The sequence below is a fragment of the Harpia harpyja genome, chromosome Z (assembly GCF_026419915.1).
Source record: "Harpia harpyja isolate bHarHar1 chromosome Z, bHarHar1 primary haplotype, whole genome shotgun sequence".
Taxonomy (NCBI): domain Eukaryota; kingdom Metazoa; phylum Chordata; class Aves; order Accipitriformes; family Accipitridae; genus Harpia; species Harpia harpyja.
In genome coordinates this window covers 8,030,365-8,302,502 of record NC_068969.1, presented here as the reverse complement: position 1 = coordinate 8,302,502, position 272,138 = coordinate 8,030,365, and the positions used below count along the sequence as shown (strand labels likewise).

The 272,138-nt window shown below is 56.8% G+C and overlaps 15 protein-coding genes and 1 long non-coding RNA gene across 21 annotated transcripts in view; 9 read left to right on the top strand and 7 right to left on the bottom strand.

The window, feature by feature from the left end:
• Positions 1 to 3,138, top strand: part of LOC128137808 (sodium-coupled neutral amino acid transporter 3-like) — a 7,709-nt gene extending 4,571 nt beyond the window's left edge. The window contains 6 exon segments of the mRNA XM_052779005.1: positions 1 to 19; positions 121 to 245; positions 627 to 771; positions 1,256 to 1,359; positions 1,458 to 1,539; positions 1,542 to 3,138. The exon segment at positions 1 to 19 is cut by the window's left edge and continues 82 nt beyond it. Coding sequence (XP_052634965.1) covers positions 1 to 19; positions 121 to 245; positions 627 to 771; positions 1,256 to 1,359; positions 1,458 to 1,539; positions 1,542 to 1,864 — 798 coding nt within the window. The 3' untranslated portion in view covers positions 1,865 to 3,138.
• A 2,291-nt stretch (positions 3,139 to 5,429) lies between these two features.
• On the top strand, positions 5,430 to 21,106 carry LOC128137809 (guanine nucleotide-binding protein G(i) subunit alpha-2). The gene is made up of 9 exons (XM_052779006.1): positions 5,430 to 5,599; positions 14,702 to 14,744; positions 14,918 to 15,059; positions 15,441 to 15,601; positions 18,180 to 18,308; positions 19,494 to 19,623; positions 19,863 to 20,016; positions 20,322 to 20,529; positions 20,694 to 21,106. The coding sequence occupies exons 1-8, from the start codon at positions 5,482 to 5,484 to the stop codon at positions 20,510 to 20,512; spliced, it is 1,068 nt and encodes a 355-aa protein (XP_052634966.1). The 5' UTR covers positions 5,430 to 5,481; the 3' UTR covers positions 20,513 to 20,529; positions 20,694 to 21,106.
• Positions 21,107 to 22,137: 1,031 nt separating this feature from the next.
• Positions 22,138 to 25,992, bottom strand: GNAT1 (G protein subunit alpha transducin 1). 2 transcript variants are annotated; one of them, XR_008233852.1, is made up of 9 exons: positions 25,697 to 25,992; positions 24,530 to 24,572; positions 24,147 to 24,288; positions 23,917 to 24,074; positions 23,703 to 23,831; positions 23,486 to 23,615; positions 23,247 to 23,400; positions 22,552 to 22,984; positions 22,138 to 22,279 (listed from the first exon to the last, which is right to left on the bottom strand). XR_008233852.1 is itself a non-coding variant. In XM_052779007.1 (8 exons), the coding sequence occupies exons 1-8, from the start codon at positions 25,800 to 25,802 to the stop codon at positions 22,794 to 22,796; spliced, it is 1,053 nt and encodes a 350-aa protein (XP_052634967.1). In that variant the 5' UTR covers positions 25,803 to 25,992; the 3' UTR covers positions 22,504 to 22,793. The 2 variants fall into 2 exon arrangements, 1 of the variants encoding a protein (XP_052634967.1); XM_052779007.1 differs by lacking the exon at positions 22,138 to 22,279 and having other exon boundaries at positions 22,504 to 22,984.
• A 1,855-nt stretch (positions 25,993 to 27,847) lies between these two features.
• On the bottom strand, positions 27,848 to 49,652 carry LOC128137806 (semaphorin-3F-like). 2 transcript variants are annotated; one of them, XM_052779002.1, is made up of 18 exons: positions 49,481 to 49,652; positions 39,886 to 40,046; positions 39,654 to 39,716; positions 38,759 to 38,878; positions 37,241 to 37,321; positions 34,959 to 35,052; positions 34,451 to 34,570; positions 33,326 to 33,465; positions 33,135 to 33,249; positions 32,854 to 32,923; positions 32,583 to 32,727; positions 32,244 to 32,466; positions 31,320 to 31,408; positions 30,734 to 30,774; positions 30,348 to 30,506; positions 30,198 to 30,265; positions 29,301 to 29,434; positions 27,848 to 29,209 (listed from the first exon to the last, which is right to left on the bottom strand). In XM_052779002.1, exons 1-18 carry the CDS (start codon positions 49,590 to 49,592, stop codon positions 28,799 to 28,801), a joined length of 2,346 nt encoding a protein of 781 aa, XP_052634962.1. In that variant the 5' UTR covers positions 49,593 to 49,652; the 3' UTR covers positions 27,848 to 28,798. The 2 variants fall into 2 exon arrangements, with proteins under 2 accessions (XP_052634962.1, XP_052634963.1); XM_052779003.1 differs by lacking the exon at positions 37,241 to 37,321.
• A 23,570-nt stretch (positions 49,653 to 73,222) lies between these two features.
• Positions 73,223 to 88,632, bottom strand: RBM5 (RNA binding motif protein 5). Its single transcript, XM_052776241.1, has 24 exons — positions 88,462 to 88,632; positions 87,871 to 88,333; positions 87,375 to 87,530; positions 85,283 to 85,352; positions 84,731 to 84,804; positions 82,310 to 82,393; positions 81,537 to 81,597; positions 81,316 to 81,381; positions 81,006 to 81,166; positions 79,997 to 80,094; positions 79,442 to 79,529; positions 79,151 to 79,228; positions 78,990 to 79,062; positions 78,375 to 78,460; positions 77,964 to 78,042; positions 77,606 to 77,697; positions 76,890 to 77,054; positions 76,270 to 76,416; positions 76,116 to 76,187; positions 75,486 to 75,665; positions 75,204 to 75,278; positions 74,621 to 74,718; positions 74,413 to 74,542; positions 73,223 to 73,839 (listed from the first exon to the last, which is right to left on the bottom strand). The coding sequence occupies exons 1-24, from the start codon at positions 88,476 to 88,478 to the stop codon at positions 73,714 to 73,716; spliced, it is 2,739 nt and encodes a 912-aa protein (XP_052632201.1). The 5' UTR covers positions 88,479 to 88,632; the 3' UTR covers positions 73,223 to 73,713.
• A 1,557-nt stretch (positions 88,633 to 90,189) lies between these two features.
• PARP3 (poly(ADP-ribose) polymerase family member 3) lies at positions 90,190 to 95,006 on the top strand. Its single transcript, XM_052778974.1, has 11 exons — positions 90,190 to 90,353; positions 91,009 to 91,242; positions 91,457 to 91,582; positions 92,026 to 92,217; positions 92,590 to 92,725; positions 92,982 to 93,208; positions 93,366 to 93,527; positions 93,678 to 93,755; positions 94,010 to 94,187; positions 94,402 to 94,548; positions 94,668 to 95,006. Exons 2-11 carry the CDS (start codon positions 91,060 to 91,062, stop codon positions 94,835 to 94,837), a joined length of 1,599 nt encoding a protein of 532 aa, XP_052634934.1. The 5' UTR covers positions 90,190 to 90,353; positions 91,009 to 91,059; the 3' UTR covers positions 94,838 to 95,006.
• Positions 95,007 to 95,767: 761 nt separating this feature from the next.
• LOC128136899 (probable G-protein coupled receptor) lies at positions 95,768 to 99,012 on the top strand. Its single transcript, XM_052777253.1, is given in 3 exon segments — positions 95,768 to 95,923; positions 96,272 to 96,380; positions 96,382 to 99,012. Coding segments are annotated over 2 exon segments (1,290 nt in total). The 5' UTR covers positions 95,768 to 95,923; positions 96,272 to 96,320; the 3' UTR covers positions 97,612 to 99,012.
• Positions 99,013 to 99,473: 461 nt separating this feature from the next.
• On the bottom strand, positions 99,474 to 105,437 carry PCBP4 (poly(rC) binding protein 4). 2 transcript variants are annotated; one of them, XM_052777254.1, is made up of 13 exons: positions 105,251 to 105,436; positions 103,509 to 103,624; positions 103,139 to 103,162; positions 103,028 to 103,060; positions 102,644 to 102,760; positions 102,427 to 102,555; positions 102,059 to 102,187; positions 101,726 to 101,800; positions 101,513 to 101,557; positions 101,248 to 101,323; positions 100,807 to 100,859; positions 100,184 to 100,353; positions 99,474 to 99,832 (listed from the first exon to the last, which is right to left on the bottom strand). In XM_052777254.1, the coding sequence occupies exons 2-13, from the start codon at positions 103,602 to 103,604 to the stop codon at positions 99,517 to 99,519; spliced, it is 1,263 nt and encodes a 420-aa protein (XP_052633214.1). In that variant the 5' UTR covers positions 103,605 to 103,624; positions 105,251 to 105,436; the 3' UTR covers positions 99,474 to 99,516. The 2 variants fall into 2 exon arrangements, with proteins under 2 accessions (XP_052633214.1, XP_052633215.1); XM_052777255.1 differs by lacking the exon at positions 101,726 to 101,800 and having other exon boundaries at positions 105,251 to 105,437.
• On the top strand, positions 104,031 to 111,015 carry ABHD14A (abhydrolase domain containing 14A). Of its 2 annotated transcripts, none has more exons than XM_052777257.1 (4): positions 104,031 to 104,519; positions 109,688 to 109,803; positions 110,123 to 110,358; positions 110,629 to 111,015. In XM_052777257.1, the coding sequence occupies exons 1-4, from the start codon at positions 104,191 to 104,193 to the stop codon at positions 110,809 to 110,811; spliced, it is 864 nt and encodes a 287-aa protein (XP_052633217.1). In that variant the 5' UTR covers positions 104,031 to 104,190; the 3' UTR covers positions 110,812 to 111,015. The 2 variants fall into 2 exon arrangements, with proteins under 2 accessions (XP_052633217.1, XP_052633218.1); XM_052777258.1 differs by lacking the exon at positions 104,031 to 104,519 and adding an exon at positions 108,846 to 109,549.
• Positions 106,659 to 108,517, bottom strand: LOC128136903 (putative protein-lysine deacylase ABHD14B). Its single transcript, XM_052777259.1, has 4 exons — positions 108,327 to 108,517; positions 107,798 to 108,158; positions 107,381 to 107,622; positions 106,659 to 107,033 (listed from the first exon to the last, which is right to left on the bottom strand). The coding sequence occupies exons 2-4, from the start codon at positions 108,003 to 108,005 to the stop codon at positions 106,851 to 106,853; spliced, it is 633 nt and encodes a 210-aa protein (XP_052633219.1). The 5' UTR covers positions 108,006 to 108,158; positions 108,327 to 108,517; the 3' UTR covers positions 106,659 to 106,850.
• A 227-nt stretch (positions 111,016 to 111,242) lies between the features above and the next one.
• ACY1 (aminoacylase 1) lies at positions 111,243 to 117,440 on the top strand. Its single transcript, XM_052777256.1, has 15 exons — positions 111,243 to 111,324; positions 112,782 to 112,919; positions 113,552 to 113,616; positions 114,119 to 114,223; positions 114,340 to 114,434; positions 114,625 to 114,701; positions 114,954 to 115,043; positions 115,289 to 115,345; positions 115,455 to 115,528; positions 115,631 to 115,680; positions 115,877 to 116,021; positions 116,104 to 116,172; positions 116,267 to 116,346; positions 116,625 to 116,685; positions 116,825 to 117,440. Exons 2-15 carry the CDS (start codon positions 112,811 to 112,813, stop codon positions 116,987 to 116,989), a joined length of 1,242 nt encoding a protein of 413 aa, XP_052633216.1. The 5' UTR covers positions 111,243 to 111,324; positions 112,782 to 112,810; the 3' UTR covers positions 116,990 to 117,440.
• Positions 117,441 to 119,009: 1,569 nt separating this feature from the next.
• Positions 119,010 to 131,244, top strand: SEMA3G (semaphorin 3G). The gene is given in 17 exon segments (XM_052778459.1): positions 119,010 to 119,114; positions 123,302 to 123,462; positions 124,498 to 124,560; positions 126,171 to 126,290; positions 126,980 to 127,070; positions 127,180 to 127,296; positions 127,550 to 127,692; positions 127,772 to 127,886; positions 127,992 to 128,061; positions 128,270 to 128,414; positions 128,693 to 128,782; positions 128,784 to 128,925; positions 129,045 to 129,136; positions 129,387 to 129,428; positions 129,603 to 129,828; positions 130,138 to 130,277; positions 130,380 to 131,244. Coding segments are annotated over 17 exon segments (2,316 nt in total). The 5' UTR covers positions 119,010 to 119,020; the 3' UTR covers positions 130,845 to 131,244.
• A 2,478-nt stretch (positions 131,245 to 133,722) lies between these two features.
• Positions 133,723 to 148,064, top strand: BAP1 (BRCA1 associated protein 1). 2 transcript variants are annotated; one of them, XM_052776701.1, is made up of 17 exons: positions 133,723 to 133,847; positions 137,656 to 137,685; positions 137,786 to 137,840; positions 138,578 to 138,710; positions 139,103 to 139,222; positions 139,707 to 139,768; positions 139,852 to 139,994; positions 140,876 to 140,954; positions 141,714 to 141,837; positions 142,148 to 142,265; positions 142,657 to 142,844; positions 143,193 to 143,326; positions 143,947 to 144,419; positions 144,545 to 144,651; positions 145,454 to 145,546; positions 146,089 to 146,161; positions 146,484 to 148,064. In XM_052776701.1, the coding sequence occupies exons 1-17, from the start codon at positions 133,811 to 133,813 to the stop codon at positions 146,615 to 146,617; spliced, it is 2,103 nt and encodes a 700-aa protein (XP_052632661.1). In that variant the 5' UTR covers positions 133,723 to 133,810; the 3' UTR covers positions 146,618 to 148,064. The 2 variants fall into 2 exon arrangements, with proteins under 2 accessions (XP_052632661.1, XP_052632660.1); XM_052776700.1 differs by having other exon boundaries at positions 144,545 to 144,705.
• A 99-nt stretch (positions 148,065 to 148,163) lies between these two features.
• DNAH1 (dynein axonemal heavy chain 1) lies at positions 148,164 to 220,874 on the bottom strand. Its single transcript, XM_052776703.1, has 78 exons — positions 220,629 to 220,874; positions 219,966 to 220,038; positions 217,352 to 217,526; positions 216,689 to 216,845; positions 216,021 to 216,153; positions 214,334 to 214,495; positions 213,543 to 213,795; positions 212,128 to 212,285; positions 211,067 to 211,278; positions 209,565 to 209,863; positions 208,408 to 208,558; positions 207,638 to 207,828; positions 206,070 to 206,295; positions 205,313 to 205,432; positions 204,445 to 204,527; positions 202,863 to 203,004; positions 201,604 to 201,759; positions 200,422 to 200,620; positions 198,474 to 198,727; positions 197,355 to 197,567; positions 195,441 to 195,605; positions 194,617 to 194,738; positions 193,945 to 194,050; positions 192,669 to 192,848; positions 191,661 to 191,801; positions 190,842 to 191,005; positions 190,232 to 190,345; positions 189,417 to 189,605; positions 188,242 to 188,347; positions 187,055 to 187,168; positions 186,582 to 186,731; positions 186,016 to 186,102; positions 185,724 to 185,910; positions 185,517 to 185,608; positions 184,880 to 185,034; positions 183,059 to 183,236; positions 182,578 to 182,772; positions 181,773 to 181,892; positions 180,991 to 181,149; positions 180,600 to 180,704; positions 179,224 to 179,364; positions 178,558 to 178,718; positions 177,701 to 177,858; positions 177,391 to 177,564; positions 176,984 to 177,022; positions 175,710 to 175,888; positions 174,666 to 174,896; positions 173,077 to 173,273; positions 172,076 to 172,211; positions 170,089 to 170,297; positions 169,055 to 169,226; positions 168,527 to 168,718; positions 167,878 to 167,988; positions 166,561 to 166,746; positions 161,465 to 161,656; positions 160,839 to 161,006; positions 160,014 to 160,205; positions 159,475 to 159,606; positions 159,122 to 159,247; positions 158,498 to 158,617; positions 157,509 to 157,658; positions 156,931 to 157,091; positions 156,597 to 156,822; positions 156,317 to 156,512; positions 155,507 to 155,658; positions 154,807 to 155,007; positions 154,238 to 154,378; positions 153,659 to 153,817; positions 153,083 to 153,214; positions 152,736 to 152,906; positions 152,120 to 152,299; positions 151,862 to 152,038; positions 150,930 to 151,100; positions 150,605 to 150,735; positions 150,069 to 150,213; positions 149,591 to 149,797; positions 148,926 to 149,160; positions 148,164 to 148,532 (listed from the first exon to the last, which is right to left on the bottom strand). The coding sequence occupies exons 1-78, from the start codon at positions 220,839 to 220,841 to the stop codon at positions 148,411 to 148,413; spliced, it is 12,672 nt and encodes a 4,223-aa protein (XP_052632663.1). The 5' UTR covers positions 220,842 to 220,874; the 3' UTR covers positions 148,164 to 148,410.
• LOC128136728 (HAUS augmin-like complex subunit 3) lies at positions 162,161 to 164,215 on the top strand. Its single transcript, XM_052776702.1, has 2 exons — positions 162,161 to 163,403; positions 163,580 to 164,215. Exons 1-2 carry the CDS (start codon positions 162,186 to 162,188, stop codon positions 164,021 to 164,023), a joined length of 1,662 nt encoding a protein of 553 aa, XP_052632662.1. The 5' UTR covers positions 162,161 to 162,185; the 3' UTR covers positions 164,024 to 164,215.
• A 39,877-nt stretch (positions 220,875 to 260,751) lies between the features above and the next one.
• Positions 260,752 to 262,716, bottom strand: LOC128137294 (uncharacterized). The gene is made up of 2 exons (XR_008233655.1): positions 261,314 to 262,716; positions 260,752 to 261,157 (listed from the first exon to the last, which is right to left on the bottom strand). It is a non-coding gene; the product is annotated as an uncharacterized LOC128137294 (long non-coding RNA).
• Between the last annotated feature and the right edge of the window lie 9,422 nt (positions 262,717 to 272,138).

Sequence of the window (272,138 nt, the reverse complement as noted above, 5' to 3'; positions counted from 1 at the left end):
GGCTACCTCACGTTCTACGGTGAGTCCTCGGGGAGGGGGCTGGGGGCCCTGCCGACATGCGGGCACCGGGGGGGTGGCGGTGTTGGGGCTCACCCAGCGGTTCCCCGCCGGTGCCTGCAGGCCGGGTGGAGTCGGAGCTGCTGCACACGTACAACAAAGTGGACCCCTTCGACGTGCTCATCCTGTGCGTGCGGGTGGCCGTGCTGACGGCTGTCACCCTCACCGTCCCCATCGTCCTCTTCCCGGTGAGTGGCCTCATGGGGCTTTGAGAGGGGAAACTGAGGCAGTGATGGGGCTGAAGCCCGGGGTCAGGGTGGCAGGGATCGGTGGGTCTGCAGGGATTGGGGAACAGGACCGGCTGGGTGTTAGGGACAGGGCTGAGGCAGGGGAGGGGGTGACAGGGACCAGCGGGACTGTGGGGACAGGGCTGGGACAGGGGAGGGGGTGACAGGGACCGGTGGGGCATCAGGGTCAGGGCTGGGGCAGGGGAAGGGGTGACGGGGACTGGCAGGGCCGTGGGGACAGGGCTGGGAAGGGATGCTGGGGACCATCAGGCCTGTGGGGACAGGGGATGGGATGGGCCCTGGCTCCAAGGATGGAGCATGACACCCCATCCCTGTCCCCAGGTGCGCCGGGCCATCCAGCAGATGCTGTTCCAAGGAAAGGACTTCAGCTGGATCCGCCACGTCACCATTGCCGTGGTCCTGCTGACCTTCATCAACCTCTTGGTCATCTTCGCCCCCTCCATCCTTGGCATCTTCGGCATGATCGGTGCGTGGCAGCACCCCGCTCCTGTCCCTTCGCAGGCACCGGCTGTCGTGGGCAGCATGCCAGCCCCTGCCCCTGCCTGGTGCTGGGCTTTGCCTGACCCCCCTGTGCCTCAGTTTCCCCTTCTCACCGTGCCGGGATCAGGTGCCGTGTGGGGGTTCCTAGCCCTGTCCCGGCAAGCTGGTTCCCGCAGGGGTTGCCGGCTGATTGCCACGCTGCCAGCCGGCACTTGCTCTTCCCCTGGGTATTTCCCTTGATCCCCCAAGCCGGGCTCCCCCCCCGCTCGGCACCCGGCTCCGTGCCAAGGCCCTGGCTGCGGGGAGGGGCGTGGGGACAGGGCCAGGACACGGCGTCCCTGGGTTCCTGGAAGGCTTTGCCAGGGCCGGCGGTGGCAGGCGGGGGGACAGGACCTGGCCCGGCAGCGGGGCTGGGAGGGCTGAGCCGTGGGGCGGGGGACCCCTGCCCGCTCTGTCCCTGTCTGCTCCAGGTGCCACCTCCGCTCCCTGCCTCATCTTCATCTTCCCCGCCATCTTCTACATCCGCATCATGCCCAAGGACAAGGAGCCGCTGCGCTCCACCCCCAAAATCTTGGTAAGCGTGGGAGGGGGACAACAGGGACGGGGGTCCCACGTCTGGGCTGGGGACCCTGTCGCCCTGGCTGTCCCTGACCTGCTTCCCTGTCCCCGCAGGCTGCCTGCTTCGCCCTCCTCGGGGTGCTCTTCATGGTCATGAGCTTGAGCTTCATCATCATCGACTGGGCCACAGGGGGGGGGAAGAGCGGCGGCAGCCACTAGCCAGCACCAGGTGCCCACGCCAACCTTCCCCCCACCCACCGGTGCCCCAGGGAGAGCCGGCCCCGGGCTCAGCCCCCGTGCCGTGGCCCTGCCGGGCTTCCCTGGGGACCTTCCGCCGTCGCTGCCCATCACCCGCGGCGGTGGTGAGGGGGCATGAGCCACGGCAGGTGCGGGGACCCCCCCGACCTGTGCCCGGGATGGGGCAGCGAGCCCGGGGCAGGTGCTGTGCCCCCACCCCGCTCCAGCGGGTACCTTTCCTGCTCCGCGCCTCAGTTTCCCCATCTGTAAAATGGGGAGAATAATACTGCCCTACCTCACCGGGAGCTGGCTGTCAGGTGGAGGTCGTCTCTGCACACCCAGAGCCGCCAGCAGCGGGCACTGCCAGGGGCGCGGGGCACTGCCCACCGTGGGGGCCGAGGACCAGGGCACTTTTCTGGCCACCCCAGACAGCATCAAGAGCCCTGACGAACAGTGTCTACGGGGGGCTGGAGTCTAGCGGGGTAGTCGGACCTGTGGCAGTGCCCATGCCCAAGCCACCCACCCTCTTCCCCTGCCATCCCCCCGGTCCCTGGCGAGATGCCACCCCACTGCTGCGACATCACGGGGGCACCCCGGCCCCCGCGGGCAAGTGTGGTCCTGCCACCGCGGCTGGCCGTACCCAGCCCGCTGCTCTTGAGCCTGCCGGGGGAACAGTTGGCTCTCGGTGCCCACGGATGGGACGCCGGTGACCCCCAGGTCATGCTTGGGGACTGGCCGCATCGCTTTGGGGAGGTGGCATGCCCACCGGGGGCTTGGTGCCCGCTGGCATCCTGCCCATGCTGTGGCTTGGCTGCCCGGGGCCTGGCCCCCCCAAGGGGTGCAGGTAGGGGGCTGGGAGCAGTGCTCACTGGGGACCAGCTCAGGGCTCTGGAGCCACCCCCCTGTCTGCATGCCCAGATGCCAGGGTGATGGGCACCCCCACAACCCAAGCTGGCCCTGCTTGCCTTGCACCCAGGGCAAGCACCCAGGCCCCCCGCAGCCCTCTCCCAGTCACCCACCCACCCATCCATCCATCCATCCATCCATCCGTGCTGCTGGGATGCCCCACACCATGCCAAAACCCAGAGAGCAGCTCTCCCACCCCCCCACCTCCCTTCCCAGCATGGGGGGGCAACCCGGCAGGGTGGGCAGCACATCTGGGGGGGGCTGTCCTGCGGCAAAGTACATAAGAGACGTATTTTTTTACCAGGGTGGTGGAGGCTGGGATGCTTTTTATAAATACTGTATATAAGAGTAGATCTTTTTTAATGTGTTGTGTTGCTCTGGGTAGCTCTGTATAATGTACATATCTATATGGGGGGGGGGGGGCCGCGACCCTGCACCAGTGAGGGGCACCGCTGCGGACCCTCACCGTCGCACCGGGGCTGTCGGCTGCAGCGCGTCCCCGGCGTCCCTGTCCCCAGCCCGGCTGCCCCGTGGCCACCCCTGCGCCATGCTGGGGGGCGACGCTTTTAAATTATCCGTGGGGGCGATGCCTGTGCTGGCGAGGAGGCCGGCCGGCAAAGCCCCTGGCAGTGAGAATAAAGATGTGAACGTGCCCACGTCTCGGGCGTCACTGGGGCGGGCAAGGGGTTGGCGCACGGGCTGGCACCTGGCACGCAGCGTCCCCGGACAGCACGGACACGCATGCACATGGATGCACGGACGTACATGCGGACAGCAGGGATATATGGACGTGCACGCACAGGGTCAGTGCGCATGGTTGCACGGGCGTACAGCAGGGCGGCACAGACGTACGGACACACGCACAGAGGGTCAGTGTGTCTGAATGCACAGGTGTGCAGTGGGACAGCACGGACATATGGATGGGTGTGCACAGAGTCAGTGCACATGCTTGCACAGGCGTACAGCACGACAGTGTGGACATACGGACGCACATGCACAGCGTCAGTGCAGATGGATGCACAGCAGAACAGCATGGACAGACATACAGACACATGCACGTGGATGTGTAGGTGTACATGGGGACAGCAGGGACATACAGACAGGTGTGCAGAGGGTCAGTGTGCTCATGCACAGACGTACATGGGGACAGCAGGGACATATGGACACATGTGCAGAGGGTCAGTGTGCTCATGCACAGATGTACATGGGGACAGCAGGGACATATGGACACGTGTGCAGAGGGTCAGTGTGCTTGTGCACAGACATACATGGGGACAGCATGGACATACGTGCACAGGGCCAGTGTGCTTGTGCACAGATGTACATGGGGACAGCAGGGCCATACGGACACGTGTGCACAGGGTCAGTGTGCTCGTGCACAGACGTACATGGGGACAGCAGGGACACACGGACACTCCCACGCACCCAGGGGGACAGAGACGCACGGACGCCCGCCGGGACACGGGGACAGCAGCGCACCGGCGGGGGCGGCAGGTCCACGGGGGACCCGCGCGCGGGGGCGCAGGGCTCGGCGGCCGCAAGGGGGCGCTGCGCTCCCACGCACGGACCCGGCCCGCGGGGGCGCTGCCGGGGGAGGGCCCGGCCCGGGGCAGCGGGACCCCCGGGGAGGGGGACACCCGTGGGAGCGGGACCCCTGGGGAGTGGGACACGCGTGGGAGCGGGGCTGGGGGGCTTCCCGTGCCCGGTGCCAAGGCAGCGGGTGCCCTCAGTGCCCCCCCAGCACCCCCCCGGGGGCAGCCCCAAGCCCCCCAGCCCCTCTCCCATGGCATGGCGTGGAGGGGGGGGGAGCCCCCCCCAGCCCGGTCCCCTCTCTCCCCCTGCCCGCGGGCCCGGGGTTTTACTCCAGCCGGCCCCAGGCCTGGGCACAGCGCCAGCTCGTTAGCAAAGCCTTATTAGCACGGCCGCCCGCTCCCACGGGAACAGCCCTGCTCCCTCCACGCTGGGCCCACGGGCGCTGCCCCATGGACCCCACGGCTGGGCTGCGTGGGAGGATGCTGCACCCCTTCTTCCCCTGGCACTGTGGCTTCTAAATTAGAGCGTTCCTCGCTGCTCCCCCCGCTCGGTGGGTGCCAGCTTGGGGGGTGAGGAGGGGCTGGGGGGCCCAGGCGGGTGGCGAGGCTCTGCCGTGGGCCTGGCACGGAGCTGCGGCAGCTTCCTGGGCACGGGCCAGCCCCGCGGGGCAGCTGGCAGAGCCGGGCACCCTCCCGGGGCTGCGTGGGGGGTCCAATTCCCGAGAGAGCCGCTCTGGGAGGAGGGGAGGTGGGGCAAGCGCCTGGGGTACCCCCTGCCCTGGGCGAGGGCTGCCGGGTGCCCCATCCTGCCCGGACCCATCCTGCCCCATCCCTTGTCGCGGGCACCCCCAGCCCTGGCACCCACCGAGGAGCTCCTTCCTCCGGCAACGTGGCACGTGGGTCCCCAAGGGCTGAGCCCCATGGCCAGTGACGGGACAAGCAGGTCCCCGAGGTCTGAGCCGCCACCCCGTGACACCGTGTCCCCACAGAAGGTGGCCCTCAGACGCAGCATCTCCCCACCCCGCCGGCCCCAGGGCTGCACCTTCCTCTCTGCGTCCAAAGCACCCCGGGCCCAAAGCGCAGCACCCAGAGTCCATCTCCCTGCCCACGTGTGTCCCGGGGCACACCGAGGCCCCACGCCCGCCCGTCCCGGGGCGCCACCGTGTCGCACCGCACGTCGGTACCCGTCGCGGCCCCGCGGGGGCCCGTCCCGCCGGGCAGGGATGAGGCCCCGCCCCTCTGCCCGCGGCGGCCCCGCCCCCGACAGACCCCGCCCCGACAGACCCCGCCCCTCGTCTTCCCCCGCCCCTCGCCTTGCCCCGCCCCTCGTCTTCCCCCGCCCTTCCTCCGGCCCCGCCCCCGCGGCGGCGCGCAGGGGCGGGGCGGGGCGGCGCGGGCAGGGCGGGCAGGGCCGGGCAGGGCAGAGCCGCGGGCGCGCGCAGGCAGCCGCCGCCGCCGCCGCCATGGGCTGCACCGTGAGCGCCGAGGACAAGGCGGCCGCCGAGCGCTCCCGCATGATCGACAAGAACCTGCGGGAGGATGGCGAGAAGGCGGCGCGGGAGGTGAAGCTGCTGCTGCTTGGTGAGAACCCCGGGAAACCACCCCCACCCCCCCCGCGGACCCCCCCCCCGCTCCCGGGACACCCCACGGGCTCCCCCGCCCGGCCCTGCCGGAACCGGGCAGCCCCGCCGCCTCCGCCCTTGCTGCCCCGGAGCGACCCTGGGTACCTGCCCCGGGGATCCCCCAGGAGTGGGATGCTGGCCCCAGCCCAGCCTGCGGGGTCCGCCCCCCCCCCCAGTGGGGTGTCGGCCCCATCCCAGGCCCCAGGGATCCCCCCAGGAGTGGGGTGCTGGCCCCACAGCAGGCCTGGGGGATCCTCCCCAGGAGTGGGGTGTTGACCCCATCCCAGGCCCCAGGGATCCCCCCAGGAGTGGGGTGATGGCCCCACAGCAGGCCTGGGGGATCCCCCCCAGGAGTGGGGTGCTGGCCCCACAGCAGGCCTGGGGGATCCCCTCTGGGGTGGGGTGCCAGCCCCACCCCAGGTTTTGAGTAGCCCCCCTGGAAGTGAGATGCCAGCCCCACTCCAGGCTTTGAGGATCCAACTGCTGCGAGTGGGGTGCTGGCCCTACAGCAAGCCTTGGGTGTCCCCCAGAAGTGGGGTGCCAGCCCCCCCTGCTGCGGTACCGTACCCCCAACCCCATCGGTGTCCAGCCTGGGCACATCCCTTCGGAGCACAGGCCAGGGGGGATCCCCACCCTCCTGGTGGCTGGGCCCCCCCCAGCAAAGGCCCTGCAAGCCTGGGCACCCTGTCCTGCCTGCCTGGGACCCCCCGGGCTGCACTGGGGGGCTCCTCCGTGGGCTCCCCTCGCCCCCGCCACAGACCGGCTGGGGTGGAGGTAACAGGGCCAACGGGCACCCGCTGCCCCGCGTCTCCCCCCACCGGGGCACTGGGACGGGCCCGAGCCCCTCCATCCCGCCTTCGCCCTCCCTCGCTGTGGGGGAGCGGGGGGCTTGGGCAGCAGACTCTGCCCCGTGTGCTGCCCGCAGCAGGCAGGACCCCCGCGCAGCCCACGGGCGTTCTGCCCCACGGATACCCGATTTCATACCGATAACGGGCCACTCGCGCTCTTCAAAGCGCCCTGGCGATGCTGCTGTGGGCGTTCACAGACCTGCCCTGTGCCTGCAGGCAAGGCAGCCGCTTATTTATTTTAATTTATTATTTTTTTTAATAACTCCCAGTTGGGGTTTTTATTCCCTTCCCGAAATTCCCAGGGAGAGCCTCGCTCCAGGTGTGACGCGGGAGCGCGCGGAGCTCCCACGGCACCGTGGGGCGGCGGGAGCCGGGACGGGCAGAGAAATCCCCGGCTGCTGCCAGGGGAGCGCCGGCAGAAAATGTCTTTCGGCTCGTCGGCAGAGGAAGCAGCCGGCAGCAGGAAGTCACGCCGAAATCCGGCAGCCCTTTATTTGCTAAACCCCTGCCTGCCTTGAGAAATACGTAATTAACGCCTTGAAACGCTCGTTTAAACAGAGCGCTTAGGTTTTTCATTTTTATTTTTATTTTATCTTTGCCTTGGCGTGAGCCGTGCTGGCGGCAAGACCCGTCCTGGGGAGGGGGTCCGGGTGGGGGTCTGTGCCGTCAGGGGGGCTCGCCGGTTGTGCAAGCTCGCCGACCCGCTTGTTTCCGGGGTGGGGAGGGCACCGGCAGAGCGAAACCCCACGGGGTTTGCAAGCTGTTGGGGAAACACGTGGTCCCCCCCTTCGCCGCGAGTTGTTCCTGCACCGGGCCTTGCTGCTGGCTCGGCTCCTCTCGAACCGCTGCCCGGTGTGAAATAACGGTGCCGGGGGGTGCAGCCGGCTAGGGGGGTTTGGCACCTCCTTTCCGCAGGGGACCAGCTGGGATGGGGAGCATTACCCCGGTGCCGTCGGCTCTGGGTGCCTGGGTTGGGGGAGCCCAGCCAGCCGGCACTGAGCATCACCGAGGGGCGGCCGGGGGCTCACTGGCCAGCGAGGATCGCGGTGTGGGCCGGCCAGCCGGCATCCCTAGCCCGTGTCCTGCTCTGTGCTGAAGTGGAGGCAGGAGGAAGAGGACGGCCGCGCTCCCTTCTGCGAAGGCCGGCATTTACGAGCGGCATTTCTGATCTCAGCTGGTTTCTGAAGCCAAAAATAGAGCGAAATGGCTCTTTTTTAATTTTTTTTTTTTTAATGTTTATTTTTTGCCCTCGCAGCTGTTCAGGTGTAAATAGCGCCGGAGCCTTGGGTCACTACTGCCGTTTCCGAGCCGAGCCGCGGCCGGAAAATCCTCCCAAGCAGGCAGGGAGCGGCTGGGGAGGTGGGGCCGGCGTTGCCCCCCCCGGGGGCTGCTGCTTGCGGCATCCCCCCCTCTGTGAGAAGCCCTCGAAGTGGGGACGCAGTGTCGGGTGGATGCTCCCACATCCCCGCTGCCCACCCTTCCTACGGCTTATCTTTTTCCCCATGGTCGGAGGAAGCTTTGAGGAGAACCGGGGCCTTGCATGAGCCCAGGCGGGTGCTTTTTGGTGAACACCACAGCTCTTGGGCATGCTTGGCAAGGCAGAGCTCCGCGGTCCTCCCTGGGGGCTGCAGCCCTCCTGTGTCCTCCAGAAATAGGGAGGGAAAATTAGGGAGGAAAGAAAACAAGGAGAAAAATAGATTCACCCTTTGTGTCGAATCAGCCCATGGCATGAAGAGGAGATGGTTCTACTGAGCACGGTGTGGTTTTTGCTGGCGACTCGTGCCGTCTGGCAGATGCAGCTCGGAGCTGCCAGTGTAGCTGGGCAGGACGTGGTGCGATTGGAGAGCACCCGTCTCGGTGTGCGGCGGTGGTGGTGGGAGTGTAGGACTGTGCCGGCCACCGGCACCGTGGAGGGCTTGGGGCTGACCGGTGAAGCCATCTCGGCTCAGTGCCGTGCCCTGTGTGTGGCCATGTGCTTGCTTCTGCCTTTCCTTCGCCGTGGCGGGCGAGCTGGAGAGGGATGGACATGCGCTGTCGGTGCGGTGGGGACGGGCAGGACCCCCGCGATGGCAGCTGGCACTGCAGGCGTGGGCACGGCGCTGATCCTGCCTGCAGCACCTGCCGCTGCCCGGAGGTTTTCCTCTGCCGTTTGCCGGCTCCGGCAAATAGGTTGCGTGCCGGATAGGTTGCGTGCCAGAGAGCTCTGGTGTCTGATGGGGAGAAGACCCAAATGAAGCAATCCCCCCCTCCCTGCTGCTGGAAACCAACAACCTCCCAAGGTTTTGGTGCTGGGAGAGGCCAGGAGCCGCTGCCGGCACCTGAAAGCACCTGGAGCATCCACCCCATGCAGCAGTGCTGCCAGCACCTCCCGATGCTGCCATCGGCTCCTCGGCATCGCCAGGGCTCAAACTGCTGGAGTCACCAGCCATTTCTGCTGGCAGAGGTGGAAGCTGGGTTCTGCCCAGCCCACCTCTGCCCGCAGGAGCCGGGATGCTCGGGGAGGGATGCAGGATCAGTGGCAGGCAAGCGGTCCCCACGTTCAAAGCCCCTAATTCCTTATCTTCCTTCGGAGGATTAGGAAAGCAAAAGGATTTCTCGGCTGCTCGGGCGGCGTTAGAAGCTGCGAAGGCGCCCGGGGCAGGGGAAGGTGCTGGCGGGTTGATCCTGTCGATCCCCAACAGTTTTCAGTGCTGGAGGTGCAAACCCTGGGGTGAGGATGCTCCCCTCGCACCCCACCCGGGCTGGGTCGCACCGGGGTAGGTCACGCAGGCAGCTGCCTGTACAAGATCCTGCCTGGGCGAGCCAGTAGCTGGGGCGAGGGCAGCCGGAGCAGGGCTCAGCAGCTTTATATTTTTTTTTTCAGGGCTTGCATAAAAATAGAGGAAGGGAGGGACCAGCTGCGACTTTCGGAGGCTGCGTTGCCCCGGCTCTGCCCTGGGCTCGCGTGTGAGCTGCCTGTTTTGCTGCACTTTGTCCTGTCTTGGGGTTTTGTTTTCGTCCTCCCTCCTGCCCCAGCCCAGGGTGATGGGAGGGGATCGGGTCCTCCCTTTGGTGGGGACGCTGGTGGGGCCCCGGTGGTGTTTCTGGCCACGGACCAAGAGGTGTCACAGTGCAGGGGGAGCAGGGAAGAGCTCGGAGCTGTTAGATCTGGGTGTACCCCACATCCAACCCCCTGGAGCTGGTGGCCAGGCTTGGGATGGGACGGGAGGAAGGAGCCTGGCACCCACGCCCTGGGATGGGTCACCCTCATGTCCCCGCTGGTGATGTCCCGGGTGCAGGCAGCTGCCCTCTGCTCTGAGATGAGCTAAGGCTTTGCCCAGGAGAGGCAGCAGGCTTATATGTATATATTTTTTATATATTTTTACATATATGCATTAGAAATATATTTTATATATATTGCTTTTTTGTCTATATGTATCGCTCTTTTGCATGGAGCAATGTATAAATTGATTTATGTATATATTAAAAAGCACATATATATGTTGCTTTACCTATATATATATAGCTTTACAGAAGAAGGTGTCCCATGGCTGAGCCCGCCCAGGGCTGTGGGTGCCAGCGGGTGCCCGAGCGCCGCTGCCGTAGCCGGGGCCGGCCTGGCCTCTCCGCAGCCGCCGGGTTTCCTGCTCCGGGCTGGAGCGCGGGTTTCCGGGCCGGAGGCCGGCTGAATCACCGGAGCTGGGGGAGCTGAGTAATCCTCCATCCCCGCTAGCAGAAAACCCAGGCGGGGGGAGCAGGGTGCCGGCGGCATCCCGGCTGTGCCAGCGGGTGAGCCCGCACCCTATCAGGGTGGTATGGAGGGGATGGTGGCACCCAGGCGTGGGGGCATGGCACCGCCGGGGGCAGCTCTCCGGCACGGGCTGCACCAGAGCCGCTCCGGGTGTTTGGGGCGGGGGCGGAATGCAGGGAGCATCATGGTGTCCCCGTGCCTGGAGCGGCTGGGGGGGCGCGGTGGGTGACAGTCTTCAGGAACCCCCTTTTCTAGGGCTGAGCCCCAAAATTGATGCTGGTGACCCCAAATGTGTCTGGGAGGAGGGGACAGCTCGCTGCTGAGCCGTGCGGGTGCTCTTCCCCAGCCACCCCGGTGCCGGCGCAGCCGGTGTGGGGGCCGAGGGCACCAAAGTGGCTGGTGCCAGCGGAGAGGGAGAGGGACTGCTCCGGCTATGGCAGGGGCAGAAACAGAGCAGCAAAGTTCCAGGATTCCTGGAAAAAGCCTGGCACAAGGATAGTTTTGTCCAGCTTGCAAAGCCTAGCGGCCCTCGTCAGCACCGGGGGTGTGTTTGCCATGCCCCCCCGGGAAACCATCCCCAGCCCACCTCCTCCTTCCCCGTGTGCTCCGAACGTCCTTCTTGCTGCTGATTTATTTCTATTTTATTTATATTTGCGGTGTTTTTTTAATGTGTCTCCATCGGCTGCCTTGGACAGGGGGGTCTGCACCTCCCCAGTGCCCCCCAATTTTTTGGGGTCCCGCCTGGGGACGTGGCATCCCACCAGCTGCCGATGCGCGGGCTCCTCCTGGGAAGTGGCCAGCCCTGGGCCGGAACAGAACGGCCCCTGGGAAAAACGCCCTGTGTTGCTGAGAGGTTTTAAAAAAAATGCGAATATTTTTACAGCAATTTTCCATCTATTTTGGGTAGGAAGGAAAATGTCGAGGGGAATCTCTTTTTATTATTATTTTTTCAGTCTTTGGGGTAACTCTGCTTTTAACACACACCTTTGAAAGTCCAGTTAGATGGGGGTGGTGAGGTGGGGTGGGGTCTGCAGCCGTCCCTCTGTCCAGCTGTCTGTCTGTCCTGCAGGGAAGGGGATTGGCGGGTTTGTCCAGCAGTAAAAACCATCAGTAAATCCATGCTCAAATAATAGCTGCTGTTTGCCAGGCCAGGAAAACTTGCCGGCACAGTGGCTGGGGACGGGGCGCTGGGTGCCGGGGATGGGGATGGCTCCGGACCCACTGGCGGATTGAATTCCAGCTTCTCCCCCGTAATAAGGAAAATTTTCCAGCTGTGCATCGCTTCCATCCACGCCTGGATATTTGAAGGCATAAAACAGGATGGTGCCGTGCTGCAAGATGGAAAATCCCCTCTCAGCGATGTGGGGTGAGGTGGACCCTGAAACCTGTGACCAGCTCCTTAAATATATGGCATTAAATATATGCTGGCCAGAAAGCATCTTAAATCATGGGCTGCAAAATATATGGTGGCTAAATAAATTTTTTGCTGGTGGATTAACAGGGTGTTTTGGAGCTGGGCAGCTGCTTGCTTATTTTAAATTTTTGAAGATTATTTTTAACAAAAAAAAGGGGGAAATCGGCTCGGGAGAGAGCTCTCCTCCTATTTTTGACGGGCGCTGCTCTGGGAATGAGCGCTGCCCAGTCCGGGCAGGCAGGAAGGGTGGGCAGCGCGGGCAGGGCTGGAGGAAGCCCGGCCGTGGGGTCAGCCCATGGTGGGGAGCTTCTCTCCGTCTCCCCCCGATGCCTGGCCGGCACGGGGGGTCCAAAGGACGCGAAGCCCCTCCGGCGCTGCCTGCCTCCTGCCTGGTTTGGGCAGGAGGGTGGAAGCCGGCAGCTGGCACCCTGCCCGGGGATTGTTTTGGGGCTGAATGGACGGCAGCCGGGGTTTTCCGGGGATTGGAAACCCTTCCCCTCCACCGAGTTTGCCTGGGGGGGCTGGGAAGGGTCCCCCCCATGCTCAGCTGGGTGGGAGCCGCTGGTGCTGGTGTGCCCATCAGGCCCTGGCCGATGCTGGGGGTGGCACGGCGGTGGGGAGGCACGCAGCTTCCCTGGCAATTACCTGGCCCCTTCGTTAGGCAAATGCAATGATCTGAAAGGGAAATTGGAGGGGGGGGACACACTAATTGCTGCCGCCCCGGCTTCCTTCTGCACGCTGGTGGGGTAGCCGGGGAGTGTTATTAATTCAGGCCTGAATTTCTGCTCGCCGTAAGCCTGCGGGCTCTCGTGCCGGGTGAGCTCCCGGCAAGCAGAGGTGCTAGCTTGAAATGGGGGGGCAACGGCACGGCTGCCTTCTGCAGGCTACGGGGAAGGAGCCCGGAGCCGCGGGGGAAGTTTGCAAGGGAAATGGCCGGCCTCGGCGGCTGCCGGCTACTGCCGCTCTGCCGGTGGCTGTCAACCCTGCCGGGAGCAGGCAGGAGGTCCCAGGGGTGAGTTGTTGCCTCCCGGGTAGGGAGCAAATGTCAGGCAGGGCAGGAGACTGGGGAACGACTGTCTGGCACCTCACCCCAGGGACGCTTGTAAGCAGGGTCTTCCCTTGCCTTGTGCCTCAATTTCCCTGTCCGGGCACCCGCTGGGGAAGGGCACGGTGAATGCAGCCGGCCCTGGCCGCCGAGCCTGGCGGTACAGGGTGGTATTGTCAGAAACCAGAGGTATTTAATGGAAAAAATGAAGGGATATGCTGAGTCCTTCCCCCTGCTGCTCCCAGCTCCGGGCAGGAGTTGCCAGCACTGACCACGAACACCGGCTGGGCTGTGCTGGGTGCCGCGTCAGCATCCCAAGGGCGCCGGTGGAGGCTGGGTCGGCAGCGCCGGAGAGTCCCCGCCGTGCCAAATGCTCACCTCGGGGCTGAGCAAAGCCTCTCCCTCAGCACGTATTGCATGGAAACCGTGGAGTGGGGTGGTCGTAGCAATAAATGTAGCGTCTGTATAGCCTCAATATGGCCCCAGCCTTGGGGGGCTCCATGCCCTGAGCAGCACCCGCAGTGATATCTGTGGGGTATGTGCCCATCACCTAAGTTGCACTTATGCTGGTGGCACAGGCAAGGGCAGAAGGCGTTTGCTCCCTGCCGCCATGTCTCAGCTGGCATGACGGGCTCTGTTTTTCCCGGTTAATTTTAGCATAATCTCCATTTTTTTTTAAATTTTTTTTTTTTTTTTTTTTTTTTAAAGTCCTCTGTAATCTCTCTTCCCCCTCTGCGGCCGTGCCGGCGCAGCCCTGCTGCTGCCTGCTTGGGGCCCCCCGTAAGGGCAGCTCCATGGCTGAGGGCAGCAGCGAGGGGACCCGCCGAGAGGGTTTGGAGAGGCCGCAGGGATGGACTTGGCTTGGGGGGATCCCCTGGGATTTGCACCCAGAGCCAAGGGCTTCGCTGGTCCTCGGCCAAAGGGGGCTCATCCTGCTGGGGGTCCCGGGGCAAGGCGAGCCAGGCGCTCATCCGTCTCTGTGGCACTCCCTGCCCGGAGAGGGGACAAGGGACATGTGCCGTCCCTTTCCGCTTCCCCTTTGAGCTTCCCCTTTCTTGCAGCCGGGGTGACTTTGCTCTTTCCCTGCTCTCAGCCCAGAGAGGGAGGGCTGGGCCAGGAGCTGCACGTCGCCTGCATGGGGGTGACGTCCCCAAGGGGAACAGTGGCAGAGGAGGAGCTTTAGGTGCCCCGGCCATCTCCTCTGAACCCCTGGCATCCTGCATTTTGATGCTGAAAAATAAACCCAACCCAAAAGCCGTCGGCTTTCCCTGCTGGCAGCCGCCTCCGCAGCCAGGCTGGGGCACAGGACCCTGCAGGCTGGAAAGTGCGCGCTATTTAAAAAAGCAACCCGGGGGCGGCTGATCCCACTGGGAGCCGCTTGAGCTGGCTGGTGGAGGCGGCAGCTTCTTCCCGAGTTCCCTGGGGTGCTCGGCTTTGGGTGCCCGGCTCCCCGCCCGTACCTGGTGGCACGAGCATCTCCGCATCCTGGCCGCTGCCAGCTCCAGCCATGGGCATGTGGTGGGGCTGATGCTCTATCGTCCCCCGGCGCAGTAGGGATGCGGGATGCGGGATGTGGGATGCAGGATGCAACAACTAAGCTCAGGCTCTGCCTGGAGCTGGGATGGAGGGTGATGGGAAGGGCTTAGCTCCCCATTGCAGGGAGCTCCCCACTCCTGAGCTCGGCCAAAGCTGGGGCTGCCAGTCATCTCGGCTGCAGCATGCCAGGACCACGGGGCAAACATTACTCTGTTGACGCCATTTTCCTGGCCCAGATCAGGTGTCATTTCTCCTCTCTGGAGCTATTGCAAGGTCCCCCCCAGCCTCGCCTTTTCCTCCCCCTTTCTTGGCCCTGATATTCCCGGTCCCTGTCCAAGCATCTACTCCAGCCGACGCTGGGAGCTCTTCTCCAATGGCTGAGGCATCCGCTGCCCTCCCTCCCTGGGCTAGGGGGGTCCCAGTAGGGTGGGGGTCCCCAGCTTCAGGCAGCACCTCACTGCTTGTCCCCCCTTCTTGTTTCTTCACAGGTGCCGGCGAGTCTGGGAAGAGCACCATTGTCAAACAGATGAAGTGAGTGGTCCCCACACCATCGCTGCAGCCGGCACCACGCAGGCCTCGGCCACGGGCTCCGAAACTGGTGGTGGCTGGGAAAAGCTCCCCATGCCGCAGAGCATGGGTGGGGAGCAGCACCCCCAGGTGCCCTGCAAAGGGCTGACCTTGCCTGATTTTCTCCCCTGCCCCAGGATCATCCACGAGGATGGCTACTCAGAGGAGGAGTGCCGGCAGTACAAAGCCGTGGTCTACAGCAACACCATCCAGTCCATCATGGCCATCATCAAGGCGATGGGGAACCTGCAGATTGACTTTGGAGACTCCTCCAGAGCGGTGGGTGCCCTCCTGCTCCCGCCGCACCTGGGAAGGGTGGGGGTTCTTGGGGAACAAAAGCAGATGCACCCAAAGCTGGACCAGGATTAAGGGTGGCCCTGCCCAAGGCCTGCCACTCCCTGGCTGGCTGTGACCTCCTGTCCCTGGCGCTGAGGATGGGGGGGACCCAAAGTATAACCCATGGGTGTCTGCCTGGGCATGGGCCCTGATGGCTGCAGGGGTGGGGGTCCCACTGCTTCCCTTGTGTCTTGTCCCCATCCACTGCTGGAGCTCCTGCCCTGCTGTCCAGGTGGGACATGGTAGGCTCCAGTCAGGTCCTTTAGGGCAGAGTGAGCCCCAATAACCCTCTGCCAATGCCTGAGCCCTGTTTTTTCCCTGCAGGATGATGCTCGGCAGCTCTTTGCGCTCTCCTGCACCGCCGAGGAGCAGGGCATCATGCCAGAGGACCTGGCCAACGTGATCCGGAGGCTGTGGGCTGACAACGGGGTCCAGGCTTGTTTTAATCGCTCCCGAGAGTACCAGCTGAACGACTCCGCTGCCTAGTGAGTACCCCTGCTCCTCTCCCCCAGCTTGGCTGGATCAGAGCCCTGTGGGCAGCATCACTTTTATTGAGCAACAGAAAATCCCCCCGGGGGCTGCTGTTCCCCATTGCCAGGCTTGGGGGCTGGTGCTGCCACTTCCCGCCCGGCACTGGGGTTGAGCTGGAGCAGAACTGGGAAGGCAGATGTTTCGAAAGCTGTTTCCTCCCCTGGCAGGGTGCTGCGTCCCCTGGGAGGGGGGTACCGGGGCATCCCCCTCCTGCTGCCACTCCGTGCCCACTGCCCTTCCCTGGGGATGCTCTCCCCTGGCCTCTGCATCCTGAGATGCCTCCCCCCTGTGTGAGCATAGCTGGGAGTCCTGCCCATCCCTCTGCCTGCGGGCATGGGCCATGAAGGCAAGGAAAATCCCCAAAGCAAGCACTGGGGACCCTTATATCTGAACAGGATGCACAAGAGGGTTTTCTTTTTCCTTTTAAATGAATTTATACAGAAGGACTTGACATTACGCTGGCGTATTAGCTGGCAAACTGGTGTTGAGGTAGATAAATTGCCTGCATCTGGTTGGGTTTATCCCTGAAGAGATTTAATAAATAAGTTAATCTGCCTAAAGTATGATTGCTGGAGAGGGTGGTGCAGCCGAGGCTGCGCTCAGCTCGCATGGTGCCCTCCTGTCCTCTCTGCCTAGACCTGTTGTGGTAAAGCAGTGCTGGGGGGAGCTCATGGTGTGCTGGGAAACCCCCACCAAGGCTGGTCCCACTGAGGATTGAGCGCCCCTGGGACTCGCCACCATCCTGGGGGCTGCTTGGTCCCCTGTGTGCCAGCCCAGCCGTCCCCTCCCGCTTGGCACTGGCAGGTCCCTCTTCTGCACTGAGGTCACTGGGGTGAAGAGGTTGCAGGAAACCTCCTGGCAAGCACTGAGCCCGGAGAAGCTCCTGGCAGTGCTTTCCTCTGGCACCTGTGGCTTTTGCTTCCTCCTGCCCGGCACCTGCCCACCCTCCCCAGCCCCTGTCCTGCTCAGCCCCATCGCTCCCCAGTCAGCACCAGCATCTCCTGGCAGTGCCGCGCTGTGCCGTGGGTGCTAGTTTGGAGGCACGGGAGACCCGGCAGGTGCCTGGCAGCTCACACGCGCAGTTCGAGCAAATATATCTGCAAAGTGTCTGCAAATCGAGCATTTGCCATAAGTGCATTTATGGAGCGTTTGGCACATTACAGGGGTTGGACGAGTATTAATTAGGAGCCCCCTCCAGCTGTTGCTCCAGTCTTTTTCCAGCCCTGTGGAGATGCCAGTACGGTAGTTGATGCCCCATCTGTCCCTATGGGGATGGTGCTGTGCCCATGGTGCCGCTGGCACAGGGCACCCTGGGGGTGAGGAGCCCCGTGCTGTGCCCAGCACGCAGCTCACCTGCACCCCAGCCCTCTGCAGCAGCCCCCAGCCTCCTCCTCCACAGCCCCTTGGGGTGCCAGGAGCTCAGGGTGCCGGGGCAGGTGCTCACCGGCCCCCCGGGGGCTGGGTGCGAGGTCCGAGTGCCGCTGGCACCGCGCACGGCCCTGCCGCTGTGTTTCCTGTTTTTTTGTCAGCCGGAGGCCGCCTGTGTTTCCGGCTGTTTTCGAGCTGCTCCGTGGCGTCGGCGTCGGCGTGCTGGCCCCCCCGCCCTCGCACCCACAGCAGGGTCCCGGGGCGCCCACCCATGGCTTCGGCTTTGCTCCGGCACACCAGAGGGCTTCCCGGGAGCTGGCGAGCGGCCGCACTGCCATCAGAGCCGGGGATCCCCGTGGCCTCGCAAGCTGTAATCTGACTTTCACCAGATTACGGGGCTGCAAAGGCCTTAATTAGCGCAAGCCTAATTTGCTTAAAGGAGCCTGTTTATAATAACCCAATTAAAGCAACGTGAGCTGGAGAAATCGAAACCCGCCTTGGTCCCCCCCCGGCAACCCTGGGCCGGTCTCGGCGGCTGCCTGGGGACCGAGCCACCGTCGCTACTGGGAGCTGGGGTCTGGCAGGGCTGGGGCAGACAGCAGGGCAGGCGATGCCACCCTGGGGGGCTCAGGATGGGCAGCAACCCCCCGGCCATGCTGCTCCCCATCCCTCCGGCCGCCCGCCTCCCGCTTCCTCCCAGGACGCCAGCCCTTTGTGTTTTTTGACTATAAATGGCACGGCGCCATCGATTGTTTCCGCCGGCGCTGTGGCCGGTTGCCATAGCAGTGAATACTTTCCTCTTGCCATTTCCCCCATGCAAACGGCCAGGGGGAACAGGGGGGAGCCCCCCAGCCCCGGCTGCGTCCCCTGCCCAGCCCCTGGTGCCGGCACGGTGCCCCCCGAGCCCTCGTTCCCGTGCGTCCTCTTGCCGTCCCAGCAGCTGGCTGTCCTGCCCTGCCCTGCCTGTGTCTGGCAGGGCCGCGGGGTGACCCCGGGGTGCAGATGGGGTCTGCTGTGCTGCCGGGCTTGGCGCTGCCCACGCCGAGTGGACGATGCCGGGGTGTGGGCAGGGGACTCTGGGGTGGTGTGGGGATGCCCCGTGGGATTTGGATGGGTCGTGCCCCACGGTCCAGCTTCCACAGCGCCTTTCTGCTCCCTCCCCAGCTACCTGAACGACCTGGAGAGGATAGCCCGTACCGACTACATCCCCACCCAGCAGGACGTGCTGCGCACCAGGGTGAAGACCACCGGCATCGTAGAGACCCACTTCACCTTCAAGGACCTGCATTTCAAGTATGTCCGACCCTTTCCCTTTTGCGTTTTCCAAGGCAAAAACCCAAACCCCTCCCTCCCTGTGCCGGGCTGGATCCTGCTTGCACGCTGCATGCACCGAGCCCCCCCCGGGTTTGCTCATGGCGGGAGCTGCTGCCTCGGAGAGAGCGGAAACCGCCGAAATAGCTGGAGCAGCCTCAAAAACGCCTCGCAGGGCTCAGCCCGGGGGCGGATCCAGCCTCTGGCGAGGAGGGGAAGGGGGAAGACATCCTCCGGGTGCGTGACGCCGCTTCCGTCGTGGGAAGAGCGCTGGGCGGGAGCCGGGGGTCTTGGGGTCAGGCACCGGTGCTGCTGCCCACTGGCACCCCGGGGTTGCTTTCCACTGAAAACCCAGGGGAAATAGTCAGGGCTTCAGTTTCCGAGGCAAAAAGCCAGCATTGTGCACATCCCGGGGGATTTAGTCACTTCGTAATGGATCTGCTGGGGTCCTCTCTGAGTGCGGGGGGCTCACAGGGACCCCTGTGCCACCCCGGTGGGATGGAGGGGCTTGGTTGTGCATCGCCAGGGCCGTGCTTGGGAGGTGTCAGTGGGGCGGAGAGGATGATTCGGGGAGGGGGCATGTCAGCGAGGAAGCCACCCCGCCGGCCGGGTGGTTGGCGGTGGATGTGGTGCTGCTGCCGGGCTCTTCGTGGAGGCAGGGCATCCTCTGCCGCCTGCAGCGGGAGAGGCGCGCGGTGCACCAGGATCATCCCTTGAGTCCTCGTGCTGCCTGCAATCCTGCTGAGCCCACAGGCGCTCGGCTGAGCACCGGTGGCTCCCCTCAGTCCAAGGTCTCCGGCAAAACCCCGCAGTGCCCTCTCCGGATCAGGTCTCTGAGAGCATCTCCCGGAGCCCGGCTCGAGGGAGCATGGTGCTGACAGCCCCTGGGAAAGGTGGCCTGATCCTGCCTGGCTCATGGCGAGGATTTGCTCTGGCTGGGATCTGAGCCCAGACACTGCCCTGTCCCTGGGATGGGTGGCAGGTGCCGGGGCAGATCCGCGGCACCGGCAAAATCCCTGGGGTGGTGGTGCCATGCTCTGCCCGCCCTGGTGCTTTTTCCCAGCACAGCTCCTGCTCTGGGCAGCCGGGGAAACTGAGGCAGGGAGTGGGGCGAGGGTGGTGGGGCCGGGAGCTGCCGCCCATTGCCACGCTGCCTCCCTGCCGCAGGATGTTTGATGTGGGCGGCCAGCGCTCAGAGCGGAAAAAGTGGATCCACTGCTTCGAGGGGGTGACGGCCATCATTTTCTGCGTGGCCCTGAGTGCCTACGACCTGGTGCTGGCTGAAGACGAGGAGATGGTGAGTTGGGGGGATGGAGCCGGCACCGTGAGCCATCCCCTCCTTTGGGGGCCGGGGGAGCACCTCCTCCTCTGGTGGGCACCAGTGCCCTGGCCAGCACAACCCAAGCCTTGCAGGGCCCTCAGCATCCCCTGCCCGGGCAGGCAGGAGCAGTGGCGGGGGGCGGCAGGTTGGGCAGCAGTTGGGTGGGCACTGCCTGGTGGTCCCTGCCCGGCTCAGGCTGCTGTCTCCCTTGCCAGAACCGGATGCACGAGAGCATGAAGCTCTTCGACAGCATCTGCAACAACAAGTGGTTCACGGACACGTCCATCATCCTCTTCCTCAACAAGAAGGACCTCTTTGAGGAGAAGATCGTGCACAGCCCCCTGACCATCTGCTTCCCCGAGTACACAGGTACCAACGGGGTCCCTTGGTGCCCACCCTGGCAGCAGGAGCAGGCAGCACCTTGCCCAGGCAGTGTAGCAGGAGATGCTGGGGATGAAGATGGTGGCTTTCCTGTGCCCGGGGAGCGGTGTGTTGGGGCAGCAAGTGGCGTGCAGTGGTGTTTGAGGTGCCCCAGGGGGTGGGGGAAGATGGAGGGGGACAAGGGGCAGCAGCCCTGGGGGGGTTTAGCTGAGGCTCGCTGTGCCTGTTGGTGGCAGGGGGGTGCCAGTGTCCCCGGGTGGCCATGGGGCAGCCCAGTGTCTCCTCCTCCCCAGGGGCCAATAAGTACGACGAGGCGGCCGGCTACATCCAGAGCAAGTTCGAGGACCTGAACAAGCGGAAGGACACCAAGGAGATCTACACCCACTTCACCTGTGCCACCGACACCAAGAACGTGCAGTTCGTCTTCGACGCCGTCACCGACGTCATCATCAAAAACAACCTGAAGGACTGCGGGCTCTTCTGAGGGCCGGCGCTGCCCAGGTGGGTGGTGGTCCCGGTGGTGACTCCCAAAATGGGGTGGTCACGGAGCATCCTCTGGGGATGGGACGGGCGCTGCCTGCCGTCCCACCATGGCACAGGTTGGTGGTGGGTGCCCGTGCCCCCCATCCCCAGATCCCACCCGCTCACCACCCGCTCTCTCCTAGGACCCCCGGCCGCGCCGGTGAAGGAAGGACCGTGCCACCCCCCTACTCCTGCTTCTCTTCGGATTCATCCCTCTGCCCCCACCCCATAAAGAGACTTTTTGGGTGCCAGCGTGGTGGCAGGGCCTGTGTCGCCCCTGCCACCCACGCTCCCCCCCCCCCCATCCTCCTCCTCCTCCTCGCCAGTGTCGCCCTTCCTGGGGAAAACGAGGTTTTAATCTTGGTTTTTAACCCCTGAACCACTCCAGCCCCCCAGTTCATTCACTCCCGAGCCCAGGCGCTCTCATTGTTTACATTGCAAGTGTTGCTGGCACGGGGGGGACACAGGGGTCCCCTTGAGGATGCCCACCCGGCCTAAAACACGACCGATGACATTCCTTTTACTAAACCAGAAAAGAAAGAAAAAAAAAACCCAACCCAAAACCGTGCAAAAAACCACACCACACCGGCTGGGGCGAGGTTGCTTTTTAAAGAAACCTTTTTACCAAACTATTTAAAAGCGTCAAGTGCTACGTGGTGGCGATGTCCTCCATGGCCAGCCCACCCCCCAACCGCGTGCCTTGGGGGGGGTCCGCGCCCCACCCCGCCTCGCTGCCCCCCACCCCGCCGCCCAGAGGGACGGGCAGCCCCCGGCAGGCAGTGGCTGGGCAGGAGGGCGGGCAGGGGGCTGCTGCCCACTGCCTGTATTCCCCCCCCTTCTTTCTAAGCCTAGTTTTGTAGGGCTAGCTGTTGCGTTGGGCGAGGAGAGCCCGCTGTACAGAGCGGCCCCCGCTGTCCCCCCCCCAGCCCGGGGGGGCCCCCTCAGCTGGTGCCCGCGGCCTCGCTTTTCCCACAGGATGTTTTACCGAATTGTTCACATGGTTTGAAATAATAAAATGTAGAAAGGAAAAAAAAAAAAAAAGAAGAAAAATATATATACTGACCCCTCCCTCCCCTGTGACCCAGGGGTGGGCATGGGTGTTTCACCTCTGCAGGAGAACTGGAGGGGCCCCGGGGATGGGAGAGGGACACGGGGTGGGCTGGCATCACCGTGGGGGCTTGGCAGCATCCCCTGGGTGTGGGAAGTGAGGGTAGCAGCGGGACCCTTGGGGAGGGAGCTGGGATGTTGCTGGGGGGCTGAGCTCCCCCGGGGATGCTGGCTCAGCAGCTGTGGGTGCTTCTGGGGCGGGGGGCATGATCACCCACTGGCCTTGCAGCAGGGGGGATGGTGGCACCCAGGGGACCCCAGTACCACGCAGTGCTCGGGGACACCCAGTGACCTGCGGCCCTGAAGGAGATCTTGCACCCAGCAGCCCACAGGGACCCCCAGCTCCAGGGGACACCCGTGGACACCCAGGACCCAAGGCACCCACAGCACCCCTCCAGCTCTAAGGGGTACCCAGGGAATCCCAGGACCCCCTGGCACCCAGGGGACCCCCAGTACCCCTCAGTTCCAAGGGGTACCAGGGACCACCAGCACCCTGCAGCACCCCAAGTTTCACCCAGCACCAAGGGGCACCCAGAGACCCCCAGCCTCCTCAGCACCAAGGGTCATCTGGGGACCCCTAGCACCCCCAGCTCCAAAGGGAACACAGGGACCCCTAGGAACCCTCAGCCCCAAGCGGTATCCAGGGACGCCCAGGACCCCCCAGTACCCCACCAGCTCCAAAGGGAACCCAGGGACCCCTAGGACCCCCCAGCTCCAAGGACTACACAGGGACCCCCAGGACTCCCCAGCACCCCTCAGCTCCAAGTGGCACTCAGGGATCCTTGGCCCCCCCCAAGGGACCCCCAGTACCCCCAGCTCCAAAGGGAACCCAGGGACCCCCAGGACCCCACCAGTTCCAAAGGGAACCCAGGGACCCCCAGCACCCAAGCTCACCCAGTGTCCCCCAGCACCCAGCAGCACTGGGTGCCCCACAGTGCCGGCCGGCGGGAGGGCTGGTAGGGAGGGGGAGCGGAGCCTTGCCCCCCACCCAGTGGTGGCTCCAGGGCCGAGTGGGTCAAATCCCGGGGGTTTGGGACAAGTGGAGATGGTTGCAGAGGTGGGCTGGGGGCAGCGGCGGGGCTGGGCTCCAGGGGAGGGGGAGGCCCGGGCTGGGGAGGGGGTGCTGGGGCTGGGGCTCAGAAGAGCCCGCAGTCCTTGAGGTTCTCCTTGATGATGATGTCGGTGACGGCGTCAAAGACGAACTTGACGTTCTCGGTATCGGTGGCGCAGGTCATGTGGGAGTAGATCTCCTTCACGTCCCGCCGCATGTTCAGCTCCAGGAACTGCAGCTTGATGTAGTTACCCGCGTCGTCGTAGGTGTTGGGACCTGGTGGCATTGCCATGCCATGAGTGGGGTCCCCTGCTGAGCCATGGGTCCCCCCGCCACGGGTGCTGGCCCAGCGTCACCCAGCGCTCCCCTGGGTGGGCAAACCTTGCTTGGTCCGTGAGCAAGGCTAGTGCAGCGTCGCTCGCATGGGGTGCTGAGGACACCTGGTGGGTGGCTGCTGCAGGGTGCTGGCACCCAACCCTTCACCGCACCCCACCACCACCCACCCTGCACCCCGTGGGAGAGCCGCTGCCACCCTCACCGTCGTAGTCGGGAAAGCAGATGCTGAGATGGGCCTTCTTGATCTTCTCCATGAAGACATCCTTCTTGTTGAGGAAGAGGACGATGGAGGTGGTGGCGAAGTAGCGGTGGTTGCAGATGCTATTGAAGAGGTGCAGGCTCTCGTGCATGCGGTTCTGTGGAGGGACACAGCCCCATGGTGACCCCCACATCGTGACGGGGACAAAGTGGAGGTGGTATAGGGTGGTGAGCTTTCCTCACCACTTCGTCATCCTCCACCAGCACCATGTCGTAGGCGCTGAGGGCCGCGATGAAGATGATGCAGGTCACCCCCTCGAAGCAGTGGATCCACTTCTTCCGCTCCGAGCGCTGGCCACCCACATCAAACATCCTGGACAAGACAAGAGGGGGTCAGCACCCCCCCCCAACCCCTGCCCACCACCCTGGCACCAGCCCTCACCGGGGGCTCGGCCCCCACCTGAAGTTGAGGTCTTTGAAGGAGAACTGGGTCTCAATGATGCCAGTGGTCTTGACACGAGAGCGCAGCACGTCCTGCTCCGTGGGGACGTAGCCGGGAGTCACCAGGCGCTCCAGGTCTGACAGGTAGCTGGCCAGGCACACAGCAGGCACGAGACAGGGGTTGGCAACCCCAGACCCGACAGCCCACCCCCGAAAACACCCCCACTACGTACTAGCCAGCCGAGTCATTGAGCTGGTACTCAGAGGCGCGGTCAAAGCAGGCTTGGATGCCTGTGTCCTTCCAGAGCCGCCCGATGATGTCTGACAACTCCTTGGGCATGGTGCCTTCCTCAATGGTGTCCGAGATGTGCAGAAGCTTGCGGGCATCGTCCTACAAGAGAACGGCTCAGTGGGGCCGGGGAGCTGGGGGACCCCCCCCCGCCCAGCATGGGGTGCTCCTCACCTGGCGAGCCGAGTCCCCATACTGGATGTTGAGGGTGGTCATGGCCCGCACGATGGCCAGCATGGACTGGAGCGTGTTGCTGTAGATGATGGCGATGAACTCCAGGCATTCCTCCAGTGAGTAACCATCCTGGTGGATGATCCTGGCAAGGGAGGGGGGGCGTGGGGCTGAGCTGGTTGCTGCGGGGTGGGGGGCACCCATGGGTGCAGCATAGGGGTGGGTGGAGCACTGGTGGATGGGGTGACCCATGGGTGCAGTATGGGACTGAGCTGGGCGCTGTGGGTTGAGCAAGGCACTAAGGGGTGGGTGCACCCCATGGCTGTGGCATGGGGCAGGCACATGGCACGGTGAGGCACGGCCAAGTGGCACCCCTTGGCACTTACTTCATCTGCTTGACGATGGTGCTCTTCCCCGACTCCCCTGCTCCTGCGGGGACAAAGCACGGGTCATGGCAGTGCCCATGGCAAGGGCACCCCTGGCTGTGCCCCACGCTGGACCCCTGGGACCCCCCCCGTGCCTGGCATGGCTGGGGGGCACTGGTGGCCGTGCCAGGTCCATGGTTCAGGGCAGGGGGATTACAGCCTGGTGCCAGCGGGCATTAGGGTTGGGCTGAGCCGCTGTGGCTAATGGGATCTGTGGCAGCTTAGCCCGGGACATGCTCGGGGACCCAGGGGAGGGGTAGGGGACATGATGGCATCGCATCCCACCACCCGATGCCCCAAGCCTGTGCAGGGCAGGAGGACGTGCCCTGGGCTGGGCCAGGAGGGCAGCGATGGTACCCATGGCCCCACGACATCCAGGGCACCCCAGTCCTTGGGCACCACTGGGGCAGCTGGGAGGGACTGGGAGGGACACACAGTGCAGGGGGACTATAGGGATAGACACAGGGGTGGTGATGTGAGCTGCATGGGGGTGCCTAGGAGGATGAGGGGGGGTGAGGGGGGGCTGCTGGGTTGGGGTGCTGGTAGGTGGTATTGGTGAAAGCTCTTGAGATGATAGGTTGGTTGGGGTCGGGGGGGCTGGGAATGGGGGGATGTTGGGTGGGCTGGTTGGGTTTGGGGGACACCCAGAAGCTGGGAGTTCTTAGCTTGGGCTGTTCAGATGGGTTGTTGGGTTTGGGGTGCCTGGTGGGGGGCGAGGGGGGAGCTGTTGTGCAAGTTGTTGAGATGAGCTGGTTTAGGGGACCCTGGGAATGGGGGGGGCTCTTGGGGTGACTTGGTTGGGTTTAGGGGTGCCAGTGGGGCAAGAGAAACGTTGGGTGGCCTTTTAGGGTGGGCTGGTTGGTTTTAGGGGTGCTTAGGAGCAGGGGGCTGTTGGGTGGACTGTTGGGGTAGGCTGGTTGGGTTTAGGGGTGCTGGAGGCATCAGGGAAACTTTGGGTGGGCTGTTGAGGTGGGCAGGTTGGGTTTAGGGCTGCCTGGGAATGGGGGTGCTGTTGGGGTGGACAGGTTGGGTTGAGGGGTGCTGGGAAGTGTCAGAGGAACATTGGGTGGGCTGTTGGGGTGAGCTGCACAAAGGATGGATATGTCCCCCAGGGTGTCCCCTCCCTACCCAGTAGCAGCAGCTTGACGGTCCTGGCATCCTTCTCAGCGTCCTCCTTGAGCTTCTTCTCCAGCTCGCGGGAGTGCTTCTCCTCGGCGCTGGCCCCGGCACCCATCCTCGGCCCCGCGGCCCTGCGGCTCACCCGCTCCTTGGAGGTCAGCACCAGGATGGGCAACGAGCTCCAGCCCCCCGCCGCCTCCAGCGCTCGCCTCCCTGCGCCCGCCGCGCCTGCCGCCGACTGCCCCGCTGCCGCCACCACCGCCCACCCAATGTGGGCCAAGGACGGGGCCAAGGTCCTGGGGGGCCGCCCGGCAGGGTGCTGCGCTCAGCACCCGTGGCTTAAGCTGGGCCCCCCCCCCCCCGCCCTCCCCAGATAAACCCCCTTAAATCTGCAGCGGGCTGAGCTCAGCAATCCTGCAGCTCCCGGCGTCAGCGCTTCTGCCGGGGGGGCCCAAGGCCGGCCAGCCCCCCGCTTTGGCCCTGCCTTGGGGCTGTGACACGGACACCTCTGGGGACGTGGGACCCCCACCTAGCTCCGGCTTTGCTGTGGAGCCTGGAGTGGGGGGGGGCTTGGAGCTGGGGGGCTCCTCTGGGGTCTGGTAGAGGCTGGGGGCAGTGGGTGGAAATGTCCCCATTGTCCCCAGCTCACACTGGTCATACCCCCTGCTCTGGACCAGTGCCCACAGTCCCCTCCAGTAAGCCATCCCAGTGTCCCCAGGTCCCTGTGCCCAGTGTCCCCAGGAGCCCCTCCCCTCTGTGATCAAACGCCAGCCCCAGTCACCCCACCCTGTGCCCCCAGACCCCCTTCCAGGACCCTCCACCAATGTCGCCAGGCCTCCCGGGTGCACTCCTTAGTGTCCCCAGCCACCCACCAGTACACTTCCAGTGTCACCAAGCCAGCCCAGCATCACTCTCTGGAGTGTCCCCAGTCGCCTCCAGCAACACTTGCACAATGCTCTCAGGGAGTGCCCGAGTACCATCCCCGGGGTCTCCAAGCCCAGTAACACTCCCCAAGGAGAAATCCCAGTGTCCCCAAGCATTCCCATTCCCCCCAAAGTGTCCTCAGGATATGTCCCCCCAAAAAACCTTGCCCAGTGTCCAGGGGCACCCCAGTGCCACCCCCGTGCTCCCACACCAACCACAGTGACCCCTCCAATGTCCCCAGGCCGCTCGGTGCCCCTCCCCAGTGTCCTTGGGCCACCAGTTCCCCCCCTCCCACGTCCCCAGCGCTGCCATCGTGGCCACCCCAGTAAGACTTAGTGTCCCCAGGGACATCCCAGTAACCCCTCTGTGTCCCCACGCCCCGGCCCCCAGCGTCCCCAGGCCCTGCCAGGACTCCCCCAGGTGTCCCCAGTAGAGCCCAGTGACCCGTGTCCCGACCCCCCCGCGATGTCCCCAGTGCCCCCCCGCACCGCGGGGCTGGTGCAGCGCCGACCTCGGCCGCCAGGGGGCGGAAGGAGCCAGCCCAGCTCCCCCAGTACAGCCCTGCGCCGCCCCCAGTACTGCCCCCAGTACAGCCCTTCACCGCCCCCAGCGTACCCAGTACTACCCCCAGTGTAGCCCCGCACCTCCCAGCGCTGACACCAGTGCCTCCCGGGCCTGCCCAGAGGAGGCTGGTACCACCCCCCGTTGCCCCCTGTACCGACTAAAGTGTTCCCAGTACGGCCCGGTATCGTCCACTACCACCCCCAGTGTCCCCTGTAGAGTCCGCCCCCTGCCCCATGCCTGCAGTGCCACCAAGTACCAGCCCCCAGTACCAAATCCTAGTGCTCCAGTACTTTCCCCAGTGCCCCCAGTACTGACTCCGAGTGCTCCCAGTGCCTCCAGTAACACCCAGTACTGGCCGCTAGCCTAGACCAGTGTACACCCCCAGCATACCCCTAACACCTCCCTGCATCCCCCATCCCGCCCAGTGCCCACCCCCAGCACCCTTAACGCCACCCAGTGCCCCCAGTGTTCCCAGCACACCGCTGCTATGTGCATGCCCAGGGCCCCCCCCCGCTTCCCCCCCGGCTGCAGCCCAGACTTCTGCACCCCCCGGCAGGGCTGGGGGGCAGAGTTAAGGGGATTATGTGACGGGGGCCAGGCAGCAGCGCAGCCCCCGCCTGCCTGCTCCCTGCCCGCTCCCGGTCCCCGACACAGCACACGCAGGCACCCACGTCCATCCCAAAGCCAGTGTTTATTTGGGGGTGTCCCCGGCTGCAGTGGGGGGGCACTTTCTTGGCCCCAGCCACCCCTGCGCTTCCCATGTACAACTATTTACAACCCCCCACACCTGCCAGGGTGCCCCGAGGGGGCAGCTAATGGGCTGGGTGCCCCGAACACCTGTGGGTGCCAGTGCCAGTGAGCACTGGAGGCTCCTCGAGGTTTTTACCCCAGCATGGCCCCTTCTCCTTCCCTTCCCCACCCAAAGACCCTGGCTGAGACCCCACCATGGCCTGGACACCTGGGTCCTGTCTCAAGGGTCCTGTCTTCCCCCTCCAAGACCCCAGGGAGAGGAACAGGGCCGTGTACCCTGGCCCCACAGCTCCCTTGTCCGGGGCTTGCCTGGTGGTCTGCAGCTTCCCCACAGAAAGCACTTGGTCCTCAATAACCAGGTGGGGAAACTGAGCCACAAAGCTGCGAGGGCTGTGCCCAGCTTGTGGGGAGCAGACCTTGTCTGGTGCCACCTCTCCCCTTGCCTCATGCCCCCCTGGCTGGGGTTTGTCCCCCTCCCCAGGGCATCACCCCCTCCCACACCGGGACCCAGCACCTCTGGCTCCCAGCACGGTGCTGTGCCCCTGCTGTAGGGAAACAGCGGCCGTGATGTCCGGTGGTCCCCGCACGCCAGGATCCTGGGGTCCTGGGGTGGGGGGGAAGACAGTGATGCTGGCTGCGGCCGCCCCGGGGGTCCCTGCTCCTCCCCGGGGCTGGGAGGCAGGGGTCGCATCACCCCAGTGACTATGTACAACCTACAAATAAATACCATCTCCCGGGAGAGGGGGGAGCGCGTGTGTCTGCGTGTGTGTGTGCGTGGATGTATATATATATATATATTTATTTATAGATACTTTTAATATTAAAAGGGGGGAAAAATAGACCACTGTGCTAGCAAAGTCCCTGATGACGGTTTCATGTATGCCTGTAGGTCTCTGGCTGGTGATTCCGGCGGTTTCGAGGCTTCTTCTGGTCCTGCTGCTCCTTGGCTTTGAGGCCAGCCAGCGGCTGGGGGGGGCTGGCGGCCGTGTGCCGCCAGTAGCCCTGGCAGTACTGGTCCAGGAGTCCCATTTCAGGCTGGGTGAGGAGCTGCAGCAGGTCCTGGTAGCGGGGAGTGGGGGCACCCGGCAGGCCAGGGGGGGTCTCCGCCTGGACCAGCACGGCATGGACGGCACGGCTGCTGAGGACACGGAGCTGCACTTTGGTCACCGTGTGCTTGAAGTTGTTCTCGGTGGCGGTGCAGGAGTAGAGGCCGCTGTCGGCAAGCTGGAGGGCGCGCAGCAGCAAGCCCTGCTCCGTCCGCAGCACCCGGCCTTCCACCCGCAGCTGCGGGGGGGAGAGGTGGCACGGCTCAGCTGGCTGGTGCCTGGCACCCCGGCACCCCCCGGCACCCCCGGGTGCAGCGCCCTTGCCCTACCTCTTTCCGCCGGTCGCTGTTGTCCTTCTGCAGCAGCCACTTGATGCTGGCCTGGGGCGAGCGGGGCTGGCACTCCAGGAAGGCGGTGCTGCCCTCCACCCCGTACTGCACAGCCTCCACTGCGTTCTTGTTAGCTGCAGGGGTGGGCCACGGGCAGCCGGGTCACGCGCCTCCGTGCCCCTGCCCTGCTGCCCTCCTGCCCAGCCCGCCGGCTCTCCAAGGGAGAGCTCCCGTCCACCTCCAGCCACAGGTCTGCCTGCTCCCCAGCCACCCAGCAAATGTGCACCTCCTCCTCTAGTGTAGCCACGCTTCCACAAGGGCGCCCGTCCATCCATCCATCCACCCACCCACCCACGTTCATATTCCTCTTAAGTATCCATCCATCCATTCATTCATGTACACACCCATCAACTTGTGGTCATACTTCTCCCCACCATATCCATCCATCCATCCATCCATCCATCCATCCATCCCTCTATCCACCCATTCAAATCTGCTCATTCTCCTTCTCAACATATCCATCTATCCATGTTCCATCCCAATGCATCCGTCCATCCATCCATCCACCCACGCATGTTCATTCTCTCCAATGTATCCATCCACCCACCCACCAACCCACCCATCTGTGCTCATCCTCCTCCCCAATGTATCCATTCTTTCATCAATTCACCCATTCTTCCATCCATCCATCCATCCTTCCATCCATCCATCCATCCATCCATCCACCCACGCTCACCCTCTTCCCATCTATCCACCCACACAACCACCAACCCACCAGGGGATCCATCCCCCCGTGTCCCCCTCTGGCCCTTGCCCACACCCTCCTGACCCCTGCCCTCAGCATGCCCCCCCAGCTGCCCCCCCACGCCGCGGGGCCGTGCCCCAGACCTCACTCACCGTTGGAGTTGTAGCCTCGGCACTGGCGGATGGGGTTGCCGTGCCGGACGTCCTGCCGCCGGCTCCGCCTGTGGGGAGGCGGGAGGTGAGCGGGGGAGCCCGGGGCCGGGGGGGGTCCCTCCCTGCCGCTCTCCCCCGGCCCCCCGTAACCTCTTGGAGGAGGCGGAGTAGCGGGTGCAGGCGTTGCCGTCCCAGGCGCAGTAGGGGTCCCGGGCCAGGCAGCAGTCGGCACAGGCTTCCCCGTACACGTCGCAGCGGTGCAGGGCCAGGTGGGTCACGCCTACGGCCGAGGACACGTACAGCTGTTGCTGTTGGGGGACAAGGAGGACAGGGTGAGATGCCGTCTTGTCCCCGCCCTGCAAGGACCCCACAGAATGAGCTGCGGCCTCCAGGTTCTGGGACCGGCTGAGACACCAGAGCCACCCGGGGCCACCCACGTGCCCCCTGCTCTGGTGCTGCAGTGAAGCCAGGCAGTGCCGCGGCCAGGCTGGTGATGGGATCTGCCCAGCCCCCCTGCCACGTGGCGTGACTCACCCCTCTTGGAGGAGATGGTCATCGTCTTGATGGGTGCCGGCACCTAGATGTGAGCAGGAGCGAAGGAGATGGAGGGGTGACCGCCTGGCCTCACACTGCGGCCCCGGGGTGGGCACCTCAGACCCCTTGCAAGGCAGCTGGGGTGGGCAGGAGCGGGCAGGGGGAGCTGCGAGGGGGCAGCAGGCAGGACGACCAACGCTTGGGGTCCCTCCAGAGCTGGCCAAGGGGTGACTGGTGTCCCAAGGGGCTTGCTGATGTCCCAAGGGGCTGGTTGGTGTCCCAAGGGGCTGGCTGGTGTCCCAAAGGGCTGGTTGGTGTCCCAAGGGGCTAGCTGATGTCCCAAGGGGCTGGCTGGTGTCCCAAAGGGCTGGCTGGTGTCCCAAGGGGCTAGCTGATGTCCCAAGGGGGCTGGCTGGTGTCCCAAAGGGCTGGTTGCTGTCCCAAGGGGCTAGCTGATGTCCCAAGGGGCTGGTTGGTGTCCCAAGGGGCTGGCTGGTGTCCCAAAGGGCTGGCTGGTGTCCCAAGGGGCTGGCTGGCTGGCTGGGTTGAGGACACTCAGCAGCAGGTGGAGGACAGACCAGCCCTTACCTTGAACACCTCAATCTCCTCCAGCATGAGCTCCTCCGTCTCCATGTCATCCCGGGGGAGCACGATGACCTTCTGCACAGTGCCCCGATCTGCAAGACACCATGGTGCCCGGGCGCTCAGTGCCATCCCTGGGCACCTGCGCCCTCCCTGCCTGGGAAGGGGGTCCCTGCTGGGGCTGGGGGGAGGAAGGATCCCCCCCAAGCCCATCCCCATCTCTCTCCTGCCACAGCGGGCGGCTGTGCCTGGGGTGTGGTGTACCGGCTCACCCGGCAGCTAGGGACTGCCACCACTCAGGGCAGGGTGGGGAGAGCAGCTGGGGACAGGCAGCGGGGCAGGGGAAGGACCAGGATGGATCATGGGTGCTCTGGGATGCACGTCAGAGCAGAATAAGCACCGGGCTGGATGATGGTGCCCCCAGGATGGGCACTGGGGCTGGGGAAGAACAGGGCTGGATGCTGGTGCCTCTAGGATGGATGGGCAGTCAGGCAGGGGAGGCAGAAGGCTAGATGATGGTGGGCTTAGGATGGGCAACGGGAAGCACGTAGGATGGGCGCTGGGGTCAGGAAAGAATGAGGCTGGATGGTGGGCCCCCTGGGATGGGCACCAGGGCAGGGGGAGGACCAGGTTGGATGGTGGCATCCCTAGGATGGGAGGTATCATGCTGAATCGCCGGCTCCGGGGATGGGAACTGGGCTAAGAGAAGGACCAGGTTGGATGGTGGGGTCTGTGGGATGGGCACCAGGGCAGGGGAAGAACCAGGCTGGAGCCTCGAGGAGGGGCAGGGATCTCAGGGGGGGGTCTCAGCCCCTCACCCTGCTCCAGCGTGGCGGAGGGCACCGTGCTCTGGCCAGCCCTGGTGGTGCCCGTGCCCTCCGGGGCCGCGCCGGAGCATGCTGCGTTCCCCGCGGTGCGCGGCGTGGGTACCTGTGCCCAGGAAAAGCACCTCATAGCGCCCGTCTGCCGCGTCCACCTGGTCGACGGCCACGGTGGTGAAGCGGTAGTTGACATTGGTGCGGACCACCAGCGGCTGGCGGTGGGTGGGGTAGACGGCGTGGTACATCAGCGGGTGTGCGCGCATGAAGTTGATCACTTCGTCAGGGTAGTCCTTGGTCGACTTCATGGACGGGGTGAAGGTCCCCCCGGGGCACTGCAGCACAAATGCCACCAGCGCTCGGTGACCCGGTATGTGGGCACAGGTCCGAGGGTGCTGGCTGCCTGGCAGATGCCGCCTCACCTCCCCACACGTGCCCAAGGGATACTTACAGTGCCCGGCCGGGGGTAGGGCATTTTGCCCGTGTAGGGCATCCACTGGTAGTTGGGTCCCTCCTTGTGTGCGAAGGGCCCGTTGAAGACCATGCGGATGTCGGCCATCGAGTAGACACACACGGCAGAGCCCTTGAAGACCGACCTGGGAGGAAGGACCTGCTGCCACTCTCCGGCTTGGTGCTGCCTGCCACCGCGGCATCACTGGGACCCCCACCCAGTTGGGGCCCCCCCCCCTCCACTGCCCTGTGCTGGGAGGGTCAGCACTCACCCTGAAGCGGAGAACACGGCGTAGATAATGGGGTTCTTGGTGTCCTGAGTCTGCTGGATGAAGACGTCCTCTTGGGACAGAAAGATGGGGGTATCACCATGGGGAAGGTGGGCAGGGACCCCCTCACACCCAGGGATACCAGGGCAGCGGGGAGAGCAGCTCCCCATGGGAGAGTAAAAGGTGAGGGGCAGCAAGCAACAAGGGGGTCCCCAGACCTCCCCAGGGTGCCCCCAAGCCCGTGAGGGTGGAGAAGGCCCTCGCTCCCCTCCTCGCCCACTCACGGAGCTCGTCGAAGTGCGTTTCAATCCCGTCGGGTCCCGGCACGGAGCAGACGAGCCGGGCCTTCAGGAAGGTGCTCCACTTGTTCACGAGGCAGCAGTGGCCCCCGTCGTCGTTCTGCAACAGAGACCCCCCGTGCTCAGCCCTGCCCGCCCCCCTGTCCGCTCCCCTGCCTGCCCGCCGCTCCACCTACCAGGCAAATGCGCCCGATGCGGGAATAGACTCCAGGGCTCAGCGGGGCATCGGCCGACTTCTCTCGGAAGAAGAAGTAGAGCTTGTCGTCGTTCCTCTCGCTGCTGTCGGGGATGAGCTGGGCGCGGACAAAGGCCGGGTCTGGAACGGCATGGCGCGGCACGGCACCGTCAGCCCGGCGGCACCCCCTGCCCTGTGCTGCAGCAGGATGCTGAGCCCCCCTCTCCTCCGGCATCGCCTTGCTTCTGGAAAAGCACTGCTGTGGTCACAGCGTGAGAGCTGGATCTGGACCAGAGCTGCAGAGGTGGGCTGAGGAACCGGGTCTCTCTGGTGGTCATTGGTGCTCCAGGAGGGGCTCAGAGCATCCGTGAGGTCTCTTGGAGCATCCCTGAGGTCCACAGGGTGGAGAGCTCCAGCAGCTCTATGAGCAGAGGCGGTGGGAACTGGTCTTCCCCCCCGCAGGGAGGAACCACAGCCTGGAAGCTTCTCAGGAAGCTTCTCCCTGCCATCCATCAGCTGGTACCCAGCCTGCGCTGACAGCTCCCCCTCTTCGGGTTACCGCCCTGCCGGCTCCCCGGCCCAGCAGGATCATCCCATCTGCTCTGCTCTGTTTATTCAGCTGCCGCCCTGCGGGCAGGGGTGCTCCAAGGGGGGGCAGGATGAACGCTTGGGGTCACTGACTGTAGGCGACATGGTTGACATCTCAGCCCTGCAGAAACCTACTCACGGACTCTGGCAGAGCCAGCCCCATCTCTCGCCAGCTGGCTGTTCCTGCCGCCCAGCAAAGCTCCCAGCACATCTGTCACTGCCCCACACAGCCACCCTTCTGCTCTTCTGCCTAGATTTCCATCCATCCATCTATCCATCCATCTACCCATCCATCCACCATCTGTCCACCCATCCATCAACTGTCAACCACCCATCCATCCATCATCTGTCCACCCATCTGTCCGTCCATCCATCCATCCATCCATCCATCCATCCCACAACACCTCCTATCCACCTACCCATGCTGGCTACTGTCTCTGTCCTGGCAGAAGGAGAGAGTATGACACGATGGGTCTCATCTCTAGGGCTGGAGCCCTGGGGTCCCCAGGGAACCTGGACCAGTGACACCCGAACTCACCGTTGAGCCAGCGTGAATTGTACTGGTCTGTCCTCATGGCTGTCTGCTTGCCCATGGTGCGGAAGATGGCTGCGTCCGTGCCCATGAAGTCGATGTAGACGCCAGCATAGAGCTCTTCATCTGCAGAGGGCAGAGATCAGACCCCCACCTAGTCCCATCCACCCACCTTCTCCCACCGCCTGGGGCTCCATCCAGCCCCAGCCCTGGCCGGTAGCCACCAGGCAACAAAGAGACACTGCCTGTCAACATCCCAGAGAGCTCGGGAGGTTGGCACTGGTCTGTAACCAGGACCCCCACCTACACTGGGCCAGGTGCCCAAGGACTGGGCATCCCGGGTGCCCGGCCATCTGCAGCTGGAGAGTGGGCAGGGGTGGCAGGGGCAGGATACCGACTCCTGGGGGATATCTGGGCAACGCAGGAAGACGGTGGGAGCAGTTGTCCCATCTCGCCTGCATGTTCCCTCTGCCCAACGCAGGCAGTGCCAGCCCCGGGGAGCTACAGGACTCACTTATTAATGCAGAGACGGTGTCTACTTTGGGGTCGTAAGAACACTTCCCCTTGCCCGACTCTAGCTTGTCTGGCTCCAGGTAGAAGATATAATCCTGGAGAAGGAAGCAAACGGAGAAGCTGGTTAGTCTTTCACCCCTCCATCCCTGTGGCACCTTCCAAAGCCCACCAGGAGAGGCAGCCTCCTCCAGGATGGAGCCCAGCAGCGAGAACAGATGCGGATGGACCACACCAGGGTTCTGCAGGTCTCCTGAGAAGCTGAAGCCCCCACAAGCTATTCCTCCAACGTTGCTGGGTGCTTCTCCGTGTCCTCCACTGCTTGGAGACTTGGCTGAGCCGCCAGGCTGAAATGGGGCATCCATGCCCCAGGTCCGCTTCTGTACAAACATCTCCCTCCGGCCACCTCTTCGCTCTGGCTGGCCACGCTCCACATCGCCGCTTGGCCAGCTCCAGGTCATGCAGCTCCAGCGGCTTCGGCAGGCAGGGTCTGGCCAGCAGCACAGCTTGGCACAGCTCAGCTGCTGGACTCGCCTCGCTTCTCTCACCAGGACCCCTTTTCCAGCGGGCACCACCAGAGTGGCATCGTGGTGAGATGCTGTGCCCACTCCAGGGGATTTGCCCCCACGCCGTTAGGAGCCATCTCCCCACTGTCATCTCTGCCTTCCTTGTGGCCATCCCCAGCACCATCACACATCCCCAGCAAGGGGCGAGACCCACACTGCCTCCAGAGACGCACACAAAAATCCTCTGCCGGTGCCGGCTGGGGGCAGGCAGGGCCAGGCTGGCCCAGCATATGGACCCCCAGAGCCAGGATGAAGCAGCAGCATGGCAGCACCCGCGGGGAGCCCGGCTGTGGCGGGGGGGACCTTGGGCAACCAAATCGGTATGGCAGAGCTGCTCGCTGGCCCCGTGCCCTGGCTTTGATGCAGGGGTGATGGACATGGTGGTGGCCACCCTCTGTCAAGAGGCAAGCAGGGTCCTGGCAGAGCCCCCGGCTCCAGGAAGGGCAGGAGGGGTTGAGGAACCGAGATGCTCACCGTGCACATCTCCCACTGAGGGTTTGCTCAAGCCAGCTCCCTCCTCCTGGGGCACCCCAGCCCCAGAGATAGGTACGGCCACGCTTCTGCCATCCCCATCGCTGCACCGCGCCGCCTGCGCCAACGTCACCATCACAAATGCCTCTGCCCGGAGCCGGCCCCGCTCCCGAGCTGGGCAAACCCTTCGCAGGGACAACCTGGCTCTCCAGCAAAGCCCTGGCCCTGGCCGTGCCATCTCACCCTCCTGGCTGGGCAACCCACAAGCCATCGCTGTGCCTGCACCAGTGTTTGGCTAATGCGCCTTCAAACGTACTGGAGCTGCCAGAAATTGGGTGCTGGCAGCCCCCAGGTAGCCCTTGCTCAGGGCACAGGGAGCCGCACCAGGGAGCTTCTCCCTGCACATGCTGGGGCCAGATCTGGCATGGAGGGAGGAACCGAGGGGGATCCGAGGGGCCTGAAATGGCAACGGCGCTTCCCCAGGTGGCACCGGGGAAGTCGGCAGCAGGAGCTGCCCACAGCTGGCGGGATGCTCGCGACCAAGCATCACCCTCTGCCCCCCTACCACCCGCCCTCGGAGCGGAGGGGCTGGGGGGGGGCAGAGAGATGGGCAGCGGGGAGCCCCAGGCTGCCGCAGGGTGCCCGCGCCCCACGCGCTCCCCGGCCCATGCACTGACCCATGTTAGTCCGGAGGGGAAAGGCTCGGGGGGTGACACTGTCAGGGTGGGCTGGATGCTGGGTGTCCCCAGAAGCCGGGGACACCGTCGCCTCCCTGAGCCCTGGGATGACACAAGCCCCTCCCAGGGCAGGGCGAAGCAGTTGCTCAGCGATGTTTTTGTAGACCCTACCAAAACACCTCCTGCACATTGCCTTGGCATCCTCCCCTGAACCATCCCGAGCCCCGTGGCTCTGCCAACACGCGGCCCCACTTCCAAGGGACGCGGCAAGCCTGGAGCCAGCCAAAGCTGGTGGCCGGGGGGAGAGCCACCATCCCTGACAGTGTCCCCCACAGGGGGTCCGTATGTGGCCTGGGAGGAAGGAGTTAGTGAGAGAATGAGAGCAGATGCCAGGCCGGTGGCTGGAAGATGCTGCGCTGAGAGGGAAGGAGACGGTGGGGATGCCCACGCCACGGGGCGCCTGGCCTGGGGGTCGGAAGCATGCCGGTGGGAAGGAGAAGGAGCCCGCGGCTCCGGCGTGCCCCAGGGGAGAGGTGGGCACGGCTGCGGCGGGCTCCCAGACCGGTTCCCACCTTGCTTTGTGCTGGTCTCGGGCTGAGGGGGCCGTCGGTGGATCTGCTTTCCCGGCCTCCCGGCTGGCTCGGCGGAAACCCCTGGGGAAAAGGAGCAGGGCAGAGAGTTAGCACCGGCGGGGGGAAGGACCCCCCGGGGCAGGGGCAGGTGGGGGGACCCCAAGAGCTGGGGTGATGGGTGCTCGTGGAGCAGCAAAGCCACGGTCCCCCTGGGTGGTGCTGGTGGGGGTCCCTGGATGCTCTGGGCTGGGCTGGCCTCCAGCACGAGCTTCTCCAGGACGGATCCTGCTCTCTCCCGCAGCACCGGGGTGCCCCGGCGCAGGGCAGGATTGAGCAGAGAGGCGGCTGCCCGCAGCCAGCCACATTGGGCTCACACCTGGGGACGCAAAGATGGCACCTGCCACCCAGCTGGCAGCGCCCTGTGCAGAGAAGCAACACCCCGGCGCCGAGCCACGGCACAGGGGAAGCTACCGTCACCGCGGGGTCACTGGAACCCCGTCCCTGCCGCACCGCTGCTGGCTCCGCTGGAGGGGACACGCGATGCTGTCCTCAATTGCACCAGCACTCCTGGTCCTCCTCAAATGCTGCCACTGCCCAGTGGTCCCAGTCTGGTCCTAATCCGGTCCCAATCCAGTCCCAATCTAGAGTGGCCCGAGCAGCATCCACCTCTCTCGGTGCCCATGCCAGGCTTGGGGGCACCGGGGCAGATGCCCGTCCTCCAAATCCAGCGCCGTGCTCCTCCCTCGGCTCAGGCTGGCGGCACCCGGCTCGCTCCAACCACGGGAGTGGACAGAGACTGGGACCTGCCAGCCCACCACAGAGGGGACGGACACCTCGCAGGGCTCGGGGCCCCCCGGGACACCCGCGCTGCTACTTGCAGTGACCAGCTCCCTCCCGGGGCTGTCCTGAAAGTGCTCCTCTGTCTGCCGCGCATCCAGCCCGGTGGCACGTGGCTTTGACACCACCCTCTCGCTGCACGCCGTGGTCCTTGGGGCTGGGTGACATCCATCCAGGGACGTCCCTGACATGGCCGCACATGCTGGCACTGCCCCTGCCATGGTTCTCCCTGTGCAACGCCGGCGCTGGTGCAGTGCCGGGCATCCTCTGCATCTGCGGTGAGGGGCTCGGCAGCCCGGCGGCGGGTGGAAAGACGGGGAGGACTCGTCCTTCACGCCGGTGGAGATCCAGCAGTGGCTGCAGCCAGCGGGGTGGGAGGGCACATCGCATGGAAGCTGGCGTCGGGGTCCAGCCGGGGTGGCCCAGTTCCAGCATGAAGAGAAGTCCTCGGTCTGCAGAGGCGGCTTGGCCCCACTCAGCAGCACAGCACCATTAGCCATGGTCACCTCCCAGCCTGCCCTTGCCCCCTAACCCTCTGCCCCCCAAACCTCCCGACAGCAGCCAGCAGAGCCGACCCGTGCTGCGCCACCCTCCCGCACCCCGCTGCAGTCCCACGGTGGCTGCGCCGGCACTGCCAGGCCAAGCACCGGCTCAGCCGCCCCCATCCCTCCCGCCCCTCACCTGGGCTTTGCGCCCACGGTTGACGAAGGCGCAGATGGGGTTGTAGGCGCCGGTGCCGCACACGTAGAGGTGGGTCCGGTTCCAGGGCTGGATCAGGCGGATGAAGTTGCCGCACTCCCCCTGGGAAGCAGAAGAGGGGGTGCCAACCCCAGCAAGGGGACAGGGGCACCCCCCTTCCCACTGCCTGCCAGCACCCCCGCTGGGGCGGGCACCACGGGATCCAGCCCCCTGGCACAGGGTAGGAGCTGGGGAAGGGAGAAATCAGGCCAAGGAGCTGGGAGGATGGGAGGCTGGCATGGGGCATGGGCTGGCACAGGACATGGCATGGGGCCATAGGTTGTGGGGGGGCACGGGTCGGCGTGGTCATGGGTTGGTATGGGTCATGGGATGGCGTGGGTCTTGGGATAGCATGGAGCCAGGGGTTGCTATGGGCCATGGGTTGGCAAAGAGCAATGGGTTGGCATGGGGCATGGGTTGCTATGGGTCACGGGATGGTATGGGTTACGGGTTGGTATGGGTCACAGCTTGTCGTGGATCATGGGTTGGCATGGGCCGTGGGAGGGCATGTGGCATGGGTCAGGGGTTGGCATGGGCCATGAGCTGGCACGCCGGAGGGCCCAGCCCTGGCTGGCAGGAGGAAGCAGCGTGGGGAGCTCGGCCTCCTACTCGCCCATGAAGCTCTCCAGGACCTGCATGGCTAGGACAGAAAGGGTGGCAGGACACCGCGACACCCTGGAGTGCCACCCCATCCTGGCATGGCTGCAGATGCTGCCGCACTACAGGGGACCTGGGGGATGGCTTTTCCAGGGTAGGACCTGAGGACACGGATCCCCCTCCAGTGCTGGCCACCAGCCCCACCACCACTACCAGACGTGGGTTCGTGGTGGCCACTCACGTTGCTGTTCTTGCCTGACAGGATGCACTCCTCAATCCTCTGCTGGGAGGCGGGCCAGTGGATCTGCGGAGACACCAGCCCAGGGGAGACCAGGGCTCCCACCCGGCCCCACCTCTTCCCCACCAGCACCAGCGATGCCCATTGAGCTCTTGCCCCGGCATCCGAAATACCCCCCGGGTGCCCGGTTACCCCCCTTCCACCCGCCCCCTCCCACCCCGCGATGGCAGCTTACGATGAGGGGCTCGCGGTTGATGTCGTGGAGGTCCAGCGAGAGGACGTAGTCCTTGCTGCCCACGTACATGCGGTCGTGGTCCTCGTCTTTCAGCAGGATGCGGTAGTCGCTGGAGTTGAGGAGGAAGTTGAAGAAGTGCGCCGTGCCCGTCGCCTTCAGCTCTGCGGGGGCAAAGGGGCAGGTGTCAGCACCCCAGGGTCCCCCGCCTTCCCCGGTGCCATCTCTGCCCCTGAGTCCAAGCCTGGTCCTGGCTGGAGGATGTCCTGTGAGAGGAGGTGCCCACTTCCAGGCCACGGTGCCCACCTCCCCCTCCACGAGCGCCACAAAGCTGCCACCTCTGCGCAGGACATGGGACAATGACGGAGATGCTCATGGCCAGTTGGGACAACCAAGAGTGGCCAGGGGAGCAGGCAGCAGGACCTGGGCTCAGGAGACCCAGGATCCCACAGCAGGGAGTAGAGCTTCCCATCGAGATGGGGCAGGAAGGGGGGGCTCCCTGGCACCCCAGCCAAGAGCCCACAGCTCCCAAAATCTCCAGCACTGTCCCTCTCCTGCCCTGCGACCCCATATCCCAGACGGGTCACTGGCTCCTCGGATGGGGGAGCTGGGACCCCAAGGAGCCAGCACCCCAAGGAGCCAGCTCCCAGGGAGGGGACGAGCCTCTCCCCCGCCCCACGCACCCCATCCCCCCTTGGGAAGTTATTTTTAGCCCGAGTGTGGGAGCAACGAGTGAAAGACGATAATGAGGGTCATGAATATTCACAAGTGCAATGAGGCAGCCAGATGGAAGGCAGAAGTGCTGCAGATGATGTGGGCCGGTGCCAAGGACCACGTGGCAGGGGCCAGGGCACAAGCGAGACAGAGGACCCTACCCCCACGGGATGCTATCTGCCCTAGATGCCACCCCCTTTGGAGGTGCCACCCCTTTGGATGCCACCAACAGCCATCGGATGCCACTCCCAGCCGTCAGATGCCACCCCCATGGAACATCATCTTCCCTATATGCCACCCCCTTTGAAGGTGCCACTCTCTTTAAATGCCACCAACAGCCATCAGATGCCACCTCCACGGGACACGATCTGCCCCAGATGCCACCCTGTTTGGAGGTGCTATCCCCTTTGGAGGTTCCACCCCTTTTGGATGCCACCCCCAGCCATCAGATGACACCTCCATGTGATGCCATCTGCCTCCAACGCCATCCCCTTTGGAGGTGCTATCCCCTTTGGATGCCACCAACAGTAATCAGATGCCACCCCCAGCCACTGGATGCCACCTCCATGGGACACCCCTGCCCCAGACGCCACTCCCTTTGGAGGTGTCACCCCCTTTGGATGCCCCCCCCAGCCCTCGGATGCCATTTCCATGGGACACTGGCCCCATGAGCGTTCCCACCCTGCCAAATTTGTCCCTTCATGCAGGGGCGTGCCCTGTGCAGGCACCGGGTGCTGGGGCTGGGGGGCAGCCCCCAGGGACCCCCTCCTTCCCGGGCAGCAGCACAGCAGGGTCCCGTGCAGGTCAGTAGCGGGAAGGAGCACGCCGGCTTCCAGGCAGGGCCGGGCAGGGCTCCAGCGGCCAGCTGCCGTTCCCAGCCGGGATGCCAAGTGCCTGCAAATCCCCCTGACCTCCCACCTCCCAGCCCCACAGGGAGCTGGCAACGTCCCCACGGGTGTCCCCAGGGTCCCTTCCCATCCTGGGCACCCTGGTGATGCGGGGGGCTGCCCTCTTTGGGGAGCGGGAGGGATGGGGGGGGCTGTGCCCTGTACCCTGGCACCCTGGTGGTGCCAGGGACCCCCTCGCACAGCTCTGGGGACCCCCTGCTTGGCATCCCGCGGGTGGGCTGGGGGGCTGGCAGGGGGATGAGCGCCTCTGGGGCAGGGTGGGCACCCACCCTCCTGCTGGCTGGGGGAAAGGGGTGGTCTCCATGGGAGCCCAGGCCAAGGGGGCACAGGGGTGCCCAGGCACGGCCAGATCGGTGCCCACCGGTGTCACTGTGAGAACCCGCTCTGTCCCACAGCCGGCAGCGGTGCTCCCCAGTCCCCAGCCCCGTGGCGGGGCACCCGCAGCCCGGTTGGCACCACTCACCTGTGGTGGTGAGGCCAGTACGGGCCAGGCACCACGGGGCGGAAACCTGCCGGAGCAGGCTGCGGGAAACGGCATCACGGGACGTGACATCAACCTCCCGCCGGGGACCGGCGGTCATCCTCCCTGCTGGGACTGGGTGGACAGGGAGAGCATGACGGGCACGTGGAGGGGCTGGCGGTTTGGGCTGTGGGCAGCGGGGGTGCCCCCCGCCATGGCAGAGGTGGGGTGGCACAGTGCAAAGGATGGGGCACCGGGGTGGCTGCCCACCTGCCCACTCCACAGTACGCTCCTCCTCCTGCCTGTCCCATCCAGGCTCCAGATGCTCCCTGTTGCCCATGCTGGCTCGCCTGCCACCCTTGCCTGTCCCGTGGTGTCCCCTGCCCGTGCCACGGTGCCCCTGCCTGTGCCATGGTGCACTGGGTCTGGTCCCTGCCTGCCCCACGGCCTGCAGCTGCCCCGCTGGCCCGTGCAGTGTGTGTGTGCGCACACACGTGTGTACAGCGTGCAACGTGTGTGTGTGCCCCATGCAGCGTGTATGTGTGTGCACGTACAGAGTGCAAGGTGCGTGTACACGTGTGTCCCACACTGTGTGCGTGTCCTACGCACTGTTTGTGTGCATGTGTACACAAGCGTGTGTGTGTGCGTGTACACGTGCATGTCCTGCAGTGCGTGTGTACGTGCACACGCATGCATGTGTGTGCCTCACAGTGTGTGCGTGCATGCGTGTGTGCCCCACACGGTGCCCTGGGGGCACGGGATGAATTTCTTGGGGTTTCCCCCGGTGGGATGCTGGTGTCGGTGGGGGCCGGAGCTCGGGAGCCAGGAAAGGGCAGGGTGGCTCCGGCAGCGGGGTGACGCAGGCAGAGCAGGAGAGCTCATCCCCAGTGCCGTGGACCCGCTGCCGGCCCCGGAACTGTGCGCCCAGCCATCCCGCTTGGGGCAGAGACAACCCTGGTGCAGGCAGAGCCGGGGATGGCGGTTAAACCGGGCAGGAGCCCCCACACCGGGACGGCCCCACATCTGCCATCGCTGCCTGGCCTGGGGGACGCGCTCCCGTCCTCGCCCTCCCCTCCCGGCCGGGACCCTGGGGCTGAGCTGGGCAGCACCAGGACACTGGCAGCGGAGGGCCCCATGCCAGCGACGGTCCCAAATGTCCCACATCCACCAGGATGGGCGGCCCGGGCACTCGGCGGGGGACAGGGCCAGCAGCACAAAGGGCTCCGACCCCCCGCCAGGAGCCCCATTCAGCCCCCCACGCCCCAGCGATCAGAGGGGGCACCCCCAAAGCGGGGCGGTGACAGACCCGCTGCCCCGTGACGCCCTCTCCAAAGGGGACAGAGGGGCGGGCGAGCCCCCGCCCCAACCTCTGACCTCTCGAACCACCACCCCCCTGCCCTCCCCGCCTAATCCGTCACCGTGCCCCCAAACCTGCCCCCGGCAGCCGTGGGGTGCCCCTGGGGATGGAGCGGGGCAGCGGACCCCCCCCAGGGCTGGAGAAGCCGGCTCGGCTCGTTAGCCGATGCGCCCCGATGAGCATATTCCCTCCTGCATCCCCGCAGCCAAGCCCGGCACCAGCAGAGCTTCCCCGGCTGGCCAGGAGCCTAATCCCATTTTAATTGCCCAGCACCGGAGCCGGGAGCCACCCGGCATCGCAGCCAGGGTGGCCTCCCTGAGGACCGTCCCCTCACGACGTCCCGCGGAGTCCCCACCAAGCCCCCCGGGACTCGCCTCCCCAGCATCGTTTGGTGGCCTCGGGTGTTGAGATTTAATTACCCTGCGCCCTCAAGTGATGCCGGCTGCCAGGAACCCGTCAGACCCTTGGCTGGCAACAAGGGGTGACGCTCGGCCCTGCCCGCAGCAGCGGCGAGCAGCACCGCCCGATTACATGCTCTGCAAAGCCAAATTCCCCCCATAATGCCAAATTCAGTCTGAATTTACAGCTCCAGCAGCTGCCCACACCTCCACCCTCGCCGGCTGCCACCACCGTCCCCCGTCGGGCAGGGATGAGCAGTCCCCACCCATCGACCATCGGCACAGAGACCCGCGCTGATCTCCAAAGCAAGGGTGAGATTTTGGGGGTACCCGACAAACTGAGCATCCTGGGGGGCTTCTCACCCCACCCCAGCCCCCCCAAATCCCCCTGACCCCCCCCAAACATCACCAGGGCACTGTCATGAAGGATTAATGCCATTAGGACTGGAGCTGGTCACCTCCCCAGGTGCACCATCGCTGCACCCCCCAAAACCAATTACAGGCGCTCTCACCTAATTAGTTTCTAATTGTGGGCTTGTGGCGCATTCAACATAATTAGCATGTAAATTACACGGCATGTTTATATTCAATAACTGTTCTCCCCCCCGGCTGGCGGCAGCAGCGCCTTTTGGGAGCCCTTTCTTTCCATGGGGCAAATGAATTCACTCCAAATGCCGATGGAGAAGCCCAGCGCTCATCCCAAGGGAGCCCGGCCCAGCAGCGATAAATCCTGGCTCCATCCCAGAGTGTTTTATCCCACAAATTTATAAGTGTGCCCTATATTTTGGAGATGCTCCCTCCTAATTTTTTCCCTGCTTGAAATTTGGGATGCAGCTTTTTGGGTACCTGGCAGAGCATCCCGGCAGGTTGGGGAGCGATGCTGGGAGAGAGATGGGGGGGGTTGGATGCGTCCCCTCACGTGTTTAAAGCATTTGTTGTTATTGGGGCTGATCAAAGAGCTGGGTGGGTCGCCCCATGAAAGCAGAATTGCTTATTTGTTTGAGCGTCACTCTGCTACCCCTTGATGGGTTATTTATGATGTAATTAAGCTAATTACATGTAATAAGAGAGTTTCCGTGGCCCCCAGCCAAGCTCTTTTCCCATTTAACCGATTCACAGGTGGGAGGAAACCGAAGCCGCCTTGCCGGGGCTTGGGAGATGAAATGGCTCCAGCTCCCGCTCGCTGCTTTCCACCCCCGACCATCTCCAGTCCCCCCCCGGGAGCATCGCCCCACGCCAGCACCCGGCACCCGCTCCACCGGCCCCCGCGGCAGGGGACAGGTGCCACGGCCGCCTGGGTCAAATCCCTAGGGATGAAAGCGGGGCCGGCTGGGTGCTCCCCCCGGCCCTGCCATTGCTACCCGGCCAGTTGGGCGCAGGCCAAAAAAACAAAAAAAAAAAAGAAAACCCACATTTTTTCAGCCAAAACCGCTGATTCATCCCCCGGCGAGCCTGCCTGAAGTGCTTGCGGGGCGACGTGCCTCAGCGAGCATCGCTGGCAGGGGGGACCCCGTCCCCACCGAGCATCCCTTGGCAGCGGTGACCCCGGTCCCCACTGGGGAGCTGAGCCAGGGGGATGCTCCAGCAGCAGGAAAACCCCCTTGGGAAGGAGCCCGGCTTCGGAAAAAACACTTTAATCCCCCCAAAAGCAAAGAGCTGAGCTGAGGGGTCCCCACCCACTGCCTGTGGGGCTTTTTTTTTTAATTTTTTGACATTATTTTCTTCCACAGCGCCCGAGAGCAGGGCAAGACGCTGGGTGGGAAGGCAGTTGCTTTTCCAGGCCATCTGCTCCGTGCCAAAAAGGCAGCGGGGAAGGCAGTGGCTGGGGGTGTCCTGGACAGGGGCCGGCGGCACTGGAGCCGCGGGGGGCACACAGGCCAGAACCCCAGGAAGGGCCACGCTGGCTGCGCTGCTCCAGGAGGACCGTCGTTAATACGAGGGATAACGAGCTTATTAGATATTGGCTTGGGGCGGGGGGGGCTGAAATCACATGGAGGGGGGTGTTAAGGAGCTTATGGAGCTTTGCAGCCGGAGCCTGGGGGGCTCAGCCCCAGCGGCAGCCGGTCTCGGCGGGTGAGGGGGCCCTGCCGCAGCCCCCCACCGCCCCAGCCAGAGAAATCCTCTTAGGGGTCACAGGGCTCAGCCCCATGTCCCCGTCCCCCAGGGCACGGGAGAGGGGACCACAACGTCCCCCCTGCCCTTGAGGGGTCCGAGGAGCAGCATGGGGGGGCCAGTACACCCCCTGACCCACATCGGGGTGAGGACCACCAGCACCGGCCCTCCTGACACGTCCCCAGGGCTGGCTGTCCCCAAGCCCTTGGCCCTGCCTGCGCACCCCCCCCCCGTGTGTCCCCCCACCGTGTTTATCCCAACCCGCTGTCACCAAGCGGTGCCCACAGCTGCAGCAGCTTAGGAGGGCGCCTGGGCGGCCCCGGGGACACGGCCCCCTCGCCGGGCTCCTCTCCAGCCATCTGCCACCCCCCGCCCCGGATCAAGCGTGCCGATGTCCCCCGGCCACCAACCGAGCTGCCAGCGGGAGGGGAAACTGAGGCACAAGGCGGGGAGGAGCATGGTCACGCAGAGGGCTGGCAGCAGAGCCAAGAGGAGACTCCATGCTTGATTTATTCTTTTTAAAGTGATTTTTTCCCCCTGCAGGAACTGCCCTGCCTTTCACCCGGCCCCTCCTGGCCAGGGCTGCCCCCCGGCTGGACCTCTGCCGCGGCTTTTCCAAGAGGTGCCAGCACGGCTGTTCCCGTTGCTGTGGCGGGGGGGGGTGTGGGGTGTGTGAGCGGCTCCCCCTTTGAAGCCCCATGGAGAGCCCTGACCTTGAGGGCTTCCCATGGCGATTCGGGGCGAGAGCCCACCCTTCCTTCCCACATGCTTTTCCCACGCCGGATGGGGAGCGGGACACGGAGGGATGAATCACCATCACCATCATCATCAGCACCTCCTGCATCCTCGCAGCCGGGCAGCTGACCCCCCCTGGTGCCTGAGCCCCCCGGCACAGAGGAAGGCCCGGAGGAGAGGGGGCCGCAGGATGCATACGGCCGTGAGGGGCGATTGTTAGCAAGGAGATGATTAAAAATATCCACCCTATTTCTGGCCGGCACCGGGCTGGGATCTGGGAAGAGCTGTTGGCAAAAGGGAGCTGTGCCGGAGCCGCTCCCAGCGCTGTTCTTTCCGTGCCGGTGTTCTTTCCTCCTGCCGACACGCGGACAGGAAAGCCTTGAGAGGGAGGACAGACGGACAGGGACCACGGGGGTCACGGGATGGACGGGAGGACCAGGGGATGACCCTGTCCTGCCCATCACCCTGCACCGGGGCAAAGGAGCTTGGTTCCAACCCCTTTCCTATTGCTTCGTTATTTTATATGTATTTTTTTCTAAAGCACTCCAAGATGATGGGGCTCCGTAGAGGATGACGCAGGCCCCGGGGAGCTGCGACAAACCTCCGGCGCGCGATAACAAGCAAAGGCAAACAAACCCAGAGACGCTCCCCGGGCTGGCAGGGCTCCAGGCAGCGCGGCAGAGGCGAGGCGCCGTGGGGAGGGGGGGGAGACACGGGGACACGGCGGCTCCCGCCGGCACAGCTCCTTCCCCGGCACCCCGCCGGGCGCCCGCGCGAGGCCACGGCCACCTCGGTCCCACCGGGCAGTGCATTGGCAAGGGGATGCTTCAGCCAGAGGGATGTTGGCGGTGGGGACCTGCACCCCAGCCCCAGCGGCATCCCTCCAGCCGTGCCCGCACCAATGGCCACCGGGTCCCCCACGGTACCACGGATGTGTCCCTGCTGGCAGAGCCCAGCCCAAGTCATCACACCAGTGACCCACGGCCCCGGCTCCCATCACACCCAGCCCCACTGCCCACAGCTGTCCCGGGGGATTTGGGGCTGGGGATTTAGGTACCGGCCCGGGCTCCTCAAGCAAGAGAAGGGGCTGGACCAGCCGGGAAGCGCCGCTGACGCCCCACGGCTTCGAGGAGGCTGCGGACAGATTATCGACTCAGGGAAGCCGCTTACCGGCAGCTCAGTGTGTGGCTCCCGGCTGGCCCTCGAGGAAGACCTGGGCTAATTCTCCTCCACCGCCACCGCTGCAAGAGCACACGCAGGGAAGGGGCGAGCAGCATCCCTTCCCGACCCTGATGTGCTTGGATCCGGCATGCTGCCGGCATTTCTTCTCTGTGTGCCAGTGTGAACCAGCCCTTCTCCCACCGCCAACCTCACCTCTGGGCATCGAGGGCAGGGGGAGCCCTGCCAGACCACCCCAGGCAGGAGGGAGGACCGGAGATCCCAACATGGGTACTTGGGTGACACTCCCAGGTCCCCTGGGCATGGCCAGGGACCTCTCCTCCACCAAACCAGGGCCAAAAAACCCAACCCCAAACCAGCCCCCATCCTGCTGCACAGCAGGCCTAACCACGCTTATCCGGAATTAATCCCACTCCAGGGCACGTTGGTGGCTGCGGGACAGCCACAGGCGTTAACACACACCTCGCCGAGGCGGCGGGCGCTGGGTCCAGCCGGGGCTTCACCAGAGCCTCCCCTCACCGCGGCTGCAAGGAAGAGATGCTCCGAGCCGGGATGAGGGACACATATGTGGGTGGGAAACGGCAGCGGCCAAAGTGCCCCGGCAGCCCCCAAAAACCCTCCAGAACTGTCTTTCAGAGAAGAAAGCAGTGCCTGCCGTGCGGGGAGGAACCGCTCACTCCTTTCCAGCCTGGACTTGTCCTCAGCCTCTTCATACCAGCCATTTTTCCTGCCGAGACCAGCCTTTAATGCCAGCGGCTCACCCTGCCCACGCCATGCTTGCTGTCAGCCCCCCGGCCCCTCCTGCCAGGCTCTGCCGGACCGGAGCTGCCGCTCTCGCCATCGGCTCTGCCACCGCATCCCGGGCTCGCCGGTTCGGTACGTGACCGGAGGGCAAAGCCATGGTGGGATGGCAAGGCAGGGGCGCAGGCAGCACGGCCGTGGCTCTCCCATGGCAGCTCGCCTTCCTCAGGACCCCAAGGGGAGGGAGACAAGAGGCTCCGCGTGCCTGTCACCCTCCTGACACGCGTCCCTGGGCTGGGACGCATCCATGCGGGTAGCCGGCCCCGGTGGGACCCAGGGCGATGGCGGCACCGAATACCTTGTGTTCCGCTCCTCGAGGTCTGCAACCCCGAGCCCTGTCTCATTGCCCCCATCCCACCCCCTCTCAGCATCCCCACAGCAGGAGCTCAGGACCAACCCCTCCACGAACGTGCACCCAAAGCTGACCCGGGGGTCCCACCCCGGGCTCCCAGAGCAGGCTGGGTGGGTTGGGCAGCCCCAGTACCAAAGGGTTAAGCCCCTTCCCTCCCGCCCGGCATCCTCCCCTCCTGCCTCTTGCAGGCTCCCTGCCAGCTCCCAGGCGTTAATACCAGCTGGGGGGGTCGGGGCGGCATCAAGCTGCTGTCTGGACTCGGGGGGCTGCTGGGGGGAGGGCTCCCCACACCTCGGCACCCAGCTTTGCCAGACGGAGGGAGCCAGCCGCCCACCCGCGAGGGGAAGTGTACTGGGGGGACTGAGCGGGCTACCAGTCCCCCCAGGCTGGGAAGGGGGGGCAGACGGGGAGCTCAGCCACACTGGGATACGGATCCTGACGGAGATTTCTAGGGGTGCAGCCTGCTGATGCCCTCCCCCGGGTGAGGAGGAGGAGCAGCAGCCTGGACCAGGATGCCCCTTGTCTCCTCCACCCTCTTGGGGTCCCACCCTGCCCCCCCGACTCCCGCCGCCAGGCTCTTACCTTTGAAGGAGAGCTGGACCCTCGGGGTGGCGAAGCCGTGGTCCTTGGCGTGGGCGGCCCGCCAGCCCAGAGTCAGCAGGGTGGCCCAGAGGAGGACGCCGACCACGGGCATGGTGGGCACGCACCTGGGTGCCGAGGTCGAGGGGACTCCGGGGGGGGGGGGGGGGCGAGCCTGCCAAAGAGGGCACAGGGGGGAGGGATGTCAGTTTGCTGCACCCGCCAGCCCCCCGGGGGTTACAAGCCTGACATCTCCCCATCCCACTCTTCATCACCCGCTGGCACGCAGCATCCTCCGGGGAGGGTTGGGAGCCAGCCCGGGGAGGAGGGGGGGCCCTCAGCTAAACCCTGCTCAGCAGGCTGGGGGGTGGGGGGCAGGAATCGGGGGGTGGCCAGCCTCACCTTCTTGGGTGCCAAGCCAAGCAAACAGGGCGAGGCGAGCACGGTGGCGAGCACCGCTGCAGCACGCTCCTCCACCCAAGCCGGCGAGCCTTGCCCAGGTGAGGAGCATCCTTCCTTGCCCCCCCCCAGCCTGCGGCATCCCCACCCCACCAGGCTGGCTCCCCCCCCCAGCACCCAGAGAGGTCCCATCCCCAGCCCTCTTCTCCCCACCTCTCCTCCCAGCCCCCAGCAAAGCCACAGCGAGCAGAGCCGGGATCAAATCTTTCCAACATGAAGGAAATCTGGACTTCATTATTCCAAGAACGTACAAAAAAAAAAAAAAAAAAAGGATTTTTTTTTTTTTTCATAAATAAAAGAGGAAGAAAAAGAAGAAAAAAAAAAGCCCTGCCTGTGTGCCAGGCAGCTGGACTCCCTGGGGCTCCGGCACTGAGCAGAGTCCGCCAAGCTGCCTCCAGCAAGCCACACACGCACCCCGGCACGACACGGCACAGCACGGCACGCAGTGCCCCCGGTGTGCCCCGCTGCCCCTCCCGGAGAGGGACCATCCCCTCGGGCCCAGGCCCCTCTCCCGAGGCAGCACCCTCCCGGGGGGCTCCAGGAGGCTTAGGGTAGGATTTGGGAGGAGGCCCGTGGTGGGAAGCCCCTCGCGTCCCCAGGGAGCCGCACACCCAGGGTGGGATGTGCTGGGCCACGGTACCCGGGTGGGCTCGGACATCCGGAGAGCACCCGGCCAGCCCAGCCAAAGGGGCTCAGCGCCACGGGGACGGGCGCTGCCTGCCAGCACGCTGAGCTGGGGGGTCCCCACCGTGCCACCCCCACGGGGGCATGCCCTCCGCGGCTCTGCCAGCTGCCACCGGGCAGCCCCACAGGGGACGGGCACACACGAAGGTGCTGGGTAGATGGCCAGGAACCCTTTGGGGCACGCCGGGAGAGGGATGCTGAACTGCAAGGGGGGCAATCCTGCACCCTGGGACCCTGCCCACAGCCCACCCGGGTGGTCCAGCCAGCCCCTCCCGGGGTGCACAGCACCCACGAGTCCGGCCCCAGCCCTGAACGGGACAAGGGCAGCAACACCGTCACCGGCAGGCAGGCACCGCCGCGGCCCCTCCGGCGACGCGCTTCCTCGAGCAGCGGGGCAAGACCCGGAGTGCGGCGGCACTGCCGTTCCCTGGGGCTCAATATTTTTTTCTCACTCTTGCCTTTGGAGTCAGTAAATATTTCGATTTGCTCTTCTCCCCCCGCGCACACCCAGCTCTGCTCCATTGTACTGGCATTCGGTCCCCTTCCAGGCTGGCCCCCCCCTTCTCCCACCCGTTCCCAGGCTCTGCCCTTCCCATCAGCGCTGGGCCGGGACAGCCCGAGCCCCCAATTCCTCTGCCAGCCAAAACTCCAGTTGGTTGCAGTTAAATAACCACCCCCCCATCCAAGCCTCCCCCCCCTCCCCGGCAGCTTTAGGAAATAATTCTGGCAAATCCCACTATTGCATTTGGATGGAGCGGCGTACGCGTCAGAGACAGGGAGCGAGATGGCAAACAAAGGAAAAGAGGGAGAGGAGGGGAGCGCAGCGAGCGCAGGGCGAGGAGGGGGGAAAGGGCCGGCGGCGAGCAGGGGGCACCCAGGCCCGTCTGGGAAAGGCAAATTCCAAGGAAGCAAAAAGGGGAAACGGCCCATTGGAGCGCACCTTGGCCGGGAAAGCTCCATTTCCAGGGTCAGCTGCGCTCCAGGGAAACTGGGAACTCCAGGGGAGAGCGGCCACGTTCCTCCCCTCCCAGCACCCGGGCTGGCTGGGGTTGGGGTGGTTTTTTTGGCAATCAAAGTTTGGCCATTTCTAGTGCCGCCGCAGGAAGATCAAAATCCCACTCGGCTTTATCCCCCCTCCCCAGGCGGGTCAACCGAGCGCCGCCGAGCCGAAGCAATTAGGGAAAGGTTTTCTCGGTTGGAACAGGGACTGCTTTGGGGGGCCGAGACCCCGGGGCTGAGGGGGTGCCTCGGGGGTGCCTCGGGGGGCTCGGAGGTCAGGCTGCCCACATGCCTGGTCCCAGCAGCCTCAGGAGCGAGCTTAGCGAGCAGGAAACGTTTTCGGAGGGAAAAGAAATGCAGGCAGGATGGGCAGCGGGAGGGAAAAAAAAAAAAAAAAAAGAGAGAAATAAAATAAAATAATAATGCTAATCGTCCTCCGCGGCCCCTCACACCCGGGGAATAACTTTGCACAACTTTGTGCCGCCAGCCCCCCCGGCACGCCTGGCCTGTCCCCAGGGAGAGCCGCCTGTCCCCAGCGCCGGGCACTCTGCCCTCCCTGCACCCCCAGTCCTGCCGGGGCTCGGGGTCCCACCGGGGTCGGGGGTCCCACCGGGGCGGACTTCGGCTGCCTGCTGCACGGTGCCGGGGGGGGGTGTGCCTCTGGTGTGTGTGTGTGTGTGTGTGTGTGTGTGTCCCAGCACCCCCCTCCTTGGGCACCCACCCGCCGCCGAGCCCTGCCGCAGTCCCCCCTGCCCCGGGAGCTCCCTGCCAGCCTCCGTCCCTGCCTACACCGTGTCCCCCGGGGACCAACCCCCCGCCCCGAGAGGGACCGGGGCACGCCTGCCTAGCCGCGGGCTCCCGGGGGTGGGGGGACCGGCAGAGACACCCCCCCCCCCCCACCTCGGTATTGCCCCCCTGCGAGGCGCGGGCTGCAAAACACCCGGTGTCGCCGCCAGCTCGGGGCAGGGGTCCCAGCACCGGACCGCAGGCACCGGCCCTCCCCCCGCCCCACCTGCCCGCTTCACCGGCAAGTTGCACCGGGGGGGGGGGGGACGACGACGACGACACACGAGTTCCGAGCGGCGGAAAGTTTTCTCGGGGCGCCCCCCCCGCCCCGCGCCGTGCCCTCGCTCCGCCACCCGCCCGCCCGCCCCCGCCCTTACCTCTGCGGGGGTCCCGGCGGCGGCTGTCGGGGGGGTGGGTGGAGGGCGGGGGGGCTCAGCGCCGCGCCGGGCACCCGCGGCCCCCCGCCATCTCGCGGCCGCGACTGCCGCCGCGGCCCCGGCCCGTGGAGCGGCGGCGGCGGGGCGGGGCGGGGCGGGGCGCGGGGCGGGGCGGGGGCAGCGGGCGGCGGCGGCGGCGGCGGCGGCCCGGCCCCGACTGGGCGCCGCAGCCCGTGCGCTCGCCGCGGGGCGCCGCGGGGGGCGTCATTTGCATAGCCACGCCCCCACCCCAGCCCCTCCCACCGCCCGGGACCGCGGGTTCGAGCCCCGCCGCCGCCCCCGCCGCTCACCTCCGGCTCCGGCCTTTTGTTGCTCCGTGCCGGCGGCGACCCGCCGTGCGAGGCCGCGGGCGGCTCGGTTGGCCTCCGGCGCTCACCACCCTCTCGCCGTCCCCCGGGAAGGAAGCGAATAAATAAGCGCCGTCCCTCCTTTGTCTGTCGAGGCGGGCGGCGGGGGGCGGCCCGGGGCGACGGGAGGCAGCGGGGAGCCGAGCCCGGGCGAGCCGGCGGCTTTGTGAGAGCTCCGGCGAAAAACCGCCTCCCACACACGGCAACTCCTTGGGCAGGGAGCGGGGCTCCTTCCCCCGGCCCCTCCTCGCTCCTTCTGCCGTCCCCCCCACCGGTTATCCCCCCCCCGGTGACCCCTGGCCCTCAGCCCAGAGCAGACAGGTGATCCCTGCCCTGCTCCGGGCCCCCGGCATCCCCCGGCCCCGGCGACCTGCCGGCCGCTGGGTGATCCCTGCCCTACACCGGCCCCCTGGCACGCCTCTGCTCCAGGATCGGCTGGCACCTGGCTGATCCCTCCCCGGGACCATTCCCCTGGCATCCCCCTCCCCTGAGACCTGCCAGCCCCCGGGTGATCCCTGCCCAGCACTGGTCCCCTGGCATCCTTCTGTTCCAGGATCTGCTGGCCCCTGGGTGATCCATCCCCGGGACCATTCCCCCCCCCCGCCCCGCATCCCCCTGCCCTGGCACCCGCCAACCCCTGGGTGATCCCTGCCCAGCACCATTTCCCTGGCACACCACAGCAGGCTTCCCTCCAAGGCAGCGACTGGCAGGTGCCATGCAGCTGAGTCCCATAGCTCTGTCCTGGTCCTTCCTGGTCCAAGCTGAAGCCCTTCAGATGCCAAGCATGTGCCTTCGTTCCCCTGCTCTGCTTCTGCCAGGCTGGGGGCCTCTGCAGTACTGCCTGCAAAGGCAGGACCTGCCTCCTCCTCCGGCTATAGGTACAACACCCCCGCAAGCACCACGGAGCTTGACCCCCTGCCCCCCCACTACAGCAAGACCTTCCCCCTTGGCCTCAGAGGTCCCACCACAGGTTTGCTGCCTCTCCTTCTGCTACCCTGCTCCCACACAGGGTAACGAGGCGTTAAGCATGCTGAGAAAGCACAAAAAGGGGTGCTGGAGGGGAAGATGCCCTGATCTTAGACCCGTCATGTGGGTGGGTGGGCCTGGTCCCTCCCTAGGGTGGTCCTGGTGCCTCCAAGCCCCAGTCCCCGGGCAGGAGCAGGGTACAGGGGACCCGGGGCTGTCCCGGCACAAGGGCCACGGGACAGAGAGCAGTAGACACCCGCATGCAGCCGTTGCTGCTGTGGCAATTCCTCCCCTGAGCACGGCCTCCTGCTCTGTCCCGGTGCCCCTCCATCCCTCCAGTTACACCGCAGGGAGAGGGGACAGTTTGCGGGGCAGGGCCTCCAGCCAGGCAGGGCCACCTTGTCACCCGGGCACCCGCTGGGGCTCAAGAAGGAGGCAGAGGGAGGGTCTGCTCCCAGCCCCACTGTGATCTGCTCCCCGCTGTCACCTCCTTTCCCTGAGGATGGCTCCTCAGAAATAAGCAGGCTCCGTCCTTCACCCTCATGCTTCTCCTCTGGCTTTCTCTGAAAACCAAGAAATTTATCTCCGCCTTCTCATCACCGGCCACTCTGTGTGCGGGAGAGGGCGGCCGCAATGGCCCCAGTCAGCAGTACAAATAAATGGCCCGAAACACGATACGCGGGAGCTTCCTGGGATAAAAGAATTTCTAAGGAGAGGTTTTATTTTCCCCTCGGAGCCCCAGTCTCTCGTGGTCTGGTCCAAACACAAAGGCTGTCCTGAATTTCCCGTCTCACTTTCTCTCCTCTCAGCTGGCGAGTTGGGCAATGCTTTGGGGCACCCTCTCCCCTGCGCCAGCGCCTCGGCACACCGGGCTGCGGCGGTGGCAGGTCACCCAGCCGCCCCAGGCTCACGGCATCCCCGGGCCACCGGGCTCCAGTGCAGCCACCCGGCCCCTGGTTGCAGTTCTGGGGGTGGTGACACACATTTGGTAGCGAATTAAACTGGGGCAGCCGCAGCCGTAGGCTGCTCTCAGCCCACCTCCCTGCTACCTGCCTGGTGCTGGCGGGGGGGGCTGCGGGTGCTCCCTCGAGCTGCAGTGGGTTGATGACAGGCAGGAGAGGGGGTGTCCGGTCCTGCCCAGGGCATCCTCCCAGGACCTGCCCCCCAGAATGGGTGTGGGGGTCCCAGAGACCTGGAGAGGAGCCAGGGCCGCGTGGCTGGGTCCCCACTATCCCCTTCCACGTCCGGTCCCCAGGAATGCTGGCTCACTGGCACGGAAAGGGTCCTGGCCCCACCCGGTGTATCATTAACCCAGAACTGAGCCATTAATGGCCTGACTCTCCCAAGTCCCCATCGTTATAAATCAGCCTTCCCGGTAACTTCCTTCTCCCCTGCTACAGTTTAAGCCTGTGGCTTCCTGTCCTAATTAACCAGTGAGGTTAATTGGCCCCCAGCCTCTTTACACCTCCAAGCCCCTCCAAGGAGTGGGTCACTGCATTCCCCGCTCATGCACTGACCCTCGGACCCTTCCCCTCACCGCCAGCTCTCCCCCCACCCAGCACCAGAGACGGGAAGCGCCAACATGGCCACATTCACACCACTGCTGAGGGCAGCTGCCCGCCTGTCCCAGCTGCTGTGAGCTGGTTTTTGCCTCCTCAGCCCCCGCCCGTAGGCCTGGGGTGGGCACTCACCACCTATGCAGCACCCTATCCCTGACTCCATCACTGTTCCTGTCCCAATTCCCATACCTATCCCTGTCCCCATCCCCATCTCCATCCCCACCCCTAGTCTCATCCCTATCCCTGTCCCCATTGCTATCCTTATCCCTGTCCTTATCACCATTCCTGTCCCCATTCCCACCCCTATCCCCGTCCCCATCCCTGTTCCTGTCCCCATTCCCCTCCTTCCCTCCGTGTCCCCTCTCCTGCCTGGCCCTGCCGCGCGGCGATGCCAGAGGTCCCAGGCTGCTCCCGGATGCCTCGGCACAGCCCGTGCCAGCTTTGCACTCCGGCCATCTGTCCCCCCGCCTGCCTGCCGTCTCACGCCTCCTCCTCGGGGCCAGGGGTCCCCATCTCGCCTGCCCCAGGCAGCGGATGCCAGGGTGGGTGTCCCCAGGGAGGACGACGATGCCAGGAGGGAGCTGGGCAATGCTGGCAGCCGAGTGGTGAGGAGATGCCTGGACCAGGTTTGGTGGCCCCTCCGTGCCAGCCTGGGGACCAGCCCGCTGCCACCCACCCCAGGAAGCCCGCAAAGACCCTAGGACCTGCTCAGCCCTTTGGGTCGTGCCCCGGTGCCAAAGCGTACCCCGCACCCCGGCACCCCTGACTGGGGTGCTGGGAGCCCTCCGTGCCAGCTCCCCGCTGCCAGCCGGACGGGCAGCGCTGCCTTCCCCTGCCGGGCTGGCAGGCATTGCCTTCGGTGTCCTGCTGCTGGGGGAAGCATTCCTGCTTTTTATAACCCTGCAGATGCTCCCCAGCTGCCAGCCCCGTGCCAGCCAGCCTGCCCTGCCTGCCCAGCCCTGGGACAGCCCGGGGGGGGCCCTGCCCGGGCAGGGCCGGGGCTGGTGGGGAGGGGGGGCGGCAGCAGGGGTCCGGGCGCTGCAGGGCTCGTTCGACCTGCACAGCTGCATAGCTTGTCTCCAGCTATTAAACAAACTCCTCCATCTCTCCCCCCCTTCCTCTCGGTCCCCTTCCCGCCTGCCAGACGCTGCTTAACCCTGTGCTGCCCCGCTCCTCGCCCGGCAGCCCCTGGAAAGCGGCATCTGCCCCTCCTTGCGCCCCGGAGATTTGACTCACGGGAGCGACCCCCCCGTACTGCCACCGACCCCCCAACCCGGCTGGGCAGTGGGGGGGGTGGCCGTCCAGGTCCCCAGGGTGCCCGCAGCCTGGCACCATCCCACAGAGAGCAGGGCAGGAGTGGGCAGACCAAGCCAAGGCTGCATGCCAGCTTGCCAGGCACCCTGCCCACCCTGGCAGGGCTTCGCTGGGGGCATGGCGGCCAGTGCTGGGCACCCACACTGCGGATAGGGCTGGGAGACCCTGCAGCTGGGGGCTGGGAAGGGGGGCACAGGGCTCGGAGGGTGGGCAGGGCAGGGGGATGCAGGGACTGGGGGGATGCAGGCAGGGGGATGCGGTGTGGGGGGAGAGAGGAGCTGCAGGGCAGGGCGGGGGGATGCAAGGGCTGGAGGGGAGGCAGAGGGGTGCGGGGTGAGGGGCTGGGCCTCTCCCGACCCATGCCAGCACTCTGCTCTTCCCACCCCACCGTGGGAAGTGATGCTGGGGGGTATCCCAGCCCCCGGGAGAGCTCCAGCTGCACTCCCCTGCGGATGGGGGCCGGTAAAGGAGGCAGGTGGGATTCCCCCCAGGGCAGCTGCTCCCTTTCCTCGCTGCTGAGAACGGCACACCTCGGTGCACGGAGGCAGCAGTGCCACAGCCTCGCGCGTCCAGCCCGGCTCAGCCTGGCAGTGCCACAAGAACAGCCTCCATCCCCCCCAGTGCCCACAAGCTGCCTACGCACCGCAGCTCTCAGAGATGCCAGCTTCGTACGTAACCCTGAGCAGCTCCCGGCTCAGGAACCGCTGCAGGGGATGTGAGGAAGGAGCAGGATTTGTCCCTCCAGGCTGAATCGAGCCCTCTGGAAGGGTTGACCTGGCGATGCCACACTCTGCTGTCACCATCCTTGGACACCGTGAAGAGGACAGACCCTGCCTGGCCCCTCCAGGACCTCCCCCACTGCCCTCTGCCTCCCACGCTCCCTCCCACAGATGTTTGGGATATCTGGGCCTTTGCCGCTCTGGCCCTGGTGACAAATGCTTCCCTGAGCGGGGTTTATTATTGTTAAGAGCCTGGAGGTGGCTCTGGCCAACTTTCCGCCTGGGGCCAAGCCAGCAGCTGCAGGGCACCCTTCGGCACAGCCACCCCAGGGACGAGCTGTCCCCACCCCAGGCATCCTCTGCATGCCAGGCATTGGGGACCGACCCCCTGGCAGCGCCCAGCACCCCATGGCAGCGCCCAGCACCCCGTGGCAGCAGCGGGTAGGCACCAGGAGCCCAGGGCAAGCCTCCAGGGCCCCGGCGAGGGATGAAGCTGGGTGCTTCATCCTTCAGCCAGCAGCACCGAGAGGGGGGGTTGTTGCTGAGAACCCCCCGCAAACTCCCCGCTGCTTCTTCCCTGCTCCACTCCCCGGTCGGGCTGTCGTGGGCTGGAGCGCGCCGGGCTCGGTGATCGATGGCCGAGGCACGGGCTTGCCAAGCCCTGCGTGTTTGGAAGGCGCCGTGTTTGTCTTGGCAGGAGCGGGGATGTCATCTCCTCCGCCTCGCACCGTGATGAGCTGGGAAAGCCAATGGGGGGTTGTGCCGGAGCGGGTGCCCGAGGGGGTCCCCTGGCAGCAGCAGAGGGGTCTGCTCCAGATGGGCAGAGTGAGGTCCCGGCAAGGCGAGAGGACAAGCAGAGGGACCCAGTGGGTGCAGCAAGGGTGACACAGGGACAAGCCGAGGCTGTTGTCCCTTGACAGAGTGGTTTTGGCAGCCCAGATGTGTCCTGCACCCAGAGATGCCATCAGGCAGAGCTGCCCCCAGCCCAGCCCCTGCACCGGTGCTGCCCCTGGGGTCACCAAGCCCTGTGCTCTGCGGGTGGGGAAACTGAGGCAGGAGGGCAGCACCACCTGGCAGTGGGTGCTGTGGGGCACGGGCCTGAGGGGCCAGGAGAAAGACGGGCACCGGACGAAGCAGAATCTCTTGGGCAGAGGACGGCCTGGCTGCGGCTTTTCCAGGAAGGGGATGCGGCGAGGACATGAAAGGTGGTGCCGGATCGATGCCCAGCCCAGTGCCGACGGCGAAGGCATTTGAAGAGCGGCTCTTGCCGATGATGGCGAAGCTCTCCATGGATTGACAGCTGCCTGCAAAGGTGGGGGCAGATGCTGCTGGGGGTCCCCAGGCAGAGCAGGAGCTCGTGAGGGAGGGGAGTGAGTGCCCTGGTAATGTCTGCAGCACGACGTGCTGGTGGGCACGGGTCTGGGGAGAGGTTGAGTCTCGTGAAATGGGAATTGCCGGAGTCAGTGCTGCCCCCGGGACTGGGGCATTTCACTCCCCAGCTGCACCCCAGGAGGCTTGGGACGATGGTGCGTGCCGGCACGCAAGCCCTGCCCGGGACTGTGGGCAGGGGATGTCCGGTGCTGCCTGCGCCAAGCTCCGCTGTGGGGACCCATCCTGCTCTGCCGGCGTGCTGGTTTCCAAGCCAGGGGGACGAGTGGGATGCCCACCCCCCAGCCGCGGTTTGGTTGGCAGCACTGAGGTCATCCTTCCTTGCAGCTCTCCATGCTCCAGAGAAAAGAGCCATCACCTACCCTTGTGTGGGGGGCAGCCCCATCTTGTCCATCTCTCCTCCCTGGCCCCACAAGCACATCCTCAGGCTCTGCAGCAGCAGGAGCATCACGGTACACCGGACCGGGACCGAACATTCCCGGTGCCCTCCGGCCCACAAGCACGTGGGACTGTGGCATGGCATGGGATCACATCTGTGTACCACACGCATTGCCATGGAAATGGGCAGGAGCTGCGATAATGGAAATCAGACCTGGACTGGCAGTCCTGGCTCCCAGTGAGGCCAGTCCCAGCCCCCCTGCTTTGCTGCAGGGTGCTCTGGGCATCCTGTGCAGCTCCCTGTGCCCAAGGGACTGGTGTAGAGTGATGCCGGGGCACAGGGATGTGCACAGGGCAGCAGGGATGTGTCACGGTGTGCAACTGTGCCATGGGGCTTGGCTGTGTCCCCTCCAACACATCCCCATGCACACCGAATTTAGGAATACTGGTGATTTTGGAGCAATACAAGAACCTTTCCCTGCTCTGGGGTAAGGTTGGGGTCACAACTGGGACCGCCTCCCCCACGGCTGGTCTGTGCCCCATGGCAGTGCTGCACTGGTCATGCAGGAGGTGGCACAAGGACCGCCGCAGGTCACTGCACTGGGAGACAAGCCACCGTGCCAGGAGAAGCATCATCTTCAGGGTAAGGGCAGCATCGGTTGAGGTGCAGAGCCTCTGGCCTCCCCTTCGCTACTGCCTGGAGCCATTTTCCAGCCTCCACAAATGCAGGGAGATGCTTGATTCGTCTGTGGGAGAGGGACAATCAGATAACTCAACAGTTTTAAGATAACCTCCGAATTTTCTGGGGCTACCAAGGGTTTTCAAGAGCCTGGGAAGGCAACGTGGGCAGAGGGTGGGAGCCAGCAGCTCTGCGGCATGGCCCTGATGCGCTGGCGTGCCATCAAAGTGGGTCAGTGGTACAGCCGTGGGCATCAGCGGGCACGGAGGAGCTGAAGAGGACAGGGCGGTGGCAGCCGGAATGGCTCAAGGGCTGGAAGAAACTGGGACACCTCTGTGCACGTGGGTCCTCCCAGAGAAGTTGGCCTGAGAGCTGGATCAGCACAAGGGGAGAAAATAGCACCAGGCTATTGGAGAGGAGTTTTGGCTGCAGGACTCGGCGATCGCTCAGCTCCAAGACCCCTCGCCAGGATGCATCCAGGGGTGGCTGCCTTCATCCCGGCAAGGACAGACGGATGCTGGCCACAGCCTCGCGCCCAGCACGGCCCAGCCACCCCCCGCATCCCGCTGGGGTGGAGAAGGGACGTTCATCCCAGCATGAATCCGCAGCCCAGACTGGGTCTGTGGTGGCAATACTGGTGGAAGCGTTCTCCATGGAGAATGGGGGAACTGGGAGACCCCCCTCCTTCCTAACCCCTGCGGCCGTGCTGCCCTTAGATCCCCCCCACCTCCCCCAGAAGCACCACCTGCCTCTCCCCTTCCGGCAAAATTCTGTCAAAATGATGCTCCTGCTCCTGGGTCGCCGTGGCAACCGGCAGGCACGACGAGGGGGGGGATGCAGGATCCGACCCCCATCACTACCCCACCTTGGACCGCTTTCCAGCACCTCCACAGCCCCATCGCCCCAGGGCTGGCTCCTTGCTGGGGGGCTGCCCCCTCCCCAAGGCCGAGCTCCAGCCGAGGGGCGAGCGAGGCCCAGGCAGCCGATGGCGATGCCGATGCCGGCACGTGCCTCGCCGGGAAGCTGCCTCCCTGCCTTGCCCTTCACCACCGTCCCTCCCCAGCTGCCGCCTGAACTTCAAAGCCACCAAAGGCCACATGGCCCGGAGCATCTTCTCCACATCCCTTCCAGGGCGGAGAAGATGCTTTGAAAGCCCCTGGCCCTTCTCCCCTCCTCCGCAGGGTAATTTCCATTTTTTTCAAAACCCCACAAAAAAGAAGCCTTTTTCCTCTTTGTTTCTCTTCTCTCTCTCTTTTTTTTTCCCCTTGTCTTTGTCAGCTAAAAATATGCAACCCACCAGGGAGGGCGGGCGGGGGGAGCTGCTGCCGCGCCAAAGGTTAGTGCCAGTCGCAGGCTGGAAAAGCCACCGGAGGGGGATGCAGATGCACCCCACCGCCTTTTGGGGGGGGGGTCCTGCCCCAGGAGAACCCCCTTTTGGCCGGGCCAGGGGTCAGGGCTTCACCCCTCCCGCGCTGAGGGTGTGCGGGGGAGGTTTGGAGGCAGAGCCCCCTCGGGACATGGTGTGACACCCCGTGAAGGGGCCAGATCCGGATCCATCTGTCCTGGTAGTTTCCCAGGGGGTCAGGAGATGCCCAGGGATGCCCAGCAGCCAGGGGCGGGATGTCCAGGCATGCCAGGGAGGGGGTGACCCCACAGGGCAGGGATCAAAGCGGCTGAGGCTGGGGGCAGGCAGGCAGCCCCAGGCTGGAGTGTGGGAGGGACATGGGTGGCCACAGCGGAGGAAGGATGTGATTTACCTAATATCCCACTCCACCATGGAACGGATGGAGGAGAAAAACAACCCCGGGGCTCATCGTCTTGGGGAGATGCTGTCAGGGGCCGGGAGGCACCGAGCGGTGCCGAAGCAAGCAGGGAAATTAAATTGGGATGAATCACCCGGAGCCGGCAGCATTCACCTGAGCCACAAACCTGCCACAAACCCAGAGAAAACCTGTTTCCCAGCTCCCAGGGTTCCAATGTTAAGCCTCAGCCAGCTTTGCAGGGGGGCTGATAGGCTTCAAAACTGGCTTATTATCCCCCCCCCAAGGATGGGAACGTTGCAGCAGGATGTCTTAGTGCGGGTGTAATGACCAGCCATGGGCTCCCCTTTGGAGACAGTGACCTGGCAGTGGGATGCAGGAGCCAGGACTCCCGGGCAGGACTGATCCCTGGCTGTCCTGCAGAGCTGAGAGCGGGTGCTGAGTGTGGGGAGGCAGGCAGGATACGGCCTGGGATGCTGCAGTGTTGGCAGGATGGGATGCTGAGAGCTAGGGGAACCCACAGTGGAGTCAAACTTGTTTGGGAGGCAGGAGGCAAATAGTAGGAACAAATTCCCAAGCAGCCCCAGGGCAGCTGTGGGTCAGGGCACTTACTGGCACCCTGGGAGGGAGGTGTGAAGAGCAGGGAGGTGACGGCACCGCTGCTGCTGCTAAAGCGGGGAGTTGCTAACGTGGGGGGGCACCAGGCAGCGCTGCTTGGACTGGCGGGGTTGGCCACCTCCCCATGGTGGCCTCCATGGCTAGGAGGGCTGGGGACAACCCATCCAGGCGATGTCTTGGCCACCTTGAAACAAGCTGGCAGCCTCCAGCCCCGCGGGGCAGCTCGGGGCGCGGGGCGTGATTTATGGAGTGAGGGATTAGCCAGGAGGAGGCGGCGGCACTGGGGCACACATGGCAGGCGCTGACGGAGGGGAAAGGGCTGCTGGAGCAGGACGGGTGTGAGTCCCAGGTGGCCAGGCTAGAAATTCCTCAGCCTTCCCCAGAGCTCGGATTTACTGCCGCGGTGATGGAGATGGCCCCGCCGGGCAGCGTGGGGGCTTGGGGCATGACTGTTCTCAGGAAAGCATCCTGGTGCTCAGCTGGAGGGAGAGAGCAGGGTACGCCCCGGCTGGGGGGCTGGCTGGACAGACCTCCCCCCCCACTCCCACGGCCCCATGTCCCAGGCATCCACCTCTCCTCCCCGGTGGAGACATCCAGGAGAAGAGGCATTTGGCAGAGGGTAAACTGAGGCACGGTGGGGTCTGCCTCTCCCCGTCGCAGAGGGGTTCAGCCAAGGTGGGGACTTGGCAGCTCTGGGATTCCCAGCCACAGCCTGTCCCGGGACCTCAAGGGCTGGTGGGACCACGGGGCTCCTCCGCTGCCTGATGGGCAGGCAGCTCCTGGCAGGGCACTGCCTGCACTCGGCTTTTGGAGAGCCCGCACCGCCTCCGCCGGACGGGGATCTGCCCACGGGAGCAAGGACATCCCGGCTCCTGCCCGCGCACCCCGGGCAGGTGGCATCGGGTGTCCGCAGCTGCGGGCCGCCTTTCATCTCCTTCCAGGCAGGGGCTCGCTTTCCATCACCTGCTGCCCTCCAGGCCGGAGGCCAAGAGAGCCGCGGGCAGGGCTGATGTGTGAGACGTGGCTGCTCTGCCCGCACGTCCTCTGGCCGGACTGGGGGGTGGCAAGATGCCCGAGGTGGGCCATGGGTGCTGGAGAAGCATGCCGCCCTATGCACCCCACGCACCCCGCTCCCAGCTCCTCAGCTCAGGGTGGGCTTAGCTGGGACGGAGCCTGGCAAAACCGCGGTCCAGAGACGGTGGCTCCGTGCACCTTCCCTGCAAAACTTTCCATTGCTTTTATCTCCTGCAATTAGCAGGAAGAGCAGGAGCTGGGGTGCAGGCGGGGGGTGCGGGTGTGGGCTGGCGGGGAGGGGCTGTTGCTGGAACACGTGTGGTCAGCAGCATGTGCGTGTCTGGGCACGCCTGTGCGTGTGTCAGCACATGCGTGTGTGCTCAGGAGCGTGTGCATCTATGGGGAGAGATATATATTTAAAAAAATGTATATGTGCATTTCCGAGCCGACATTGCACGCCCGTGAGACTGCAGCATCCCTTTGCTGCGGCGTTTCTCAGCGTGTGCAGCTTAATGAGCCGGCACAGCAGAGTTAATTGAGGGGACAGACAAGCAGAGCTCGTCATTAAGGAAAGCGCTGCGGCAGGTACCGGTGACAAGATGCTGCCTGTCCCCCCAGGCTGATGGCAGCCCCCGCGGGGGACAGTGACAGCCTGAGTCCCCAGGGAAGACGGCTGAAGACGAGCATCCCACGTGCTGCAACCCTCGCCCAGGGCCGGCTCCATTAGCGAAAAGCAGCCAGGGAGCGGGAATTGCTGCTGCCTGCCTGGAGGAATAAATCTGCCAGCCTTGGCAGGATGGGGCTGGCAGGGGGTTGCCGAGCCCTGGACCTGGTGGCTTGCCTACAGCCCTGGCTGCACCCTGCCCACAGCCCTGCTTGCACCTTCTGCCTGGAACGTGTCCCAGCTGATGCACACTTGCACAGTGTGACGATGCCCGGGCTGCCAAAGCTGCCCCCTCAGCTCCCACCATTATGTTCCAGAGTGAACACACAGCAGAGAGGACAGAACAGCCGGCTCCCAGCAGCATGGTGAACCTGCGCCAACAGCCCACGAGGATGAGGAGCCTTGCTCAGGACTGTCAGATTCTCGCTAGAGAAGCTCAGAGAGCTGGAAAGGAGCCTTCACCGCCTCCATAGCCAGGAGCTCCCGCGCTCTGCCTCCCTCTTCTGCTCTGTTCCTGGCCACGCCTCTCCCTGGGGGGCCATGTCCCCACAAGACATGTCCACAGAACCCCGCCTTGGGAACCCAGCCATTGCTACGAGCATCTCCTTCTCAACGGTTGGGAATACGTTGTTCTGTCCCTTCCAGTAAGTGTTCACTCTGAAACCTAATGGTGGAGCAAAAGCCTGTCCTGCAGGGAGGAAGGCATGCTGCTGGAGCAGAGTCCACCCCTCTGCCTCCTCCCTCCCATCACTGCAGCCCCCCAGCCCTGCAGCCCCTGCCCCAGCCAGGAGCACCGCAGGCAGAATAAAACCCTTCCAGAGAGAGCATCGCCCTGGCCGGATTCGCTCCCCTGCCCAACAAAGGGCTCATTCAGTAGCTGCTGGGCTCCTGTCAGGGGCACCAGAGTATTTATGAGTTGATAACCTTATCGCAGACACATCCCTGATTAAGCTCGTTAGTTCTTTATGATAAACAACATATGGGCTGGGTCCAGGGGGTTTGGGGGGGGTCACGTGCTCTCCAGCAGCCATGCAACCCATGGGCTGTGCAGGCAGAACAGGCAGCCCTGTGTTTGCGCCTGGCTCTCCCTCCCCTTCCTGAAAGCGACCTTCAACCCCATAGCTTCACTGACCCTCCAAACCCTAATATTAGTCTTGGGTTTCTCCTCTGGACCGGGGCGGGCAGGAGCGGGGCTGGGTTGCACAAGGCTGCCAAGGCTTCACCGGGGCTGTGGGAGCCCCCTCCTCCTCCCGCGGGGGAGGCCCACGGAGTCTGGGGCAGCACGAGAAGGACCTACCGTCTCTTGAGGACCTGGAGATGAGGGATGGTGGAGAGCAGCAGCTCTGTACTCTCCACGGGGAGAAATGAGGGGACAGCAGCTCAACCTGCTGTTGAGCGCGTGACCCTCAGGGGCTACGTAGGACCTGCCACTCACCCCAGGATGGTTTCTTCATCCATCATCTGGCTGGTAGCTGGAGATATCCATCCATCCATCCACCCACCGACTCACCCAGGTATCCACCCCGCCATCCGTCCTTGCCTTCACCCCTCCTTCTCCCCCATCAACCCACCCCACCATCCAGCCCTTGCCTTCATCCCTCCTGCCCATCTATCTGCTCTCCCTAAGCTCAGGGTGCTCGTGATCTGCCCCCCCCAGCGCTCATTAAGTGCCAGCCCACGTCTCCAGGGCCAGGCCTGCTAACAAGAGTGCAGGGAGGGCACCCGCTCGCTCCCCCTCCTCACAGCCCAAGCCAGCCCCAGCATTTCTTATCTCTGAGATCCCACCTTGCTGGCGGAGGAGCAAGGCAGGACGCCACATCCCTGGGGAACGGCAAGCCGAGCGATAACGAAATCGCAGCGGCGAGGAGAAATTACCTTGCCTGAATTTTAAAAACTTCTCGCTGAGGTTGCCGTGGTAACTGAAAGGTGCATCACGTTGCTCTGACAACCCCCGAAACAGCCAGGTTTTTGCCTGGCGGGCTCTGAAGCAGCAGTTTTTGGGGAGGGGGAGTCTAGTGCGGTGGGGAGCAGGTGGCCCATGGGATGTTGAGCCCCAAGCACCCCCCCCGACGGAGATGTCCCCCTCCCCATAGCTGCCAGCTGCATCACCACCCCACCCCACCACCATTCCCAACCTCTCCTCATCTATTTCCCCTGGGAAGCACTGGAGGAAGAGGACCGAGGGGCTCCAAGCCTAACCATGCGGTCCCCTAAGAAGGTGGCAGGGAGGTGGGACGGCATCCGGGTTGGTCCACCCAGCTGTGGGCATCCCTGGCATCACGTCGGAGTTGCTGGGAGCCCAAGCAGGCAGCCTGGGCACCCCCCTGCACCCTGCTCCAGGTGGGGGTTTGTGCACCCAGCATGGCTTTGGGCTCCAAGCCCCCAGGGCGAGCGGCAGCAGCATTGTCCCAGCCCTCGTAAATCACTCTGCCACGGAAATAGCCCCAGCAGGGTTGAAAAATAGCAGGTGACTCACGCAGAGCAAAGGGTCCAAAATAGCCCCTCCGGAGCGCTCCTAAAATTAGTCTCCCTCCCGGGAGGTCCTGGCCGCTGTGTCCTTGCCAGGGCACAGCCGCGGTGTTGAGCCTGCCTGGCTGCTGCCACTGCGGCCACTTCGCTCCCGGGGTTTGTGGTGTGGGGGCCCCCTTCGCTGCTCCCATCCCTCTGGGATCGCCCCCAAACCCACCCCTGGGTGCAGCTGAGACGCGCATCTCCGAGTCTCTGGGCAGATCCAGGCGGCTCCCGCGGACACAGGCTGCTCTTTGTGGGATACCCCAGGCAACGCTCGCGGCCCTGAGCGAGACCCAGGCACCATAAAATGCAGCGTAGGAACCCGCGAGCTAGCGGGGTGCCGAGGGCTTGCCCCCCAGCCCGCTCCCTTTGCCTGGATTTCGGCAGGGGGATGGCGAGGAGGCGGATCAGGTGTTTTCCAGCAATAGTGAGTCCCCTGGGGGATTTGGGTTTTCCGATACCAGCTCGCCCACCTGACCGTTTCCCCGTGGCAGGGCAGCACCAGCCTGCCTGCTCCCACCCACTGCCGGTGCTGGGAGACATGCGGGTCCGGGGGGGGGACGAACACGGGGCGACACCGGGAACAGCATCCGCTCTGCCGGCATGGCCAGGAGCGCTCCCCGTGCCGGGCCATCCCCCCCGCAAGGGTGAGCGATACCCAGTTAATTAGAGGAAGGGATGAATAATTCCTTTTTATAATGCAACGTTGCACGGCAGATGCCGTCTGCCTCGTCTCGGCGCGCCGCGCGCGGGAGCCCGCGTTATTCTGCTCTCAGCAGAGTTATTTATACACTGGGACATTTTTCAAAGCGCCGCTTTGATGGTCTTCCACCAGCTCAGAAAAAAAAGTAGTCCATCCCAAAATAACCCGAGTGAAAGTCACAGCTCTTCATTATGCACATCTTCAACCGGGGGGCTCGGAGAACAAAAACCCGTCACATTCCTCCCATCAAATCCGCCCTTTTCAAGTGCATTTCAAATGGGTTCAAACCACCACCACGGCGGCTAGACGAGTGCTAATGATGCTGCGGGCGCATCCCACCGCGATTCGGGCCTGGGAGAGGGATGGAGCTGGGGGGCAGGGAGTTTTAAGCAGCTTCCAGAGCCCACAAATGTTTTGAGGTGCTCAGGACAAGGTCGACCCCATGAGGACTGCGATGGGGTATGCTGTGGGAAATGCCATCTCTTTCTTGCCTGGCTTTTCCTGCTGCAGGAAGCAGTTTCTCCCCCAAAACCAGGCTTTGGAGGAGGGAAATGAGCACCAAATAATTTTTTCCAAAGAACTGGAGCAAAAAAACCCCAGCCCCCGTTTCCCCATCGCACCCACGCGCATGCACCCCTCGGGTCTCGCTGCTGTTAAAGGGGAAAAAAAAGGTGGTGTGAGGGGAAGAGATGTTAGTAGGTGGTGACAAATTCCTGCAAAAACGTTTCTGACATGAAGCCGTCTCCCATCCAAGCTCCCTCCCAGCAGAGATGGCGAGCGGCTCCCCCCACTCCCACGCCTGGCAAAGGGCCCGAGCTGCTCACCCCCTTCTGCCTGTGGGGCCAGGAGCCAGCGGGTGCCCCACAGAGCAGCACGGGGGGCTCGGGCTTCCCCCCCCTCACCCGGGCTCCAGCGTGCGCTGTGTTGTCTCTGTGGCTGGCCTGGCTCTCCAAAACCCTCTCCCCCACTCTGGGTGAGGGGCCCCAGGTGTTTTGGTGGGGGCTGCTTGGTGAACCCCCCGTGGGGTGCCCTGAGCCAGACCAGGCACCATCTGCACCCACACCACCCGTTGCCAGCGCCATGGGACCCCCAGCAATGCGCAGCATCCCATGGCAGCTAGCCACCCTGCTGTCAGTCATGCTCTGCTTGTCAATCATGCTCTGTCAATCACATGCCCCGATTCCCTTCACCAGCCCCTGCGAGAAGAGTACTAAGGGGCATGGGGAGCCCTCGGAGCACAAGGTGTGCACTGCGTCCTGGGAAAGAGGGAAACTGAGGCAGCCCAGGGCACACGCCAACCTCCCCAGGCGTAAAATGCCCTTGGGGGCTCAGCTTGGCCTCCAGATCCCCAGGGCCGTGCCTGCATCAAGCTCGACACTAGCTTGCCCAGCTCCCTGCAGCCCCGCCAGCCAGCCCCCTCACCCTCTCCCCCAGGGGCTCGGCTCCACCGCCTGCGGCTCTGCGCGGCAGCCAGCACCAGCCCAGCGTGCTGCGGCTCCGGGGCTGCTGGCGCTGCCTGGCAGGTGATCGATGGCTCGCTGCTGGCGGCAGGGAAGACTCTCTGCCAGGGAAACCATTTCTTTACCCTCCAAATCCTCCTGTTTCAGCATTTCTGCAAGGCTGGAGCATCTCCCCTGGGAAAGCCTGGCGCTGGAAGATGCTCAAGTGCCCAGGACAGGGTGAGTTGTCCATGCCCGGTGCTCAGCATGGCAGAGCCCCGGGGGCCGGCGTGCAGCCTGGCACCCAGCCGTCTGCCTGGCAGGGGGATAACCACACTGGGTGCGGCCACAGGTCCCAGGCCGCGGGATTCCAGCCTCCATCTGCTTTTGGTTTCTTCCAACAGCACCAGACCCCCCCCTGCTTCACCCCCCGGGGCTGCAAATTGGGTCCACGTTGCTGCAGATGGTGAGTCAATTAAAACCATCTTTTTTTCCACCCCAGCACGGAAACCTGGACCACGCTGTTCCCAAGCCTTGGTCAAAACAGCATCCGGGTGGAGCGGCCAAGGAATAAGGGACACACCTCCCCTTCCTCACCCACGCTGGTCCCATGGGGCTGGCTGGGGAGAGTGGCCAGGGTGACACGGCCACCTGGCCAGGGCCACAGGGACTCCGTGCCACGGGGCAGGAAGGGATGCCGGCACTGCCCAGCGCGGGATGCCATCACCCCCAGGGGAAGGGGGGGGGCCGGCCCTTTGTCTGTGCACCCCCCCACCTCAGCTGCCCTCCTCCTGCCCCTGGAACATCCCCCAAGCAAACAGGCAGGGTGCTGGGGGGGCCGCAGCGGTACCCGCTATGCACCGGCAGGATGCTGCACTGTGGCCCTGCCTGTCCTCCCCACGGCTGAGGCTGGAGCCCTGGGCCACAGCTCTCCCCAGCACCCATCCTGCCAGGCATGGCAGGCTTTTTGGCAGGGGGGGATCACAGGAGGACCAACCTAATCCACACCAAGCCCTGGAGCCGAGCCGAGCTCCTGCGGGCACCCCAAGCACGTGTTGCTGCATCGAGCACTCCAGACCAGTCCCCTCATACCTCGGGTCTCTGGCAGCCCCGACCAGCAGCGCAGGGATGTTTTTCTGCCTGCAGGCAGCGTTTTGGCAACCGTGCAAGCTGCCAAGTGGGCAAGCAAGGCACGCCTGGGGCTGGCCGCGCAGAGTGCTGAGCTCCGCCACGGTTTGGTGAGTCCAGCGATTAACAAATGCTCAAGAGAGAGGCTGTTCACACTAACGACTTGGCCAGTTTCCTTGCCCCAATTAGCACGCAGGAGCTTGCAATGCTCAGAGGGCCTCCTGGAAAGCCAGGGCATAGCAGGCCTGGGAGTTTTAATATTAATAATGCTGAAAGCTAGCCAGAAAAGTCCCAAACCTTAAAACCAGACCGACAGCAATCTTTAATTCTGCATATTATAGGTGCTGGAAGGAGCTACAGCCTGGCTGGTGCCAAGGTCCTGGAGGTCACCCTGCAGCTGGTCCCACGCTGCAGCCCTGTCCTCATCCTGCTGCCTTCTAGGAAAGGGCACAGGGTCCCTTTGGGTGCTCCCCTCACCCCCCAGCCCAGGGTCTCCACGTGCGCTGGGGCGTGGAGACCTATCATCCACAGAGGACAGACCCTGTTGCTGCTTAGCAATAGGGAAATCGCAGCACGGGATCGCAGTGCAGCTCTGCCTGTCCAGGGACTACTCTGCATCTCCTCCTGCCAGTGTTCTGCTCCAAAAACCTCTCTCCGGCACCCTCCTACCCTCCGCATCCCTGCTAGGGCCCCGCACCAGGCATTTCGGCCGTGGGCCAGCACACTCCTGGGACAACCTGCATCAGGATCAGGCCATCGGGAGAAGCAGCTCCCCTGGCCCCAAGGAAGCTTGGCTGCTCAGCCCCAGCGGGACAGGTGCCCAAGGGAGCTCCCCTCTGCTCAGGGGGGGTCGTGCCTCATCACCGTGCACTTCTGGGGCTGGCCCCATCCCACAGCTTCTCCCCCCGCCGCCCCCGGAGGTCAGTCCCTGGGGAGGCAGGAACACCATGTCCTTCTGAAGGCAGTGGGCCACGGTGCATTCAGTCACGAACAGCCGCGTTGCGCTGCCTAAATTGGAGGCGCGGGTGCTGGCAGGCACTGGTGCCTCCATGTCCTGCTCCAGCGCCTGGCACAGGGGCTAGAGGGCATGCCTGGCAGTAGGGGGGCTGCATGCCCCCCATGCCACTGCTTCTCCCTTTCTCCAGGTGCCCAGCAGTAGCGCCTTCTCCCAGGAAGGGTGGCTTTGACCCATCCACCATGTGGGACGGACTGCGACCCCACGACCCCCATTAAAGCCTTTCCCCAGGAGGGGGCCCTGCTTTGGGCACCCCCTCCAGCAGTTGTCCCCACAAGCAGACAGCGGAGGACCCTGTGCTTCCACAGCATGCTCCTGGCTCTGCACCGCAGCCGTTCTGCTGGAGGTACCAGCTGGGGCTGGCTCAGCGCCTGGCACTGGGGCAGCACTTTTTGCCGCAGCAAAGAGGGAGCGAGCCTGCAAGGAGCCGGCCGGAGCCAGGAGAAGGCTGTGCTATGCCCAGCACAGGCAAGGCCCCCCCTCTTGCCTGGGGCATCACCCCTCATCAGGAGAATGCGCTATGAAGGGGATCGATGGGCTGGGAAGAAGCTGAGCTGCAGAAATGCACTTTATCGACCCATCGAGCCCACCTGCTGGGAAACAAACCCCATCATTTACAGCCCAGAGCAGCAAAGCACTTTGCAGTGTCGCCAGCTCGGACATACAGGGAGGTGGGGGAGGCTGCCGCGGGGCACAGGGGTCCCTGCCGCAGTGCACCAGCCCTGTCACTCCCTACCGTCACCCTGTGGGGAAACTGAGGCAGAGAGCTGGCACTCTCAGGTTGTTTTGACCCACCCAGCTTCCTCTGCAGAGCCAAAGTAGGGATGCCACATCCCGAGACCCAGCCCCGCACCCACTCTCCCCCCGAACCTGGCACAGCGACTTCGGCTCCTGCTGCTCACAACGAGTGCGGGGGGGGCTGCACCCGTCCTGCCTTGGGCTCCCTGCTGCACCCGTTTGTGTGGCCGGACCCGCAGCGGTGCTGAGGGAGCCTCGCACGGCGGCAACTCGCATGTGAAGGGTGTGTGACAGCCGGGCACGCCCGCCACCTGGTGGCACGGCCCGGGCGGCACAGCCGGCCCCGGGCCCGGGGACACAGCGGCTCCCGCCCGCCGGGACACGGGGAGGGACCCCATCCCCTCTCCGGTCCCCCAGCACCGGTCCTCAGCCCGCAGCAGTCCCGCACGCCAGGCTGCGGCGCCCGAGGCGGGGGTGGATGGTTTGGGGATGGAGGGTTTCCCAGCCTTGGGCTCACCCTGAGCCGGGCATCCTCCCAAAATGAGGCAGCGGCCAGCCTGTGCCACAAGGCGCCGAGGCAGATTTGGCAGCAAGCAAAGCAGGATTCACCCTACCCCCTGAAAGGCAGCCACAAGGAGCTGGCCTCAACCCACGGAAGGGCCTTGCATAAGAAGGGGTGGTAGAGCTGCTCTTGCTCCATCCTAAACCATTCTGGTGCCCACCTGGACAGTGCTGGCCTGGCTACTCCATGGGGAAAGACTGCTCAGGGCTCGGCTTCCCTGGGGAGGCTGAGCAAGCCCCACAGCCACAGGCATCAGCAAAGGCAGAGAGGTCAGGGCTGAGCCCTTCTCTGCTCATCTTGGCTCTTGGGAAGAGGACACAAGGGTGACAGCCAAGACACAAGCATAGGCAGAAGAGAAACACAAAGACATTAACGGAACAGTGAGGAGGTGGTTCGCCAGCACCCAGCCTCCAGCAGCTCTGTGGCACTGTGCCCCGGGAGGCCAGAGGCAAGCCTAGGCAGAGCACAGAAACCCTGTGCCAGGCTCAGACCTCCCCCCAGGGGTGCCACACAGGCCAGCCACCCTCCCCTTCAGCCCACCACCCAACAGACGACCAGACGATAACACCCAGGGCTCCTGAGGAGGAGCTGCAAGCTGCAGAAGACATTTCTGCTGGTCCTCTCCCGCTACCGTAGCTACGGCAGGAAGGCATACAAGGAGGTCTGGTCCTCCACCAGCCAGCATCCATGCTGAAGCTGTGAGAAAGACACTCGGACCAAGGCACAGCACAGCGTAGGGATGAAAGGAAGGGGGTGAGCGGAGCACTGCGTCGAGGAGAGAGACTCCAGGATGAAGTCTCATCAAGGAAGAAGCAGAACCACAGAAAGGACAAGTAGCACTGGCAACTTTCTTCATTCACCCACCGAGAAACAGAAATAGGATCATTTTTGGATGTATTTCTTTTGGAAATGAGCCAAACTGGCAACTAGAATCAAAGTCTTCAAAAAGTCTATACAAAGATGTATCATACAAAATGTACAGGAAAGTTCTCCAAAAAAAACCAGACAGACAATACAACAAAAGGAGAGCAGAGACGGTGTGAAACCACAGCTAACAGGTCCTGCCCCTGCTCTGGAGGGCAGGAGCGGCATCTGGACAACACGCTCCAAACACAAAATACATTACACTATATACAAGACCGTATAAAGATCAGCATCCCCTTTGGTCTAACCAGGAGCTCTCCAGCATGAAGTTGGGGCAGTTCAAACAATCTGCTCATGGAAGTGTTACATGCCGAGAGGGGAAAAAAAAGTCCAAGGGAATGAAATGGTCAACTCTAAACCATAACCAGAATACAGCCAGGCCACCAAGGGTACAGAGTTTAACAGTCAATTCTGGCTAACAAGTGCTTTGCGGGCCAGAGCGCGTTACTCCATCTCCGTGAAGCGAGCGAACATGGCTTTCCGCACTGCGTCTTTGTACGAATCTGCAGTGGAGACACCGTAAGAGCTGCCCTTGGCTCCCAAGCCAGCTCCTCTCATTCGCACTTGGGCCTGCAAGGGAAGAGAGACACACTTCAGCTCTGCAGCGAGAGGCCACAGCACCACGCAAGACACCGTAGAAAGACTCATCAGTCCAGCCAGCTTCTCAACCTCCCCTGGGGATACCATACAGTCATAAACACTGACATCAAGAGATCAAGACTGCACACATCATTCCATGCTTGCTGGCTTCACACCGCTCTGACCCTACCCCAACAGGAGCCAAAATGAAAGTGCATGGAACACAGTTCCCAGCAGCATAACCCAGAGCGCAGACAAACCCAGGAAAGCTAACTGGGGGGAGGGGAGCCCACCCTAAGCAGCACCGGGGTATGCAGCTCGAGCCCAGGCCCACTGCCACACCACCTCAGGAGCGGACTTCTGAAGGAAGGAAGCACAGCCCTACTTGTCCAAGTCCCAGCTCTGCCCCAGCTCTAGCATCTGACAGGACAAACAGGAGCAGCAGCTAATGTGAGCAGAGGCAGGATGGCAGTTTCTTCCACAAGAGATCTTCCCAGTGAGTGCTTCTGGATAAACCACCAAAAGGCACCAAACCTCACCAAGGAAGCATCCATCTCTACGTACCTCAATGGGTGCTGTGATGCCCTGACATTTTCTTCCCAAGCCTGAACCTTCCCTCCAGCCCATGGCCTGCAGCATCTTGTTGCCTATATTACTGTTGTCAAGGCCATCTTTGGTGGGCTGCTCGTAATTACTGCAGGAAGAAGAGATGAGTTAACCTAATTGCTCATTGTGCATTGAAGCAATCGCTGAGGAGCTTTTGGATACATACACTGTGCCAGCATCATACACCTTCTTGCGCTTTGGCTCAGGGGGCTCTGGGATGCCGTACTTCTCCCGCCTCTCAGCTGCTCTGTCTCTGTATTTCATCTGCATGAGGTAACCAGATTTAGTACTGATTTAAAGACACTTTTGTTCATCTTTGAGCTATGGAAGTAAGCTAAACACCTGCTATTACAGAAAGCTGTCCACTGCAGCCTGCTAAAACATGGCTTGACTACCACCACAGGAAGGAGAACCTCAAACTCCAGTCCCTGGAGCACATCAGAACCTGCACTGGGGTTGGAAGCACCAAGCCCCAACACCTGCTGATTAGCTGTTGACTGCCACTCGAAGGTTTCTGGTCCCAGTCTGGCAGCCCTGAGCTGGAGGTGGAAGGACCCTCCCCTGCTAAGCAGTAGCTGTGGGATATGGGACACTTCTCTCCATGTAACAGGACAGCTCTGAACCTTGACCCAAGAAGGTGTTGGCTTACAAGGATTATCTCAAGTGACGTGTGTCAGGATAAGGAGAGCTCAACGTATCATCTGTGCAGGTTTTCCATTAGCTACTCATCTGCTCAGCTCAACACTGACCTCTCTCTCGCGCAGCTCCAAGGCTTCAAGTTCCTGCTCTGAAAGCTTTGATCTCCTATAGATATCCATGTTTTGCTGAAACAAGAAGAGATTCACATTAACAACATGAAATGCACAACAGCTTTCTACCCAAGTAGCTGAGTTTTGGGAGAGCAACAATCCACCTGCAACTATTTTTGCTTTAAGAAGAACAGTTTTCCAAAGAGCAACATGCATCATGGCTTTGGTTTACACACTGAATTATGGCAACCAAGTACCTTCCTGACAGCATAGTGCAACTACCTTGTGCAAGTCAGACAGCTGCTGGTGCCGAATCAGAGCATCTTTGTTTGGGAACTGCCTTCTACACAGCAGACAAGCCATCTTCTTCCAGTCAGTCAGCTTCTCTTCCTCATTCTCCATTCTTTCCAGTAAGTCCTCATCGTTGTCGCTATCACCACTGTAGGCAGCCACGAGGCCACGCTGGAAAGGAAGGACAGTGTTAAGGAAGTGCAAGTGTCACCACAGTTCAGAGGAGAGCCCAGGAAGGGAACACAGAGGCTGTAGATGGGTTTATGGCACAGGAAGGGCATCACACTCTCATTACTAAGGATGAAATGCAACTCAAAAGCACCACACATTACACTGGCTGCAAGACTTAGCTCCCACTAGCCAAACAATAATTTGAGTACAGTGTTTTTAGAAACCTCAAAACCTCAGTTGAACTGTTGAGGCTAGAAGCAATCACAGCTTTTCTCAGTGTATCTCAGTTACCCAGCCTACTGCACTTGCACCAGACCACTGTAACCATCACAACCTTTTACAGAGGATGCCATGGGAATCCAGGTTGGAAAGCAAGTATCTGCTAGACCTCCTTCAAAGTGCTTTACCAGTAACTTTTGGGAATACCTCTGTAAGGTATCTCACACTCACCTTCAGTGGATTTTCATCGTCCCCATTTTTCATCACCTCTGGCAAGATCTGCTGTCTCTCAGACAAAGCTCCCTGGATGAGACACAAGAAGGCGATGAGCACCAAGCTCTCTGCCATACCACACCCCGCTGCACACTATTGCCAGCACCTTCACCTTTTTCTCAAAGAGGGCAAAGCCTGCATCTGCAGCTGCTGACTCTTTCCGTTCCTCCTCCCTGGTGCTCAGCGGCTGGAAGCTGTTCTTGAAGTTCTCTTTCTGCTTGTTCAAACTCTTTGCCCAGCGCTCCATGTCTTTAGCAATCTGAAATGCAGAGTGGTTTGCTCAGACAGCTCCCCTCACAGCTATCAATCTCCTGTGACACAGACTCAATCTTGCATGCCGTTGCCAGAACAAGTCAACCCACTACCTTTTATTTTTAAATCACAGGACACTGGATGTAGTGCAGCTGTTTCCCTGTATACAGTGTTCAAAGATACCGCAGCTTGTTTGCTTTACTGTATGAACCCTTCTTATCAATCTAATCCTCTAAGTGATGGCTCAGTTATACTCCCACTGGTCCTGGCATGATTCCATATGCGTTCCTCCTATGCAGAGCTTATTTCTGCACTGAAGCCTTGCCAACTCCACCTCTTCTCAGTGCTCTACAATGTCTGCAAATTGCAGGCATGCACCCCATTGAATAACCTAGGATTTCCTTTGTCATGAAAAAGGACAACTATTATACCATTCCACAGAAGGCTTTAGCCCAGTTACAATCCCATTTTGTCTTTTACCTGTTGAGCTGTTTTACTCTTAGGCTTCTCTTTCTTCTCCTTCACTTCTTTGGTGGTGGTTGTGGTAGCTGTTTGTTGGTATGTGATACCTTCCGCAGCAGGCATATAGGTCTCCTTTTCACCATCCCAGTAAAGGTACTGCTGGGTTAAGGCATTGTAGTAATACTGCCAGAGACAGAGAGTCAGACATTGAACACCTCATACAAGCTAAGCATCCAAGGGAGAACCCAAGCAAGCTTTCTGATTCAGACTACCACATCAAATGGGAAGGCATTTTGCAGAGTCCAAACAAGTTCTGCAAACTCCACAAAGGAGTCAAAAGGCATGAAGCGGCTGAAGCCTCTGTCTCTAAACACAGGTGTTGTGCCCAACAGCACTATGGAGAACCTTCTGCCTCTCCCCAGAGACAACCCACCAAAGCCCAGAGCAGGGTGCACTTTGCTGGGCACTCTGCAACAAAATAGCTCAATTACAGCGTCCTTGACAAGTGCTAATCCTATATGGGCCAAACTGTGAGAAAAATAAAGGAAAGGAGAGAAAAATGAAGGGCTACACCAGACCAAAATGAAGTCCCAGCCCTAGGCAATCTGCTGAGAGTTATCTGCTACATTTGGTATTTTGTGCACTTCAGAAAGTTAATTTCACTCATATGATGAGAGAGAGGGAACTAATGGACCTTAACAGTTAGGACAGGTAAGAAGAAAACTTGTGTTTACCTGGGAATTAGGATCATAGTAGAGCCCTGTTACAGGATCGTAGTAATATCCTGAAGATTCATCATATTGGTAGGTGGAAGTGTCAGGGACAGCTGTAAAAAAATTAGTGTGGGACATGGTCATTCCAGTCAAATTCAGACAGGTATCTTTCTACATTTCAGGTAAAATTCTGAAATTATTAGCAGCCATGACAGCAGACATGGCTGTAAAGGGCTCATAATCACCCGTGCATAATACACTCTCCAGGGACACCTTCACCACTGACATACAGTGATAGAGCACTCAGCCAAAGCCAAGTCTCTCTCTTGGTATACAGTGACAAGATATCTGTCCCCAAGAGCAACTCCCGATGGCTTACCGTACTTGGTTCCAGGGACTACGCCAGTCGGGGGAGCCGTTTGTGCCTGAGTGCTAGTGGTAGGTGGTGCTGATTGTGTCTGAAAAAAATCCCAAACCAGAACCTCAATTAGAAAATCTGTCACCAAGGCGTAAGAAAACAGGACAGCGAGCCAAGCATGAACAGCCCACACTACGCATACAACAGCTAGCTCCTCTTCACCAGTACACTTAGCACTCGCCTTTAACAAAGAACAAAACTGTCACAGTACAGAAATGGCAGATGACTTACGACCACAAGCACTGCCACTAACCCGTGGACACTCAACAGCTTTGCTGTACCACCCACTTTAAAGAGCAAAGGCCACAGCTAAGCCAGGTATCCCACATAACCCTGGCATTGAAAGCAAGGGGTAATTAGCACTGTAATTACCGGAGAGTCAGGTGAGTTTGTCTGTTGATTATATAACTGAGGACTCTGGGACACAACTGCAGCTGTGGTGGTAGTGACCGGAGCTCCTGCCAACAAAGAGCAATAATGGATAAGCCAACTAATTTGTAAAACAGTACTTCATCTTTGGGCTAAAATTACTTTGTTTACAGTTTCAGCTCCTAATTCCAGCTCCAGCAGCCAAACAAGGCAATAAACGTTCAGAAGGAGACAGATACACAGTGGGTATTTTCTACCCAGACAAGGAATAGTTTCCTTTTCAGGAGGAAATATTCTGCTCCCAAAGTCAGTGATTCCTGGCTTGAGAGCTGCTAGCACTATAGATTTGTCTAAAGCTGCTCACACAGTTCTCATGAGTTCAAGGCTTTTGTTAATAGTCTGAAACAGAGGCTGCTCTCTCATCTTGCAGACTAGAGGTCCCACTTGAATGGATTTGTTATGGCTCTCTAGTAACACGTACTCATTCAGACATCCCGAGAGCAAAATGAGCCAAGTCTCCCTTTACCCAGCAAACGAACATAAAGGCTAAGGTAAAATACCACTATTGCAAAATTATCATTACAAACAACAGCATCTCCCACATGTCAGAAGTACTACCTGATATGGTAGCTGTGTCTGTGTCCAACACTCCTCCTTGATTTTGGTAGTACTGCTGATAATCCTGGGAGTACTGTGAAGGGAAATGAATGACAATGCAAGATGAGCAGATGCCCACATTACAACAACCTACCAGTTAGAGCACAACCGCCACTACTAACCTGAGCATACTGTGTGTAGCCATCCTGTCCTGACTGGAGGTAGCTGTAGTCAAGGGTGCTGCCTTCTCCAGTCTGTGGCTGAAATTCAAGCAGGTAATTTTTGTCAGGGACAGATAAGTTACTGCATTTAAGAATTTCAACACTGCTTAGGCTCCAGCCTAACTGTCAGAGCAGATCTGTCACAGCAGCTTTGGTCAGTTCAACCAAGCAACTGGGCAGCAGTGAAATAATATGCGCTACGTTTTCATCTTCAGGAAAGCATGACTAAGAGCAACAGCCTCCAAATCATACCTGAGTGGATGACCACTGAGCTGCAGCAATGGCTGTACTTGCCACAGAAAAGGCGCTGACTCTGTTACCATCCGGGAGAAGCAAGTCTCTGTAACCACAAAAATCATGCATCTGAGTAAATATTGCTTTTTTTCTGAACTGTCTCCCTAGGCAAGGAAGTTGAGTCTGCCCTTACACGTGGATTTCTTGGCAGTTACAAAACATTCTGATTGTAATGAATGAGCCAAAGCACTGTTTGGCAAGTAAAGGAACTTTAGGTTCATTGTTATACAGTCAATAACAAGTCACCAGGTCTCCAAGGAAACTAGCATACTGTGTACACAAGCAGTTACGATGTTATCTTCAGAGGACTGGAAATAGGGGTGGTAGGAAACACTACTTTCACTCTCCTCATATACAGTGAAGAGCAGGATGCATGCAACAACACTTAAGGGAAGCAAAACTTTGGAGTGACAGTAATCTTAATAAACGTCTGGGTGACAACAATAAATCTCTAATATAAATGCAGGGGCGGGGGGAGATAAAAAATAATAATCAACTGCTATCGCAACTCACTTTCTGGCACTCTTTGCAAAGTCAACACCAATTGTTTTGCCATCAATTTTTAATGGTGGCTGAAGACTTTGTAAAATCTGCAGCAGTTGAGAAGCATCCTACAACAAGAAATACTCATTATTACAAAAGGCAGGTTACTGAGGAGGATTCAGAAGTTCCCAAAGCTCCAGCTTTTCACATACAGCCACTGAAAGCAGCTAAAGCTCTAAGAACACCTACATCTCCTCATACTATATGCACCCACGTGCAAATAGTGCAGGTTTCCCTGGGCCACTGAGTATTAAACATCTTCTAAAAATCTTAGCTTTATCAAGCAGATGTTTGCCCCAAATTACTCCAAAATGGCGGTCAGCAGAGACTGAGATCAGGCACCTGTTTTCATCCAACAGTTCCACTCTGCCTAAAGTAGGTCCAAACAGATCACATTGCTGATTGAGTTTGGTATATGCAGGAACAGAGATTTTACCACGCTTCAGGGACCCTGTCCCAGTTTTAACCTCCCTCACAGTTAAGAGGTTTTCCTTGTACCTCACTGCAATTTCCCATGTTTCAATTTATGGCTGTTGCCTACTGTCCTATCCCTGTGTAGCCTCGAGAACAGTATGTCTCTGCTGTCCCTACACCCTCCCACTGGATGCTGCAGAGAGCAGCAAGATCCCTCTCCTCCCCCTTCTCAAGGTGGAAGAAGCCAAATTCTGTGCACCTTCTCCCACATTATATGCCCCAGCCCTTAACTTCTGTGATCAAAATACAACTCCAGACCATTACTTTTGCGATCCAAGCATGAAGAACAGCACACTGCTACAAAAATAGCTTTCCCGTGTGCTCCAACATCCTACCACCTTCTTTCCAAACTGCAGCTAATAATGAAAGGCTTTGACACACTGAGTGTCAATTAACCCTTGGTGACCTGGGACGGTCCTTCAGACAGCTCAAAGGCTCTAAACGCTTCAGCTACAGAAGCACATTAACAAGCTGTTTCTCTCCAGCACATCAGTAAGGCCCTCACCATGGCAGAAGACAGCTGCACAAACGCAAAGCCTCTATTTTGCTGAGTCTGCTTGTCTTTGATAAGACGAATATTATTGACTGCCAGTGATGCATACGGAGACAAGGCAGTCATGATGGATTCCACTACTGTGTGAGGAGCAATGTTTCGGAGAATGATGGCTGAGGAGAAAAGAAAGTATGACATTAGCTGTGCACATAACAGCTTTCCAGAGTACTTCAAGTTCTTCAGTGGGCAGTCTGAGGTACAGGAAGAATTTTAGTACTTATTGTATAATGTGAAATGTAAACACAAGTCAAAGATAACTTACTATCACAGTAATAATCCACAGACTGAACGGCTTCTGCTGCTCCAGGGGGTACCTCCTGTTCCGAATCTTCATAGGAAGAGGAAAATATTTTAGTCACAATACGGCTCATTCACTCAAACTCAGCATTTCACAAGCCAGCCTAGGACCTACAGTAAACTTTTCTACAAAGGACAGAAAGTGTCCCACAAAATCAAACGCAGCCAGAGATCAACGTAACGTACCAAATTTGTCCGCTCCACAGCGGAAGCATTTTAGCCTCCTTCTGAAGTTGTAAAGGCAGCACTATGAGGAACAAGAGAAGCCCAGTAAGAATTCAGGTAATTTTTAACAATGCTGGCATTTGCAAAAACTAGACATTGAAAGTAACACAACAAAGCTAAATCCACCAGAATAATCAAGAACAGCAAAAGCCACCCTTGTCTGTACCACAGCTGCTTTTCAGAACATTCCAGCTACCTTTTCCCTAGTCCTCCTTAATTATTTAGTTAAAATAACTGTATGGTTTTCAATTTACAATCCCAGGCATAGTAACTACTTTAAAAAGCACAATGCTAAAATGAAAACACAGGCTGGAAAACAAGTTATCTTTATGGGCAAAAAGCGTAGTTAAAGCCCAACAAAACAGCCTGGTCTTCACCTTATTAAATCATCTCCACTTGGGGGGCAGTGCGTCTGTGTCAAACAAAGAGCACAGAGCCGTATGTAGCAGATCAGCAGCAAGTCAACATTAGATTGCTCATCACCCAACGACTTCATATTCTAGTATAGCTCACTGCCCAATTTCTGTGTCTTCTGGGGCAACACCTCTGTCACTCTGTCTACTTTACCACCAGAGCTACAAAACCTTTTAATTCCTGCATCTTACTATTCCTATGATGTCATACAGACCAGCAGTACAAGTGGATCTGAATCGTGTATCACTGTTCAAACCACTGAGCTGGTGAAGAGCGCTGAAGCAAAGACAAACTCCCTCTGGTAAAAACATGCACCGTACCTTGTTGCAAAGCCAGTCCTCAAATTTAGGCCTGGGGTTGCTGTAGTGCATCGCAATCTGCTTCCCTTGAATCACCAGCTTTTTCTGCAAAAAAAGTGGTTTCAATTATTCCTGTATCGAGGCACATATGTCCATTTTCCCATGGCAGAGCACCCTTCGGAGGAATCAGTGCTCCTGAATTAAATGGACAACATATGGGGAGGATGTGGAGGACAACCACCGCCACCTACACCCTGCCCATCCAATCCTGCAGAGAGGAGGACGAGGGCAGTAAGAGAATGGGATGTGGAGCAAAGATAAACGGAATCAGGGAGTGTTGAAAAAGCTGGCAAACACTAAACGCTGACATGGAACCACAAAGTGTCTCGAAGGAGACAAAGTCCTAACCTGCTGTGTTCAGGACTAACACATTTTTTGGAGTCTCTTTGCCCCCACATTTCTATTCACTTCTGGTATAGCACTGAGCGACTTTTTAAACATGTCCTTAGGTGACTGCTTCACTTCTTCCCCTACTCCAAATACCCCAGACCTCTTAACAACCACATTTGGATTACTTTTCCAAGTACTTTCTTCAGAAATGTCCCTTTGAAAATACAGTAATTCCTCCCAAAGGGACCCTGCTTAGACTTCTTGGAGGCTGGATTACAAGTGCCATCAACTGAAACGTAACTCAGAATAGTCTCCTTTGACTAATGCATCAGTTCAATTGGAAGCCTGCACGAGACGTTTGTGTTCTTCATTCAGGCAGGAGCTCTCCAAAATGAGTAACTAGACTGCAAGTGAAGCTTCTCCAGGGGTAGGAAAAGTTCATAATGCTTTCAGCATGTCCTCTCATTCTGACTTTAGAGGAGTTAGGAATTTACATCTATTTAAGAAGCCTTGACTCTCAGCCTCACACTTTGCAAAGTGTGGGTATGCAGAATGCCCTTTCGAAATATGGCCATCACATACTTTAGTCAAACAGGTGGAAGTATGTCTGTGGAAGCACCTATTAGAGGCCAAACCCCAGACATTTTAATAGAAGAGCTATTTTTTATAGCAGGTTGGCTTACTGCAGAGGTACCACAGAAGTGCCAGGACCGGTGGCTTTTCTGATAACAGGGTCTGACATAAATCTAGCACGTAGCATGAACAAGGCTCTCACATTCTGCACAACTAAATAGGGCAAAGCCATTTCTCCTACCGGCAGGAGGGAGGGTTGGAGGGCCCAGCACTCACTGGATATGCACACATAGAAACAAAGCTGCTGGCATAGTTGCAATACATCATTCTTTCATCTAACAGTCAGCAACCGGGCTGCTGGGGAGATTCTATGTTTTCCCTACTACTAGGGTGGCTGGTTACCGGAGTGAATTTGAGTATCTTTCAATAAATTATGCATCAGTACAGCTTTGTATATATTAAAATTATCTCATTTCTGAAAATATGCTCAGCATTAATTTGATATAAATCTTCCCACTGTATCCACCAACCCTACTGAGCAGCATGTCAGGAAAACAGAATTTGAATGCTGCTCTCTGGCTGGGGAAATCACCCATGATATGGGACACGCGAAACCCTATTGCAGCACAAGGCACACAACAACTTCCATCTGCTGGAACTAACCACCTATGAATCCCATTACGGTGCCATTTCTTTATGCATAACACCAACAGAGCAGAATAGCATTCCTCATGCTGCCCAGGGACCTTCACATCAAATAACTGGTTGCAAAAAAAAAAAAAATCCCTTGACGCACTTTGCTCACTTTGAGAGTATTTTTAAGTTCTGTTGTTGAAACAGATTATGAATATTCAAAAAGGAGCAAGTGAAACTGTTTGCAGTGCAACCGGAAAAATCTCATTGGAAAAGAAATTAGAGGACTCATCACATTTTGGCTCCTTATCAATTCATACTCCAAAGCCAAAATACACAGCATAACATATGTGAGACCCCACTCTACCTAATGTAGTTGGAATAAAGATGCTTTTCCTCTAGAAGAGCCAGTTCTCCCTCTTTAACTGGGGGAACACACTATTGCCATGAACTGACACTTCTCTTTCAGGATTAATACCAACGTAATGCAGAGATTTGGTGCTTTCTCTGGCAACAGAGAAGGAAACACCAGGTGGAAATAAGTTAGGAATTTCTAAGGACTACCTGCTAAACCTTCATGAGCCAATTAAATCGAAACCAAGTCATTTACAACAATGGCAAGTTTTACCAGGGAGTGCTCAAAATGGCCAATTTTCTCTTCTAATTTTACCTGATATTTTGTCCTACTGTTACAAATTTTAATATATACAAAGCTTTTATTCTTTTAAATCACTGTTATGGAACAAACCACTCCTTCCACCTTTTTTTTTTTTCCCTTTTTTTTTTTTTAAACTGTACAGACTTGTTCCATTTTCAGGAATATCTAGACTTGGTGAGTGAAGCAACCTGATTGGCTTCCATCCAGCTGGTAGCATCTTGAAAGTGATAAAACTCCACGAAGGCGAAACCACGGCTTACACCTAGAGACAGCATTCAGATATAGACGGGATACTTGTGTTAGTCAGTTCCTTTAAAACAGGTGAATCTCTCTCCAACTGCTTCATTACTTCATGACAAAGCAGCTTTACAAATGCGACGTCAACTGCTGGGATCTGCTCGTTATTTTGCCATGGCAAGGAACCAAGCTCCCTTAACTGGCTACATTTCACTCGATTTGAATCCATGTTTAAAGGTAACCATGCAACAGACTACAAACTATTAAATGGGTTTATACTAGTATTACTTACCAATACCTGTTAACAAAAACCCCTGTAGACAGACTTCTTTTAACAAGTTGACCAGCTATCTAAAAGTCTTCCAAAAAGCCACATTCCTTAGCCATGGCAAACCTTTTATTTTTTTTTATTGCATGTGCTTGCAGTTTGGGGACAATTCTGGATACTCTTTTGGGCTGGGGAAGAGGAAGGTGATGTCAAAAACTGGATTAAGAGCTCTCACCTGTCTTTCTTTTCATCAGCCTCACGTCTGCAGGCTGAGGACCTTCAAAGGACTCAATAAGCTCGCGAATCTGCGTGAGATTTTAATCAGACAGTTAAATTTTCACATCTTGGCAGACAGCTAGTACAGTCACAGAAGCAACCTACCTTACAGTACATGGAAGAGGTACACAGAAAAACAACATTCTCAACACTATCTCAAGAGAAAAAGAAAACCTTTACAGAGAAACCAACAGGAGGCTGACAAGCACCAGAGAACCCACATAGTCTTTTGCTACGCTAAACCAACTGTCACCTTCACTTAGGCCACAGAATCATCCAGAATCTGAATCCCTACGATCTTGTGTGCCAAGGTTATTTGTGCAAGATTTGGCAAATACTGTGCTTGCTCCCAAATTTTTATGAAGAACACTGCTACCATCCCTCTCCCTTCATATCTAAATAGCTCTGGCTCCTAGCAAAGGAAAACAAGACAACTATACTATGAGGCTCCATGATGTATGTATTCTTAAGCCTCACGCTACAGTACTCATGCTCTAACAGTTCCCCTTCTGTTTTCAGGAGATTAAGTAGATTTGTGAAGAAAGTATCATCACAGAAAAAGCTGAAGAGACATCAGTTCTTCAGCCATAACTAAGCTGCTTAAGTTGTGGCACAGGCTATATAAATTACCGTGGAGAGGCAGGTAGGAAAAAGAAACACTTTAACAAATTTTTTAATGTCAGACCAGAAGACAAAAGGAGGTTCTTCAGCAGCTCTTACAGAATTCAAACTACATTACATACAACAGGGCTGCTCAGCAGACTCAAAACTGATCTAAAGCTGCCTGTTTACATGCTGACTGGAACAGATGTCTCCAGTGCAAGTAGCTTTTTTTCATTAAAAAGGTGGAAAAAGCTGGAAAAGTACATACACAGTCGTGTCACAGTAATGTTAACAAAACAACTAGTAGTTCCAAGATGCATCATCCACGCTCTAAAGATGAGTCCAGTATTAAACTTTCCCATAAATTATGCTACAGTGATTTGCACAACTGTAGAGCTACAACATTAATAACTCAGCAAAAACTGTTCTGAAGTGTTCTGTGTAATGTCTGACTGGGTTGTCTTATTTGGATGCAGGAGCCTACACTTTATCAAGCACTTATGAAAATATTAGACCAGCACACAAAGATTAAAAAGAACACTCAGTATTAGGAGGGTAGTGAATAATCAAGAAAAGTAAAGGCAAAAAAAATTCCACTGCAGATATGGTGCAAAAAGGATTCTCCATGTTAGCAATCGATGCACAAAGATCTCAGAGGCAGAGGTGGAGTCTGCCTGAAAACAAACTGTAATAGCTCAGCTTTTACGGGGTTCTCCCTCACCCCTCAGATAACACTTGTGGGCTTGTATCTTGGTAATCAAAATAATCCAGCAAGGAAGAAAAAAATTTTAAAAATAATAAAAAAAAGAAAGCTCAAGGCTGATCACCTTCAACATCTTTCTATTTAAGAAGTTAGATAACCGTGTACCAAGCTCATTTGTACATGCTCCGTCAGCTCCACAGCAGCCATTTTGTGACTTCCACAGCTGTACCCACACAAAGCAGCTTTGTGAGGGCATACTCAGCTGAGGAGCTCAGTGTCTGTGTTTAACCCCACCAGTCAGAACTTCTGGCCCCAATAAAGACCTCGAAAAATTCAAGTACCTCCTCTCTGTCTCTCTCCCCCTCCCCTCTTGGGGTGCGGGGGGTGGGGCAGGTGGGGGAGAAGAAGAAAAAAATCTGCCTCTTCCCTCCAATACAGAAAGGAGCAGGTAGTTTAAAATCCACTCTTAGGGAAAACATCCAAACATGCATGAAAAAAGACCATTCACAGATTGTTCCCTTTGAAAGAAACTGGTTAACATTCAACTGACCTCTGTTACTTAACAGTCGACAATTTAAAGCCTTTTAGGATTCAAAATGGCAGCGTGACCAACACGGTGGAGAGGGGGCCACCATGATGCAGCTTTCAACAAAATGGCAGCAGCGACTACCACACAGACCTGCCAACACAAAGCCACAGACTTCCCAAAGTGCAAGAAAAGCAAACCCCCTTCCTGGCTACTTACATCGTTCTCTGTAACCGTGATGGGAAGGCCACGTAACATGATGGTTTTACTTTCTTTCTCATCGTTAATGTCGTTCCTGTAGTCATGCTCTCCATAGTCACCATCGGAATGGTATCCATCTTCTGATTTGTCACTGTTCCTGCGCTCCCGTTCCCTCTGAGAAGCCAGCGCCCAGAATTAACCACCGCAATTTCTAGCGGTGTGCCCCCGCAATGCCATAAAAACAAACCGTAACCAAAACACCAACTCCCCATACGACCATCTTAGGTTTGGTCCTGACGACCGCAGGCAGAACACCAAGCTCAACCCCCCCCCCCCTTCGCCCTAGCGAACCCCCAGGATTCCAATCCTGGCACCGGGGACAGGGCTCCCCCGGCCCTAGGAGAGCTCGTACCGGGACCCCAGGCTGGGGCGAGGCCACCAGCACCCGCCCTGGCCCCATCCCTCCCCCCGGGTCGGCCAGAGCTGCCCCGTTCAAGGGTCCGGCCCGGCTCACCTCAGGGCTATCATAATCGCGGCTATCGTAGTCTCTGTCATAGTCTCGGCTGTCGTAGTCTCGGCTGTCGCGACTGTCGTAGTCTCGGCAATCCCGGCTGTCGTAGTCCCGGCAATCGTAGTCTCGGCTGTCCCGGCTGTCGTAGTCCCGGCAATCACGGCTATCGTAGTCCCGGCAGTCCCGGCTGTCGCGACTGTCGTAGTCCCGGCAGTCCCGGCTGTCGCGACTGTCGTAGTCCCGGCTATCGTAGTCCCGGCAGTCTCGGCTATCACGGCTGTCATAGTCTCGGCTGTCGTAGTCGCGGCTATCGTAGTCGCGGTAATCATCGTAGCGGTCACCGCGGCGCTCCTCACTGGACCTCTTATAGTCAGAGTCCCTGCGCCGGCTCCGTGACTCCCGCTCATCACGGTCCTCCCTCTCCACGATGGAGCCGTAGCGGCCGCTCCGCTCCGTCCTGCTCACGCTGCGGGGCACACCGGGCCGAGCTCAGAAAGAGAAGAGCTCGCAGCGACCCCCACCATCGCCCACCTCGCGGGGCCGACCGCCCCCTCCCCTCTCCCCCTCCCTCCTCGCCCTCCCACCCACGCTCACCGCTTGTCCGAGCCCATGACGCTGTCCACGATCCGCAAGCACTCAGCGCAGCGCTAACCGCCACCACGGGGCGCCGAACACACGCACACAACCCCTCGCTCCCTCGCCACAAAATGGCGCCGAGGTGACTGGCCGTCTTCTACCCAGGAGGCACCGCGCCCGCCGCCTGGAAGTTTCCAGGCGGTGCGCAGGCGCAGCGGCGGACACCAGCCGCGGGGCACGCTGGGAGTTGTAGTGCGGGGCGTGCGGCCCCTCAGCCGCCCTGGGTGGGAGTGGGTCTCCTGGCTGGGTTTCTCCCCACTCCCCCGTGCCTTCCTGTGGACCGCAGGATCACGGGAGGGTTTGGGTTGGAAGGGACCTGCAAAGATCATCCAGACCACCCCCCCTGCCATGGGCAGGGACACCTTCCACTAGACCAGGTTGCTCAAAGCCCCGTCCAACCCGGCCTGCAACACTTCCAATGATGGGCCATCCACAGCCTCTCTGGGCAACCTGTTCCAGTGCCTCACCACCCTCATCACAAGACATTTCTTCCCTATGTCGAATCTAAACATACGCTCTTTCTGTTTAAAACCATTGCGCCTTGCCCTGTCACTACAGGCCCTGGTAATAAACCCTCCATCTCTTACAAGCCCCCTTTATATACTGAAAGGCCACAGCAAGGTCTCTCCGGAGCCTTCTCTTCTCCAGGCTGAACAACCTCAACTCCTCCAGCCTGTCAGGATATTAAATAGTACTAGTCCCAGTATGGACCCCTGAGGGACACCGCTCGTTACTGGCTTCCACTTGGGATGTTGAGCCATTGGCTATAGGAGTGGGAAGTGGGGAAGCTCTGGAGAGGGTGGTGGGCCCATAGAAGGACCCTTTTACCTACGGGTCCAGGCATGGAGAAGTAAAGACAAATGTAAAGAAAAAGGCGCGCTTGGGAAGCACTTCTCCTTCCCCAGGCTCGACGCCAGCCACCACCTCTCTTTACCCCTCATGGTCTCCACCCGTCGTGTTCTCGCCACCCTACGCTCAGTCCTTCCCCATCTCTTTGGCGAGGCAGCGGGTGGCACGTGGGGTGGGACCTCTGGTCTCCTCCTGCCACTCCTTGCTTCTTCCTCATCTTGCCTGGCCCGGCGCCGGGTCCTCAGTGGGATGCAGTCCCTTTTGGGGACTACCTGCCTTGGTAAAACTACATCAAGTTTTCTGCCCCTGCGGGAGGACACAGGGCTGTCCCCTCGCCTGCGCTGCCTCGGGCTGACATGGCAGAGCCCAGGTGCTACCAAGTCACCGATGCTCTGGCTCCAGCAGCATCGTCCATGTCCCCAGCAGGAAGGGCAGCTCTGCCTCCTGCCCACGCCACCAGCTGCGCAGCCGCTCCTGCCCGGGGTCGTTCGCCTCTTACAGCAAGGCAGCTTGCAGGCAGGAGAAGGCAGCGATTACTGCGAACCCTTCAAGCAACATTCGAATGCCAGCGTCTGGTCCTCCTCCCTGCCTGATCCTCAGCCCTGCCTGTCTGGCGGAGACCCAAGAAAAGAGATTTAACATGCAAAATGATGCAGGCGTTAACCCTTTCAAGACTGTTTTCTCTGTCCCAGAGCATGGCAAAGGGGAGCTGGCTGGAGGGGCAGCCGGTGGTAGGGTGGTCACCCCTTGTCCGGGGACCGCCTGGCAGGCAGGCAGGCAGGCAGGCAGGCAGGCAGGCAGGCCTGCCACAGGGTGCACGTGCTACCCGGGGGCATGACAGCTGTTTCTGCCGTCATCCCTGGCCACTGCCTGCTCTTGCCTAGGGAAAAAGTTTCGCCTCCAGACAGGCTGCCCAACCTGCCCAAAGGCTTCCGGAGGCTCCTCGGCGGGGAGCGGCCGTGCCTGGCGCTGGGCTCGCTGGCCGCGGGCAGCGGGAGCAGGTAGGACGTGGCTGCTCCCTGCTCTTCTGCCCGCTTTGCTGCCCCTCGGCAACCCCTGCTTGGCTGGGACCAGGGGGACAGAGGAGATGAGGGGCTGCCCAAGCTCCTGCTGTGACCAAATCAAAGCACCCCTTCACTGGGCTTGGGAGAGATCAGAGGGGGGGCATTGCATGCTCGGAGGGGGGGCATTGCATGCTTTCCTCTCCTGCACCCCCCTGGGGGCACAGGGCTGGGGGAGCCTTGGGGACACACTCCTACGGGTTGGGAGTCCCTGGTGAGGGGAGGTGGGGACGTGGCAGGGCTGTCCAGACTCTCCCCACCCCTCCAGCAGATCCTCATCCTCTTCCAGCTCTTCTGACCAGAGTTTGCTGTGCAAGCAGCCGTGCCCCCGCCTCGTGCTCCCCCTCAGCTCCATGTCACTGGACTGTGTCCTGTGTCTCCCCTTTGGGGTCCCCCAAGGGCTGGAGGGTGCTGAGGGGCTCTGCCCCCCACCCCAAGCAGAGGGGCAAGGCTGAGACATTTCAGGGCAGAGGTCCCATCCCCTCCTCCATCCTGGCCGTGCGCTGGAGGCGTAGAGAAAGTGAGGCACAGCCCAGCCAGACTTTCCCGGAAGGGCAACTTGGCATCTCTCGCCTCCTGCTCTGCTCTCCCCAAGGATTTTGCTGGGGGATTAAGGCTGTGCTGGCCCCGCGGGGGTGGCTCAGTCATGGCCTCCAAGCGCCACGCATCCCCCCCGAAGCAGCCGGATGGCAGGGGCAAGAAAGCGAAGGGGGGAGAGGAGGATGACGCCTGGAGCTCCACCTTGGCAGCCCTGAAAACTGCCCCCAAGGAGAAGCCCCCTGCCACCATCGATGGGCTGTGCCCCCTGAGCACGGCGCCGGGTGCCCAGGTGAGGGTGAGGCTGGGGTACCCAGTGAGGTGGGGATGGGGGAACGTGGGCAGGAGGGATGGGGGGAGTCCCAGGGCAGTCCCTGCTCTGCTGACACAGAGGCAGCCCCAATTTTCCTTGCAGACCCCCCTGCGTCCCTGCTGGGACAGCTCTGCACCCCCCCCATCCCCAAACGCTGCCCAGGTGTCAGCCCGGGCGGTGTTGCTTGCTGTAGGTCTATGAGGATTACGACTGCACCCTGAACCAGACGAATATCAGCGCCAACAACAACAAGTTCTATATCATCCAGCTCCTTGAGCATGATGGTGCCTACAGCGTCTGGAGCCGCTGGGGTCGCGTGGTGAGTCCACCCTGGCACCACTCGTGTCCCCCTCCACGGCTGTCCCCACCCTGCCTTGGGACCTCCAAGAGTCAGGGATGAACCTGGTGGTCCCCATCCCTTGTTACCGGTCCCAAAGTGAGCAACCAAGTGGCCCTGCTATAGCCCCTTGTTGGGGGGGGCTTCAAGGACTTGCCCCCACACAATGGGGTCAGCCTGGCCAGGGGACATGGCACCTGTCACTGCAGTGACAGCGAACATGACAAGCCAGAAAGGAGTCCTGGGGTGCCTCCCTGAGCTGGAAGGACCCCCAGACCTGATGCTAGTGGCTTGGAACGTTCCTGCTTGCTGCCCTGCAGCCCTGCCAGCCATTGCAGCCCTCTGCTCCCAGGTTGCTCCCCCCAGCATGGGGCTGGTGGAGCAGGGATGCAGCGGGGGTCCTGACCACTGCTGTCCACTGCCAGGGGGAGGTGGGCCAGTCCAAGCTCATGCCCTCCACCTCCCTGGAGGCTGCCAAGAAGGACTTTGAGAAGAAGTTTCGGGAGAAGACCAAGAACAGCTGGGCGGCGAGGGAGAACTTTGTTGCCCAGCCGGGGAAGTACACACTCATCGAGGTGCAGCCAGGGGCCGGGCAGGAGATGGAGGTTGCCCTCAGGGTGAGTGTGCCAGGCAGCCAGGGTGTCACTGCGGTGGGGTGGTCCTCACATCCCACCCCTGGCCCACTGGGCACCAGGACATCCAAGCGGGTCAGCAGGATGGGGTGGGTTTTGGGAGGGGTCTGAGTGAGAGCTGAAATAGCCCGCGGGGAGAGATTTGGGGCTAATGGTTTGAGATGGAGTGGGAGGGCATCCCAAGTGAGAACCATGGGCATCCGGGTGGCATCGGTTGTGGAAAGCAGAGGCAGCGCTTGCCTGTTGCTCTGCTGCCCGTGGTCCAGGCTCTCCCCACCGAGACGGGCAGCCCCGGTGCCGTGCCCCCACAGCCTCCTGCAGGCTCGCAGGTGATGCGGTGACATTGGGGGCCGGCAGGTGGATGGTGTGGACGGGGACAAGGTCTGCAAGCAGCGGGTGCTGCCCTGCACCTTGGACAAAGCAACGCAGGACCTGGTATCCCTCATCTTCAGCAGCGACATGTTCCGGGATGCCATGCAAACCATGAATATCGGTAGGAGCTGATGGGTGGCATGGGGTGGGTCTGGGGGCTGCGGCTGGGGGGTACAGGTAGGGAGGTGAACAGGGCAGAGGTCCCAGTGGATTTTAGAGCATCCCCACTGAACAGCCCGGCACCTGGTGGGACTGTGGACCCCCCCCATGCTGGGTAACTGTGTGTCCCTCTGGTGATGCTAGAGGTTCTTGGAAGTAGCTGTGGGGCAAGTGGGGTGGATGGGTTCATCCATGCCTTCCCCTGTCCCCCGGGCCAGATGTGAAGAAGATGCCACTGGGGAAGCTGAGCAAGCAGCAGATCGCAAGGGGCTTTGAGGCACTGGAGGAGCTGGAGGCAGCGCTGCAGGAGCAGCCCCCCAAGGCCGCCCGCCTGGAGGACCTCTCCTCCCGCTTCTACACCATTGTCCCCCATAACTTTGGGCGGGCACGGCCACCCCCCATCAACTCCCCCGACCTGCTGCGTGCCAAGAAGGACATGCTGTTGGTGAGATGCCAGGGCACTCAGCGGGTGGCATCCCTCCCCAAGTTGGGCTTCTGCCTGTGGGGCAGGGAGATGCTGGCAGGAGGCTGGGCTTGCCCTGGTTTCCCCGGCATAGTGCCCAGCACCAGCGGTGAGGATGTCCCCGGTCTGTGCCTGCCAGGTGCTGGCTGACATCGAGGTGGCACAGAGCCTGCAGGCGCAGAAGGTGAAGGAGGAGGAGGAGGAGGAGGAGGAGAAGGAAGTTGCCCATCCGCTGGATCAGGATTACGCCCTGCTCTGCTGCCAGCTCTCCCTGCTGGACCCGGCTTCCCGGGAATACCAGGTGCCGCCTGTGCCACGGTGCCCCATGATGGGGACCAACCGTGCCAGGCCTGTGCGCGTGCCAAAGGTGCCCACTGTCCCAGGGGGACCGTGGGCATTGGTGGGATGGCTGCCTGCAGTGACACCACTTTCCTGCCTCCCTCCCTGGCAGCTGATCCAAAACTACGTGACACAGACCGGACACAAACTCCGCATCCTCAACATCTGGCAGGTGGCCCGAGATGGCGAGGTGAGAAGGAGGAGGTGATTATCCCCATCCTGCAGTGGGGAAGGCCTGGTTGCATCCCAGGACTGCATTAGGGCTCTGGGCTTCTCCATCCAGGGCGGGGGTTCAGCCCAGCTGGCCAGGGGCAAACAGGCACCTGCTCCCCTGCCCCTCCAGCCTGGCACTGGGGTTAGGCTGGGGGGGTTGGGTGGCAGTTCCCCACCCCCAGGCACCCACATATTCCTCCGTGGACAGCCCTTAGCTCTGCATCTCTCCAGGATGAGCGCTTCAAAGCCCATGACCTCCTGGAGCACCGGCGCCTGCTTTGGCACGGCACCAACGTGGCGGTGATCGCGGCCATCCTGAAGAGCGGGCTGCGCATCATGCCCCACTCAGGCGGGCGCGTGGGCAAGGGCATCTACTTTGCCTCCGAGAACAGCAAGTCAGCCTGCTATGGTGAGGGTCCTGGGACGGGCAGGGCTGCTCGGGATACCCGCAGGGTCTGTGCAAGACTAGCTGCCTTTGCATACCCACTGCCAGGCAGCTGTGGGCATGCCAAGCCCCTTCCCTGCCATGGCAGCCGGTCCCTGTGTGCCAGAGTGGCTTGGGCACAACCAGGTGGGAATGACAGGGCTGGTGTCATCATCCCCATCGCCTTCTCCCATGGCAGTGGGCTGCACATCCAAGAAGGTTGGCATCATGTTCCTGACGGAGGTGGCCCTAGGCAAGCCCTACCGCATCACCTGTGACAACCCCACGCTGTGTCAGCCACCCGCCGGCTACGACAGCGTCCTGGCCTGTGGCCAGACGGAGCCAGGTGAGCCTGGGGCAGGAGGTGGCGTGGGGTCTGTGGGGCTCGGGTGGGCACGGGACAGGGTGGGGAGAGAGGCCAGATCTTGGGCTTGACGTGGTGGTGGTGGGCATCTTCTCACCCAGATCCTGCGCAGGATGAGGAGGTGCTGCTGGATGGCAAGAAGGTGCTGGTGTGCCAAGGCAAGCCCATCCCCATGCCCGCCTACAAGGACTCCTCCTTCGGCCAGAGCGAGTACCTCATCTACCAGGAAAGCCAGTGTCGGATCCGCTACCTTGTCCAGCTCCAATTCTGAGGGTGGCCGGGCACCCTGCGGTCCCATCCCAGCACCAGGTGGTGATGCCCACCAGCCTGGAGCACAGTGGTCTGGACTCTCTGGCCACCCCACCTGGGGCTTGGCAAGGGACAGGCTGGCATGGGGACAGAGCTTGCTTTGACCATGAATAAAAACCCTGTGCCTTGTACCGACTGGTGCCAGCACTTTCCTCCCTGGCGAGGTGGGTGTGGAGTAGGGAAGGGTGGTGGTGGGTCCCTGCAGGGATAGCAGCAGGTGGCTCTGGAGGGGCTGCAGCCAGTGGTGGCCGTCCGGTGCCGGCAGCCTTCAGGTAAAAGCTGGTGGCTTTGTGAGCCAGGTGCCCTCGTCACCTTAGCAAGGCACGTGGCTCGTGCCTACCACTGTGGCATCAGAGCTACAGAGAATGAGCAACACGTGCTGCCCTGCCGGGGCATGGAGGAGCTCATCCATCTGTCCCGAGGGCGAGCGCCTGCCCTCCCTCTGGTGCCATGCTTGGTGCCATGCCTGCTGCCCTGCCCCAGCCTGGCCCCCGTGCCAAGCCTCTCTCTGTGCTCACGTGTGCCCCCCAAGCACATGTCCCGGTCCCCGGGGTGCCGGGGAAGGGCAGCTCCTGGCTGCTTTACCCCGATGCCCCACGGATGCTCCAGAGCATCTCACTCCAGCGGGGAGGGGACGCCGCAGACCTGTCTGTAGGTCTGTCCCCCAAGCCCCGGGGACCTCTGGGCTGAGCTGTCCTTGTGGAAGGACCAGGCCTGGTGCGGTGGGTGTCCATGCTTGGGGGGGCACAGGGCTCGGGGACCCTGTCCCCCCTTCCCGAGCCCCCGCCGGCTGCTAGGACCCAGCAGCTGTCCCCGTGGGACCGCCACGAGTGCAGGCAGCGCAGGCAGCGCCCGGGAGTGACAGCTGGTGCCATCCGCAGCTGGCAGGCTGCAGGCAAACAGGATGACGAGCGGGTGACGGGGCGCGGGGAAGGGGGAGCGTGGCCTTGCACAGGGGCCGGCAGCCCCCGTTCTGCTGCGGGAGTGACGCCGGTGAGAAGGACCCCCGGCGAGGAGGGGAGCATCACCCACCTCCCCAGGAGCAAAGGTGCGCTGGGTCCCCCCCACCCACCCCGGGGTCCCCCACGGACAGAGCAAGGAGCAGGGATGGAGCAGGCGGGTTCGTGCCGTCCTTTCTCAGGGCGTGCTGGTGCGGTTGGGGCAGGGGGACGGGGTGTCAGCCTGGCACGGGTGCCCACAGGTCCCGGCAGTGCCGTCCCTGGCCAGGTTGGGGACAGCTCGGATGCCAGCTCTGTGGTAGGCAGGGTGCCGTGACCTCGCTGGGTACCTCTCCCTGCTCCAGCATCTTGGAGGGGTTCAGGTCGTCTCTGGGTTTCTCTGTGGCTCTTCTTCATTTTCGTTCTTCTCCCTCACGCCCTGCTCCCCTCTCCAACAGGCAAGGAGAAGACAGCGGCCATGGTTGTGGCGGGGTTTCCCTCTGAGGGATGCAGGAGAAGAGTCCTTGCTGCCCAAGCACCGGAGCTGCTGGCTTAGCCCTCGGGGGTGATGGCGAGCCGAACGGGGCTGAACACCACGGACAGCCTAGAGCTGCTCTCTGTCCCTGAACAGTCTGTCGCCCAGGAGGTGGTGGGCCTCCTTTGCATGGTCCTGCTCACCCTCACCGCCCTGGTGGCCAACACTGTGGTGATGGTCGTCATTCTCAAAACCCCCCTTCTCAGGAAGTTCATCTTCGTCTGCCACCTCTGTGTGGTCGACCTCCTCTCTGCCATTTTCCTCATGCCCCTGGGGATCATCTCCAGCTCCTCCTGCTTCAACAGGGTGATCTACAGCATTGCCGAGTGCCAGGCCTTGATATTCCTGAATGTCTGCTTCATCAGTGCCTCCATCCTCACCATCTCCGTCATCAGCGTGGAGCGGTACTACTACATCGTCCACCCCATGAGGTATGAGGTCAAGATGACCATCAGGCTGGCAGTGGCCGGAGTGATCTTCATTTGGGTCAAGTCTGTTCTCATCACTGTCTTGGCACTGGTGGGCTGGCCTCAAGGCAACGGGGCCACCAGCGCCAGCCGCTGCACAGTCTACTGGAGCCCTGGGGCCCACAAGAAGGTTTTTGTGATCATCTTCAGCATCGTCTGCTTTGTTCTACCCACCATCATCATCTTTGCTGTTTACTGCAGTGTCTACCGCGTGGCCCGGATGGCATCCCTGCAGCAGGTGCCCGTGCCGGCACAGGCAGTTGCACCGAGACACCGATCTGACTCCATTGCCAGTCAAGTGACCATCATCACCACCAGGAACCTGCCACTGCCCAGGCTGACACCAGAGCGCTTTTTGGGAAGCAACAAGGCCATCCTCACCTTGGTCCTCATTGTGGGACAGTTCTTGTGCTGCTGGCTGCCCTTCTTCGCTTTCCACTTGCACTCCTCTGTCACCGCTGGCACAGTGGGTGGTGGGCATGGGGAGATGGTGGTCACCTGGATTGCCTACTCCTCCTTCGCCATCAATCCCTTCTTCTATGGGCTGCTGAACCGCCAGATTCGGGAGGAGCTGGCCCGGCTCCGGCGCAGCTGTCTCAACCAGCCGCTGGGCCAGGAGCTCTGTCTTTCTGTCTCGGAGGCTTCTGTCCAGGAAAACTTCTTGCAGTTCCTCCAGAGAGCGACTTGCACGCTGGAGACCCACGCCAGCTGCATCAGCCCCAGCCCCAGGAACAGACTGGACCAGACCAAGATGGGCTTCCCCATCCCAGGTCAGGTTCCTGAAGAAAGCAGCTGAGAAGCAGGAGGCCCTGTCCCACCGTGCTGGGCAGGAGGGTGGGCAGGGGACCTTCCAGGGACCCATCAGACCTGCTTGGACACAGCCTCTTGCATTTGGAGGGGTCCTTGTCCAGGTTTTGCCTTTTCTCTAAGCTTATGGTGGAAGATGGTTTCTCTGCCCGGGAGAAGGCAGCAGATCTGGGGAAGCCTCATCTCCCTTCTGCAGGCTGGGATTGTCTCTGGCTCCACCAGCACAGCCCAGTTGCACGGACGGGCTCTCCTCGGGACACAGGATGCCAAGGGGGTCCTACGCAGGGGCAGAGGAGGGGGCATCTCCATCTCCGTCACCCTGCTGGGACCACTCGTGGCCGTTGGGGAGGAGCAGATGTCCCTTGCATCCTACCCAGGAGTAATGGCCCAGCTAACACCACTAACATCAGTAACACCAGGGCCCCAGGCACCCTGCTGAGCCTGGGCAGCTGACATGGAGCCCTCCACCCTTGGTTGTTTAACCCAAAACTAACATCTGGATGGAGGAGCTCCTGTCGCCCGTGGTACTTATCAGGGGGACGGCACCCCTGGGGCTGGCTCTGGCCGTGTCTGTGTTTTTCCTGCTGGCGTGGCGGCATGCGATGCCCACGGCCATGCCTGGCCGTGCCGTCTGTCCCCCCCAGCTGGCAGAGGCTGCCCCTCCTGGGGGGGATGCTGGTCGGCCAGGGGTCCATGCTGGGCTGTTTATTGACACAGCTGCCCAGCTGAAGCCCAGCCCGCGGTGCCACGTGCCAGCCGAACCGGGCTGTCGGCCAGGGGTGCACTGGGGTGGACACGGTGGCACAGGGTGGTGGTGGGTGGCTGTACGGGGTGCCCCTGGGCAGCAGCAGCTGGAGGTGACCGGGAGCTGCTGTCCCCCTTTGGTCTCATTACTCCTGCAGGGCCTGGGGACCCTCCCATGAGTTCCCCAGTGCAAGAAAGGGGACTGGACTCTGTTGGGGGATGCTGGAGGGGTACATCACTCCCAGCCCACCCACAAAGTTCCCAGGGATGGTGCTGGCACAGTGGGTTGGAGATGCCCCTTCCCCAGTAATAACCGGGGGGCTGGGGGAGAACTGCCCCACAGCCTCTCAAACTGCCCCATGGCAGGGAGGGGGCTCTGGGAAGACCCCCTGAGAGACTGGGGCTGAAGGCCAGCACCCCCCGGCCACAGGGTTGCCCCTCTGGCCACCACCCCGCGTGCCCAAATGCTGGGGCTGCCCCTGGTGTGTGTGGGTGTCTCCACCCAGGGTGGGGGATATTATTTTTTTTTCTTGTAAATTTTATCTTTTTATTAAACCATTGATAAGTTACAAAGGAGGAAAAAATATAGACTTATATATACAGCATTTCCAAGCCAGCAGGGACCGGCTCTTGGAGGGGACTGCTGGGAGGCGATTGCCCCAGTGTGGCCCGGGGAGGGCCCCCCACCAGAGCCAGGGGAAGGGGGACCCCCAGAGAGGCCAGGCAGCTCCTCATCCAGCGGGACCCGGCTTTTGGGTGCCAGCCGGAGGGTGAGCAGGAGCGGGACGGCAGGGTGGGCAGGGCGAGGGGCAGGAGGTGGAGGTCTCACCCCTGCACGGGGCACTGGGAGAAGGGACCCCGGGCCGGCAGGGACAGCCCCCCCACCCAATACCAGGGCACATGGTCCCTGTGCAGGAAAATCGGGGAGGGGGGCACAGCGCTGCCAGACGGGCAGCAGGCAGCGGAGCAGCCCTTTCCTCCAGCGGGTATCGCCGCCGGGAAGACCCTTCCCCTCCCTGGGATGGGGGGCAAGGGGGTCCACCCCAGGCATGGGATGCCTGGCAGGGGCTGAGGGACAGGGCGGGTGGCGGGAAGGTGTCCTTGGCACCGGGTGGCACTCCAGACACCCTCGCCCAGCCGCCAGCGGGGCTCAGTAGGGTGAGAACTTCTGCCGGTCAGCTTTCTTGGTGCCGTTGGCCGCCGAGATCTTGGTCGTGTAGGTGGCGGTGCCGCCGTTGGGACCCGCCACAGAGGACGGGGACAGGGCCAGGAAGGACACCGGCTTCAGACCGATGAAGTTGGAGAGGGAGATGGTGTAGGGGGTGCCCAGCAGGGCCGGGGGGGCCGGGGCGACGGCAGGCAGCGCCGCACCAGAGCCTGGGGTGAGGGGCTGGGAGAAGCCCACGCCGAGGTCCATGGAGCCAGGGCCCGGCGGCGCCTGGGAGGTAGATTTGGCTGTCTCTAAGCTGGGGAAGTGAGCGAGAAGGATGGGGTGGTGAGGACCACAGTGACAGAGTGGGTCCCCCGCCCGAACCTGACCATCTTAGGGCTCAGAGACCATGCACCCCATTCCTTCTGGCACAGGTCTCCATGGCACATCCTGGGCATCCTGCTGGGGAGGGCTAAAAAGCTGGGGCTCAAACCCAGTGGGGTCTTGGGTCCTGCACCCACCATCTCAGGATGTCAAAGCACCACTCAGCTCATAATTCCTGAGGATGCTGGGGTGGGGGTGTCCCCCAAAAGCTGCTTTGGGGTGCTGGGGAGGTGCCCACCCCTCGCTAGCAGCCGGCATGTGTCCCCGCCAGGCTGGCACCTACCAGGCTGTGATGAGGTACTGAGCCAGGGTGATGCTGACAGGGGACCCCGTGATGGTCACGTGCCGCTCGCTAGAGCCCTCGGTCTGGTTCCCGATTTTGATGTGGGCACCCGACATCTGCCGGATCTCGCTGATCTTGCTGCCATGCCGACCGATGATGCAGCCGATGAGCTGGAGGGGCAGGGACCAGGGTGAGCTGGGAGCAGCTGGAGGAGCCACACCGAGCAGGAAGGTCCCAGGGGCTCACCCAGCCACCCTTTATGCCTGGGAGGACTGGGGAAACTGAGGCAGGCAGCGGGAGGGCAGGGTGCTGCTTTCCTTGGGCAGACCCTGCCTTTTGGTTTCACTCAAGCCCCCCCTGGCTGGTATCACTGGACTGCCACATCCCAAGGCTCTTCCTCGGTGTTGGCCAAGCCCTTTCTCCCTCCCGTGCCTCAGTTTCCCTTTTTCTTCCAGATGCTTTTGCCCCAGCAGCCCCTCCTGCTCCTGAGCTCTGGTGGCCGAGGCAGAGCCTCCCCTGTGCGGGGTGGTGGGTGCTGGCCCCTGCAAAGTGGCTGTGGGGTGGGACACGTGGGTGGGGGCAAGCTGTGGTCTCCCTCGCCATCCCTGGGACCCACAACGTACATCATTGGGCACCAGGAACTCCTGGGAGCTGCTCTGGGAACTGGTGTCCAGGCCTGGAGGGAGAGACAGAGATGTCAGCAGTGGCGGGGTGGGTCTCCAGCAGCTCCATGCCCCCACCCCAGCCCCGTGCTGGGGCAGTCAGTGGCCCTGGGGACAAATCTGAAGGATCCCTGGGGAGAGGCAGGGAGGATCGAGCATAGGCACCAGTGGCAATTTGGTGCCGGTGCTCCCCCACTGCAGGGTTGGGGGGCTCTGGTGGGTGCAGGGACCCCAGGAAATCAAGGACAGGGTCGTTCAGGGGAGCAGGTAGCCATGCTAGGGTGGCTGGGACCGGAGAGGGTGCAGGGGATGGGGATCCCCTCATGGGGTCCAGGTGGCTGGGTGGGTCAGGAGGGGCACGCCACACCCCCAGCCCTGGGGGGGGGCACAGGAGATGCTCACCTGGCACCATGGAGGGCGCATGGCCCAGGGAGGCGAAGGGGAGCGTGTGCCCTGACAGCTGCTGCAGTTTCGTCACCTGCCCCGGCAGCGGGAAGAGGAGGAAGAAGGCATTAGGGGTGACAGCAGAGGGTCCCCTGTCCCCTCCTGGAGCCGGACACTGGCACCCAGCGCCTCCCAGGATAGGCATCCCCAGCAGCGCCCATCCCAGTGGGCACAGACCCAGTGCCCACAGGAGCCGGGGTGGGCTGCCAACGGACAGACTCACCTCTGCGGGAGAGACCCCGCTGTACTGACCCTGCATGGAGAAGCCCTGGGGGGGGAAGGAAGGGGCATCAGTGGGGGGCCAGGTGGGTACCCCTGCCTCAGGCCACCCCGCTGGGGCAGGGAAGCCACCCCGAGCCCACCAGAGTCACCCCTCACCAGCAGAGGCTGGGACACCCGGCCACCCCATGCCCCCGAGGGGGCTGCGGCCCCTTACCTGGTTGGCAGAGAGCAGGATGGTGCCCAGGGAGAGGCCAGGGTGGTAGGGGATGGTGGCCCCCTTCGGAGGCGACTGGAGAGGGAGGGAAGGAGGTGGAGGGGATGAGAGATGAGGTCGAATGCCCCCGCAGCCCCCTGGACCCCCTCTGCCCCCCATGCCCCCAACAAGCTGGGCATGGCCCCCAGCACCGCCGAGGCAGGGTGCTCTTATGGGCTTCAGCACGAGGGGACGGACCCCGGTGCCCAGATCCAGGTGGGTACAGGGAGCCCTGAGGAGGGGGGGGGAGGCAGCGCGTGCCTCCCCAGGCTGGGTGCGGGGCTCGGCAGGTACCTCCAGGATGACAGCGCAGATCTGCCTCACGCACTGGATGATGGTGTCCGGCACCCCCGAGACAGTGACAGCTCGTTCGGTGGAGTTGGGCAGCAGGTCGCCGGCCACCTGCACCTGCGCCCCCGTGCTCTGGGGGTGGCAAAAGGAGATGCTGGGGTCCCTCAGCCACTGTCCCCCGGGTCTCAGCACCTCATACCTCGCCTGTCCCCTCCTGGGCCCCCAGGGACCTTTGCAGGACCCGCAAGTTGATGCTCCGCTCCTGCATCACTTCCCACAGCCCCTGCAGGATCATGGCAGCCCCGGCGCCGAAGGCTCTGTACCCTCCAGGGGAAAAGGGGAGCCCGCACCCAGGGCACCCTCAGCCTCACCTCCCGGATCTCCCGGATCTTGGCTCCCGCCTTGCCGATGAGTGAGCCGCACTGGCTGGCCGGGATGACGAGGCGCAGCGTCACCGGTGCTCTGCCTACTGTTGCCCCATCGCTCCCCGCTCCCAGGTCCTGCGAGGGAGGGGGGATGCAGTGTTGGACCCCCAGGAGTCCACAGGCATAGGGGTACCTGGCAGGACTGGGGGGGGGGGCTGCCTACCTCCTCCAACTTGAAGGCGATCATGGAGACGGCGCGGAAGACGGCGTCAGTGGAGCCGGTGATGGTGGTGATGCGCTCGGGGCAGGACCCCTCTGAGATGGTGATGCGTGCGCTGCTCTGGGGACGGTGTCACACCCCATCAGGGACATCGAAGGCCCTGAGCTTGGTGTCCCCCCCCAGGGAAGGGCTCACTGGGGGTGGCCTCGATGCCTGCAGACCTGGGCTTTCCCCCTCCCACCTGCCCCAGGCAGCCTTCCCCGGGGTGCAGCCGTGTCTCCCCTGGGTCCACCTGGGAATGGGGGTGGCCACGGCTCGGCACATGGGAGTCACCAGGCGCAGGCAGGACAGGCGGCAGGACCCGACAGCCCCCCCGCACACCCTTACCTGCTCTCGTATCCTCTTAACAGTCTCTCCTTTCTGCGGGGAGAGGAACAGGGTGGGTGGTCAGGTCCAGGGGAGCCCGGGGCTGGTGGTGCCCCAGACCCCAAATCTTACCTTGCCGATGATGCTGCCAATCTCCTGCAAAGGCAGAGATGAGGGTGGCCCCGTCAGCAGGCAGCTCCCTGCCTGCCACATCAGCTCCCTGCCTGCCTCCTCTGCCCACAGCCTGGCCGACGGGCAACAGGCGGGCCCTGCCCTGTGGCCACTGGGACACTGGGTGGCTTGCTGGTGACACTGGGGCATGGGAACGGGCCTCACCCTGGCTTAGGATGGGGGAAGAAATCTTTCTGTGAATGCTGTTCCCGGGGGGGGATTGGGAGTGGGGAGGAAAACAGGGAGTGGCAAGGAGCTGGTGCTCCAGCATGGCCTCCTGCCCCGGGCATTGCTGACCCCCCCGAGCAGCACCAAGCCCCCCCGCTATTACCTTGCCGTGCATAAGCATGCGGAGGGTCAGGGTGATGCTGAGCTCCGTCTCCTCGGGGCTGCTGCCCACGCCGCTGGCTCCGTCCGGCGATGCCATGGCGGGAGGGCGAGCTGAGCCTGTGGGACACAGCAGTCTCCAGAAAGGGGGGAGGCCCCAACTAACCCCCCCCACCAAATCTGCAGCCTGAAAAGCACCTACGGCTGGGAAGTGGGGAAACCGAGGCAGGGGCTGCACTGTGCCCTCCTCTGGTGGGGGAGGCTTGCACAGCCCCGTGGTACCCCACTGGCATCCTGCACACCTTCTGGGAGCTCCCCAAAAGGGACCCGCTGCCGCCTGTCTGCCTGAGCCTGCAGGCAGCTGCCTTCAACCTGGCCCACACACGGCCCTGGGCTGGGGCTGGCACTGCACCTTCACAAAGCCGGGAGCTGGACGGACACTGGGGGGGAAGGGGAAAAGCGTGGGAAGGGATGGGGTTCGGTTTGCAGACTCTTGCTGGGGGATGGTGGCACACGGCGTGGGGGGAGCAGAGGTGGCCTGGGTGGTCTTGCAGGCTGTGCGAGCCTTCCTCTTCCTCCTCCTCCCTTCCCCCTGCCCATGCGCAAAGCCCCGGGGGAAACTGAGGCAACCCCCCTGGGGGGGACCGCCAGCCCGACGCGAACCACAGCGCGATGCCCAACGCGTGATGTCGCTGCGTCCTGTGGCCCCCCCCCCCCGAGCACCCCAGGGCCCCCCCCAGGCCCTGTGCCTGGGGGACGGGGGTGGCCGGGGCCCCGCGGTGCCAGCGCGGGGGCTGGGAGGAGGACAATCGCCGTGTGTCCGGGCACGGGTGGGCGGCTGCAGCACCGCTGGCTCCCGGCAAGCCGGGCGATGCCAAGCGGCTTTGAAACAAAGCACCCGTGTTGGGGCTGGGGCCCGTGTCTGCGGGCATGGCGGGGGGGGGGGGCGGGGGGGGGCGGTTATTTTAGGTGCTGGCAGGACTCGCCACCGCTACGGCACATCTCCTGCATCAGGGTAATGGGGGCGGGGGGGGGCAGGTTGGTCACCTCTGCATCTCCTAAGTGCTATGGCTTGCACCCCAGGGGTGGTTTGGATGCCCCATCTTCACCCCCCCATTACCGGGGGCTGGAGAAAGCGGGAAAGGCCGGGGAAGGGGAATATTCCTGTTCCCGATGGAGGGGAGCCTGAAATGGGGGGGGGGGGGAGGAGGCGGGGAATGTACCCCCCCGTAACCTCCCCTCCCCGCAGCGTCCGGAGCCGTGCACGGTGCCGGCAGGTGCAGGCAGCCCGCCCGGGTCCCCGTTCCCCCCGGGGACGACCGGCAGCAGGGACCCGCCGGGGACAAAAGATCCCGCCGGGGAGAGAAGGACGAGGCTGGCGGTGGGGCAGGGGGGGGGAGGCGGCAGGGCCACGGGTGTCCCCCCCCACTGCCACAGGCAATGGCGGGGGGGGGGGGGGAGGCGTCCGCGGGCAGGGGGGTGCTCCCCCCCAGGTGAGCCAGGCTGGCAGGGTCACCAAAGGCCCCGGTGATGGGCACAGGCCACCTGCCCCTGCTGGCGTCGGGACAGCCGGGAAGCTGGGCACCGCCCGTCCTTCGGGGCACCTTCGGGTGGCAAAGGGAGGTGACCGGGGGCGGGGGGAACAGGAGGAAGCCCCCACCCCGCCCCAGGGGAACCCTTTCTCCGCTCGCCCTCCCAGCCGCCCCAAGCCCCCCGGCCCCCGCGGGAGCGTGGCCTGGCGGGTACCTTTCCGTGCGCCTCGTCCCTCCGCCGCCGGCCACCCCGCTCAGTGCCACATTGTCCCCGGCGGCGCCCAGTGACACCCGGGGCAGGAACAATGAGCCGCTTGACAGGCCAGGGCCAGGCTGGCAGCCCCGGCCCCCACCCCGGTCCACGCCGGGGCCCCCCTCGCTCTTCCCCTCTCCCACATCCCTCCCTCCGGGATCCTATTACAGCGGATAAGAGACACTAAAAGGAACAATGCACCCTGGGTAAGGCCATCTGCCACCGCTGGGGACATTCCTGGCCCCCCCCGCCCCCCCCCTTTGGCTCACACATCGCCCCTCTTTGTAATTGCGGTTTTTTTTTTTTTTTTTTTTTTCCTGGAAGCCGATCAGCTGGCAGGGCTCGAGGGCTCAAGGACACCGGAGCGGGCAGGGACGGGGCGGCTGGCACCCCAGGGCCCGCTGGCACCCAGGGGTGCTGCTAGGGGGGAGCGCTTGGAGGGCTGGGGAGGCAGGAGGCACCCCAGTATGGGGGGGCCAGGGCTGCAACAGGGGGCCTGAACCAGGTGGGGGGCAAGGGATGCTGCAGACAGGGGTCCTGCCTTACTGTCAGGGCAGGGACCAGCTCCTGCACCCCTAGCACTGCCCCATGGCCCCCCACATGGGCATCCTGCACCCACAGGCAAGTGACCCCCCCCCCGTTACCTCCCCCACTAAATCCTCCTGGGCCCTGGCGTAAGCAGCTAAAGCCCAGCCAGGCTTGGGGAAGGGGGGGGCATGGGGGGGGCACCCCGCTGCCAGCTCCATCTGTGCCCCCGAGTGCCCGGTGCAGCAGTACCAAAGGAGGGGGGGAGGCAGGTGGCAGGCAGGGGGTTTGTCCCCCCGTCTGTCCAGCCAGACGTGTGTCAGGCCTCCCTGCCCGCCCCCCCATCTGTTCATGGCAGCCACTCATTCGGTAAATCCCCCCCCGCCTCCCTGGGGTGCTGGGCTGCTGCCGTCGCGGGCAGGAGCCTGACGGGGCTGTCGGTTCCCTTTTAAGCCCCTGTGGATTACCCTGGGCTTGGGTGCACGCCAGGAGGGGTGGGAGGAGGAAGAGGAGGATGAAGAGGAGGCCGGCAGGCTGGGGTCATGGGTGCCACCACCCTGGGGGACCTACCTGTTCCTGAACATAGCCTCAGGGCTCCCCGGGCACCCTCCAAGGCTCCCAGGGCTCCTGCCAGAAGCGATGGGAGGGCTCCAGCGGCCTCGCAGCTGGCACTCGCCCACCCACAGGGCAACGCTCCCCAAATATCCCATCCCTCGGTGGCTGCACCTCCCCTGCTGTCACCCCCCAAAACGTACGCGGGTTGGCAGCCATGGAGGAGGTGGGGATCAGGGAAGGAGGCAGGAAGGGTGGAAAGAAGCAGGAGGAAGGTGGCAGGAAAGCGGTGGCAGAGCTTGGGGTTTTATTTGGTCCCAAGGGAGGCGGTGATGTCGGCATGAACTCGGCATGGCACAGCGGGGCTGGGTGGGGATGCCAGGCGAGCAGCTGGGTTGGTGCAAGGGTGTGCGTACAGGCGGACGGGTGGGTGGGCTGGCCACGTCCCCCTGCCCCGTGGGCCCCTCCACACAGCCCCTCCTGCTCAGTCCAGCTGCTGCAGGAAGGCCAGGAGCCCGCAGTGCCACTCGTTGGGCTTGTCCAGGTAGCAGGCGTGTCCGGCGCCCTGCAGCACCAGCACCCGGTGCTCGGGGAGGTGCTGCAGGTTGTTCAGGCTGGCTTGCCCCAGCTCCACATCCTGGTCCCCATACACAATCAGCGTGGGGGTCTGCAGAGGGGGAACACACCCTGAGCCCACCAACGGCACCCAGGTACCTGCTTCTCCTGGCCAGGGACACCCTGGGACCAGGATATGGAGGGGAGATACTTGCCCTTCTCCCCCACCCACCATGACAAGGGGAAAATGAGGCTCAGACTCCTGGGTCTCCTAATGTCCCCACTTTCCCTCCTGCTACCCCACTGTCACGTTCCTTCACCATCATGTTCCCCTTTTCCAGTGGCGACAGGGTTTCTGGCCTGCTTGGTCTTTCCCTTGCCCAACCTCAGTGCCAGGGTTCCCTCCTCACGGTCCCCTCCCAGTTCCCCAACCTCCCTTAATCTCCCTCCAGGCCATACTTTGATCTGGGCATACTGCTCTGCTGTGAATTTCTCGGTGCAGATGGGCGCCACGGGCACATACGCCTTGAGCAGGTGGTTGTGCTGGAAGAGGAAGGGCAGGGAGTACATGCCGCTGAGCGATGGGCTGATCACCACAGCTGGACCCAGGCACAGAGCCTCCGAAACCGCTTTCAGGAAAGCCCCCGGCACTGGCTGGCCCACAGGTGCTGGGGCCACGGCATCCTTCGAGCGCCCCAGCCCTGAGCCATGGGAGACAATAGTTGCCCTGTCACGCTCTCCTCCGCCGCACAACCGGGAGAAGCCAGCACAGCAGGATGCCGGAGTTGCCATCCCGGCACCATGAACCTGAGCAGCTGTATCGGCTCCCCCCGGCCCCCACCTTGCTCCCGGGCTGTGCTCACCACCACCCCTTACCCGGCAGGTCGATAGCCACAGCTCGATAGCCATTTTCGGCCAGTGTGGCAAGCGTCCGCAGCTGAAGCCAGGTGTCGGAGGAGAAGCGAATGCCGTGCAGCAGCAGCACCGTCAGCTTTGGTGCCTGCTGAGCCGGCTGGGCTTGGCGGTAGAAGAGGGTTTGGCCTTCCACCGTGATGGTGCTCTCTGTGAGCTGTGGGGTGGCCATGCCTGGGCGGTCGGGAGAGCAGTTAGGAGGGGTCGAGAGGTGGAAACGGGCCTGGTGCAGCCTAGCGGAAAGGTCGGCCCTGGTGGGATGCTGGCGTCCCGGCGTCGAGGCCCGGCAGTGGCGGGAAGGCAGGCAGGCTGTGGTGTTGGGGTACTGGCATGGGGAAGGAGGGGGTTACACTGGCATCACCTTCTTTTTGGGGGGCACCGGCGGGGAGCCGGCCCCGGGCTGGGTGTGCGGGGCCGTTTGCTCGCGCCAGGCGGGCTCATGGTCCGCCCCTGCCTCAGTTTCCCCACCCAGCGCTGGGACGGCGGCCCTTACCTGCTCCTCCGCCCCCAGTGCCGGCCGCCGCTCGCCTCCCGCTCCCCGCCGCCCCACGGAGCTGGGGGTGCTGTACCCCGGGTCCAAAGGCCGCCGGGGCGGGGGGGAGCGGTGGCACCGCCTCACGGAGCGGAGGGCCCGGGGCGGCCCTGGGAACCGCCACCGCCCCGCCGAGCCGAGGTCTGCCGAGCCGGGCCGAGCGCAGCCGAGCTCCGCCGAACTCTAGCCGAGCTCTAGCCGAGCCGAGCCGAGCGCAGCCGAGCTCCGCCGAGACCCACCGAGCCCTAGCGGAGCCGAGCCGAGCCTCACCGAGCTCTAGCCGAGTCGAGCCGAGCGCAGCCGAGCTCCGCCGAGACCCACCGAGCTCTAGCCGAGCCGAGCCGAGCGCAGCCGAGCTCCGCCGAGACCCACCGAGCTCTAGCCGAGCCGAGCCGAGCGCAGCCGAGCTCCGCCGAGACACACCGAGCTATAGCCGAGCCGAGTGCAGCCGAGCCCTAGCCGAGAGCTCTACCCGAGCTCTGCCGAACGCCGCCGAGACCTTGCCGAACCGAGCCGAGCCCCGCCAAGTCCCCGCCGAGGCCCGCCAAGCCAGGGCTCCTCTCCCGGCACCGGCCGTTCTCTGCCGAGGCCTCGGCCCCGGCCCGGTGCGGCCCTGCCGGGGGCTCGGTGCGGCGGGCAGGCCCCCGGCTGACAGCCCTCGGCGCCTTGCAGCGCCGCGGCCTCCCGCCAGGCGGAGCCTGGGGCCGCAGGCGCGGCGCCGTGAGGGCCGGGGCCGGGGGGGCCGCATGTCCCGGGTGGAGCTGAGGGGCGGCGGGGCCGGCGGCCGGAGCCAGCGGCAGCTCGGGAGGCCGGGGCCGAGCGGGGCTGCCAGCGCCGGGCACGGGGGGCGCAGGCCGGGCCGGAGCTAAGGAGAGAGCACCGCGGTCTGGGCCCTATCCCTCCCCCCCCCCGCAGCGGTGGAGTTTGGGGCTTCCAGCCCCTCGCTGCCATTTTCCTTCTCCAGGGGGAGCGGAGATGCCGCTCGCCCGCAGCCGCCTGGGGCTGCTGCTCCTCGGGGCGCTCCTCACCTTCCTCCTCTTCCTCCTGCACCCTGACGCGGGGAAGCGGGGCCGGCCGGCGGCCAACGCCACCGCACGGACGGGAATGGCTGCGGGAGAGCCCCCCGTCTTCTACAGGGAGGTTTCTGCAGGGCCCCAGGCCGGCGGCACTGCCAGCCCCGGGAGGTGGGTCAGCCCGCCGGCTCCTGTGGCAGAGGAAGGTGGGGGGTGACAGGCCCTAGGGATCGGTCTCCCACCAGCCCTCATGGCCGCAGGTACGGTGTCTTCCCTGAACCCCCTTCCCACCTGTCTTCCCCACCGCAGGCCCGATGTCCTGTTCCTGCACGGCCAGGCGTTCACCTCCAAGACGTGGGAGGCCTTGGGCACGCTGGCGCTGCTCGCCGGAGAAGGCTACCGTGCAGTCGCAATAGATCTGCCCGGTAGGACTATGGCACTGCACTTAAGTTGATCCCTCTGGGCAGCTCCAGTCCCTCACCTCAGCCACTGCTGGGCTCTGGACCTCTTTAGGCAGCTAGCAGTGGTCCTGGGGCAGCGTGCCTGGGGTTTGGCTTTGCCCCGGGGCATCAACCTCCGTGGCCACCCAAACCCTTTGGCTGGGGTTGGCTCGGTCCAGCTGGCATGCGGCTGTGGCTGTACAACCGATCGGGTGCCCAATTTTTGCCAAGCCAGCTGAGCCTCGGGGGGAGAGACCATTGCAGGCTGCCCCGTGCCCACCCTGTGCCCTCTGCCCCATGCCAGGCTACGGGGATTCGCCCCCAGCGGAGAATGTGGCCACAGCACAGGGCCGGGTGGCTTTCCTGGATCGCGTCCTCCAGGAGCTGGGCATGCGGAGGCCCGTTCTCATCAGCCCCTCCATGAGCGGCCGCTTTGCCTTGCCCTTCCTCCTGGCACAGGGGGACCGGCTGGCCGGCTTCGTGCCTATTGCGCCCGTGGGCACCAAGGACTACGCTGCTGAGCAGTATCACCGGGTCCAGGTGAGGTGGGTTGTGGGGCTCCTGGGGAGTCCCTGGGTGCTGGCGAGCCTTGTGGGCCAGCTGGATGGAGGGTGGCATGGAGGATGGCCCTGTTCTGGGGTGAGTGAGGGGGACCTATGTCCCTCCCAACTCATGGCGGGGGCTGGCACCTGCCTTCCCTCAGCTTTGCAGCCCCCACGGTGATGGATGGAGGTGGGCACAGCCCAGGGAAGCGTGGTGGCCATTTCCCCCTCTGACAACCGCTCTGGTTTTCTCTCTCCCCTTACCCAGACGCCCACCCTGATCCTGTACGGTGACCGTGATGCGAGCCTGGGTCCCCAGGCCCTGCAGAGCCTCCGGCACCTCCCCAGGCACCGCGTGGCCGTGGTGCCCGATGCCGGGCATGCCTGCTACCTGGACAAGCCGGAGGACTTCCACCGGGCCCTGCTGGGCTTCCTGCGCCAGCTGAAGTGAGCGCTGCCTCGTCCCCTCTGCTGAGCGGAGGACAGGGGTCCAGGGCGTCCCGTGAGACTGGGAGGCACAGGTGGCTGGCGTGAGGGGTGCTGTTCTCTTTTGGGGTGTCCCCAGGGTGGCAGGGGGGACGGGACTGAGGGTGTCCCTTGCTGGCAGGACAGGGTGTCATCTGTCACCAGGCCAATAAACTGATGCTGCTCTTGGTTTCTGCGTGTGTCCCCCACGCGCCGCGGGGCTCTCCGGGGCTCCGGCCCCATCTCTCTGCCTCTAGTGTGGGGCAGGAGGGTGCCCGGCCCACCCCCCTGCCTGCCTCCTGCCCACCTTCCCCTTGCCTTCCCCCCCAGCCCCGGCTTTCAGCCCATCCGGCGCCCCCCGTTCCTCCCCTGCCCGCCCCCTGCCCGCTGCCGGCTGCGGGGCGGGCCGGGGCGGAGCGGAGCGGGGTCGAGCGGGCGGAGCGGGGCCGGGCCGGGCCGGGCAGGCGCCGGCGGCGGCGGCGGCGGCGGCAGCGCGGAGGTAGGGCCGGGGCGGGCGGGGGTCCGGGGAGCGGGGTCGGGCCAGCAGCGCCCGGCAGCCCGCGGGGGGCTGCCCCGGTGCCTTCGTCGTCCCCCCCAAGCCTGCCCCCCTCGCCATGGTACCCCGCACCCCCCCGCCCCGTACCCCCTTGCACCCTTAACCACGGTACCCTGCACCACCCGTGCCCCCTTGCACCCCTCCTCTACCCTCCTGCACCCCTAACCACGGTACTCTGCATCCCCCTGCACCCCTAACCACGGTACTCTGCACCCCCCTGTACACCCTCGCAACCCCTAATCGTGGTATCTTGCACCCCCCTGCACCCCCAACCACAGTATCCAGCACCCGTCTGCCCTCTTGCCCGTGCTACCCCTGCACCCCAATAATGCAACTGCTGCACCCTAACCCGTGCAGCCTCCTGTACCCCTAACCATGGTACCCTGCACCCCCCTGCGCTCCTAACCATGGTATCCTGCCCCTTGCTTCCCCACCCTGCTAACCACAGTACCCCTGCAGCCCTACCCACATACCCTGCACTTCCCACAACTCTAACCATGGTGCCCTTGCACCCCAGATGCAGTACCCCTGCACCCCACTGTGTCCCCTCCCTGCACCCCAGCCATGGTACCCCTATACCCCACCTGTGCCTCTTTGCACCCCTAGCCACAGTACCCCTGCATCCCCCTGCACCCTTCTCATAGACTCTCTGCACCCCCTACTCCCATACCCCCCCGGTATTCCCCTTCGCCCATCCTGCTGCACCCCCATGTGCCCCTAAGCACCCCACATCCTCCTGCTCCTCCGGCCACCCAGCACCCCTCAAACACCCAGTAGCCTGTCACCCTCCTGTAGCCCCCCTCAGCTCCTCTGTCCTCTGTAAGCACGTGATTCCCCTTCACCGTCCCCATTTCCCTGCACCCCCCGCGCCTTTCCTTGCACCTCTCCTGCTCCCCCTAAGTAGGCAGTGTCCCCCTTTCCTTACCTGCACCCCTTACACCAGCATCCCGCCTTCCCTGCCTGCACTCCCCCAGCACCCCCGGGACCTCTAATCACTGGCTAACCCCGACTACCGTGTGCCACTCTCCCATACACCCTTCTTCCCGCCATAACCCCCTTCCCCACCTTGTTGCCCCCTTTTCCTCCCTGCTAGCCCCCTATGCCCCAGGTGGCCCTTCCCTGGATCTCACCCCATGCCTGGGCATCACAGTGTGCCCTGGCACCATGTTTGGGGCTGGAACATGCACTTTGGGGGGACGATGAAAGGATGGCATGGGGGGCACACCCCATCCTGCCCCCGTACCCAAGTGGGGGGGACTTCTCCCATGGTGGCGGCGTCCCAGGACTTACACCAAGGAGACCTTTGCCCCGTCCCACTTCAGTTTCTGTGACGACCGAGCTTGCCGGCGGACTTTGGAGGGGCCGGTGGGTGATTAACCATCTCGCCACTCTTCCCCCAGAGCTTTGCAGCCCTGGTCCCCGGCCTGACATGGCACCCGGGAAGCCCGGGAAGAGCACGGGGGCCTCAGAGGACCCCTCGGTTACACTTTTCCGGGAGTACCTGAGGATCGACACTGTCCACCCCAAACCTGACTATGGTGAGGATGGGGGGGACAGGATGGGGAGCTGTGCGGGGATCTGGCAATGCGGCTTTGCAGCTCTGGTCTTTGGACCCAGGTGCCTGAGTCCTGTGCCGGGGCTGTTTTGATTGTGGTGTTAAGGAGCGAACACCTTTGTGCCTTATCTCTGCTGGCGCCTTTGGTTGGGGCAGGGACGTCTCGAGTGCACCCAGAGCTGCTGTTTGCTTCCTCCAGCCCTGTGCCCCAGGGTCCCCCCTTTCCACGCTGCCCTGGCTCTGGGACGGATGCTTGTGATAACTGCCTGTAGATCTCCTTCCGTTAACCTTTCCATCCTCCCACTAAAGTACATGAGGATTTTTTTATTGGTGAGGAACTCCGAAAACTCCTACGGAGGACTGTCCCCCCTGAACTCGCCCACTTCAGTTTTTATTTTTTCACATTCCCCTAGTCCTCGCCCCAAACGGATGGTGATAAGGTGCTCCTGTCCCCGCTCCCGGCCACCTTGTGCCCAGGACCTCCATCAACCTGCCCTCTCTGGTCACCCCTTTCCTTGGCCTGGGAGCCCCAGAGAGCCTTGGGGTCCCTGGGGGGTTGCAGTGAGAGGGGAGGGAGATCCCAGTGTAACTTCGGGCATCCCCACTCCTCCCCAGATGCTGCTGTCCGGTTTCTGGAGCGCGTCGGCACCGACCTGGGCTTGGCCTGCCAGAAAGTGGAGGTGAGCGAGGCAAGGAGCAACCCCCAGTCCATCCATCCATCTGCGCCCGGGACCTTAGTGACTGGGCTGTTCCCCTGTCCGCCACCCCGGAGCTGGGCAGGAGTGAATCGCCTCTGCCTGTAATCCTCTGCTGACCTGAGCCCTTCCTTAAGCCTGTATTCCAGCTAGTCCCCGCTAACCTTTGCAGCCGCCTGTGCTATGATTAGCAGGGTCACGTTGGCTCGGGACGTCCTTCCTGCTGGGCACTGGCTGTCCCAGGGGACTCTTGGGTTCGTCTCCCCTCCTCTATCTGAACTGCAGCCAGGAGCTCGCACCCGGCTCCGTATGGCTCCTGGGGGTGCAGGCATACCTGCTCCTGCTGCCTGTCCTCTCCCAGCAGAGAAAGGGGTGACCTGCCAGGTGGCATCAAGAAACTTTTCCCAGCTTTTTGGCTCCAGCCTGTGGGTTCCAGCTCCTCTGTCCCCAGCTGGGACCTTAGTGACATCCTGCCCTCGCCCCACAGGTGTGCCAGGGCCGTGTGGTGCTGATCCTGACCTGGCAGGGCACGAACCCCCGCCTGCGCTCCATCCTCCTCAACTCCCACACCGACGTCGTGCCTGTCTTTGAGGTGCTGGGACAGGGCGAGGGGTGGGATGGGCATGGTGGGGAGGACTGGGGGTGGCAGGCAAACGGAAGCTGGTGCCCACCGTGCCCCTCTGCCGTCACGGCCGCTGTTCCCCGCAGGAGCACTGGACCTACCCACCTTTTGAGGCTGTTAAGGACTCACAAGGCAACATCTACGCCCGGGGTGCCCAGGACATGAAGTGTGTCTCCATCCAGTGAGTGGAGGGCTCTGTGCCCACTTGGCAGGCACGGTATGGGGATGCCTCTGAGTGATGCGGGACAGGATGCCACCATCCCCCAGGGTCCCTGGGGTTGAGGATGCCACCGCCTGACCCACTCTGGGGTGGCTTGGAGCGCACCAGCCCCTCTCCTCTGTGATGCCAAGGCACCACCTTCTCTGCGCAGGTATCTTGAGGCCATCCGGAGGCTGAAGGCAGAGGGAAAGTGTTTTGCCCGCACCATCCACCTCACCTTTGTGCCTGGTGAGTCCCCAGGGTGTCCCCTCTCGGGGGACAGGAGGGGCTGGCAGCTGGGTGATGCTCTGGAGCTCCCCACGGCGTGGCAGCCGGGCACCCCCCTGCCAGCCTCTCCAGAATTTGAGCTCCCCTAGCTTGAGGCTGGAGGGGTTTCCATGTCTGAGGACATCAGGTGCGCCGGTGTGAAAGGAGGACCTGGGAGTGGTGGGCTGGGGGACGCCCCCGGTTCCTTCCTCCATGCCAGGCTCTCCCCCACAGATGAGGAGGTGGGCGGACACAAGGGCATGGAGATGTTCGTGCAGCGTCCTGAGTTCAGAGCGCTCAACGTGGGCTTTGCCCTGGATGAGGGTGAGTGGTGCCACGGCTGGCACAGGGACATGTCTCCTCTTGGCATGCACCCCTCTGCCTGTCGGCATCAACCCCCAGGCACCGGCACCTGGCATGGCTTCCAGGGACCCTCTTGGGGACTTGTTCCCCCGGGCAGTGACCCACACGGTGCCAGCCTGGAGGGGAGATGCTGCCAGGGCAGAGCAGAGGGGGGCACATCATGGCACCCCCGTGCCCTGCTGACCCCCCATCTGTGCCCGCTGCAGGCCTGGCCAGCCCGTCTGACACGTTCAGCGTCTTCTACGGCGAGAAGAGCCCATGGTGTGAGTAACTGCGTGCCCACCGCTCTGTCCCTGGCTCTGCCAGGTGCTGGGGCACCGGTGCTGCCCTGGGCTTTCTTCTCAACGCCTCCCTCTCCCCGCACTGCTGCAGGGATAAAGGTGAAGTGCGTGGGTAGCCCTGGGCATGGGTCCCGCTTCATCAGCAACACGGCGGCCGAGAAGATGGTAAGGGAGGGGGTACATCCTGCACAGCCCCCCCGCCTGCCCTGGGGCTGCCAGGTGCCTGCCCGCAGGCCTGGTCCTCACCTGCTGCCCTTCCCTCCCCAGCACAAAGTCATCACCTCCTTCCTCGCCTTCAGGGAGAGCGAGAAGCAGAGGTAGGAGACGGGCAGCGGGATGGCTGTGGCTTCAGTTCGGTCCATGGAGGGGGTCCTTGGGATCCCAAGCCAGGCTCTGATCTGGCGCCGCCACCCCCGTGCCTCAGTTTCCCCATTTGGGGGTGGTGGCAGGGTGGGGGAGCGCTTCCCCTCCTCCCTGGGTGGCAGAGGGTGACTCTCCCTTGCGTCCCCCGAGGCTCAAGTCCGACTCAAGCCTGACTCTAGGGGACGTCACCTCGCTCAACCTGACCATGCTGGAGGGAGGCGTCTCCTTCAACGTGGTGCCTTCCGAGATGGCGGCCAGCTTCGACATCCGCATCCCACCCACTGTGGACCTGAAGGTGGGCACCACGCCGGACCCACCTGGGAGGGGAGCAGGTTGGGGGTACCCCGCTCACACCCCTCCTCTGGTCTCTGCCGCAGGCCTTTGAGGAGCAGGTGGCTGCGTGGTGCCGTGGTGCTGGGGATGGCGTCACCTATGAGTTTCACCAGGTGAGGGGTCTTGGCCACCCAGGCGCATCGTGCCGGTCCTTCCCCTGCCGCATGCCCACCTCCCCACCCCTCACCTGCCCTCTCCCTCTCTCAGAAATACATGGACCAATGTGTCACCTCCACCGAGGAGTCAGACCCGTGGTGGAAAGCCTTCAGCGGGGTCTGCAGGGACATGTGAGTAGTGTCCCCAGGGAGGGCAGGACCCTGGTGGGGACATCCTCTGGTGGGAGCTGGGGGATCCCCCGGGGTTTCTGGTGTCATGGCAGGGGTTGGGAGGAGATGCTTCATGCCATGCTAGGGCATCTCCCTGTGCACCCCTGAAAGGAATGGGACGGAGCATCCTGCAGGGCTGAGGGACCTTCCCGGTGCGTTCTCTTTGCCTGCGGGGTGGCAGGGGGACAGGGGACCCGGCTGCCCCTGTGCCCATGCTGACACAGAGTCTCGCTTGTCAGGAAGCTGCAGCTCAAGCTTGAGATCTTCCCGGCTGCCACCGACAGTCGCTACATCCGAGCGGTGAGTGCGATGCCAGCCCACCCGTGGGTCCCCGACCTGGGGTGAGACCTGCAGCCCCAAGCAGGAGCCGTGCTTGGGCAGAGGGGGGCACCCGGTGCCTGTCCCAGTCCCGGCCTCACCCTGTACCCCCCATCTCCAGGCAGGACACCCCGCTATCGGCTTCTCGCCCATGAACCGTACCCCGGTGCTGCTCCATGACCACAACGAGTTCCTCAACGAGCAAGTCTTCCTGCGGGGCATCGACATCTACGCCCACCTCCTGCCCGCCCTGGCATCGGTGCCCCCGCTGCCTGCTGAGGGCTGAGCGCCGCGGCGGGGGGCAGGACGGGGGGTGCTAAGCAGCGGGACGCAAAGCTTTACAAAGGGGGCAGAGGGTGGGTGCAGCAAATGCCTGCCAGCGTGTCGGGGACCCAGCTGACATCGTGCCAGGTTGGTTGTGCTCAGTGTCCCGTGTGTTGGCTGTGCCGAGTGTCCTGGCTGTGCCCTCGACATCTGGGTCCTAGCCACCCCCCTGGGGGTTGCGTCCCCCTTGCCCGGGTGCCAGCAGAGCCTTTCCCGGTGCTGGTGGTGCTTCCCCTGTCCCTGTGCCACCTCTGGCTGTGCTGGCTGTGGGGTAAGGGGCTGGCTGGTGCCCTGCTCTGCCTGCCTGTGCCTCGTCCTGCCTCCCTGCCCAGCCCTCCCCGCCTGCCGGGGGAGCTGGGACCAGTGCCGCCTGTCCTCCCCATGCAAGTCAATAAATCTCCTTGGTAAGCATGGCCAGGAGCAGGGGGGTCTGTCTGTCTGTGGCGCTGCCCGTGGGGTTGCAGGGAGCCCAGGCACTGTGGATTTCCTCAGCTCCCCACTCCCCTGGGTTCATCAGGCTGGGGGACGGTGCTGTGGGCAGAATCCTGCTCGGGCAGGCTGTGGAGCTGCTCCTCGGGAGCCTCCGCTCCAGATCAGCCTTGGGGTGCTGGGGGAGCAGGAGCAGCCAGCGGTGCTCGGGTTTATCCTGCTCCCTCCCTCCCTCCCATCAGCTCCTGGCGTGGTGCTGCTCCCCCAAACCCTCGGGTCCAGGCAGGCAGCGTGCGGGTCCGGGCAGGCAGCCTCCGCTTATCTGCCAGAGCTGCCTGCGGGCTGCATCTCCTCCTTGCTCTTACCTGCCCCGCGCAGCTCCTCAGCACCCGGGGGTGCTGGATCTGTCCCAGAGCCGCGCTGTGCCGCCCGCCCCTGTGGTCTTCCCTGGGGAAACCAGGGCAAGGGCCAGGCAAGGGCTTGCTGAGCCGAATTGGGGTGGTTTTGCCCCGGTTGGGGGGAGTTGCAGAGCTGTTCCATTACAAAAGGTTGGGGGTGAGCCGGGGCCCCCCATTCTCCTGCCCTCTGTTTTAATTAATAAAGCTGCTGCAACCCTCGGGGGGCTGGGGCTAACGAGGCTGCCCCCGTGCCAGGCTGGGAGCAGGGATGAGGCCGGTGGCGATGGAGCGCTGCAGGAGAAGCCACCAGCTCCTCTGCTCCTTCCCCTCCATCCAGCACGGGGGTGCGGGGGGAAATCCAAGGCTTTTGGGAGGGGGGACACCTGCCTGTGCACCGAGGCTTCCTGGGGAAGCCTGTGTGGGTTCTCTGATGTCTCATAGGACCATGTCCTCTGACCCTGCAGCCCTGGGGGAGGATGGCATGCGAGCAGCGTGGGTACCGCGGGGTCCCGCTTTCTGGCCAGGGTCCCCGCTCAGGGTGCGCGTGAGCAGGCACCTTTGCAGGCAGACGGCGGTGCGTCCCCGCTGCCCTGTCCCCTGCCCTTGCGGGTGCACCGAGGCTGTGTGCAGCACCCCGTGCCCCCCCTCGATCCTGCTCAGACCCCCTTCCCCAACCGGCCTGGTGTTCCCAGCTTGCCTGACTGCTGAGATGGGACCCAAGAGCCGGGTGCTTGCTAGTGCTTGGAGATCGCCCCACGCTGAGCATCCTTCTTGGGGGACCGGCCTGCATGCTCTCTCCTACCCCTCCAGGAGGGCAAGGTGGGGGGACTCCAGCTTCGCCCCTCTTGCTCCCCATCCTCCAAGGATGAGCTGGACGGGCTGGCAGGGTTACTTCTTTTTTTTGGGGGGGGGGGGAGCTGCAGCAAAGCCCAAACCGCCGGTGGCAGGCAACGATTTGGGGGTGTGCGGAGCTCTCGGCGCTCCCCCCCGGGGGGGCTGGGGCCGTCCCGCCCCGCACGACACCCCCCGCGCATCCCCGCCGCCCCGGAGGATGGGGGGGGGGGATGGCGGGGCCGGGGCGGGGCGGGCCGGGGCGGGCCGGGGGCGGTCGGATGGCGGTCCCATAAAAGCTCGGTGCCACCGGCAGCCCCGGGAGCGGCGGCGGGATGCGGGCGGCGGTGCCGGTGTGGGTGTGCTGGCTGGGGGCTACGCTGCTGGCGGCGGGGCGCAGCCTGCCCCGGCTCCGCCTGCCCTACCGCGGTGAGACGGGCCGGGGGCACCTGCTGCGGGGGGGAGTGGGTGGGTGGGTGCGTGGGTGGGCGGGGGGGGTGCCTGCCCACATAGGGGTGTCCTCAGCTCCCCACCCCCCAGGGTCCGGGTGGGGGCTTGGGGACCCTCAGCCGCGGGCGCCGAGCCCGAAGTGCGGGTTTCTGGTTTTTTGGGGGGGGGCGGGGGGCACCTTGCGCTGGAGGCTCGGTTTGGGCTGGGGTTTTGGTGGGTGGCTGCTCTGCACCCACTCCCCCCTCCCTTCTCCACGCGGGACGTGGGGGGGCCCCCGAGGAGGAGGAGGAGGGGGGAGAGCCGGGTGTTGGGCGGCTGCCGGGGGAGCGGGGGGGATGCGCCGCCGGGCCTCCGCGCCAGCCCCGCCGCTTCCCACGCGGGATCGTCTCCCACGTGGAGCGGGGGGAAACTGAGGCACGGCGCTGTTCTGGCACCGGCACGCTCTGGCATGTGGGTTGAGTGGGTGCTGCGGTGCGTGGGTGCTCCCCTGGCGTGGGCATCCCCGTGGGTGCTCAGCATCTTGCCCGTGGCTGGGTGGGAGCCGGGCGGACCCCCAGCTGCCCGGCAGGTCCCCTGGGTGCCGCTCAGCCTGGGCACCTTCCGTGGCCCACCGAGCAGGGTGCCAGGCGTGCTGGGGTGCCACGGGGACCCTCGGGGTGCTCCGCCGGGAGTGCTTGGTTTTAATTAAAACTCTCCCTGTGATCCTGCTCTGGCTCGCTGCACCCCCAGCTCTGCCAGCTTAATCCAGGGGCTGCTTCCAGCCAGACTTGACAGAGGAGTCTGGAGCGCCCCAATCTTCTCCATCTTGCCTAAAAGCAATGAACCTGCTCTAAAAAAATTAAAATAAAATAAATTGCATAATGCATATCTTCCCTCTTACCAAAGCAGGGAAAGGCCCGGGGCAGCCCAGCTCTCAGGGAGCCCCGGGAGCTGTGGAGCACGTCCCTGTGCTGGGGAAAAGCTGCCATCTGCCCTTGTGCTGCCCAGGTTGGGGGTCCCCTGGCCCTGGGCTGTGGGCTGGCTGCATCCCTGGCTCTGTCCTGGGACAGAGCGGGTGGCCCCAGGGGCTCCCTCCCTGTTGAAAGGGGGAAACTGAGGCACGCAGTGGCCCCGCTTACCCTGGGAGGCAGCAGGCGCCCAGGATAGCTCCTGGCTCTGCCCTGTGGTGGGATCCCGTGTCTTCAGGTTGGGCTTGGCAGCAGGGTTAGGAGGTTTGGGGGTCCTGGCAGAGCGTGGTTGTAGGGCTTGGGGTCTGGCTCGGCCTCTGATCCACTCCAGCGTGGTCCGGCCGTGCCGTGCTGTTCCCCAGGTGTGAGGGGCTCCCTGGGGCCGGGTGGGCTCCTTGGCCTCCCGTGGGGAGCAAGCAACCTTTTGAAGCTTTTTTTTCTTCTTAAGCTGATTATTCTGTTCCTATTCCAAATTGGAAACAGAAACTGAATTTCCCGTGAAACAAATTCTGCCACCGCCTTCTCCCTGGGGGGAAGAAAAAGAAAATGAAAATTTCAATTAAAACCATTAGAAGCCTCTGAAATGAAAACTGGGGCGAACTGAAGCTGCTTGCACTTAACTCTTTGGCCTGGGCTGTGCGTGGCTGGTGGCTCTGGCTGTGCGGCGATGTTTGGGGGGGTGATAGGGGAAGGTGTCATGCTGTGAGTGCAGGGGTGGCCACGTCCCCAGCTCTCCCTCTCACTTCAAGCTACTCTTTTCTTTTTGCTTCGACTTCCAGCAGTGGCTTGTATAAGAGGGGGAAGAGCATTTTGCTGCTGCGTGCACCAGGAGCATCGCAGCACAGCGCGGTGCCCTCCAAGCTCTCTGCAGCCTCTACTGAGGACCCCCGCCCACTTGGGGGTGGCTCCTATGGGACCCCCTCCCTGGGGGTAAAGGGGTTCCAGGGATGGATACGGCATGGCAGGGTGCTGCTCCCTGGGGAGATGAAGCCGGGGGTGGGGGGGGAAAGGGAAGGCGCCCCGAGCCGGTGTAACCCGAGGCGCAGGAGGAATTTGCCAGGGCTGGGGGAGAAGGGGAAGCCTTGCCTGAAACAATAAAAGGAGCCCAACGACTTTGCCAATGTTATTCTGAGCTGGGAAAATATTATTGCTGGGCAAGAATAGAAGGAGACGACAGCATTTTCCTGGGCTGAGCCCGGCGATACAGGAGGACCTGAGATGTTGGGAGGGCACAGGGAGGAGGATACCCCTGGGGAGATGGGGCTGGAGGGGCCCTTAGTGCCTGGTGCCAGCTCTACTTGCAGGCACAGGGTTCTTCCCAGTGAGTGTGGAGCTGTTGGGGCTGTATCCCTCCATGCCGCCAACATCGCCAGTTAGGGCACTGGGACTGCCCTTGAGTGACTTGGTGGGGATGGGAGATGTGTGTGATGGGGTGGAGGTGGCTGCGTCCCCCCCCCCCGGGGATGGAGCTCGTCTCCCTTGCAGGGAGGTCCCAGAAGAGGCATTTCCCACTAGGATGGGGGCATTGCGCCGCTGGCCACCTCCTCCTTGGAAGTGACAATTGTCCCCCCACCAAGAGCAGGGCTTGGTACCCCAGTGTCTTGGGCTGCTGGTGGCTGAGCCTGTCCCAGTGCCACCTCCCCTCTCATGGGGACATGTGTGGGGGATGCTCTGGCTGGGGGTTTCCCTGGGGTCAGCAGCGGTGGCTGGCAGCCTTCCTTGGTGGAGGGTGTCTGGGGACATGGCTGTGCTCATCAATGGTGCTTTGTCCTCCTCCTCCTCCACCCGGCGGTCATGGTGGCCTGGCCCGGGGTCAGGGGGGTTGCTGGGACAGGGTTTCAGAGCCCGGTGAAGCTGAGCCATTCCCTCTTGCCCTCTCCCTCTGCGGCAGCTGGGTGGGCGCCACTGTGCTGGGGTTTTTGGCTTACTGACCCCGAAAGTTATTTCCCACCAGGAGCTAGTCACGCCACTGCCCCCGTGGCGCCGTCACCACAAGGGTCCCCTCGGCATCCCATGGGATTCAGGCTTGGACTTGCTTTGGGAGCCTGGACTGTCAGACCCTGTTGCTTTGGGACGTGATGTCCACCCCAGGGACACAGCGTCCCCATGCCGGTGCCTGTCCCCAGGTGTGGTCCCCATGCTGTGGCAGGGAGGAAGCCTCCCCAACAGTGAGGTCTGGTGGCGGTCGCAGCGGGCTTTGTGTGCCGGTTTCCGCATGGCACTGGCTGGGTGCCGGCTATTGTGTCCCCAGCTGGCACCCGGGGCGGGGGCAGGACCCGCTTTCTGCCCACCCTCACCACCCTCCCGGGCTCGGCGCAAGCCCAGCCTGGGGCTGACGGCACGGCACAGCCTTTGCCAGGCTCTCGTGCACCCCGACTCGCTGTGGTACGGCTGTGGTAAGAGTCCGGAGTGGTTCAGCCGAACCTTGCTGGGGGCAAACTTGCCTGGGACCCTGCTGCCTGCTGGCTCTGCAGCTTTGTGTTTGGCTGGGAGGGAGAGCAGCACCACGGGCAGGGTAAGGCCGGGATGCCCGCACCTCTGGGAAGGGATGGAGATGGATGCTGCTGCCCGCAGCAGCTCGGAGCAGCTCTTCTGCTGGCCCCAGGACGGCTCTGCAATACTCAGAAGCAGCAGTTCGGAGGGATCCTCCCGCCTCTGTGCCCATCGCAGCCCTCCGGTCACCCCCTTGAAAAAGCCAGGACCCCTTGGTGCCGCCACCAGGGTGGGGGGTCTGAGCATCCTTTCACATTTCCCAAGAAGGTGTGAAGGGTGTTCAGGGGGCTGCGAGCCCGCACGGCACCTGCGGTTGTGTTGCCCCTCTCCGTTTTTCATTGCCGCGATGCCCCTTTGCCTCAGCACCCTCTGACAGCTGGGGCCCCAGGTGGGGGGGCTGCTGGGGGTGTGAGAGGGCACTTAGCTGTGGGACGTTATCCATTGCTTTTCCCTCCTGTCCTCGTGTTAGGTGACAGCTTGAGGCCCTGGGGCTGTGCTGTCCCGGTAGGGTGGGTTGTGAGCTGGGTGGGCTGGAGACCCCAGCGTGCGCAGCAAATGCAGGGATGTGGCTGGGGGCCACCGGGGAGCAGGACGTCTCCCAGGCTTGAGGCGAGCACTTGTGCCAGTGGCTGGGAGGGGATCTTTGAAGTGAGCAGTGCTTACAGAGCCCTGCGGGTCTTCGGTGCCAGGATGGCTCCTCCTGATGCTTCCCTCCCTCCCTGGCAGAGCTTTTGGGCACCAACCGCTCCGTCCTTTTCTTCGGCCACCAAGGCTTCCTGGGCTTCCGCTCCCTGTACCTGGATGAGTACCGCGACCGGCTCTTCATCGGGGGGAAGGATGTGCTCTACTCCCTGCTCCTGGACGGGGCCGGCGCCGACACCAAGGAGGTGAGCTGGGTCCTGTGAGCACCCCGGGGTCTCCGTCCCCACCCTGGCCCCTGTGCACTCCTCGCCCCTCTGGGCGGACGGTGCCCAACCGAGCCAGGCGAAGTCACCCTGAAATAAGACCTGCCATGGGGATGTCCCCATCTCAAGCACCCTGAAATGCATCCAAAAACTTGTACTGCCTGGCAAAGGTGGGCTGGCCGTGGTGGCTGGAGGGCAATTAGGTGGCAATTAGTCATGATTGGCAGCCTAGGAGACCAGTGGTGCAGCCCACCAGTGATTCCTGGGTGCCTAGTAGGGTCTCAGACCCCACTCTTCTAAAAAGCTGCCATTGGGAGAGCAAGTGCTCCCCATCCCTACCTGGGCATCCCCTTCATGGACCAAATATACTGCCGAAAGGAGCTAAAAGTATCCATTGTTGCAACGAGCTGTGCCAGGGCTCAGCTGGCAAAGCCCCCAGACCTCTCCAAGCCTCTTGGTGGGAGAAGTGACGGACTAGAGCGATGAAGCTGAGCGGTGATTCCCCTCCTCCTTCATCCTCTCCTCTTCGAATTCTTGGTTTTTAAACATGGTTCTGGGCCGTTTCTAGCAGAAGAAAGCAGAGAAGGAAATGAAGTGCCCCTTGGCGTGCTGGGTCACTGCGATGGGGTCAAGGGCTTGTGTACCCAAGCTGCCCTTAGTCCGAGAGCTGCGAGGGCTGGGGGGGACTCGGGCTCCATCACTCCCTGCTGTCCCCCAGCACCCTTTCCCCAGGCCACCCACAAGTCCACCCCCTTCCAGTCCGGCTCCGGCCATCCCCAGTGTGACCACTCAAGCCCAGCCTGGCTGTGGGCTGTGACCGCCAGGGTGCATCTCCTCAGGAGGAAGGGTCCTTCCCTGGGTTGCAGGGTGGGAGGCCTGGGGTGGGTGGGCTCTGTTGGTCCCTCTCTCTGTCCCTCTCTCCATCCCCATGCCATCGGCAGCCTGGGGATGTGTATTTGCAAAGCTGGATCCCTGCTGTCCCCCCTCCCTGCTCCAACAGGTCCTTTGTGTTTTCAGATCTATTGGCCGCCACTCCCTGGGCAGACGGAGGAGTGTTTTCGGAAGGGGAAGGACCCAGGGGTGAGTCTCACCCCATGCATGCTCTGCCCTGAGCTGGGGGGGTCCCCTTGTGCCCCTGTGCCAGCCAGCTCTCCCCACGCCAGGGCTGTGCTGTGTCACCCCCCCGGGGATGGCCTCATGGGGCTCGCAGGCCACTTAATGCTGGGGCAGAGCAAGGGACCATCCCAGTGCATGAGGGAAACTGAGGCAGGGAGTGGGTGACCAAGCCTGGCTATGCGAGACGCTTGCTCCGGGCTCTGGAAATCCTGTCTCCGGGGCAATGCTCAGCCCCCTGGCCGCAGGGCAGTGGCCAGTGTGCCCCAAAGGTGGCTGCACCGAGTGGGCAGGGACAGCCGGGCTCCGAGACCTGAGCTCAGAGGAACCAAAAGCCCCGCGCTGTGCTTCAGCCCCCAGCGACGTGGTCTGGCCCACCCTGGCCATCCCTGAGGGTGGGAAATCTGTAACTCGCTCAGGTTCAGCGACCTCACTCCCCAAAGCTCACCCCTCTTTGCAACCCCCCTGCCCCAATATGAAACAGGACTATGGCAGGGAGAAAGTCCCCGAGGCTCCCCTGGCCCAGACGAATTGCTCCCAGGAGTCCCCATCCCGCTCTGTGTGTTTATTTTACAAGCTCTCACCGACAGATGCAAGCCGGGGCAGGCTCAATTTTTTATTTTTCTTGAACGTATATTTTTTTTTAACTTGCTATTTTAGAGGCTCTTTGCAAAGGGAAAATAAACAGCAGGGAGGCTGGGAACCCCTGGGGCAGCTCGGTGGCGGTGTTCCCAGCAGATGAGGGGCCTCGTGTCCCGCCATGGGGGGGGGGGGGGTGATGGGGGGCAGGCAGGGCTGGCGCTGGCTGGGGGGAGCTGCCGAGCTAACGGTGGTGATGCCTGAGTGAGAGAAGGATGGGAGCCCTTTTCCAGTGGGAACTGCCAGGAGACACAGCGCAAGGTCAGAGGTGGCAGGTCTGCATCCCCAAGGGCGTCACTGCTACTGGTCCCCAGTAGAAGGGGACAATGCCAGACAGTAGCGATGGGGGCTGTCCTGGAGACAGCCGAGGATGCTCGTGGGTATCCGTCTCCGTCTCCCGCGTTTCCTCCTTTTGTTTCATCGCCTGCGCAAGCAGGAACACGACAGGGAAGGACGTCCCTGCATCTGGTCACGTCCTGGGCGCCAGGAAGAGGAGGGTCCCCAGGGGTTTGGGGCTGGGTGTAGGAGCTGCAACTGGGAGCTTGCTGGGCAGGTGACCTTGCTTCCCCAGCCAGTGTGGGCTGTGTGATGGGGTGAGCACACGGGTGCCCACGGGCAGGAGATGCCCAGGTGCCGGCTGGATCACGTGTGGTTCTCCTGGGGATGCTCTCAGTGGCAGGAGGACCAGTAAAAAGCCCCATTCTTTTGCAAAGGGCTGGGGTCCACCCAGATGAAGTCTGTGCAAGCCCTGTCAGTGGGTGCAAACTGCCGTCTCACACCCCTGGCACTGGGCTGAAGGCAGAGAGCCTGGGTGCAGCCCAGGGAGCCAGGGCTGGGGCTCACCCATCGTCGCAGGGCCCCAGGCAGAGGCAGGGACCTGTGGGTGGGCGAAGCACCGAGCCCCCCATGACCCTTCCCCTCCCCTGCTGTCCCCTCAGACCGACTGCGCCAACTACATCCGTGTGCTGCACCCCTACAACCGAACACACTTGCTGGCCTGCGGGACGGGTGCCTTCCACCCTGTCTGCGCCTTCGTCTACGTGGGGCACCGTGGCGAGGTAGGGCAGCACCACGGTGGGGTGCCCATCCTGAGCATCCCCGGCGGGACACCGGTGGGAGGTAGACCCCCATCATCTGCCTCCCTCCTAGGGGGCTTCAGGGCTGTGTGGGGATGCTGGCTGTGGTGTTTGCCCCACGCTGAATACTTGGTGGGGGGGTCAGGAATCAGCTCCCTGTTGCCCCTTTGCCCTTGCGCTACTGCCTCCCCAGCTCCCCCACCCTTCTGGCCTGGCATCGCCTTTCCAGACATGTCCCCTGGGGCTGGTGTCCTGCCAGGGGCTGCAGCGTGGGTGGCGTTTCCTCCTCTCCCAGCTCGCTGCTCATAAATCAGGTTGGCCGGGGTGGAAAGGCAGGGCCCCCTGTTCCCTCCTCGCAGCCTGGCGCCGTGCAGGCAGCAGGAGCCCTGCCCATACCCCAATGCCTCCGGCCAGGCTGATGGACAAGCGGTGGGGCCAGCGGGTCCCTTCAGTTGCTGCACATTCTCATAGGATTAGACTTGCCTCAAAAAGCACGGCTCCCGCTTCCAGACGGTCCCTTTGGGAGCGCTGGGGCTGCGGATGCGTGCGGCGAGGCGTCTGCGAGCTGGGCAGGGACCAGCGCCAGCCCCTGTATGCCCATGCACAGCCCCACTGCCAGGGCATGGCTGGAGGCTCACCTGCCTGCTCCCTGCCTGCTCCCCCTCGCCCAGCACACCTTCAGCCTGGATCCCACCAGCGTGGAGACCGGCCGGGGCAGGTGCCCGCACGAGCCCAGCCGCGCTTTCGCCAGCACTGTCATCGGTGGGTTGTTTTCCTTGGGAACTGAGAGCCTTTGGGGTGCCGGGACCGAGGACGGTCCCCGTGCCAGCTGGGGCTGGGTCTCAGCCCTGCGGCGGGGTGTTTTTGCCAGGCGGGGAGCTGTACACCGGCCTCACCGCAGATTTCTTGGGCCGCGATCCCGGCATCTTCCGCAGCACAGGGACCCGCTCTGCCTTGCGCACCGAAGTGGACCAGCGCTTACTCAACGGTAACAGCTCACCTCTGCCCCTCCATCCCCCCCCAGATGGGCTAATGCTGGGGACCACGAGCCTTGCGGTGGCCAGGGCATCTGCTGGCCATGGTGAGGCATCCCCCATGCCAGGTACGAGCAGGGAAAGGAACCGGGGCAGCAGGGTCTGGGGGTTGTCCTGGCTGGCATCCAGCCCCAGCATGGTGTGGGGGTCCGGAGGCAGTGGCTGTGCCCTCTTGCCACACCTGACATGGCCAACTTTTGCTCGTAGATCCCAAATTTGTGGCAGCCCACTTGATCCCGGACAATGATGACCGGGACAACGACAAAGCCTATTTCTTCTTCACGGAGAAGGTGATGGAGGCAGACAGCAAGGAGCACGCCATTGTCAGCCGGGTGGCGCGGGTCTGTGTGGTAAGTTGCTGGTGGGGACTGCAGGGGACAGGGATGCACCAAATCACAGCAGTGGCCCTGATGCTCTCTGTCCCTGCAGAATGATGCTGGTGGCCAGAGGGTGCTGGTGAACAAGTGGAGTACCTTCAACAAGGCCCGGTTGGTGTGCTCTGTCCCTGGCCCCGGTGGCATCGACACCCATTTTGATGAGCTGGGTAAGGGATGCATGGAGCTGGGGACCTCACCAGGGCTGGTCCCTTAGTCGGTGGCTTCAGGAAGCCCCTGGGCTTCCAGGAGAAACCCCATGGTTTCATCCCCAGAGGATGTCTTCTTGCTGAAGACAAAGGATGGGAAGAGCCCGGAGATCTACGCCCTCTTCAGCACCATCAGGTGGGTGGTCCAGCTCCAGCCTCTGCAGATATCTAGCTGCAGCCACCCATGACCTGCCCAGTCACCATCCCCACGTGGCTGCTGGCTGCTCCCCAACCTCCGCCAGCTCTGCCCCGGTCCATACGGAGGTGTTGGTTCTCCCATGCCCCCCACCAACATCACCGGCGCCGAGCATGGCCCTGCTCACACCAGCACCGTCCCCTTTCAGCCATGTCTTCCAGGGCTCCGCTGTCTGTGTGTACCGCATGGCCAACATCCGGGAGGTCTTCAATGGGCCCTTCGCCCACCGGGAGAGCCCCCACCACCAGTGGGGTGCCTACGAGGGCAGGGTGCCCTACCCACGGCCAGGCGTGGTGAGCAACTCCCTGGAGCTCCAGGTCCCCTCCGCTCCTCCAATTGCTCTTCGGGGAGGCGGGGGGGCAATCCCCCATCTTCTCACCTGCCGGGATGGGCTCCCTACGGGATCCACCCCGGGACAGCTGGGGACCAAGGTCTGGCAAAGGGGTGGAGAAGATGCATCCCAAATGGGAAGGCGGGGAGGGACCCAAACCAGCTCTGCAGGTGATGGAGGGGGAAGCAGGGATGGGTGCCGGGGTGGTGGGGCTGAGCTGGTCCCCTCTTGTCCCCACAGTGTCCTAGTAAGACCACCAACCAGCCCCGGCGGCAGTACGGCACCACCAAGGACTTCCCTGACGAGGTGCTGCACTTTGCCCGCGCTCACCCCCCTCATGTACAAGCCCGTGTACCCCCGGCACCGCCGGCCCCTCCTAGTGAAGACCAACCTGCCCCACCGCCTGCGCCAGCTCGTGGTGGACCGGGTGGAGGCCGAGGACGGGCAGCATGACGTCCTCTTCCTCGGGACGGGTGAGCGGCAGGAGTGGTGTGCAGGAAGGAACCCTGGCGCTGGGGCTACCGGTGGGCATGCCGATGGGGTGTGCAATGGCAGGGTGCTCACACCTCCATCCTCCTCCTCCTCCCCGCAGACGCAGGTTCAGTGCTGAAGGTGGTGGTCCTGCAGAAGACAAGCTTGGCCACGACCGAGGAAGTCGTCCTGGAGGAGCTGCAGGTTTTTAAGGTGCTCTTTGCTGTCCTGCTTGCAAGGGAGGGGGGCAGTGGAGTGGGCTCAGGTTGGGGACACATGTAGGGATGGAGGCTCAGGGCTGCCACAGTGTCGTTGGGCACTGGGAAGTCTCAGGGCTGTGAGGGCAGTGGGTGGCTGGGGGTGTCCCCCCCAGTGCCCCCCCAAAGCCCTGGCAGCTCTGAATGAACCGGGCTCTCCATGGTGAGGTTTTCACCAGCCTCATGTCAGCTCTCCTCCCCTGCAGGTGCCTGTGCCCATCACTCAGATGGAGATCTCCGTCAAGCGCGTGAGTATGGACACGGCTTGGCCACGGGGCTGGGGACAGGGCAGGTGACCAGGAGGGACTGAGCTGTTGTCACCAGCCTCTCAAAGCCCTCATGGTGCTTGCCCTGGGAGGGGGTCCCTGGGTGCCACGCCTGCAGGGGCTGCCAGCATCACCATCTCCGTGCCGTTTCCCCAGCAAACGCTCTACGTGGGTTCCAGCCTGGGGGTGGCCCAGGTTCGGCTGCACCAGTGCGAGACCTATGGCACGGCTTGTGCTGAATGCTGCCTGGCCAGGGATCCCTACTGCGCCTGGGACGGCACCGCCTGCACTCGCTACCAGCCCTCAGGCAAGCGCCGCTATCGCCGCCAGGACGTCCGCCACAGCAATCCTGTGCACCAGTGTCTGGACCAGAACCTGACTGGTGAGGGACTGGGGGGGGCCCACAGGGCTGAGGGACTCATCCAGGTGCCCTGAGACGTCCCGGCATCCACAGCCCTCGGCGCGCAGAGGGGCTTGCGGCCATCCTAGGTGGGCTGGGGTACCCTCATCTCGCTGTCCTGTAGACCGAGGGGTGCCCCAAGAGAAGGTGGGTGCTGCTGGGGCTGGGGTCTGTCCCCAGGGGGAGGGAGAGAAGGGGACTGAAGCTACATGGTGGCCCAGGGGGGCTGACACCCAGGCATGTGGAAGCCTGGCTCTGCCTTCCCTGTGAGCCTGTCTGTCTTTACCCCAGTGGATGATTTTGAGAGCGTTGAGGAGAAGGTGCTTTATGGGGCAGAGGACAACAGCACCTTCCTGGAGTGCGTGCCCCGGTCCCCGCAGGCCAGCGTGCAGTGGTTCGTCCAGAGGCCCCCCGATGAGCAGCGGGATGAGGTGAGGCTCTCCCTGCACCTGCCTTGCTCCCCTTGTGAGGACACGGGAGGGATGTGGGGCCAGACCCAGACCCCCCCCCCCCAACCTCCCGGTGGCTGACAGGTGAAGACAGATGAGCGGATCCTGCAGACGGAGCAAGGGCTGCTCTTCCGCAAGCTGCACCGCCACGATGCTGGCATCTACTACTGCAAAACACTGGAGCACGGCTTCACCCAGACGGTGGCCAAGACGGCCTTGGAGGTGATTGCCAGTGAGCAGCTGGCACACACCTTGCCCCGGGAGCGGGGGGATGAGTCCCCACGCCTGCCTTGCCCCGAGCCCCGGATGGTGCCTCAGGCTCCCAAAACTTGGTTCAAGGATATCATGCACCTCATCAGCTCCCAAAACCTGCGGCGAGTGGAGGAGTACTGCGCCCGCCTCTGGTGTGGCAGCCGCCCCCACCACCGCAAGAGCAAGCTGGCCCAGGCCAAGCACGCACTGGCCGGCGTGGACGTGGGCAAGAAGGGACGGACGGCCAAACCCCACGGCGAGAGGAACCGCGTGCCCCGGCAAGCGGCAGCCACTTAGAGAGGGCAGGGTAATGGACGTGGGGTGGCCGTGGACAAGGACCAGCTCCCCATGCTGCTGGCAGCCCTGGGGACCTCCTGCCCTGGCGGGTGGCTTGCAGCGGCACCAGCTCAGTCCCCCCCCGGCCGCGGTGATGGGATGCCAGGCCCAGCTCCTGGGCAGGTCCCTGTCACCCTCGGTGGCTGCAGGGCCACCTCCAAAATGGGCGGTGTGGTGGGACGCATTGGCCCCCCCCTTACTCGTGCTGGGTGCTGCAGCAGGTGCGGGGCCACGGTCACTGGGGCGGGTTGGGGCTTGGCACGTGCGGTGCCACCGCAGTGCCATCACCCCAGGGAGCTCGCTGGCTGGCTTTCTCCGCAAATAAAGGGGCCGAGCGCGGCGCCGCGGGGAGCGGCTGACAGCTCCAGGCTCTTTCCATGCCAGCACGGGGCCTGGGGAAGATGATGCCTGCACTCACGGAGCGGGGGGAAAACTGAGCATCACCCCAAAAAGCCTCTGTGTCCAGGATGAGCCCTGTCATCTGCTGCGCCTGGGGAGCCAGAGCCGGGCCATGCCGCCCAGGGCATACCCTGGGGGACAGGGGTCCTTCCGACCTTCCCTGTGGCACCAGGACACACTCAGCAGTGCCAGCCTGTGTCTGGGTGCAGCTCCCCCCTTCCCCTCCATCCCCACCCCAGCCACTGACCGTTTTAGGGCTGGGCAGGGTCGAGGAGGAAAGTAAACGGCTGTGGGCAGGTTAGTCCTGTTCCTGGGTAAACACGGGAAGAGGCACCGATGCCACCACCATCACTGTGCCCGGGCGAGAGCGGGGACATGCAGAAGAAGGTGCCCCCAGCACAGTTTTAGGGGGCTGCACCCCAGCCCAGCTGTGTTTCTGGTGGTGGGTGGCCCAAGGCTGGTTTGGAGGGGCTGGTGGATCTAAACCAGCACCCAGGGCCTCCCCCAAATGCAGGGGTTTGGGGGGGTAGGTGCATGGAGAGCACCCCCAGGCTGCCAGCACCATCCCAGGCTGCCGGCAAGGTGCTCGCTTGCTTTCCTCGCACAACATGAGCTCACTCGCCTCACCCGGTCAGCCTGGGGTGATAAAGATCTCCCCCTTCCTGAGGCAGGGCAGCCCCACACAATGGTGTGAACCGCGGCCCTGCAGGGACGGGCATTGTTCCGAGGCAGAGGAACGGGAAAGAAAAATAATAATAATAATAATTAAACCCCCTAAATAGCTCACGCAAAGCCAGGTGATGATATCATCACTCCTCCCTCTGTGCGTGTGTGTGTTTGTGCTGCAGCCGCGGTGCCTTTGATGGGAGCAAAGTCCCCCGGCAGCACTGCCCTGTCCCACGGTGTGCCTGTGGAGATGACCTGTGGGTCCCGACCCTCTTCTCCAGCTGCCTGTCCCACCTCTCCTGCAAACTCAGGGTGCCTGCACGGGGTGTCTCCTGGGATGGGAGAGCTGCGGTGGGGCTGGCAGGCTGGGACACGTTCTGCAGGGAGGGGAGCAGAGCCCGTAGCACTGATTTACAGGCCAGACTGGAGCCAAGCACATGGGTTTGGTTAATTGCAGGACTGGGGGGCACAGGAGAACGATAAGCAGCAAGTAGAGACAAGGATGGACATGGCTGTAAAGCCAGAAATAAGAGACAGAAGTCTGATTCCTCAGGGCCTGGATTTAACGGCTCTGAAGTGCTTGCAATGAGCCACGCCGCTGAAACGTCTGCGCCCTGTTGCCTCTGAGCAACCCCCTGTGCTCAGCAGAGCAGAGGCTGGGCTGCCCATCCCGGGGGCGGCAGCGAGAGGGGGTCGTGGGGCCTCTGCTGCGTGCAGGACCTGGCCCTGAGGTGAGCTGCGGCAGAGGCTGGAGGTGACACCGGGGCCAGCAACGTTTCAAACTGAGTGGGAACAAAGACCAGAAGAAACCAGTCCCTGAAAGGGTCTCCCCCTCCTGGTAAATCTCCGTAAGTCTCTGCGGTGGCTGAGCCTGGCCCTTCTGAGTAGGTTTACATCAGTAAGGCTGGAGTAGAAGGGCTTTTGTCAGGGGCTCTGCACAGCTCATGTTCCAGCCGTGTCTCTCATGATAACCAGCCAACAGAGGTAACCTGCGACACTAGAAATTTCCAGGGGCTGAATGAACACAAATACATCCTCACCCACCCTGGGGCGGGGGGGCAGAAGGAGACAACTTTGGTGGGCAGGTACAGTGGTGTTGCCCCCCATCTCCTCTGCATGAGGGGAACGAGCCCTACCTGGGCCTCGGTGCTGCTGGCCGAGCCCTGTCCCCGGGGCAGGACAGAGCGAGGGGAGCGCTGGGGGACAGGGCGTGCATGGGAGCAGCCTCAGAACAAAGCCATGGTGAGGGGACAGGCGCAGCCACGGATCCGACTCCTATTTTTAGCCTATTTCCTAAGGAAGTGCAGCGCAGGGGCGCCTGCTTGCCCTGGGAGCCTTCTAGCCTCCGAGGCGGCCTAAGTGGAGCTGCTAGCAGGGTCAGGGCCGGTACCGCTGGCTCCAGCCTCACCGGGAGCCCTCACGCCTCAACACAGGGCGGCCCAGCACCTGCTGACAGGCCCAGGCCCAGGCGCAGGCGCAGGCCCAGGCCCCTCACCACAGGCCGCACGGGGCGGCCCAGGCTGTCGAGTCCCGAGCCCCGAGCCCCAGACCCGGCCTGCAGTGCCGGCTGCCCTCCGATTCCGGAGAACGAAGCCCCGGGGCGGAGCAGGGAGAGGCTCCGGCCCCCCGGGGCCCTCCCGGGCCTCCCCCCGCCGCCGCGGGACTTTTGTGGCGCCGCCGCCATCACCCCCCCTCCTCTCCTCGGGACCTATGTGGCGCGGCGCGCGCTGACGTCACGCGGCGTCGCGCGGCGATGACGTACGGGGGCGGGCGACGACGACGAGGACGGCGGCGGCGGCGGGGCCCGGAGTCGGGGCGGGTGGCGGGGCCGGACATGGCGGTGCGGCCCGGCCCGCGGGAAGATGAATAAGGGCTGGCTGGAGCTGGAGAGCGACCCCGGTGAGCGGCGGGGCCGGGACCGGGGCGGGGGGCGGCTCTGAGGGACAGGCCGGGGGTGGGGCCTGGGCCGAGGGGCTCTGAGGGACAGGCCGGGGGTGTATAGGTGAAGCTGGGGGGGGTGCGTAGGCAGGGTTACGGGGCGCAGGCCTAGAGTGGGGGGGTGAGGGGGGATAGGGGTGGCGGGAACGAGGGCTGGGGAGGGAGAGCTGCTAAGGGGGTCAAGGGAGTGCCTGGGGGCGCGGGCGGAGGGTCAGAAGGGTAGGCGAGGGTGTAGGGGTGTGTGGGGCAGCGGTAGTGTGGGTCCTGGGGGGAAGGGGGGCTGTGCAGGGTTGCTGTGTATGGGACATAGCCCGTGGGGGGGTTAGGGAGAGGTTATGGGGCAGACAGAAAAGGGGATGTCAGGAGGCCGGTTATAGGGGTGCAGGGTGAGGGCAGGGATGGGGTGAGCAGGGCTGCGGGAGCATTGTGAAGGCTCAGAGTGGGGCCTGGGCTCTGGTAGCTCTTGTACACGGGGTCTGAGGTGCCCCAGACACCTCTGTGTGTGTGTGTGATCTGATAAACCCAGGGGTCTCTGTGGAACACATCTGAAATGCCACAAGGGTGTAGCATGAAGCATTCCTGTTGTTTGCAAATACACCCTGAAATAGTGCTGAAATATAGGGAGAGGCGTGCATATGGGGTGCCCCTTGCTACAGAAACAGCTCTGACTGGCGATTGCCCCAGAGCTTCACGGGCAGTTGAGGACAACCTGTGTCACTCAGGAGCATGTGAGGGTGGCATCTCCGTCCTGTGCATGTCAGATTCTGTCATCACTTTGCAGCTGAGCGGGTGGATCAAACCCTCTCCCCCACGTAGCCCAGGAAAGGTGCTGAAAAGCCTGGTATGGCACCTGAGCAGCCGGGAGCAGGACAGTCACGGGCGTCCCCTTCCCGCTATGTTGGAGAAGGTGGTTTCTGTGGTGGAGTTTGTTGTGTGGGTGAAGATTTGAGGGCCAAAGCTGGCGTCAGCTGGGGCATTGGCTGAGCATTGTTTTAATGTCTCTGAGTTGCTGTAGTGCGATGTGGGGTTGTCCTCTGGGAGGCTGAGAGCTGGTCTTTAGCATGTGGTGGTGTATTTTTAAGGCTGTGGGTGAGGAAATTGGACCCCTGGCATTATACTCGTCTTCCTGCGCTCAGTGAAGGTTTTGCTGCTCTTTATCCTCTTTTTACTGGTACTCGGGAATTGCCAAAATCGTTTCCATCCTCCCTCTTCTTCTTCACCATGACAATGCCAAAGACGGGACATGGTTTGGATTCTCGCACCTGGGAGGGAAGGTTATTTGCTTGAAAGATAATCTGTCTGGGCAGAGGTGGGCTCTCAGCACGCCGCAGCTGTGCTCCTTTGGATGTGTGGAGGTTCGAATGCAGAGGTGGGAGCTGGGACAGCGGTTAGGAATGACCCATGGACTGCTCTCAGCCTTCAGCACACCCCATAAACTGCCCGGCCCTCACCATGGGGCTTGGGACTGAAAGCTCTCGGTGCTTTACTGGTCAGGAAGGGTCAGTAGATCCAGATTTGGGCTGTCTGTCACAGCTGCTGGGCAGAGAGGGGAGCCTTGGGAACCTCCAGGCTGCTGGTGTAGTGTTGCATGTGCTTGTGGACACCAGAACGTTTCCTCCAGCTGACCCAAATAATTTGGAATGGGGGTTTCAGGTGTTCCAGGATTGATCACAGCAGCAGGACTATGCCTTTTGTGGATGCTGAGGTAATATGAAATACTGAAATGAATCGGAGAAAAACCGTGGTTGGAAGGGACCCCTGGAAGTCTTTGGCCCAAAGCAGAGCTAACTTCAAAGGTAGTTCAGGTTGCTTGTGGCCATGTCCAGTTGAATTTCAATACGTTCAAGAAGGAGATTTCTGAGCCCCGGTCCCAGGGCTGACCATGCTGGCAACGAAGAATTGTTTTTTTCCGGATGCATAGTCAGAATTTCTCTTGCTGCAGCTTGTTCCTGTCACTTCTTGTCTTTTCACGGTGCGCTCAGAGAAGTTTGGCTTCATCCTCTCTCACTCCCTGGCGATGTTGATCAGATGGGAGGAAAACATGCGACGGCTGACTTCCCATCTTCTTTGGTGCAGCCCTGCTGGTCTGACTCATGGTCCTGAAGAGCTGCTGCGGAGATGTGGGATGCTCCAGGCTGAGCCACAGCAAGCTTGGGAGTCCTGCTTGGTCTTCTCTTTCTGGTGGTACCTGTGGGAGCAGCGCTGCTTTCAGCATTTATAGTTGTTTGTGTTTGCAAGGCCTCGCTCTGATGCAAATCTTCACTGGCTGCGAGGCAGAGCTTGTGATACGGTTCATGTCTTCTCACGTCACGTGAGTTTTGCTGTGGTCAGTAGACTGTAACTGTTGAAATTGGAGAGCAAGTGAGGCTTTTGACTTTTGCAGAAGCTTTTACAGTTGAGAGACTCTACCTGTAAACCGCTGTGACTTCCGCTTCCATAATGGACGCCATCTAAAGAGGGAACAAGAACCATGGCTGTAATGAGCATCTGAAGACCCTTATGGTCTGCAAGGACTGCTTGTCCTAAGGGGGTTGCTGTAAAGAAGGCAGGGAGGCTGCAGCGCTGCCTGAAGCCTCTGTAGATGTCACCTGTATGACACAGCCCTCCACGGTGTCAAGTATTTTGAGAAAAACCATCTCTGTCAGAGAGGTGCCAGGGTTTGGTATAACGGTGTTGCACGGCAAGGAGGCTGTCACTGGTTCGAAGCATGTTACTTGCATAGCGTGTTTCTTCCCACTGATAATTTTGTAAGAAATACGATGTTTTCTGCTAAATTAATGAAGACTTTTTGCTCCCAGAAGTTTCCTCCCTGTTTTAGTCATTTTAACTTTGGTGTGGAAACCCCTTGGGCTATTCCCTTCTTGACTGAGCCACTTACATCGAGTTCCTTAAATCCGTTGCTTACTGGGATGTTTCTCAGGATTGCGTCCTTCTTATTGATATTCCCTGGACTTCCTCCCAGGCTCTCAGCAGCCTTTATATGGGAGCAAAAGAAGCAGACTTATTATTCCAGTCTCGAGCTTGCTAACTCTATGTGCAGGGGGACTGCCTGAAAATTGGGCTGACTGCCTTTGCTACAGCATTGTAGTGGAAGCTGCTGCTCAGTCACTGATGTCTAATAATCCTTTGGTCTCTTTGCCATTGTCTCTGTATTCCTGGTTATGTCCTTCTGTAATGGGAATTTTGTAGTCACTGGAGACAGGCTCTTGGATTTGGTCCCCCAGGAGAGAGGGAGATGAAGACGAGCCTTGTGGCCCTCGGACTTCCCCACAGCCCTGTTGCTGTGAGCTGGCTTTCCCTTCACTGGCTGTCTTTCACTAACAAGAACATAAGTTATCTTCTAAAACATCCTGTGATCTATTCAGCCATGTTTCTCTCCAGTTAGAAGCATGCATGTCATTTAGGTGCTCCCTGCTGCTGTTCATGGTGGGGATTTACTTCTTGGCAGGTCATCTGCAGCGGGTCAGGATGCTGAAGGTGGGTCCAGCTTCACCTGGCTCCAACAGGAGAGGGTTGGTTCAGGTCCTCTTGAGGAAGATGATGATGAATGGGGATGGAGGGATGAAGGGAGCCAGAGCACCTCTGTAGCGAGCCAGGGCTCAACAGCTCTGCTGCTGGGGAGTCAGCATGATCCTAGTGCCGCTCTGCAGCGGTTTCTCTGGCTGCGCCTTGGCCTGGGACCACATGGGACCTTTGTGGGCTGGTGGCAGCAGGTTTCCTCTCTGCTCTCTTCAGGCAGAAGTAATCTGTTGGTTTTGTTCCTTTCCAGGTCTCTTCACACTCCTGGTCGAAGATTTTGGTGAGTGCAAGAAACCTTCCTGGGAAGTCGGTTTCGTGCTTGACATTACCCCATGTCCTTTCTGGTAGGCTTTACACCAGCTTCTGCCCTTTGTTTGCAGGGGTCAAGGGAGTGCAGGTTGAAGAGATTTATGATCTGCAGAGCAAATGCCAAGGGTAAGTCACAGGCTTGAAAGTATGAGTTTTACTAAGCAGAATGCGTCAGTGGGCCTGGGAACTCATCACCAGGCACTCAGAAGGGCCCGTGTGAGCTCTCTGGTCATGGAGGTCAGCGTTGTAAGTGATCAACCAGGAGTGCTTCATCTGGTTTGGGGCAGATGGGCAATCTCGTGCCTTGAGAATGAACTCGTGGGGCAGGTGGGGAACATAACTTCAAGAGATTCATCTCCTTTTCCCCATGGAGAGGTGCAGTGCCAACCAGCGTGCTCACAGTATGGGCTTTCTCCCTGCCTCAGTGCTTTGAAATGACTTTGAGGCTGTCTCTTTCTTAAAAGCCGTTGTCTGAACTCCTCTTGAAAACAAATACAACATGTATTAGGAGGGGTTGTTTGGTGGTCAGGCACTATTCTACAGGTTGGTCAGTGTCCAGAGGTGAACTTCAGCTCCCGCTTCTCTGTCTTGAGCCTCTTAAGACCTGTCAAATCCCAAGGTTTCAAGCCTGATTGTTGTCTGAGCCCAGAGCATCAGCGCAGGAGAGTATCCTTGGTAATGTGGGGCTGGGGGGACTTGTGGCAGGGATGGTCACTTCCAGAAAGATGGGGCTGGTGGTTCTGGTTTTCCTCTCTGTCTTTGCTCTGCCTGTGGTTTGAAACAGAAGGTTTCTGGTGCTGGGCAGAGCAGCCCCCCTGGTGTGGTCCATCCAAAACGATGCAGCTGCTGACTTCTCTCCGCAGCCCTGTGTATGGGTTCATCTTCCTGTTCAAGTGGATTGAGGAGCGCAGATCGCGCCGGAAGGTCTCTACCCTGGTGGATGAGACGTCGGTGATCGACGATGACATCGTTAATAACATGTTCTTTGCTCACCAGGTAGGCTGGAGGTGAGGTGAAAGAGGGGGGGTTGTCTCATGTGACACCTCAGGGAAGCAACATGGTACTGAGAGGCTGCACTGCTCTTGCTGGTCCTGAGGGCACCTTCTCTTTCCTGGGAGTCTCTGCCCTGAGCTCCAGGTTGGAGGGAGTCCAGTGAGGGCTGTGAGCCTGTCTGTGGCCTGCGCTGTGAGCAGATGCTCATGAGGGCATGGTGTGGCTTGCTAAACGAGACTGACCTCCTCCCTTCCTTTGAGAGCCGAGGTCAAGTCGCTGCTCTCACAAGTGGTTCTTGTGTCAGTACTTTTCAGTTGATTATTGTCGCCTCTGAGGGGTTGTTGAAGGATTGCCTTGTTCCTGCTGGTTAAGATGGTCCTTGTATCCCCCTCCAGCTGATCCCCAATTCCTGTGCCACCCATGCCCTGCTGAGTGTCCTCCTGAACTGCAACAATGTCGACCTGGGCCCTACGTTGAGCCGCATGAAGGATTTCACCAAAGGATTTAGCCCTGAGGTAGGGGCAGGGGTCTGTAGGGCTGTGCACTTGTGGTGCATGTGAATCTGCCTCTCGCTCCCCTCTCAGGATGATGCTCTAACGAGCTGGCTTCTTTACAGCCCTTCGTGGCTGCACGCTGTATCAGTATTGCTTCTTCTCTCTCATCTTCCTACTTTGCCTTGCTCAGCTCTGAGCCTTCTGTCGTGTTACTCCCTATCCCAGGTGCATTCTCTAAGTCTGTGATCAAAAGTCCTCTCTCTCTTACCTTCAGACCCATCTTAAAGTCTGTGTTTCTCTCTAACTGTAATTTCTGTAGCAGGAATTGTGTGGTTTTTTCATCTCAGGTTTTACCTAAAACTGAGCAGAGCAGAGGGTGTGCCTGAAAGTTGCTCTCCCAGTCCTGTGTATGGATGGAGGGAGGGAGTGGGGAGCCGGTGGGTGAAACATTTTGTTTGTCTCCTGTCACTTCTCAGTTGTTTACCTCTCTTGCTCTTCGCTGCAGAGTAAAGGCTATGCCATTGGCAACGCTCCAGAGCTCGCCAAGGCCCATAACAGCCATGCCAGGTGAGTGAGGGGGTCTCTTGCAGCTCACTTCCCCTGGAGGAGGCAGACTCTCCAGTGACCTCTCGCCTCTCTTGCCCTCGCAGGCCGGAGCCACGGCACTTGCCGGAAAAACAGAATGGTATCAGCGCTGTGCGAACCATGGAGGCTTTTCATTTTGTCAGTTATGTCCCCATCAAGGGACGGCTGTTTGAGCTGGATGGGCTGAAGGTCTATCCCATTGACCATGGTAAGAACCCGCCTGTCCCTACCTGTTGACACAGTTGAATAGACACCCTCGTATGTCCAAATGTATGTATTATTTTTCATTGCCACTAAGCGTTAGCTGATGTTTGTGGAGAATCACTCCAATGGATCCCAGAATTGTTCTGAGTTTTGATAGCTCATTTTGGAGCCTATGCACTGGGGAACTGTTTCTAGAAGGCAGTTATTTCTAAATGCATTGCATTGCTTTTTCCAGCCTTGCCATTTTCCTCCCCAGTTGCCCAGGGTCACGAGGTCCTTCTGCAGCTTTGCAATAACTCGGTACCACAAGCAGAATTTGCCTCCTCCTTACCCTCTCCTTGTGCCAAATAACCACTGTGTGTTGAGGCATAAGGTCCCGATGCAGATCCCAGCAGGCTGCTCAGGTTACTCCCTTCTCTTACAACTTGACCACTCAGTTCTGTCTTTCAGACAGTTATTTATTGCTTATTTATCACTTATTTAGACTTTGCTTCTGTCTGTCAGGCCCTTTGGCAAGGTACTCTGTTCATGTACCTGGCTTACTTAAGCATGGCACCAGCGGCAGGTGGATTCCAGCAGGAGCTGGGATTTCTTTGGATTTTGTGAGCCCAAGCCTGTGCATCACTTGTGGTCTGTGGGGTTCAAAATTCACCTTTCTGCCCTGCAGATAGCTCACGTTTTCCATTCGGAAGGCAGAGGCAGGGGGTGCCACGTATGGGCTGACAGTGTGGTCCTTCTGCCTCCTGGGCCCCTTCTTGACTTGCTACCTGGTATGTAAGGGAGCCATGAGATTGCCTGTCGTGGGGATGGCAGGATCCGTTCTGTGAGTCTGAAGCAGGAGCCTTGGCCTGCTTTGCTAAGTCCAGCTGTGTCTCGTTATCACAGGGCCGTGGGCTGACGACGAGGAATGGACGGACAAAGCCAGGAGAGTAATCATGGAGCGCATCGGCCTGGCCACTGCAGGGTAATGTCCCAGGCCATGGTGCAAGCACTGGCCCCTCGCTGTTTTTCCCTGGATTATTTCTACTGTGGTCTCTGTGCGAGAAGTTGTGGAAGTGGAGGTGAAGAATGTTGCCGGGGGAGAGGTGCAGGTGCACTGCTTCCTTGCCTTCTCTTGCTTGCAATTTGCCTGCCTTCAGAGCATGCAGAGAAGCTGCACTCTCTGTGCGATGCAGAGTCCTTGCAAATGGCTGCACAGGATAAGAGTGGCCAGATTAGGTCCCTGTTAGCTCGAGTCCATAGGAGAAGGAATGGTGCTTCTGGTCCTGAGTTGGGCCTCTTGGATGCTTGGGTGTGAGGGTGACCAAGCGCTGGCACAGGTTGCCCAGAGAGGTTGTGGAGTCTTCATCCTTGGAGATTCTCAAAAGACATCTGGATGTTGTCCTAGGGAACCAGCTCTGGGTGACCCTGCTGGAACAGGGGGGTTGGAGCAGGTGACCTCCACAGGTCCCTTCCCACCTCAACCAACCTGTGACTCTGTGAAGGGTGTTTTGTGTTGTGGCTGAAGCAACCTTGCTCTGCTTCTTCAGCCAGTGTGAGGTTGACTTGGTTTGGGGGGGAAAAGCCTCCTGTGTGTTGGTGTTAAATGCCAGGGCTGGGGAGGCGCTGCCTGGGAAGAGCCCGCAGGAGGTGTGCAGGGCATGGCTGCCAGCCTGCTAACTGTGCTTGCTGGGGGACGGGCTTTCCACCGCCAGCTCGCGGCTGACGTCTGCTGTGCCTGCAGGGAGCCGTACCACGACATCCGCTTCAACCTGATGGCGGTGGTGCCTGATCGGAGGATGAAGTACGAGTCCAAACTGCACATCCTGAAGATGAACCGCCAGACTGTGCTGGAGGCCTTGCAGCAGGTAGGACAGCCCAAGCCCTGAAGGAGTGTGAGCCTGGGGTGGGAATAGGCTCTGTTTCCAGGGCATCTCCCTGTGCTGTGGGGCCCTGGATTTTGGGGGTTTTTTTCGGCCTTGGGAAGAGGAGATAACCAGCCTTGCTGCTTGGCCTTTTGCTGCTCACCTGGGAGGTTATCCATGGCATTGTCAGTTGATTGTGCACATGGGTGTTCGGCAGTTGGCTCACCCTCACGAGTTCTGCAGTGCTCAAATGGGAGGGATGTGGTTTGGGTCACCCCACTCCAGCACTCACTTTCTGTCATTTGCCTTCAAGCTTATCCGAGTAACTCAGCCTGAGCTGATCCAGACGCAGAAGTCTCAGGAGTCTCAGCCTCCTGAAGAGGCAAAGCCGCCCAGCAGCAAGACCGTGACTCCAGAGAGCACCCATCCAGGTAGAACCCCGTACCAGTGGTGTTGCCAGCCAGCCAGCCTGGCGTGCTGTGGGGCAAGCACAGGCTAGTGACAACAGCTGGCTGTCCTGGATCTTGAGGCAGTTTCATAGTCAGCTCCACTTTCTTTTCTCCAAGCCCAGCTCCATGTGTGCTGTGCTGGGGTGTGGTAGATGCCTCTGTGCCTGGGAGAAGTGTTGGGAGTGACGCGGAGCTTGAATATAGGAGGACTTAAGCTTGGGGACACTGGCGACAGCTGGAAGTGGAATGGGAAGTGGGTGGGATGGACTGGTGGAGCTCTTCTGCTACATGGGGTGGGCAGGGGGTGGCAGAGGCCATTGAGTAAAAAGTGACGGTGCTGGTTATGAAAGGCTGTGCTGTGCTTGTACGGCAGACGGCACCGACGAGCCTGCCAGCCAGGGCCACCCTGCAGCCACGCAGAGCCCACCCAACAAATCCAAACCGGTGGCAAAGACGTCAGCGAGCAGTATCAACGGGGCACCTCCAGCAAACCCCAACCCCATCGTGCAGAGGTTGCCAGCCTTCCTGGATAATCACAACTACGCCAAATCCCCCATGCAGGTAGGCTGGAGCTCCAGGCCAGCAGCACGCCTGACTCGAGCTGAGCTTTTTGCTTCCAGTCCCTCACCTCTGTGGGACTATGGCTGTCAGCCGGTGTAAGCCCTTCCCCTGCCTTGCAGCCTGCCTACCCTTGCACTAACCCAGGCTGGAAGGTGAGATGGTAAATAAAGACTGACCTGGCAAAAGAGGTTAGCATTAATATGGGTCAACTGAGGAAGCATATGGAAGATTCCCCTGTCTCCTCTCAAAAGGGGCAAGCCCCGGTGCTCAGCTGGACAGAGGAGGTGTCTGCTGGGCTCTTCCTCCTTGCCCTGCTGCCAGCAGCCCATCAGCAACGGTGTTTTGCAGGAGGAGGAAGACCTTGCGGCAGGAGTGGGTCGCAGCCGAGTCCCAGTCCGGCAGCACCAGCAGTACTCGGACGATGAGGATGACTATGATGATGATGATGAGGAGGAAGTTCGTAACACCAACTCGGCCATCAGGTGATGTCTTGAGCTGAGGGTGGAGGGCAGGGAGCCGATGTTTGTAGAACTGCCAGTGGTGACTCCCAGATCTCTTTCCTGGGCGCTGTTAGCTGTGTTAGAGCCTGCACCTGTGTGTGCAGTTAGGGCTGTTCTCTTCTGCTATTTTACTGTTGACTCGCTGGATTTTGTGAAGCTCTTCTGTAGCTCTTCACAATCAACCCAGAGTTTTGGCTGCCCTGAGTATAACTGTGTATTGGCAGCAGGCTTTGGGGAACCTCAGCTCCCCAGTGCCGATTGCCAGGACAGCTCCTGGTGACAGTGTTGGTGTGCTTGGACTGGTGTGAAGGTCAGGAAGGTGGGGTCACAGTGAGGCTGCTTTTGGGGCTTCTGGAAGAAGAGCAGGGGTACACAGCACCCTGTGCTCCCCAGCTGCGTAGGGGTACCTGCAGCTGAGTGATTCAGTGGGGTTGGGTGCTGCCAGAGAAGCTGGTGGCAGTGGGGGTGACCTAGGAATGTTTCAAGTCTTGCTTCATCCCAGCAGACAGCCTGGAGTGCTGAGTGCGGAGCTGACAGCGCCTGTGCTGGGCCCCCACCTCCTTCCACCAGCTACTCACCTTCCCTGCTGTCTTCCTGGGCAGGTACAAAAGGAAAGGGCAGGTAAAGCAAGAGCATGTGGCAGGGGCTGCGGATGGCCAGCTCTCCGTCCTCCAGCCCAACACCATCAACGTCCTGGCTGAGAAGCTGAAGGAATCTCAAAAGGATCTTTCCATTCCTCTGTCCATCAAGACGAGCGGCGGGGGCGCCGCCGTGGCTGTGGTCACCCACTCCCAGCCCTCTCCCACCCCCAGCAACGAGAGCACGGACACCGCCTCCGAGATTGGCAGCGCCTTCAACTCCCCGCTGCGCTCTCCCATCCGCTCGGCCAACCCCACCCGCCCCTCCAGCCCCGTCACCTCCCACATCTCCAAGGTGCTCTTCGGTGAGGAGGACAGCCTGCTGCGTGTCGACTGCATGCGCTACAACCGGGCTGTCAGGGACCTGGGGCCCGTTATCAGCACCGGGCTGCTGCACCTCACGGAGGATGGCGTGTTCTGCCCACTGGCTGTTGCAGGTAGGTGCCTGCCAGCTTTTGGGGGGTGGCATCTTCCCTGCAGTGATGAGACAGTGTCCTTTGATTTTGGGAGTGGATACCGATCCTTTGCGATGGCTCCTAACGCTTCTTTCCCCTGTGCACAGATGGGGGGAAAAGCTCCCCCCCTTCCATCAAACCCGGTGAAGAGGCCCCGGTTGCAATCAAACTGGACGAGAAGGAGGGCAGTGAGGCCAGTGACAGCAAAGAGAAGGTGGGACTTGGCAGGACCAGTGATCACCCTGGGGGGGAAAAGTATTCTCCCAAGGTGAGTTTTGTGCTGCGACAGCCCTGGGAACGTGGAGCTCCCTGCGCTCACCCAGAGACGCAGCAGCGCTGGCAGTGACCGAACCGCATGTGCACGCTGTCCCGCTCGCGTGTCGCCGCAGCCGTGCCTTGAGGCACTGGGCAGTGCAGGTTTTGCACCTTGCGTCATCTCGGGGACATTTGCCTTGGCAGTGGGCAGAGCCGCCGTCTCCCGTGGCAGAGACGTTCAGCGTGCTGTTCTCTCCTTTGGGCCAGAGGCTGGTGGGACCCTGCACCCCCAAATCCCAGCCTGCTGGTAACTTTACTGCCTGTCTGTGCCCTCCAGCCAAAGACAGGACCAGGCTCAGGCAGCACAAGCACTTCGAGGGCTCCCTGGAGGAGAGTTTGCTAGAAACTGTTTTACTCAAAAGGGAAGTCTTCAAATTTTGTTATTGAGAAGAACCAGGCCCTGGGGTGTTTCTCAGGCATGCACGCAACACTTCCCCCTGTCCCAGAGAACCAGGTACATGTGCCTGGGGCTGGCCGTAGTGCTGGCTGATTGATCATCCTCTGACTCAGAAATTCCCTACAATGAACTTCCCCGCCCCCCCCCCCCCCCCCCCCCCGCCCCTCCCCAGCAAGTGTTTTTGGCTTTGATGAATCCTCCCTTTCCCAGCGCAGAGAGGAACACCCACCAGCTCGCCCCACTGGCTCCTGGGTTGTGGGGCAGGGGTCCGTCTGCTCACATTTGCTCTGCTTGATCCTGGCAGGAGCTGCTGGCACTGCTGAAGTGCGTGGAGGCAGAGATTGCAAACTATGAGGCCTGCCTGAAGGAAGAGGTGGAGAAGAGGAAGAAATTCAAGGTGTGTTTGTCGGTGGCTTGTTTGCGTTGCTGATTTAGCGCCTCGAAGGCTTCTGTCTGGGGTATCTTTATGTCAAAGTGGAGGGAGAGTGGTTCAGTTGAGAATGGCAATGAGGAGCATTTGGGGTCCCTTTCCCGTTGCCAACATTCCTATGGAGCAGAGCTCCCGCCAGGACAGACAGAAGCCCCTGGGTAGCACTGACTAGCTTGAGGAGGGTGATGGAGTGCTGCAGCTGGGCCACAGCTGAACGTCAGCACTGACAGGAGGAAGGGGGGCGTCTCTGCCCAAGGCCTGGCAGGATTCCTCCCCTGCCCACCCTTGCCTCTTCCCAGCTGCCCTTTGTGGAGAATGCTGGCATCTGAACTGGGATGGAGATAGTCCCAGCTGTGCACTGGCCTGGGAGGTGGGTTCCTTCCTGCTCCAGTCTCCTTGGCCTGCGAGCTGTGCCTGGCATGCCGGTTCTTTGCCCTGTTAGCCTTGAGCTCTCCTTTCTCCCTGCCACCCATTTGTGGATTATTTGTGGATTTGTCATCTCTTTGTAGATCGATGACCAGAGGAGAACCCACAACTACGACGAGTTCATCTGTACCTTCATCTCCATGCTGGCCCAGGAAGGTGAGCTGTGCTGTGGGGCCAAGGGGACGGAGCGTGGTGTTCAGATTCAGCTGGGGGAGCCGTGCTGAGCATGGCAGAGCAGCTGCTGGGAGCCTGGGAAGCTCACCCTGCCCTGCTCTCTGTTTCTGCCAGGCCTGGGGCACGAGGTAGCGCTCAGTCTGGGGAGCCACTCGTCTCCGCTGTGTCCTTCTGATTTTATAGCCCCAGGAGGAGCCCACTGATGGGTTTTGGGTGAGACAGGCAGGGCTGCGCTCTGGCACGGGCAATACCAGCATACCAGCACTCCAGCACGGGGCATGTCTGTCTGCCTCTCCCCCTGCAGGCATGCTGGCAAGCCTCGTGGAGCAGAACATCTCCGTCCGCAGGCGGCAGGGAGTCAGCATCGGCCGTCTCCACAAGCAGAGGAAGCCAGACCGCCGGAAACGCTCCCGCCCATATAAAGCCAAGCGTCAGTAGCCTGGGAGTCAAGACTGAGAAGCAGCAGCTGGGCTTTGTGGCTTTGGGCGGTGGCACTTGGATCTATGTTACCCTTTGCCCAAGGAAGAGGGACCATGGTGACGAGCCCTCAGCTGAGGTGGAGCCTGGGGACAATGAAATCGGGTTTTCCTCTGAGCCCAAGTTGTGAAAAGCGGGAACACGTCTTGAGGGGATTCCCTGCAGCTGCAGCAGAAGGCAAGCCGGAGTGCCCAGCTGCCTGACTGTGCCACGGCAGTGCCCAGATACCGTGGGCCTGTGTCTCGGCGCCATGGCTGAGGACTGCAGCAGGAGGGGAAGAGCCCACCCGGCTGGTGGCAGGTCTGGCGTTGCGGGAACGCCGGCGACGCTGACGCGAGGCTGTGCTGGCCACAGCTGGCTGGGGCTTGTGTTCTGCGTCCAGGCCTTCAGATCTGCGCTTCCCCAGGACCTTTGTGTCTGTGTTTTCTATCCCTCTCCCTCCGTTCCCCAAACTTATTTTTGGTTTCGACCCACGCTTTGGCCGTTGCTGAGCGAGGTGGCTCCTGGGCAGAGCCCGTTCTCCTGCACCCACCCCCTGCGGCACTGCCCAGTTCCCAGAGCTGGCCGATGCGTGGCCAGGCAGGTCCTGCCTTGCCCTGCCCTGGGGATGGCAATACCCCTTGCCAGCACAGCCAGGCTCCCCGGTGGGCCTTGGCAGCCCTGTTGCTGGGGGAGGATGGGTGGGCTCGTCCCTGGAGCTGGGCCTTGTGCCCAGCCCTCTGTGGTGGTGCTGGGGGGTGGCGTGTGGCCCTGCTGCCATGGCTGCTCTCCTAGGGACCAGCTCTGTGGCCCTGGCAGTGCCTGTGGGTCACACAGGGTTGCTCCAGGCCCAGTCCTCAGAGAAACCCCGTGAATTATGAACAGACCAAGTTCACAGGGTGGCCTCGGTGCTGCTGGGTATGGCGCCGGGGTGGACGCTGGATGTGGAGTCACTTGGTGCCCTTGGTGAAGCCTTTCAGCGTGGGGGGAGGCGAGTGGTTGCTGTAATGCTCAAGGTGGGATGGGGATGGCAGTGGCAGGCAGAAGCAGTGGAGGGAGCCCAAAGCTGCTCCTCCTGCCCAGAGCTTGCTGGTGCGGACAGCAGCCTGTTTCCTGCCGGAGCACACGGGCCTGGCCTGCCTCTCGCCTGTCGCCTCATGGTCTTCTGCCTGTCCCAGCAGAAGTCTCAGAAGCCAGAGGTCAGCACCTCTCTCAGAGGTGTCCTGAGGCACAGCTGGGCCTAGGGGAGCTGCCACAGGAGAGGACTGAATTTTGCAAATGTGCAAATTTGTACAGATGTTGACTAGGGAATGAAACTGTTCTTCTGGTATTTGTGAAGGGAAGAAAATCCTGTCTCTTGCTGTGTCTAATATCAAGTGCTGTAAATAATGGATCTGTCTGAAGGAATAAAGCTATCCTGTAACAGCCAGCCAAGGGAGAGGTGTCTAAGGGAAGGGAGAGGGGTGGGCGCGTGTGTGGCTGGGGGCACTGAGTGCCTGCTCTGGGCCACGTTGTCCCCACTGGCAGTTCTCCCGTGGTGCTAGAAACTTGAGGTAATTGTGGGGATTGGAACAACACTAGGTGAATGTGATGCTTGGGGAGTTGAGCTCAATTTATTGACACAGCTCAGAGGGCAGGAGAGGTAGAGCAGCTGCTGGCAGTCAGTGCTTAGCTCCTGGTGCCTGCGTGTGCTGCCTGCCTCTGTGCAGGACGGCAGAAGCCCTGGCTCAGGCCCTCAGCTGGGATGGTTTCCTGGGCTTGGGTGGGTTTTCTGGCTAGAAGTCCAGGGCACAGATCAAGGCTGTGCCCCGTTTGATCCAGTGCTTCTGTGGCTTGTCCGTAGGGATCTCCACAGCAATCACGTAGTTGGTGGAGTGGCCGGTTGTTGACAGTGTGCCTGTAATGGGGGAAGCAAGGGCAAGAGGGTCGTACTGCAGTACACTGACTTGGGGAGTCCCGTATAAAGTGACTCCATGTGAGATCCCCTGTCCCATCCCCATGCTAGGTGACAGGCTGAGCAGAGCTGGGGGAAACAGGCTTGTGTATTTTTGGGTGTGGGCTTGAGCAGAGGCTGGCCAGAGGCACTGCTGCATAGCCAGGGTGCCTGGCTGCTCTGTCTCCATGACCACAGCAGGAAAAATCTTTTTCTCCCTGGATGGTCTCAGCCAACAGTGCCTTGCACCCTGCCAGTGTGTGGCAGGAAGAACTCCTGCAGCCCCTCCTGGGCTGCCCTTCCTAGCTACTCCTACAATCTTCCTTGCTTCTGGAGGTCTGTCTTTAGGGCACCTACCTGCGCGAGTAAGAGTCTTATAGATTGGGCACAGGTAGTTGCCGGTGGCTGGAGGCTTGCGGTTGGGGACAGGAAGCAGCCAGATGACGGCCATCTCTGTGTAAAGCTCCTTAGGGTGTGACTCCGCTAGCTGAAATGCAGTGGGGTCCCAGCGGGCACCTTCGAGGAACAAGCCGTGGATGTAGCAGCCTTCGTCGGGATGGCGAGTGAGCTCGCTCACTGACTCCTTCATTACCTGCAGAGGAGAGCGGGCCCAGGGCCCTGATCAAGGTGTGTCCCTGGAGGCTCAGCCCCAAGGACCCCCTTAAGCTGCTCTTAGTTAAGTCGGCGCTGGCAAAGGGGAGCCTGCCTCAGCCCTCAGATGGGCTGGGCTGGGTTTTCTGCCATCTTGCAGCATGAGGCTGTGGGGCAGCCTGTGGAGGGGGATGTGAGCAGGTCTGGAGAGGCAGAGAAGCCTTTGCTTGCCCTGTGGAAGTGTCTGGCAGTGTCGGTGGGTGTATCTGAGCACAAAGGGGATGATGGGGTCCATGAGCAGCTCTGCAGCTAGTGGCTTCACCTCCTGGGCAGGTCAGGGCTAGAACTGCAGCCTTTGTTGCCTTCTAGCAGCAGATTAAAAAAAAAAAAAAAATCCAGAAAAATGCAGAGCCTCTGGCTGACTTACTGACCTTGAAGCTAAATGAGATGGTGTCGATGGAGATGACGGACTTCCTGGCGAAGTTCTGCAGTGTTCCAGTGAGGAAGGCCTGGGGGAAGAAGAACCCGCTGATCCAGAACACGGAGGGGATCCCGTGGCTGATCCATTTCTGGAGGAATTCAATTCGCTGCACCAAGTCATTCACCCAGGAAGCCAAGGGCTTCAGCGATGGGTAGGCCTGCGGGGCACCCACAGAGAAAGGTGTTGAACGCAGTTAAGGGCACCCTAGACCTTGTGCCCCAGCTGCTGACACCTGCCCAGCGCCCAGGGATTCATTCAGCCCCAGGCTGGGAACAACTGTGAGCTGCACTAGGCAGGAGAGATCTCCATGCCAGGGAAGCAAGGGCCAGCAACAGGTGAGAGAGCCCAGTCCAGTTGTGGTGGTTGATGACCCATTCCCCTGGTTTGGGTGAGCTCCTGTGGGCAGCTGGGCTGGCTGGGGCACATACCTTGGCATTCCACATCTCGGGGACAGTGTTGTTGTACAAGCTGCTGGCCATCAGCTCCAGCTGAGAGGACATGACGACAAGGCCCTTCAGAGCTTTCAGCAAATCCTTCAGTGTCTGAGCAATCACCTCCAGGAGCCTGTTGTACCTACCAGGAGAAAGAGTAGAGGGAGCAGAGCGACTCAGTGCAGTGGTTTATCACCCATGTCTGCCCAGGTTGGGTATGGATCTCTGTACAAGTGAAGCTCCACCATGTAATCCCCAGCCCCATTCCTCTTTAACGGGGTCTCACAGCTGCCCCCCCAGCTCTGAATTGCTGACAGTAGCAGATGGAGAAACTGATCAGTCCCCACAGGACAGGGATCAGCTGAAGGTCCTGACTGGGACAACACAGTCGTTAGTGTGCCTGCCAATCCTGCTGCCATGCTCAGCAATGAGGTTCCTCGAAGGTGAGTGGGAGGAGGGGCCCCCACATCTCTGCTGTTCCCCAAGGGACCAGCTGGTTGCTGGCCCAGGACGTGATCCCACAAGGGTTTTACCTGATCACCTCCTGTACCAGCACTGTGTTCATGGACTCTTCGTAGAGCCGCGGGTATTTGTGGATCACCTCCTGCAGGTTCATGACGGCAGGCAGCTTTGCCAGGATGTCCTTGGAGGTCTCCTCCACGAGCTGGAAGGAAGGCAGCGAGTGGGTGAGCATCCTCCTGGCCATGGCTGCCAAGAAGGGGGAGAGCTAAGGCCTGGATGGCAGTGCCATTGCTGGCACCCAGCAGGCAGGGTGGCACCTGGTGAGAGCTGGTATTTATGCTCGCTGCCTGTACCAGGCACTGGCTGCCAGAGCACCGATGGGATGAGGGCACCCACCTCTTCCCTGCTGTGGCCTCCCAGCGTGAAGGTCTTGGGTTGCAGCTGCGTAATGGCCCCCAGCAGAGCAAAGGTCTCATTCTGAGCGAAGGTGATGTTGGCATTGTCGTGTAAACCAAAGAGCTCTGGGCTATCGTTGAGCGGCAGGCTCTTGATGTACTGCAGGTAGCCCTGGAGAGGAATCCACAGAGGCTGTGAGGCCATGAGCATAGGGATAAACCTGTGGTGCCCCTTCAGGCTGCTACGGGCCTGAAAGAAATGACTAAGCCAGGGTTGCTGGATAAGCTAAACCCAGCAGATCACAGACTCAGTTGGGACACATGCCTTGCGTTGGTGTTTGACATTCATTCATCTGACTTTTACGCAGCTCTTTGTCCCCGTCACAGCCAGAAAATGCAACTCGCAGCTTTGACTTAGGGACAGCTTATGTGTGCCCAGAGCAATGCTTGCTGATGCAGGAGTCTGGCTGATGGGGTGGCAGCTCCTCTGAGCCAGGTTTGGTGGCTGAGTGGAGGCCATGGCCATGGCCATGGTTTGTGGTCTGGCTGGGGAGTTAAATTGCACTTGTATAGAAGCAAACACATGCTATGTGAGAATAGGCAGCTTGGCAGTGAGCTTCCTGCTGTGTCTCCTGCAGAGCTCCTCAGGTACTTAGGTATGTGATATCAAAATGATCCAGAGTACAAAAGCTTTCAGCTGGGGAACTCTGGTGATAGCTGCTACCACATCCTGTGTGCAGTGACAAGATTTTCCTCCTGTTGCTTGAAACAGATGCAGCTTCCTGAAAGGAGCTGAAGATCCCCCAGTTCTTACAAACTTATATTCCCTCAGGGAACTGGAAAAGCAGTGGGTTTCAGGAAGGAGTAGATCCCCTTTGCACTATGATAATCCCCCTGGATCTATAAGCTGCAATTTGATACTTGAGTACTTACATTGAGGTCAGAAGAGGTACTGATCTGCTTGTAGATCCCCGATTCAGAATAGGCAAATTCAGGAATTAAAACCTCAGGCTTGTAGAAATCTTCCAAAATACTCATGATGCAGCGCCTGTCCCAGTCATCAGTCACACGGCCACCGTAGTTGATCTCCCCAGCTGTGTACTTCAGAACCTGTGAGGGACCCCACCACAGCTTTCTGACCCACACGTGCATCATAAGCCTGTTCACGGGGGGGGCAGCTCACACACTTACCTTGTATGGGATGTCGGTGTATTCGCTCAAGAACATCTGTAGCTGACTGACACAGATGCGGAGGTCTCCATCCGTGAACTCATAGGGGATGTTGAACCCCAGAGGCCCAAACTTTCTCCTCTCCAGCATGTTCCCATGGAAGAAGCAAAGTGACAGCAACAAGGATTTAAACTCTGCAACCTGTGGGCAGGGGAGCAGGGAGAAGAGGTGCTTAGCTTGGGAGGAGTCATTCTTGGATGGGGTCACTTCCTGCTGGGACCTGGCAGAGGAGCTGTGCCAATTCAGCAGTGCCAACTGGAGCCTGGAGAGGTGGAAATCTCAGGCTGCTGTGCTGGGGAAGGCTGTGGCCCACTCCCTGGCTTAAAGAGAGCTGTAGGTGTCTTATGCCAGGCCTCTGCAATCCTGTTGCTTCTGTTTCTCAAAGTGAAACTTCCAATTGGCTCATCACAGAGTAGATGTGGGCTCATGAGAAATACCACCAGCCCTTCTCTAGCACGCGAGAGCTCTAGTGGAGAGGAAGACCTATGCCTGGCGAGGAGCAACATCCAGGTGGAGAGCATACATTGGAGCAGGCACAGGCTGGGGACAGCAAACCAAAGCACAACCTGGGTCTTACCTTGGGGCAAGAATTCAAGAAGTCATCACTGAAACTAATGTAGGACTTGAGCAGGTTAGCCTTGACCCCACGGGGGGGCTCAATGGTCATCTTGGAGCCATTCTGGAGGATGGACACAGGGAAGTGGTTGCTTGGTAGACTGGTGAGCCAGAGGCGAAAGTCCTGGTGCACCTGGAAATCCAGAAGGCAACAAGTGCTCAGAGGGTGCAGGCACAGCCTTTGCAGCTGCTCCTGCACTGACCCTCTGGTTTTATGGGGAACCTGTGGATGAGATCGAACTAGATCTGGGCTCCAGCCTCCTGTCTGTTATCCTCAGAGTGGGCAGGCTGCTCAGTAAAACAGCTCACCTTGCTGGGGTCAATGCCTTCGACGAGTCTCTCCAGTGAAGGCATCCAGCTGGGGGCCAGGTGGCAGTTCTGGAAGAAGACCCAGTTGCCCTGCTCCATGGCACTGTGCATCATGGCTTCAGCACGGGGGCCCTGAGGAGGCAGATGAGAAGAGCTCAGAGACCCTGGTCCATCGCAGGTTGTGCCCTGCTGAGCTGGACGGGGAGACAGCTGCTGGGTGGAAGGACCGCTTTCTAGAGCTACAGCCTGGCTTCATCCCCATGGCTCAGCTGGATCTTTGCTGTCTGATGGCACAGCAAAGGCCCTTTTACAGCTTTTACAAACCTGTGCGGGAGGATAGAGGGAATGGAAGAACTGGGGATGGATTTGGAAAATTAGAGGGCAGTATAGGGGGAACCGCTGCAGCCCCCCCACTGAACTGGCTCCTCCAGCTCGCAGAAGGTTGGTGAGTAAAGGCCCTGGGGAAGGAGGGTGTTTTCACTGTGCTGCAAGGGTGTTTGACTTACTTGGAGCTAGGTGAGATCACTGGGAGTGCCAGCAGGACAGTGTTGCCCCAGCTGGGCACTGGCAGCTTACCTGGCCTTGGCCCAAAGAAATGGCAGAGAGCTTTTGGGAGAACTTCATTTCTTCAGCAAACTTGTAGAGATCAGCAGCAGGGTCAGTGCCTGGGGACAGCACGAACACCAGCGGAGTGGTGGCAGTGGACTCCCTGAAGACGACCGAGAGGTCAGTGGTCTGCAATACAGAAAGTTGGTTAGAGCGGAGAACCTCCTCACCCTGCCTGGCCTCCAGCTCCTCTCCAAGGCACCGGTGTGCTCTTGGGTGCTGAGGCCAGAAACATGTTCAATAAGGGCCTACTGCAGCTCTCCACCAGCAGCATTAGGATCGGGGCAGTAACCACTTTCCTATTTGTCAAACTCTTCTCTCATATGCCTGGACTATCTGCCTCCTCCCAGTGTGGTTTAACTGGTGGACATTAGGCAGGATATCCCTCATCTAAAACATAAGTGTTTACCCAGCTGTGGGAACTCTGTGGCTGCAGAGAGGCACAAGCACCCTCACTGCAATTGGGACATGCTGACAGCCTGCTTACAGCAAGCTCGAGGCATCCTGCTCCACTCCTGGCCCCACCAGTGCTTCCTTTTGGCTGGTTACCTGTGGTTCAATGAAGTGCCGGTCCAGGTTCAGCACCACAAAATCCTGCATGGCGTTGGTGATCTTATCTCCCCGCAGACACCGCAGAACCAGCAGCTTCTGGAAGGCATCAAGCTCAGCTTCCCACTTCCCGGGCAGGGGCTCTCTGCAAAGCAATTAGGTGCATTCTGGGGGGGGGGGAATGTGCCAGATCCTGCAGCTCCCCAGGAAGGACTCAAGTTGCCTGCAGACAGCCACTGGGGTTTCAGATGGGACAAGGACCTTCCAGTCACTTGGCTAAGGTCGCTGTCTGTAGCTTTGAAACCATCAGCAGGCAAGCCAGAGCTGCTTCCACTGGGCAAGTGCCAGATACTGCTGGGCTAAGACATTGTGTGGCTCTGCCTTGGGCAAGCAACATGTATAGGCAAGGGCCGCTCTTGAGGAGACAAGGCAATGCCTCGTCCTCGCCCTTGTGTGGCACTGTACTGGGAGCAGAGCTGGCACTGTGGCTGTATCGGCTCCTCATGCTCTCCCAGGGATGCCATCACCTGCCGGGTGAAGCATAGCTAAGGTGACAAAGCAGGGGGCACCTGCCTGTGAGGCTCAGGGCTGTCAAAAATGGCCCTGAACGCTACAAGGTTGGCTGCAAAATCATTGGCAAAGCCGGAGAAGTTCTTCAGGCTGCTCAAGGCCAGGATGTCTCCCCACGCTCTCTCATATAGCCAGGCTGGAGCTGGGTTCTCCCTCTTCTCCTTTATGGTCCCTCCTGACAGCAGGTACCGCCACTCGTCCTGGAAACAGGATAGGACATGGTCAGGGATTATAGCCTACCTGCCTGGGCCTGAGGCATGTGGCTTTGTGCCATATCCAACTAAAATCCTGTAGTAACTTTCTGGCTACCCCTCCTGCCAGGTGTGTGTGTTGAGGAGTAAGTGAACTGGAGAGTCTGGTGAGATCAACGCCACTGTTCAGCTGCCACTGGCTTTTCTGTGTCTTCTAATCCCTGCCTGCTCCCTCCAAACTTGCTAACCTTTGCAGCAGTCTGGCAGCAAACCGTCAAAAGCTGCAGGTGATTCAGGCTAGGCAGCTCTGCATATAGACACAGGGAAAGGTTTGAGATCCGAGTGAAGAGAGAGGCCCCAGGTCTGCCCACCAGCCTGCCAAGCCTGCCTTCAGCTCCAGGGAACAAGGCTCTTTTTCCACCCCAGGACGCTATTCTAAGGGGCTGAACAGGCTGGGTTTGAGTTGCCCTGATGGGATCCCATCAAAGGACCAAGGTGACTTGCTCACCGTATCAATCTGCCCATCATTCATCAGAATCCGGACGCAAACCAGGAAGGCAAACATGAGCTTATGCTTCTCAAAGAGGCTACGGCACACATTGCTGTAGAGGCTGAAGGTGATGTAGTTGTTAATGTTCACGATCCGGTCCTTCAGGGTGTCTGCAAAAAGGCAACAACGAGACAAAGATGGTGGGGTGCTATGGGTGACGTGGAAGGTGCTCTCCACATCAGCTGTCGGTTGCTGGTCACTGGGGCACACCTGCACCCTGCCCAGGACAAACAGACACTGCTCTCAAACACAGACTTGGCACAGAAGCCCCTGTGAAAGCACAAGGCTGTGAGACTCCGCACACAGAAGAAAACACTGCCCCAGCACTGGAAGGGAGCCCACGCTGCGCCACGGCAGCCTACATGGGCCTAGCCACCACCGTCCTGGCTAACACGCATTTCTGGGTGGGGAAAGCTGCCCCCAGCCTGGCAGCAGCAGCCAGGACCTGTGCGTGGAGGCGGCCCTGTGACAAGCAGAGCCACACCATTACCAGGACGGTGCGTACCTTGCCCATGCCCTGCCTTAACATCCCTCCCGCCTGGTCAGACAGGGCAGCAGAGAAATAGTGGGGAAGAGAACGCAGGGCAGGCTGTGACCACGTCTTCACTTGCTGTGTGGAAACAACCAGGGGCAGCTCTGGACCATGCTGAGAGCCAATGCAAGTGGCCGTGTTTGCCTTGACTCTGCAAGTGTCCTAGCTTCTGCTGCTGCTAGACCAGGAATGTGGGGTGAGGAAGAGGATAGGAGGGGGTTGTTCTGGGCAGGCACCTGCTCTCTCGGAGTTACTGATCCCCATTAGGAAGATGTTGAGGAACCACTCGAGTGAGTACTGGTACATGGGATCCACATTGGACAGGTCTGAGACACAGAAGTAGAGGATCTGCGAGCGGACAGCCACGGGCACATACTGCAGGCGGGTGATGTTGATGTCCTCCGCTGTCTGCTCTGCCACCATTACCTTGGCCTGGAGGACAGAAGAGATGTCATGGTTAGTGCAGTGCTGGCAGGGGATGCACAGCTGCAGGGGGAGAGCACCTCCACCTCTGACCTGAATCTCTCCAGCCTTGAGCTTGGATGCCTCCAGCACTTTGATGAGCTCCAAGTCATCTACAGGGTTTCCTTCAGAAGTGCTGAGCCGATACAGGATCTGGTCTTCTATCTCCTTCAGCTCCTGATGCATCCTGGCATTGCTAACAATTAGCTGGTTTCTAGCTTCTTCTAAGTCAGGCCGCTCCGCAGCCACCACTTCTCCCAGCAGTTGGTCTTCCAAGCCACTACAACAAAAGCCACGGCGGTGAGGGCGGGGGCAACAGGCCCGAGGTTTTGAGGACTGCAAAGAATGAGGCTGAGCAGCATGGACAGCTAATGGGGTAAGCAGGTACCTGGGTGAGAGGGTGAAGTTGATGAGGGTAAGCTTTGTGGAGACCTCAGGGCTGTAGTGAGGGTTGGGCAGGTTGGTGGTGATGTACATCTTGAAACCCTCATGGTAGGGGATCACCTTATCCCCCAGCTTCAGCACGGTGTTGCCTTGCTGTTTGTAGGTCTGTACCAGACAGGGACAAATACAGGAAGGCTGGGACAGCTACCTCTTGTGAGGGAAGGCATCCTGCTGTGCCCTGGGCTCTGCAGCGAGGAGAGAGTCTGAAGGGTCTCTGGACAGAGCAGCTCCAAGCCACCTGGCAGACCTGAAGGCCTGAACCTGAACAGAGCAGCTGTATTCCATGGCCCTGCCTCCCAGGCAAAGACGCCTGTTGGCCAGAAACCAGGGTGTGCAGGATGCTGCCAACACGTTGGAGCCCTGGCCAAGACATACAAGCACACAACAGGCAGTATCCATGTGAGTGCTGCCTGCCCAGAGAGACCTACAAATCCACCACATCCCACTGCACCCTGGCCAGATTCCCCCTTACACCCCAGCCAGGTACCCACTGCCCCTCTTTGCCAAGGGGAGACACGGGACCTGTTTCAGCAGGACTGGCTCAAGAGCCGGATCCAGCTCCTCGCCGACATTCTCCAGCAGGAAGGGCTTCCCGAAGGTAATGGCATTTTCTAGACTGCCGAGGAAGTCCTGGTCGCTCAGCTTGGCCACCTCCAGGCTGTTCACCTTCTCCTGAAAGGCAGCAGGGGAGGGCAGGGTCCCTGCGGTGTCCTGCCCACCTTCACGTCTAGCTCTGGTGCATGGTACACCTCTCACTGGGCTGATTTAGCTCCCCAGAGCAGCAGAAATGGTATCTTTTCTTGCTCAGCTAGTTTTTGGCTATTTTGGCAAGTTTAGTCCGTGTCACCAGGCACTAGAGACAGCCCAATGAGGCAGCAGGAAAGTGGGGGGGAGATGGGGAGAACCTCCTTCAAAGAACCATACCCCTGCAGAGCCCCACACTGGTAACTCAGAGCTTGTTTGCCTGCAAAGTGAGAGCAGGTGGGTGGGAAAAGCCCTTGGGGAGCAAAACAGGAGCAGCTGCCTGAGCCTCCTGCCTGACCCTTCAAAAGGGCAGTGGGTGCCCTTCTGGAGGAAGAGAAGAGGTGGTGGTCTGTGTTCCCAGCACTCTGGCAGTAGGGACTGTGCTCACAGGTAATGCTACCCTGATCCCTTCTGTCCTAGGGACCCTAAAGGCTGTTATGGGAGATACTGGTGTTATTCTGTGTGTTTTAGGGTGCAGTGAAGGCTGTAAGGGCCTTAGAATGCTAGTGGAGAGCCAGAGTGGGAATCTCATGCCTCACTTGCTTACAGCAGGGCCCCTCCTGCCCTATGCTGATTTCCCCAAGCAGGGAAATCCACCTGGGATGAATACAGATGCGGAACCTGTCTGGTGCTGGGGAGGCTGGGCTGGGACAGTGTGGGGTCTTGCAGCTCTGGAGTCCAAAGCCTGAGGCTGCTCTGCACAAGTCCTAACAGAAAGCTACTTCCCCTATCCTGGCAGACCTGGCTTTCCTCCCCACAACTCTTACCAGATTCTTGATCCACTTGTTTGCTTGTCCTTGGGGATCTATGTAGTGAGTCCAGCGCTGGGAGAATTGTGTTATTACCCCATTCTCCACAGACAGGGTGTCGTTGGGTAAACCGGCAATCTAATGGGGTAGAAAAAGCTGTTGGGAATACCTGCTAGTGCAACACTGCTGGCCAGAGAGAAGCCCTTGCTGCCCTGGCCCCTGTGTGGTCCCAGTGTGGTAGATAAGGGATGGTGGTGAGGGTACCTCTAACAGCAGCTAAGCCTAGAGCTGCAGCTCTGCCTGAAGCAGCTGAGCCATGAGACAGAGCTGTGCTGGCAGAGTTAGGCTTGGGCAGGCTACGGCCAGGGCTTTGCTCTAAGCCTGTGGTTTGTAAAGGGGAAGCCTTACAGGTTAAGGCTGATGCCCTCAGAGTTGCTGCTGCCCTGGATGCTGCCAGGTCCTCTCCTGTTCATTGTGCAAGGAGCCCCAGCAGCAATTCCAGCTCTGCAGTGTGGAGGCGTTTGGTTGTTATTGAGCTGTTCGGGGTCTTTCCTTTGGTACAGGTGATCCTAGTGAGCTGAGTGTTTTAGCCTTTGCCTGAGGCACCTTCAGCCTGAAGCATTGGGTTTTTCTCCAACTTGCCTGCCAGGAGCGGATTTCCATGGGGTCTCCAAGGGTGTTGATCAGGTTTGGCTCCTTGGTGTGAGGAATGTTGTTTTCTGACAGCTGCCTCAGCCACTCCTTGCACAGTGCTACGCGGTAGTGTCCCTGCCATGAGAAGAACAATCATAGCCTTTCTTTTAGTTGCAGCTAGTCTGCTGTGAGCATCTAAACCATCCTGTTTCCATTGAAATGGGATCCTGTGCCGCCTCTGGCACAGAGAGAGATCCAGGAGGGATCTTGCACCCTTTTGCCCTAGTCCCTTTTCCCAGCAGATCTGGCCAGGAAAGCAGAGCAGTTAACCGAGCCCCTTGCAGGGAGCATTGCACACTTACTGTAAAAGGGCCTAGGTAGGCCACAAACCCAGCTGCAACCAGCACGTCACCAGTGATGTTGTTCATCTTGTAATCCAGGTTCTCTACAGTGTCCTGCCAGCGCACCTTTTCATCAGCCAGGCTGTTTATGAGCTGTGGAGTAAGTTGCACATATGAGAGCTGCTGTGTGGTCCAACCTTGTGTCCTGGACCTGCTGCTCTCTGGGTAATGCTCCAGGTGACTTTGGTGACCAGAGATTGCAGGGTGGCCTCTACCATATCCTGAATTCTGTCCCCAGATTTGAGCACTTAATCCTGGGATTACTAGGCTGCTCTCAGCTGTCCTGGCTAAAGAAGCTGTGCATAAGAGGACAACATTTTCACACCAGTGCCTGGCTAGCTTAGCTTCCCCAGTCCTGTTGTGCTGCTGAGATCTGGCCAGGCAGCTTCAACCTAGGATTGTCCTGAGTTGCAGGCACACAGATGTTTTAACCACTGTCCTCCTTGACCTGAAATCAGGTTGTTTCATTCAAGCAGGCAGAACCCAGCTCTGTCCCTTACCATATCAGCACGGCCCAGTCTCTGCTGACACTGCTCACACTTCATCTCCAACTCCTCCTTCTTGGCTATGCATATCTTGTGCTTGGCTTGCAGCATGGCAATGCCACCTTCGACCTCCCTCAGGTGTTCCTTAGCTTCCTTGAGGACCTGCTGAGTGGCACGCAGGTCCTCTTCTGCTTCCCGCCAGGCTTGCTGTGGAGATGCACAAGGAAACAGTGAGTACGTTGGGCATATGGCCAGGCTCTTCCCCCAAAAGCTAGAGACCTTGGAACAAGAGTTGGTTTTCCATAAAAGCAGTAGCTGATACTGAGATCCTTCCCTGTATGACAAAGATTGACCTGCCTAACTCCAGGGGGATGTTCTGCAAGCTCAGGAATAAAAGTAGGGGTGAGGAAGGCATTTCTGCGTAGCTCCAAAAAGCCAAGAGCCTGTGCCAGCTTACACAAGCTCAGGATGTGGCCCACTAGTGAACAGGAGGAAAGGTTCCTCTGCTTGCCTCAAAATAACAATAAAGAAATAGCTAGGCTCGGAGAGGATTGAGGCTGAAACACTAGTGAGATGTGGGAATGGTTCTGTAAGTACAGTTTCTGCTGAGCCAGGAACTCCATACTAAGAACAAGGTACCACTTCTGTCCCAGCATATTCTAGGCTGATTTCTTCTACTTTATTACGTTATGGGTTTTGAGGCTTTGGCTCTGCTAAGGCTTGGTCTGAACATCATGTCCTGACCTGGAGAACATGGTGATTCTCAGCATCTTCTGCAGAAGGGGGCTGCTAGTACTGTTTCCCTAACACCTAGAGCAACTGGGTCACGCTGCCTCTTACCCGCTTGGGTTCCACGATCTTGGCCACAAAGTGGTACTTGTGCATGGCCCGCACCCACTGGCAGATGGAGGTGCAAGCTTTGGAGACCTTGGCGATGGCAGCTGGCTGAAACTCCTCACTGTCAATGTAGGGCTGGATGGCCCTGATCACAGTGTCTGCAATGTTGTCCTGCAAGGAATGGTGGGAGAGAAAGGAGATCGGTGATAAGGGTGCTGGAGATCTGACTGAGGGTCTCAAAGGGCTTCACCCAGTGGCTGCAGCCTGCCCCAGGACCTGGCAGGGTGGGTAAGGCATTGTGCTGGAGCAAGAGGAATCAAATTGCTGTGTTTTGAGGCCTGGGAGGCATGGCTGTGGGATTGGGTAAATCGTTTCCCAAACCACTTCCATCCAGCTCTTCCACATGGAAAGAGCAGAGGGACAGAAGGGCAAGACTTGTGCATCTGGGTCCCATTGCCCAAGGCAGTGAAGTGCAGCTGACACGAGGACTTCCAGGCCAAATATGTCCTCAACCTCTGTGCTGCTGAGGGGTGTTGCCCACAGAGAGCTTTAAGCTTCATTGCTGTGAGAAGGATCTCTGTGAGGCAATACCTGATCCCTGGTCACAGCCTCCCTCTGCCACCACTTACCTTATCATACTTAAACAGACTGTCCAGGAACTTCCCTGGGTCCTGGAGAAGGCCCCTGCCTGGCTCCCAGTAGTCATCCACCTTGGAGCCTAGCTTTTCTCCTGCCACCCTTTTGGGCTTGATTCCTTTCATAATGCAGACAGCTTCAATCACCATCTTCACACTGAGGGGAGGCCGCTGCATTGCTCGTACCTTCAAAACCCAAATGGAGACAGCGGGTTGGCCTGGTTCTTGGTGAGGTGGGGTGCTCATCCCTCAGCTGGCCCAGGGGAGACTGGGACCAGTGGCAGGACATTTAGAGGATGCAATGCACACACAGGAAGGACAGAGTTATTTGAAGGGAAAGCTGGTTATCTGAATGGGCACGGAGCAAACTATGAGCTGAAAAAGCCTGCCCTGGTGCTCTGACAGGTGTGTCTTACAGGCTGAAGATGTCTTAGCAAAGGAGCTAGACCCGTATGGCCCTGGAGAGGAGGCTGCATGGAAATGGGGCATGGGCAGGCTTTCTCCCTTGCTCTGTGGGCTCTCATTTGCCTTGTACCCCACTGTAGTAATGCTGCACCCCATAAGCTGGTCTGCAGCACTTGTGGAGGGACTGCTTGAGTCTCTTCTCAAGCAGGCAGCTAGGAGTGCCGCTGTGGCACCCTTGAGATGGCTGTGGGTGTCAGGACCCTTAAGGACGACTCCTGCTTTTTTCCTTCTAGCGCTGACCATCCTTGCCATGTTCAGCCAGAGATACTCCCAGGCCTTCCCACTGGACACGGTCAACAGAGGGGCAGAGTTTGTGGCGACACTGAGGCTGGTCTACCCCCACGCAGACACGCTCTGTGAGAAGGACTTTGACTGGCTCTTTGACTGCCCTCAGACAAAGCAGTTCCTGGAGTGGTTCTGCAGCACGGTGGGTGAGGAGAATGTGCTGAGCCCAGCTGAGGTGGAGGCCTACGATGCCCTGTTGGCTGCAGGCAAGCCCATCCTGGAAGGTGATGCTCTCGAGCAGGCGTTACAGATGTGCCACCAGGTCCCGCAGTTGCCAAGCATGATACCGGATGATGAGGGTCTCTCTTTGGAGGCCCTGCAGCAGGAGCTTCAGGAGCTGAAGGACTATCGTGACCTTCAGCTCTGGCGGCACAGCAAGCTGCAGGTTTGGGCAGCCAACCTGCAGCGGGAGCTGAGGTGTTTGGAGGAGGAGGAGGCAGTGGTGAAGCAGGACTTGAGGAAGGCTCAGGTGGACCTGGAAGTAGAAGCCTTCCAAACCAGGGCTGTCCTGAGCCAGGTCAGCAAGGCTGCAAAGCAGCTGGCAGAGTGGCATGGGGATGTGGGGAAAGGCCGGCTGCCGGCACTGCTGTGCGAGATGGATCTTGGCCCTTACATGGAGCTAGAACGACAGGCCACCAACATGTTTGAGAGTTTCTTCCAGCAGGTCTTACCAGGGAGTGTCCAAGCTCCAGATGCTCAGGGAAAAAGTGCACAGGGGAAGAGCAGCCTGAAGGAAAGGCTGGAGGCTGCAACACAGATGGACTCAGACTGGAACATACTGGAAGGAAGAAGAGGAGCTCCTTATCAAGAGTGTGCAAACACACCATGGAGGGTGGCAGCAGCAAGTCAGGGAATACTGGTCCGAGGCTCAAAGGCAGAGCTGCTAGTGGAGGGGAGGAATGGAAGAGAGGTGTTGAGCATGGGGGATGAGGAAGAGAGAGATAGCAGCCAGGAAGCCACAGAGAGAATGGATGCCGAGCAAACAACAATGCTGAAAAGCCTTGGGACTGATGGAGATGAGCTACTGGAGGACCAAGACCACTACTGGAAGGAGCTGAGCCGAATGGAGAAAGCACATATCTGTGCCCAGAGGGAGGTTATAGTCATGTCAGCAAAAGTGGAAGGCAACTGCGCTGCGCTGGAGTGGGCCCAGAGGACTCTGGAAGCTCTCAAGGAGAACCAGGTAGGGCCAGTGCTCCCTTTTGTCCACCATCCTTTGTGGCAGGGTCTGCCTGTGCTGCAGGCAGTCCCTGCTGTTGAATGCTGGAGCACAGCTGACATGTCAGGAGGGGGTGGCAGAGCCAGGCAGTGCTAGTGGTGCACCCTGACACCAGCCTGTCTTGTCTTCCCCCTGCACAGCATGTAGTTGAGGCAGAGCTCCGGAGTCAGGCTGCCACACTTCAAAAGCAGCTTCACGCCCTGCGTTGCAACGTCACGCAGATCCTGAACCACCAGCTGCCATCCCTGCTGAAGGCAGAGGCCTGCCTCTCTCGTGGGCCCATCCTGCAGAGGCAGCTCAGCCTGGAAGCTGCCCATCTGCAGTACGTTGCCAGGAGGCAGGAGGAGGCAGCTGCGTGGCTGGCAAGCCAGCACAGCCGCCTGGATCTGCTGGAGCTCCAGCTGAAATGGGAGAGAAAGGAGTTGGACCAGAAGGCTTCTCAGCTGGGGGAGATGAGAACTGCTATGAGGGAAGCCCAGACCAGGCTGCAGGAGCAGCAGGACTACTTCAAAGATGCCATCTCCTCCCAGAAAGGTTGTCCATGCATATGGATAGACCCCAAAGACCTCTCTGCTGTACGGTAAGGGCCTGGGTGTGTGTGTGCATGAGGAACAAACTAGATGTGGAGGAGGTGGCATGGGAATGGGAGAGGCAAGTGGCAGACCCAAGCTACCAGGCAGTCTAGCAGTGCTCTTCTGCCAGTGCAGAGGCACCCTGACTCCACAGTAGTGTGAAATACCCCAGAAGATGGCATTTGCTTCTTCCTGGCTGGCTATGGCTGCTGCAGCAAAGCATGGGCTTGGAGAAGGGCATGAGTAGGAAGAACAGAGGTGTTCCTAGGATGTGAAGGTGGAGAGTGCAGAGGCAAGTCTTCAGCCATGGAGAAGGAGAGCTGGGCCAGAAGAAAGCACAAGCTGCTTGGAGCAAGAGCTTTCTCTGGTTGGGTGTCCTGCACTGACAGGGGCTTCTCAGTCTTTCCTGCGCAGCTCTGGAGTAGCTGGTGTCTGGTAGCAAGGAGTCCCTGACTGGCTCTTGAGCCAGTGTGGTCCTTTATGGTGCTCTTCCCAGACCTCCAGGACATGGGCTGCTCAACCAGGTGAGGTTGTCCTCTCGTTGTTGCCCCACAGCTGCTTGCATCCCAGTCCTACAGTGTACAATGTCCTCTGAGCCCTGTTCTTCCTCAGTGCTGGCACACTGCTCACACCTCTGGCTGGCTGTCCTTTTTTGCAGACTCTGGGAGATGCTGGTGGGGCAAGATTGGGAGGAGCAGCTCTTCCACAGCTATGAGGCCATAGCAGCCCATTGCTCCCAGTTGGTTCAGGACCAGAGGGTGCTGGAAGCACAGCTGGCAGCTCCTATGTCCCAGCTCCCTGCCCTGGAGTCCTCCACAGAGGTGCTCTACCGGCTGCTGTACAACAGCTCCAACCAGCTGCAGCTCTCCTCTCCGGTAAGCAAGCACTCCGGCTCCACCAGGCCTTGCTGGGTGGCACAGGGCTGTGAGTCAGAGCCCTCTGTGCCATCTTCTCTGGGTGCATGGGGGAGAACTTACTGCCGCTCAGCTGACAGAGCCAGAGGAGGAGGTTGGCCTGATCCTTGCCAAAAGCTATCCAATGAGGCAGTGGCTGGCTGAGGGACAAAGGCAATTCTTACTGTGTTTCACATGTGCTGTTAAGTATAGAGATTGGGGTGCCTTAGCCAAGGTGGCCCAGTAAGCTACCTCTGTTCCTTGGACTGGATGTGTTTCAAGGCCTGAGCCAGGTGGGTGGTTGTTTCTGGTGGGCTGAGCTGTTCCATAGGCGGCAGAAAGAGGGGGATTTTCTCCATGTTCACATGTATTTGGGCTCTGCCCCTCAGGAGATCACAGACCTGATGCAGCAACTGATCACCATGCAGGACAACCTCTACCAAAAGCTGGCAGACCTCCTGAGTGACTTGAAGGTCAAACGCAGATCTCTGGAGAGCCCTATCCTGCAGACAGAGCGCAACCTTTATGTGTATTTTTACTGCAATGAGGATTGGCTGAGAGAGGTGGTGGAGGAGCTGGAGAAGCAGGTGTTGGCTTCCTCCAAGGGACCAGTGATGAAGCTGCCTTATGCAAAGGAGTAGATCAAAGGGATGCTCACTCCTTGCCACAGAAATGGTGCCATCTTTTGGTTGGGCTGGGTCATCAATCCTGGACTGGGAGAGAACTCTGGTGGTCCTAGCTCATGACAGGTTACTTGGGTCATGGTGCAGCAGCTGGGCTTAAAAGAAGCAGGGAGCTTATTCCTTAAACGAAGAGTTTCCCAAAGCTGGTGGGTGGGATAGATGATATGAAAGAAATTGATGTATCTTCTGAGTTGGCATTGGAAGCCTTGTATAGACAGGAGACTTCTCATGCCAATTCTACAAGAGAATGGGTGCTGGGGGCAAGTGGACTGACACTCCTCCTTTCCTCACCTTCTGGGGAAAGGAGTTTTGTATATTTTGTGGGGAATAAAAAGGTCCATTACTCACAATTGCAGAGCAATAAGCCTGTCCCTTGCCTCTAGAGCTGTTATACCCTGGGCAATAAAATCTTGTACTTGCTGAGTTTGCTGTCTTGGCTATGGGCTGTGACACTTGCCAGGCTCAGAATCCCCCTCCTTTCTCCAACTATCCTATTTCAAGCCAGTGTTCCTTGAAGTCAGCCCACCAGCCATTGCCTCTTCTTCTTCTCTGCCTGTGGTGGATCACCTTTCAAAAGAGCCTGCTGTTTCAGACAGTGTGCTGCTAGATCTGTCCCTGTGTTGCGCAGTCAATACTCAGGGTTGTCTTGTGGCACTGCCTGCCACCTACCCCCATGGACAGGTACCATAGGGTGAGCCCTTCTCAACATCCTCTCTGGCACAAGTTGGAAACAACATGTAGGAACACCCAGGAGCCAGCTCCTGCCTCTCTGCCCTTCAGAACTCTTTGCTTCTAAAGGAGTGAAACAAAGAAGCTGCATGGGCAGCTGCCCAGACTGTGAGCCCACGGTGATGGACAGACATGCTGGAAAAGGTTGGGGATGCTGCAAGCCTATAGAAGGGGAATTGCTGCAAAGTGAGAGGCTGTCCAGGACCAGACCCAGCTCTGCCACCCTCCCCCTCAACCCAGTTACCTCTGTAACATCACTTTTGTTGAGGTTCCTCAGGCTGGCAAGAGCAGCATCCAGGGCTGGGAGGGCTTCAGCCAAGTCCTTCTGAGCATCATCTGCAATGGCTTGGGCTGTCTGCGCTTTCACTTTGGCCTTCATCTCCTCAGCCTGCACAGCACTTCTTGTCTCTTCAGCCACAGCTGTGTCCACCTGCAACACCAGAGACAGCCTCAGAAGTGTGCTGGAGCCAGGGCACCCCTTTGGCTTGGCTCAGCACTGCTAGGTAAGGATCACAGCTGTCTTGACAGGTCATGTGTTTTCTTCCAGCAGAGACATGCTCAGGCCTAACTGCTAGAGGGGATCCCCTTTCTGCATCATACTGGCAGGAGGCTTTTGTCAGCCTGTAGAGATCATCCAAAAGCTCTAGCTCTGGCTGGGCCTGGAATGGTGTTGGTCCTGCAGGAATTAGCTGCTCTAGCCCTTTTTCCTATTGGCAAAGGGAGAGGATGTATAGGGATGCAAATGTGTAGTGAGATGGAGGAATAAAAAGATATGCTGAGGGTTTTGTTTCTAAAACTGTGACTTCTGCCTACCCTCAGGGTTAAAACACTACCAGGATGTGTAAAGGGAATGTGGAATATAGCCATATCTTTATCTGCTATGTGGGAACATGGGAGATTGCAGATTCCTTCCCCTTTGCATGCAGAGCTGTATGATGTTAGTGTCTCTTCACTCTGTCTGGCCATCCCACAGTAGGAGACAGGCAGGGAAGAACACAAGGAGGTAGGAAGGTAGTGACAGCCAACAAGAGGACAGTTCCTTCTTCTGCAGCGGCACAAGTGACTGTGTGTGTGATGATCCCTGAGGTTTGGGCCAGCAGGGGCAGGCTGCAGCTGGATCAGCTCCCTGGGGATGGGATGTGGGGGAATGATTCCTTTCAGCAACAACAGTCTGGGCTTAGAGCTGCTCAGGCCACCTGAGAATTGTGTTAGTAGTGTTGCTAGTCTGTTCTTGCAAGGATCTAAACCAGGGAGGAAAGGGAGCTGGTAGCTTGGCTGATTGACCCCAGGTTGTGGTTTCAGACAGGGGCATGTGAGCCATCACTTCTGCTAGCAACTGGCTGGTAGGTTGTGACTGGCCCCCACCAACACCAGAGCAGGGACCCCAGCAGAAGGCCATTCTTGCTGGCAGTGCTGTTCTGCATAAATACCTGATGTGCTAATTGGAGGCCTTTTTACTGTCAGATCAAGCAGGATTTCATACAACCCCTGCATGGCCTCCCCAAGCCCTGTGTCCAGTCTGAGCAGACTTGGACAATGCAGGGCTGTCCAGCAGCAGTACCTGCAGTTGCTCCATGGTTGCCAGTGTGTCCTTGGCTGCCTGTGCCAGGAGAGGTCGGGCAGACTCCAGCTCCTCCTGCATCCTCGCTACATCCTCTGCTGTTTGCAAGAGCTGTGGGAGCAGAGTGGAGTGAGAGCAGAGGCAGGAGCCACAGAAAGCCCCAGGAAAGGGCTGTGCTGTCCTAGTGGGTGCTCCCTGCCCAGTGTCAGGCTGTACAATGCAGGTCTTGCCTTGGTTCCTGCTTAAGCAACCGTCTGGCACTGTGGTGTGTTTATAAACAGTAGTGCCTAATGGTGCCTGTACATGATGGGCATTACTTCATAAGCTCATGACAGTGTCAGTGGAATCATGTTGCTGTTACAGGGCTTTCAATTAAAAGGTTAATAAGGAACATCCTGAGAGATTATGAGCTAGAGTGGTCTGTGGTCCCCAAAGACTGGGGACCATCATTCTTTTAGAGCTGTTACAGACTCAGCCCTTCAGAAAGACTGGCCCTGGCAGAAGGCATAGTTATCATTTGCTTTAGCATGAGCCTTCTCCTGTTACATAGGAGATGTGTAGGGCACCTCACTACATCTCTGCAACTATAAATACGCTAATCAGAGCAGGTAAGGCGGGCCCAAAGATCTCCTGGGTGTGAGTGACGAACCTTGTCCAGGCCACTTTTCATCCTGTTCTTGGCTGTCTTCAGTTCCTGTTTCTTCTTTCCAATCAGGGAAGTGAAGATGTCGAGGAACTCAAGGTAGCTCTTGGGAGTGACGTAATTGTGTCTGGCCAGCTCTGCTAGGTACACTTGGCACTTATTTGCCACGCTCTGATGGATTTCTACACATACTTGAATCTACAAGGAGAAAGGAAAGAAACAATCTTATTCAGTACTGAACATGTAGGCAAGTCTATGTGATACCCACAGAGACCCTAAGTATACAGTCACAGCAGAGCTTATGTATGTGTGTGGGCTTCAATGCCATAGAGACGAGGACGAACGGACATGGCCATTTCAAGGCATACAAAAGCTAACCAGTTCTCTAGTTGAATGATCCTGCCATGGGACATTTCTGCTACAGGGTAGGACCTTTCTGCAGGTATGTTCTGCATCCATTGTCTATGTGTATCTAGAGACACGGCACATTGACCACACAGGAGCTGTGTTTTGTGTGTTGAGTGTAGCACCTACCATTCCATTGACATCTTCAGTACTGGCACCAAGATGTGGGATCCTGTGCAAGAAGGAGGAGGCAACGCACTGCAGGGCTTCAGCAGGCCACTCATTAAACCAGTTGATGGTACAGCAGTTCACAAGAGAGGGGAACTGTCTCAAGCGTGCACGGAAGACTTCTCCAATAGGGCTGAGGGAAAGACATGTAGAAAAGAGATGTTGCAACTGGCTATAAATACAAGGCTAAAATAGCTTTCTTACTTCCCTGAAGAACCATCCTGAACTCTTACAGAGTAAGAAGGAAGGAAATATACCCAAGGAAGAAGAAGGAGAGAGGGAAATAGGGAATGAAAGTTCACGCAGTGAGCCACATGTCCTGAGGTGTGTGTCACAGCTCACTCCTTGGAATGAAAGTTCACGCAGTGAGCCACATGTCCTGAGGTGCGTGTCACAGCTCACTCCTTGGAAGTCCTGGGTATATTCTGGAAGTATTAAGATGGTAGTGGGGTGATGTTTTATGGGTCCCTCCCTAGGGGAACACTTAAGGGGTAAGAAATAAATGTGACCTGAAATCTATTTCAAGCAGGTGAATGCAGAGATCACATCACCAGACCAAAATCATGGCCCTGATTCTTCCACTTGTACTTGCACTGAGAATGCCCTGTACCTTCTGGCAGCCCTCCTGCAAGCAAGCAAGCTGTTCATGGACTATGCACTAGATTCATGAATAAACATGGTGCAACTGAGCCCCAAATTCAAGCAAGATGTTTTTGTAACAAACAGCTCAATGGTGCATGAAGGAGGAGGAAGCTTGTATTTAATCTGGATCACATATAATCATATTCTTAAACTTTTCAAACTTCATCTTGAAACTAGCAAAATGTAAAAATAGTATCCAGTCCTATGGGTAGGTGGTATGCAAATCTTATTCCTCCTCCAAAGTCAGGGGCTTAGAAACAAAGGTCCAATGACAAAGTGATGCAAGGCAAAAGACAAGGAGAGAATAATTAACATTAACATTGACAGCAGGGAGTGCTACCCCTGAACTGTACCTCATGCACAGGACCATGTGGATATTGCTGCGAACCCGTGCTGTGTATGCAGCCATCAAATTGGCCTTGGTGGGCTGCTGCCCTAGATCTCGAACAATGGGCTTCATAGCCATCATGATCTGTTCTTGATCATCAGAGTTGTAAATGTTGGGAATGTCACCCGAGTTGAGCAGGTTGTTGATATCCTCAAGGAAGGATTCATTTTTAATCTAAGGATATGATAGGAAAAAAAAAAAAAAGTAGCTTCCTAAGTAAGTCATAAGACAGTCATGTCTCCACATGCCATGGAGATCACTTCTGGATAAATATAGCCCTCAGCCCCTGTTATAAGAAATCATTTCTGTGATCACTCTGCTCTAGGAAAGCATACTCTGACCCTTGTCCAGCATTTCCAATTGAACAGCCATGTTTAGCCATTTCAGGGGTGGAGGTGTGTGCCTGAGAACAAACCTCCCTCTGCCCATTCACTGTCTCCTTACAGACAAATTATGCTCAGGGCCTTGCTCCCTGCCTTGCAGTGACCCTGCAACCAGACCCCAAACATTAGGTTGCTCTGGGTCTTCATTCCTCCAGCACAGAACACTTCACTATTAGGATAAAACTCATCAATGTGAGAGACAGAGTAATTGTAGGGATGTGTCACAGTCTGTGGGATGATCTCCCTCCAGAGCTACACTCACCTCTCCACCTTTGCTAAATCAGAAATACACAGCATCCATCTATTATTTAACTAAATGCACCCTCCCATGCCCCTCTTCTCCCACATATGCTTCTCACTGTAGGGAAAAGGATGCAAGAACAAGCACCACTTGACAGATATTCATCTCACTGCTTAGGGCGCTGCCAGAAGGGACTTGGTTCCTGTGATAATGAAGGCAGTAAAAAAGTCTATGGGGAACATAACGGTGAATTCCAGAACTTGGTCTAGTCATTAGCAAGTTACAGTTTACAGTAACAAGCCAACATTATCATGTGGAACCAGCAGGCATAAGGCCCTAAAATCTACTGGTATCTTTGAAAAGAAAGAGAATGATGTTACTTAGGACTTCTAGTAACAGTGGCCAGTGTAGTGCTTAGCTTCAGGCAGCTGTGTCTAAAATCTCTGATCCCACCAAACCCTTGGATGGAGCTGAAAGAGGCTTCCTTGAGCAACAGAAGAATCATCCCACTCACACACAGCTGTACAGTTCCTCTAGCAACAAATATACCACCTTTAGTTTCCATGGGGCTTTTTTATAAGATGATGAAGGTGGGCTACTTACTTAAGAAACAAGCTGTGCCTGGTTTCTATCAAAGCTCCTCAATCCTCTTCAGGGGGATTGTCGTGGTTTAACCCCAGCCAGCAACTAAACACCACGCAGCCGCTCACTCACTCCCCCCCACCCAGTGGGATGGGGGAGAAAATCGGGAGAAGAAGCAAAACCCGTGGGTTGAGATAAGAACGGTTTAATAGAACAGAAAAGAAGAAACTAATAATGATAATGATAACACTAATAAAATGACAACAGCAATAATGAAAGGATTGGAATGTACAAATGATACGCAGTGCAATTGCTCACCACCCGCCGACCGACACCCAGCCAGTCCCCCGAGCGGCGAATCCCTGCCCCCCACTTCCCCGTTTCTGTACTGGATGGGACGTCACATGGTATGGAATACACCGTTGGCCAGTTTGGGTCAGGTGCCCTGGCTGTGTCCTGTGCCAACTTCTTGTGCCCCTCCAGCTTTCTCACTGGCTGGGCATGAGAAGCTGAAAAATCCTTGACATTAGTCTAAACACTACTGAGCAACAACTGAAAACATCAGTGTTATCAACATTCTTCGCTCTGAACTCAAAACATAGCACTGTACCAGCTACTAGGAAGACAGTTAACTCTATCCCAGCTGAAACCAGGACAGGATTTACTGAGCTTAGAGATGTTTCTGACTCCTTTTGAGATGGAGTCCACCATGCTAATACTCCTGTACCGTGAGAGTACACTTGTACCTGTGTGTCTACAAATAGGAACGTCTTGGGTAGACTTTGAAGGCCTGCCTTCATCATGATCTTCCTCACGTCATCTCGCCATTCGGTCATGCCATAATTTTTGGATAGTTCAATCTGGAAACACTCATAATCTGCCCTAAAGGAAAGAGAAGCCTGTGGATTTACATTGAATTAAAATCTACTATTTGTCAATCCTAAGTATGTGTTGTGGACTCAGGGGGAGAGGACTCAAGCAAGTTGTTTTCCCGCAGTGAGCCCTGAGCACACGCCTGTCCTTGTGCATGTTCAACCACCAGCCTGAGAGCATGTTTTACTCAAAGCAGAGACACCTGAGCTGGGTAGAAACCAGGAGAAGTACAATTCCATGAGCTAACAAAGTCACACTGCTGCTCAGGCCCAGTGCCTAAGAGTGCAGAGGGAGCAACTCAACATAGATTTTTTTTGTGATGCTGCCCTCAGAGGCTGGTGCACCTGGGAACCGTGGTTGCATTTCTCCAGGATCACACCTTGTATCCAGAGCTGGAAGAATTTTCTTCCTCAGCCTAGTTCCCTGGCTCTTCAAGTTTCCCGCCTCGTGGGCTCTTGGCTCCCAAGACTCACCAGTCCTACTTGCCAGGCTGCCAGTGTCACTTGATCACTTGTCACTAGTAGCTCCTGTCTTTGTCTTCCTGCTGCCCAGCTCCCAGGAAGAAGCCCCTGTCTATTCCCCTGCCATGCTGAGTGCTGCACAGGCCAGTGAGCTGACATGGACCGTGCTGCTTTTGCTCATTTGCTGCATGCCCGCAGCAGTCAGTAACCCAAGCTACTAGCAGGCAAAAGAGTCCAATTTTTCTAGTGTAAATGTGCGTGTTAACTGAGCCCTAGCTCTTGAGTGTTAAATCTGAAGAGTCAGCAACCAGAAAAATGTGTAACCAGTAGCAGGAAGGGCAGGAAAAGAGATTCTTTGGAGGCAGCCCTGATGGAGCAGCTCCACATTATGTGCATAGGAGTGCATTACTTACATGTGAGATGCCAGCCTGGTGAGAGACTGTCTCCCACTTCCCCCAACACCCAGAAGAAGAGCATTCCCTGGAGCCTGCCGCAGGATCCGGCTGATTCGGCAGATGTGCTGTATTGCATCCATGAAAAGCACAAGCTTCAGCTCTGGGGTGTTGATTTGATTGTACTCCTCCAGGTAATCCTCAATCACAACCTTCAGCTGTGGGCAGAAACAGTCAATTGTGGCTACCAGATAAAAGCAATTGTGAGGGGGTGGGTGGTTGTCTGTAAGCACAGCTAGGCTTCTGGGAGGGTAAAGCCTGTTGATCAGCAGTATCTGGGAGCAGCTGTCTCTCCCACTTGCTCCCTAGGAGCTGCTTTTGGGGAGTTGATGGCTCTCTATGCTCCTATAGGAACTGCCATTGCACTGGGCTGAATTTAGTTAGTGGTAGTGGTGGTGGTGGTGGCAGCAGCTGCTGAATGGTGACCTTTAACTCAGGGAAGTGACTAAGGTCTGCTGTTCCCAGCAGTGCTGTTTGCCTGGAGAAATAGCAAGGCATAGTTGAAAATAAAATAGCTTATGGCTGCCTGACCCATACTGTTTCCAGGGTCTCCCTCAGGGAGAGCTTCCTCGCTGTATAGCTGACCACTGTCTGCTGCTACATCCTGTGGTTAGGATCCTGGCTGGAAAGGGCAGGTGCTGGAAGAAAACACTGCTGGTCGTAGGTAGAGAAGCGCACTCCTCTCCTGGTCCAGCCATTGCACATAATAGCTGCAGAGGCAGTCTCTCCTGCCCTTTCCAGGGCTCTCTTCGACAGCACCCTCAGGCCAGAGCAGGAGATGAACCATGAAGACATCTGGGATTTGGTCCTACCCCCCTCAGCAATCTCACTGTGAACCTGGGCGAGCAACATCAGCTGGAATTCATACAGTGCTGAGATCCCTGCCTAGATGCCAAAGTTCTGTGTGCATCAGTGGACTGTGCAGCAACTTGGTAAGTCTGGCTGTCTCAGCTGTGCTCACCTCAGTGGGGGACAGGCCTACCTACTTTGCAAAAGAGATTGGAAAGCTCAGTTAATTACCAGTCCTTGTCACACAGCTATCACAAGAGGAGATGACAGGATTATCCTCTGTTTCTGATAATGAGTGCAAAATGCACTGCTCATTGCCTTTGCTTAATTATCACTACCAAAGTACTCGCAGTATCTTCTCCAACAGGGAATCTGACAGTAACATTAATTACTTGTAAAGGTCAATTGTGAAGCCTTTAATGGCAAAAGTAGTATAGTTTGGGGGTAATGTGCCATTTCTTTCCAGCAAATTTCACTTTTCAGTCCCGAGTGCAGTTCATTTGGGAGATTTGGCATAGCAGGCTGCCCCCAGGATGGCAATGCAGAGACAGCTTGTTCTACCTCAACTTCCCATCGCACCAAATGCAGCCACTATCCATATCTGGGGTAGGATTTTACAGTAGAGCCCTGGGAGGGTTTGTGATTCCAGACACCTTCAATTCAAGAAGCCCCATGGTTACTATTAAGTGTTTTCTTTTGTTTGCAGAAGACTTAGAAGATGAGAATATAGTTCACATCATCATGATTCCCAGGGTCCTTACCTCTTCCTGGCTGTTGATTGCTTTGTACAGTTTGATATTGGCACCTGGCTCCATGAAGTCCCCAAACAGAACTGGCTGGGAGGGAATGACCTCCTCAAAAGTGGTGCCTAACTCCTCCATCATACTCTTCATCAGGTTGTCAAACCAGGTCCGGTCCTCCTTGCTGACCAGGCGATCACAGAAGACCCGGCAGCTCTCATGGTACCACAGTCTCAGCAGGTGCAGTTTGTTCTGGTAGGAAATCCAGCAAAACAGCCCCCGTGAGAGAAACAGAGAAGTATTAAGAGCCTCGCTGTCAGGAAAGCTGGTTCCTGCCCGGCATGCAGCCAGCTCCAGTCCTGCTAGAAGGCAGCTGGAGTGGAGAAAGAACTGGGTGGAGGAAGCTGCATTCCCTTCTCCCCTCAAAATCACCTCTTGTCAAAACAGCTGCTTTGCAGAGAGCTCATTACGGCTTCAGCTAATCCCCCCTCTATTTGTCCATATGTCAGGCTTTGAGAGATTTAAATTTCATGTTGTTTGTCCTTATCTTTCCCCCAGTTTGATTTAATTTTTACTGTTTTCAGAAGTAGTTGTGTTTTTCGGAAAGATCCTTTTATTCAGGTGTAGCACAGAACCAGTGTCTTAAGTACTTCCTGTGATAAGCCAATCTCTACTGGCTAGGCTGGAGCCAGAGCAAGGTCCTCAGGAGAGCTGAAAGGGCAGAAGCATCCATTGCTACAAGCTGGTAACAGGACAACACGTCTACCCCTGCGTGGTCCCCTGTCTGGTCCCCTATGGCTTCATCCAGCCCTGAATGGCCGGGCTGTGTCATACTGACTCCCTGTGGCCAGTCACCTGCTTCCATGCCAAGGAAGGGCTGGGGTGGCAGGATTGGTCTGTTTACTACCGGTACTAGGCAATATAGCCAAAAGGAAGGTCACCACATTCATTGAACAATACCAAAATGCAGCTTCAACAAGAAATTGAGGCCTGTCAATGAGGCCTTAACTAGAACATTTCTGGTCTTCCCCTGGGTGGCACGACTGTGCTGATGGGAGGACTCACCTCGATCGTGCTGGGCTCAGCCATGAGCATGCCCTGGAACACCTTGGAGAGGTCTCTCAGGTTGAAGGTGTAATGTGACTTTGCTGGTGTGGGCAGCAGCTGGGATGTGATGGTCAAATACACGCAGGTGGTGGCATCAACCAAGGGCTCATTCAAGTCTTTGACTGCAAGTGCTCCTGCTGCAGAGACAGAGGAAGGTGGAGAGGATGCCAAGGTGGTGACTTTGGGTTGAGAAGGTCCTAGCAGTGCAGACAGGTGGCACTGAGTGGCAGAGGTGTTGCTAGGACTTGGCCAGGAACACACTTTTCTGCTTTCTTATGCAGAGACTGTGTGGGGACCTGACCAAGCACCTGCTCACTGCAGTGGACAGTTTGCCAATGAGTTTCCCAACCAAAGAGAATCAGATCTGGGGAGGGAAGAACAACAATTCTGTGATGTTAAGACTTCATGCACCCCAGGGAGAGAGGAGACACTGCCAGACAGGTAATTGGTGCCTACCTGAAATACTCCAGTCAGGTTTTCCTTCTCCCTCCTTGTACTCCCGCAATGGAGTTTCAGCTACTTTGAAGCTAGAAGGTGTGAGTGCCCTCTTAGCTAAACCGCCTTGCAATTCATTGAGCTCAGCAAATGCAAAGCCACAGAGGAATAATTTCTTATGCAATAGTCTGGCAAGATTTAGACACAGCTGCCAGTTTTAGAGCATAAAATACTTTTTTTTTTTTTAAACTCCCAATTAAGTTCATTACAAACACTCCTGGGAAAGTAGAGCCCTGTGACACCCTAGTGTTTTGCACTTTTTTGCATTATCTCCAAAATTCTTTAATTTCTTTTTATATCACAGCTAGATGCTTCAGTGTGCCCCTGAGCTCATAGTCAGGTACTGATGCTTGTAAATACTGCAAGCACTCAGAAAGCTCTGCTTTGCTTCTCTCATAGCTCACTATTCTCACTCCTTCCTACTGGCAGATTTGCAGATGAGGGCACATTTGCAAAGACGATCCTAAATTCCCACCCTGTCAAATATAAGAGGACTCATTTCACTTCAAATGAACCCTTTTTCTGGGTGGCTGTAGCACCATGCTTAGATCCACCCTGCTCAGCTGTCCACAGGCTGCAGCAGATGGAGAGTAACAGAAGGCTCTGCTTCCACAGAAGGCTGTTGTCTGGGCAAGTGTCTGTCTGCTGAAAGCACAGGTAAGCTATGCCATGCTGTGCCCATCAGCTTGTTCTGTTCACAGTCTCTCTCTCTCATATATCTTTCTGCTCTTACTTACGCACAGGATCTCTGTAACTTCTTTCTCCTAGGAGTCCAGCTGGAAAAGACAAAAAAAACTGAGTTACAGCTTTACCTGCTGAAGTGAGGGATATCTGCATCATCCATCACAAACAAAATCCTCTTTGAAAGGCCTAGGCTATAGAATACCTTATGAAACTGTGAGAGCCAAATTTGAAGTTTGCTGATTTGCACCAGCAGTTTGGCCCTGAGACTAAACAGTGTATGAGCTCTCTGTTTGCTAAGATTGAAACAACACTTTTCCAAAAGCATCTTCAAGCAACTAATGCAAGTTCCAGCTTCCAGCACTTTGATCAGATCACCAGTATTAATTCCTTCCCTTCCAACCTCCATTATCATCGGGTTGACTTGCAATATGAGGAGGTGGCAGTTGTCTGCAGAACTTACCCATCCAGCTGCCAAGGATGGTGGAGAAGATAGCCTTCTTGCTGCTCTCCTCCAACTCAGTGAAGGAGAGGTAGTTGAAATGGCGAGTGAAGCGTGGAGTGACAGCATTCCTTCCCCCTCCAGGAGGTCCCATGGCACAGACAAAATTAATATCTACCAGCTTCTTAAAAGTACCTTGAAGAGTGCAAAATCAGGAATGAATGCTAAGTTGTAGCTAAAAACCCTGCCACAAATCTCCACAGCAGGTATGGATATCTATCAACAGACCAACTTTTGTCAAGAGTACTGGGCAAAGGGATCTGGGTCATACCTATCTGTTTCCTGTCGTACCAGCCCTGGTGGTCCATCCACTGCCGCAGCAGCTCAATGGGTGGCTGAGCACCATATTTCTCCAGCATGGGCATATTCAAGTCATCAATAAAAAATATGAAGTACCGCCCAATCGGAGGCCCGAACACACCCTTCCGCCTGTAAGGACAGAAGCCACATAAGGACACAGGACAACTCCTATTGCAAAGGTACTCCTAACTTGATCCAAAAGCAGTTTTTTTCTCCAGAGGCTTCCTGGGTCAGCAGTTTCAGCTATCCTTACACTTACATTCTATATACCCCTTTATATGGGCCTTTGCATGGAAAAGATCCAGAACAATGTTTGAGGCACTGGCTTCTTTCTGAGCATGACAGAAATTTTGTCTACTTATGGACAGTGTCAATGAATAAATGGGTACAAATAAAAGCAAAGCTTGAGCCCATGAATCTATTGGAAACTTCAAACCAGTGGCTGACCAGGGAGGAAAAAGGGAAGCTGCAAACCATGAGGAGTGGGACTGGGTGTCAGCAGCCATGTTTTCTCCCCTCATCAGTTTCTATAAAGATCCCACACCAGGGTTTGCAAACACCTGTGCTGTGAAATGTAGTATTTCTGGAATAGCTAGAATTGGAGCAACTTTTACAGACCCTCACTAATCCTTCTCACTTTCTTGCCATCGTATCAAGTTATTACAGGCTCTCAAAATCCCAGCTCAGATTTGCTGTGTGTCCTATTTGTTATCCACAGCTGTACGTGCTTGGGGCCCCTTCAGGTCTTGGGATGAAACTAAATGGCCAAGTTGATAGAAATACTGAGCTCAGGGATACTGCCTTGGCAAATGCAGAAAGGAAACATGCCTCTTATCCAGTTTGCTGTCAATGAGATCCTGTGTTTGGTTAGCAGAGGTGCGTGCTGAAAACATCAGGAAGTGGGTGATGTATCTGAGAGGCAAGTTCTTCAAAAGCTTGTCCGTAATTGTGAGAGTCTTCCCTGTTCCAGTGGGACCAATGCAGAGAACCTAGAAGCACAATCAGCAATGCAGCATAACCGTAGGCATATAGTCTGTGTTACCCAGCTCTCTGACAGTTGCTGGAGGAAATGCAGGTTACTGCTCACTTAGGCATTCAAAGGCTGGGAGAGGACAGAAGGCTCGCTGCTTCAGTAAGGACAGCTGTTCAACAGATCTCTTGGTGTGGAAGGAATCCAACCAGAGAAGTATGAAATGGAACTGTAGGAAACAGGTAAAGAGGGATGGTGATGGGCTATCTAGCAATTGCTGCATTTTGACTGAACAACTGAGTATTGATATTCCTTTGGAGCACTGGCATGGTGCCTGGGGACTGAATGGAGAACTCTTGCTGCTTAGGCACAGCTTCTGAACAGAGAAATACAAATCCATGGGAGTGGGAAATAATCTCAAAGTAGCAGGTAGCTGTTAGGTTCTGACTGCACCAGGAGAGGAAAAGGTGCCCCTGTTGATGAGAACAAGGTTGAATCAAAAAAAGACAAGGCTTGGCACGTACTGGCTTATGGTTGGTGAGCAACAGCTCCAGCAGATGGGCCATTTGGACTGTGTTCATCGTGGGCACAATAATATCACAGAAGTTGGTATCGGGAACCATGGTGAACTTTGCCGTAGAGTCCAGCCACTTCTCCCAGCGCACCTGAAAGGTATGGGTGTGTTTAGAGGGGGCAGTCGCATCTATCCCCTATGGGAAAAAGAAAACTATTTCTGCTGTGTTTTCCCTGTCACAGCTGCTTGTGTAGTAGCTCAGATTCTGATGAGGAATTCAGGTTTCCAGCCCCTCTGTCTAGTCTTGCCACCCTTACCTTTCTGTCTGGCAATGCTGTGAGTGTCTGACTCAGTTCTTTTGGGAGGGAGGTAGCCCAAGAGTTAGAGATTATTGCCCCAGCAGCAACACACCCTCCCTTCTGAGAACTGGGATCAACAGGGGATGGAACACTTGTCATATTTGCAAGAACTGGAATTCTGTCCTAAGCTGACCCACCCTGTAAGTGCCCCACAGCAGAGGGCCAAAGAGGGCTTAGCTGGGATCCTATCTTCATGGTGGTTGCCATCACTCATGTTGCACTCAAGAGGCACTTTGAGGTTTTGTACTTGTACAAGACATGGATGACTTGTGCTAGAATCAAGTCACAGAATAACCTCCCAGAGGCCACTATATAAGTGAGATAGAGGTTTTGTCAGGGATGTGCTGGAGAACACTGAGAAAATGTGTATTCCTGACCACCCCATGTGGCCTTCCCACAGAGATGATGCTGGCAGCTTCTGCTAAGCATCTGATGCTCATGTAGGGCTCTTTATTTTACTCTGATTTCAGGAAGGAGAAGCATTTTTCCTGGTTTGTTGGTTTTTTTTCTTGTGTTTGTTTTTTTTTTTTCTTTCAGCCCAGGGGCTGGTGACTGTCAGTCAGATGGGCCTTGCATGCCCTACTGCTCTGCTGTCTCCTGTGAAAAAGATAGCATATTTGTCTGCCTTGCTCCTCCTCCAGACTCTGCTGCACACAGCTCTTCTGTTGTTGTGCACTGCTTTCTAACACAGGCAGACCTTTCCACGTGAGCTTCTCCCTGTCCTCCTCTAGCGGCCACACTTGTAGGGCCCTCTCACTTTCCTGAGCACTGGCAGAGGCACTCAGGTCTGAATTAACCAGCCAGCCGTTGGCTCAGATTTGAAAGATCTGCTTCACAACCCTGAGGGCAAGAAACAGCCTTCTTCCTTTAATGAAAAGATTTCACTTTAAACGTTCTCACTTGGTTCCTATAAGCCTTTCTTTTTTGCCCTTGATGAGAAAATCCTACCAAATCCTGCAGGACTGTGTTGCTTCCTGGTCCCTCTCCCCAAATTTCCCAGCTTAGAGTTGAAAGTGAAACATTTTACCTCCCTAATGACCTCCTCATCCAGATCATCTTCAGCACTGCTAAGTCCAGCATCGTACAGTTTATAGTCATAAACCAGTCCTTCTTCTGGGAAAAGTAACTGGATCTGTGAGAATAAAGCTGTGGTGAACCTGGCTGCTACTCAGCTGAATTCACAGGAGGATCTGCACTACTGCAAGGAAGACTTCACTAATGGGATGCTGCCTAGGGGGTCAGGTCTCTCTCCCAGAACTTCCAGCTCCAAGGGTCCCTTGAAGTTTGAGGCAGATGTGGTTTACCAGATCCCAAGAGGAAGCCCACGCAAAGCCTCCAGGCATTCAAGAAGCTCTGACCCCCATTCCACATTACCAGTTCCTCTATAATGAGAGAGGATCTGCTTTTCCTTTACTCACCTTTTCCTTTGCCATCTTCTCCCTCAGCCACAAGCTGAAGGCCATGCGACCTTGGGAATCTCCAGTAGCGCCCACACTCCAGATCAAGGCAAATATAAACCAGGGTTCAATCAGCTCTCTGATATGAGCTGCCTTCTGCTGGGGAATCATCCTAATTCCCTGAGAACCAGAGAAGAGCAGAAGTAAAATCCTCAGGCATGGTTAAGGTATGCAAAACCCAGACTCTTCTTAATGTGCTCATAATTCTATTCAGCTTCTATGTAGCTTTTTCTAGCCAGTTTTTCACAGGCCTTGTTAATGTATTCTGTGGATTAAAACTTGCTGTTTCATTGGTGTACTTGAGAGACTCCCCTTGCTGAACTAATGTCACTCAACAGGAGCTGGGAGAAGAATTTAGTCTTTGGTTTTTAATTTGAAAATTGTCCAGCCTTCTTCAATACTAATTCTCACAGGACCTGCAATCTGAAGTGTATCACTGCTTAGCGCTGATTTCTGCTTTCCACTCATTCTCCATTTCCCTCTGCTATAAATAAAAGTGAACCTCTTCCCTCCAGCCTGGTAGGCACAGAGCTTATCTTTTTCTCTTTCAGTGGGCAAAGCATAATCCTTCCAGGTTTACCTGTGCTTTGCAGGATGTTGTATTACCTTCTGCCACGGAGGTGAGCTACAGCATGACCTTTAGGCACCAACACCTTGTTCTCTGGTAACTAACGCTCTGCATGACTTAGTGCCCTTAAGAGTTACAGGCACAAGTGATAGTGATAGAGGTAGCAAAATCCTACCTCCATGGGAATGAAAGGCTGAAACAAACATTCCAAGAGCATGAGGAGGCTCCTTGTGAGGTTGCTGTCCGTTGAGGCAATTATCTCCTTCACAAACCTCCGGACAAAGCCAATGGCCTCCTGTAAGGAGAGGCAGGAACAGCTCAGTGTCACCATCCAACATATTTGACTTTGCTTTTACCTTCTAGGGTTCTGGTTTCTCCTCACCTCCCTGCAGGTTATGTTTAGCACGGAGGGTATGACTGAGAATGCTACCATTTCCCACTGTGTCTCAAGTACCACCTATTTGACCAGAGAGAAGCAAGTCAAACCCCTTGGTTCAGTCTTAACCCCAAGAAACCTCTGGGCTTGCCTTCTGGTTCTGTGCAACAGTGATGTGCATCTTGTGTCATCACTGCTGTTAAATGGTTTGCTCCCTTCAGAGCTTTCCTTTGCAGCGCCAGGTTATTCATTAAAATAGTGGTTTAGGAGCACAGTAAAAATAAGACAACTTGCTGTTACAACTTTCTCCCTGGAGTTATTCCACTGTAAGCAATGGAGATGCACCAGGGATGATTTTGTCCAGAAAATAATTTTAAAATGAAATAAAACAAACTAGAATGACCAATAAGACTAAGTCACACCTATAAGGATCAGCAAATAACCTCTATTAAACCCAGAAAATTCACAGAGCAGTTTGTATACTGGTAGTCTGAAGTGTTCCCACAATGGCATTTAAATCCAGGCCTTGATGAGTCTGGGCTGGTTGATATCTGAGCTGCCAAGTTCCAAGCCACGGAAAGGCTGGAACAGCATGGGAGCTCACCTTGAGGAATCTCTTAAAGAGAGATGCTAGCTTCTGTGCGAAGGGCTGCATGATGCCTGGGATTTTTTGCAGCCAGCACTCAATGAAGGGCTCCAGCCCCAGGATGCTGGGTTCCAGGTAAACCATGCCACAACGGGAGACTGTGGCAGGGGAAGCAACAGCCAGATCCTGGACTTCAAACATCATGGTCATGCTCTGGAAATTGCAAAAGGAAAGAAAGGAAGATAAGGACTTGATCACTTCTGATACATCTTTCAGCATAATTTGGTGAAGCTGAAATCCTTCCCTTTGTTGCAGGAGCCCTCTTTTTGTTGTGTTTGTGCAGCACAGCAGAGGTCTGGCCAACACAGGGCTGCTGCTGAGACACCAATTTCCATACGAGTCCATCAGAGACATCAAGTGGAACGTAAAAGGCAAGTCCATTCTAAGACAGAAGAAGGAAAACAGAGAACAGGCAGCAAGAGCAGGAGGGATGAGTTACCTCTGTCAGCTTGATGATTTCCCCTGAGCTGAGACACAGCTTCTTATTGTCATCTAGCACCGTGTTCATGTTCTCAATCCACAAAGCATCAACTGGCCCATCAAACATGTACCACTTCTTGCTGGTGTCAGTGGCTGCAGCTCCCTGCCGGATGAGTGAGGAAAGGATCCCATCTATCCTGAAAGGTGGGAGGAAGGCAGGGCTTGGCCCATGCTCGTTTTGCTGAAATCAATGGCAAAGCCAGAATCTTACCCTTGTTCGTGTGCCCAAGGATACCTATGCCCCACTTGTTGATAAGCTGCAAAAAGGTCTATCTCATTCTTTCTTTTACTGAGACATACATCTCAGCCTATGACACCATAAAACAATTTCTTTGGGCATTAGGATCTGGACTTCATGTCATCTAACTATAAAGTGACAAGCTTCCCTTTAATATCTCTGTCCTCAGTGAAAAGCAAAGAGGCCTTGCTAGCATCCAGTTCAGGTCATAGGCGGGTTACCTGCTCCCTGGAGGTGCCTCTTTTTCTCCACCAAGTGTAAAGGGAGACTCAGGACAGCTACTCTGCTAATTCAGATGCTTCAGCTGGGTAACTATAGGTTACAAGGATGAATCCAGGCTAAAGAGCATGACTCTACCCTCTTTATAACTGAAGTTCCCTGTCCTCAGCTGCCTGTGAACCCAGGCGGTGCTGGAGCTGGTGAACAGGTGAGCAGACACACAAGGAATGCTGGCTGTTGACAGCAAGAACTTAATCTGTACATGGAAACCCTGAGTGCATTTTCCATTGAGGCCCTGGACTCTACTCCCATTGTTAAATAATGATTTGTTATTTTTATAGCGCCAGTGAATTCCAGGGTATTGTTACTGAGACCAAGGGAAAACAGTCTGTTCTAAAGCTCAGCTGATTAAAACAGATGGATTTGTCTGTAAATACATTTTACATGACTGCTGTATTTTTCTTTTTGTCATGTTGACGTGCCTGTGTGCTGCCCTTGGGTAGAGTCACATCTTAAATAAACTGTCGAGCTAACTGGAATATCCTATAAAATGTCCTTCAGTAAAGATGCACCAGAGCCCAAGTTGGGTCTTAGCATCAGTAATGCTTGCTTACTTGCTTGCACTTTTCCTAGTTAGTTTCATATTTAGTTTCCCTCATTTTACAGAACACAGTCTTTAGCTTTGCCCCTAAGCAAGTGGTGGGTGGCGGGGCCAAAGGGAGATTCACACTGCTTCTCACACCCTAGCTTCTGGATAAAGTAAGCTGCAAAGTCAACCTCAGGTCACAGATGGAAACATAAGCAGTAGGACCTGGCTGACAAGAGGGCTAATGGGCTATTGGCTCTCGCTTCCAAACCATGTAAGCAAGCAGGAGCCCTGGTAACAGGAATGAAATGCCTCTTTATGCCTGAAAGTCATTCCTCATCATTCAAGGCCACCAGTGTATTTATACAGAACAATTCAAGTGTGCAGTACAGAGGTCACTTTTCAGAAGCAAAGCAAGTGTTTTTAAGCTGCTGTATCTTAGAGCAGGGGCATGTGCTCTAAAGCAATTGAATTATTCCTTGTTACGCAGTTCATGCTGTGAGCTGAGCTGCAGTAACTGTCTGGGCATGTGCTGGCAGCCGGGCCAAGTGCACAATAAAAGATGTCAGCTTAAATTGCCGTGACTGGGTATTGCAGCTTGGTGAGGATAAGGACTTGATCGCTTCTGGTTTTATGCCACTACCCTAAACCGTTCTCAGCCTTGAAGAGAAGACGCTCAAGACCAGAAGAAAAGCGTTTCCCACCTGGAAGGAAGGAAAGCAGGTTTTGTACTTTACCACTCATGCGTTAGCAAGTTGAACTCTCCATAAAGCTGGCCCATTGTGACAGATTTGGGATTCAGTACAAAGTAGCTGACTGCTTCGTAATTCCCACCACTGGCTGCAGGCTGACCTTTCAGTGATGTCATTGCAGCTGCCAGAACTTCATAACTCTGCAAGAGCAGGAGAGCAAGACAGTTAACTGCCATGGCTCCATAGCGACAAAGCCACTTGCTCTCACAGCAATTACATTCAAAAGGCAGTAAGAAAGGAGACATAGTGAAGGATAATATCATAGTAAGGAGATGCCTGGCTGTATTCACAGAAATAAAGCACTCGAGAATCAGGGCAGGCAGGAAGTTAGAGCTCCTGTGCAAAAGGCCTGACACGTCTCGAGATGTCAAAGTATGTCTCGGCCTTAGAAATTTGCAGCAGAGCTAATAAGCTTCGGTCTAATCTCCCAATTCGAAAGAGTGAGCTAGTAATATACTTCCCCATGGCTATAAATCAATACTAAAAGGCAGCATCTTGGTGTCCTGACGTCTATCTGAGAGAAGGTGGAAATGCCAGCCTGTGAGTATTCTGTGAAGCTTAACCCTCTGCATCATGAGGCAGGCGATGGTTTGCTGGGGCCAGCACAGTATCTCAGCCATACCTTTGTCTTCCCAGAACCTGTTGGCCCCACCAGCATAAGGCCATGACGAACCATGGTGGTTTCATAGAGCTGGATGCACTTAGATACAAAGCCTGTAGAGGAAGATGATGCAGAGTGGGGCTGGGACCAGCTGTCTCTTTCCTAGGGCAGGGTGCTGGACTAAAAGCCCAGGCCCAGAGGGAGCTTGTGGAGAGCCTTTCCCCTCACCATCAACATCCTTCAGATTCTCTTTGATGCAGGATTTGCGAATGGCTTCTTCCAGGATGCCATAATCAACAGGCTTTTCTCTGATCTTGGGAAATAAATCTGAGACAATACCATTGAAGAGCTTGAGGTCGTCCTGCAGGAATTTGGGTACATTGGCATCCCTGATAGCCCGCAGGCAGATCAGCTCCTGCAAAGATTTAAGAACTCAGAACTTCAGAGATCCTGCCTCTCTTATGTGGCTGCAGAAAAGGCCACGTAAGTCTATGACAGTGTGAAGTATAAGCACATTTACCTCATTCATAGTCGGATTCTCTCTTTTGAGGTTGCCAGCTGTTGAGATGACAGTCTTCACAGCTCTCATCCCAAAGTCATAGTGGTCCTGGAAAAGGCACAGAGGAAACAATGTCATCAGATACAGGAGCATCACCTAAAAAGAGTGAATGTATGCATGCACTCAGTTAGCAGGTAAGAAAAGAAAAATGAGGGAGTTACGCCTTCAGAACAACTGCTCCTTCATCCAAGTCTGCTCTTAGCATCCTTCAAACAACTAACTAGTCCTCAGCTGTACAGACGATGGGTGAGGATGATGAAAAATCCTAGATGGAGGGAGAAGTAGGCAGGGCTGCTTGGCTCAACTGTCCTGCCATTGTAATCCTAACTAGGACTGAAGGTGAATGCAAGTCCAGCCACAGGAACAGAAATGAGAATTAGAAAGGAGGGAAGTAGATGAAGAATGGGTATTGTGACCTTTTTGTGATATGCTATCACAAGGCACCAAGAGAACTATCCAGGTACTTTGTGCCTACGCTGAGAAAGCCTCACTTTTAAAAAACATTCATGGACATTCAAGGCATCTACCTGGGTGCTGAGCTGCTCTGACAATAGTTTGAATGTTGTGGTGATCTTCTTTGCAAGGACTTTGGCTTCATCAAACCCAAAGGAGTAGAGTGAAATCTCAGCAATCATGGAGTAATCTGGGACCATCATAGCCACAGGACGAAAGAGAGCCTGAAACATACAGTTCCAACACAAGATCACATCACTGTTGTTTCTTGCTTTTTCCAGCAAACTGAAAAGGCTGAGTATCCATCCCAGACTGTTTAGAGGACACAGCATGAGTGTGCCTGGCACCTGTCAGGGTAGCATCCCTGCAGACTACAATCTGAGGAGTGCCATTTGCTTACAGATGTGATTCAAATCCCAAAGTTATCCTAGAAACTTTCCAAAAGCATCACATCCTAATCCTTGCCATGGACACACTGGTGGCCTGGGTAGCATCCAGCACTTGTATGGCCCCTCTTCTCTCTGTCTATGCAGTCCGCCCTCCTTACCTTCAGGTTATCAGGTAGTTCAGTACGCCCAGCATACCCTGGGTTCATTGTGATGAAGACTGCACAGGATGGGACCAGTGGGATCTCTGTGCCTTCAAACATGAAGTAATCCACCTAGAAAATTAAAAATATGATCATCCTCAAAGAACAGAGCCTGACCTGCCAATTAAATAATGTAGCAGAATCTTCCAAGAGGAAAATAATAGCTTTCAGTAGTTAAATTATCAAGCACAGACACACAGAGCTGCCCACAACTGTAGTGACTCTATCTGGTCCCACTGCAGGAATCCAGTATTACCAGCAATATTTTTCCTTGTTTAAGAAACTGGGCTCATGGAAGATTTACTGATAGGATAATTTTTTTTTTTTTTTCTCTTGAACAGACTTCTATCCCTCCAGCTGTAAACAAGCATCTTTCCATTTATTCTGCAGTAGAGTTTGGACCTGAATTAATTCGTGGCAGAGAGGGCAAAGAGAAACCTAAATCCTTTTTAAAGCTGTGTAGGTAATAATTTCAGATGGGGGATAAAGTAATGCAGAAGAATTCACAGAGAGCAAGTTTCTAATTCCAAGCCAAAGTCAAGGAGATTCAGGTCTTAACCCCTCAGAGTCTCCAGAGAACAAAGCAGAGGCTGGCTGCTAGACTGGCTGACAGCTGAATCTCCGTGTAAAGCCAACAATTCACTTTACGTTGCAACTCTGTATGTGCATGAGTATGCATTTTTCTGTGCATATTGGGTTTTGTGAATTCACTAAAGCTTGGATAACACATTTAGACAAATGTGGTGCTGAGCAACTCATGGCAGAACACTGGCTGCCTTTATCACAGCTCCAATTTGTATCAGCTCAGTGGATCTGCTTCAGAGTGTCTCCCACAACAACGTCTGCTGGCACTGCAGCTCAAACTGAGATGTATTTCAGCCTGTGAGAGTGTGGGCAACTGTGGTAGCACAGACTAGGGTAAAGCTGCAAAACCCACCCAGGATGCTGACTATGTAATAGCCTGATATGATGCGTCACAACTAGGGCATTACTCATGCCTCTCCAAGTTCAAGTACATCTGTCTGAGTTGCCTGAGCAGTGAAGCTAGTCCTCTGTGAAGATGCATGCAAAGACAAGGACTTGCCTAGACTAGCTCAAGTGGAGAATTTTTTGTCTGCCTTTGCATTCACATGTTCATTACGTACCCTCTGCTGCTGTGCCTTCTGAATGGTTGTGATCTGCTGGGCCACCACAGACAGCACCTCGATATCAATGCGGTTGAACTCATCAAAGCAAGCCCATGCACCAGAGCTGGGCAAGGAAGGAAAAATGAGGGGAGTCAGGAACATCACACAGGAGCAAACTTGCAGTCAAAAGTTCAGCTAGATCTAGAAATTATGAATCCACATACTGGGGAGGCAGCACAGAGACAAGAGATGAACCTAAAAGGCCCCTAACGTCCCACAGCAGGTAGTGACATAGCCACAGTATACTGCTACAGTGGAAGGGGCTGTAGCGGCTCACCCCAACTATGCATCCCAGGCCATGTGATGAGTGAGAAGTTGCATGGTCCCTGCAAGACCATGGCAATGTCTGATTCTACAGCCTAGGATAAATTCTGCATGCTACAGATTTGGGCTTGAAAGAGGTGTCATGTTGAATTCCTGTTTTGTACCTGAGCTATAAGTGTAGCAGAAACAATTTAGACATCTCTTAAGTCCATTTTTCGGAGCTTGGAAGACTATGTATAAAGCTGGAAGCATGTATATGAGGAAGGTGATCTTCCCACAAGGCATGGTTTAAGAAAGAAGTTAAATTACTTACAAAGAAAACATCTGAGAAAAGAGTATCAGCTTTTGTTGGAGTAACTAATTCAGATTCACCAGTGTGCAACAGATTAATTGGACGAGCTCTGTTTGAAATGTAGAGAAGAGAGAAGCTTCTCTGAGAGGATCCCTCAGGGCTTAGAGCAGTCTCTCCTGGCTGCTCAATTTTGGATATACTCAGCAGATTATCTCCTTCTTAAAATTAAGCAGCTTGTGGGCTGAATCTCAGTCCAACATGTATGATTATTAAAACAAAGGCCAGAGCCGCAAACATTTGCACAGGTGTCTAATAGTGGGTTGGTGCAAAGCATTTTAATTTTGCCTTAAATGAACATGGTCTCTTTTTATCCTTTTTTTTTTTTTAAATTGGCTGAACTATCCATCCCTTCTGGCAGGAATTTTGTAACTTTGCTCATTCTGGAACACAGAAACCCCCCTACTAGGGCTTTGCTTGTACTTCTGGGCTGCTATGAAAAATACCCACCAATTCTCAGTGGCCAGCATCCCTGTATCCTACCCACTCCTCGATAATGACATGCAGCATTTCATTGTACCTGGCTAGTCCCTTGAAAAATTTTCCCATTGCCATAAAGTCAAGCTGGTCGGAGCAGTTGAACACTACAGTTTGGATTGCTAGTGCTTTGCCCAGGTCTTTTGTTGTTTCTGTTTTGCCTGTTCCTGCTGGTCCTGCTGGTGCTCCTCCAAATTTCAGGTGCAGAGCTCCTGTAAGTGTCAGATAACACCTACAACAAAGAAGAGACCAGATGCTGAAAAGCATTTCTACTACTGATTTCAGTAAGGGAGACATATGATCTATCCAGCTGGAGACAAGTAGGAATCCATCCTTTATTATTCTGGGGAACTGCTTAGATATGCAGCATTCTGCAAAGGAGTTAGCTATGTGGCCTTGATTAGTATTCATCGGGGCCTGCATGGATAAATCCTTCTGCCACTGCCTACTAACTCACTCTCCAGAAAAAGGACAGTTACAAAAGGGTAAAACTATTATTGCTGCTGCATATTCTAGAGTATTAGATGCCTCTATCTACTGGTTTGTTGAAGAGCTCCTTAGCTATCAGGTGGGCTTTTTAAATGAGTCAGAGCACTACATTAAGAATTAGGAGAGTGAAAGCGATCAGCCTGAGCACTGATCACTAGGAATACAGTAGAACCAATGCCAGGGTGTTCCTATGCCCTTGTCTCAGGTAGTCCTTTACTGTACAAATGGTTTCTATTTACATACATTAAGCAGTAAGACCAGCATGGTCAGATCCTTGGTTTAATCCCCAATGAGGCTTGTTCATCCAGAAAAGAAGAAAAAAGAAAAAGAAAAAGATACACTTGTTACCCAGAAAACAAATCTCCTTACCTGTCAGTGAGGGGCGTGATAACCAGACGGCCACTGTTCCCCAGGTACTCATAGCCATAGATAAATTCAGCATTGACTGCTCTGATGTACAGGTCCCCCCTCGTCCAGTAGTATCTAATGATCAGTGAACATGACATCAGAAAGACAAACACTGGCTGGCAGACAATACAGCAGCTCATAAGACTATGGCCTGCAGGTTTGAAGACCTGCATGTCAAGGAATTTCCCTCTCGAGAGAAGAACGGATAAGGTAACACAACAGGGTGGACAGGAGTTCTCACAGGACCTGAAATTAGGTGTTATATCAAGTGTTGCACTCCTTGGGCAGGAGCATTCCCTTTCACAGTGAGGCTGTGAAACACCATAGTGTGGATTAGTTTATATTGCCAAAGTGGATGCCATCAAAACTAGGTCTGTCTCAGATGCCTTAGAACTGGCATCCTTACCAGACTTCAATCCCACTCCTCATAGGGATGTTAGAGGAGACTCAGGAATACTGCTTACAGACTATGCAAACTCTTGTTTCCATTTGTCATGGACATGGCTGACAGGTAAGGAGAACGAAGACTGGCCAGGGAGGCCAGGTGAGGTTCAACAGCTATGGTCGCTACCTGAGCTGGGAGATCCACTCAAAATCATTCATGCTTGTCACATTCTCCTCAATCAGCTTTGCTGCAACATCCTTCGCGTGGACCTCAATCACAATAAGAGCTGACAACACTGCTCGCTGCATCTTGGACAATCTTCCACGGACCAGGGCAACCAAACTGCCCAGCTGGGTAAGGGAAAGAAAGTACTTTGAAGCAATCCATACCCCAAAGACCCAGGCTATACTAACACAATGCAATCAAACTTATGGCATGCTAAATCCAGATCATAGGCTGTGTCCATGCAACTTCTGCCTCTTCTCTTGTCAGATACACAAATGACTGCTCAGAAGGCAAATACTGCTCAGAGCTGGCTCAAAGCTGACTTTTGCCTACACCATTACCATGTTCAGGTGAAAAGAAAGGAGTTAGACCACCATGAGGCCCAGAGCTAATACCTCCCAGGTATTAGGTGTGATTAGATGCACAGAACAGATATGAAGGATGTAGTTTTGCTTTGATTTATACCGTCCATCGCTTCAGTTCTCCTCCACTTTTGACTTCTTGGGTGACCCTGGAGAAGTTATCTTTCACCTCCTTCCTGTCTTCAGGTAATGATCATATTATCAGTCCCATACATTATTTCAGGTTTATGATGACAAATATCCTAATGATTAAGATGATAAGAACCTGGTTTTTTACCTGTTTTTGAGCTGTGCTATGCAGGATTGCATCTCTGTTTCTCCTATAGTATTGTCCTGGCTGTATTTATAAGTTATCTAAGGTCTGATGATTGAGAAGTCTCCATCTGGCAAAATCTCACCCTTACATTCATTTTCATACCTGAGTACTCAGCTGTGGGAAAAGCCTGCTGGACAAATCTCCAGCTTCCAGAGCTTCAGACACTTCCTTTGTCCAGAAAATCTGGCAGCCAGCAATGACCACTTGGCCAGGCCATTGCAAGACCCATGTGGTACGTGGAGTCTTAAAAACAAAAAACAACAACAAAAAAAGGTGGTATGACAACGATTTTTTTTTATTTCTACATGTCCCTGCTCTGAGATGCATGTTTAACAAATAAGAACCGAGTTCTTGTTTAAGAGGCTTTCGGTTTTTTTCCTCCAGTTGCTGTGAAGAAATCTTCAGGCACAGGCTCTCTGGACACTGAGTACAGCAGGTACCTTCTCTCCACTATGCCACCTGCAGGTTAGTAACCAGTTACAAGTGGCCAGCAGCAGGCGAAAGACAGGAATCAGAGACACCCAAAAGAAAGTTTCCCCTCCTCTGGCCTGTTCTAACTTTCCTAGTTTCAAAATTTCAGACAGAGTAGAAAACAATAACAGAAATATCTGAGGCCTTTTCGTTTTTCAGTCTTTCTCTCTCCCTAGATCCAAACAAATAAAAATTTAGTTTTACCAGCATAGCTTTTACGCAGAAGCCAGAGCCAAGATGCATCCCCTATGCATTGACTGAAACCAATAATTCATGTGCCTTGGTTACTTTCACCAGCCCCTAGCACACTGTGTGAGACACGAGAACTGAAGGAGAAGATCCTTATAAAGAGGAAGTTGCCTGGAGAGAGGAACACATACGGATTCATACAAGGTTGTTCTATGATACTGCAAAGTGTTCTGTGGCTGTTGAATGAGTGTGCAGGGTTTGCATTCTTCTGGACCATTAGCTGCTTCCTCAACTCCACATTCTGCACTTGACCCCCACACAACTGGATTAAAGGTTGTATTTTAAAACTAGTAGAATATCACAAATTCATCAGCCCCATCACTGGTGACCTCTACCGCAAGCCTGGAACTGAGACATCAGAGACCTGCCAGTCTGTGATAAAACGCTTACCTCTGGATAAACACCAATAGATCTTTCTATTTTGTCCCGTACACTGGCCTTCATGGATTTCTCCACTTGCAGCAGCCAGTCCTCCACATTGTCAGTAGGATAGATGGGAACAAACAGCTTCACTTCTTCTCCTTCAGCAGAGTACATGTGTGTGATCTGTAGGTCCTCCTGGAACAGTAGCTAATGGAAGAAGCACAACAGGAGATGTGAATGGAGGATTTCCTTTCTATCCCTACCTTCCTGCCACTGGGGGACAGCCAGGCTGTAGTGGTGTATGCTCATTATAAATCTGGTGCCAAACTTGGTTGTGAATAGTGATAATAAAGTGTGCAACAGATGTGCAAAATGACCTCTCCAAAAAATGTATGAAAATGAGAGATTCACATCGCTGGTTTAACTTGAGTGAAGGAAATCAAATTATAGGCAAGATGAACATTTCTCATTGCCTGTCTAGGATTCAAACCCTTGATTCCTGTTCAATTCTGTAGATTCAGATCATTTCCCTTGAGGTCACAGTGCCTGGTTTTAAGAGTAAAATTTTAACAGCTTTTCCAGTGCCCTAGCATATCACTGAAAGTCCCCTTATTTATTCCAATGGCTTTGCACCAGGTTTCCAGTTCAATTTCCTTTCTATTTTCCCAAGCTAATGACTAGGAGATTGGTTTTAGTGTCTGAGTATTGTGGTGGTGCAAGCTGTGACTAGCCATGGAGTCTGAAGTCTATTAGGAATAATAAATAGGAAAAATAGCTGGGTTAACCCCAGCTGCTAAGTAGGGCTGAAGGCAGAAACTTAATTCCGTTCAGGCTTGTTCACTCCTTGTCCCTCCTGAGGCTGACAGCAAGAGTGGGATTCCATCCTAACCAGGTGCCTGTGAGTAGACAGCTAAGTCTGAGCTATTTCTCCTGGCCTCCACGGTGGGATGGACAGACATCTCCAGAGGGAGTGTCATCTCCTCCTAAGATGGGTATTTAAGTGAATTTCTGTAAGCTGCCCTTTACCGATGCTTATTTTCTCCTCATTGTCTAAAAGGTAATTGAGGGTGCCCAGTTCATTGGCAGATGTCTGGCTTTGAATTGTCTAAAGTGAGGTTGTTTGAATCCCACTGCAGGGATGGCAGCACCTTGCAATGCCTACATACAGTCACAGGTTCCCAGGAGACACATTTCCACACAGCAGAATGTGAACACTCCTCCAGATTCTTAGCATGCCTCCAAGTTCCCATGACACCAGCTACCCAAAGGTGGGCCAAGCCACTAGCATGCTTGCTTTGCCTACCTGTGCAATGTTCTCAAAGCATTTGCGGAGGTGAGGTTGTACAGCAGTGGGGTCTTTTGTCTGAGACAGTATTTCCAGCAGCTCATCGTCTGAAAGGAAGTAGAACCTAGAAACACAGAGTAAGGCATGAAGGGAGACTCTCCTTACTGTAGCATCAGGGGCTAAGTCCTGGCAAGATGAGGAAAAGCCTACTGCTAGAAGCACTGTTTCTGACTGCTCACTGATCTCTTTGTATTTGTGTAGGAGAGCAGCAGCCACGGTCCAGCCGTCTACCTTTCTGTAGAGACAGACTGCTCCATCTGCAGAAGTCAGTTATTCCCACGCAAAGTGGGTTTAAATAAGTATAAAAATAGAAGTATTTCTTCAGGAACAAGGGACAGAGTTACATGGAGGTTTTCATTTTACCCCATCCTTTCTAGACAAATCATGAGGCACAGATATGCAACAACGCTACCAGTCTGCTCTCAACTCACAACATTTGCGTCTGCCTGTTTTCTCCCCATCAGATGGCAGCATTGAAAGGCACAGCCTTGCTTATGTTTGCAGTCTCATGACAATATCCTAAGCTTAGATTGTTTTGCTCCTTCTTGGCAGAGTGAACTTGAGTGAGCCTCTCCTTTCATATTTTCTGAACCAGGGAGTGTGATCCAGCCCACTGAAATTTGGGATTACCTGGGAAAAGCTCCTCTCTTCGTCTCCAGATATTCACTCAGACCTTTCTGCACAAGTTCGAGTAGTTTGTTACATTTTCGCAGGTTCTCTAGTAGCATAGGATCAGGGCACAAAGAAATCACCTATAAACAGAATGGAGAACAGAGGAAGCATCAATATTCTGAGCATGTGGGAGATAAGGCAGTGGAGATAATTGGGTTGCCCAGTGATGTTACTGATAGGATTTAAATGACTCATTCACAGGAATACTTTCACAGGGATCTGGAGAGGTGTGAGCTTTGTGGGCAAGGAGGGGAAACAGCGCTTACGGATGTGACAAGCACATTTCTGGGTTCCCCTAAATACCAACATTTGTAATATGGAATACAAGTGGTGATGGAGTCCTGGGAAGTAGAGACTGGAGAACAGAAGAGCGGAGAGCACTGCTACCAGGACAGAGAAACAGGCGAAAACAATGGCTCTAAACAATTTAAAGAGCCAGTCTTGAGGAGGAATCAAAGGAGTTATTTTATGGATTACAATTATAGCAGGACTGGTTACAAGAGTTGTAGGAGGTAGGGAGTCTGTGCTGAGGAGAAGGTATTTGGTGGGGTGGACAGCCTGGTGCAAGGCATCACAGGGAATGACTCTGTTTGGACAGCAGAACGAAAGGCCAAGTTCCAAGAGAAGAAACCTAGCACACCGCCCTGGGCAATGTTGCATGGTTTATACAGCACTGCTCATGCCTGCACCATTACAAAAGCAAAACCTCAAAGGCAGTCCTTGTGTGAGCACAGCTCCAAGGAGTTTGGGATACCTGCGCTGGCTTTCATCAAGGCACACACCTTGGGGTTTTCATTAGCATTCTTCATGATGTTCCTCCAGTCCTTATCCATGGCCTGGTAGCGCTGGCTTTCTAATGGGAGCTGTCTTTTGATGTCCTCTGACCTAAAGATGGGCTCCAAGTAGAGCCAAGAGCGCTGGCAGTTCAGCCATTCCTCTAGGACATCCTAGTGGGAAGCAAGAAGAGCATATCAGGACACCATGCTATGAACCTGTTTTGACAAAACCATTCAAACTGTGCACCAGAATAGGTTAAAAAAAAAAAAAAGAAAAAGGGAAAAAAGAGGTGATGCTGCACTTAAACCTTCCACAATTCTAAAACCTACCTGCAGCATCAGGAGCTGGAACTTCCTTCCCAAATAATTAACAATTTCCTAGCAATTCCCTTTGCTAACTGTTCTCAACAGGCATCAGAACCAACACGCGTTAGTTTAATGGAGATAGTTCAGAAATATGTGTAAGCCACTGCTAAAGCTCAAAGGGACTCAGTGGTGCTAGGTGAAATTTCTGTGGCTAGTGTTTCTCTATTTTACAGAAGATAGCACAATGTGAGCACACAGTAAGATGGGGCTTTTGTTTTGTGAAAAGAGCTTTTTTGGGGAAGAAGAAAGACAAATAAAATATGCCAGACTCTGCAATTGTCATATCCTCTCTCCTGCCTGATGTACCTCAGCCCCAGCCTTGCCTACAGAATAATCCATGAAAAGATCTTCGAACAACACTCTTAATTCAAAGAGAATGAATGAAAAGCTAAACATTTAAGTTAGACACCATACAGGAAACCCTGTTTGTCAGGCATTCAAAGGACCAAGAACATTAGGTTGGAAGAACATCCTCCTCCTCCATTTTCATGCATGGGAGATTGGAAGGTATGGGGAACCTGCCCAACATTGCAAAGCAGCTCAAGCATTTGACTCCCTTTCAGACTGCCTTAGTCGTGCGGCACTATCTATCATTCCCTGAGCACAGGCAGCCACTCGACCTAGCAAGAGGTGGGGTTTTCCAGTAATACAGACAGCTGTGTTTGCCATACTCCATCAGCTAACCCTGATAAGCCACTTCCCAGAAGCAGATTCATGGGCCTTTAGTGACAGGAATGAACGCAATCAAAAGAAGGGGTAGGAAAGGCAGGGTGAAAACATGGACAACATCACAGCCAAACCCACACAGTAAATAACTGAATTTCCCCATGTCACCTACTGCCTTAGGACTTAAAGTAGCATTTCTGTATTGTCATGAGACAAGGCTAGCACTCTGGCAGCCCATGGCCCAAGCACACCCAGACGGTAAGCACCAATAAACAGAGTAAGGTAGTTATTTATAACAGATAACAATGATGCCATGCATCAAACATCAGCATTTACACAGAGTTCTCTAGCCAGATACTTGTACTGGAATTTTTTTCCTGCAGCAAAATGCTCTTCTGCTGGCTGAGTCCTGCTGGGTGCTGAGCATTCATGCTCTGGTTTGATAAAGAAGGGCTGGCATGGTCTGCCAGATCTTTCTCTAAACAGCAGTCTTCCACGTGCTTTCCTACACTGAGATGTGAATGATTAGCATGGATTTCACAGGGCCTGTAAGAATCTGTAAGGTCCACAGTATAATATGATTAGAGATGCCAGTAGGACTATTCACAGCAATGCGAGAGTCCCGGCCCCACCAAAAAGTGTTGCAATAGGCAGCAAAAGAGCTGGAATTTCATCACTGCTGTTTGCAGAATAAGGCTCTGAGTTTATCCCCTCTTTTACTAGAGTCAGAGGGCTTCAACAGGCCCTCTTCCTCGCTCAAGACTGTTATTCTCTTGATAGTTGTCCTCCCAGTTCCCTAGCGGCAACTGCACAGTGTCCATGTTCAAGCATGGCAGCACAGTCCAGCTGCCTGCCTTCACCACCCATGTGTGGGTAAGAAACCAATACCTGTGTCATCTTCAGCTTATTTTCCCATGTGTTCATCCTTTCCTCAAAAGGTTTCTTGAATGGTGAGAAGGACATACTCTGAATCATGACAATATGATCGTCTAGGAGTTGAGAAGCTTCATCGGTGTTTTTCAGAATAAAGGTATCTGTGTCTTTGTAAAGCATCACAGTAAATACAACAGAGTTCCATTCACTCTCCATCTTGTTGAGTGCCTGGAATGGAGGGACAAGCAATTTAATTTTCAGATACAACCTGTGCAACGGTTATCCCAGCTTCTACAACTCTCTTAATGCCCCTCTCTAGCAAGTGACAGATTTTTGCTCTTGGATTCCACTGGAAACTGCAGCTATATATTTAATGCAGACACACTAAGCAACAGCACGTTTCCTCTGCACTGCCCATGGACTCAACACCTCAACGCTGTCCTGAAAGGAGCACCTTGAGAGGAAAAAAGGGCAATTTCATCTCCAGGCCCATTTATGCTACTAGATGCACTGAGGCTGCCAACAAAGTGCCTATTAATGATTATGGTTAATGATGGCTTTGTGAAAGTGGTAGCTACCCATTGGGAACTTGCCTGAGATTTCAGAGAACAAAAGCTGCCAGAAGGTAATGACTTTCAATCAAGACCATCTTAGGTCATATCCGAACTGATGAACTGAAGCTGAAAGACTATCTAACCTATGAATCTCCAGAGCCAGCAAGTCTTCCCTGCACGTTTACTGTGTTAAAGGATTTGCCACCTCCGTTTCCAGTCGCAGCTAATCTCCCTGACATAACGTTTGAATAGCAGAAGGCAGACAATCAATTTATTTTAACTTAAACAGTCACTAATTCCACAGTGAGGTGTGAGACCCAACCAGTGGATCAGCATAACCATCACGCAGTGCTGTTATGCTACAACTGAAATTCTACACAAGGTGAAATGACTTCTAGTGTGTGAACTCAGTTCTGTGGCCATTGCTCCCTTTTCTAAGAGCAGCAGCCTTTTTACCTGTGCTGCAGAATGTGTCTGATGCTCTGGGACAATAGGAACATCACCCAAGGCAATGACTGCCTGCTCAACAGAAACCTTTTTGAGAAGCAACCAAAGACACAGCAAGTCCCTCTCTCCTTACATTCTCAATGGCGTATTCCTTGCCAGCTATCTCAGCTACTTTGGTAATGCTCTCAATATGGTCCAGCAGGTTCATGTCCAAGCAGCGACCAACTGTCAGACTGGGTTCTAGCTTGATATTGATGTTAATATCTTCCGACAGCATCTCCCAGTGCCGGTTTCTCATACCAGGATTGTGCAGCCCTTGAATTAAGGGGACGTATAGTCTGAATTCTTCAATCTTGTCTCGAAACTCCATTGCCACACCCTGGCAGGCTTTCAGGGAGAAAAACAGAACATCAACAACAACAGTGTGTGAGGAAGTTGCCTTAAGGAACTTCCTAGAAGTTGTCTAAAGCCTGATGTGCTTGTAGACACATGGTATGGGATAGGTAAGCAGCAGGAGAGAGCACTGGAAAATGCAGGTTGAAGTAATGAGGACACAAAGGCTCTCTCTACATGGCTACTAAGCAAGGATTCAAGCCCACTCCCAGAAGCAGACCTGCCTATTAGCCAAAAGTCTGTTACAGGCAAGTCCATGCTAAGAGAAGTGTGCCTTAGCCTAGAGCTCACCGGAAGATGAGAAGCAAACAAATTTAATTCCTTAATATGGGCCCAAGCATGATGAAGTCCCATCTGCCAATAGATATTTTAGAAGCTCTGGTCATCATTCCAAGATCTTCACTTCCTTAACACGATTGGGTTGCAAGTTATCTCACACCCCAGCTCAGGCCATCCTAAATAGAAGATGGACACTATACATAGAAGCTAGAAGTAGGCGAGGATCACAGCCAGCTATGGAAATGGAGAAAGCAAATGGACAGGCAAAGAACACGGGACTTGCTTCCTTTCCAAAATTTGGCTACAGCATGTGCCTCCTTTTATTGCACCCTGCATGGTCGCACTGCACACTCACAGCAAGGATGTGACCACCTCACACTCCCTGCTGGGTGGTATGCAGAGACGAGGCAGACTCAAGGACGAAGCATATATTTTACCAGGTGCCAGGGAATATTGCAATGAATATGAGCAGGTATTCTTAGTATTTCTGTTTACCATAATGATTCATAGTTACTCACGCATCCACTCATCACCTCCTCCATTGGGGCTGATTCATGGCATTGTTTAAGAGTGAGTTCAAGTTAAAAAGGATGAATCAAAAATCTCCCACTGCAAAATATATTTCAATCTAAGCCATCTGGCAGGAGATTTTAGAATTAGCTCTAAAGAATGACCAACGCATCTCTGAGAATCATGGAACGGGAAGTTAAGCTACAACTGAAGTCTCAATTCCAGCTTTACTAGGAGCCATCATTAAAAGACGTTCATGTGAATTGCAAGGGCTGGATGCGATCATCTAAACTTCATACACATTCAGGCAGGAAGGAAAATGGTTATTACATTCCATGATCATTTCCAGATTTTGCAATTTCATTTTATTCATAACAAAATCAAGATCTCTTCTGGCTTTCCATTAAATTCATTGGCCAACAGAGAAAATAAGATTGGCCAAGAAAACAGCACCTGGAAGACCCAGATTCAGGTTCCTTTGCTGCCTGACTTGCGTAAGGGCTTAAACCCACATGTCTAGCCACTGGGCTATATAGTAACTTCTCTGTGACTAGTCTGGATTATTTTACTTTACATAAACGAGTAAATATTAATTGCGACATAAGAGGGTGGCTTTTATTTCAGTACTGTCTTGGGAATTAGGTATAAAAGGGATTTGCAGCCTGGTTGTTTCCATGCCAAACTGGTACTTCAAGCAGCAAACTAGCATCTAGATGTGAATCATCATAGTTCCAGCAAAAAAGTGGAAAATAACTTTGCTAGCATTTTCTCAGCTGGCTCTAATACACACAATATATCCATGTGACATCCTGACAATCCCTGTTCAGAGCACTCTGTGACATGCCTCACATCAAAATGCTGATATGCACCAACTTCCTCTCCCCAGACTGCTTAGCTACCTGGTGAATCCTTGAACTGCTTCACGCATCTCTGCATTGTCTTAAAAGAGTCACTGACATTCTTTTCTAGCTGCTCAGCCTCAATTTCCACGAGAGGATCATTCATCCAGCTCTCATGCCATTGCATCCAGTCTGACACTGTAGTCCAGAGATCATAGTATGGCTGGAAGTCCTTAACCATCCTGGATAGCTTACTGTACTTTGGAGAGAGAGAAAAAGCAAGAATAAAGAACAGAATAAGCAACAACTGTATTCTCCTCTGGATGACAGCTTGCATGTCAAAAGGCCAAAAAAGGCACAGTTCTTTTTTGAATCTCAAGCAAGCAATGAGAAAAAGTGTACTTCAAGAGGATGTATCAGACTACCTTCTCCTGGGACCACAATATAGGATTCCAAGGGACAGCAACTAGCAGAGCTGTGCGTTACACATTCAGGCCGAAAAGCATCCAGTGGAGCTGTGCCTGCACCATGTGTCTAGCATGGAAAGCACTCTCTCCACTTGTCTCTACAAATGCTCCGCTGCAGAATGAGGAGATTTTGATGTGCAGTCCACACACAATCAGTGAAAACACACACTGCGCATCATATTGAAACTTGGCTCCTTACAGTAAAGGAGAAGTAACCACAGACTAAGTAGGAAAGGATCACATGAACTCCACTTCTACTCTGCAGCCAGACTAGGCTAGACATTGATGACAATGATGCATTGGCAGCTGAACATCTACAGGCAAAATGGGTGTTTGCAGCTGTATAAACTGTTGCCTTAGGAGAACATGCTGCCTGCACAGCACTATGCAACCACTCATTCACGTCCATATAACTGCAGTAACAGCCTTACAGAAATTGATGCATCTTAACTGCTGCTTCAAGACCTTCCCCATCCAATTCCTCCTCATTAACATCACTCAGATCTGAATGTGGGCACCCAAAGTCTCTCACAGAAGTGGCAATATCAGGCCCATGAGCAGCCTTCCACGTTCGCCTGGGATCAGCTCTTCTGCACCACAGTGGAGTGATGGAGCAGTGTGGTCATTCTACAGGACCGCAGAGCAGTTAATCAGATAAACCTAAAGAGCATGAAGGATTCCTTCCTGAGGAACTGTGTCTCATTATTTGCTCTACCTACCACCTAGAAGGCCCAACAAAGATTAGAGTCCTGTAGGTACAGGACCTGACACTTACATTAGTAACTTTCATCCCAAAGATTCTTTCCCTGTTGTTGTAGAGAATTGCCAAATTCTGAAGCTCCTTCAGCTGCTTCCTGACCTCCCTTGCTTTGTTAGCCAGCTCATGAGCTTGGTTAATGTCCACCTGGATGGAAAATCCACCTACAGTCAGCTGGAAAAGAAAAGGCAGGCATGAGATGTGGCTCTAAAGCTGAGTGCTGCCTCTGGAGATCTCAGCTTCCCGTTGTGCTCTTTGTTACACTCAAAGGCAAGATTTTTATGCTCACAATTTCACCTCCCCCAATCCAATTCCACTTCTGTTTAGACCACAATGAAAGTGGTGAGGAGAAGCAATAACCACTGGTCAGGTGGTTGAAAGTGCAAATGTGATGACCAGCTGCTTTTCGTCTTTGTGACAACAGTTAATCCCTGAGAAGTAGGAGCAATAAGACTGTGCCCAAATTTCTTGCTACTGAATTTATACTGTTTGTTAGCTACAGAATCAGTGAAGTGAAAATGATAGCTCTACAAGGTCACTCAGTTTGTTTCCATGAATTGTTTAGCAACACACATCTAGAGCTTCTCTAATAACTTTTTGGTTTTGTTGGGTTTGTTTGGGTTGGTTGGTTTGGGTTGGTTGGTTTGGGTTGGTTGGTTTGTTGTTGTTGGTTTTTTAATCCAGTGTTGGGGTATTACCATTTTCGGAGTCTATTTCCAAGATAATCTAAGTCACTGATTACAGCCTTTCCAAGATGGCATTTTTTTTCTGTATTTAGGAGTCTCTGGTGAAAAATAAAATTCAGACTGTTTCAGCAGAAACCAGAGGTATCTCAGATTCAAAACTCTGCTGCTGTTTCAGGGTCTTTCACATGAAATGAGTTCCATGACTGAATGCTGTATTTTTCCCCCTTGATGGCAATACATCATGGGAGATGCTCTGCAGGGAACTGAGTACACAAGAAAGAAAAAGGAGGTGCATGGGTTGCCCGAGCACCAAGAATCAGAATTTTGTATCTCAATGAACACTTTCCCAGTGAAAAATCAGTATTTCTGCAAAAAGTACTGTCCTTCACACAAAAATGAAACTCTTAATCAAAAGCCCAACTTCCAATAAAAAAAACGGGTGGGGGGGTGGTGGTGGTAGTTTTTAGTCCAACAATACATTGACCTAAAAACTCATCTGACTAAAATATCTTCTGAAAGTTTCCCACCTAGTTGACCACAAGAGCTTCAAGGCCCCCTTCTCTGGACAGTTTATTGTCAGTGGCTTAATACCTGCATCTCTTCCAGTTTGTCTTGAAAGCCATTCTGATCCATGACCTGGATTTTGCGAAATTTGTCTTCATCATCCAGGTGCTGGAGTCGAATGGACTCAGCTTGCATAGTTATTTTCAGTGGCCAGTAACTTGCAGCCCACCTGCACTCACATGATACAACAAACAACAACAACAACAACAAAAAAGAAAGGAGAGAGAGAAGCTTTCTGAGCAAATGTTTGAAATGCTGAAAATAACAGAATGAGAAAGCCAACTCCCACTAAACAAGGAAACTTTACAACAGAAATACACGTGGTTTCAACAAAACATTTTTTTTTCAGCTTTTCTTGTTGATATGCAGTCCTTGTGACTAGGCTATTCAAATGGAGAGGGCTGGGGAGAAGTGGAGGGCCTTTTTAAAAGGAACAAATCCAGTACATTGCTGAAAAGCTAGGAGACAGCAAAATAACAGTTGGCATCCAGAGGGAACGTCTGTCTTTGAATGTATTCACAAGGAACTGAAAAAAATGGGGTCAGAGTCTTGGCTTGTGGCTTTTCAGGGCTACTGAAAAAGCCAGTCTTCTGTTAAGATGGGCAGTGAGGGGCCAGGGTAACCCAGATACAGTGAAGCCTTGGATAGCAAGGCTTCTGCAGAATGCCCTGGGGAGTGCAATGCAGATAGATACAGGAAAGGCTGCACAAAGTGGCTGCTCATGCCAGGGCAGGTTTCTTGGTTCTTGCTCAGCTGTAGCCCACCCATTCCTCCATTTGGACTTTTTAGCTTGTGTGAAATGCCAGATGCAAGCTCTGCAGCATTACGCTCAAGGTCACACCCCTCCCAGCGCCTGGGGATGGAGCAATGTCCTACTAGTTCTGCATGTGTCAGGTCTGGCCAGTGGGCATACAGCTATATCTGTGCTAAGCTGTCCTAGAGCTGAGCTGCTTTCCTGCAGCTCCTGTGGGTTTTTTGCACTGTGCATCCCATGTTTCTAGTTTCAGGAGCACTCTGCAGAGACCCACTCAGGTTGCAGGCACACTGGACGAAGTCCATGTCATACGAGAGGTGCTTCCAGGGCTGAGCGGACTTTAGAAGCTGTGTAGCTGTGTTTGTGAGCTGACTCTGCTACTGGGGCATAGTCAGGCCCCAATCTGAATAACATAGCCAAAGATAAAACTAAGAGGAGACTGCATGGAAAAGAAATGCAGTAATAATACATAGTTCATGTTCCTTCCTACTCCTATGAAAACCCTGGGAGTGTTCCTACCTTGGAAGTGTTCATTCAGTTTCAGACACAGACTAAACTGTGCACTTTGAGACTTTGCAAATGTCTCAAAAAAAAAAAAAACCCCAAGAGAAAAAAGCTTTAATATCTTAAACAGGTTAATAGCTATCAGTTTGCCTTGCCCCAGGCCAGAAGGCAGCATGAACCCACACTTCTTCTCTATAAACTTCATTTCAAGAACTCAGTGCTCATATAGCCTGAGAGGCACTTAAAAGTTCTGCTGGAGCCCTTGATAGACACATAGCCCCTGAAGCCCTGAGAACAGTAATTGCAGCAAAGTGTCCCACTTGGACAGTGGGAGAAATGCCTTGTGCTCACTTGTCATTGAAATCTTCTTCAGCAAGATTGTAAAGGAATTCCTCCATGACCTTGTAATCTTCCGTGACTTCATGAATCAGTTCCTGCACAGGGTGAGAGAAAGAGACAAAAAAATAGACATCTCTAGACCATACTGATTCCAACTCTCTGGTGTATACCTCATTTTCATGAGGTGCCTTTGAAGGGCCTTAATCACACAAGCTTAATGTGATGTAGGCTGCTTCTCTGCTGTATGAACAGTTGGAATGGATTTACAACCCCTTGTTCTGTGAACGATCACGCCATCATCGCCCTCTGTTCTATAAGAATGAAAAGAAGTGTGACCTAGTGGATAAAGTGCCGGCCAGAAATTGAGTGGTTTGGGTTATCCTCCAGATTCTTTCCTTGGCATGGACAAGTCAGCTTACAGCTTGATGCCTTTGTTCCCCATTTGTTCAGCTGGGAGAAGACCTACACTTCAGATAACTTTGAAATAACTCAGCACTAGAATGTCCTATTTGAAGAAATATGTTAACAGCAATATGAGCATTTGATAGCAGAAATATTTTCTTGAATGCATTCATTTTTAGAAGACAGCTATTCAGTACACAAATGCAGAATGGATCATGAAGGTAGCAAAAAGCATACATAAGTCTTTTAGATTTTTAGCTGCTCTCTTGTTTTGCATAGATATTTAAATTCATGATATGTGTATTTAAAAATACAAATCTTAGGAATTACAAAAATACAAACCCAAGAATCTTATGGCATTATGCGAAGACATCCAAGCAAAAAAAATGGAGTTCTGCTGAGACACCACACACTGCATTGACAAATTTCCTCCTCCCTTCCTTTGGTGTCCCCTGTCCATAAGGAGAGCATGCCCTACCTCCTGCACAGCCAGTTGCTCAGGGACTCCCTTCATCCACTCCCGCAGCTCAGCCAGCTCCTCGATACTGTTTGGTTTCTCATGCATTTTGCAGCTGACCGCTTTATATGCATCACAGATCTGCAGGACACAGCAGAGAAAAGACCATCAAAAAGTCATTAACTGCTAATGGGCAAACTCGAAAATCTGCCATGATCCACCCACTTCCCATTCTGAAGGTGGTCTAAAGTGATGAGGACACAGTCATGTTCCATCTTTTTCTTTCCACAGTCTTTCTCCATCCATCTCATTTGAGCTTAAATGGAATGAGACTGCCAAAAAAAGAGGAAGAGGAACCACAGGTATGTAGTTGAAATGATGACAGTAACAGATTTAGACAACCCTCTGGCAGATGCAATTGTCTGTATTCCAGTTATCTTCAGAGCGAGCAGAAGGACCTTCCAGTTGTCTACCAGGCAGATCTTTTCAATCCACCAACACGTTTTTATAAGATGGCAGGGTCTTGAAGAATTTAGTCTCAAGAGATACAACTTTCAGGCACATAACTTATTAAGTATATTTAATATTTGATTTAGTTGACTCTGCATGTCTCCCCTGTAGTCGTTTTTTAAATAATCACTCTGATACAATCTTTAAAATGTCCTCATTAATGTGGCCTCAGTTGCTGTCTTTTGGCCATTTCACTAACACAGTGACTTCAAAAGCAGAAGGACAAGACAAGACACTGACAGATAACCTATTGAACCAGGTAACTTACATTCTCCACCTGCAAATGGAGGTTTTTAGCCAGTATGTCCAACGTTGAAGTGGCAAGCCTGTTGTATTTTTTGGACAGATTTTGCTTAACATTGTCTATACGGACGTGGAAGGGGCCAATGACAATAGAACTAGGTAGAGTGTTGTCCAGGTTCTCCTCTTCAGACAAGTGCATGTTTACTATACTCATCACCTCCTGGGCAGATGGACATTGCTCTTTGTAGTCTCTGTAAATAAAAACACCACTAAAAAAAGGTAACGTAGACCTTAAGATTATTTGAGCATCCAGGCTGTTCGTAGGATGTCCAGATGCGTCCGCCCAAAGGATCAAGACATTAAATTAATAATGAGTATGTTTACTGTTATTAAAACATGCATCTATTCAAATGTATACAACCTTCTGCAGGCACAGACTGAGAAGGTACCAATGCCTTCTAGACCTTACAACCAAAGATACGGCTACATAGGAAGTGGGGAGTGTTTATATCAGTCATGTACATGAGGGCTAGCTTTAACTGAGCATGGGAAGCTGTAGTAGCAAAGACATCCCATGTAAAGTCCATCTGTTTGGGTGACCAGCCTGCACTGAAGGCTCTGCTTCAGTGTCTTCACTGCTACAGTTACCAATGCCAAGCAGAGGAAACCAGGCTGCCTATGCCCACCTGCACTGCAGCTACACCCACGTAGCAGTGTAGACAGTCCCTCAGTTTCAGAAGATGTGTATATGAGAAGACACGGAACTTGTATGTAGCTAAGGAACGTTACTGGGAAGCAAGGGAAGGGACAGACTCAAATCTACAATGGATTTTAGAGCATAATAGGTGTGGAGTGGAATAAAAGCACAAAATATTTTAGCTGCAGAAAAGGAGTTGAAGAAAGAGATGAAAGAGGTAATAAGGCAAGAGGAGAGGGAGAGACAAAATGAAAGCACTGGTGTAAACAGGGCAAGATCAGGAGGCACGTTGGGGGAGGGCAGGCACTTCAGTGTCTTCTAGGAAGAGACGGGATTTTGTCAGATGGGATTTGTAAATTGATTAAGCTGGAATAACAAAAGAGAAAAAGGGCTTCAGTCCCACTGTTTGGATAAAACGTGAGGCCTAAAACCAAGACCATTAAAGTAACAGAGGCTAAAGGACAGCATAGGTGCAAAGAGTTTTGGCAGTGAAAACAACGAGGCTGAAACAAAAGAAAACATTACTTTCTACAGAATGTTATCAGCTTGAACAGACGCTATTTGAAGGAGGTCAGAGTCAAGTATGCTAACTGGATTTTCAAACAGGATGAGTCATTTTTAGGGCCATTAATATCTCCAATTACACTTACAAACATGACAGGAATGAGACTGCTGTCAGAGGCAGGAAGAAATTCTCACTGCCACCACCAATGTCCTCTAAAAGCATGGACCATTGCCCATGGCTGCCTCTGATGGATGCCTGATCTCACATCTGAGGCACATCACACACATCTGTGGTCTCAGAACAGGTCCCACATTCTCATGCACATCCACACAACAGCTTCTGAAAAGGCTTGCCATTTGGGTTAGAGGTGCCTTTATCAGAAACCACTTACCTTAGGAAGTACTGGATGTTGTTATTTAGTTCTAGGAACTTCTCGTATCTCTTGGCATAGGCCTGGAGAGGGATCAGTGCCTTTTGAATGGCAGACCGCATAGCCTCACGTAGTTCTTCCACTTCTGGTTCATGCAAGCCCACTGACTCCAGCAAGGGTGTGCCTGTGATAAGTATGTTCTCCAACACATACTGGAAAAGGAAGGAGAGAGGTCTTTCAGGACTAGCAGAGCTAACCATGCATCCTCAGGAGAGGGGTGAGACAATCACTAGTGGCACCTTTGGGAAGTCATGCAGCCCATCCTTCTACATTGTGTCAGGAATTGTTTTATCAGTTTTATGTTGCCCCCCAAAGAAGGGTAATCTAGGGAGATATATCTTTCACAGTAAGAGGCAGAAGGATGCATATGCAGAAGAGATCTGCACCAGACTGACAGCACTGGAAAAGGTGCTATTTCCTTTATGGAAAGCTTTTACCAGCTGCCATGCACTTAGGGCAACCAGGCTACTTAGGACATGTCTCCACAGAACCTGCAGCACCAAAGCAGAGATAGCAACCAGAGGAAATAGCTACAGGGTTGGGGAGCTTGAAGAAATCCTGTCAGCATAGAACTGCATTAGCATAGTGCTGTGCCCAAATTAATTTAACTGGATTCCCAGCTACCTACTTCTGCAACTCTCTCCCTCAGTACAAGCTCAGGGGTGTCCATGTCAAGCTGCAACGCACTGAGACTTGCACAGCTATATCACTGTTGATGCAAAAGAGTTCACCTTGTCCAGCTGTGGGACAGTGTGAGTCACCACGATTCCCTTGTCGAACAGAGAAATGAGGGACTTCTCAAAGCTCTCCACAGGGGGGCTGAAGTGAACGCCACTGCTGTCTAGCACAAGGTCTGTTACAAAGAGTGGATTCCTTTGAGGCCTGCAGTGGGAAGAGATAAGGAAGAACAGGGATGCTTTTTGAGACAATGGCACACAACTATATTGCTCTGGTGCTGATACTAAAACGCCTACTGGACTGGAAAGAAAAGCAGAGGAGAGGAGGACTGTCCCATGCAGCTGAAGGTACGAAACACTGCATTCTGAATTTACCAGTAAAGACATTGAGAACCCTTGTCTATCAAAGGCGAAGAAGTGTCCGTTGTGACATAGCAGGATCCCCAAAAGTCATACCCTTACATTGAGAATTGGAGCTGCTTTACAGAAAAATTGCAGATGCTTTTCAAACCAGGTATTCAGCATCTCCAATATAATCCTAAAATGCGCCTTCAGGAAGTTATATTCAGTATCTCCCAATCTTGTATGTTACCAGCATGGCTCAGGATCAGCTGAAGTCAGTGTCAAGAATTCCACTGATTGCAAGGTAAAAGGCCTCATGTGAGTGGCAGGGTTTTTTCTTTTCTTCCTGTTTTCAATTTCTAAACCTTTCTTTTTAATACCATGAAGGACAGAAATCCTTAAATCAATACCAAATGGAAGAAAATTCTAGGCACTGTGACAACCCGAATTTGGTATTCCTTAGAGATCCCAGGCCAGATCCTGCTCCTGAGGTTTAATCCAAGAATGGAATTAAGCAGCCATGCCTCCTGTTATTCTTCCTGGCCTCCAGAAAAAACCTAGTAATTATTTGCTCCCTTGAGAATGCTGGAAGTGGCTAATCTTTAGAACAGTATGTCAAAGTAGCAGACCTCGGTTCTGATGGGCTGCCTCATATCACTAACAGCAACTTGAAATCCGTACTAACAGAGCAGCCAGCTTTGTGTCATTCTTCCATACCCAAGCAAATGTGTCAGGTGGAGGACTGGGGGAAACAGCTCAGCCTAAGGTTCCCATACAGTGCAAAGTTCGCTTGTAAAAACAGTAGTTAGAAAGACAATGGCACTACACTTTTCTGCTCTTTCCACCCTTTTTTCCCCTCCCTTCCTCACCTGTAGGGACTATTGATGAGATCATCTCCCCATTCCATGTCCTTTGAGCAATTCAGGATACCATGGCAAGCATCCAGCAAAAGCTGGGTGAAGCTGATCAGCGAGTTCTGGACCAGATACCGCACAGAGTCCTGAAGCATGAATTTGATGCGCTTCATCAGCTTACATAGTTTGGACATCTGGTAGACATCCCAGTGGCTCTGTTCCAGGTTGTACCAGTCTTTGCCTGCATCTCTCAGGTTGCTCTTTACGGCAGTCTTTAGAGTATTGATCCAAGTATCCTTGAGAAACATCTGCACCTAGGGTAAAGAAAAAAAGCAAGCTGTGTAATCCTCCAAGTGCTGATGGGAAAGCAGTATGGTGAGGTTAGCTGCTAGCTGGGACTGCTGCACCTCTCTCTGCAGTGAAATGCAACTGTTCTCTCAGAGCTGTGGCAGCTAAACAGCAGCTGTCAAATCCATGCACACACACATGGCATCTGAACCTGGCCATACATCTCCTTCACTGACAAAAGCCCTACAGAAAGAAAGCCTGATATTAAAAAGCGGGAGTGCTTTATTCTTTCTTTTTATACACAGTGTTTCCTTTTTGTTCTCTTTTCTATAGAGCAGCATCCCTGGAGCTGCCTGTGTCAGGGTCCCTCATAAAAAGTTGTGTAGACAGTATGATGAGCAAGTAAAGGACAGAATGTTGTCTTCTCTTGGCAAGTGAGGAGAAAAAGGGGAAGAAGCCAAGGGTGGCAGCAGCAGTCTGCAGTGTTTTAATTTATTAAAATACCACCAAGTGTCACTTTTGCTCCACAGGCAGCTGCTGTTTGTGTGTAATAAAACAACCTCAGTCACTGAGTGGATGACAGCACTGCCTAGCTGAAACAGCATGGGACTGGGAAGGACCAGCACATGCCCTCTGCCACTGATTTACTGTGTAACCCTGTGCAAGCTACTCCACGTGGCCACATCCAGGGTGCAATGTGCTGCCCTCATTTAGAGGGCAAGAAGATCTTCTGGTGAGAGTCACCACAGAGTTGCAAATTTTTATTCTAGTCTCTGCTGGCATTGCAAGCAGAGTAATTTAATTAAGTACATAAAGAACATAGAGTGTAGGAAAGCATTACCCCCATGAGCGCTTCAGGAGGAATCAAAGCTCTGCAGCTGGAAGGATGGGGACATAAAAAAACTGGAAACTTTTGAGTGCCAACCAGGACCGTTATCTGCATGGAGACCAGGAGAGGAAAGAGGGGCTGTAGCCCTATGTGGCCACTTGTTCAACACATGACTAAGCATGGTCAGCATTGGCTGATGTTAACTAGTGGGCTATGGCTCTTTCAGCCCATTCTCCCCACATCCCAATAAATTTGACACGCACATGCAAATTCCTCCCTGCCCCACCCACAATCTCTCCGTTTCCAGGGAATAGATCTGCAGCTGCTGCATCTGTCTAATACACGCTGACAGCCCTGCTGGCTGCTCCATGTGTTCACCCCCCACGCTTCCTCTGCTCACCTGAGTGAAGGTCTGGGTCTGGATCTGTTCAAACTCCTCCAAGCAGACATGCTTGGCTAAGGTTGAGTTAAACAGAGACATGGTGGCTGCCTTGTTGCACTCATCTTGCACCTGTGTAAGGAGAAGGATGACTTCTGGCCTGGTCAGGAGTGAGACAAAGTTGAAATCTGCTTGTCGTTCATCCAAAGGGTAGTCTGGGATCCAGATGAGCCCTGGCACCAAAAAAAAGAACATGTTATTGCCTGCAACAGCCATCCCAGCTTCTGTTTTGGAGGAAGAGTACAGCTCCCTTTGGGACAGCGCTTGTGAAAAGGACTCTTCTCTGATGCACAGGCCTTATCATGTAGCAGTTTCAGCAGACGGCTGGATGAGTCTCTGCTCTGCAGCAGGGAATTTCTGCAGCCTCTCATTAGGGACTGAGGGACTGTCTTGGTGCCTGACCTTCCTGAGGCTTTGGCTCATGAAGTTTCCATGAGAAAGAACACTGGACTTGAAGAATCTTCCCACTGACGCTTCAAGGCACAGCTGAGTCATCTCATCTGTGAGAGGCCACTTGTGAACCACCTCAAGGCATTCCAGCCTTTGGAAGACTGAAGTGCACAAAATATGCCCCCCCCCCCCCCCCCCCCCCCGCCGTCTTTTACTGTGGTCATTTTCCTCCAGTTCAGGACTCTACAAGAGCCTGAGCCCTGTTTCACACCTGAGGTATGCCACAGCTGAGCACAGCAAATGGAAGGCAGCGAGCCCCAGCACAGTGCAGAGTGGAAGGCAGTTAAGCTAATTACACTGCCATGCATTTGGTGCCATTAAGGGTACACTTGCAGTGTTGCTGCAGCTTAGCTGATTGATGGTAATATGTTATACTGAGGTAACATGAACATGCAAATATACCCTGAAAAAGAGCAGACATACTCAAAAGTCTCATATAATCTCCTGCTGCTGCCCTTATAAGCCCTAATCATGAAGATGAATCTGAGTTTCTGCAACAAAGCATGAATCCTATCAAAGACAAGAGGTCCTATAACCATGCTGAGTTCAAACTGCTTCACTGTGTCCCGTACCTTTCTCTGGTACCTTCTTTTCCTCTTTGTCTGGCAGGGTGACATAAGAAAATGTCTGAGGTTTGGAAGCGACGACTCTGTCAAAGCTGATCCTGTTCATGGTGCGTTCAAAGTCTAATCTCACTTCTTTCTCCAGGCAGCACATATGGTCTAACACCCTGTTACAAGACACGGAAACAATGATAACCCATGATGTTTGAGCAGAAGTGTGTCTGTAGCTTTACTGCAAAACCCACCCTTCACTCCCTCCCTCCTGGATTTGCTAACCCAGAAGCTCACCTACTACCGAATGCATTAGGAGAGCTGTGCAGACAATGAAGCAGCCAGGAAAGCTATCAACTGGACATTTAATGAGAGGGGCAAGTGGGGACCTGGGACTAGGACTGCAGCCTTCTCAAGTGTCTTTTCAGATCAAAGCAAAATCTCCACTGGGGGTGTGCAGAGGGAGAAGCATTACAGAAAGGAGGGGAAAAAAACCCCCAAGAACTGAGGAAGCTAGCTGGCAGTTCTAGAAAAGCTGGGCTATCCGAGCTGTCCTCCCAACTGCCTCCTGCCGAACATCTCTTGAAATCAGCTTCCTCAGCCAAAACATGTTATAAGTGCTGCCACCCTGCTCTGTTTGCCCTAGGAAATCATCATCTTTCACCTCAAGCAGACAGAGTACTTTTCTTTATACCTGTACTTCTGCTCACAGAGACTAATTACTCTCCTACTCTCTAGTTTAGGCTGGCAGACCATGCAGCCCTTCACACCTTCCTGTCTCTGAGCAGAGCAATCAGTCATGGCTGATTCCCAGTGACACCACCAATGGCTCATGATTCATCATCCCAGGGACTCTTAAAACACCTTCCTGATATGAACTGCATCTCAAAGAGACACTCAATTATATCCAGGTGGAGATCTCCTGTGTTGTTTGCTTCATGCTGTGCCGATGATCTTTTGATTTTAGCAGCTGTTAATAAGTAGAAGAGTCACCAGCAGACAACAGCCAACTCTCTGGAGACAGCTGGTGGTCTGCAGATCAATTCAGCAATGACTGATCTGTTCCCTGAAAGCACAGGGAGACAGCAAGGTCAACCATGCCATTTCTGTCCAGCCTTCCTGCTGTTGAAGGCCACAACTGCAGGTGTAAGCATGGCTCAGTGGATCTGCATATGAAGTACATCTGCTTCATCTGGGAATACTGACAGATCACCCACCCTGTTCATGTGTCCCTGGGGCTCTTGTCCTACCTACTTCTGATGACACTCTGGGCAAGAGGGTAGTATGCACAGGCTGGAAAGCAGATGAGATCCACAGTCTATGAGTTGGATGCTCAAGATCTGCCTCCATTGCCACTCATTTGTATCCCTGTGAAGTCCTACAATGTTAATGGACTGAAGGCTGAGGCCCCAGACATGTACTTGATGCTTTACCTCTTTTCTCTCTTCAGTTTGGGGGTATGCATAGCCAACAGCTTCATTTTCCCCAGGCTCTTCTCACTGATGCTATTTAGTCCATCTGTGGGCATGCAGTCCACATACAGGTGATACAACAGCAGTGCCTGTGTCTTCTTACGCAAGCTGTTGGCAGAAACTACCCGCTGTGCAAACACCTGGGGATCTTCAGCCAGAAACAGCAGGCAAACTCGTGGCACCCAGTACTGACATGACAACAATGGGGCTCTTCCTGGGAAACGGAAGTAAAGCTTACAAGAGTCTACAGGGAACACAAAACTCAGAATGGTTTGCAATGCTAACAGCAGCTTTTTAATGGACAATATAATTGGGTTAGCTTACTGGAGATCAAAATGAGGGACCAAAGCTGAGGACAGCAAGACACAAGGAGCATGGAATTAGCAGCACCTCCAAACCTTTCAAAAGGGGGGTACTTCATCTTAATCTGTTGACATACCCCCTCAAAATGGCGTTGGCCCAGAAAGACTGTCATTTAACTTGTCTTGAAGGCAGGAAAGATGGGAGACAGAGAAAAAGGAAAGGTATCACCAAAGGGAAGGCCTCAAATGGGTTGTCAAATTAAGGTGTGGAGTTCTCTCCCCTAGAGGTTTTTCAGGACTGGTTAAACAGACATATGTCAAGAGTGATAACAGAGAGAGGAATTAAATAATTTCTTCACATCCTTCCCATCTCTACCAAGGACCAGCATGGGTAACGGACTGGCTCTCAGAGTATATGCCAGGTCCCAAAAGGCCTTACTTGAAACACACCTTCTGGAGTTATTCCTCCATTGAGGATGGGTCTCCCTTCTTCATCCCGCACCAGCCCATTCTTATCTGTTTTATGGACCAAGTAGAGCTCTGTCTCCTTGTCATAATCCAGAACACCAACATCAATCCATTTGTAGATTAACTTCTGGCTTTTGGGGTCCTCTGAGAGAATAAAGGATTAAAACAAGGTTAGTCCATTCTCCTGGAGGCTACAGCAAATGGACTTTCCTGATCAGAGTGATGAGGCTGCAGTCAAATCCATTTACTAGCTTGAATATCAGTCACTCTCACATAATTTCTGCTGTGATCAACTAAATAATGAACTCAGGTCTTACAGCTTAGCATTTCCAGCTGTTTGCACACACCAGTGACTTCCATTTTCCTCCTCTTACCTCTATGGGTTCCCTGTGGACCATCCTCCCACTGCCTGCTTCAGGCACTCCCACTCACTCTTTGCAGCCATAGTCTCATATTTGGGTTCCATATGCCCCTACATCCACTCTTTGAGCCCATACCTGGGGGCCCCTCTGCCTCCCAATTCCCTCACCCCTTGATCCTCATTACCCACATGAGCTCCATGGGGATCCCATTCTCCTTTCCCATGTGTGGCTCTAGCCCTGTGTCACCCTCCACACAAGTCCTTGTTCTTCTACTTGGGAGTGGCTGTAAAACCCTGTACCTTCTGCCCCAATCTATTATTTCTCTGGGTCATTCCCAGGGCACATAACCCTTAAATGTTCAGATCCTCTTAAAAGCTGGGAGATGCTAACTAGACAGAGATATATCTATATTGGTATCAAAGTAGATACAGGTCAGGACAGCATTATACTGAAGTTGAGAATAGATGCTATTAACCACAGATCCAAGCTATAGGAATTTTCAACAGTGCTATGCGGGTGCCACTGGTCTCACCTCCCCCAGGGCCTAAAGGGTCTGACTACTTGTGTGCAGAACAGTCCATTCAACCTGGGGAGTGGTCAGGTGTAGTGTTCCCCAAGCCAGCTGCAAGCAGAACTCAGCCATCACATGCTGGCTGCCCAAGGATCCACACGGCTTACGTTTTATGCTTAGGTTTTGCAGACAGCCAAGCCCCCGGAGGTTGCCCCAGAGCTGCAGTCAGTATGCATGCCAGTTCCTACACTTTAAAGCTAGTGCAGATGTGCTGATATGAGCTGCAGCCACAACTGGAGAACAGTACAGCTGTACCTATGATGCCTTCTCATTGGGAAGGCTCTGAGTGACAGGAAAACAACAGATGTCAACATCACTTAATTCGCCCCAGATTTACTACTTGGATTTTCACTGCAGTCTGAACTTAATTTCTGATCCTGCACTCTCAGTGAAATCCAGGCAGAACATACTGTGTTCAAGCTAACTAACTTACTTCATGAAGATACCTACGTATCAATAAAGCAAAATTTTGACTGTACTGACTTCCAGGCACAGAAAGGAGGGCAAAAGGCAGAGGCTACTTCTAAAAGAGTGGAAACAGTCAGTCCAGGGTAGGACTGACAGTCATTGAGATCCCTGGTCTCTTGCTCTGTCTGCCTGAGCCTGGTCAGAATGAATTACTGCATTTCTGCTATTCAGAGCTGCATTTGTCAGAATCTACATGCTCCCTTTCTGCTGAATGGGCCTGTAATTGTTAGTGTTGCCTCGCTTGAGCAGTAACTCATTCAAGCTTTACCGTGTCCCAGTACATCATCTGTAGGTAAGAGTGCTTTTCCAGGCACTGGCTTTCTATCGTGAGAACCTGGCTCCAGTCCTAGCGAGATCCACTCTTCTGGTGTTCGACAGTCATACTCGTCATTGTCAAATATCTAAAAAGCCAGGACATGAGTGAAATTAAGTGTTACTTCAGAGAGAAGAAAATACCTGATACAAAATTTCATGGGAGGAAAATCAACATGCAGTTCCTAAATGGGCTACAGAAAGGGAAAACAGTCCAGGTGCAAAAGCTGTGCTGATCTTTGATCAACAATCTTCTCCCAAACAGCAATAACTGTACCTCTAGCCCTTTCCTAGGAAGAAGAGACACCACCTGGAGAGGTCTCATGCAGTAATACTGCTGACTACTGCATCTGGAAGGAGACACGAGGCAAAACCTTTTCTTTGGACACACAAATTACAGCGAGGAGCACCCTCAAGGACTGTTTGTTCTGATGGAAGTTGTGGGCACCCTGCAGAAGATGCTCAGCATCTTGTAGAGATCCTTCAGGGCCCAAACCTGCTCTAAAGCATTTCCTGGTTTTATTGCTTGTTGTATCAATGGTGGTTAAGTGTCCTGCAATTCTCAGAAACGTCCTGTGGTATAAGCAATGAGATAGGTCACAAGTGCCAAACACGCTCTCTTACATTTAATGGCAGGTAGATGGGAAAGATGGGATCTTTCTTCTCCTCAATAGTTGGCATATTGTCAGGATCGTGGTGCCTTGGCATCAGCTGATTGGAGTCTATCCCCTTGCTGGCTAAGAGCTGAGCAATATCAAAGGTGAGATATAGCCGTCTTCTCCTGTTTTGAATCGGAGGGGGAAATAACCACTTAATGTGCCTAGAAGGGCTCCCATGCCTGTAACTCCACTTTTTGATCATTCACCCCTACCAGTAAAAAAGTTTTTGAGCACACACCGCATACATGTATATTTCTTCATCTATAGAATAGAATAGTTCTGTTGGAAGGGACCTACAATGATCATCTAGTCCAATTTGTAAATTATACACATGTACTATACCAATATATTATGTATGTTATAGACCATACACAAAAACAGAAATTAAAAAAGGATGAGAAAAAGATAAAATAAACACTATTTAAAAAAAAAATTTTTCTTCCCACACCCCAATGAATTGCCTTGTGCACTCCCTCCAATGCGCACACCCCACTTTGGAGACCACTGCCTTACAGGATAGTATTTCCCTAAAGGTTTTTGACATGTCATGTCTTGAAAGAAAAATCAACACCCTAATCTGCTGTGTCCATTCCGTAATGATGTCTTTAGCCACTTTCTGGTTAGTTACCTCTCTACTTCAATCTTCCGAGGGCATTGCCCTGGAAGACCTTGGAAGGCAATCTGCACTTTGGGCTTAAATGATTGTACTGGGAAATCTGACTTGATGAGGTTCTCAGTAGTTGGTCCAATCACTTGCTTATCCAGGACACTTCCAAAGTCCTCAGGCATCCTGAAGGTTGTGACTAAGAGACAAAGAGAAACACACATCTGAAACCACCAGACATCACTCTGCTTTACATTCACACACACAGGAGGACTGTGCTCTCGCCTGGGTTGTCTGCAGAAGTCACTTCACTAGATTTGTGAGAGATATCAAGCTGACATCAGATGGGAAACAGAAAGGAAGACCTTTTTTCCTGCTGCAGTATGTCATTATGGTCTTCCAGTATCAAAATGATGGCACAGAAGAAGCCTCCACTGAGAATTACTGCCATGCACCTTATTAGGAGGTAGGGCACTGACCTGGCTTTAAAGAGCTCTGTTTTGTTCCTAGCTTTGCTACAGACTCTCTACGTGATGGTGGGCAAGTTACTGTCTCTAGTGCACAGCTTCCCTCACTCTCAGGGGTGGGATTCCCCTGCCTCCCTGGGGTGCCCTGAGACCAAGAGTCAGTCGTAGCTGGGAGGAACTTGGTCAAGATGGTGATAAAGGGCTTATGAATATTGCAGGAGAGAACAAGACACTCAGGTCATCTTTATGTGATGAAGTCCCAATTCACACTTTACTTGGGACAAACCTTTCCTCAGTTTTTGCTCAAGCAAACCTCCCACTCAGATCAGTAGTGGTGTGAGAAAAAATTGAGTTGAACAGCTAACAATCTCACAATTTGGCCAAATGCTTTCAATGGAAATTTGGACTAAGCAAAAAGTATACTTTTCCAAGAACTGGCTGAAATTAAACCATGTCACTCACCCCATAAATAAACTAAACTGTTTATATTGCTAAACAAGCTGCAAATAATAGAACAAGCAGCAAACGGGGAATTTGAAGCTTAACCTAAATTAAGTAACTGCATGCAAGTTTTAAAAAGCACTATTCCCTAGACAGTTAAGCATTGAGCTAAAAATAGATTTTAGTGGAGTGAGAGCTTTTCACTTGGTGAACTTTCACACTTTACCAAAAAGAAACTTAAGGTTCTGGCTCATAAGTGGGTATTTTGGATGTCAAGCTTTGGACCCAGTCCTTCACCCTGCTCCGTGTGCTTCTGCTTCCATCATAGATGCAACCCCTTGATTTCAAAGCAGTTGCGCAGAGCAGCCAATAATGCCTAAGCCAGACAAGTTTCAGGATGAGCGGGTACAGAAAGGGTCCTCTAAGAGGTCACTCCCTTGCCCTTCTTAAATGGCCCCTGACACAACCCCATAGGTATACATTGTCTGCTTAGGGACTAAAAGAAATAGCCACTGAACTGGCTCCTCTCTACTCCCCTCTCCTAGGAAGGGTGCCTAGCTGGGAATAAACATGATCCTCAACACTTCCATTGTCCTTACCAACATACATGCTTACAATAATTTTGAGGAATTCCTAAAATGCAGAGGGTTTACTACAGGTCCTTTAGGCTCATGCATATCTCTTGCTTGGGGTCTTTACAGAATGGCCCTGATTTTTATTTGTTGTCGGGGAGCACAGCTGTTCCAATTTTGTCGCTTCATTGTTGCAAAATCCATGGCACCATCCATTATGGCACTTTCTGCACTATCAACTATTTATGTCAATACTTAGCGTTTCATTTGCATTTACATTTCCAGCTTGATAGCTGCTTCCCCCTTGAAGAAGCAGCAGATCATAAATAGAGATCTGTCTCCACTTGTTAGGGATGAGTCTAGCTTGTCAAGATTCACTTGAGGATGCAGTCATTTGTCCTCACTCATGAAAATAAATGTCACTTCTAAGCACAGGAAGGTGGTATATATAGTTACCATCTTCCTCTAAGACTAAAATCCTCTCACATGCACACTTTCTCCCCACCTGCTGCCAGCCTATGATCCATATCTCCAAGAATGCTCTAGGGGCCAGGAGAGTGCTGGCAAACCTTTCAACCATGTTCTGTTCCTATATTTGAGCATCCATGATACAACAAGCTCTTGTAAGCAGGTGAGACCAGCAGCTCTGTATGCACAAAGACCCCTTGCATCTAGGGAGAACAAGCTGCTCTGGGGTGCAGTTGGATGAAGAATGAATAAATGACAGAGGACTGTGACTTTGGCTATGGGTACCTAGACCCTGAATACAGCTTTCACAGGCAGGTCCCACTTTCACAGGAAAGGGGCATTGCTGGCTCCATACGCAATGGTAATGCATTCAAATTCAGTGATCTCCTGGCATACAGCCCGTGGGACCAAACTCCCATAGGCAGCAATGCAGTCTACCCCGGATATATCCAGGAGAAAAGGGAGCATGGTTTTACCACCCAGTCAGATCACTTTGCTCCACCTCTAAATGAAATTCACTTTTCATGGGGCATTCAAGCAGCCGAGCACCATTCCTGGCACTGACAGGAGAACAAAAGCAGAGCAGTAACCTAGAGTCATCAGCCTAGTTCCCAGCATGCTCACTATAAGCAACCATAAAAGTTATGGCCCCATTTCCTGCCACATCACGTTTCCTCTCAGTATATTTACCTTTAGGGGTATGCTGCTCGAGGTCCGCCTGTCTTAGCAAAGCATGGTACATATGGGGGCCAGCACAAACATCCTGAAATGCAGCATGTGAAGAAAGTGTCAGAGATAACAAAGCACAGTTGCAGCACAGTGGGAGGGTAGCTTATAGAGGTCCAGAGAGAGAGAGTGAGACTGTAAGACCGACTTTACCAAAGCTTTAGGGACAATTGAGACTGTGAGTATTGGTCAGAAAAGGCTCAGAGGCATAAATACCTGGAAACTTCAGCCCAGTGCACAGAGAGGCAGGGGATTTGTCAGCAGAGTGCAGCCTGATGTCAGCTTAAGATGCGGATTGGGGGCTGATGAGGCAGGCTGTCATTAGGGTTTTACTTCCAAATGTCATCTGCAGTCACAACCATGTGCCTGCCCTGCCATGCTGGCATCCTAAACGCGAGCAACATCATGACAGTGATAGCACTGGCCACTGAGGAAGGCAGCACAACTATGATCAGGAAGAGCCTCGTGGCTTCACTTTGCAAGGGTAAAGGTCTTGCACAAAGGCCTCTGACCAAAATGAAAGGCTAGGTCCTGGGGTGAAAGCTATAGTTCTCCATACCAGGTGTACCATAGGTCTTTCCATTTTAGAAGGACAGTGGTAGAAAAAGAATTGCTCTTTGCACTTACCCCCAAGATGTTGGAGGCTCCCGGAGTAAGGACATCAGCATAAAATGTCTTTTGTCTAAAGGCCGAGTACTTTTTTGGCCCCTGCTTGCAGCTATTGGGAAGCAACAAACTTGTTCCTGGACTGCAGTCCCAGCACGAAGCCTCATTGCTGGTATCAGGAGGTTTGGGGCTTCTACCCAGAGAATTTGTCAAATCCTTCTTTGCTTTATCCATCTCCTTAGGAGGACAATGCTGTGATGCAACCCTGGGCTTGCTAGAGTGGAAAGACATTGAGCCTGTTAAACACTGTATCTTTGGCACTCCTCCACACCCTCCCACTGCGCTGGATATTGTTGGCTTGCTAAGAAGATGAGTGGGTAACAAGGTAGGTTCGACCCCCTGCTTCGGTACCAAGTGCTGCCTTCATGACCTGGGGGCCATCAGTCTCACGTGGCTGACTCGATGGCTCACTAACCCTGGGGAAAGCAAGCGCTTTATTATTCCAAATGGGTTTCGGAGGGGGAAAACCAGCAGTATACGCATGAAAAGCTGCTTTCCTGAAGCAGCAGGGGCTTCCCGGATCTGTGGCAGCATTCAAAAGGCTGCCAGGAGAATTTGAGTAAACTGGGACTACAACAGAAGTGCTACTTTTGCTGTACCCAAATCCCTTAAAAAACTTGTCACACTTGACTCCAGTGGGAGTAGGCTACAGCCTAGATACCAACACAGCTACTCCCAGGTGTAAAGTCTGACTCTTTCATTTAAATTATTCAGGAGAGATGTTTAAGCATCGCCTAACAAATATTAAAATATAGCCAGAAGCTCCCCTCTCTCTCCTCCTGCAGGGGATATTTTTGCTGGTGATCTCAGCTCACAAATAATTTCTACTCTTCCACCTTGAGAGATGCAAGTCCAGGCAAATATCACAGCTGTACAGCTTTATTTTATAAAAACCTTCGCGCACTGAGAGATACTAATTAAGAGCAGCCCTCGGACTTCTGGCACGATAATAATGCAACCCTTGATTTTAGGCTTGTCTAAGCACAGAGATGACTACTGTAACTAATTAGTACAGCTAAAGTGACACAAGCCCCTCCAGCCTGCACACACACGCGCCAATATAATGATGTACACATACCCGCATAGCTTATTCCTATAAATTATGAGTCAAAGCTCTCCATGGTGTCTCTCAAGGCTAGTCTGAAAGCAATATGGCTTACTCATCAAGTCCTGCTCAGGGCTAGACCCAGACTCCTCATCCAGCCCTACCTGACTAACGGTTTGTGTCTTGCACCCTTGCTAGGACCCACACGTCTGCCTTGCTTACTTCTGGAGGCCAAGCCTCTGCAACTGGCTGCTATGTGGGAGTCTTCTAGCTTACTGCAGCTAAGCATTAGAAAGACCTTGCCTGGTCTTGCAGGCCACAGCTGGCACGGTACCTGTCTGGAGTCTCATCCTGACGTCGAGACGACAACACAGCATCCTCTCCTGCCATGCCCTCTCTGCTCTGCTCCTGAATGGAGTGAGAACTCTGCCTGTCCTATACTCTTGATCAGAGAGGGCAATTTTTTCTAAATTTTACCTTGCTGCCTGTCTGCAAGAATGAATCAGGTACACACAGCAGAGAAAGCATTACATGCATGCCAGAGATAAGAGGGAATAACTGTGCTGGTTTATTACTGCAGGTTCAAGCCAGTGCACAATTTTGAGAGGTTGAATCAAAAAAGAAATCAGATAATAAATCAAGGTTACCATGATGCGAATCCTTTAAGAGAAACAGAGTAAACTAACAGATTGGAGAGGCCTGGGAGACAAGATCAATAATACCCCCTCCCCTTCTTCAAGCTAGAAAATCTCAAATCTTTCTCCTCTCAGCTTCTCTTTGGCGTGGTAACTGGAACCTCATACCCTGAAGAATGAATTTTCCATGGAGGATTTTGGTTTTATTAGCTATTTTATGCTCTGGCCATATCTATTTTAGCAGCCCAGCAGGATTGATTGGTATCAGCCAAGATCCAAGGATTCCTGATGAACCACTGCTGGACTCTTTCATGCCTGCTGCCCTGACACAGAGAACAGCAACAAGGCAGAGCGACCCTGCAGTGGCTCTCCTGATATGTCACCTGAGCATCCTCTTCCTGGGCGCAGGGGCGACGTGCCTTGCTGTACTTCTACCTCTTAGGACCAGAATCCTAAACCCATCCAATTTAAAAAAGCTAACTCCAGGATGCATCTGAACCTGTAGCAGGGTGAGCGATTGAGCCCACTCCCAATTTAGCAGGACAGGTAATCTCTGCCTAGAACCAAAATAATGTAGCTGCTGCTGATGACACTGAGTGCCCATGATGGGGGAAGTGCGTACCAAGCCTGCCCACAGCAGGCCGAATTCTTCACTGCTTTGCTCCCTCTGTACTCACTTACACCTCCGAAAAGTCCTTCCTGAGCTCTTATCTCAAAATAAAACAAACCCCTACTCAGCGTCCAGCTCAAAAACATCCATCGGTCATGCTCTCCCAGCTGCACAGAGGGAGGGTCTGGTGTTTGTAACAGCAAAAAAATCTGACACCCACCACCCAAAATAAAGAACAAAACCAGGCCTCCAAAGTTTTCCCAGCAATTCCCCAGGCGGATGAGTAAAACAGCTTGTCTGAGTGTGCAAAAGCTGATATAGAGATGGGACAACTGCTAAGCACAAAGGAAATCCTACTCTCCTGCCATCCCAGCTGCTGGGATGTGGCCAGGGTTTCCAACAAGGAGGTTTCCCAAAGCATAGTGGGGAGCTCACTCCAGTGCCAGCCTCCAACTAGCGGGTGGTCTGGTGCTCCCATCTAGCTCTCAAAAACGGTCTCCAGGTTGGTTTAAAAGATGAGGAGACCGTCCCTCTTTTACTCAGCCTAGCTGCTGAGCTAAGAGGTTTACTGCAGAGCAGTTCACTCTTCCCCAGCCTCCAGCTCTGCCAATGGCACCTTCTGCCTTTCCACTCCCCACAAAATGACGAGCAGCATGCAGACTCCAGGGCTGTCCTCCACACCCTCCATCCAAGGGTGACCCTAGACCCTCATCCCTGGGCAGCAGACCTTGGCCTGGACTGCCGAGGCTGTCACTGCTTGGGGAAGGGAACACCTTCCATCTTGCAGTAAGCATGCAACAGCACCTTGAGCTTTCAGCCAGCTCTGCTAGAGCAACTGCCAACGGTGTGAAATAGCTTGCGCTTGAGGATTTCTTGGTTGCCCGAGGGATCCTGAAGAAAAGCAGTGAAACCGCCCAGTGCCCTGTTAGTGTCACACTCTGGCTGCTGTGGCTGCAGGCAGGAGGCCGGCTGCATGCCATGTTCACGGCCTTCAATCCCTTCCTACTCGGAGCACTTTCTTCAGGGCTGGAGCTCCCCTTCGACAAGAAGGGGTTCAAAGATAGGGGAAAAAGGAGTTCAGCTCCTCGCAAGTAGGTGAGATGTCTTCCTGAAAGCAGATCCTCTGCCCACGTCAATCACCCTTCACTCCCCGCTGCCCCTGTGCATCTGGGAGCATCTCTCCACTCTTCAATGGCAAACATCTGTCTGACACCAAGCTATCCCAGCTTTAGCTATAATAAGCTTTGAAAATCTTTTCATGACTGCTGAAACGCCTATCTTTCTAGCAGTTCAGTCATGCTCTCTCACACCTGAAAAGCATGTTTCCTAGATATACCAGGTACGTTGTACTATGCTAAATTGAACTATTCAAAATGAGAGCATACTCTAATGGCACTGCTGACACAATATTAGCTACAGCGTCTGTGTGTCATCGCAGCAAATCTGTAATTACAATTTCTCGGTAAATCCAAGCTTTACATATCCAAGAAGTCAAACTCCCACATGTCTTGCTCAATGTCTGGTATGAGCTTTTTGATCTGTTGCCTCTACTTCAATTCTTTGATCCAAAGCTTTGACAAAATGGACTCTTTTCTTTCAAATAAGTTTCAAAATGGCTAAAAATTGCAACAGAAAAAGAGAAAGGTACTTTAAAAATAATCTAACCCCTAAGCAAAACCACAGACTGAAATATAGTAGACATTTATCTGAAATCTATTTATCTGTGGATAGCTGGAATCCTAACTACTACACTATCCGGACACCAACATGTAGAAATTCCTTCTCCCTATAATTTAAGCCATATAATAAAAGATCAGACAAGGTGATGTGCTCTCAACTAACTGCTTTAAACATTATCCTCTACTTCAAATCTCTTCTACTTTAAAAAGGGAGTTGAAAGTAATTTCGAGTTTTATAGCAGCCCATTCCCTCCAACAATTTGCGTGGTTTTAAAATTGATTTTCCTCTGGGTTTTTAAATGCATTCCTTTCTCCATGGGAGAACGCCACGCAACCACCACTAGAACCTGAGGACACAGGGGGGAACAGCAAGACTGATGGCGAATGGCATTGCTCATTACACAGAGTGCCTTAACGGCAAGGTTACACCACACGTTTTGAGGTTATAGCCGTGGTGGGTGTTACAAGATACCACACAAAGTATTTAGACCGTGACTCCAACAATGTTTGTTTCACTTAGGAAGCACGACAGCCGCTGTTGCTACCGGGGTGCAGGAGAGGCAAACCAAGGGCGGTAGGTAACCTGCTCGCTGTGGAGATGGGAGCGAGCGAGGCACCCCGAGGGCAGGGGCAGCAGCTCCCCGTGCCCCCAGCTTTGCACCAGCGGTGGGGGGACACCCCACTTCTGATGGTCTCGGGAAACCAAACCCTGACCGACATTTCCAGGGTTTTGAAAAACACGAGGGGGACCGCCTCATCACCCACGCCTGCGAGTCCGTCCATCCGCCAGTGCAGCCGTCCACCTTGCGCCCGCCCAGCCACCTCCACCCGCCCGCCGCTGCCCTCCCGGCCCAGGCCTCATTCCCTTCCCCGCCGCCGCCGGCTAGACCCAGCCCGGCGAGGCCCCGTTCCAACCCTCCTTAGACCCCGGGCCCACTCCCGGCCGGGGTCGCGGCGGCGCTGCCCGGGCCGGGGGGCGGCGGCCTGCCGGCAGGACCCCAGCCCGGCCCGGCCCGGCCGTTCCCGGCGGGCGGTACGCACCGGCCTGCCGGCGGGACCCCGGCCCGGCCGTTCCCGGCGGGCGGTACGCACCGGCCTGCCGGCGGGACCCCGGCCCGGCCGCTCCCGGCGGGCGGTACGCACCGGCCGGCCCGCGGCGCCCCGGCTGCAAGCGCCCGACGCCGGACTCGTTGCTACGGGAGGAGGGGGCGGGCGCAACCATCCCGCTGGAGGGGGCGGCTCCCCCCCCCCCCCCGCGGGCGGTTGGGCTGGTCCGGGGGAGGTGCCGGGCTGCGCGGGCCGGGCAGCGGCGCGCCCCGGTCGGGGAGGGCGGTGTCTCCTCAGACGGTGGGGGCGGGGCTTCGCCGGCCGGCTGCCGCCGCCGCGGGGCCGCCACGGAGTCGCCGCAGCGCTGCCGCGACTGAGTTAAGCGCTCAAGCTCTCTGTACAAGATTCCGTTTATTTCACTAAAGGATCAAGCTTATCTATGTTTCAACAAAGATCTAGAAAGAGCTCACGGCATACAGCCCGTTCTGCTAACACAGGAGCGCGTATCCAGCTCAGCTGGGACGTTAAAAACATTCCGTACGCATGCTCGTCGCTGTCTTCAGCCGCATCTTCCCAGGCGTACACCAGGCCATCCTCCGACCTGACCTTGTAAAACTAGTTCTTCAAGGGCTTGGCAAACATGCAGCACAACAAATTCTAACGGTTCACTCTTGAAAATAAATGCCAGGTGTTCTGAGCTGCTGCCACACAGTGCCGCCACCACAGAGTCCCCACTGCCATCTCAGAGCTGGCACCACAAGGAGACCACAAAGCCCCCGGTGCCACCTGAGAGCCACCACCACTGAACCTCCTCAGAGCCCCCACTGCCACCACAGAGTCATCACTGAGCCACCACCATCACCCCAGGGCACCACAGGGCTGCCACAGAGCCACCACTGCCACAGAGCCACCACCAGAAGCCACCACCACTGCTGCAGAGCCACTGACACCAAGCCACCACCGCCACAGAGCCACTGCCAGCCCTTGCCTTCCAGGGCTGCCTGCCCCAGGGTGCGGGTGCTCGGCCATCCCACCGAGGAGCCAGCCTCCACCAAGGAGTGTCTCTGGGGACAACCTCCAGTCCCCGCACGAAGGAGGTGAAGGGCTGGGTGCCTGCTGCTCCAGTGCCACCTTCCATGCCAGCTGGCTGCCAACCCCACTGGTGGCTGTCATAGAATCATAGAATTGTTTAGGTTGAAAAAGACCTTTAAGATCATCGAGTCCAACTGTCAACCTAACACCACCATGGCCACTAAACCACGTCCTGAAGTGCCATATCTATGCGTTTTTTGAACACCTCCAGGGATGGCGACTCCACCACTTCCCTGGGCAGCCTGTTCCAATGCCTGACAACCCTTTCAGTAAAGACATTTTTTCTAACATCCAATCTAAACCTTCCCTGGGGCAACTTGAGGCCATTTCCTCTCATCCTATCACAAGTTACTTGATAGAAGAGACCAGTACCCACCTCACTACAACCACCTTTCAGGTAGTTGTAGAGAGCGATAAGGTCTCCCCTCAGCCTCCTTTTCTCCAGACTAAACAACCCCAGTTCCCTCAGCCGCTCCTTGTAAGACTTGTGCTCCAGGCCCCTCACCAGCTTTGTTGCCCTTCTCTGGACACACTCCAGCAACTCAATGTCCAGGAAGGTCCAGCAGATCCCTCCTTCATCCCAGCCCCAAAACCATTGTAGGCGGGCAGATTGTGGTATGTAGAGCTGCACAATGGCTTATCTACAGCTGAGCTTATGTACCCATGGAAGTCTTGAGCGGTCATGCCTAGGGGGTCATGTCAGGTGGGGACAGGTGACTATCACCATGTGCTACAATCCTGGAGAACACATCATTCCCTACAGAGGGAAAGGTGGCACTGGGTCCTGTCGGGAGGGTCCGATCAAGCTGGTCCCTCAGGGAGGGGATGGTGGGGAAGGGACGAGCAGTGCCAGCCCTGCGGGGAGTGAGGAAGAACAGGTTCAGATTATTTGGGGGGGAGAGGGAGGAGGTGGAAGAAGCAGAGAGGAAAGGATTTAAAGAGAAAAGAAAAAAGCTGTAAAAGTAAGAGATGTAGTGTGAGGGAGGGCAAAGGGCAGAGGAGGAGGAAAGGACGAAGCAGGAGATCAGAGTGCAGGCTCCTGCAGGAGGGCAGCCACGGGCAGGCAGGTGGGCAGGGGCTGCTTCGTAGCCCCTTTGCCCCCCCACGCCTGCTGGCCCTGTGCAGGCAGGCAGAGAGCTGAGAGCAAGTCCTGCTGCTGCACAGCTCTGCACCCAGGAAAGGTGCGAGTCCTAGAAAACACGGCCGGAGGAGCAGAGCTCTGCAGGGCTTCCCGAGGCCAAACCAGCCGGCAGGCTGGCCCGAGGGACACTTGCATGGCCTTGCACGGGGCAGAGGGTCAGGCAGGGTGGCACCAGGATGGGGGGGCATGCCACGGGGAGGCAGCAGGGCCCAGGCGATGAGCACCACCTCCTCTCCCTGCCTGGGCACCCCCCTGGCACCGGCTCCAGCAGCCAGGTTGGCACTGGGTGCAAAGGGCCTGGGAGTCAAAGGTGGAAGAGGCACTTGTGCCATCCAAAAAATTTGCAAGCAAGGGGATGCGAGGTGTGGGCAGAGAGAGGTGGAGGCTGTGGCGGGCACAGCCTCAGGGAAGAAACACAAGCTTCTCCGGATAAGAAAGCTCCCTCCCAGCAATGCGCAGCTCCTGCCAAGCTGTTCTCCAGATCAGCCCTGCCAAGCAGGGAGGTCTCTGTGCAGATTCGCACCCCACATTGGGCTGCCCCGGCCCTGCTCAAAGCAGCAGCTGCTGGAGGAACTCCCATGCATAGGTTCTCTGTCCCACTGCTGCCCTTAAGAAAGGAGTGCGTGCTGGCTTACCTCAATTAGGTTTGATATAATTACAGCTCTTGCTGGAGTTCCCTGGAGTCGCATCCCAGATGGTTCCTCTGTCTGGGAGGAAGCAATGGTGGAGCCCCTTCACCCTTTGCATGGGGAAAAATACCCGTCTGTTTCACGTCTCCTCTGCAGCGGGTTGGGATTCACAGCAGGTCTTGCTGTCCCTACAGTTAGCTGTGCTTCATTTTTGACCGGGCTTTCAAAGTTCAACACAAAATGCTTCAGCGAGTCAGGAGATGAAAGCCGAGCTGTTTCGACTGGCTGGGCCTTCACAAACCCACCGGGCCAGAACAGAAAGCAGACAGGTGTGTGAGCCACCCCGCTCTCCATCCATTGCTGCCATGACTGATTCATTTCCTCACCCGCCTTCAGAAGGGCTTTCTGGTTCCCTGGAGACTCGCTCCCAGGGGTTGCAGCAGGGTGCACCGACACCGTGTCCTGCCTCCACGGGTGCTCCTTTAGCCCAGGATGGCCAGGCAGGGGAGCGTGAGACCTAATCACTTGCAAAAGGCAGGTTCAAAGTGGCAGTGGTGGCAGTTGGCACAGCTGAGCATCTCTATGCTTTCTCCTTCTTGTATCAGTCTGAGCTGAGATGCTGGGCTAAAAGGTTTAGCGTTGTTTTTCTTCTGACAGTTGTTCTTCCTGCTCCGGGCTCTTTTGAGGCCACAGATCTGCCCGTACTTACAGGTGATACTGAGTTCCCAAGAAAATGGTTCTCTAAGAAGAGGTTCCCAGGTCTCTGCTGAAACAGGCTGACAGTGACTTACCCAGGATTTTGCCTAATGCAAGGCTGTTTAGGGAGAAGGATAACACTGCTCTCCCCATCCAACCAGCCAGACCACTGGTATGGTGAAAGCATGAGCAAGGGTTAGCAGAGTCTAGACCCACAGTGAGGGAGAGAGCTCTCATCTCACCCAGTTACCAGACATGAAAATCAAACCAGTTCCAATAGGTGTTAGGATGTGAACTGGCACTGGGAAGGGGAAATAGGTGAAACGTGGTAATGGTTCATTCTGTCTCTGAGGCTCTTTTCTAGCTGAAGAGCCCAGCTTCTCTCTTATATTGTCCATGAGCTGTTGGAGCCACCTTTCCTCCCCTCCACTTTCACTCCTTTGGTTCTCATGCATCTATCCCAAACCAATAGCTAAGAAAACACCATTGCCAGGACAGCACATCACATCAAAGCTTGCTTCTACAGAGCACGGCCTTCCTCTAGTTATGGGAGGAATAATAAAACATCAAAAAATCCCAACTTCTGTGGACCTCAGAAATGATGCGCTGGTTGTTTTGTTTCATCACTTGCACCTACCCGACGTGGGTGGCAGGCCCCTTCAGATTTAGCAGTGTTTCCATACCCACCCCCCACACATTTTGCTGAAGGTGTAAATGATCCTCAAAGCACAAGGCCACTGGAGAATAAGGCCCTAGATTTCTCTGTCTCCACACCTACATGTGTTCCCACACACAAGATACAGCATTAATCTAGAGTAAAACACCACATGTTGACAACGCTAACAGTACATTTGACAGAATCCATGAGAAAGACATAAAGCAGGGAGAGTCAGGACAAGGTCTGGCTTAATGTTTCCTGTGCCCTTCTCCTGAAGAGGCAGTTTGATTCTGGCAGGTGGTATCAAGCGAGATTCACCTTATATTCCTGCTGCATTCAACAGCTTTCTCAATGCAAGGCTGTTACCTTGAATTCAGGCAGGCTGGGACTAGAGGAGCAGTTCATAGCAGCCAGCTGCAAGTTCTGTGCTTTACAACCACAGTTTTCATGGCAGCCTCAAAAAATGAATGAGACTTTGACCCCGATAGAGTGACATTTTTGTTGGTTAGCTTTCTCCCTCGTCTCCACCACCGTGCCACAGCAAATCATCTCCCCAGGGTGCATTCTTTCACATTTGGGATCACACCATCAACCCAGCCAAAAGGCTTTCCCAAAGAATTTGCAGGCAGAGGTTGCTTCTCCAAGTTGGGCAGAAAGCGTGGGGCTGGCCAGCAGTAGGAAGATGACAGTGAGGATTACAAGGGCCAAGCCTGAGCAGGCAAGGAGTGGTAGTGTTGGAGAAACTAAGCAAGCCTCAATGATGAGATCGCAGCAGTGGTGGGCAGAGAAGCTTGCAGTAGGCATTTTTTATACAACTGGTTCAGCTGAATTAGCCAGAACTGTCTCAAATGCAATGCTGCCATCTTCTCCATAGGGCTGTAGGTAGAAAGAGCCTGACAGCCACCATTCAGCTGGGAGATTTTTTCCAAGAAGAGCCTATATGTACTTTATAGGGACTTTGATTTCAGAGAGGGTTAGTGGCAGAGGTGCTCCTGATTATCTTATGCTCTGGCTCCCAAATCCCCTGGGGTTAGACCCTTAAATTCCTCAGAAGCCCCAGCCAGATAAATGGCCAGATTTCATGCAGCCTGAGATGACATGATGACAGGTCATTTGTCAGGACATGCACAGGAGGCGTGGAGCTCTGTAGCTCCCCCAGCAGATATGGTGCAGGCACTTCCCCATCTTTCTAGGTGAAAGCATCAAAATGGAGCTATCAGTCTAACCACTGGCACCCAAGAGCATAAAGGTAGGTGGCTGTAGCCTCGCTCTTGCTGAGAGGGGGCTGTTGACAGCTGGGACACAAGTCATCCCAGGTAAGAGTACCAGCGCCTGCCTCACGAGGAAGCCAATATGCCCAGTCTGTACTCGGGAGGATGTAGCCTAAGAGGTGCCATTTCCTGGCACTCTTCAGAAATTTCAGAGATTCACATATAAACACTCTTCAAGCATGCAAAACACAGCACTCAGGAGGCTATAGATAGAGCCTGCTCTCTTATAGGAAATTTATCACCCACCCCCGGTGAAAACGATCCTAAAAGAACTGCAAGCCATTTCTGAAGAGCTACTAGCAGTCTTACAACTCAGGCATTCCCAGACAACATACAGGGATCAAGGTCCTCAGCCGATTAATTTTGAATGCTCAGGGGAGTTGAGGGAGACACTTTTTTTTAATGGATCAGGAAAAATGACTTGCCTGCTTTTAGAAAGGCTAGAAATTTTCCCTGAAGCTTCCAGAGGAACATCAAGCTTTTCATGAGGGAGACGGAGGCATCTTGGCTTCCTACCATAAGGGCACTTGCTGGGGGGAGTGGGGAGCGCTGGTTCAAATCTGCGATCTGGACCAGACCCATCAGGCTCAATGTTATATCTCTTCTCAGCAGGTAAGCATCGAAATCATCTGGTTTTGAGCAAAAATTCCATCCTTTGCTGACAGACAGTAACAGATTCCTGCGAAAAGCCTTTCTTTCAACCAACTGGCATTTGATCAAGGAATCCCCCAACCTGTTAAGATTTTTTCCACTAGAAAGCATGTGCCAAAAACTGGGATAGATCCTCACCTGAACAGCACCATTTCAGAAGCTGTACAGAGCAGAGCCTGTGCTGGTGGGCTGAACAGAGCAACAAAATCAATGCATTTCTTTGTACCAGGCATAGAAGAAGCGTAACACCATCAGATGCAGAGCTTCAAGCATGCCAATGTGTCAGAGCGGCGTCTCTACACACAAGAGGACAACTCAACATTTTTTGATTTAGAATGGCTTCAAAACATACCTTCTTGACACTTGTTCATCAGCTGATTTATTGCACCAGGTGTCAGCCTGACTTCCTGCCATCAGTAACACAGTGCTGTCAGTATCTGGGCATTCGTATAATTTATCTGGCTGGTTCATCTACTGTTGAAGTACCTTCTCACTTAGCAGTGAATATTCCCTGTAAAAAGCCCTCTCAAACACAGAGAAACCATTAAAAACTATTGGTGGAAAGCAAAAAAACTCAAGTGTTTTTTGTTGTTTTCCATCTGATTTTTGTAGGCAACTGATTATTGTAGCAATGTAAATATGAATGTGAATACAAATATGAAACCCAGAGAAGGGAAGCTGAGTTTGGGTGTCACCTTTTGTTGCAAGTCAGCCTGCCTGCCCTGCACTTGGTTTAAGGGGAATTACTGGTGTGTCCATCCTGCAGAGCAGGGCAACATTTCTGGGGATCTCAGTGGGGAGGAGATTCCTGAAGCTTAAGGTTGAGCTTCTTCTGCCCAAAGGACGTGTCACCCACTTAGTGAGTGCCAAATCTTTTGCCTCATGCCAGGAGCAGAGCTCAGAGTAGGCAACATCCGAAGGAAGCCATAGTCATGGCGTTGCTTAAGAGAGACGAAACTGGGCAATCAAGTCAGAAGAATTACAGCTTCCAAATGTGTATCGTCATCCTGCTAATTCCCAGCTCTCCTCCTGTTCCCTCCTCTGCTGACGCTCCAATCCCCACTTCAATACCTGCCAGGTCCTTTTAGAGAGCTGACATTTCCATTCCTGACATTTTCTGCAGCTCCATCTGGGAATTAATGGCCGGATATTAGCAGCGATGGGGCCATTTATCATAATTAGTCTCATGAAGCTACTAAGCATCCAACTATTTTTCATCAGCGCCGAGGAAATAAACTGCAGAATCCAGTAGACGAGATGGACGATTTATTTATTGATTGATTTATTTTGGTCTGTCAGGATGCGGCTTTAAAGTTTGTCGAGATGAGCAATGCTTCTCGGAGGCAATGACGACAGCAGGGCTGGCTCGCCTTGGGTGCGCAAGCTGCAGTGAAGAGGCCCCAAAACCCCCTGAGACAGTGAGGAGGCATTTGTTATCCTACATCTGCTCTAGCCTCCTGCTGATATAAAAATGACAAGTTGCGACAGGTTGAGCCGTGGCTGGACAAGCTCGGGAAGAGACAGCCACTAGCCACACGATGGCATCATGAATGAAAGCCATCTCCAGGCGTGCCTTTTCTTCCCCATCAGGAAAGCAAACTGAGGGTGCTGTTTACCATGCAGGAGGTGGCACATGGACCAGCAGCTCCAGGACTGTCATTTGGTTGGGTGTGCCAGGTTGTCCTTGGACCTTAATGCTAAAAGAAGGATGCTGCATACAACACGTGTCTCTGACACCTTCCAGAGGTGCCTGCGAACGGATAAAGGTGTTTTATTACTTGTCATCCCACTTGGAGCAAGGTGAATTACTAGCTTGTTGTTTTCCTTTCCCAAAGGAGCAGCAGGGAAGGGCAGGGAAGCAAAGTCTCGTACACAAGAGAGATCAGACTGGGACCCCTGTGGGTAGGGGAAGGCTGGGGCTCACCATCAGCCACCTTCTCTGGCAGCGATAAGATCCACCCTGTAGTAGCTACATCTGAGCAGCTCTCAACCTTACTTTTAGGGGCCAGTGCAATACATTGTCTGTGTTTCTGTGAGCTTGGATACTCAAGGAACATGCCAGAGCCTGTGGTCCTCTCTGGAGATAGCTGGTCACCGAGCTGCTGAGATCCACTGGACATTATTATCCATCCTGTTGGCTACTGCCCTGGGCGAGGAGCCTGTGCTGATTTCAGTAGCTCTTCTACCATCTTGCAACTTTTGATGACCACCTCACAAGTATTGAATGGGAGGAGACGGGAGACTCCTGCCAGGGTCAGCTGTCTTATACTGCACCGCTCTGCATGGCTTGTAGCCTGTGGTTGGAGCTCCTCTGCCTGCAGCTCCTCTCTGTCTAAGCAAGAAATGAGGATTACAAGGCTGCATGGAACTTCTGCCTGGAGTGAGGCACAAAGGCCTCCCGGGCTCCTGGACTCAGTGTTGCTCTTTCCTCTATCCCCACGAAAACCCACAAAGTCTTGCTACAACCCATAGACCTCAGTGCTCACCTGTGGCAGGCCCACCTCCTCTCCAGCAGTCTGATTATCAAGAGCTTTCCATCCTGAGGTTTGCTATGCAAACATCGAACATTTGTGTTTAAATATTACACTCTTCTGCTGATGTGAAGCTGGTAATTACAGCCAGATGGGACCTGGCTCACAGGCAGACACAGGGCCCACACACTGCTGGGTGGTGGCTTTTTTTTGGCAAAACCATGTGCCCGACCACGGGCAGGAATATCAGAAAAGCTGAATGTAATTAAAAACAAAGAAAAAAAAAGGGGGGGGGGGGGGCTGTTTCTAAATATATCATGCAATGTATTCCAGGTGAGCAGTAAGTGTTCCTGGCTGCAGCGCCTGGCAGCCTCAATACTATATATGGGACATGATCCAAGCCAGCGTGCTCGAGCCATACGTCCCTCCGGGCACAGCCTGACAATGACATGCACTGATTTGGTATTAGCACCTCCTGCAGCACCAACAGGGTCTGATCCTGCAAAGCCTTCCTCAGCTGAGTAAGAGCTCTTTTTGCACAAGCACCTGATTCAGCTTGCACTCTAGTCCATCAAAGGGGCCACCACACCGCTAGCGTCAGCTTACAACTGCTGCTGCCTCCTCACCTGCTAAGTTGAGAGATCATCTTCACTTCGCATGCCTGCACACATTTCTGCCTTGCACAAGCTGCCAAACGTAGGAAATACTTCATTTTCTACCACCTCTAGGATTTCAGGTCTGATTCTGTTCAAGGCAAAGCAAAAGCATTGTAGTGAGTAGTGGATTTTTTGCCCTGGATGATTGTCTGTATTCACATTCAACAACCAATTGTGTTTTTAATAGATAAACCTCTGCCCCATTGCCTCTCTCCTACACATCAGGCCCAAAAGGTGAGCAGGAACATACCAGTTCAAGCAAAATGCCTCAATGTTTGTCCTACCCAACACCTGTGTTACATATACATACCACCAAGTGCCTAGGAAGCAATCCCTCTCCTTGCCCCACAGACCTGATCAAGTTCTAGCAGCTACAGTGACACAGATAATAGCCACCATTTGCTGCCTGAAAGAGGGGCTAGATCTAGCTTATCATGCACAATTTAAGTAGCCTTGGTAAAGAAACCACTGCAGGTGACACCACTCTAGGGGAAAAGAGCTATAAAGGCTACAGCCCTTTCTCTGCAAATCAACCTAGCTCTGTTTAACCTCCATCTTCTCAAGAGCTGGTGGGTCCCCTTCTTTGTAGCAAATACTCTGGGATGCTCTCAGGATGTTCCCAAGCTAAGTGGTGCAAAGCCAGAGGCCGGTCTCCTGCTCAAACAGCCAGGGATGTTTAATTCCCTGGGACAGCTGCTGGGATGTATTTCTCCATGTCGTAACAGTCAGCATTACACAGCTACCTGTGCACCCATCGCATGTAAGAGGTGTCCTCCAGCCAAACAGGAGCCAGTGTCTCTGGTTGTAAAGGGAAGAAAGAGAAAGCAGCAAACAGAAGAAAAAGAAAGACCTCTAGGAGATGTAATAGAAATCATTGTTTTGTAAGAAACAGCAGAGCCTTAGCAAACACATGCTGTAATTTGAGACAAGTGCCAAGCCCTGATAGGTTTCCCGAGGAAATCAGGATCAGCCTTGGTGAGAAGCGGAGAAGGGGAGCAGGTAACACGCACAGGGAGACAGCAAGCTCTGAAACATCCATCCAGGAGCCTGCACCAAAGCTCTTGGACCCCATCCTCTGAGGCTGGCTGACCAGAAGCCTGTGGCCGTGTGATTGGCGTTCACGCTTCCTTTGCTTCTCTGCTACCCTGATCTCACTTGTCTGCTGCCTCTCTGGGGAGCTGCTTCTCCCTCCTCCTGTGCTGTATGGGCTTCTAACTTCCCAAATCTTCCTCAAAGGACCACAAGTAGAGGTTTCCAAGGAAGCTTATCTCTGCTGTCATATACCCCAGGAGAGTGTTATCTGCTGGGAAGAGAAAGGAAGGGAAGGGAATGACTCAATGCCTCTCTGCTTTCTGCACCCAAGAAGCAAAGCTTTGGCATGCCATTACCAACCCTTGTTTCTGCAGTAACCTTATCCGACGCTGCATGGGTCTGTGGAGGCTGTGTTGTACTACTGTTGCCTTCATGAATAATGGATCCCCCTCCACCTTCCCTCTCCTCTTCCCTGTTAGATCCCATTTCATGTTGGGCATGTCTGGTATGTTTGCTGCATCCCTGGGGCTGATCTGAACACTCTGATTCCTGGTTCCAGTTCTCCCCCTTCCCAAGATGCAAGTGATACACAAGAGAGCACCAGGAAAATTTAAAGTGGTTATTAGCAGAAGCATGAGCAGGATCTACCTGTTGGGTTTTGTAGGGTTTTAAGGTATTTCTATTGCTTCCAGTGAGGCTGTGAAGCTTATATTGTCAGGGGCCTGAGGGCACTAATAGGCTTTAGTGGCCCTGACCAACCTCACCTAGGGTGTCCCCCCCCCTCTGCTCCAGGAGCACCATTTAAACTCAGACCTTGCCTGAGCTGTGTTATAGGTGTATCCATCTCCAGCCCCATCTCTGGCCCTGCCTCCTGGATGGACTTTAGACCCATGTTGTGGCTTTGTCGCCAGTTCTGTCTCTGGCCCTTGTGCTCCTAACAAGAGTCCGTGGATGGACCCTGGAGCTGGTTCATCATTTTACCTTGTCTGGGACTGTCTGTGGCCCTTGTTACCAGCACTTGGCTCTGCCTGCCAGGTTCAGATGCTGTGGGACTGTGCCCTGACTGGTGAGGGCAATACCTGTGCTGGGGTCACCTTTGGCTCCTGGCTTGCTTTCCATTAGGAAACAGTTGATCCTTGCTGTTCCTAGAACCTATAAGCTCTCCTTCTTTTCTGGAATGTCACATTTTAAAGACAAAAAGTATAGGTCCACAAAAGAAATGCCCATCATGCTGGTTCTAAAGTCAAGCCTCTATGGCTAAAAGAAGCATATCTACATTTCTGTATGATCTTGGGCCAGAGAACATTGGGGACCACCACTTCTGCAATGCAGTCTGGAGAATTTAATTTCCCTTATTCCTGGAAATACCCAGCTTTATTCAGCTTTGCCTGGTAAAAACTGGTATTTTAGCTTTATTCCTCTTCAGAAGCTGCAGGCTTAGCAGTGGATAGCCCTGATTTTAGCAGGGAATATGCTGTGGCATTTAGCAGCATCATGGGTGTCTCTTTCCTTAGGTCCTGCTGCAGTAGCACCATGACCTGAGATAAGGACTCGGTCGAGTTCAGCCACATCTCTTTTGAATAGCTTTTTAGGGTTTGAAGGTATGAAGGGCTGTCAAAGCTGTATGCTGATCCCAATTCATTGTCTTTCTCCTTTAGTCTAATCACTGCAGGCTATGAGAAGCACCAAGCTTACATGCCCTTATGTGGGGCTATACCTTACCACTGTGTCTTCTGCCAACCTCACTAGCCCAGTTCTTTAATCTCTGCCATCTTTGTGTTGCTGCCCTTGCAGATCTACCCCCTTTGGGAGTTTCCATGAGCGGAGCCCATGTTGACTGATATTCCAAAAAAGAGCTGTGAGGATCTGAAAATCAAAGCCAAGGGACAGCAAAAAAACTGCAACCAGGCGAATGGAGTCTGTGCGATTTGGGTGAAAGCATAATACTTACAAAGGGAAGGGAAAAAAACAGGGTCCTCGGTGAGAAACCCCACTGCCAGAGGCACTTGGAAAGACACAAAATCAGTTGCCTGCAAACTGACGATGCCCCTTGTTATTGTCAGCAACAGGAAAAAGCCACAAGTGCCATAATTCATGCCACCACCACTGTCTTTTTCTCTTGACTGAATGGAAGAAGCAAAAAGGAGGCTTTTCATGTTCTATGGGTAGCAGGGTGTCACCTTGCCCTTAGCTCACAAGGGATCGCAGGCTCAGTGCTGTTGCATCTGGATGGTCAGTTCCCATGGCAAACCTTATGTCCTGAAGGTTAGAGGCTAAACCATCTTCTCCTAACCCGCTGACATCCGAAACTGCTGGTCATCAGAAGACTGAGGAAAGGGTCACACACCATCTCTCCTCCAAGCACCCACCCGTGGCTGCCAGCAGGAACAGTGCTAAGGGAGGTGAGTTTTCAGTCTGACCCGATATGATGAATAAACCCAATTAAGATATTCTGAAAAAGGATTGGAAAAACTAGTTTCTTCACATACCCTGTCAAAATTCAACCTTCTGTTGCTGTGCCTGTCTTATTATAGCAGATAGCAGCTCCAAACACGTAAAGTAGCCTTAGAGTTTGCGGAAGATAATTAAAAGAGAAGAGACAACCCCATTGTCAGCAGGGTCAGAAGTATCAGTTAGGGCTGCTCAACATTTCCCACTATAAGACCAATTTTTCAGCTGCTTAGAATTTTGCCCAACTTAATTGTTTTCATTGAGTTTTCTCTATAGGGCATCTACTTAAGTTTGGGGGAAGTATATGTGTATATTTACTCTGTCACCTTCTACAGCTACTTAAAATCGTAGAATAGTTGAGGTTGGTGGGAACCTCTGGAGACCATGTAGTCCCACTGCCTGGCTCAAAGCAGAGTCAGCTTGAGCAGGTTGTTCGGGACTGCATCTCATCAGGGTTTGAGTATCTCCAAGGATGGAGACCCCACAACCTCTCTGGGCAGCCAGTTCCAGTGTTTGATCACCCTTATGGTAAAGTTTTTTGTTTAATGTTTAAACAGAAGTTCTTGTTCTTCCCAGTTCTTGCCATCCCTGTGAAATACACCCAAATTTGGCCAAAATAAAAAAAATCTTTGGCAAAAAGGACTGGATAGGTACTATGACAGAACAAAACATGCATGCATATACACATGCAAATTGCCCAAAGACCAGTCTGGTTGCAGCATGAGAAATGCTAGGTCAAAGTCATTTTCACAGACCTTAATTCTTTTTATTGCACAGATTATTTTAATGTTAATTACACAGTTGAGTTATTTCCCAGAGGACGCCGGTTCATCCCACATGCAGGACAAACATTACACGGTTAGCAAAAAGTCTCGCAATACTTTGTTTTCACCGTGTTGTTCAGTGCATAAAGCCTTAGGCAGGATTTACCGCACATTATTCAATCTCTGCTGGGAAGGTAAGATTATTAGTCTCCTAAAAAGCTTTTCAAATGAGTTTGCTAAAATAGCTGAATGTTTAGAAGCTGTTAATGATTTTAGCTTTGCAACTCCCCTGCCAGAGGATGGGTCTGCACTATGGCTGTTTTACGGAGGACAAAACTTGAGCCCAGAAGGGCTAAAGGGATGGGATTTCTGGGGTGCCGCATGGACACACCTCAGGTGGGACGTTACACAGCACTTTTAGAAAGGTGTAGCTGCTTCCCTTCAGGACAGGAGTCTTTCTAAAAGCCAGCTGCCCCACGGCAGACACCTGGAAAATGAAACACACACCAGTGTGGAAGGAGTTGCTTAACCAAGCTGCTGCACAAAGAGCAGCTCTGTGCCCAGGTGGCAGCGGAAGGGTCTGTGCTAGCACTGTACCAGGCATTGCACCACCTTAGCGTGCTCACCGGTGCCAAGTCATTTTCTCAGCCCAGAATCAAAAAGGGTATCGGTCATTTCAAATGAAGAGACTGAGATCGTCCAAACCTGTGTCTAGGCAAGTCTGGCTCATCCTAGCCTACGCACTTTGCATTTGGTGGGGCGAGTTGAAAATAAAGAAAACACCTTGAGGGTCAAGCTTGGGCAGACAGGTAGCACAAAGCATCTGGCATGTGTCCTCCTGGCTCCGGGACTGGAGACACGTAGCCTTCATGACACAGGTGGTGGCTAATCCCTGCTGTCCACAGCTGTGTCTATAATCCATGGCGGCGCTGACCTGCTTGTCTATAGTCCAAGGAACCTTTTGTCATCAGACCAGAGACCACTGCGGGACCTCTTTTCCTGATTGCCCGTAGGAGGGGGATTTGGCTTTTGTTTGGGCAAATGCTTTCCTGATTCAGCATGGGAGCAGGGAAACATGACACACGTTTCAGGAATTAAAACCGTTGCAGGAACTGAAAAGATCCTAGTCCCCAAAATGCTGATCCACAGTGTCAAGCGGGGGGGGGAAGGGAAGGAAGGTGGACAAAAAAGAATTTGCAAGTAGCAGACCAAAGGCAGGTCTGAATTTCACCGGCTGTGGACGAGAGCGGAGCCTCCCCTCCCTCCCCTCCTCCTTCCCTCCCTCCCAGCCCTTCCCTCTTCTGAACACAAGCTGCAAGTCCCTGGGAGGCCCCTAATCTGCTTTGCTGTACAAAAGGCCCAGTCTACTGGCTTTCCTTTTCTTTTTCCCTCTTTAAAGTTGAAGTGGGGATCGGTTTCCAGACGCAAAGGCAGGGAGGGGGAAGGAGCAGGGCGCAAGCGGTCGCTCTGCAAAAGAGATCCTGCAGAAGGCAAGAGCACAGGTGGCTTCAGGTGGGCTGGAGCCACAGGGACACAGGGTCTTTGGGGTTGTCAAAATCCTTGCTTTCTAATTACTGAGTTTTTCTGGTGTGCTTGGATATCACTCATTCTTGTGCCATCACCCATTATTTTATACAGCTTTTCTTCCTCCCATGTGCTCTTTCCACCACCCCAGCACGCGAACCAATGGAGAAGATAACTCCTTCCAGCTTTTTTTTTACTTGTGAAATAGGATCTCCAGTCTCTTGATCATACTTGGAGAATTTTTCTGTACTGCTTCTGGCATGAATTCAGCCTACCTGCCCAGGACTCCTACCCGATGCTAGATGAGGTCTTGTCAGTACTTTGCAAATGCTATTAATAATTTTCTGCTGCTACTGGCAATATCCCAAGCCCCTCGGGTCTCGTTTGCCGTTTTGTGCCTTTAGCTCATTGGTGGTTCATAATCACCCATGACTGCTACAACCAAGTTCACCTCCTCCTCAGTCATGTCCAACTGACACATTCCCTGTCTAGCACAAAAAAACCCCAGTCCTGTGATTAGTCTTGCATTTCGTGCTGTTGAATTTCAACTTGTTTGTGCGTCTCCACGTTCAAGGTTGTCTGCTGCTTTCTGTTTGATCTCCTGTCTCCTCTGCATTCACAATGCCTCCCCCTTCTGCGTCATCAGCTGGCTTAACCTAAGCGCTTCCACTTCTTATGACAACATCATTCATGGAGAGAATAAACAAGATTGATCCCAGGATCGATTCCAGAGAAACTCCAGTGGTGAACTCCATCTAGCCTGCTACTGCCTCTGTCCAGAGGTACAGCTTCTGTACCTGACTTCTATTTCTTCCACTAATCCCATCATCTTCAGTTTAATTAGTAATTTCCCTGTTACTCCATTGAGCACAGTTTGCTGCATTTGTCTAGAAATTTGTCTAGATAAATTGAGATGAGCAGGCTGTCTCGGCCGAATGCTTTCCATGGCCTGCTGAGCTGGTTTTTGTCCAGCCGTTTAACCATGCTGGTCTGCAAGTTTTGTTCCAGGTCTTCGCATGCTACTGACTCATCCTACAAACTCCCCAAATGCCCAAGTAAAAAAAATAAGACAAAAGAAGAATGGGTATTATGTTCACAATCTTCAGTGTGGTTCTTTCTCTTCTGCGAGAGGTTCTGCCTCTGGAAACCAAGCCTTGCCACCAGACCTGCAGTTTGGCACATCATTAGTTTGTTTGGAAACCACAAATACCTGTGTCCTGGCTGCAGCGCATCAACGTATCTGACTTTTGTCTCTCATTTTGTTATACCAGTCAGTCTTTATACAGTCATTCTCTATCATCTTGCATGTTGACCCTACGCCCAGCACTATCACCTCCTTCAGACTGGTTGGGGGCCACATCATGAACATCTTTTTGCCATCCAATACACCTACTATGTTGAACTGATGCCTGAATGGTATTTTCCCCTGTGTTGTAACACCCTTTGTAAGATTCAGCTCAGCTCAGCTTGCCATGTTATCCTTACTCCTTCCAGGTCTCTAGAGTACCATCTCTCTTGTCACCAGAACTGGTAGGGGAGGATATTGATCCAGCTGGAGCTGGATTTCCCATAGCTGCACTCTTCCTTGTCAACATGAGGCCAACACGTCCTAGATCCAGTCCTCAGTTAGGGGCTCAGGGAGCTTTAAGGTCTTACATTAGCTTTGCTAAATGCCATGCCAGGGGACCTGGTAGTCCTGCTCCTTCTGACTCTCAGACATTGGGTCCCAGATGTTCCCACTGCAATCCAGGCCTGTCAGAGGCAACTTTGATGATCTCTGGGGATGGACCAGATCCTCTCCAGTGGGGACAATGCTAGACCTAGGAGTCACCAGCCTTCATCTGGAAGGAAAATAACTAAGCATGTCCTGATTAAATTGTAAAACCCTCTCCGTCAGGCCATTGAGAAACAGCTTTCCCCAATTTAATCCAAGCTGCTGGGGCACTGGGATCCCCACGCAGGAAGAAAGGGGTAAATTCATCCTCAGCGAACAGAGATGAACAGACTCAGTCAACAGAGGGATGAGGGACTCCACATGTTGTAGAGGAGGCTAGGACGGAGCCCACGTCCTGCAACGGGCAGGTGGGACAGACCCACCGGAGGGTCACCACCCTGTGTTAAACTTTGCAGGAGATGCCCTGGGCATCGCTTTGCTCCCCACACTGCTCAGGATGCTGCCGGCTGTCTGGGTACCCGGCTTCCCTGGAGACCGTGCCGGTTGCTCCCACCTCACCTGCCCTGCTGCGAACACCAAAAGCGAAGCCGGAGCCTCGCCGCGCCTGCCCTCTAAAGCCTCTGTCTTGTGGTGGAAATAAATTGCCTCAGATTCCTGTAACTCAGGCAGAAAACCCAGGCCCCTTGCTGATAAAACCAGGCGGCCTGGACAGCGTTGCCCTGGCAACCTGCACTTTCTTCCCCATCCTTTTGTTCGGCCTCGGACCCAGACTTTTGTACCCAGCCATAATGGGGCCAGACTCTCGGGATGTTTACGGGGTGAGGTGAGAGGAATTTCATTCAGCCGCGTCTTGCTTGGCCCGTCTCCTTCCGCAGGGCGAGGGAGGAATGTTATTGACCAAGGCCCCATGCAGCGACGGAGGCACTAAAGAAAGGCGCTTTAGACTTTCGGGCAAAGAAAAGAAATTCCTGCCCTCCCCCATGCAAACATACACCCCCCCGCCCCAACGTGCCTTTTGTTTCCTTATTTCTCTTTTTGTAACTTGCCCGCTCACCCACTCCTGCCTACAGCTGCTCTCACCGGGCACAAACAAAACCCTTAAGCATGCCCCGTGTGCCTGCCAGCTCCAAGCTGCAAGACAGTGAATCCTCCTGGATCCCCATCGTCCGAGGCACCTTGCTGATAAAATGAAGTTGTACGTGCGCTGAGTTTGCAGGAGCAGAAGTGCTGTGCAACTGAGGCCGGGGCATGGAGCAGCCAAGCACGGCAGAGAGCCGGAGAAGGACCCCAGCCCAATCTGAGACCCTGCCACACTCAGTCCCTCACCCTCTGATTCAGGCTGGAAAGGGTTAAATACATCAGGTCCAACTGCCTGCTGAGAAGACAAAAGGCTGCCTTGACATCCAATATTGAAGCTCCCAGGGACACCACTGAGGAATTCCCATTAGCTGGTGTTTGTGGAAAGCCTTATATCAAATGTGGAGGGCGGCCAGTTTGCTTTCCTCGTGCCAGTCACTGGGAGAACAGCAGCACCTTCCCAGCGCTGCGTTGCAGGGGAGAAGCAATGTGGGCACAGTCCGAGTTGTGCCTTTGTGGAAGAAAGGCAAGCAAGTCTTTCGCTTTGTCCCCCTGCGCTGCTGAGCAGTTCCAGCAACAGCCAAAGCCCCCTGGAGAAACTCTTGCCTGACTTGACCAGACCTGTGCCTGGGTTTGGGTAGCATGTTTCAGAGATGAACCCCATAGCATCACTCTCTTCCTGGCCTTCAGACCTCATAGTGCCTTAGGAGAAGGCAAATAAGTCCACGGTTTGGGCAGAAGACTTTGAGGACCCGTTACTGGCAAGGCAGTGCTGTTTCCAATGTACCCTGCCCCACACTGCTCTGTTTTCAGGGCAACAGTGCAAAGCAAAAGGCATGAGTAGAGACGGGATGCTGGGCAGGATAAGCATTGGGTTTTCTTCAGTTCTGCTGGGGGCATGAAAGGAAAATAAAGCCCAAGTCAGTGTTGTTTGGCTGGGCAAGGACCCATTGAGAAGCAAGTGGCTCCTGCTGTGGGCAGCGTCCCACGGCTGTCCTCCTTCCCCCAGTGCTGAGCCATCCTGGGGGACTCTGCCCCAGCTGATCTGGCGGCAGAGAAGAGCCTGCAACTCTTGGCAGAGACACTGAGTGTCTTATGGATGGTGAGAGGCACCGGTGGAAGCTTTTCTTTAGCCCTGAATGGATTTATACGGTATTGCTCTCTCCCAGCTGGATTATCTGATGTCTAATTAAAGGTGAGCTTATACATCGTAGCCTTTCCCTTCAGTTGGCGCTGCAAGAAGATGAAGGAAAAAGACCTGGACACCTGTTTTCATAACACTTGTCTTTGAGACTCCTACTCTTCCACCATTCTACTTAAAAAAAATCAGCTAGTAGATTTAAAACGTGATTAGTGAGCTGGGCAGGGGAGAGGAAAGGCAATACAGACAATGGAGGACCACAGACACCTTCTCCTGGGACTGTCGCCAATGAAAACCAAAGCACAGGGCATGCCCAGTTGGCTCTTGGCAAAGGACTATCGCTCTGGCACCATTTCAATGCTGCTTGCCTTGAAGGCATGAAAACCCAGCTATAAAGTAAGCTGGGAACCAAGTGGAAGCAAAATGCACACCAGCCATGAATAATGGGGCAAATGTGTCAATGCAAACAGAAACACACGGCAGCCCTTCCTTCCCATCGGCCAGTCTTGGCAAGGTCCTTCCAGAAGCTGCTGCTAAGGTGAGCCCACCTGTATCAAACAGAGTATGCCCACAGGCATAATCCCTGAGCTGGATTTGATATATATGTTTCAGGGGTTAATGATTCAGCCACAGTGAGGGATCACGTGCCCAGAGGCATTCTCCAATAGCTCCTCCACCACCTGTGCCTCCCTCACACCAGCCTGCCGACCCCTCATTTTTGGGTAGGTTACCTGAGCATTGATTTTCCTTTGCAAAAGGTACAGAGCTGTAAGTTTCATTGTGCCATTTGAAGTGTCTGAAAATGGCTACTGAGCAACTCCTGAGACGTGAAGCCACACTGAAAAGGTCCCTTTTCTTGCATTTGTAGGAGTGTTAGCATTCATGTTTCTTATGTTTCCTCCTCATGGGACTGAGTAGGGGTCAGGGCAGGTAGGAGGAAGCAGGCTCAGGTGCACTCACAAACAGATCTCTATTAGGAAGTGCAGCAGAAGAAACCTGCTTCTGGACAAGAAGAAGGAATGAGGACTGAAGTTCTCACCGCTGATGGGAACAGAGCTCTTAGAAGGCTGGGAGGAGGCAAGACCAGCTCAGGAGGAAGAGCAAAGGCTGAGACAGGGTTCCTTAAGTCACAAGAGGGAGGGGAAAAAGCAGTTCTGTTAGGGAAGGTTTTGAGACCCCCATCCCAGCCCTTTCAGATTTCTTGTGGGCTGCTTCTCACCATCACAAAGAGGTGGGATGACCAGCTTCATTTCTGAGAGAAGGTCTGTGAAGCAGGGATGCCCCAGGGAGGACGGGGTGCTGCAGGGACCTCTGTGCAGGTAGGCACTTGGGCAGTGAGAAGCCAAAAGCCCAAAGCAGCAGAACAGGCAGCAAATCTCTGCTTAGATGCCCCTGCACCCCCATCCTGCCTTGGTCACTCGCTGCATCCAACATCATCTCGAAGAAACCTATTTTGTTTCTACATAGTTCAGAGCAATCTTCAGAGGGCTCCAGGGTCCGTTCGAGGTCTCAGTGAGGAGATGTGGTGCAGTGACTTCAAATGCTGCCTTCAACAGTGGCTAATCACTGGACATCTGAACTGTAGGAGTGTGAATCGTGGCAGGCTGGCACAAGAGAAGTTCTGCTGCTAACGTCTCATCAAGCCAAAGTGGGCTTAACCTGCCAGGCAAAACAAGAAGTGGTCGAGACAGACTACCAGTTAATAGGCTTTAGGACATATAAAGCAGCAGGAAACCCTTTTTTCTCCAACCACCCACGTCCCATACTGATGTAGCCTTGGGTTTTTTTTTCAGCTTTGTGTTGGTGGAAACAAAAGCAAGTCCCTTCTGCAACCCATTTGAGCAAGAAAAATGAGATACAGTAGAGGCTCCTGGGGAGGCTTGTTTTATCAGAGACGCTGGTGTCGAGGGGGTAGAAAAGAGGCCAATGAGGTCTGAATGTTGCACTAGATTTTGGACTGTGAGGGATGTCTCAGATGGGACAGGAATGTCACTGCATTCCCTTTTGCCTCAGTCCAGGTGGGTTTGTCCTGTCAGTGCCTTAGAGGGTTGACAAAGTTTAAGCTGTAATGCTGACACCCCCCCCTCTTTAGAGGGCAAGTTAGGGCCAGTTTGTCACAGCAGCAGCCTTTCTGTCTCCAGCCGTGTCCAGGGGTCCCCAGGAGAGGTTTAGCTGCAGAGGTACAAGACAATTCTTCTCCATGGGGCCTGTGGCAGATGTTCAATGCAGCCAAAGCTAAACCGTTTGTAAATCTGATGAAGTCAAATGGGGTTTGTCTCCTGTTTCAAATATTAGGTACTTTGATGTGCATAAAACACCTTGGATGATCTGTAAGTGAGAGACTTTTGCATGTAAATATTTCCTTGGGATCACTTCTAGCAGAGAGAGGACGAGACAGAGAGATTTATCTGAGGTTCCCTTTTAAAAAACAATCCATAACCTCAATTTTCAGATCAATGTAAAAAGAAAGGAAAAAAAAAAAAATCTATCAAATTATTTTCTTCCTGCTTTCTTCTGACACTGCTTTTCTCAGCACTCTCCTCCTCCCAGCCCATTAGCTGGAGGAGCATTACAGAGTGCTCCGAGGTGACAGGAGACAATTCGATTGCAGCAGCGCTGAGCTCCAAGTGCCGTCGGTTCCTGCCTTAACCTGCTGTTTGAGAGGAGCACGGCAGCTGTGTGTCCCCCCGCCAAAGGCGGGCATCCATTGCTTCAGTGGGTGGCAGGAGATGCAGGTGCTCCTGGTTTAAAAGGCGAATTGTCCATGTCATTATTAATGAACTTGACTTGTGTCACTGCAGCAACAGAAAAAATAGGGAAGAAAAGAGAGAGCAGCTGAAGAAATTCCTAGATTTGCTTTTTCTGTCTGAAGAACAGAGATAAAAATGTAAAGGGGATCAAACAAATGGAAAACACATCAAGACAAAGCAGAAATAGTGTCAACTTTCCAGCAAATTACACACTCGGCGTTTAGAGACCACAACTTTGATTTCCAGTCCTCTGGGATATTCCAGTGCATCATCTTCAAGCTGGCTTTCTCGTTCAGCTGCAGTTGGGTTTGACGGCTGGTGTGGGCTCTAAAATCATGAGAGATTAGTGTTATAAAGGCAACCCCCCCCCCGCTTTATTTTAAGAATGGCCTTGTGCTGGAGATGGCACATTGTTTCCCTTCTACAACCATCAATCAAGGACAGTTCATCTCAGCCTCTGATAAATCTGATTATTTCAGCTGCACATTTCCACTGCCTCCAAATCAGCAGCTGATGATACGCAGAGTGTTGCAATAAATGTTTATGGCTCTGCCTCTCCTCAGCCTTTAATTTCAATGGTTTGATGTTGATCAGCCTGTTGAACGGCAGCCCGTTCACATCATTACTGGTGTGTGCAAACAGCTTGCGCTGGGGACCAGCACCAGCTTAGCTGCTGCACTGATCTTGGCTTGTTAGAGGTGTTTCCAGATATGATCTTATAACTCATGAAAACGAACAGTTTCCTCCAGCCTTGAGCTAGCATCCTCTGCTGTAAAAAGAGCATACACTATGGGTATATTTATGCGTGGATGAATGCCCTGGGCGTATACATAGCTTGGGATTTTATTAAAACATATACCCACCTCGGTGCTTCTGGGCAAATTCACAGCTGAAGCACACCATCAGTTTAGGAGCTACATGCTGGCTGTGAAAGCCAGCAATTAAACATTCCCCTAAACCAGCGAGTGGCCATTTCGCTGCCAGCCTCCTGCCTTTGCACTTGGAGCAGACAGATGCAGGGGAGGATGCCGCTGCTCTCCCCTGCCCAAAGCATTGCAAAGGCCAGAGGATGCTACCGTGGAGGTCAGGACCTGCTGGTGCGGGGTGCTGTGCAAACACCTATTTTCAGCCACATTTTGGACCCGGCAAGTCCAGCTATGAAGTCTTGGTGCAGATTTTGGGCAAACAGCCTGTGCAGGGAGTCCAAGGCAAAGCTTCCCCTGCATCCCTCAGGTCCTTATCCAAGGTGACCATCTTTCTACAGATCCCAGGGTGGACTGAGGTCCCAGCACCGACCACATCTTGTGTCCTACTATGGACAAAGCCAGAAGTTCTCAGCCAAACATCCCACCAAGATACACAAGCCAAACTACTAGGCCACCATGGTAGCCAAGTTGAAGGACAGCGTTTCACAGCTCCGTGGACACAACAGCTCAGAAACCCAGATCAACTGCAAAAGCTGCAGAATATAAACTGGAGGCACTTCCAGGCTGCTTAGGACCAAGAGAGCACTTATAGGGAGGAGGAAACAAAAGGCACACCATCAAGTTTGCAGATGACACCAAAGCGGGGTGTGTTTGGAGGGGGGTGCTGGTTCCAGCTGCTAGCAGGGTGTCCCTGCATGGCTGAGGCGTATAGTTTCTTGAAAGATACTCCAATTCTGGCAAAACTGGAGGCATCATTGTGCAGGTGTCACAGCTGGAGGTCTTGCCTGGAGATGGTGCACGCTGCAGGATGTAAGCAGAGATGGACTTCTCCTCTCTACACCAGGCTCAAGGCTATGGATGATGGACAAGGGAGATAAGAGAGGAAAGAGTGGTTTCGCCATGCTGTAGGTCTTTGCAGGTGTCCCTGCAGGAGAAGGTACGAGTCCACAGAGCTTGGTTGTGCTGGGACTCATTAGATATGAGACCAACAGTCAGACACCCCAGTTCCTGCACGGACACAGTGATGTCAGGTGGCTGCAGCTGGGCGACCACGCGTGTCCCACATCCCCACTGTGGGACACAGACTTGTACCTGCAACTGTGGCAAAGTTGATGCTGGGGGGGCTCAGGCACAGGAGGCAGGAGGACACAAGGGAGGACCAGGAGCCGGGGATGGGTGACACCTGCAGATGGTGTTACCCATCTGGTGACACCACCATGAGTGGGGAGCGAAGCCCTTGCAGGAGCAAGAGGAAGGCTCAGGCTGGGAATACCTACTGGCCCAAGCCTGGGAAATGGGGTGAAGGAGGACGAGCTGGGGCTCTGCTTGCCAGAAAAAATGAAGTTCACAGCTCGCTTGTCAACATGGAAAGGGGAAGGGGGGGCTTCCTGGGAGAGGGATGGAGCCGGGGAGCGCGGGTCGTTAGCCTTCTGCTCACATCAGCGGGGGAAAGCAGTTTCATTTGCTGGCCTGATTGGACTGATGAGATTTCCATATTCTTCATTAAGGGGCTGCCAGCAAGCGCGGCTGGGCTGCCATTTCCCATTACTCACAGCCTATCCATTATGCAAAAGGCGAAGGGGAGAGGGACGAGCCGGTGAGCCCAGATAGCGGCTGTAATGATCCTGTCAGCCTCCACGCCCGGCTCCGGGGAAAGGGCAGGCAGGGTGCTGCGGAGCTGCCTTGGCATCCGCTGCCTGCCTGCTTCCTTCCCTGCTCCTGCCTGCCCGGGCACATGCTCACTCCCGCGGGTGCCAAGTTGGTGGCATCACGCTCCTCGTCTTGTCCTGGCCTTTCTGTGCCCAACATGCAGCTCTCCTGCCCTGCCCCGCTCCCATCGCCGGAGCAGGGGGACGGGTGAGCAAAGCCCTGCTGCAGCAAGCCCAGCGCAGAGCGAGGGATGAAGCCTTTGCCAGCCCCAGGATGTGCCCACCAGCCTCCCGGCCATCTGAGGGGGCTGCAAGACACCCCCTTCCCAGCTCCTTCCCTATGACAGATGAAGTGGGGCTGCCTGGTGCTCCACACATCCCTGGTGCATCAGGATGGGGTGGCAGGGAGCGAGGAGAGGAAGGTGGAAAATCCTCCTTTGGTCACGGAGGGATAAAGGGCAGGAGCAGGTCCATCTGTGCCCCACTGACCCCCAGGTGGGTACTGCTCCTGCCTGAGGGCTCTCATCGCACCCCATGGGAGCTCCAGGGCTTCAGGCTTTGTACCCTGCTACCTCCCATCCCTCCCCGGGGTAATGGCCTGTGTGTCGTGCTGTTTGATGGGGCTGCATGCAGTTTGAAGGCAGGGATGCCCGAAGGATCACCGCCTGGACCCTGATCCCCAGAGAGAGCCTGTGGGGGGGAGATCGGAAAAATTGTCTCTCAACCCCAGTATTGAACTGAGTTGCTGCAGGGAGGTCTCGGAGCTGGGAGCTCTTCCCGACGTATCCGTCATGCCTGACCTCAGCTGTCACCGGCAGGCAATTATCTCGGCAGCTGAGAGATCACGGCAGGGATGCAAGGACCCAGCTCTCCTCCTGCTTCCCCTCCAGTCCTCTTTTCCCCATCACGCTTGTGATGGCGGCACAGGCAGCAGTAACTTTCCATCGGCCGGAGGGCGCAGGCAAGGCAGGCCCCTGGGATGCCGTCTGTGCTTCCCAGCATCCGTCCCGGGTTATGGATGGGGCTCTCTCTGCCCGGCTCCTGCCTCGGCGGAGGCTGATTCATGGCATGAGGAGAGGGATGGGGGGAGAGCTGCTGGTGCCTGTGCAGCCTCTCTGTCCCCAATCCAGCTGCCAGCCGTATTTCATGGGATTATTTCCGAGTCTCACCTCTCCGGAGGGAGCATGGGTCAGCTCCAAGCAAGGCTGCTACCGGTGGGGCTGTGCTTGGAGGAGCATGCCAAATGCCCAGATGCTGGAAGGAGCAGGAACATGTGGCAAGGGACAGTCTCCATTTATTAGTGACAGTAACCTCAGCAAAAAATAGCTTGGTCTTTGTCACGTCTTCATCCCTCCAGTGTCTCCACAGGGCACAGGCAGAGTGGCTCTAATTGCTCCTGGGAGTGGAAAGCAGAGATCAGAGCCTGGCAACTCTCTCCTTGCCCTCTCATGCTTTCTTCTCGCCTTTCTCTCATCCTCTCCACCCTTTTCTCTGCCATCTCTCCTTCATTTGCCAGCACCGATACAACCAGCGCTCTCCGCTGTCTCTGCTTCTTCATCCCTGCCCGTATTTGCCTTCAAATGCCTTCGGAGATCTCAGTCCTGGTGACCCTGCTAGGCCCTGGGGAGATGTTGCCGGTTACTGTCCCCTGCCTTCCTGGCTGCTTTTGGGCATCGCTATGGCAAACGCTCTCGTCCCTCCCCTGCAGGCAGGAGGACCACACCAAGAGGGATGGGCAGGGGCTGCGCACGCTGCCCCACGGTCAAGCCTTGGCTTTGGGGTGGGAGACCCGCCCTGGGGGAAGCACGGGGAGAGAAGGGTTAATTGCCTACAGCGTGGTGCCATCGTTCGGTGCCCATCAGCCGCTCCATGTTGCACCAACAGCGGGGCACTGAATACCTTCCTCGTTGGCCGTGCTCCAGCCTGGCGAAGGAAACTGCTGAGAAAATGCAATTACAGCAAACAACAGCCACACGCGCAAGCGCTGCAATCCACACCTGGCACTAATTAACTTAATTAGCCCTTAATGAGCTACACTGGTCGGAAGGCCTATTTTTACTTAATTATCCCCTAATGCACTTGGCAGAAAGTGGGGGCCCTGATGGATGGAGAGGTTTTGCCTGGCTTCCTCTGCTCTGGCAGGATACTCCATCATCCCGGCATCCCTAACGAGCTGAGCTGTCCATGAGCAGAGCAGGGATGAGCCTGGGATGAGTGGGAGCCTGGCACCTGGTGGGCACCTGCCTGGCAAGCGGTGGGGTTTGGCTGTGCTCACAGGGGACCCTGTGTGGCTTGTCACTGTGTCCCACCTCTCCCAGGTCTGGGTGACATTTAGGAGAGCCCGTGGCAGTGCGCCAGGTGGGTGAAGTCTTGGTGCCGGTGCAAAAGGCTTTCCTGGGGCCATGATGGCCTGGAGGTGCCAGGCTGTGCCATGCAGTGCCCGGTGGGATGGCTGGATCCGGCCCCCCGGGTGGCTGGGAGGAGAGGTGGTGGCCGAGGTCCAGCACATCGTCTCCCATCCCAGAGAGCCCCGTGCGAGGAAACACCCTGTGCGTCACACAGGTGGGGTAGGACAGGGTGACACCGCTGGTCCCCAGGGAAGATGGGACTGGAGCAGGCTGAGGACAGCAATGGCCCAATGCCACCGGAATTGCTCTCTCGTGTCCTATGGTCTCCAGCCACAAACTGGGTGAGAGGACCTGGTCCCAGGTGCAGGGAGGATGCTGCGGTCCCTGGATCCGGCCCTGCTGTTTCCAAAGCAACCAGCATCATCCGGCCCGGCCGTGGCAGATGCAGCATCTCTCCGGGAGCTTCCTAAGAAAGTGCATCCTGACGGCCTGAGTTAAAGATGCAGGAGCCAACTCCTCTGAACTGTGCCCCAGGGAGGCTAAAAGTGGGGTACAGGGACCTGGTGTGGCAAGCCAAGGGGTGGGGTGGTGGCAGGGTAGGGAGTTGATGGCACCTGTCACTGACCCTTATTGATACTGGCCCTTGATGTAAAGACTTTTTAAATTAAAAGAAGAGTGAGAGCCAAGAGGGCAGCGCTGCTCTCCCAGGCTCGTCGAGCCGCTCCCCAGACGGACATCTCTTTAAATTATAGATCAAATTCTCTGCGCTTTCCAGCAGCAGCAAAGCAGCCGAGCTCGTGACGTGCTTGTGAATGGAGTGGCTGTTCCCCACGGCACGGCACGGCATGGCTGGACACGTTAGGGCTGGTGCTCTTCTCACCTGCCCTGCCACCACCATCACAGCACAGCCAAGCCCGTCTTCACCAGCAAGTGGCACTGGGCTGTGCCAAGGCAGTTGGGTAGCCCTTCCTCCTCACTCTCCTCCTCCTCACCCAAGCAGATTCAATGAATGGTGCCGTGTCAGATATTACCTTCCCCTGGGTTTTGTCCCTACACCTTCCATCGCTCCTCATCCCATCGCTTCAGTGGGATGATGTCCTAACCCTATTCTAATAAAGTTTCTATTTCTAATTTCTTCCTCGTTAGGTTATCACTGCCCAAACCTTGGCAAAACACTTGCCTGTTGCTTTCCCGGTGCAGGCTGCGGTGCGGAGCCGCGGTGGGTCCCCATCTGCTGGGGCCGCTGTCCCTGCACCCCGTCCCATGGGACCCCCTGCCTGCCTCCTTCTAGCCTCTCTGGGCTGAGGGATGCTTTTGTGCCTCTGGCTCAGTTGTTTAAGGGGTTTGGGACCACTAAATTGGTCTTTATTGTCTTTCCCAGGTCTTAAAGGATTTTGCTGGGTGCAGGGAAGGTGCACAGGCTTTCGGGAGGTTTCTCCTGATCTGGAATTTGGTTAATTCACTCTGTTCTCCCCGATGACTCAAATCAGAAGCGTGAGGCCCTTTATTCACACATTAAAGTGTGTTGACTGTTTAAAGGAGGGTTTAGAAGTACATGGCAGGAGCGGGGAGGGCTCCGAAGGTCGCTGGCAGGGCTGCCCAGGACCTCCTGGCAGCAAAGGGGCTGGCCTGTCCCCCAGGGCCATCATGTCCCTGAGAGGCATCCTGTCCCCAAGGGGTGCCCTTGCCACAAGGGGATTTCTGTCCCCAAGGGATATCCTGTCCTGCATGGAGGTCTTCTCCCTAAGGGGCATCCTGTCCTGGAAGGGGGGATCCTCTCCCCGAGGGTTGTCCTGTCATAGACGGGGGTCCTGTCCTCAAGGGACACCCTGTCCTGAATGGGGGTCCTGTCCCCAAGTGTCATCCTATCCCCAAGGATCATCCTTCCCTGGATGGGGGTCTTCTCTCCAAAGGGTCTTCTGTCCCCACAGAACATCCTGTCCCCGTGGGGTGTCTTGTCCCCACGGAAGTCCCAGCCCCACTCCACGGGATGTTGTCCGCCCTGCTCGCTCCATGGCACAGCTGGGCACCCACGAGCCTCCCGGACACCCCAGCCTCCCCTGAGGGACCGCCGCTCACCCAGCCTTGCCCCCCGCAATGCTCTCACTGCACCCCCCTCCCGATGGGCAGGTCCTCCCGGGGCAGCTCCAGGGGCACTTCTAACAATGTTTTGCTGCAGGAAAAAAGGGGTCTCAGGTCACACAGGGGAGCCCAGCTGGGGGGCTGGCGGCTGTTTCCAAAACCGGGGCTGTTATTTTGTTGTTGTGGAGAGAAAATAGGGCACTGAAGTGCGTTTGAAGGTGAGCTGATACAGATTTATTGGTGGCCGGGTCTCTTTGGGAGAGGCATTTAAGTAGCGCTAAGAGGATGCTGGAAAAGTGTTTCCAGTGGCAAAATCTGTCATTCGTTCCTAAGGGAGAGCAGGGGGGTCCAGCCATGCAGCCCACCCAAAAAGCACCTGCCACTGTAGCAACGTGGCTGTTTTAACCCCAGGCTGAAGCCCCCAACCGCCTTCCCATCCCCTCCCGCTCGCCATCAGGTCTGGCATCCCTGCCTTTGATCCCCACCTCCCCCGCCAAGCAGCATTTTGGCATCTAAATTCAACAGAAAGAAGCTTTTTTCCAAAGACACCTTGCTCCTGGCGACCCAACAGTGCTCCCCGGGGACAGCACCCAACTCATCTGGGCACCGCTGCCTCCCTGGGGAGGGAAAACTCCACGGCAGGGCGCAGGCATTGCCCCCCACTCGGGCTTTATATTTGTTATTTTTTTAATCTCTCATTTGAAATGGATACAAGGGGGGGAGAGAGAAATTAGTCCCATTCTTCTGGGAAGAATGAAGTGACCCTGCAAGGCGAGGGACGGTGGCAATGCCTGTCCCACTGGCCAAGGCAGAAATGCTAATTTCTGCTTTCCACCACCAAACGCCGGAGCAAAAAATGCTAATCGGGCTGACGGCAGGCTGGAGATAAAAGTCTGTGTGTCTGCCTGCGCGCACGCAGATGGGTTTGAGCGCCGCGATAAGCTGGCAAACAAGGTAATTAAAATAATTAAAATGCTAAACAAAGGGGAGGATGGAGGCGAGCGGTACAAAGGGCTGGGAGGGATGAGCGGCTCCTGGGAAATGGCAACTGAGTACGGGCGAGGAAGAGGAGGGCAGAGGGATGGAGGTGGGTGGTGGGTGGGCTGGGTCTCCCGTGGGAGTTGAGGGGCTGCAGGGTGCATCAGGTAACCCGCCCCACCGTGGAGCCCTGTCCCCAGGCTGCAACCAGCTCCGGCCACGGGGACATCTGCCTCTTCCCCATCTACTGCCAGCCCCTGCCTGCTGCAGCGTCCCCTGCAAAAGTGTTTTGGGAGTGGGGGTGCCTGTCCCAGGCAGGAAACCCCAGCCAGAGAGGAACCTTGTGCAAAGGGAGCGCAGGCACATTCCCACCAGCTTGGCAAATTTCTCTGGGTTAAAACAAACTGTCCCCAAAACAGGCATGTTCTGCTGCTGGAAATGACTATCTCAAAGTCTCCCTTTTATTAACAACATCCATTAAAATAAAAAAAAGTGAGCTTGAAATTAGAATTAATTTTTGTTTCAGGCCAAGAGAAACATCTGATTTGAGCAAAGCAAAGTTTTATTTAAAGCAAAGTCCTCGGGTGCCAGGCAGCTTTCCTCCGCGAGGATTGCCGAGGGCTGGAGCCGCTCTAGAGACCTCTGTGCCATGCCGAGACCAAATCCCAGCGTCGCTGGCTGCGAGTCCACACCGGTGCAGCATTTGGCCGTGGCCGAAGTTAGGTTTCCTGTTGCAAGCAGGGTTCAAGCTCGCTTGGGTTGGTGGCAGCTCGTCCCTGCTCAGTGCAGCACCAGCCTTTACTTTTGCCTGGCGCTGTCCCCGGGCCTGGCACAAGGGACAGTGCCACCCAAGGTGCTCCCACCCTGCGTCACTCCGCGTGTCCCTCCTCCCCGGCTGCGTGGCACCCGCTGTGCAACGTGCAATGGGCGGTGGGAACATCCCTGCTGGGCTGCGCCCAGCATGCAAGGTGCAAGGTGCAACATGCAACGGGGACGTCCCTGTTGGGCTGCCCCCGCCATGCAACATGCAACAGGGCTGTCCTCGCTGGGCTGCCCTCCCCATGCAATGTGCAACGGGGATGTCCCTGCCAGGCTGTGTTGCCCCATGCCAGGTTTCTGGGTGCCCCGGAGGAGCGCGGTCCTCCTTCCCCGGGGCCGTGCCCCCTGGACATTCGCCCTTGCCGGAGCAAGGAGCCCGCAAGACAGTTTTAGCAGAAGCCATGGAGGGTGGGGAAAAAGCAGATGCCCTGTGAGAAGCGGTGTGGGGGGGTCAGGGCTGAGGTCCCCCCCGCCAAGCTTCCTGCTGCAAAGGAGCTGTAGCCAAAAAGCAGGCCGGCGGCTGGCAGCCTGCCCGCCGGCGAGCTGAATCTCCGGCTGCAGTTTGAAGCTCGCAGACAGCTATTTAACACAAACAGCCAAGCTGTTATCTTTTCCCTTAGGGCCACCATCCCTTTCACTTCTCAAATGCCAAATTACAGCCTACATTTAATTTCAATGCCATGGGGAGATACATGTCAAGGGAGGGCAGCTTCGTTTAAAATTAGCCACATTAGATTAGCGGTGATACAGCCGGGGAAGAGGGTTTCGGAGAGAGGAGCCGTGTCCCCATGAACTTTGGGGGAATTCCTCCAGGCACGTCAAGGATTCAGGGTCTGGCGGAGCCAGGTCTGCCCCATCTGCTGCATGCCTGGCTCCCGCAAGGATGCTGGCTCCGGCTGGGGATGTCCCACGCCGCACGAGGCCAGGGAAGGGATGTAGGGCGCGGGAGCCACAATGAGGAGCTGCTGCAGACAGATGCAGAGCATGAAGCATGTTTCCAGCCATCAGCTGTTACTTATTTGACCAAGGGAAATTTATGAGCATCTTCAATGAAAATAGTTTTGGGGTTTTTTTTTTTTTGGTAGCACTCATGGGAGCAGGGTGTGAGGTGGCATTGCCTTCCCGGCTGTGGCTTTGGCATTGGCGGGATTCCTGTGAGTTTTTGCCTGTAGGTATATGGGTCGAGCAAGCGAGGGGGAAAAGAGCAACGAGCCCCTGCTAGTGCACAGCTACATCCTGCTCCGGTCTGAGCCCCCAAAATGATGGGGTTTTGGGGGGAAACAATTGGAGGAATTTGAAACCAGCCGTGAACATGTGAAAAGTGTCTGCCCATATCTCAAAATTATTATTTTTTTTACATTGAAATGCCGAAATGCTAAAACTGTGGGCAATGCAATCATGGGGAATAGTAGTGACAGCCAGAAAAAAGAGAGAGAGCCCATAATTGCAGGCTTTCACTGACAGCAAAACAACCCTTTAATAATAACTAAATACAAGGAGCGTGCAGAAAGCAATCTTCTCCAAAAGAAACAAACACTGATTTCTCTTTTTTTTTCCTCCTCACCAGAAGCACCTCTGCTACAAAAGGACTGGCCAGCATTGCCCCGTGTCTCCTCCAGCCCCGGAGTCCCAGCTTGCCCCACCAAGGATTTCCAGGCTAGCTGGTGTATGGCAGGGCAGGATGAACCCCAGCAATGCTCCTGCTCCTCTGCTCCAGTACCCAGTGGTCCCAACCTGGCCACTTGTGGGGCATACAACGGGTTCATGGCACGGCACGGTCCAGCATCCCCCGTGCACTGGGAATCAACCTGGATAATAAAATCACTTCAGCCTCAAAATCCGCTGGGGTAGGGCTATGGGGGGGCTGGAAATGGGCACAGGACACCAGGAGTGAAGCAGAGGAAATATGGAGAGAAGGTGTCCAGGGAGGTCCCCGATGGGGTGGGGGCAGCAGTGCCATGGGGCAGTGCCACCCCTGCTCCGGCTCCATGCTTGGGGCAGAGCCCTTCAGGCAGGCTGCAGCAGGGATCCGGGCAGCCCCACGGCACAGGGATGCTCCTGCACATCCCTGTCACAGGGTTGCTCTTGCACGTCCCCAGTGCAGAGGTGCTTCTGCATGTCCCCGTCTCAGGGCTGCTCCCGCACGTCCCCATCGTGGGGATGCTCCCGCGCAGCACTGGCGCTGGCCGGCCACATCCCTCTGGGTGCTCACCCCAACTCACCCCAGGTGACACGGGGACCAGCGTGGCTCTAGGAGGAGCAGAGGCGATGCTCATGGGGCTGTGGCCAGTCCCACGGGGACCTCAGCAGCTCCTGTCTCTCACAGCACACCAGGACCCTCCCGCAGCACTCCCAGTTTCAATGGACCATGTTGTCCAGCTCTGCCTTGCAGGACCCCCCTGCCCCGCACAGCAAATCCAACCCCTTTGTTATGGGCAGCTCTTCCCCGCCCCGAGACCACCCAAAATACGGTTTGCCTTCCCACGCAACCAGACGGCTATTTTCAAAGCAGGTGAGAAAGCGGTGGCGGAGAAAGGGGGGAGCAAGGCCAGGCGGAGCAGCGCTGAGCCACAGGGATGCTGCATCAACATGCAGAGCAGTGTGCCAGCTCGATGGTGGCTGGACGGTGTCTAGCTCGCCCAGACAAACTGCCGCGGGGAAAGGTGGCAAATTCAAGCCCAAAAATAACGGTGAAGAAGGAGCCCCCTCGCCTCGAGCTGGGGATGGCAGGCTGAATCCCTCCCATGGGACCTGCCGGCAGGGAGCTCCTCGTGGCCCCATCTGTAATTAGGCTGTAATTTAGGTGCTAGCTCCAATTAGAGAAGCGAGGCCACGTCCTCAGCTTGCATAAATCGGCAGCGTAACCCCGGTGCCGAAGTCACCCCGCCTGTCCCCTCTCGCTGCCTGGGGGGTGGCAGTTGGGGTGGGAAGCCACCGTGCCTGGGCTGGGCTGGCCAAGCTGCCGGTGCCGGTCCCAGTGCTCGGGAATCCGCCGCCTCGTGGGGCTTCAACTAATGTGACTTGCATCTGTAATTTATTTTTAAAAGGGGATTCTTGCTTTCTCTCTCTCCAAGCTGCCTGCTGGCTGCTCCTGGATTTTCCAAGCAAAGGGAAGGGGAAGAGGGGTATGAATAAAATATCATCATGACAGCTTTTATATATATACATGAACCCGCTCCACCAGGCTGCAAGCTTCATTTCTAAATAAGAAGCTTGACTCTGTTCCCAAGAGGCCAGGAGAACGCAGTGGGCTTTTAAGAGAAGGGACCAAAACAGAAGAGCATTTTCCTCTTCCATCACATCAGACTGGAGCTGGGTTAATTACGCTTCTCTGTCCTGATTTAAGCACGGGAGCTTATTCAGTACAACTGTTCCTTTATTAATGAATTGCAACCCAATTTTAACTGGAGGAAGCTGGCAAGGAGGAAAAAAAAATAAAATAGGAAACCTTTTGCCAGCGTGCTCCGTTTGCTGCTGCCTTTCATTTACGTAACTTCAAAGTGATGCATTTTTTAAACCAACCTATTTTCTGGTCCGGCTGGGCTGCATGGGTGCGTGGACCTCCGTGCGGATGTGCCACCCGGCAACTCTCTGTGTGCGCCTGTTGCTGCCGCAGGGTGCAGCATCCCCTGGGCATGGCCAGGATCCACCAGCCCGCTGGGCTGGGATGTGGCTCTCCCATGCTCTGGTGCTCTGCCGCTGCCTGAGATGCTGCTGGCTCGCTCGGGCACGTGTCGCCGTGAGCTTACGACCTGGTGCCAGCCGGTCCCTACGACAGCAACCTGGGGCCCCGGTCCTGCCCCGGCCCATCCTCCCTGGATGGCTGGACCGAGGGGTTCGTGGAGAATGGGTGCCCCAGGGAGCCAGGGGACACGCTGCCCCGGTCCTGTGCCGGTCCCGCAGGGCATCGCTGGCACCTCGGGGTCCCGCTTTGCCTCCCCGCGGCATCGGGGGAGCCGCGGGCATCGCCGCCCGCCGCCGCGCGCCGGGGAACCGGGGACATATGCTGCTTTTTCACGCCGCGGAAACAACACCTGCTCAGCTCCCTGCTCAGCCCCAGGCAGGCGGGAGGGGAGCCCATCGCCCCGGTGCCCCCCGGGATGTCCCCACCAGCCCCCTGCCCCCAGCGGGGCTCGGCCTCCCCCTTCCAGCCACGGGCACCCATGGGTGGCCTGAGCTCCGGAGCCCCACGGGACGGCACAGCCGCTCCCCGACGCCGTGCCAGCAGACAGAGACGAGAGCAGCTTCCCAGCCCTGCCGGGTGCCAGGACCCAGCCCGGCGCTGGCACCCGCTGTCGGCACCCGCCGTCGGCTCGCTCCGCACACGGGAGAGGTGCTGGGGTGGGGGGGAGCCTCATGGATATTCATGAGCAGAGGGTTTGCTGATCAAAAGGCGCAATCCTGTTTTCCTTTATAATATATCTGGTTAATACGGACTTAATGAACGAATGAATAATAAATTAGTCCAATTTTGTTTTCTTTCTTCTTGGAAAGGCGGGCGCGAAGGGGGACTCTGTGCGGGTTTGATTGATAGCAGGGGCTTGCTGGGAGATCTGCTCCTCAAGCCCTTATTAAATATGAAACAAATAACAGTGCAATTGGTTTAATCTTGTTGCGGTGGCGGATGCTGGCTGGGTGGGGGGAGAGGAGGAGGAGGAGGAGGATGGGGAGGAAGAAGGATCCTCCGTTGCCTTCACCCCACGCTGAGACAGAGCATGAGGTCCCCGGGCAGGGTGCCGGGCAGCTCGGCGTGGTGGGGTGCTCTCGTTGCACCGTTAACCGGAGCAGGGTGCTGGCACGTGGCTGCAGGAAGCAACCGGCACTGCATGGCACCGGCACGGCCCGTGGCCTGGGGTGATGCAAAAGGCATCACGAGAGGATGGATGGACTCCGTGCAACGGCATCGTTGCACCGGCTGGATCAACGCGGGGTCTTCTGGGCTTGGCGGGGTGATGTCTGAGAAGCTTTCACCAGGAGGACAAGATGAAGAGCTCTATCAGGGAGATGAGTTGTGGCCACCCCCCATCACGGCCACAACCCGGGGACGGTGAGGGTCCGCGGGTCCCCGCGCGGCAGCACAGCTCACTGAGCTGGCGCTGCCTCCGCCGGCACGGCTCATTACAACATTTGGGTTCATTTCACATCCCACCTGCTGATGCGAAGCACCGGGTGAAGATGTTGAGTCACGGGCTGTTGGCGCATCCTCCACCCGGCCGAACCGTGGGAAGGCAGCCGCCCAGGGCAAAGCCCACCCTGGCCCAGGGTGGCTCCCCAGGGAGGACCAGGGCTGGCGTCCAGGTCCTCAGGGACACAGATCCCTTCGGAAACACCCTCGTGGCCTCCAACAGGCTTCAAGGTCTGGGCTCCATCCTGCTCCATCCCCAAAATACTGCACTGAGATGCCTGAACTGCCTGGGCTCCCTGCAGAGCCAGCGATGGGAGCACCCTCCTGCCCTAGGATCACAGCACCTGCCTCTCCCCACGCAAGGGTGCTGGGCTCCCTGGGGGCTGATGGACGTGGGTGTCATGGGTGGCTTTCCCACTCTCAGCACCCCTATGCCCTGCCAGGAGGGGCCGGGCAGTGGGTGCCACCCAAAGCAGCACCCAGGCCCAGCTTACACTGCAAGGTCACCTCTCTGCCCCCCCCCGGTGCTGGGGGTGCCCCCGTCCCCCCAACCTTTCCAGGCAGGAGGAGGTGGTGGGTGCACCTAGCTCTGCCTCCAGGCGTATGCCAGCACCCCAAACCACCCAGCGATGCCCGGTGCCTCCCACCCAGCCTCCACCCGTGCAGCAGGCATTTGGTGTGAAAGCTGCTCATCTCCAGGTAGCTTTCCGCTGCCATCACTTCAACCAAAAAAAAATAAACAATTCCCAGCTGCCACGAGCTTAGCGCCGCTCCAGCTGCCTTGGCCCAGCCTTGCCGCTTCCCTTTGAGGCTCAAAGCCCCTCGCTGGAGTCCTGGCCACGGTAGGAAGCCAGGCTGGGGATGAAAGCGCCACTTACCTGCTTACTTCTGCTCCAGTGCCCAACGAGCAGCAACGCACGGATTACCAAAAATAATTCCCCCTAGAAAAGGAGGGAAAAAAAGAAGAGAAAAAAAAAAAAGAAAGAAAAAAGAAAAAGAAGCCTGTGCTGTGGGAATGGCCAGCTAACCTCGAAAGCCTCTTACCTGGCTAGATTTAACTGCCTTTGTTGCTGCATCAGCCTGAAAAATCCCCTCTTGCATCGTGTCGGTGTTGCTGGCAGCTCCGAGCCGCTTCCCGGCCCTTTGTAATGAAAGGCGGCTCTGTGCGGCGCAGCGGCCGGAGCTCCTCTTCTCCCCTTTCGGGCTTTTCTCCTGGGAAACCCAGCTCATCTACTGCATTTTTTTTCTTTGCGAGCCTGTGCTCGGAGCACACAGGGCTTCAGAAGTGACCCGGGAAGGATTTGTCTGTATTAAACAGCCACCCCAGCATTAAAATGTCTTCTGCCTCCTTGAGCCCGCTTATTGCCGTGATCCGAATTGAGGCACTTCCAGCTCGCTTGCAAAGCAGCATTTCTGAGCCATCTCTCCAATCTATTAATTGATTAATTGCTTTGTTAATGCTAGAAGAATGGCATGGGTTGCACCTGGGGGCTGTGGACACGAGAGGCAGGGGAGCTTGAGTGAACCCAGGGTGTGAAGGTGAAAGCGGGGGCTGTCCCGGGGGGTTGGCACTGGTGGGACCCAGCTCCCACGCAAACCCCGTCCCCATCTTTCTCCAGGGACAGCCCCAGGGCCACCTCTGCCATCGCGGCTCGGGGCCCGGCAGCTGTGCCACGCTCCAGCTGGCAGCACCGTGGGGCTGGGAGCGGGCAGGACACCACGAAAGGGCAAAGGGGGGCTTTTGGGGAAGTGGCTGAGCAGGGACATCGGTCCAAACCACCCACATACGTAAGCCGTGCCCCAGCCCCAACGGCCACCTTCCCTCATGGTTTTGGGATGAAGTTGCTGCCTTTAGACTGGTATGGGCAAAAGGGAAGGCAGGGTCCACATCTTCCAGTCCAACGTCCCTCTCTTACCGTCCCTTCTCTGCCTGGCGTGAAGGGGAGCGCTCCGGGCTGGCGTCCCCGAGCCTGGGTGCCACCTGCGCTTTCCCTTTGATTTTTCTGCCTGCTTGGCCCCAGCCCTCAGAGATGAAGGGGGGGGGGCAAATTGGTTGTGAGGCATCAAAAGGGGAGGCGTGCATGTGGATGGGGTGCAACACCAGCCCCAATGTCCCCTCCGAGCTGGTGTCACCCGGGAGGGTGGGTGGCAGCCACCTTGCCCAGGAGCATCGGGACACGGAGGGGTGCCCACGTGTGCGTGGTTTTGGGGACCTGTCTGCACCCCAGCGCCCACAGCTGCGGCACTGGCGTGGGATGCACCTGCAGCACCCCATTGCCATGTGCCTGGGGACAGTCACGGCCCTTTCCCTGGACCTGCCACGGCTCGGTGGGGAGCGAGCAGGGACGAGGCCAGTGACGATGCTCCGTCCTGGCTTCTGAGATGGTTTTGGTCTTTCTCCCAGGCCGGGCAACCCTGCCCTAGGCTGGGCTCCCCCCGTGCCCTCCCACCCCAGGCTATGCTCCCTTTTTGCCCCTCATCCTGGACTGTGCCCTCCCATCCCAGGCCGTGCCCCCCATCCTGGACTGGGCTCCCCCTTTGCCCCCATCTAGGCTGTGCTCCCCCCGTACCCCCGGCCACCCCCAGCGCGGCCCCGCGGGTGGGGGTGTCCCGGGGGGGGGGACATAGGGCAGTGCGGGGGAGGGGGGCGGGGAGCCCCGACCGGCGCTGCCGGGGCCGGGGGCCGGGGCCGGGCAGGGCAGGGGCGGACCGGCGGTGCCGGGGGGAGGCCGGGGGCGGGGAGGGGGCGCTCGGCCCCCCCCCCCCCCTTTCCCGCTGCCCGCCCCCGCGGCAGCGCGGCTCGGCGGCGGCGGCGGCTGCAGACGGGGATCGGCGGCGGCGCCGCGCAGGTAGGACCGACACCGGGACGGGGACACCGGGACCGGGAAGGCGAGCGGGCGATGGGCAGCTCGCTGCGGGGGTAGGAGCGGGCGGCGGGGCGGGTGCGCCCCGGTTCGGCTCGTTGGGTGCAGGGGGAGGGCGGGGAGCGGGGCCGGATCCTGCCCGGCCGGTACCGGCCCTGGCGGGAGCATCCCCGGGGATGGGGAGCGGAGGAGCCCGGCGCGGGGGTCGTCCCGCTCCGCAGCCCGGTCCCGTCCCGTCCCGTCGTCCCCCCCCCGCTGGCCGGTGGCGCCGGGCTGGAGCTGGGGCCGGATCCGGCCGCCGGAGGGGGCCGGGGGCCAGCGGGGCGGGAGGCGGTTGCCTCGGCGGCCGGGGAGAAAAGGCTCCCGGGATGGAGGGTCGGTGGTCCCGGGGAGCTTTCGGGGTGATGGGGGGGGGCTTCTGGGGTGCCCCACGGATGGCGGGGTCGTGGGATGCTGGGGGCTGGCGTGGGCGTGGGCTCGGGGCGCCGGCTGCCTGATGGCAGGTGGATCCGAGGGGGAGCTCGGGGGGGGACCCCTCGGCCGCTGGCCGGGTGTCCCCCACGTCCTCAGCGGTCGCTCCTCTGGCCACCGCGGTGGGGACGCGGGGGCCTGGCGGAGAGCCCACCCGAGCGGGGAGGGAGCAGCCGTGGGATGCAGGAGCCGTGTCCTGGGGGGGGGGGGGCGAGCCCTTGTCTCCCTTGCACCCTCTTCTCCCCGCAGAGCCCCGGCCCACGAGGGACTGGCTGCCTGTGGGGGCACGGCATCCCCCCGGGTGGCCTCGGAGGAGTGTCGGGGTGGCCGGTGGCTCCCCGGGGGTGCGATACGTGTGACACGGCCGAGCTCCCCACTCAGCTCCCGGCTGCCGCTTCTTCCCTCTGCAATTTTTTACCCTCCCATCTCCACGTCTACCTCTGCAGCCTCCGGTTTCTTTTTTATCCTTCCCTCTTGTTTCAAGATCCGTGGGTTTGTGCGGGTTTTTTTTCCAGCTCCCCCCACCCCCCCGCGCCTGTTTTCTCATCCGTGCTCTCGCTCGCTCTAGCCCTCGTCTTTGTTTCAGCTGGGGAAAAAAAAAAAAAAAAAAAAGAAATAATTGCTTCCCTTGTAAAGTTGGCCCTGGCAGAGCAAGCCCCTGGAGAGCGATGCTGCCCGGGTGGCGCGGGAGCCAATGGCAGCCCCTGCTGCCCTCCAGCCGTGGTCCCCAGTGCGGGGGGACAGCCGCTCACCCCAATAAATACCTGTCACCTCCCAGGAAGGGTGGCGTTGGGATGCCCCACGGTTGGGGGGCACTGGCGGTTTGGCTGGGGATCGCACAGGTACCTTCCCGGCGCTGCTTTCCCCCAGGGTGGGTTTTTCTCCTGGCACGATTTTCATTGCGGGCCCCGTGTCTCGGTTTGGGCTTCTCCGTCACTCGGGTCTGTGTGTGGTGCTGGCCCTCGGGGGTCCCGCAGGGCTGGGGGGGGCTTCGGCCAGCCTGGGGTCTCAGGAGGGTTTGCGTTTCACGTGTGCACTGCTATGTCCAGGTTTGCCTTTGTCTGGAGCAGGGATGGGGGACAGCGGGGTCGGTCTTTTATTTTCCTTTTAGCATGTGTCTTTTATACCATCCCCAGGAGGGGATCCCATTTCCCCAAGCTGCCTTTGCTTTGCGTTGCTCCTCCTGCACTGCCGGGACTCATGCCGGCCCCAGGTAAAGGGAGAAGCTGGGACTGATCCGCACTTCCCGCTCCCCAGACCGCGGGCAGGCTGCCGGATCCTGGTTGCGATCCCCGCGCGGAGATGCTTTGTGGCCGGGTTTGGCCTCGCTGGCTCGGGCATCGCCTGCCGGATGCTGGCGGCAGAATCTGGCCCCTTGTTTATAAGCAGGGGAGTAGTTTTGTCCTTATCTCCATCCGCTATGGAGGCCAGAGCTAGAATTTCAATGGGATGCTGCAGATCACCACGGGTGGCAGCCGGTGTGGGTGCTACCCCAGGGGACGGGGTGCCCAGGGGAAGGTATGGGCACCCCGGGTGGGGCAGAGGAGCAACGAGGTCTGCTGAGCCTGGAGCTGGGCTGTTGAGGACCACGGGTTTAGCCATGGTTTTATTGTCTGGTGCCTCCGTCTCCCCTCTGCTCCGTCTGGTTCCTTCTCCATCTCGGGGCTGGCTCTAAAAGGCAGGAAAGAGGTGATGCTTGGGGTGGGTGGCACGCAGGGTGTTTTGGGAGGTATGTACACACTAGGGTCTACAAAACGCCTGCACAGATGCCTCACACCCAGGAAGTTTTCTTGGAGGATGCTGTTGTGGCTTTAGGCACCCCATGGTTTTGGTAAACTAAATAAACCTGGGCTGTGCGTGAGCGGAGCGTGAAGGCACCGAGCCCTGCACCGTGGGGTGCGCTGGCCGGGCCCCCTCCGGCTCCCCGATGTCGGCACCGCCGCGCCAGCTACGTGGGCTGTGTTTGGAGGAATGACGTGTGCGGTGACAGGAGGGAGGGAGGGAGGGCGAGCAGGGGACGAGCAGGAGCCGGAGCCTGGCCTCGACCCGGGGCTGGCGTGGGCAGCCGCAGCGGGGACGGAGAGCTGGGGAGAGGGATGCGCGAGGGATGCGCAAGGGATGGCGTCTTCCTCCGATCTGCCCCTCTGCCTGCATCCGTGCTGCTGAGTGCCAGCACAAGGTGCTGCGAGCCCCTGCCTGCCCCTGCCTGCCGTCTCAAAGCCGTTTGAACTCGGCCACGGGGAAAGAAGGCCGGGCGTAGGGTTTCCTCCCACCTCCCTTTTTTTTTTTTTTTTTGCTTTTAGACATGAGACATTCCTGAGCGGATATTCGTTGCCGGGGCTGGGACACCTCCTGCCAGACGAAACTAATGGGAAATGGGGGAATTGGTTTGGGATTTTTTCTCCTGTGTCTTGACCCTTTGAGTTATTGAAAAGCCAGCTGCAGCTCAGCCCTGTACAGCAATTCCCGCGTATCTCCAGCCAGTCATTTCGGGTCTGCAGGTGGTTTGCAAAGAAGTCATCGTGAGTACAGGAGCGGCAGCTCGCACTGTCGTGGTTACTGCGGTGGGTTACGTGGTTTTGTCTCTATTTCCTCCGCCCCAGATCAGATGTGTAATTATCAGAATCGGCAAAGTGTAAATTATAAAGCAAAAAGCCTTCGTGAAATAGTCATAACTCTGCCCTCAGTGAAGGGTTAGCCTTTGGAGCTGGGAAGCCCAGAGGAGCACTCCACTGCCGTCCCATCGCCCGGCCGCCATCCCAACACCCGCCATCCCATCGTCCCATCACCCGCCCGGCCAGCGGCAGGGGAAGGAGAGGGGAGATGCAGTTAGGCAGGCAGGGAGCGGGTGACCTTGTGACGTCCCCGCCGTCCGGCTCTGCTCCACCACCTCTCATTTTTGTCCAGGCACTGTAGACATCTCTGAAAGCTGTAATCTGCAAAGCCCTGGGGGGCTCCACACTGCGCTGGCTGCTATTATCCCCGAGACAAAGAGGGACAGGCAGGCAGATTACCTTGGCCTTTATTTTTTCAGCTGGGAGCAAAGAAAAGCCTTAAATGAGCTTGCTGCCTGGGAGGGATTGAACAGGCAGAGCCCAAACACCCTGTGTCCCTTCCCCTTCCCAGAAGCCGCAGGACCCCATCCCTCACCCCGGGAACAGCTCGTGCCGCCCCGTCGCTCCCTGCTCCTCCGTAAAGCCCCCAAGGCCAGGCGAGGTTTTGGCTCAGGGCTGGGGCTCCCCTACAGCACCCCGCTGCACCCTCGCCTTCTCCAGGCATGTAGTATCCAGGGTTGGGGTGGCCAGGAACAACCTGATGCTCGTACCCATCACCTCTGTGCTTGGTGGTTGCATTTCCAGGCCGGACTGGTGATGGGCAAAGGCAGGGCTCACATGGCCCCATCCTGCACGGCTCAGCACCCGGGCTCCTCTCCGTGCCGGGGGCCGCATCCCCAGCCAGGCTGGCCCCGTGCCGAGACGGCACCGCCGCAGCGAGGGGCAGGTCCCCTCCATATGGTGCCCCTGGCCGGCTCCCAACGCTGGGGCAGGTGCTCTCGTCTGGGCTACACAAAACCCTATTGTCGGCACCCGCAGGGTTTCCCTCCTCGGGCAGGGACCCGTGCCAGCCCCTGCCGCTCTCCTCACCCCAGCACTGCCAGGGGAATGGCTTAGCCTGGCCGCACACGGCTGCGTCCCCCCCAGGGCTCCCCGCAGACGATGCTCTCCACGCGGCCGGTGTCCCCCTATAGTCCCCTCCACCTTGAGCCTTCCCCAGCAGCCCCGCTGCTGACAATGATGCTGGGTGGGTTTTGTCAACTGGCTGCTAAAGTGCTGATGGTTTTATGCCTGGCACTTAATTATTTCCCCGACTGCCACCGCCATGTGCTGGCGAGCAACGCTGGCTGTGACCCCACCGAGCCCAACTCCGCTGCTGCAGCCTGGGGAGCTAATGGCAGAAGCATGCCCCACGTGGAGTTTAATTATTGGCTTTCTTCCTTAACAGAGTACATTGGCTGACCTTAATGCAATTAATTAGGGCTTAATCAACTTCTGGTGGCTCAGCACAGCACACAGCGATTCCTGCCTTTCCAGGAGGGTTTATAAGAGGTTAAAGTGGCTGAGGAGGGGTGGGATGTAGTTTGCAGGTTTAGGGAGGTTGTGCTGGTAAGTGGAGCTCAGTTAGCTGGGCACTGGGACAAGACTCATGTGTCCTCCCAGGCTGGGCTTGTTGCTGGAGATGCTGGTAAAGGCAGGCAGGAGGTGAGCTGGGCTCAAGGGCTGTGCCCGAGGTGGTGCCTCTGCATGGAATTGCATGTGTTGCTTGTTTTTGGCATCACCCTGAGTTCAGGGTGGCTTTCTGCAGGGCTTACCCCTGTAGCCTGCACTGGGCCAGGACTTTCATGCTCTTTGGGTGCTCTCTGCTAGTGGTGGGGCTGTGGCCGGGTCGTGCATCCAGCAGCTGCTGGCGGGTGGCTCCCAGGTTTGTACCCAGGGTGCTGGGGGTGATGTGCTGGGAGCCCCTTTACTCCCCCCTTAGCAGGTGTTAGCTCTGGAGACAAGAAAGGAGCTGTTAGTTGCCAGCCCTCCCTGGGCAAGAGGGAGGCTTCTTCCCTTCCCTCCCAGTGCCATTTAATAACTAATAGTGCTAATTAATATTGCAGGATGTCCCCAACACCTCTGTCATGGAGCCCTGGCTGTGCACCCCACAGCTCCCTTTTGGCTTGCCTGCTAGGTGCCCCATAGGCTTTTGGAGCCCTTAAAGAGGGGCAGAGCCACGGATGTCCACTGTAAGGATTTATTTGCATGCTTTGTGTCTCCAGCCACTGGCTTTTAGTTTTCCAAGCCAGTGGGCACCTGTCGGCGTAGCTTGTGACAGGGTGCCCCGTCCCTGGGCTGCTGGCTTCATCTGAGGACGAAGTGCCTCAGCCTTGGTATTGCAGAAAGCCCCTGGCAAGGTGGGTGTCCCTGTGCAAGTGGTGGCATCTCCCGGTGTCAGCTGCAGAGATGGGGACGTGGCATGCCCCGCCACGTGCCCTTGCATCCTGGATGCTTTGCATCCCCCCTGTGCCATTGTGCCTAATCGGTTCCTCTCCCACAGTGGCATGTGTCCCCCCCTGCCCTGTTTCCTTGGGTGCCCATGTCCCTGGCTGTGCCACCAAGCCCTCTTGTGCGGGCAGCACGGTCCTGGGACTGGGAGATGGTGGCAGGAGCTGTGCCAGCTGCCGTCACCGGCTTGTTTGCTTCAGTGCTAGTTCATTAATATCGAAGAGCTAATTAGGATTCTGCAGCCCTTCCCACCCGGCCCTCTCCTTCAGAGGCTGGAGGATACTTCTTGTCTGTGGGATTTCACTGCAGCCTTGTGTTAAAAGGATTGTGCCCTGGTCTGTCCCAGCCTGGTGGTTTGTGTCCCTCTCTCCGCTCCTGGCTAATCCACGTGGCTGAAGCCCCTTGGAGCCCAGAAAATGGGAAGTGATATTTGCCAATAATCCCTCCACTCCCCTGGGCAGGCTTCTCATATTATGGGTTATTAAAAAAACAAAACCCAGGCAGCAATAACTGTGGCCTGGGGAGAGCCCAAGCACAGCTTGCTCCTGGTCAAACCCCACCCAGCAGAAGAGCCGCAGGCAGAGGTGGCACGGCACGGCACGGCACAGCCGGATCTCGTGGAGCATCTGTAGGCAGAGCCCAGCCCCTCTTGCAAGCAGAGAAGGGATGAGCTGCAATCCTCTTGCTCCCTGGGGAGTGAGTGAGGATTCCCACGGGTCGCAGACTAAATCCTGCTTCTCCCCGCGGAGGCTGCAGGGAGCCCCGGAGGAGGCAGAATAAACCCTGCTATCGCTCCCCACGGCTCCCCACCCTGGTGCCTGCATCCCCCGGCCTCGCCATCTTCCCCACCGCTGGGCTGGGTAGGGGCAGCTCCTGCGCTGGCATCTCCTGGGGACGGCGTAGAGCCAGTGCCACTCGCCTGCCACCCCTCTAGGACAAAACCAGCCTCTGCTCCCAATTTTTTTGCTTTGCTTTGCAGGGCTTTTGAGAAAATTTGCCCAGAACTGGGGAACGCTGTTTCCTCCGGGACAGGGCAGTGATGCTGCTCCATCCTTTTCCATTCAGGTCTGGCAAAGAGCGGCCCAAAGTCTTGCTTCCTCACGGATGGGTTTGTCCCGTGGGAAATTCAATCTGCAAAAGATTTGTAGTTACTTGCAATTTTTTTTTTTTGCTGCAAAAATATCTATTTCCCTGCAAGAAGTCTCAATTGCAGCTTGAGATGTTCCATTGCATGGATTGGGGGGTTTCCTTCTGCTTTTAAGTCAACACTTCCCCTTAAAATGTCACTCAGGGAAGGCCGCTCTTTTTTAAAGCAAAAGTCTGTGATGACATTTTAAGTGGAGAAGAAAATTGCTGCTTCGTTTCAAAATGTCAACTTCAAGTGGGGTGGGTTTGGTTTTTTTTTTTTCATTCCAGCGTTTCCCAGGGGAAAAGTGAAATGGTTTCGTTAGACTCAAGTAACTGTTGTCCCCCCATCACCCCCAAAATAAATCCTTTTTTTTAACCCAGTTGCTTTTTTGCAGCAGGGAAACTTTAGCCAGGAGAAGTCATGTTCCAGCGGGACTCTGCCCTGGGAAGGGACAACCCTGTTGCAGCCAAACCTGAGCCCTCTACAGCAAATTCTCTGCCACCAAACCCCATTGGGGACCTGTGGGAGAGCCTCCATCATCATCGGCCAGCTTCAATCACTGCGGGAGGGATTAACGGCATGCCCAGGTTTTGAAAACTCTCTTCTTTCTGCTTTCCTTCAGCCTTGCGCTCCTGATTTTCTTTCACGCAGCTTGCCCTGAAAATCGCTTGTGCTAGATTAGGCTAGAGACTGGAGTTATCTCCCTTTTATTTATTAGGGCAATTATACCTAATGATTCACATGCTCGTGGAGAGTAATTACTCCCAAATACAGCACCGGTGGTGTTCTTACCCAGCCTGGATACAGTGATTCACAAACACATCTCTTCGTACAATTTATCAAATGACGATCCCTTAATTGCTGATTTGCTTCAGAGGTGGTTAAGAAGCGATCGAGCACATGGCAGCACCGTCACCGAGCCCAGTGTGCTCTGGTGGGATGGTCGCTCACCCATTTCTCCCCCTGCCGTGCTGACGGCCATCACCACTTGCCTCCTGCATGGGTTTTGCTGGGGATTTCGTTTGGACCGAGCCCCTCGAGCTGTGGGATTTGTGCTTTTTGAAGAGCCGCAGTGCCTGATCCAGCAATCGCCGTGGCACAACCTGGCCGGGGAAGAGCTAGGGCTGCCCCCTTCCAGGGTGGGGACAACCCCTCCGTCCTCCCAAAATGCAGCAGCGGCATGGCTCAACCCTCGCTTCTTCACAGCTCTTGGAGCAGGTGGGTGAGAACTTAGGAAATACTGATGTGGAAAACAAAAACCCTCCAGGTTTTGCACCAAAAAAAGGCTCCTTGCTCCAAATTGCTCACTGTGGGACAGCTGCGAGGGATGTTCACCCCCT

Bases quoted from the DNA above. Each gene is read 5' to 3' on its own strand.
- LOC128137809 (XM_052779006.1), top strand. From the start codon at position 5,482: ATGGGCTGCACCGTGAGCGCCGAGGACAAGGCGGCCGCCGAGCGCTCC. The intron at 5,600-14,701 runs GTGAGAACCCCG...GTTTCTTCACAG, and splicing joins GGTGAAGCTGCTGCTGCTTG to GTGCCGGCGAGTCTGGGAAG. The intron at 19,624-19,862 runs GTGAGTTGGGGG...CTCCCTTGCCAG, and splicing joins TGGCTGAAGACGAGGAGATG to AACCGGATGCACGAGAGCAT.
- GNAT1 (XM_052779007.1), bottom strand. From the start codon at position 25,802: ATGGGTGCCGGGGCCAGCGCCGAGGAGAAGCACTCCCGCGAGCTGGAG. The intron at 24,573-25,696 runs GTAGGGAGGGGA...TTGTCCCCGCAG, and splicing joins CGTCAAGCTGCTGCTACTGG to GAGCAGGGGAGTCGGGGAAG. The intron at 23,401-23,485 runs GTGAGGAAAGCT...GTCCCTCCACAG, and splicing joins TGGTGGAGGATGACGAAGTG to AACCGCATGCACGAGAGCCT.
- LOC128137806 (XM_052779002.1), bottom strand. From the start codon at position 49,592: ATGCCCGTGGTCGGCGTCCTCCTCTGGGCCACCCTGCTGACTCTGGGC. The intron at 39,717-39,885 runs GTAAGCTGCCAT...GTGTCTCCGCAG, and splicing joins TCAACCGCGAGCCCCTCATC to ATCCACTGGCCCGCCTCCCA. The intron at 30,507-30,733 runs GGGTGAGTCACG...TGTCCCCCAACA, and splicing joins ATGACCATCTCCTCCAAGAG to GCAACAGCTGTACGTGTCCT.
- RBM5 (XM_052776241.1), bottom strand. The intron at 74,719-75,203 runs GTCAGTGTTGAG...TACCTCATGCAG, and splicing joins TGGAGCTGCGCGAGAGAGAG to ATGAAATACAGAGACAGAGC. The intron at 74,543-74,620 runs GTATGTATCCAA...TTCTTCCTGCAG, and splicing joins GTGTATGATGCTGGCACAGT to TAATTACGAGCAGCCCACCA.
- PARP3 (XM_052778974.1), top strand. From the start codon at position 91,060: ATGGCCTCCAAGCGCCACGCATCCCCCCCGAAGCAGCCGGATGGCAGG. The intron at 93,528-93,677 runs GTGCCGCCTGTG...CCTCCCTGGCAG, and splicing joins CGGCTTCCCGGGAATACCAG to CTGATCCAAAACTACGTGAC. The intron at 94,188-94,401 runs GTGAGGGTCCTG...CTCCCATGGCAG, and splicing joins CAGCAAGTCAGCCTGCTATG to TGGGCTGCACATCCAAGAAG.
- PCBP4 (XM_052777254.1), bottom strand. From the start codon at position 103,604: ATGGCATCGCCGGACGGAGCCAGCGGCGTGGGCAGCAGCCCCGAGGAG. The intron at 103,163-103,508 runs GTAATAGCGGGG...CTGCCTTTGCAG, and splicing joins GCATGCTTATGCACGGCAAG to GAGATTGGCAGCATCATCGG. The intron at 100,860-101,247 runs GTGAGCATCTCC...CTCTCCCTCCAG, and splicing joins TGCGCCCTCCATGGTGCCAG to GCCTGGACACCAGTTCCCAG.
- ABHD14A (XM_052777257.1), top strand. From the start codon at position 104,191: ATGTCGCTGCGTCCTGTGGCCCCCCCCCCCCGAGCACCCCAGGGCCCC. The intron at 109,804-110,122 runs GTAGGACTATGG...GCCCCATGCCAG, and splicing joins AGTCGCAATAGATCTGCCCG to GCTACGGGGATTCGCCCCCA. The intron at 110,359-110,628 runs GTGAGGTGGGTT...CCCCTTACCCAG, and splicing joins AGCAGTATCACCGGGTCCAG to ACGCCCACCCTGATCCTGTA.
- LOC128136903 (XM_052777259.1), bottom strand. From the start codon at position 108,005: ATGGCCACCCCACAGCTCACAGAGAGCACCATCACGGTGGAAGGCCAA. The intron at 107,623-107,797 runs GTAAGGGGTGGT...CCCATGGCTCAG, and splicing joins TGTGGCTATCGACCTGCCGG to GGCTGGGGCGCTCGAAGGAT. The intron at 107,034-107,380 runs GTATGGCCTGGA...CCCCCTCTGCAG, and splicing joins AGCAGTATGCCCAGATCAAA to ACCCCCACGCTGATTGTGTA.
- ACY1 (XM_052777256.1), top strand. From the start codon at position 112,811: ATGGCACCCGGGAAGCCCGGGAAGAGCACGGGGGCCTCAGAGGACCCC. The intron at 114,224-114,339 runs GTGCTGGGACAG...TGTTCCCCGCAG, and splicing joins ACGTCGTGCCTGTCTTTGAG to GAGCACTGGACCTACCCACC. The intron at 115,044-115,288 runs GTGAGTGGTGCC...TGCCCGCTGCAG, and splicing joins GGGCTTTGCCCTGGATGAGG to GCCTGGCCAGCCCGTCTGAC.
- BAP1 (XM_052776700.1), top strand. From the start codon at position 133,811: ATGAATAAGGGCTGGCTGGAGCTGGAGAGCGACCCCG. The intron at 139,223-139,706 runs GTAGGGGCAGGG...TCTTCGCTGCAG, and splicing joins CCAAAGGATTTAGCCCTGAG to AGTAAAGGCTATGCCATTGG. The intron at 142,266-142,656 runs GTAGAACCCCGT...CTTGTACGGCAG, and splicing joins TCCAGAGAGCACCCATCCAG to ACGGCACCGACGAGCCTGCC.
- LOC128136728 (XM_052776702.1), top strand. From the start codon at position 162,186: ATGTTCAGCCAGAGATACTCCCAGGCCTTCCCACTGGACACGGTCAAC. The intron at 163,404-163,579 runs GTAGGGCCAGTG...CCCCCTGCACAG, and splicing joins AAGCTCTCAAGGAGAACCAG to CATGTAGTTGAGGCAGAGCT.
- DNAH1 (XM_052776703.1), bottom strand. From the start codon at position 220,841: ATGGATAAAGCAAAGAAGGATTTGACAAATTCTCTGGGTAGAAGCCCC. The intron at 192,849-193,944 runs GTAGGCAAAGCA...TTCTTCCATTAG, and splicing joins GCTTTGAGAACATTGCACAG to CTACTGTTCCAGGAGGACCT. The intron at 155,008-155,506 runs GTGAGCAAGTCA...TCCTGTTTCCAG, and splicing joins ATGATGGGCAGATTGATACG to GACGAGTGGCGGTACCTGCT.